The sequence below is a fragment of the Lissotriton vulgaris genome, chromosome 6 (genome assembly GCF_964263255.1).
Source record: "Lissotriton vulgaris chromosome 6, aLisVul1.2, whole genome shotgun sequence".
NCBI classification, from domain to species: Eukaryota; Metazoa; Chordata; class Amphibia; order Caudata; family Salamandridae; genus Lissotriton; species Lissotriton vulgaris.
The window spans coordinates 1,894,178,906-1,894,467,263 of NC_141694.1; the positions used below are offsets into that span (position 1 = coordinate 1,894,178,906).

Consider the following 288,358-nt stretch of genomic DNA (forward strand, 5'->3'; position numbering starts at 1 on the left):
GGTGACAAGCGTTCAAGAACCAGCATGTCAATCCTTGAACCAGGCTGTGGGAGTATTATCTGAGGAGATTACTAGTGCTGGAATAAAACTGGCTGGGAACCATCAAGTTACATCGAAAGAGAACCAAGTGGCAGACATTTGAACCGGGGGACCAGTTGATCCAAATTACTTTATAACCCGTCCACCTCCTGCCCCCCCCCCCCCCCCCCATTGCCCTTGACCCCTCAGCTAGCTCCTCCATAGCACTGGATCAGCTGCCCACACCAAGGGACCCTACCTTGAAATGTTCCGCCAAAACACGCAAACTGGGAACCAGATGCAAAGATTCCACCCCAGGGTAGCCCGCATCTACCAAGTCGGGCAGGAAGATTATTCCTGAGCGTGTGAATGCTCCATCTACTCCTGCTGTGGACTATACGGTAGCCACGGGGATGGATATTCCAGATGATAGTTTTTAGCGTCCTGCAAAGACTTTGAAATGAAGATCACCTCTGCCCTAAATGCGCTTGATACCCGGATTTCCGCACTTGAGCAATAGTCGGATCATTGAAGGGGTCAGTGGACACTATACATTCAAGCATAAGCAGCCAGCTCCCGGATTTTCAGCGGACTTTTCTAAATGCAGGTCTAAGCTCTATCCCCTGTGAACCCACTGCCATCACAAGTGTTAGAGCAACACCCCAGGCTCAAGCCCTGGTCCTACCTGCTCAGAAAAGGGGGTGGTGATGAACAGAGTGTCTGAATTAAGCAGACCACTCTTACCCAGTCCAAAAATCAGGGCTTGATCCATCACCGTTATTTATCTCACTGCACCATCCTAGCTCAGAACCTGGCTATATGCAAATCAGTCTGTCCCTGGCCCAGTGCATCATGGGAACAGGGCAGACTAAACTACCAAGTCAATTCTTCATCAGAAAGGAGACAAGCTACCGGGGACCGGTTTCTGGCATTTCAGCCGTCTTCGGCCCGGCTTGCTTGAATCCTGATGGTGCCGTGAGAAAGGGACTCATGTCTGAGTATACCCTGCCACACCTATAGTGGCCAATAACGATTCAGAAAAGGGGGTGGTGATGAACAGAGTGTCTGAATTAAGCAGACCACTCTTACCCAGTCCAAAGATCAGGGCTTGATCCATCACCGTTATTTATCTCACTGCACCATCCCAGCTCAGAACCTGGCTATATGCAAATCAGTCTGTCCCTGGCCCAGTGCATCATGGGAACAGGGCAGACTAAACTACCAAGCCAATTCTTCACCAGAAAGGAGACAAGCTACCGGGGACCGGTTTCTGGCATTTCAGCCGTCTTCGGCCCGGCTTGCTTGAATCCTGATGGTGCAGTGAGAAAGGGACTCATGTCTGAGTATACCCTGGCACACCTATAGTGGCCAAAAACGATTCAGAAAAGGGGGTGGTGATGAACAGAGTGTCTGAATTAAGCAGACCACTCTTACCCAGTCCAAAGATCAGGGCTTGATCCATCACCGTTATTTATCTCACTGCACCATCCCAGCTCAGAACCTGGCTATATGCAAATCCGTCTGTCCCTGGCCCAGTGCATCATGGGAACAGGGCAGACTAAACTACCAAGCCAATTCTTCACCAGAAAGGAGACAAGCTACCGGGGACCGGTTTCTGGCATTTCAGCCGTCTTTGGCCCGGCTTGCTTGAATCCTGATGGTGCAGTGAGAAAGGGACTCATGTCTGAGTATACCCTGCCACACCTATAGTGGCCAAAAACGATTCAGAAAAGGGTGTGGTGATGAACAGAGTGTCTGAACTACCGGCAGCCCCCTCGCTAACCGCCCTTGCGCACCTATACTCTCAATTTAAAGGACGTGTCTAGGATAATGCCCCGGTTACTTACTGGTAATCTTCATTACTCCGAGTCCATGTCTTCCTCGCCACAGTAATTACCCATGAGCCTCCGGCTCCACACAGAACTCCAAGCAAAAAACAGCACTCTAGTCTCCCTCTCCCTCCTCCAAGATGGCCCCCAGTGGCTCCAGCCAATCCCATAAAGGGACACAGAAGCACCAACACGACCTGAAGAACCAAGCCGCAGACATGAAGTCACCAACAGGGCCGGGAGGGAAGGAAAACTATACTGTGGCGAGGAAGACATGTACTCGGAGTAATGAAGATTACCGGTAAGTAACCGGGGCATTACCTCCTCGTCCTGTCTTCCTCGCCACAGTAATTACCCATGAGCCGATACCAAAGCAATCAGCTTCATCCAAGGAAAACACTCCACATAAAAAATGCAGAGAAACATATCAGAATCACATGAGGTACAAAAAATTCCACAGAAACATACACCTCAAGGAAACCCAGCCGACAGTACAGAAGAGGCAAAGGAAACCAAACCCCCACCCCCAATCCGAAGGCGATAATGGGTCATGAAAGTATGTGGGGACGACCAAGCGGCAGCCCGGCAAACATCCATCATGGACACCCCCTTAAAAGCGGCCCATGATACAGAAACAGATCTGGTGGACCGACCCCGAACACGAAGAGGGGGAAGTTCAGAAACAGAACCATAAGCCAACAGTATGGCCTCCCTAATCCAACGACTGACAGTGGACAGGGAGGGCATCAGGCCCTGATGAGACAAACCAAAATTGACAAACAAATTGGCAACCCCACAAAAGTAAGAACTGCGTGATAAAGAAACCAACAATGCATGATGCACATCCAACAGGTGGAGAAGGCAATCCACAGCCGAGGAAGGCTCAGGACAAAGAACCGGAAGAACCACTGCAGCAAAATGGTGAAATAAGAATCCACCCCAGGAACAAACGTAGGATGAGGGCGCAACATCACACGATCAGACAAATGACCAACAATGGAGCAGACCACAGGAAGGCACCCAGCACACCAATACGCCTGGCAGAGGCAAGAGCCACAAGAAACACCACTGTGAGTGTCAAGAACTCCAGGCCCACCGACACCAAAGGCCTGAAAGGAGCCGACTGCAAGGAACGCAACACCAGAGGAAGGTCCCAAGGAGGAGAACATAAGATAGGACAGGGACGTCGCAAAGAAAGCGATTTAAAAAGTTGAGCCAACAAGCATAAATTCGAACCAAAGGCAGGACAAGAAATGCCCGAATGGCGGCCCAACGAGCCCCGAGAGTGGAAATGGTCAAGCCCAAAAGGAAACCATCATCCAAAAAATCCAGAAGTCGAGTAGGGTCCAAAGAATCCAATGACAGACCCGTGACCCATACACCAAGAGGCAAAGTCATCCCAATGCTTAGCAAAGGACTCAAGAGTAGAAGGCCTCCGAGATTGCCGAACGACGCCAGCAACCGCAAAAGAACAACCTGCACGCATTAGCGAACCCCACTCAAGAGCCAGGCCCGCAGACCCAGGGACCGGAACAAAGGCAGAGGTAGAAGAGGATCCAACAGTGGAGAAGGCATGAACGGTAACGTCCAGCCCGGAGACACAGCCAATTCCAGCAACAGGGGGAATCAAGAACGACGGCACCACCCCGGAGCAACCAGAAGGACAAACGACCCCACCCTCTCGATCCCTTGCAAGACCAACGGAATCAGGGAAAGGGAGGAAAGGCATATAACAGGCCCTTCGGCCAAAGGAACGACAGGGCATCCACCCTCCAGGCATCCCGGCAAGGCATAATCGTGCAAAAGCAGCGGAGCCTGGCATAGTACCGGGAGGCAAACAGGTCCACAATCGGACAGCCAAACATCTCCCGCAAGCACCCGAACATCAACCGCGTGAGGGACAAAGACCCCATGGAAGGAAACACCCGGTGCAGACAATCCGCCACAGTGTTCACCGCACCAGGCAGGTAAACGGTAGACAGGGAATCCAGGTCCACCACCGCCCAACAACAAAACCGACGGTAGAGGCACCCGAGGGAGTGAACCCTGCACCCCCCATGAAGGATCACATAAGACATCACCACCTGATCGTCCGTCCGGACCCGCACAAGGCGACCCCGAAGAAGATCCAAAAAATCCAACAGACCTAACAGGACGGGCTACAGCACCATGTAGGTGGAAAACAACACTGACCGAGGCCAAAACCCTAGAGACGTCGAATCCCCCAGAGTAGCACCTCCCCCCAGTAGACAGGCACCGGCAGAGAGAACCCGGGAGGGAACAACCAGAAACGGGTGGCCCCCGGACAGATGACCCAAACCAACCACCACTCCAGGACCACCCGAACCGCCGGGGTCACGTAGACCAAAACACCCATAACCATGGAACAGGTGACCCAAGCAACAAAACGCGGGACACCAGGGAATACATGTGAAGGCGAGCCCTTGGAACGGGCAACAAGGACGCAGACATCAGGCCCTGAACCCGTAACTACAAGCTCACAGGATGAGAAGGCCCCAACAACATGGACCGCACAGCAGACAACAGAGACAGAATCCGAGCAGGGGTCAGGAACACCATCCCCAACGGAGACATGAACAGAGCCCCAAAAAAATTCAAGTGCCGCGCAGGAACCAGGGAGGACTTCGGAACATTCACCAGGAAGCCGTGATGCATCAGGACAAGGCACACCCTCCGGACATGCAACTCTGCCCCGAAGAGAAGAAGCAGAAATACAAATAACGCCCAGAAAAGGAAAAACACAAATGCCCTCCCCATGTAAACGTCCAATAAGAGGAGCCAGAACCGCAGTAAAAAATTCCGGGCAAAGATCAGAGGCCAAAAGTCAAAACCCGGAACAAATAGTGACGACCCAGGAAGCAGAAATGGAGAAACCTCCGAGAAACCGGGTGAACAGGCAAATGCAGAAAAGCATCATACAAGCCAATGGAGGCCAGAAAAACCCCAGGAGAACTGAGATCCTCGGACGTCGCGTCACCAGGAAGAGGAAGGACCAAACCTCCAACCCCAACCAATCCACGGGCACGGGAATCAAGGCAGACCCCAGAACAAAGGACTCGACACCCTCCAAAAGAGCCACCCGCCTCAGAGCGTCCCTGGGACAAGGAGCGGGTCTGAAACAAGTAGGGGGAGACAGGGCAAATCCAAGACGCACACCTCCCGACACCACCTGTAGCACCCACTGATCTGACAGTCTTGCGCCAAGAGTCCACGAAGCAAGCGAGGCGACCCCCAACCGGACCCACTCCAGGAGCGAACCAGCCAGGATGTAGAAGCGGGAGCAGAGAAGGTAGAAGCACCGGAGAACCGCGACCAGACAAAGGAAGGATCACCCCGGCCACGCCCCCTCCCACAAAAGGGCTGACATGCATGGCCCCCATGAGAATGCAGCCCCATATCGACACCGGCAGCAGGAGCAAAGGAGACCCGAAGGTGCTCACACCGCACCATAGCACAGACCCGGCAGCAGGTAATAAGAGAACGGGAGCCTCCGGCCCCATAGTAAGCTCACTCGGCCCCGGGAAAATGAACCAAACGCGACGGGAGCCTCCAGCCCCCAGACCAAGCGCACCCGCAAGAGTTAAGTCAGGAAAGATATACACATACAAAGGGAGACTCCGGGGCCCAGAGCAAACGCACCCGGCCTCGCTACGTCCGCTCAGCAGGATGCGCGTCCGGAATGAAACACACACAAACAGCAGAGCAGGAACCCATGCGCCCAGCACAACGAGTTGAAAAACGACTCCAGCCGCAAATAGACGCCATGAAAGTCCGCTAAAGCAGGACAAGAGGCGTGTAGGCAGAAGAAGGGGGAAACACAAATTTTAAACAGAAAGAAAGACGCTAATGAAAAACATTAATTAACAACACAAATAGCACGAAAACTACTTCCCCCAACTTGATACCCAAGGACATAAGGGGCTGCACAAGCAGGACCCCAGCCCCACTCACCTGACCAGCAGGGAACACAGCACTTGGAGAAGTGCAGAATAAAAGAACAGGTCGTGTTGGTGCTTCTGTGTCCCTTTATGGGATTGGCTGGAGCCACTGGGGGCCATCTTGGAGGAGGGAGAGGGAGACTAGAGCGCTGTTTTTTGCTTGGAGTTCTGTGTGGAGCCGGAGGCTCATGGGTAATTACTGTGGCGAGGAAGACAGGACGAGGAGGTAATGGAGCCTATCTGTGGACAGCAGGTGCCTAGTACGGCTCATACAATCCAGCAGGGAAGCCTGAGTAACACAGATGTGTCTGTCCCGCCACATCTCAAATATCACAGTCGGCATATTTGCCATTCAATACCCCTATTCAGCTGCCCCGGGCAGCCACACCTTACGTCATCGTCTGGTAGATGTGCCCCCTCTGAGGATGGGGGCAGAGGAAAACTTACAATCAAGACTGTTCACTGGCTGGCAACCAGGACAAATGCTTCTTAACCCCCCACGCAGATGCAGGCAGAGAAAATTTTACCAGTCAATAGGGTGGGTTGGATAGGCCAAACCGGGAAAACGGTGTTGGAAGATTGCATAATAGCGGATTTTAATAATCCGCTGGAGGCGGGTTGAATTTTTCACACCTTAGGTCCGATGAGTGCATCTTCAGACTGTATAACAGCTCTCCCACTGGGTTCTCCTATCCCCCCAATCATCTTGATGGTGGTGACACGAGACATTTACCACTGCCACAGAGAAAGCTTAGATTTGGGCCTGCAGATTTCCAAGCTTCATTTAACTCCACTTCCCAATCTTTGAGCAGCCGTTTACTCCCTTTGAGTGAGCTTGATGATCAAGACTGACAGGACCCTACTCCAATCACAGACTCTGAGACTTATGTCATCCCAACCAAGGATCCCGTGATTATGACTCAAGACTCTATTAAGGTCCTCTGTAGGAATATAGCTGGGGTCCAGTGCAAACTATCTGATGGCGATTGGGTGGGTATGCTTAACAACTTTGGTCTTATCTGTTCACAGGAAACATGGGACACTAAGGGTTGCTTGTATCTTGATGGTTATTCCTCCCATTCAGTTTTAGCTTCCCGCTCCTCTAGTGGGCGTGCTAGTGGTGGCCTCACAACTAATTAAATTAGAGTATAATTGTAAAGTCCAGGTGATAAATTCTAAATGTAAAACAATCTTGGGCACCCGTTTTATATTCCCTAACAAACGTAGACTGCTCCTGGTTCATTTTTATAATGCAGTTCCATTGAAAGATGACAAGGAAGCTATGGTTAGTCTTGAATGTTTTATGGATGGTTTCTTTCTGTCCGAACCCCCTTTTACTCTGATCATGCTGGGGGGAGATTTTAACCTGCACCAGTGTCGCTCCTGTTTTAACAATAAGGAATCGTATTTTGAGGGACCATTTGTAACCCAGGCACATTTTAAACACACACACCAGGAGGAAGAAGCAAACAGCCTTATGTCTGAGTTTAATCTGGTGAACTTATTGGTGAACAACTATGATCCCGTGGAGGTTTGAACTCCCACTTTTAAGGGGGGGGGTGTGCGTGGGACACTGTAGTGTGATTGATGATATTTTTGTCTCTGGTTGCCTGTTTGCCACACTCTTAGACTTCGAGCTTCTAAAACATATTTTGAGTGACCACAACCTGTTGACTGCATCATTTTAATGAGATAATACAGCGCTGAGCTCTACACCCGCTTAGAAGGTGCCCACCACACTGCCTGATCAGGGTCGAAGGATAAAGTGGGCCAGCATTGTTCCATCAGACTTTGCCCAAAATGTGATTGTTTCATGTCATGCTGATTTCCAAACCTGCCTGTCAGATGTTGAGCCACCGCGGGTTTATTAAGTCTGCACTCCTTAAAATCTTTGCTTCGCAGGTCACCTGTGTGGTTAGATGGTTCGACAGGCAATGCTCCAGAGCCCACAAGGACCTCTGAAATCTCCTGCACGCTAAACCCCTTTGTCAAGAAAAAGTTAAGAAGGCCAGGACGACCTTTAAGAAAGCCTGTACGGATCGTAAATCCCAAATCAAAAAAGAGACGTGGGACAAGTTGGTGATGGCTGGTCTGCAGCACAAAAGCGCTACCTTCTGGAGTGTCATAAACTCTTCCCTTTTCCATGACAACCATCTTACCAAGCAGGCATGTACTTCCCCATCTCAGACCTGGGTGGATCATTTTAGGGCCATTTATAGCCTCAAAGCAGAGCCGGAGCCTGAAGAAGGACCCCGGACAGAGTGTAACTTAACTTTTAGCCTGTCCGAGATCACTGCTGCTATTTCCCAGTTGCCTTTAAACAAGGCACCAGGGCCTGATGGGGTACGAGGTGACCTGTACATGGATTGCATAGACTTGTGGGCCCGATACTGACACTGCACTTAAACTTGTATCTAGTCATCTTCCCTTAACTTGGTCCCAGACTATAATAGTCCCTGTTTTTGAAAAGGGCAATAGATCAGACCCGGCCTGTTTTAGAACCATCTCCCTCATAGACTCCGAGGTGAAAGTTATTGGCAGGATCTTAATAAATCACCTCATGGATTGGGACGAGGAGCGAGGCTTTTTGTCAGACCTTCAGTACAGGTTTCGCCATGGTCGGGGAACAACAGGACAGACCATGAATCTCTTTCTTTTAACCTGCAAATACTCGGGCCAAGAAGGGAGCCATCCATCTGGCCTCCATGGACCTCAGCTCGGCCTTCGATAGAGTTAACCGCTCTAAGCTTTGGTTGATGATGGAACAGACGGATGTTCATATAGTTTTAATTAATTTTCTGCGTGATTTGCACAACGGTCTCTCTGCCAGCGTTAGGTTTGGCCCGAATGGGATGCACTGAGCACTTTAAACTCCAGCGAGAGGTAAGGCAGGGTTGCATTTTAGCTCCTTTTTTGTTGATATTTTATATCAACAACATGGAGTAGGTCCTGACTTTCGCATGTGTTGATGTCCCCAGAGTAGGTGGCCGTCCCGTTCCTGCCTTACTATAAGCGGATGACACCGTTTTAATGGCCCGTACTGCTAAAAGCATGATAAGCTTCTTACTCTTTTTATTAATTTTATGAACAGTCTTGACCTATCCACTAATTTTTCTAAATCACGTCATGAACGTTGGCTCATCAAAAACAAAATCTATGAAATATGTAATGGATGGCCAGCATATTAGAAGGGTGGATAAGTTCAAGTACCTGGGGATACAACTGGATTCTGAGCCCAATTGGCATTTGCTCATCAATCAGAATGATTCCTCTTTGAGCAGGGCGATATTTGGTGTTAGGGACTGTTCCCACCGATTGGGGCGCACTCAATCGGTCCTGGAGATTTACAGGGCTAAATGTATCCCCCTACTGTGTTATGGTTGCGGAATCTGGGGATACGGCCAGGTTGCACCACTCCAATTTGCAGAAAATAAGTTTTAAAGGAGTCTTTTGGGAGTTTGCCAAAGCACACCCTATGAAATCGTCCTCGAATAAATAGGCATGGATTATTTAACTGATCGGCTTTGCTTTAAATCCATTAAATCTCTGGAATTCAATCTGGACAACAAAGGAGTTGGGTTTTAGTAGACTGATCTTGCAAGACAGCTTAAAATTAGACAACCCCCTACAGATCCCATGGCTGGCGTATGTGGCACGTAGCTTGCAGGCTTTATGGGGGTCGGATATGTTTGTTAACACTAGAAGCATAACTCGTGAGGATGGGAAATGGCTTGAATCCCCTTCTATGGACCAGCAGAGATCAGAACGCAAGGATGTTGCTCTAACAAAACACTCCATGCGACACGCATTGGTGTAAACAGTTAGTGATATTGAACCTTATCTGATTTGGGACATACCCCGCAGCCAACGCCGATTGTTGACCAATTTTAGATTACATTTATTTCACCGATTGGTCCCTTTTAACCAGGGTTGTTTTAAATACTCAGATTTGCCCCCCTCTGCAACTGCGATAATACATTGATTAACAAAACATTACATGTGGTTAGCTTTTGCCCAAAATATAGTTACCTGTGACAAAAATTCATATGCCCAATTTTATTACTGCTCAATTTTAACCAAGTTAGGTCAGCCTCATTTTTTACAGCTGTTTAATTCACCTTTTACCTGCTTTTTCATGTTTGCTTTCTGGCGGGAGTTTTAAAATATGAATGACTATTGCACTGATATTTTGTAGGTTGTTTTTAAATGACCTGTCGTTTGTGATTTTAGCTATAAAATTGAATAAAGATTATGATGATGATGACATATTTGTATGCTTGCAACCTGAACCCCTCTTCTAGATGCGAGGGGGCATCTTGGGCTTCAGGTTTTAAAAAACAGTGAGCAACTATTCCCATAGAGGAATACATGAAAATGTGCGCAGGCCCGCACCACAGCTCCGGCTAAGAGTAAGCATGTTCTGTTTCAGATAGGCTTCGACTGACATAGGCCACAATGTGCCTCTGTGCATTTGGGTGACCATTATGTTGAGCAAGGATTGCTCCCAGCCACACCGATTGGCATCTTCTGTGATTTCGGTATGGAATTTGGGGTCAAAATTGGCCATTTCGGATGCATTTTTAATTGCATGCTTTATGTCTTTGAAGCTTTGGTCATATTTAGGAGACACTGGAATGGGATATTTCACTTGGTCAAATCTCTCAATGAGGCACTGACTGTAGCAACGTTGCAAAGTATCTTGAGCATTCACTGGCCATGCCTAAGAAGAATCCAAGCATGGTTACATCTTGGAGGGGGGGGCACGTAGATGACAGTGCTTGCACCTTGTCTGGGTCTGGAGTCATCTCCTCATTATATGTAATAAAAGGGGAGTTGAAGGCTTGGCAAGTAGTTTTAAATGCCAAGTTGATGTGGCAGTAAACTGTATACTCAGGCCCTACAATGGCAGGCCTAAGACAGTTTTTATTTATTTATTTATTTGCAACGTTTTATATAGCGCTGGCTAGACCCCGAGGTGTCAGAGTGCTTTACATGAGGATCAGCGAGTTGCAGGTTGCACAATTACATGGCCAAGTATAGACATAGGAGAAAAAAACCATGAGATTACACAATAATGTGATTGATTAGCACGTTCACGCGTCTTAAGGGGAGTGAAAACGTAGAGGGGAAATGGTAAACAGGGGTAAGGAATGCAGGTAGGAAACACAACGGGAAGATGAGGAAAAAATGTCCGATGTCCGGCTGGGTTGGTGCTGGCTGAAGGGTGAACCAGAGTCAAACTCCTCTATAGCTGCGTAGGACAGCTCCACCGGGTATCAGTCAAGGTTGCTCGGGCACCGCGGTAGGTACAGACAGTTATGGTTTCCGCCCATGGGGCATCGTCAAAGTTCCATCAAGAGGATCGCTTACGGTGCTGCTGGGAAACGCCGTCCGCCTCATCCTCCAGCACGCCCACAGGCCAAGAGTGGTGAGAGGAGAGGTGGGAGCCACAGTTCCAAAGTCCGCAGATCTTCCCCATTTCCAGCAGCAGTAGTGACTGTTGGGCATTTGAGCAGGATCCCAGTGGTAGGGGGGCCCTGGGCACTTCAGGGTCAAATAGTGATGCCGCTACCCGGAAAGAGGTGGGCCGTCGTTAAAGCCTCCTTTCCTCCACCAGGAACCAGGGTCTCAGAGCTCCCAGAGGACGAAGGGGGAGATCACTGGGGGTGGCATAGGAAAGGTTCCCTGTAGGTGAATGGTAAGGGGTCATCTCGCTCAGAGGGATGTTTTGCCTGCAGAGGGACGGAGCACAGCTGCTGCAAATGTGTTACGTATCTCCTAGTCATGGACTCAGTCCCCGATGAAGGCCTGGTCTCAGGGTACGTCGCAGGTCGGGCCCCTTCCCCTCCAGCCGCACCTGAACCTCTGGAACGGCGCTGGTAAACAAAAATCACGATGCAGAGTTATCTCCACAGGTGGGCCAGCCGACAAGTCAAAGTTTCGGGATGCGGGCCGTGGGAAGGGGTCAAATGCAACATCTGGGTGGGGACACATCACTGGATGCCTTAGCCCATCACCACGACCAGCAGTGACATCGTAGACCACCTCAATCTAAGTACGTGGGCACAGAGTTAGTAAAATTGATTCAATGTCTTCCTCGCATTGTGTTGATGGCTTAAAAGTTGTATTGTGCTTATATTTGTAACCAAAGCAATCTTTTCCTATGTACAGGTCTCTGATTCATTTATGTCACGTACGTGTCTTATAAAACCCTTAAATAAAAATAAACAAATAATTATAGAAAAGATCAAGATGGAATGAATTTCTGCCACATCCACATCATTGAAGACACCAAAGGGAGGGATGGGTGCTAGACCATTTACTCACATGAGAAGAAACTAAGGGGGTTCATTGACCAGGTACTCGCAATTTGTGAGACTAAGGAGAGCAGAGGGGTACACATTGCTGACATCTCTAGTCCCTCTCCGTGGCCTCTAAACATAAATCCTCTACTTCATTCTCTCATAAACCCCTTCCCATTTTCCCCCCAGTGGTGGCCACAGAGTTTATCCTTTTGGAACAAGGCTTGTGGGGAGATAAAGCCTTTGCTTGGTCTTTCCCTATATAAGCAAACAGATCTATTAATTTGGTATTTTTAGGTCAAGCCTAAGTCAGCGCGCATACGCTGCACTGCGAGACTTGTAGTGGAGTATGAAATAGAAGCTCCACCCACTCTTCACCTATATTTTTATAGGCTTGTGTTATTGCCCTTCGTAGATGCTCGCTTTGATTAGTAAAGAGACTCGTTAGTCCCTCCTTAGTACGGCCTTGACTTCATTTGTAACCTCCCATGGCGACTGGCCCTTTTGCTTCGGTTGTTACATGGTACGCCTTCTTTAGTCTGTGAGCGCTACTTTCATTAATGAGTTTCTCTAACTGCAGGCAACCCATGGGTGCCTGCTTTCAACAACAACATGGCCGCCCGCTTTCACTGTACCCCGGCGCCCGCTTTCACTTTAACCCAGGTGCCCGGCATTATCTCAATCCACCACCCACGGACCCACCCCATTGCTCCTTATACTTGCTCCGTCACCATCGTGTCTGTTCCCCCCCCCACCAGCCAGACCTAAAGCCCCGCCTCCTCCACGAGACCTCTAAGCTGCCTCTATCCTTGCTTGTTCTTTCTGCACGGAGTTCCTCACCCCTCCTCGGAGCCCATCAGCTTGTTTTTTTGCCTCCCCTACCTCCTCGCCTTTTGATGCCACTTTGCTTCTTGAAGAACGCCGGCTCCTGCTTGCGTTACTCTCAGCCCCCTCTGCTCCCTTTGGAAGATGGACTGTTGTTTCTTTCATCGAGTTTTCAGTCCTTGTTGAGGCACTTAGCCATGGCCCCCTCCCTCTGTGCGAACTACAATTCATGGCAGCTGGCACTGGGGGACTACATGCAAGCTTTTACCTCCCCCCCGCCCTCCCCGAACCCTGCTTCTCGTTTTCAACCTTTTGCAACTGAACTGTCTTTAAAACTCACAGATTGACGAGAGTCCTATTCACCCTCTCCGCGTAGGAATTAGTATTTACATTTCACATCTCTGTAGCGCCTAAACCCTCAGGCGCCCAAGCACTGACTCCGCTTCTTCTAGAATTGTGAAGGATGTGGTATAAAGATCAGAGTTGCCAACTTTGGAACTAGGGAGTCTCGACATCTGCTCCAAACCCTGTGATTCTGGGCAAATAGCTTAATATCCTCATGCCTACAAAAATGAATGTATCTTTGTTTAATGTAACAAACTGGTGCTTGTCTAAAGCGCTCCAATAACATAGAGTTCGCGCTACATATAAAAACTGCAAAAACAACAGGAGTTTCATGTCTTTCTGCCGCCTCCAGGCGAGTTATTGCTCGTGAAAGTTAACTTTTTGGGGTTTCTAAGGAACAGTGGGACATTTGCTTTGATCCAGTGAGGAAGGTGAAAGGTCCACATTTTGTGCGAGATTTCGATAATTTTAAACCCCCTTTTGATTGGATGGTATAGTCTGCAGCATGGGTACTCACAAGCTCTCTCTCTCTCTCTCTCTCTCTCTCTCTCTCTTTCTCTCTCTCTCTCTCCCTCTCTCCCTCCCTGTCTCCCTCTGCCTCACTCCCTCTCTCCTTCCCTCTCTCCTTCCCTCTCCCTCTCCTTCCTTCTCTCTCCCTCTCCCTCCCTCTCCCTCTCTCTCCTTCCCGCTCCCTTCCCACGACCTTTCATCTCCTTCCCTCCCTCACCCTCACCCTCACTCACCTTCCCTCATCCTCACTCCCCTTCCCTCACCCTCACTCCCTCCCCGTCCCTCTCTCCCTCCCTCACTCCCTCCCCTTCCCTCTCTCCCTACCTCCCACCCCTTCCCTCTCTCCCTCCCTCACTCCCCTTCCCTCACTCCCTCCCTCTACTTCCCTCACCTTCCCTCACTCCCTAACTCCCATTTGCTCACTCCCCTTCCATCACTCCTCTTCCCTCACTCCCCACCCTCCTTCTCTCCTTCCCTCACTCCCTCACTCCCTCCCGCACTCCCCTTCCATCACTCCCCTTCGCTCGCACCCCTTCCATCACTCCCCTTCCCTCACTCAGCTTCCCTCCCTCTCTCCCTCCCTCACCCCCTCCTCTTCCCTCACCCCCTCCCTCACTCCCTTCCCTCACTCCCTTCCCTTACTCCCTTTCCCTCACTCCCCTTCCCTCACTCCCTTCCCTCACTTCATCTACCTCACTCCGTCTCCCTCCCTCTGTCTCCCTCTGTCGCCCTCCTCCCTCAGTCGCCCTCCTCCCTCTGTCTGTCTGCCTTTCTCTGACTCCTTTTCTCTGTCTCCCTCTGTCTCCCTCTCTTTCCCTCCCTCCCTCTCCCTCTGTCTCTGTCTCTGTCCCTCTACCTCCCCCTGTCACCCTCTGTCATCTCACCCTGCCTGTGTGTCACCCGGGCTGAGGACAGCTTCCCCGGCGCCGCACACAGACTCGCAGCCCCACCCGAGCACTTCACAGGTCTTTAAAAAAGACTATTTGCTTGTGAATGGGGCTTTGCTGTATTTCACCTCCTCTTCGCGCCCCTGCGGCTGCACTCTGGCCTCGCTGGAATGAATCGCCTGGCCCCCACAAAGCAGAAGACAGAGCCTCTCCGAGTGTCTCTGCATCCGGCAGTGTTTGCAGACACTCTTTGAAAATGTTTTTTTAAAACACGGGTTCGATGTCTCATGGTCCGCGGGCTGCCACGGAAGGCTTGCCGGGCCGCTGCCGGCCCGTGGGCCGTGCTATCAGTACCCGTGCTTTAGACCCTCGCTGTCACATGCTTTTCTCACCTACAGCCAGTCAGTTAAACTCGCTGACCTCTCGCAGGAAACTGCTGCAACAGAACCCTTAGAGGCAAACCCCAAAGCTTCTCATCACTGCACAGGTTCCAAGAGCAAGTCTTCATAAAACGCATCTTTTCGAGCCCTGCACGGAATAAGATAGGATGCCCTCACTGCACCCTTCCTCCAGATCTTCAAAACTAAACTGGGCACTCAGTGCACTGAGTCAGATCACAGGTCTCAGTCCTCAGTCTCACCTGGTCCTGTCGCGGGATGCTGGTTTGTTGCCCTTGTCCCATTATTTTTCCCACTGCCCCAGCCTTCTAGTGACTGCTCCTTATGTCACATGCCTGTTATCTTCCAAATGTTTTTCTGTAAATATCACCCTTTCATAGTAATACTTTCTCTTGACTCTAAAATGCACATTTAAAGTGCTGCGACTCCCCTTGGGAATAAATAGTGCTATATTAAAAAACTATAATAAATAAATAAACTGAATAGCTTTGCAGCTATGCACTTATGTTTACCAGAAGGCTTGTTTAACGTGCTCTGTTGAGTTAGAGGCAATTGGAAGTGTATCTGGACAGAGTTTAAAAAAGAAAAACATTGTTGTAGCGGACTATGAGGCATGCCAGTGCTGTGTGTGTTGTACCCTTGCTACTTTTTTAGGTCGAGCCTGGGCAGCGCATGCGCTGCTCTGCGAGGCATGCTGCATTAGAGTATGGACTTGAAGCCCCGCCCACTCTCCGCCCATATTCATAGCCTGTGTCATTGTCCTTTGTAAATGCTGGCTTTTGATTTGTTAACAGGCATGTTAGTCACTCCTTAGTACCGCCTTATCTTCATTCATAACCTCCCATGAGGACTGGCCCTTTTACTTCTGTTACATGGTATGTCTTATTTAGTCTGTAAGCACCGTTTTCTTTAATGAGTTTCTCGTACTGCAGGCGCGACATGCTTTCCTGCAGTATTCAGCCGGCCTTGCCCGCTTTCACTTTCCAAGCAGCCAGGGACAATGGCGGCCGCTTCTTCGAAATAGGTCTCGCATTTACAAGAGTTTGAGCTATTGGTATTGTACATGACAATGCCTTTTATTTATGTGTTAATTATAAAAACAGATAAATAAAAGCAATTTTATGGCATGACACGGAGGCCAACATTATGCAAATTCTCCTTTCTTGCCACAGCTCAGCAGTAACAATGAAGAGAACATAGAACTTGTGAGCCGTCTCGATGAAGTATGAAGTCTATGAGCACACAGGCATCGTCCTTCTTTGTTGCCGCTGCTCATACCGATAAGTACCTCCCTTCACTCGTGCTTACTGATGTGTGTGCCTATTTGTTTTGAAGACTGTTGTGGCGTATTTGGGTCCACTTGACCCTACCATGCGCTCTTCTATCGTTTATTTCTTCTTGTGATACTTACTGTGCATTTTAATCATTTTTTATGTATACTGCTTTGTCTATGTGCTTATTAATACGTTTTATATTCCCAAACTGACTTCTGGTAGACTTGTGGAAGACACTCTACTGGTTGTTCGCTTGTGCCTTTCACTCTAAGCGTATTGTGTGCATTGTGTATAAGATTTATACCCCTTTCTCTGTTCGCGTCTTTTAAACGCGAGCACACACTTCCCGATCACAACCGCGCCCCTGTCTACGGGCAGAGTACGACCCCGGCGCACAACTCGCCTCCCCTCCCCTTGTGACTCCGGGGGACTCCGACATGCTTACCTCACCCTTGTGAGTCATTTACTAGCCCATACTAAATTAAAGGGGAGATTGTTGGACATTGGTCCTACCTAATCATGTCTTCTAACCCTGACCCCACACTCGAAGGGAAGCTAGAACTACTGGTTTCTAAAGCCATGGAAAAAGCCATGACCTCCTTTAATGAGAATATTAATAAAAAATGTAATGACACCATCAACAAAATTTTTTAGATGCTTACAAGAGCATGGCCCTCTACTAGTAGTGCTACCACTCACCCCTTAAGCCATAAGGAAGGGGCAGTTAAGGCCCCAATGAAAAGAGCCGCGGGGGATCAAGCTAACCTGTCCACAAAAAAACACAAGGCGTCATCTAAAACGGCTCTATCTCGCCATCAGGGCGGAGACCAGAACGGCGCCTCGGGCAGCACAGAAGGACAAGAATTGAGTCCAGATTCACCTATATGTATTGATAGCGACGAAAGGAACGACGCAAAGATTGACCTCTCTTGTTCCTCCCCCTTTGATTCGGATATTAAGCATGGGGACACCAATTCATTAGAGAATTCAGAAGGGACGGCCAGAGCTTCAGGGTCCAAAATGGACATCACCGACCCCTTTGGTGACTATATGTTTGACCCATTATTAATTAAACACCCCCTTTCTCCCGAATGACTACCGTCTCAACACGTCGCGGACTACGTGGGTTTTTGGCTAAGGAGAGAAATCCCCAAGGAAGTGAGATCAAGGTTAAGATCCGAATGCCCTCGCCCATCCCTTCTGGATAAGATCACCTTCACTCCCGAACTGGACCCTAAGGTGGTTGCATTTATAGCTAAGGGTGCAAAGGACCCAAGGAAGGGCATAGACAAAGGGCTTAGGTCATGTCAAGACCGTCTCCTTGATATTGTTGGTCCCCTGACAAAAATATTTGATTTGGCAGAGAATGCTTATGTGGGAGGAATTCCCGTTGACCCCAAAGAACTACGCGAATGGGTTCAAACATCCATCTGCCTTCTTGGCAATGATAATACCGCCCTGTCTAATGAACGTAGGAAGGGGATACTACTTAAAATAGACCCTAAACTTATAGAGTTAGCAAATAAAGAGTCAGGACCAAACTCTCAAGGACTCCTCTTTGGAGAGGAGTTCATACGCGGTATGGCAAAGTATGTTGGAGCTTTTAGCTCGATTCAGAAGTCCCAACGTGAAATTAAAAAGGTCTTCCAAGATAGAATTTTTGGACGGGCCGGGAGAATGCGGGGTAGATTCCCCGGCCGTAGACAATCGCCTTCGAGACCCTATTTTGGACGTGGAAACAGATATCAGCAATCATCATTCTACGGAAACCAGACCTTTTACCCTCAGAGACAACGCGGCAGAGGAAGATTCTCACGTGGGGATAAGAGAATCAAGACCTTTTCCACAGGTAAGTGCAGTGGGAGACCATTTAGATACCCCTATAAAGGTGGGTGGCAGACTAGCCCTCTTCTCTGGCAACTGGAATTTGATCACACAAGATCCTTGGGTATTACAAACTGTAAGAGGTTACAAAATAGACTTTTTGGGAATTCCCTTTCAGCTAAAACCTCCCAGAGAGATAATATTCTCTCAAGATCAAAAGAAACTTGTTTCTCGAGAGGTTCAAGACCTCCTCGCCAAAGGGGCTATAAGACAAGGCTCTCAGAGAGGCTTCATAAGCAATATTTTCTTGGTAGAAAAGAAAGACAAGGCTCAAAGACCTGTGATAAACTTAAAAAGCTTAAATGGATGGGTGTCTTACCACCATTTCAAAATGGAGGGAATACACCTACTCAGAGACGTACTAAGGAAAGGCGATTGGCTGACGCGCCTGGACCTAAAGGACGCCTATCTGACCATCCCTATTTGGCCCCCTCACAGGAAGTTCCTACAATTCACTTGGGAGGGAAAACTCTGGGAGTTTTCAAGCCTCCCTTTCGGTCTGTCCTCAGCCCCTTGGTGTTTCACCAAAGTGCTACACCCAGTAGTGGCTTGGTTAAGGGAACGGGGTGTGAGGCTCATAATCTACCTGGACGACATCCTCCTCATGGCTCAGACCAAGTCGACCATTTATCGTCACACTACCATCCGACTCCTAGAATATCTGGGATTTGTCATAAATACAAAGAAATCTTGCATTGTTCCTTCACAGGAGACCCAGTTCCTGGGTTTCATGGTACACACGCTATCAGGAGAGTTAAAATTACCAAAGGAAAAGATAAAGAAACTCAGGAAAGAGTTCAAAAAGATTCTCTCTCTAGATTCATTTCCCTTACGACTTTTAGCGAGAATCCTGGGTCTCCTTTCTTCGACCATTCAAGCGATCTTCCCCTCTTCATTACAGGGCTCTTCAGAGACTCAAAGCGAAGACTTTGAAGGCGTCACAATCCTATACTCAGATGACCAACCTGGACGTAGAGTCGAGGGAAGAACTTTCTTGGTGGCTGATGAATGCGGAAGCATGGAATGGCAAAGCGATCTTCAGCGAATCTCCAGACATGATAATAGAGTCGGATGCGAGTCTAGAAGGTGGGGGGGCAACTTGCGCCAACCTGTCGACAGGGGGCGGTGGACATGCGAGAAGAAGAGCCTACACATCAACTGCCTGGAACTTTTAGCTGGTTCCTTTGCAATTCGAAGCTTTACACAAGAAAGTATGAAATGTTCTATAATGCTTCGCATGGACAATGTCTCTGCGGTGAAGTATGTGAACAAACTAGGAGGACCGCATTCGAAGGGACTGACAGAAATAGCGAAGTTTTTCTGGGACTATTGTATTGTATTGTATTGTATTGTATTGTATATAGATTTGTATAGCGCGATTGCTGCCCAATGGGCGTCCAAGCGCTGAGTATGTAGACGGAGGTGGGCAGTGCAGAAGAGGTTAGAACTCGGTGGACCTTGCAAACAGTAGGGTCTTCAGTTGTTTGCGGAATGAGAGCAGGTTCGAGTTGGACCGGAGTTGTAGAGGAAGTGAGTTCCACAACTTCGAGGTGTTCAGGGAGAACATCCTGCCTCCGGTCCTAGCTCTTCTAACTCTGGGTACCACAGCCAAGAAAGCCTCCGTAGAGCGAAGATTTCTACTTGGGTGGTAGCGAGAGACTAAGTTGTCATTGATTGCTGGGCCTGTCTTCCAGAAGGCCCGATGGGCAATGCATAGTGCCTTAAATGCCACTCTCTGCCTCACTGGCAACCAATGCAGACTTTTTAATCCGGATCTGGCTGACTGAGTGCGTGGGATCTGTAGCAAGGTACGGGCTGCACAGTTCTGTACCACCTGCAACTTTCGTAAGGTCATCTCAGGGGCTCCCACGTATAGGGCGTTATTCGAATCTAGCCGGGACTGGATCAGGCCTTGTACTGCCACTTGTTTGGCTTCCATTGGCAGAAGAGGTAGAACTTTCCCCAGTGTTCTGAGTAGGCCGAAACATGTGGCAGATAGCTTCGTGGCCTGAGTGGTGAAAGAGAGACTTTTGTCCAGCCATACTCCTAGGCTTTTTACACTTTCCTTAGGAGTAGGAGGGGTACCCAGACAGGGGGGCCATCGGGAGATGAGTGGCACTGGTGATACTGGGCCCAGGAGCATGAGCTCAGTTCTATCTCCATTGAGTTTTAGAGAGGAGATTGTCATCCACTCTTTGACATCCTCTAAACATTTCAACAGGTCTGCCGGGGTTTGCCTGTTGCTCTACTGTGCCAAAGAAACCACTAGCTGGGTATCGTCGGCATACAATATGATCTTAATACCGTGTGGTTCGACGACCCCAGCCAGTCGTTTCATATATATGTTAAACAGCGCAGGGCTTAAAGAGGAGCCCTGCGGAACCCCACAACTCAGTGATTTGCTGGCTGACACTATTACCCCGTCAAAGATCTGAAAAGATCTGTTGGTCAGGAAGGAGTCAAGCCACCTCAGTGCATCGCCTGTTACTCCGATGTTGTGTAGACGGTTCAGCAAGGTGGCGTAGCTGACCGTATCAAAGGCTGCGCTTAAGTCAAGGAGGATCACTGCCACTGATCCTCCTTGATCTAGTATCCTGTGTGATTCTTCGGTAACCGCTAACAAGGCGGTTTCAGTACCGTGCTTAGGTCTGAAGCCTGTCTGGGTCGTGTCCAATAACAAGTTGTTCTCAAGAAATTGAACTAACTGGGTGTTTATATACTTCTCCAGGACCTTACTTGCCCAGGGGAGAAGTGAGATAGGGCGGTAACTGGAGTGATCATCTGGATCAAGATTGTTTTTTTTTAACAGTGCCCGGACCATGGCTCTCTTCCATACAGTGGGCACTGTACAGGAGGAAATGGAAGAGTTTAATAGATCCAGGATTACGGGCAGGATGGCTTGGCTTGCCTGGAGGAAGATCTCCGGTGGAGCTGGATCACGGGGAGAGCCAGATTTGACTTGGCGTGCTAATTTATCAAGGGGATCAAGGTCTAATGGGGGAAAATGTTCAAGATTTGACTGGTCTGGGGGAATGGGGTGTCTCGAAGAAGTTTGGTCGGTTGCTCCTGGATTTGTGGCTGCTATCGGGAAGGAAGAGTAGATCTGGGTAACTTTGTTATGGAAGAATTCCGCTAGCTCATTGCATTGTTCTTGAGTTTTTGTCAATGGGAGAGCTGTGTTCACTTTAGTGCATTTTTTTACCAAGTGAAAGATTTCCTTGGGTTTGGATTTGGCTTCCATGATTTTGTCCGCAAAGTAGGTGGCCTGGGCCGCCCTGACCCCTTCTCTGTAGGCCTTGATTGCCTCTCTATATTGGGACTTTTTTTCAGGTAGGAAATCTAGACGCCACGCTCTCTCTCGTTTCCTGCAGAGGCGTTTTTTTTCTCTTAGGGTGTCTGAGAACCAGTGTGCTGATTTATGCAGCCTCTTTGAAATAGATCTCTGAAAAGGGAGAATCGTATCCAGTGAGTTTGTGATCCAACCCTCATAATTCTTGTTTGCCATGTTGGGGTCTGTGCGGGGAGATGGGCGGGTGGAATCTAGGTTGCTTATCCAGGACTCCATGGGAAGTTTAGCCCAATTCCTCTTTGTTATGACTTGGGGCGTGGGCAGGGGGGTTTTGCAGGTGATCCAGGTAAGCAGGACTAAGAAATGATCCGACCAGGGACGGTGAGTGGGTTGGCCCACCACCAGCTCGGTGCAGTTGCTAAAAATCGGATCAAGTAGGTTACCTTTTTCATGGGTAGGGGCTGTGACAAGCTGAGTTAATTGTAAGGCTGCTAGGTCATCTGTTAGTTCCATGGCAGTATGATCCGACGGGGAATTGAAATGAAAATTAAGATCTCCTAGGACCGTGTAGTTAGCAGAGGTCATAATTCGTTTGGCTATGATTTCTGGAAGAGACCTATGGAACAACTTAGCCGGCTCTGGGGGGCGGTATATCAGAGTGCCGGAGAAGGAGCTGTTCGCATTAAAGTCTATGCTGAATGCTAAGCTATCGCACTCAGGAATAGTTTCAGCTGTGGTGCGACAGCGATACTGGTCTTTTAGTATTATAGCCAGGCCTCCTCCTCTCCCCTCTGACCGGTCTAATCTGTAGATTTGAAAACCAGAGGGTAAGGCTGAGACTATGTCTGGCTCAGATTGAGATGTAAGCCATGTCTCTGTCAAAAAGATGGCGTCTGGCTTGCGCTCCTCTAGCAGCAGGGCAATTTGTGTACTGTGCCTCGGTAAGGACCGGCAGTTTAGCACATACATACAATATTCCTGCAACGCGGCTGGCGGTGTGGTGTTGTGAAAGGGGTGTTTGCATCCAAGGCAGCGAGAGGGGAGTTCAGCTGGTGAGTAAATGTGTGTACAGTGTGCATCCGCTGTAATTCCTATGTTGTGGATGGCTGCCGAGCTGTACGACCTGCCCTAGGTTAAGTGAGAAACAGGGGTTGTGGCCCCTGGTCCCGTATGGTCGCGGACGGGCGCAGACGGGCTTGCCTTTGGCGCGCCTTCGGCGCACCACCGGCGTGCCCGCTGCGCCCATCCGCTGGGCTTCCGGGAGCAACACATTCTTATATGTCAGAGAGAGGGGGCGTGGCCTGTGTCAGTGGGCGTTGCCCGGGGGTCACGACGATTCTCCTGCGACCCGCTGCAGCGCCTGACTCGGCTGCGCGGGGAGGGAAATCACAAAGGGGAGCAAGAGGTAAAGGTCATTTTAAAAACACAGATTATCACAATACAAGTTTTAAAAATTAATCTTTTAAAATTGTTCCTTGCTCTCGGCTTCCGCCTCAAGAGCTCTGTCTACAAACAAGCGCTGGCCAGAAAGCGCGCCTTAAATAGCAAAGGGGGCGTGGCCTGTGTCAGTGGGCGTTGCCCGGGGGTCACGACGATTCTCCTGCGACCCGCTGCAGTGCCTGAACAAGGGACTGTCAGTCACGGCAGAACATATCCCTGGTTTGAACAATGGTGTGGCAGACTGGTTCTCCAGAAATTTCAGGGATTCCAACAATTGGAAACTGAACAGAAAGATTTTTTTTGAGCATTCAAGATCAATGGGACCCCTTCGGGACAGACCTCTTTGCAGACAGGCTGAACACCCAGTTAACGAATTATTTCAGCTGGAGGCCGGACCCTCGGGCATCTGGAGTGGATGCCTTCCTCCAGAATTGGCAAAACTTAAAACCATATGCTTTCTCGCCATTTGTAATGCTCCCACGCCTCCTCTTACATGCTCGAAGACTCGCAGATACCTTCAGAGTATGATAGTGGTAGCCCCCCTCTGGAGGTCTCAAGCATGGTTCACGCTCATCTTGGAGATGATCATTGACTTCCCAATATTGATACCGTCTTTCAACCGTCTTCTCCTGGGCCCTCAGGGCGAATCTCACCCCCTCCTAGAAAAAGGAATCTTGGTAATGACGGCCTGGAAGATTTCAGGCGACAATGGCAAATCCCTGGCCTTTCGCACAATGCTTTCCGACTCATATCTGAATCCTGGGCTCCTGGGACAAGGAAGGCATATCGATTGGCATAGAGCAAATGGGTTCGCTGGTGTCTTCAACGACATCATGATCCTGTTTCAGTTAATTTAGTTCAAGTGGTTAATTTTCTTTCAGAGCTTTTCGCTTCTGGCCTCAGTTATAGAACCGTTACTGTTTTAGGTCAGCGATAGCTGTGGGTCACTCCTTAGTCGATGGTGTTTCTGTTGGTCAAAGTCTCTTGACCAAAAAAATTATGAGAAGCATGCGTGTTCTCAACCCTCCAACTCCTAAATACTCAGCCTTATGGGACGTGAGAAACATATTGCATCTTATCTCTTCATGGGGAGAGAACGATGTCCTCTCCCTCAAACGTATTTCTTATAAAATTACTGTTTTGCTTTGTTTAGTCTCCTTCAGGCGAACTTCAGATGTTAAAGCATTAGATGTTTCGAGCAGGGCCTTTCAACCTGAGGGAGTTTGTTTTTATCTTAAGAAAAGGACTACAACTATGTCTTCTTCTATCGTCTATCCTTTCTTTCCTGAGAATGAAAGATTGTGTGTTGTTAAATGTATTAAGGAATATGAAAAAAGGACTGTTAACTTGAGAGGTTCTGAGACACAACTCCTGATCTCCCATAGATCTCCTTATAAACCAGTTTCCTCTCCTACTCTCGCAAGATGGGTGAAAGAAGTGATGAGTGAATGTGGTGTTGACATTTCGATATTTGGTGCACACTCTCTTAGAGGTGCTTCAGCTTCTAAAGCTTTTATGCTTGGTGGAGGGCTCCAAGATATTTTAAGAGCCACAGATTGGTCTAATGAAACTATGTTTAAAAAATGTTATTTTAGACCTATTAATAATGTGATTGATAATGTTCTCAATTCACTTTGAATTTGCATAATGTTGGCCTCCGTGTCGTGCCATAAAATTTAGATTTTTCACAGCCTGCTGGGCAGAAAATCTGGATTTTATTAAGGACACGGAGGCTGATATTATCCCTCCACTATTCTCCCCTCCCAAAGGGTTATTTTTTTAACATTTATATTTTTTTCTTTTTTCAGATTAAGAAATTCCTACATTTGCTTATTCATGGAGATGCTACGTTGGACGTCTCGCTTCAAGTTGAATTTTGGTTGACCGTATCATTTTATTTCGCAGCATTGAACAAAGAAGGATGATGCCTGTGTGTTCGTAAACCTTATACTTCATCGAGACTGCTCACAAGTTCTATGTTCTCTTCATTGTTACTGCTGAGCTGTGGCAATAAAGGAGAATTTGCATAATGTTGGCCTCCGTGTCATGCCACAAAATTGCTTTTATTTATCTGTTTTTATAATTAACACATAAATAAAAGGCATTGTCATGTACAATACCAATAGCTCAAACTCTTGTAAATGCGAGACCTATTTCGAAGAAGCGGCCACCATTGTCCCTGGCTGCTTGGAAAGTGAAAGTTCGCATGGCGCGTTGAATGTTGCAGGAAAGCATGTTGTGCCTGCAGTAGGAGAAACTCATTAAAGAAAATAGTGCTTACAGACTAAATAACAAAACAGGGGTGCCAGAACTGATGTGAATAATTTTAAACAATCAATGTGCATCCAAATCACGAAAGAAAAATTCGAGAATGGGAATTTGCTACTCAATAGCTTTTTATTCAAAAAGATTTTTTTCAAAAAGATTTTAAGGTTTCAGATCATAATACAAAACAGGATATTTAAACAAACACGTGGGACTTAGAAATATTCAACATACAATCAATCATCCATACAAGATCACAGGTATGTCACAAACATCCATATAAGCGTTTCGAATCCCACTGGAGTCGTGGGGATTCTCTTCAGGGCCTACTGCAATATCTGTGACATCTGTGTATCAAAAGAAAAAAAGGAAAAAGAAGAAAGAAACACCAGTCTCTGCAGAGGCTTATCAATTAAGGGAAGTCTTCGACGTGTGCTAAGAAGAATAATAATCACCATCATTGGTTTTTTTTTTTTTTTAATTTTTGAAAACCTTTATTGTGCATCAAATCAAAACAAATACGGGCCTACAACCTGCCGGCCGGCCACGAAAACAGTTAAGCACCTATGCAACTTTACGGCGGCACAGTAATATCTCTCATTGTAAGCAAGCATTAATAAGGTTACACTGTAGTTACCATATTACCATGTCCCAGAATCAGCGAAGGTTAATTTTTAAAAGTTTTCATCGCAACAATTAAGGTCAGGTCTACTGCTCCGTACTTATACAAGTAAGAAAAGGAAATTAGGTCCATGTTGGTGGGACTCGACAATAGACATCCTTACCAGTCAGTACAGTTCGCAACATGCAAGTTCCAGCCAGAGGATGGCCACAAATTATGCTCACTCCCAAAGAAGACGCAACATCCCAGCTAACACCACGCTACCACCCATCCCCCAGTATGCCTAACACGGGCCTAGAAAAGAAGAAGTGAAATGATAACAAGAAGGCACCATAGAAAGAAACACGAACTAAAATTTACCCCCCCACCCTACACACATGCAGAGGCTACGGCCTACCCCCCCCCCCCTAGCAGAGTGTTTGTCTCCCCAGAACCCGAAATATAGTATGAGAAGAGAAAATTGAGAAGGAGAAAAAGAAAAGGGAAAAAAGGAAGAAAGAAGAAAAAATACAATTCACATAAGACCGGAGGAGGGCCAATGAAATATATCCAACACAATTAAAACAGATCCCTGGCCACCCTTACCCCGACCCCAAGACCAGTACAATACCAATATTCAATATCCCCGGCAGTCTGTCAGCAACCCAGCAGTTCAAAAGAGACAGTCCTGATTCAAGAGGGGGCTGCCTCAACCCTGTCCCCTACGATGCGGTGTTACTGTACAATCCAGCTGCGCGGTAGACCTCTTGGAAGATGGGAACAGACAAAGGGACCACAGCTGAATGAGGGGACGATCACCAAAGTCCATCCAAGACATAGTCATGTGGTCCACAATCATAGCAGAGGATCCGTAGCACAACAATGGTTCACCAAAGGCAGCTGGTCCACCCGGTAGTGGCCGTTTCAGGGTGGGAAACGGAGGTCCGCCATTAGTCCCCGAGAAAGCCCCCAGGCGTGGTGTCTTGCAGCGTCTCCCAAGCCAGTTCGTCTCCCCAGAGAGTTTGCGTTCCTTTGGGGGTGCTTCCGCCAGCACCCCAGCAATGACCGGGTCTCGCGACCGCAGTGGTTCAGTGGCGACGTTGGCGAGGGAACCATGGGTAGCAGCTGTAGGGTGTGGCGCAGTGTCTCGCATGCGGACAGACTGGGGGGCAGCAAGCAGAGTAGCATCCATCCGAGCCCCCAATTCACAGGCAACAGTACGCATGGCGGACCTGAGGTCGTCTAGGGCGCTCAGTATGTCACCCAGTTGCAATGGCGCCTCGAAGGGCAGGGACGCAGCTCCCTCCAGAACTCGAGTATGGCAGACGAGAGGCAATCCCACTGGTCGTTCATCCTCACCCTCAGCGAGCCTTCGAGCACCCTGCCGGGTCGAGGCACGATGGAAACAGTCTCGGGGTGCAGGGGCAGCCTTCTCCATCCCGGCACAGTCGTGAAGTGGTGCGGGCCGATGCCCGCGTCCCACCGGCAGCCTGGGCTTGCAGCTGTAGGAGCCGAGAGTAGGCAAAAAGATGGCGCTCACAGCGGCGTCAGAGGAAACAATGTTGCGGAGGAGCCGTCCCGGGGCTGGAGAGCAGATACTTTGTAGCTCCGGTAGCGGCGGTGCCCGGGATCAAAAGCAGCGGAGCCAGGTGGAAGAATCAAGCGCCGCCGACGGGGTACTGCAGCCAGCTCCGTCCGACCTGCAATGGCCGCCGTCTTCGTGACCAGGGCCGGCCGCCTCCGCAAGACAAAGACTCGGGCTGCTCTGATCGGCGTCCGGAAGGGGAAGGCGTCCCGGGGCTACTGCTGCCGGGATCGAAGAGAGAAACACACCGGCGTGACCAGGTTTGCCTCCCGGTTCCGCTGCTGTAGCGCAGTGTTCTATTAGGAGGCAGGATGGTGCGGAAACCGGGAGGATGGCAGCAGGGTCAGCGGAGCCGAGGAATCAGGCGGCCATCGCGGTCGCGAGCTAGGCTCCTCCCCTCAATCACCATCATTGTTATGTTTCCATTAATTCGGGCAAATAAACAGTCTAAATGAAGATTGTTTTCCCCCAGGCATTTGTGGATCCTATAGGGCTGTTGAACCCTTACATCGTTGTATGCGTGTCTCCTTTATATGAATACTCCAGTGGGATTCGAAACGCGTAGGCCTTGCCACTACTGGTCTGCGTGAGCATCTGGGCATCCAAGTAGTCGAACCCGGAGCTCTCCTTTTTTGTACATTACCATACAGTATTAATTTATAATGAGTTTTAACCGGCCTGCATGAGATACAGGAATGTACCTTAAAAATTAGTCCACTTCACTGCTCTTGGAAATCATTCTGTAGACCGTGGCTGTTTTTTGTTTGTCTTCTGTTGCTGGATTATGTTCAAAAATTCCTTTTTCCTTACAGAGTGTTTGAATCTTATATGGATGTTTGTGATATGCCTGTGATCTTGTATGAATGATTGATTGTATGTTGAATATTTCTAAGTCCCACGTGTTTGTTTAAATATCCTGTTTTGTATTATGATCTGAAACCTTAAAATCTTTTTGAAAAAAATCTTTTTGAATAAAAAGCTATTGAGTAGCAAATTCCCATTCTCGAATTTTTCTTTCGTGATTTGGATGCACATTGATTGATTAAAATTATTCACATCAGTACTGGCACCCCTGTTTTGTTATTTAGTCTGTAAGCACTATTTTCTTTAATGAGTTTCTCCTACTGCAGGCACAACATGCTTTCCTGCAACATTCAACGCGCCATGCGAACTTTCACTTTCCAAGCAGCCCGGGACAATGGTGGCCGCTTCTTCGAAATAGGTCTCGCATTTACAAGAGTTTGAGCTATTGGTATTGTACATGACAATGCCTTTTATTTATGTGTTAATTATCAAAAAAGATAAATAAAAGCGATTGTCATTTACAATGCCAACTGCTTAAACAACTGCAAATGCGAGACCTATTGCATTGCAAATGATTGTTTCTATAGCAAGGGAATATCCTGAATGGACATTAGCGTTCTATAAGAGAGTAAATTATTATATACACTGTACAGTATAAGAAAGTTTACGGCGTTCAAACTTCTAGGATTGCAGTCGGTCCTTTCAGCAGATGTTAATTTTATTCCAGATCAGCATGTTAAAAAATACACCGCACAGAAGTAGAAAGGATACAATTGTTGGCTACAAGTGATATAGGAGATTGTAATCACTGATCCAAGTAGAAGCCTCTTATTCGCAGGTTGTCCGGCAAACTGTCCTGCAATGTCTGTACAAATGGTGGAAGCTCCCGTTAAGCATGAAACCATACACCTCATGCACACACACTTCGGGAGCTGAAATCCTAGAAGGCCAGTGGTATCCAACTTCCAACCGACCCCAAAACTTCACTTGTCCTCTCCCGGGCAGTATTGCTAAGGAAAGGAACGAAATGTCAACAATAAACAGCATGAACATAACATCGTAGATAACACACTCTGAACTTTATTATTACAAATGTCTCTAAAACTGTGGATATGAGCCCTAGAAGGCCTTGACGAACAAATCTCACATTACGGAGTAAATAAGCAGAGCCAGGCCTTATCACGCAGAAGCCAAAACAATCCTTATACCACAGTAGGCTGGGAACAGGGAAAGAAATGTAGCTGTTGCGTTCTGTAACATTTGCATTCTGAGAAAGTTTGATGCTCTCTGGAGTTCGCATAGTGCCACCTCTGTGGGAAACGAGTAAGTTGTCCTGGAACCTTTTCTTGACTAATCCTTCGGCACCCACGATGTCTGCCACCATTCTTGTTCCTTTGCTCAATTATTTTTTCAGGTATTTCATCCCCTATATCTGTGAGAAGATGTGGCTTATTTGACGTAGCAACTGATGACAGTTTAAAATTGAAGAATTCTCAATCAGTACATTTTAAATCCCGGGAGGCCTTTTTGATGCATTATCAGTTAGCGCTTGGTAGGAAATGCTCTTTCACGTTTATAATATTCAAATGGCTTCTCCCCAGTGTATAATTTCTGATCAAGTGTTACCTATTCCTTTGTAAGGAATGTCTTGTCACAATGAGGACGTAACATTTTTCCCTGGAATGCATGTTGACACATGAGGTTCATCACGTGAAAAAATGGTTTGCAATAAAAAGTTTTTGCCAATATGCACTATCTGCTCAGCACCTGGTCACATTTATTGCTTCAATTACTTCCCACTGTGGATTTTCAGATGTTGCATAAATAGTCCCTTTGTAATGTATATTCCTGTGGTTTCGCTCCTGTGTGCAGGACAGGTGTACCTCAAGTAACAACTTTCTGATGTTGCATTAGCTTTGTCCTTGTAAAGCAGTTGTTCCCAAAGTGAGCAATACTGTCCTCCCCCCGCCCCCCCCGTGGGCACCGGAATGATCCAGGGGGAGGCAGTAGCCTCTGGTGCAATTGGGTGGGCATTGAAAACAAAAATGAGGCAGTGGTAGCATTAAGAAAGAAGACAAAATAAAAAGGTAATTGTTTTGAGCAAAATAAGTTTAGTAACCTCTGTTGTAAAGGATGTCTTGCTGCTTTGAGTGCAGTTATATGCTTTCTCCACTGTCATGACTTTCTCCTCTGTGTTGAATTATTGTTATTGTAGTAGAGTTGCACTGCCAAAAATTAATTGTCACATTCAGGACATTTATATATTTTTTCTCCAGGGTTGACTTTTTGATGTTGTGTTCAGTCTTTGTTTTTTTTTAACAAATGCCAGTACACATTTATTGTGATATGTGTTCTTCATGTCATGCTGTTACCACTCAATTGAGACACTCTTCCAGAAGACAAAGGAACGCTGTCACTTGTTTGGGTGGTTCTCAGGAGAAGGAGAACAGTCATTGGGAAGACAGTCACAAGTAATGTAGGCAAATGTATTCTGCCTCAACAGAGTGGCGGGCGGTGCGAAACTAAGTAGAAAAACAAACCTTGTGAAGACAGAGCAACATTTCGCATGAAGGATTACGTGGTACTTCCATTTCCCCCCCCCTTTCTTTTGTTAGAGGAAGAGATAAATCCGAACCTGCCCGCATTTTGGGGCAGATTATTCGTCACCTACAGACAGAGTTCCAGAGTCCCGAATGCAATATGTGGCATGTTCCGGTCTGATAAGATGGAAATTCCCTCCTTTTGTTATAGCCCTCGTATGTTTATTTAAGGAACCAATTCCTCGTAGGATCCACCATTGTTTCTTGTTATATGTAGTCTTCAAACTGATATGGTATAACTCCTCCATCAAACACTTTCAACTGTAGGAAACTGTCCTTTGGCTCTCGAGGAAAGTTACTCTGAATATCTTTTGATACAGTTCCAAAATGAAATGCCACTATGCGGATAAGTTGCTTAATTTTCACTTCTCATTATAGAGAAGGAATCGTTCTACTAGCATATCAAAGAGTCATTTAGTCTTTTCTTCTGATGGAGAATAAAATGTTAAGAAAACACTGAATGAACTTCTACCTGGTAATGAAATTAGAACTATGATTAAAAAAAAAGAATGGGCGTCAAAGTATGTTTTCTGATGATTTTTTCTGGGCATTTCTACCAGGGGCTAGTAGAGTTTTGAGTGAGGAATCTCCCCCTCCCTGTGATGTGTGAATGGAAAATGGCCTAGGTAGGTGTTTTCACAGTGCTACGATAACTTATTGGTTACATATTAATTATTACATACAGATTTTCTTTTACTGTGATGAATCTCATTAAGCTTGAGGAATAACCAAGATGAGATGAGAATTGAACATTCAGTATGCAGGAGTTATATTTTGTTACAGGTATTTCAAGGTCTATATCCACATACATATATACATATACATACACTAGACTAAAGTATATTGCAATAAAGTTTGGTTAATTATTAGATCTCACTCATTGTTCTATGTTACAGGTCTCCTTCCCCGCTGTTCCCTTCCTTCCCTTCCCCCACTTGATCGTCTCCAAGCTCTGTACTATAAAAGGCTTCAGTTTGAGAGGTCGACCATATTGAGATATGAACCGATCCTGATAGGGACCTTTTTAATTCAATCCTGCCAATTCTGACACATGCGTACTTCTCTTTGTAGACTTTGATGGTACGTTAGCTATGCCTTTCTAATAAATGTTTTGTTGCAATCATGTCATTTCTCTACCATGTGAACTTTCTGATGTAGTTACTTTTTTTTACAAATGCCTGGGTACAATACGTGCACTGATATGGTATCTCCCATGTGTGAACTTTCTGATGGTACATTAGCTGTGCTGTACCCTCCTAATAAATGCCTTTTTACTTTCTGTACACTCATGTGGTTGCATCGTTAAGAACGCTGTCACATTCTGTACATTCATACAGGCGAAAGGGAAGACAGGGGCAGTGTCTCCTTGTGAACAGTATGTAGTGGTATTAATGGGGGACAATCAACAGCGCTTTTTTAACACTGAACTAAATAACACTTTTTAAAAGTGAATTTGTGAATTTGCATTAGTGTGATGCTAAAACACAGTTTCTTACAAAACTCACTGAATTAATTGTACCTTTCTAAGGATGGTTACTCACGGCTTGCTAATCATGGACAGAGCATCTGAGTTGATTTTGTTTTCCTGCCCCGGTCCATCGCGGTGCTTCAGTGCCGATTGAACAGAGGGCAGGGAAAGAAGACGAGGTACTTCTGGTCTCCTGGGCTGGACTGCAGTCAGCGGTCTACTGTGGAGAGGGGAGGAAACTAATTAAATCGCATGCCTGTAAGGACACGCAGCGGACACGCGCACCAGGCGGAGTGCCAAAGGCAAGCCCGTCTGCGACCGCCCGGGGCCAGAACCCCTGCCCGTTTTTTACCATCTCATAAATACACCGTAGAGCAATTATACTCAATGTGCCCCCCATCCAAGATCTATGTAAACATAGTATACAGATGGGTTCTAGCACACATAAATGCAGCCACTTTTCTAATACAATGGGGGGCAACAAGGGATAAACTAACAAGGATCAGGAATTTAAAATGATACTGGTCAATTGTAGATCCCTCAATAAGCATAAATACGAGCTCTATGACCAACTGACTGATAGCCAACCAGATATCATGTTTCTGACTGAAACTTGGCTGAATGAAGATTCTGCACCAGAAATCCTTGAGGCCCTCCCTCTGAATTATGGGATCGTCAGACTTGATCGCCAAGCGAACAGGGGGGCAGGATAGCCATCATCCACAAGCTATTGGGACAATGCTCATTAGAAGCAGTGACCATTGAAGCCAGTGAGGCAGGCTTCTTTACCATCATAGCGAATACTAATTATGTCATGAAAGGTTTTTTAATTTATAGACCACCAGGCCCTATTGTACAGTTTGCATCTAGCCTCAGAGAACTTGTAATACAACCAGCACTGCGAAACTCCAAGGTACTGGTGCTAGGAGACATGCATTTACACTTTGATGCTTTTAATAATACTGCAGCGCAAGAGCTCTGTCAGGAGTTGGCCGCGTTACAGCTGGTGCTGCAATCATCCCTCCCGACTCACCAACATGGGCACCTATCAGATCCAATTTTTGTCAACTGGGGAGAGCTAACAGTTGAAAATCCTACTGCAGTCCCACGGCGGACCATTATATGATTCCTTTTAGCACAAGGATTTCCAACACTCCTCTCCTGCAAAAGGCAAGGGCAAGGAGACTGCAGAGGAAATGGACTGGATTCTCAGCAACCTATTTTAATCACGTCCTCCAGCAGGAAAGTCCACCGGGTGGAAGTGACGCAGAATCCGCCTGCATCTTGCTTGATGACAGGATAATGAAGGCGCTAGACAGAGTGGCCCCATGGGCCACGAGTGCACCAAGGAGACAGTCAAATCCTGCCCCTTGGTTCAACAAAGAATATAGGACGGTTAAGTCGTCATGTAAGCGCTTGGCAAGAACAAAGAATATAGGACGCTTAAGTCGTCATGTAAGCGCTTGGCAAGAAGCTGGAGAGGAGACTTTTCAGATCAAAGGACGGCCACAAATAAAACCAGCCATAAACACTACCATGCGTTCATTAGGAAAACTTGGGCCGCGTATTATAATACGAAGATAGAGCAAGCCGAAAACTCCTCTAGAGAGTTATTTATGATTTTTAAGGATGTATCATCACTAGCCAGAACCACAGCTCCTAGCAGCGACTCAGTGGAGTCTTGCAACTGGATAGCAGACTTTTTCTCTGAGAAGGTGGAAAAGATTTACAACACCTTTGCGGAGGAGGCACGCAATGGGAGGTCGGAGGGGACGGGAATATGTATCATGGAGGAAGCACTCCGCCTCTCCAGTTTTAACCTCCCCACCTGCGACAATCTCAAAAAGACGGCCCTGAGTATTAAGTCCGGTTCACCTAGGGACTCTATGACTCCAAAAACGTTGAGGGAGGGTATGGAGGTACTAATACCCTATATTAGACACCTCTTAAAACTCTCTTTTGATTCAGGGGTGGTCCCACAAAAGTGGAAAGAAGCAGTGGTTATCTCCATCAAAAAAAGTAATTGCGGGTCAGCTGGAGAACCTACGACCAGTCTTGCTTCTGCCATATTTTGCTAAATTAGCAGAAAAAGTTGTCAATACACAACTAACAATGCACATTGACCAGCACAGCCTACTCCATCCGACACAATTGGGCTTTCAGGCGATGTACTCCATGTAGTCAGTACTGCTTCTGTCTACAGAAACCATACGCAGGCAGGTGGATGAAGGGCAGATAGTGGCATTGGTCCTGTTGGACATCAGTGCCGCATTTGACAGTGTCACCCATCCAATACTCCTACAGCGCCTCAAGGAAGGAGGGCTGGATAATCTGGCCTTGAAGTGGCTGAGATATTTTCTACAGGACAGAAGTTTCCAAGTGTCCCAACGACCACACTACTCTAAGAGCATTAAGTTGGCTCAAGGAATCCCCGAGGGTTTCATACTTAGCCCTACTCCTTTTAATCTTTATGTGGCCCCTCTGGCAGACATCATCAGAAAATACGGTATTAGTGTTGTGTCATATTAGTCTCTCTATCTCAATCCCACATAGAGGCAGCCACCAGCTTCGCCTCCTGTTTACAGGAGCTGGCAGCCTGGATATTGAGTAACTGTCTAAAATTGAACTTCAGTAAGACGGAAATCCTGATTGTAGGGAAGTCTCCCTCAATATGGTCATCGAGGTGGTGTTCGCAGACACTAGGCACTACTCCCACCCCCAGAAACCAGGTTAAGAACCTGGTGATGTGACTGGATTCCAAGCATTTGTTTCATCACCACACTAAGACGGTGGCCGGAAAATGTTTTGGAATAATGAAAGGCCTTCAGAAGATCCTGGTTGTACTCCCTGTAGCAGCAAGGAAAACTCTAGTCCATGTGTTGTTAACTTCCCGCCTGGACTATGGGAACGCTCTATACCTAAGTGCCAGAGGTAAGAGTGTTCAGAGACTACAATGCATCCAGAACACGGCGGCTCGCCTTGTTCTGATGCTCCCCAGGAGAGCCTCTTCCAGGAATGCCCTGGCGGCCTTGCACTGGCTCGCAGTGAGGGAACAAATTCTCCTTAAGGCTCTGTTTGTCAGTCAGCGTATCCTGGAGGGAAAGGGACCTAGCTACCTACATAGTCTAATGTCACATTTCATCCATCTAGGGCCCTGCGGTCCCTGGGGACGGGGCAAGTTAAAATCCCAGTAATCAAAAAAGCAAGAATGGGTGGAAGATCTTTTCGATATCTATCCGCTAAGCACTGGAACACCCTCCCCCAAGCCCTCCGGACAGAACCATCAGAAAACTCCTTCCGGAAAAAACTAAAATCATGGCTCTTTCAGATATAGATCATGCATCACACTGAGATTGGCCGCTACAGAGAGGTCCGAGTAGCCTTGCAGTGCAGGGACACACTAGCTAGTGTAAACAGGCGCTTTACAAGCTCATTTAGTATTATTACTATTATTATTAGATGTTTCCCAGCTGGGAGTTTCTGATGTTGTTTTAACTCTGCCTTTAATAGCCTTGTCACATTCAGTGTAGTCTTCAGTGTGGACTTTTGATGTTTCATTAGCTCTCCATCTCTTATAAATGCCTTGTCACATTCAACACATTTATGTGGTTTATCTCCTGTTTGAACATTCTGATGTCATATTAAATGTGGTTTTGTATTAAGGCCCTTTCTGTCCATTAATATGGTTTCTCCCTAGTGTGGATTTATTGATGCTGCCTTTAGTTATTCTTCCTGTGGAACACTTTATTACATTTTGTACGTACCTAGGATTTCTGTCCATGAGGCGTTTGATGTTGCTTCAGTTTTTCATTTGTTATAAATGCATTGTGACATTCAATATATTGATATGTCAGTCAGTCAGTCAAAGATCTTTTATTCGATAAATCAATATCAAAAAAAGGCACGGTACAAAAAGAAACGTACATTCTTAAAAAAAAGAAACATACATTATACAATATTAAAAACGTACAATTTTAGAATTAAAAACCACATATGATTTAATTAAAAACAAAAATTCAAGATGTTTTAAAAATCATCACTATTAACTTTGTCATAAAAAGGTTAAAAAACATCGTGCCGCCATCCCCGTAATCCTGATATATAACAGAAATGATATTTGACCAGTAAAGTGCAAGGTGCAATACATCATAACAATGTGTCCAATCTCTCTTTCACCATAAGTCCTTTCTTGGTGCGCACCGCACATACCAGATAGTTGGCTACATGAAAGACAGTGCTAGGGTCGTTCAGCAGCTGCAAGTAAAGAAGTGCAGGTCTAACTTGCAGAAACCCTGCCTTTTTTAAGATTGGCACAAGATACTTCCTCCTTTCCACTATAAAATGCCCACAAAACATGGTAAAATGCATAGTATCTTGGATAGAAAAGCTATCACAAGAACAAGGAAGAAATTCATCAGGTTTACACCAGGATGTGTACTGGCCTAATATCAAGTGAATCATGTTCAGGCGAAAACGAGTTAATAAAAACCTATGAAAGGGCCGGTTAACCAGAGTGAGGTAGAATTCAGGACCCGGTGGGTTTGCGACCAAAAGGTGTGCTCTAACCAAAGGTTTTATTAGTTCCTTTTCCTCTCTTATTAGCGTTAGCCTCAATAGCATGTCGCTTTTAGTTTTAGCGATGTCAGCCCGGGATATAGACTCCGGTGAGGAAAAGAGGTTAGGACGTCCCAGAGCGCTAAAACCATTTCTAACATAAATTAACCACTTAATTTTTTGGACGTTATGAAGTAGGAGGCAATCTCTCAAAATGGCCTGATTTAGAGATAGTTCGCTGTTAAGCCAGATTTTAAGCCACATAATTAGGGGGGCCACTCGAATTTTGTCTGTTATAAAATCAGCCCCCAATTCAGAGTGAACAGAATAAGGTGTTGACTGGGGTACAGACAAGACTGATCTAAAAAAATTATTTTCAGAGGCCTGGAGGCAGTCTATCGACCCATATCCCCATAAAGAGCAGCCATAGGTTGCAACAGACACGCACTTGGCGTTATAGATAGTCATGAGGGCTGGGACTGGCCTAGCCCCCAACCTTCTGCTGAAACTCAAAATGGCAGAAGATGTTCTTACTAGGGCACTGTGTCTGTTTCTTATTTGAGGGCCCCAGCTCCCTTTATCTTCAAACGTAACTCCTAGATACTGGAATGTTGATACTCTAAGCATTTCTGCCTTGCTACAATAGAAAGATATATTGATATGGTTTCTCACATGTGTGAACTTTCCGATGTTGAATTAATTTTTGCTTAGAAATAAATCCCTGGTCACATTCATATGGTTTCTCTTCAGTGAGGATTTATTGATGTTGCTTTAGGTTGGTCTTGCTTTGAAACAATGTATTACATCCTGTACATTCATTTGGGCTTCTCGGCAGAATGGACTATCTGATGTTGCCGTAGATTCTTCTTCCCTCTAAACACTTCATTACATTCAGGACAATTAGATGGTTTCTCCCCAGTGTGGATTTTTTGATGTTGCTTTAGCTCTCTATTTGTTATAAATGCTTTGTCACATTCAGTGCATTCATAGGGTCTCTCCCCGGTGTGGACTTTCTGATGTCTCATTAGATTTGACTTTGTAATAAATGCTTTGTCACATTCAGTGCATTCATAGGGTCTCTCCCCAGTGTGGATTTTCTGATGTTGCTTTAGATTCTTCTTCCATCTGAACACTTCATTACATTCTGGACAATTAGATGGTTTCTCCCCAGTGTGGATTTTTTGATGTTGCTTTAGCTCTCTATTTGTTATAAATGCTTTGTCACATTCAGTGCATTCATAGGGTCTCTCCCCGGTGTGGACTTTCTGATGTCTCATTAGATTTGACTTTGTAATAAATGCTTTGTCACATTCAGTGCATTCATAGGGTCTCTCCCCAGTGTGGATTTTCTGATGTTGCTTTAGATTCTTCTTGCATCTGAACACTTCATTACATTCTGGACAATTAGATGGTTTCTCCCCAGTGTGGATTTTTTGATGTTGCTTTAGCTCTCTATTTGTTATAAATGCTTTGTCACATTCAGTGCATTCATAGGATCCCTCCCCGGTGTGGACTTTCTGATGTAGCATTAGTTGCGACTTTCCAATAAATGTCTTATCACATTCAGTGCATTTATAGGGTCTCTCCCCTGTGTGGACTTTCTGATGGTGCATTAGTTGCGACTTTCTAATAAATGCCTTATCGCATTCAGTACATTTATAGGGTCTCTCCCCAGTGTGGATTTTCTGATGTTGCTTTAGCTCTCTATTTGTTATAAATGCTTTGTCACATTCAGTGCATTCATAGGTTCTCTCCCCTGTGTGGACTTTCTGATGACTCATTAGATTTGACTTTTGAATAAATGCCTTGTCACATTCAATGCATTCATAGGGTCTCTCCCCGGTGTGGACTTTCTGATGTCGCTTTAGATGGGACTTTCTAATAAATGCCTTATCACATTCAGTGCATTCATAGGGTTTCTCCCCGGTGTGGATTTTCTGATGTTGTGTTAGATGTAACTTTATCATAAATGCCTTCTCACATTCAGTGCAGTTGAATGGTCTCACTCCAATGTGGACATTTTGATGTTTCTTCAGGTCTCCATTTATTATAAATGCTTTGTCACATTCTGTACATTGATATGGTCTCTCTCCAGTGTGGATTTTCTGATGTTGTTTTAGCATTCCATTTGTTATAAATGCTTTATCACATTCTGTACATTCATATGGTCTCTCCCCAGTGTGGATTTTTTGATGCTGCTTTAGAAGCGCCCTCCTGCTGAACACTTTTTTACATTCTGTACATTGATAGGGTTTCTCCCCAGTGTGGATTTTCTGATGTTGCTTTAGCTGTCTATTTGTTATAAATGCCTTATCACATTCAGTACATTTATAGGGTCTCTCCCCAGTGTGGATTTTCTGATGTTGCTTTAGCTCTCTATTTGTTATAAATGCTTTGTCACATTCAGTGCATTCATAGGGTCTCTCCCCGGTGTGGACTTTCTGATGTTGCATTAGTTGTGACTTTCCAATAAATGCCTGATCACATTCAGTGCATTTATAGGGTCTCTCCCCAGTGTGGACTTTCTGATGTTGCATTAGATGGGACTTTCTAATAAATGCCTTATCACATTCAGTGCATTCATAGGTTTTCTCCCCGGTGTGGATTTTCTGATGTTGTGTTAGATGTAACTTTATCATAAATGCCTTCTCACATTCAGTGCATTTGAATGGTCTCACTCCAATGTGGACATTTTGATGTTTCTTCAGGTTTGCGTTTGTTATATATGCTTTGTCACATTCTGTACATTGATATGGTCTCTCTCCAGTGTGGATTTTCTGATGTTGTTTTAGCATTCCATTTGTCATAAATGCTTTGGCACATTCTGTACATTCATATGGTTTCTCCCCAGTGTGGATTTTCTGATATTGCTTTGGTTCTCCATTTGTTCTAAATGCCTTGGAAAATTCTGTACATTCATACGTGTTCTCCCAAGTGTGTTCTTTCTGATGTCGCTTCAGATTATTCTTCCATCTGAATACTTTATCACATTCAGTACATTTATATGATCTTTCTCCAACGTGGATGTTCTGATGTCGTGTTAGATCTCTATTTGTTCTAAGTGCCTTGTCACATTCTGTGCATCGATATTGTTTCTCCCCAGGGTGGACCGTTCGATTTTGCTTTAGCTCTCCATTTGTTTTAAATGCCTTATCACATTGTGTACATTGATATGGTTTCTCTCCTGTGTGAAATTGCTGATGTCTTTTTAAACTTTCCTTTGCAATATATGCCTTGTTACCTTCAGTACATGTATATGGTCTTTCCCCAGTGTGGGTTTTCTGATATTGTTTTAGATCTCCATTTGTTATAAATGCCTTGTCACAGTCTGTACATTCATACTGTTTCTTACCAGTGTGTACCTTCTGATGTAACATTAGTTGTGCCTTTCTAATAAATCCCTTGTTACATTCTGCACATTTATAAGGTTGCTCACCATTGTGGATTTTGTAATGCCACCTTGGATTTTTTTCCCTATGGAACACTTTATTACATTCTGTACATTTATATGAGTTCTCCTCTGCGTGGTCACTCTGACACTGCATTAGGTCTTTCATTGCAAAGAACACTTTTCCACACTCAGCCCATCAATATGTTTTTTCTCCAGTATGAATTTATGATGTTGCACTTGCTCTTTCTCTGCCTAATAAATGTTTGCCACATTCTAGATATTCATACGGTTTCTCTTCTGCGTGTTCTTTCTGATACCAGGGTAGCTCTTTCCTCGTAATGAGTACATCATCGGACTTGCTTAAGTATGTCAATGTGTTATGTCTTCTATGTATATCAGCTGAACCCTAAGAGCCAAGTACAGACCTCGTTGAGCAGTTTGGGTTTTTTGCTGTAGATAGATTTGGCGAGGCATTAGCCCTCAAGGAAAGAGATTTAGTAGTATACTGTTTTTACATCACTGCCCACTCCAGCCATTGTTAATACCTTTACTGTGTTAATTTATTACTGCATTAGTTTCACCTGTTAGATTAAGAAAAAGAAACACTGAATAACCTTAAATACAGAGTTCATACATACAAGTGCGCTGAAGAAATTCTTAGATTACACTTTCAATGTACAGATACAATAGGCAGTTAAAGGGCATACGATCCTTCCATGATCCCCTTCTATAAAGGAGTGTGGACTGAAGGAGTAACCAAGACACCATAGAAGGTTCCTTATTCAATGAGACAGACCCTCTCCTCATGACACAATACAATGTTAAATTCATAGCGACAAGATGCCCCCATTCATATCCAGGGAATGCTTCAATTATCACACAACCTAACAAATAATACAAGATGGAACATGCAACACAGAGCATTCCAATATTGGCAAGAAACATAAGCAATTGCTGTAAGGGAGTCATTTATACTATCAGACCCTGGGACAGAATCCGGACTGATATTATGAGCTTCTTCCACATAGTGTAGCTCCAGAGATGAGGGTCTCTGACCAGATCTTCACAAGGAAAAGGGGTTTACAAACATTTTAAACACATAATGACAACCTATAATAAGCCTCACCTTTTAGGCATAAAGGCTTTACCAATGCTGCAAAACATCAGAAAAAAGAAAGAAAATCAAAAGTGCAATGAGGTTGCCGTCTGTTGCATCACTCTGTAGGCATGCACATTTTTCCTCCACAAACATGCACACCTACAGAATTACACATGCACCATTTTTCGTTTAGTCTGGTGTTAGCTGAAACATTATAGTTTACAAAAATTACATATATGATTAACTTAAGGGTTTTAGCTCTCCATCCATTGGTCATTTGCTGCGCGATTCACAATTTGATTCCACCCACTACAGAAAACAGCATGGTGCAGTAGGTCAGCCTACTTCTGCTACTGGCTAACCTCAGTGACTTCAGCTTATCAGTTCCTGCCTCCTGCTAATGATGTTGTATATTCCTTCTGGAGCTTCCTTTGTTTACACGATTTCTGCTTTCTCAGAGTATAGCAGATGGTGTCCATTTGAATAGTTTCTTTATAAAGTAATTCACTTTTTAGAATGCATTTGTAAAAGGGAGAAGGAACAGGAATCAGAAGAAGAGCATACTATTCTCTGGCATGTTCTCTGCTTACCTGAACACTCTTCTCTTTCTCTGCAGCCAGATAGTCATCACGAGGGTCAGACAGAAAAGGAAACCGCAACCTCAGGAGAACCTGATGATGCCGGTCACAAGGTCACCTCAGAACCAATCAGAGAGCGGGGAGGGCCATTTAAATCCCGGAATACGGAAGAAGGTGGCTTAACAGAAAACACCAAAGGGAAAAGCAGCACTGGTGCAGATGCCGGAAAGAGCTACACCTGTGAAGATTTTTCGGAGCCAAAACCAACCTGTTTCCTCGCCAAAGGCTGGAAATGAGAAAACCAGTGAGAGTTTAATAACCCCATCATCCCAGCTGCTTGGACCTCCACACTTCCTGGTTAAAGGACCGGATGAGAAGCAGTTCCCGAATTCCCTGCTACCACCTTCCAGAATTCTTTCATTACTGGCAGCGACCTCCCAATGGCAGAGCGTGGCCGAGTCCCGGACCTGACACAACACCGGCCATGTATCAGGAGAAACGTGGCTAAGCCAGGTAAGGGGCAGGATCTTGGGGAGACAGGTCAAACCTTCAGGGTAAAAAGCAGAGCGGCAATCTATCGGGTTGTGTTTTTATGTTTTGTATTTCCCTCTTTCTTTATTTCTTTTTTTCATTGTTACACTCTTAGGGCTTAAAATATTAAATGTCTATAAGCCTTGTATAAATAGTCAGTTGACACAATAAGTGAAATTTGTTTCTTTCAATCTTCCATTCCTTTTCTTAAGTTGCACAAACCAAAGAGAAAGACTTCTCGTCCACCATTTTTGTTGGCTAAATCAGGAGCATGGGTGTAGGGCTCTGTATGTATGTATGTATATATTTTAATGCTTATTAAGCGCAGCTGTCACCCAGCGGGTATCCTGGCGCTGAGATCAGTTCCACCATCTGTTCTACCATTTATTCTCTCATGAGGCCAACCTATCCTCTCTTATACCTAGTATTAGAAAGAAGAGTGACTTACCCTGGCAATCTTTTCTTTTACGAGGGCATCAACAAAATAGGCTTAGGACTCCGCCAGGACCTAAAAAATAAAAATAGGCAACAAGTTACAGATTGTTTTTGCTTTTTTTGACTTTGTATAAACAAACTGAACTTAAGTCGTCCAGACTAAGTAGTCAACTGGCTTATAAAGCGAACTCATAAATAAAACCTCTCACTTAACTTCCTTAGTATCTGTGGTTATTTGCCCGTTAAGTGACAGCATGAAATGAATTGCATTTTTTAATTGCACTCCTGAATGTATTTTAATTGGGGTCTACAGCTATGCTTGTAAACCAACTTAGTCTGTATGTCCTGCTTGTAGGTCTTTTTAATTTATTTTCAGTGCTCTTGTTTTCTGTGCTTATATAGGTATTTAATTATTACTTTAGCAGTTGAATATGTGCTGTGTGGTCTGTCTTTGCAACCCTATCTATCTCTGTGTGTCCATCAACTCGTCTATCTACCTGTCCTTCTATGTATGTATCTACCGGTCTATCAACCTATTTACTGTCATTCTATCCATGAGACTTACCTTTGAAAAATTATCAATCTTTTTGAATTCTATAAATCTTTGTAAATTATCATTCTATCAATGTATCTATCGTTTCAAGTTGATTTAGCTCCATCAGAAAGGGTATCAGAAAGGTTAACTTTATTCATCTGTTTTTCCAAACCTGTCCATCTGTCTGTATAAGACTATTTGTTTTGCAAGCCTCTCTATTTCGCTAACCTTTCAACCATCTGTACCATTTGTAATAAAGACCTACAAAAACATTACAAAAAAGCATTGGCAAAGGTAAAAGGTTGTCAGCCACTACCAGATCAATTGTCTTTTTTAGGTTGTGTATTAGTTTGTGCTTACCAAATTTGTGTAAAACACTTTCAGTCTAATGGTTTTCAGTCAGACGTCATCCATAAGTCTGTTGGGTCATTCACTTTTTAGTATTTTTTCTTATAGTCAACCTTTTGTAGATTGGAAAAGGACTGGCAGCCCCACAACTATAATGTTTTGCAATATTAAGACAGAACAAATCAAGAATTGCAAAAGTCAAAATGCTAGCGCCTAACACCGGATCTGTTGGCTTGAACTGGAGCATTTATATTGACAACAAAAATATGGCCTCCCTGTGTAGCCTGGTTGGGAGTGACAATGGAAAAGAAAATAGAAAAAAAATACACATACACACACATATATATGGAACCCCACACCCGGGAACAGAAACCCTTGGTGTTTGGGGTGGGAAGTTGTTAGACCTGGCATATTTTGGCGTGTTTCCCCAGTCTTTTTGCTTTCTGGCCTACCGGGTTTGACGCTGTTTTTGCTGGATAAGTGTCTGTGCGCATCTTCTCACTATTATTCAGTGGTAAAGTGAAAGTGCTCTGTTAGAAACAGGATCCCTGGCTGGCCAAAGCTTGCGCCAAAGTCAGTCAGAGATCACCATTCCCAAGTCAAGGCAAGGGAGTTACACACCAAGATAACCCCTGCTCACCCTCAAGGTAACGTGACGCGAGCAGCAAGGCTAATCTCGGAGGCGATGTGTACAGCGTTTGCGCGCGCACCCAGCAACAACACCCAAGGCCCACCACAAAGGAAACTCCACACAAGGTTATATAAAAAATAGCCTTTGTATTATAGCAAAACACATTAGATAAAAACACATACTTTACAATGTGCCAACAGGCACGGGCAGAATTTATAGGGGATTATTTACAGGACAGGGCCACATGGATTACTGTCAGGGATATGCACTTTTAGAATTAGAATACTTGTTGTAATTAGCACTTTGTAGGAATAATAATACTTAGCACATAGCACATATAATAACTGTAGCATCAAAATAGTACATGTAGCACACAACCAGTAATTACTGGTAAAGGTAGGTACCTCCTACGCAACCCTAACCACCTTAGGAAAATCATGCAGGGATTCAAGCATGGGCGAATTTTGCGAATCTGGCATTCGCAAATTTGCGTATTTGCGAACTCGCAATCCGCAAAATCCGCGAACTTGCGGATTTTCTTTTTTTTTGTGTTCGCAAGGGTTTCTGCCAGTTCGCGAGGGTTTTGTACCAGTTCGCAATTGCGAACTTACTTGTCGGCTCGCAATGGCCGCGACTATGTTGTTTCTACATCTGGTTCATCATCACAGGTTCACAGCACCCTCTGTTTCACCACTGCCACCCTCTGGTACACCCATGCCACCCTCTGGTACATCACTGCCACCCTCTGGTTGGTTTATCACTGTAGATTATGGGGGTGAAAAAAAGCAAGCACACCTGCCCTGCTTCAACTGACATGAATTAATTTGGGGTTGATTAATGTGTCACTGAATTTAAACTTCCAGTCTGGCTGGCACCTGCTTCCTTATCTGTAATTTGCTTTCTGTTGCAGTGCAATTTTTTTCACAGGACCTTTGTGGCCTATAGTTACAAGTAGGCAACTGAACTCTGAAGGGGCCCCTCAGGAAGCACTACAGGGAATGGTTACTAATGATAAGATTGAACTTTTGCACCTGCTGAGTGCTTTCAGTTTTGTCTGTAATTGCTTTCTGTTGCAGTGTAATTTTTTTAACAGGACCTTTGTTGTATACTTGTAGCTATTCTCTGAGCCTGCTGTGGGGGTCAGAGCAGGGTCATAGAATAGTTGCAAGTAGGCAAATGAACTCTGAAGGGGCCCCTCAGGAAGCACTACAGGGAATGGTTACTAATGATAAGATTGAACTTTTGCACCTGCTGAGTGCTTTTCAGTTTTGCAAAAATCCAAATATCCAGCAGCATCCACAAAAAGTAATCCTTCCAGGTCAAGATCCAAATCAAAGTGACCAGCACATGAAGAAAGCACTGGGAGGAGCCTGCTGGACAGGAACTGGAAGTTAGAGACTGTGGGGCACTTCCTTCCTCCCACCCCCCCCCAAAATGGACTCCTTGCAAAGAAAAAGTGCAGGCAAATGTCAACCTGAGGAGTTTATGCTGCCTGCTGGTGGATTTCTTGTGCGAAATTGCAAATTTCGCAATCTCGCAATTGCGAGATTGTCGCTGCCTGCCGCATCTACGTGTTCGCAAGTGTTTACTCCCGCGAAATTGTATAGTATTCTTGTTGGCAAGTGCGACCAAGCAAAAAATCCGCTTCGCACGGATTTTACGAATTTTTGGTAAGTTCGCGAGAGTTCGCGGATTGCGAATTTGCCAAAAATCCGCAAAATCCGAGAGCGGAACGGATTTTCCGCCCATGCTTAGCAGGAAACCAGGACCTTACTAGCAGGAACTATAGAAGGAAAAACAATCACCTAAGCATATAACACATAGCAAAGGGAAAGAAGCAAAACACCTGATGCATAAAAACATTCAGAGGTGTAAGAAGAACAATTGCACAGGAATCACATTGGCAAGTAAATCACAAATTGCGCAAGGTGCACATAGTCACAACACTAGAACTGTCCCCCAGGCCAACTGGCCTTGCAAGGGCTGAAATGCCCTTAGTCCAAAATGTCAAGGCAGGCTGCGCAGGCAGCCAAAAGTACAAGCCTAAACGTGGCAACTGCCCACTAACTGCTGGGCAGCTGAAGACACTGATGGGGCCAACGTTGGAGCCTCGTGGGCTCAAGAACAACCATGGGGCCAAACACAGCGTGGGAGCCTCGGGCTCTAACCAAGTGACTGGTGTCTTGGGAGCCTCGCTGGGCTCTACTGAACAGAATGGCACTCAAGAGCCTCTCAGGGCTATAAACAATAATGCCCCCGGAGCCTTGCAGGCTCTAAAAACAAATATGGCCCCAGATGCGGGAGTCCCACTCGGGGGACCCCGAGGCCGAAATGCCCTGGGAGCCTCGGGGCTCCTAAACAAATACAATGTCACTCAAGAGCCTCTCGGGGCTCTGTAAACAACTGTGGCGCCGGGAGCCTCTCGTGGGCTTGGAGAGCAAATGGCAACCAAGAGCCTCTCAGGGCTCGTAAACAATGATGTCTCTAAAGAACAACTGCCCCCTGCAACGTAGGAGCCCCGCTCGGGGGCTCGAACACAAAGATATGCCCCCCTGAGCCTCAACAGGCTCTACACACCGGAGGGGGGGCGCAGGCACCGGCAATGTGCCCCAACGGCCCCCCTTTCCACTCTGAGCTGCACTCACCAGTTCTCTGGCTGCCGATCTTCTTTCTGGTGCGGCCCAGTGTGGGGTAGGCTCCCGCCTGGGTCTTGACTCGGGTACCGGTCTCCAGGTGCCACACGGGGCTCTCCCTTCCCTCAGGGGAGCCCTGCTCGAGCCGGCGCTGGCTTCCGGTTTCACTTCTCTCGGTTTCCAAGTCAGGTCCCGGGCCGGCAGCCAATCACAGCGCGGCCCGGGAATGACGTCACGGGGGTGTCCTGCAGTCCCGCCCCCGGCCTGCCTGGCTTCCTGGTCGCGGGCCGGGCGGCGATTTTCAGCTGTCCCGGGCTGCGGCGGTGATGCGGGGGGACACACGAGGGGTAGAATCCCTCAAAAATCAATATTAAAGCGAGGTGGGCACTCGCTAGCACAAATGATGCGCTCCCAAGCGCTAAAGGCAGATAAAGCGCTCCCCAAGCGCTATAAGAAAAATAAAGCGCTCTTAAGCGCTAGAAGCAAAATAAAGCGCTCCCAGGCGCTAGGGGCAAGAATAAAGCTCCAGCAAAGTTCTGGAGGCAGGCAGGGGGGCAAGGTTGGGCCCAGAGCCAGCTCACTGGGCCTCCAGGCAGGTAGGCAGTCCAAGTGGCAGTCCTCCTGGCGCCCAACAGCAACAGCCCTCCTCAGCAAAAGGATCCTGGAAGAGAACACCTTGTAAGGGGACACATCCCCTTCTTATACTGTAAAATCCTTTGTCTTTGCTCAGGGTGAGGAGAAAAACCAGTCGCAGCTGGTTTGTGAGCACTCTTGATGTGCTCAGCCCCTCACTCTATTCACTGGCAGGGCTAGGGTCATTAGACGCACCACAGGGGGCGGAGCCAGCATTGTGTGGGGAAAGCCCAGCCCTATTTAGGACCCAGGTGCACCCCTCCCTCACATCACTCATGGTAATCTCTCCACTCACCACCGGGCAGACCCATCCAGACTCCTGGAGCCAGGCTCACCAGCCAGCTCCAGCCAATCACACGCCAGCACCCTTACTGCACGCGCACACCAATGTCTAGAAGTGGCACTTCCACACTAGACACATACATACCGCATACATCATTGCGCAGCATTCAATCACACGAGTTCGCACATACCAAACTCGAGCCTGCACTCCTCATACATCAGGAATTAACATGGACACACACATTCCCTATGCATCAATCAATCAAGAAATGGCTGGGCAGGCCAGCCTCACTACACGCATGCACTTTACACTGGGACACAGGTAAAAAGTGCGCAAAGACCAAAAATCACTAACACAGATCACATACTAAAAGCAAAAAGATTATAGGTGAACCTGCCAGAAGGGCCAAGTCCAACATGCTCCTATTGTAAATTGGACTAAAGATTGGTGTTTCCATTATTGGCATATTTGTTTTTCTGGTAAGTCCCTAGTGAAGTGCATTGAGTATGCCTGGGCAGGTAAATTAAATGCTGCTAGTGGGCCTGCAGCACTGATTGTGCCACCCACACGAGCAGCCTTTCAAAGGGTTCTCAGACCTGACAACACAGTCTGCACGCAGTTCTTACTACCATGTCGACTTTGCAGGTGCACCCACTTGCCAAGCCCCAACCTTCCCTTTTATTACATATGTCACCCCTAAGGTATGCCCAAGGTACCCCTTTGGGCAGGGTGCAGTGTATTTGAAAGGTAGGACATGTACTGGTGTGTGTGACATGCCCTGATAGAGAACTACAGTGTATTCGTTTTTTACTGTTGAAAGGCATCTGCCCCATAGGATTGAACGGGGAATCCTCTGTAATATTTTACCAGTATATCTTCCCATTGGGACAAGATAGAGAAATGGAGTTTAGAATGCCTGTTCTCAGAATGTAGAAATGCATCTTTTAGTGAAAATGATTTTTATGTTCTATGTTTGAAAATATCACTTTTAGAAAGTAGGTATTTCCTTGCTTTGCCGTCCTATGTGCCTCTGCTGGGTTGTGGATTGACTATCCGGTTTTGGAGTGACAGGGTCTGGGGATCTACATTCTCTTCAGACAGCCACAGGTGGGGGTGGGTCGAGGTGTGTCCTGCCTTTCCTGGATGAATCAGGGTTGGGCTGAATAGGCCTGGGCTGCATTTAGAGTCGCAAGAGGAGATTTCCTTGCACCTGAATGGGTCAGGTCTGCCTTGGACAATGCTGTCTACATCTCCTGCTGGGAAGCTGGGCCAGGGAGGATAGAACTGGTTTGGACTAAGTACAGACACTCTCTTCCCAAAAGAACAAAGAGAAATGCAGTATAAATATTGGGGGCCAGACTCCAGAATTTGCTTGGATAAAGGAACCTGCCAAGAAGACGAGCTGGAAGAACAGCAGAGAGAAGTACTGCCCCATTGCTGTGTAGTTGCTTTGTTGGGTTGGCCTGCAATTGCTGCTTCTGCCTTGGGGAGTGAAAGGACGAGACTGAACTGTCTTTACTTGTTGCCGAGTATCTCCAAGGGCTTGAAATAGAGCTTGCCTCCTGTTAACAATGGCTCAGGTACAGCAAAACCTTCACCTACCTCTGTGCACCGCCTCTGGAACTACAGTTTCAGTTGCCACAGAGGGGCAAAGCAGCAGACACGGTCACCGACAATGTTATGGACTCCATGTCCTGAAGGTACCACAAAGGGCACCGCCGCACTTCACACCGCAACCCTGGTCCCATCCACGACTGCCACTGCCACCGAGCCGCTGCTTGGACCACGACCTGTGGGCACCACTCCGCACTGCCTTGCTTAACTGTGCTGCCCTGGTCTCACCGATGTCGCTGCCTGCGACAGCCATCACCGCACCGTGGTTTGGGGGCACAGCTCGTAAATTACACGATGCACCGCCCGTCCCACACCGCAGTCTGGGCCGACTGACGCCAGCTCACCTCAACCAGCTCTGTCACTTGCACCATGACCTGTTCGCACCGCGACAAGCACGCCTCACTCCGCACTGTAGCCATGATCTCACCAACGGCGCTGGATGACTGTCAATGAGCCATTGCCTGCACCGAGACTTGAGGGCACTGCTACGCTTCACACTGCATCTACCACCGGCTGGATCCAAAGGTACTATTTACAAATCTGCTGACACGAACACAGATTTGCACCGACAGGGTCGGCCAGAACTGTTGGATTCTGTTATTTTCAGTACCGCTGTAGCACCGGATGGAGCTACCGACTTCAAGGAACTGTATTTTTAAGTCATACTTGCAAACTGCCTATTTTTTTATTACTGTATGTTGGTCTTGTATTGTTGTGGTCTTGGTTGCACAGATAAATATTGGTAATTTTTCTAAAACTGGTGTGATGTTTTTGTGTAATGTAATGTTTTCACTGTACGACTTTTGGGTATATGCAAAGCTTAACACACTGCCCACAAGATAAGCCGGACTGCTTGTGCCAGGGTGAGGGGATGAGCAGGAGTTATTTTAGGAGTATATCCCCCTTATCCTGACAAGAAGGAATGGTCCCTATTTGGACAAAGGTGCAAAACATTGCCAACTAGAGACCCTCAATTCAAACAGGAGGCCATTAGTTTTTTCAATAACTACATATGGAGTTTGTGTTTGAACAACAATATTATATGTTTGGTGGATGCACATCAAAACCTACATCTGTCTAAGAAACTTTTTGTATAGTGAAGGAACCGCTGTGATGGTGGTTCTTTTAACATACCGAGCTGCCCGCTGGTCCGCTATCCTCTCCATACAGGATGAACTAAGGTCTGTCCGGGTTACAAGCAATACGTTCTCCACCAGCGTGACGGACAGTAGCCCATCCTCCATGGTCCATAGTAATCTTCAAAAAAAGAATTGTAACATATATTAAGATCTTATAACCAAACGCAAATCATGACCTCCCTTTAAACTTTTTTCTTTTTCAGTGAATTTCTGGGGCTCATTAAAAATGTTTCTGATGTCCGTGGACTCTATTCAAGCATTTGCAAACTGTTGCTGGGTTCTGGTCCCTTGTCCTACCTTCCACGGGGTTCACAAAACTGCAGGAGTTCGAAAAGAGAATTAGGACCTCTGGTGCATGTTTGCATACCTCAGGAGTCGTGCTTAAGCATGCTATTCCTGCAGTGACGTCTGAAATTTCCACAACTAAATATACCTTTAAAAAGTTTGTTCTTTAAATGGGAACATTTTGGGGCCCGACATGGCCTGGGGGTCAGGGTTTACCCACCATTCATTTGTATGCAAATCTTTTTCAGGACATGGGAAGTAAGTGGCTGATTCCTATAATGACAGCTGCAACATGTGTTTCTTGTTGCAGCCAATCAGATTTACAGACGATTTCCAGACCCAATACTGACACCACGAAAATAGCTCCCTCGTCCAATAGGATTGAGTTATTCTTTTAAACACTGGGCCTACAGAAGTCCACTAACACAGATTAGAGAATCTCAGTTCAAGGTGGTACTGATCAATAAATTGATTGCTTCGTCCATGTTGGACTTGGCCCTTCTGGCAGGTTCACGGGTCGTGGACCAGGGTCAGCGGACTCGACAATTCTCGCCTCGGTGCCTACTCTATCCAGGGATCACACTCGGCAACTCTGGGCATTAAGCTTGCCTCATCTCTACAACAGCCCCCCACAGACACCGGGGATGCCTGGTTTCACCTTGGAGATACCCAGAAGGGACCATCTCACAAGGAAAGCCAGGACGGGCTCCCCAGCGGTCTCCAGCGCCGGGACGCTTACGGGCAGCTGTGCGCTTTACAAGTCAAACACATTTACATTTCCATTTACCCCTAAACTTTTTGCTTTGTGAATGTGAATTGGAGGTAGTGATTTTTGGTTTCTGCGCACTTTCACTGTGTCCCAGTGGAAAGTGCGTGCGCACTCTGAGTGCGTGGAGTAAGGTTGGCCTGCCCTCCCATAGGAATGCATGGGGAATGTCTGTGTCCCTGGTAGTTCCTGATGCGTGAGGTGTGCAGGCCCGAGTTTGGTATGTGCGAACTCGTGAGATGGAATGCTGCGCAATGATGTATGTGGCATGTATGTGTCTAGTGTGGAAGTGCTGCTTCTAGACATGGGTGTGTGTGTGCAGTGAGTGTGCTGGCACGTGATTGGCTGGAGCTGGCTGGTGAGCCTGGCTCCAGGAGTCTGGATGGGTCTGCTCGGTGGTGAGTGTGGAGATTAGCATGCTGATGGCTGGGGAAGAGTGCACCTGGGTCCTGAAAAGGGCTGGGTTTTCTGCACACAATGCTGGCTCTGCCCCCTGTGGTGCGTCTAATGACCCTAGCCCTGCCAGTGAATAGAGTGAGGGGCTGAGCACATCAACGGTGCTCCCAGACCAGCTGCGACTGGCTTTTCCCCTCACCCTGAGCAAAGACAAAAGGAAAAGGTGTATAAAAGAGGGGCTGTGACCCCATGAAAATGTTCTCTTCTTGATCCTATGTGAGGAGGGCTGCTGCTGCGGCTGGGTGCCAGGAGGACCGTCACTTGGACTGCCTCCCTGCCTGGAGGCCCAGTGAGCTGGCTCTGGGCCCAGCCTTGCCCCCCCCCCCAATTGTGCTGCAGTCCTAGGAGGACTTTGTTCTGGACTTGTGAACCTTTGTTTGTGCCTAGCACTGGGAGCGCTTTACTTTCACCTCCAAGCGCCTGGAAGCACTGTATTTCGCCCCTAAGCACCTGGGAGCGCTTTATTCTGTCCACTAGCGCTTGGGAAGCACTGTAATTATTCACCTAGCGCAAGGAGCGCTTTATGTATATATAGCGCTTGGGAGCGCTTTATTGTCCTTTCGCGGCTGCCCACGCCGCGTTTTGCCGTGTGCCAACCCCGGATTTAGCCCGCGATTGTCCCCGCCGCTGCCCGGCCCGCAGCAGGAAGTCAGGCAGGCCGGGGGCGGGACCGAGGGACAACAGGAAGTCACCGTACTTCCCCCGGGACTCCCAGGAGGAGGGAGAGCCCCGGAGTGCTGCAGGGAGCGAGGCTCCCGTGTAAGGGGAAGAGCGCTGTGTCCACCAGCGAGGCCCCGTAGGAGAGGAGCCCCGCCCGCGGCACCAGCGCGACCAACGCCAGCACCCACCACGCTCGAGGAAGCAACCCCAGAGAGGAGAGCCGCCCCAGGAGCCGCCGCCGCACAGGGAAGCCGGTGAGTGCGGGCGTCTCGGCAAGGAGCTCCACAGCTCTGGGGGCAATTTGCTTTCGACATAGAGCGGCCCCGGTTGGCAGCGGGCCGCTCCACAAGTAGCTGTGGTATTGCTGACAGCCCGGGCCCGAGAGGCTCCACAGTTGTTTACCCCGCCATTTTCTTTCAAAGCCACGAGGGCTCCGGGGCAATTTTGGGCATTCCTTTGTAATCGAGTCCCCCGAGCAGGGCTCCCACATTGCGGCCGCATTCTTTCTTAGAGCCTGCGAGGCTCAGGGGCATTGTGGTGTTTTGTGTCACCCGTGGCTCTGGAAGGCCGCATTTGAATCTTTAAAGCCCAGAGAGGATCTTTGTTGCCCATTTGTTCTCGAGTCACCCGAGACTTTGGGGGCATATTTCCATTCAGAGCCTAAGAGGCTCAGGGGGACATGGTATTTGGTTAGGGCCACGAGGCTCCAGCATTGGCCCCATCGTCTCCCCAGCTGCCCAGCACTTAGTGGGCAGCTGCTACGTTTAGGCCCCTGACACTGGGACACAGGGCGAGCTAGCCCCAACAAGGCCAGTTGGTCTAGGGACTGCCACAGGTGGTGGCTCATGTGAGTTTTGAGCTATTGTTTTCCTTCCCTACACCTCTGAATGTGTTGTGATGCATCATGTGTAATATTTTCATGCTTATACCCCTACATGTATTGTGATACTTACGTGGTTGTTTCTCCTAGTACAGGTGTTGCTAGTGAGGTCCTGGTTCCCTGCGTGAACTTTTCCTAAGGTGGTGAGGGTTGCGTAGGTGGTACTTACCGGTTACCAGTGGTTACTGGTTGTGGGCTTTATGTTCTATTTTGTGCTACAGTGATTTATATTCTATGTTCTAAGTGCTAATTCTACCCAGTGCTAAGTTCTAAAAGTGCTGATTCCTGACAGAGGTCCATGTGGCCCTGTCTTGTACATATCCCCTGTAAATTCTGCCTGTGCCTGTTGGCACATTGTAAAGTGTGTGTTCTTATCTAATGTGTTTTGGTGTAATACAAAGGCTATTTTTATATATAACCTTGTGTGGAGTTTCCTTTGTGGTGGGCCTTGGGTGTTGTTGCTGGGTGCGTGCGAAACCACTTAACCTACATAGCCTCCAAGTTTAGCCTTGCTGCTCGCGTCACGTTACCTAGAGGGTGAGCAGGGGTTATCTTGGCGTGTAACTCCCTTGTCCTGACTTAGGAGTGGTGGTCTCTGACTCACTTTGGCGCAAGCCCTGGCCAGCCAGGGATCCCATTTCTAACAGTCCACGAGAAAATTGAGCACTAGAACACATCCGGGTGATATTTTTGTTAATGCAGATGTTTGCAGCCACTCAAGAAGAAAATCTATTCAAGCGTATGTAGTGACTGATATTTTTGTAGATAATCGGTCCGCTTATGACCATTGCCCAACACCATCTCACTATATTTTAGCCTAATCAGCGATATTTAGGTCTATTTCTGACTTTGCTTTGTTTCATGACAGCACTGACTATTGCCTTTGACATGCTTTGCAATTCACATTATCATATAACATAGGGATGTGTAGGCCTGAAGTTCTTTCTATTGTTTCTGACTTTATCTGGCTCAGTGGCAGGATTTGCCTGCTGGTCTTGGCATAATTCTATGCCTTCTTGCATCTTTTGCGAGCATAGAGGCATATGCTCGAGCAACTCTGTAAGAACTGGGACCACCAGTTCCCCGGGGGGTAGCTTGGCTCGAGCAGGAAGGCAACCAGGGGCTTACGTGTAAGGCAGCTACTCAACACACGCATCCAATGAGACACGAAGCGGGTGCAATAATGGAGACCACACCAGTAGTTGCGTTTGTAAATCAAGATCTTTTATGTAGACTTTAGATCAAGCAAGTAATGCATTTAGCAAATCATTAGTATCTCATTTAAGCATTTTATTATGCGGTTTCTGTAAGACTTTTCATTAAAGTAATAACCAGCTCATTTAAGCAGTGAAACAACAAATAACACACTCTGCCGCATTATACTCTTCAGCAGGCTAAGATGGTACTTTCATAAACCCTGTATGATCCTGTAGGAAGCAACCATAAGCATTTCCTCTTGTAAATATCAACAGTCTTGCGACCAACATCAGTGCATCAGGATAACATTAGAGTGAATCAATAAGTATCATAGTTCAACCCCACCAGGAACTGTAGGAGCCCGCCCCTGCAAGAAATTCAGTACAGCGAAGTAAATCACCATTCCATTAATAGATATGAATTATGCAGGCCAATAGACACCAACAGCCATTGATGGGGGATATCTGATCACCAAGTATAAGCTCACAGTTCCATTGACAGGCTTCAGGCCTAAACTGGCAGGCAGATCCATTCAGTAGGGAAAGTATCTGTTTTCCCCTAAAACCTCCCAAGTATCGAGGCACATGAAAAGGGGGGGGGGGCAACAGGGCCCAGTTTTAGTTCTCCCCGGGGGAGGGCCGACCTCGGGGCCTTACCCGGCCTACCGTCCTCCTCCCCGGGGGTTACCTTGTGTTGTTTGGCCCTCCGGGGCCCTTGCGTAGTCACCGGTAAAGGGGAGGGGTGTTAGACCCTCCTAGTGCCTCACTCGGCCCGGCGCGGTGCAGGGGTGACTTCGGGGCACCAGCGCCGGGACCGGAACAAGATCAGCGTGTGGGGCACAACCGGAGGGGGCTCTCTGGCTCCGCGGCCCTCCTCCGAGGTGAGACGTGGCTTCCCCAAGCGCCGGGCCTTGTAAGCGGGGCCCGGCGGTAACAGCCAATGGTGATGCAGCATGGGCGGGGGCGCGGCCGATGACGCGGTGGCGCTCCCGCTCACGTGACGGGGCCCAGGCAGGCTTCAGGTCTAACACGGCCCGACGATCTCGATGCGGCGGCCCTCTTCTGGCACCGGGGGCCGCCGAGGGTGGCTCAATGTCGGCGCTAGTCACAGCGTGGGGCAGGAGGCCACAGGACATGCCAGCAGCGCCTCTGAGGCGTTGTATGGGCGGTGCTGATGCCGCGGGGCAACTCTCCTCAAGGGCCTCAAGGCGCCAAGGTACAGCGCGAGCACCGGTCCCGGGAAGTGCGTGGGGCTTCACAGCGCGGGTCACCGGGGGGGAGGCCCGAGGAACAATCTTGGACACAGCGCTGAGCAGTGGGGGTCAGAATAGAGCTTTTCTCTCACAGTCACTCAGCAGATTGGGTCGGCAGGAGGGAAGGCGACCTCCAGCCTTCTGACAGGACAGACAGTCTCACCCACAGCGCTGACCAGGGGCGTTCAGGATAACGCGTTTTTCACACCGTTCCACAGGGACAGCAGAGCAGTTCAGTCAGGGGGAGACCAGTGGGGCAATGAGGGCCCACTGCAGGCAGGGGGGGTGCGCAGGGCAGCACAGACCAGTACCTGGTCGATCCCCTGGTCACAGAAAAGTAGACTTCTTGATGCTTGGATGGTTCTGCGCCTTTAGATGTTTGTTTCTTGAAGTTAGTGAGGGGGGGGGGTGAGTTGGTGGCCGGATGAGTTTTCCTCAGTCACTGCAGATGGACCCTGGGGTTTCCTACCGCTGGGCCAGATCAAGGGGCTAGTCTAGGACATCTCACCCAGCTTAAGAGGCAGCACCTAAACCCTGTCACTCCCAGTAGCATAGGGTCCTAACTAGGCCCTCCCGCCTAAAACTCCTGCGTGGGTTCCCCTGGTCAGTGATGCCCCAACTGACTAGAAGGTTTTCCTCCCTTTCCTTATATAGCGTCAGTTGGCAGTTGGCAGTGGCAGTTGGTGTCACCTCCCCTATTCTGGAAGGTTCCAGGAGCTTCCCTCATTCTAGCTATGGGCAGGCTGGCAGGCTGGTATTGCAACATTGTTTAAGGGTTCCAGCCAGCTCCTGGCTACTAACGTGAGCCTAAACAGACCACGCTGCAGTAGCAGGGGTCAGTGGCAGCCATGTTGGGGGAAGAGAGCACCTGCACCCTGGCATTGGTTAGCAATGGGAGGGTGCCCAGAGTCCTATGGCCAACAAAAAGTAGGTAGGAAAAATGAGGCAAGGGCAAAAATCACAGGGAAAGCCTACCATAGGGCTGACAGGTCTAACAAACTCGATGTTCTAAACTGTCGCCATCTTTCTTGCCCCTCTAGGTGAGAGGCAGTGCTTACATTCCTACTTGTTGTTCGCTCTTCCTTTACCAGAGAGAACCGGTTCCTATCGGAGGAATGTGCTTGCTCTGTGCCGGAGTCACAACAACAGTACGGCAGGCTGGGGGTGTGGCCTTGGCACAGAGTGGTACAGGAATCTGATGGGAGGCTGGGTGCTTGCTAGAAGCTTCTCTGGTAAACCTGCATTCTATATTAGCAAGAGAGTTAGAGAGCAGGGTGCCAGTTGTTTGTATGGAAGGGCCATGAGTAACATGAAGGCTGATAGTCTGGTGGTCTGGTGATACATCGCGTTGCAGCTGTGATTGTGAAACAGAGAATCCTGATCGAACCAGAGAGAACCATGGTGAGGTGTTCTAAGGACTCTTGTACTCTAACTGTTTATGTTTAACTACCTTCTTACTTTTCAGCTCTTATATGTATACATGTATTTGTCAGTTATGGTGTATTACTGTGATGCTTATGTGAGTATTTTCTTTTGTCATTCTATCATTGTGTAATAAAGAGAACTATAAAGCGCATTCTTATTATTTGGATGTTGTCTCCGGGCGGGAGTGTGGGTTCTTCTTAGCCAGGTGCTGTCGCACAGAAGGGTGGTAAGTTTCCCTTCTTGCAGGTAACTGATAACAGGGAGGTATTCTGCTTCTAATTGGGATAACCATCAAGTGATTATGTATTTGTGCTGCAAAATATGTTCTTTCTTTTGTATGGTTTAATAGAGAGACCTCCAAAGTGATTTGTTTATGTTCCTTGTGAGGGAAGGCCGGGCCCCTTTTTTACCAAGTGCTCACAGAGGGATGGGTGAGGTCCCCTCCAATGGGTAGTTGTTGATACGGGAGGGAAACCGGCTCCCAGCAGGGAAGTTTCAATTCTAAGTATCCCCCACCCCAGCCTAATTGAGGAGGTATGTATTTGCTCGTGCAGTAGCGCGTTGTTTCACCGGAAGGGGTTGTTTTTGTCAGAAGGCATTGTTTCTCATGCAGTGGCACGTTGTTTCACCGGAGGGTGTTGTTTTCGTTGGAAGGCGTTGTTTTTCGAGCAGTGGTGCGTTGTTTTTGTCGGAAAGGCGTTGTTTTTCGCATTGTTGCGTTGTCGTGCAGTGGCTCGTTGTTTTCATCGGAAGGCGTTGCTTTTTGTATTGTTGCATTGTTGTGCAGTGGCTCGTTGTTTTACCGGACGGTATTGTTCGTCGGAATGCGTTGTCGAGCAGTGGCGCGTTGTTTCACTGGAAGGTGTTGTTTTCGTCGGAAGGCGTTGTTTGTCGTACAGTGGTGCATTGTATTGCTTTACATATCCTCCAAAATATGGCTGCAGCCCCTTTGTATTCCCAGCTATGTATGCGTTATCTGTGTTACTCCTTTTGTCAGGTAGGTATTCTATGTGGAGTGTTTTTATGAGTCCTGAGAAGGGCCTGGTGAGTGACAGGAGCCCCAAATATATGAAAAACCAAGTCATTACAGCGGAAAGCAGCAGCGCCAACTGAAACACCATTAAGTGCCATTCACACTGATTTTACAGCGTGGAACAAGCTATGTGCCAAATTCTTTTGCTTGTATAACTACATGGAATATCCCTGAGTTTGTATGTAACTCCGCAGAATTATGCAATGTGAAACTCCGTGAGTTACACCCACTCCATGTCCATTATAAACCGACAGACTGGGACAACCTTCTAAGGGATGAGTTTCTAAACCAAATCACTGAGGGATAATTTACCAGTAGGCCAGTTCCTAAGATTAAGCAGGAACTGCACCAAGAAGAATGCTATGAACAGCTTGCAAGATTATTGACCAGCAAATTAGAGGCAAAAAAACTATCCTGTGAGCCTTATAAAGAAGGTCTTAAAAAGAGCAGGTAACGACGTCAGACAATCTCTTCTACAAACTTTTTGAGAAACCAAAAAATTAACGCCTCATTTGTATTTTCATGTACAACACACACTCCAAATAAAAAAAAATAAGCACTGGAGAATCCTCACGTAGGGTACCCATAATTTGCAGAAAACAATGTTTTCCTTTAACATGGTGGATCATTAAGGGATTCACTTATGCAGAAAAGATCAAACACGTAACCAACCAAAAAATAGAAAACACACCATAAGGTCTATGTGGAATCTGCCCCTAGTTTTGGTACATTACCTATGTGGCCTTTGCAACATCTGCCCCCTCACTAAGCAGGCAAAAGGCTTTGATACAAGACTAAAAACACCCTGGAGACTGAAGCAACATACCAATTTTTATTCAACCAATGTAGTCTACATGCTGCTCTGGACTTGTGGATTGAGGTATGTCGACATGACAACACGGAAGATTCGTACCCTATTCAATGAGCAAAAAAGCACCTTCAGGTGTAAAAAAAACCTGTCATGAAACTAATGCATTGCTATGTTGAAATGAGACACTCCGAAAATGACTTCACATGTACTGTGACTGACAAATTATCATCACTTACATTCAGATGTTTAGTACACAATTGAGTGGATGCTGACACATTATGAGGCAGATCTCAAAATTACACAGCAGTATCAATGAGACATTACATTACAAGTGCGACCACCCTAACAATAAATCTCAATTCCCCACAAGCCGCCCCCAAAAAATTGGATTAGCCCCACATGGATGTGGGGACAAATAATGATTATCACTGGGGGCCCTGTTTGAACAGTCCAAAATGAACCAATTTCCAAGCCCAATACTATTCTAGAAATGCACACAGAACATATGACACACGTCTCCAAATATCAACTAATTGCCAGATTGAATAAGTGGACTACAAGAAACATGCCCTGGAAGACTACAACTGCCATGAGCCAAGTGTGTAATGTATGCCATGACTACACGCTTCTGCGTCATCACGTTATGACGAGATTCCACATGCTGTATTGTCCCCATTTAAAAAAACCTGAACGCATGAACACGAACTGTATTGCTGCAGGTACGTCAGGGAACATTCAGGTTTGAAGGAAGGCATGACCACCTTGATGAAGTATGGGAAGATGTGGTGGGGAAGGGCTGGCTCACAAACACCACTTAAAAGCAACGGCCTCTCGATTTACGATGGCCCTTGATTTTGTAACCAGTACATCAATATCAGCCAATTGCGAAGCTATGCAGAGTGCACTCTTCCACTTAATGTCACCATATTTCTTTGCCCTAATACCAATGGCTATAATATAATTCAATGCTCTCTCCCATACATCACTAATAGCTGTATGCACAGGTCACTCAAGGTAGCTGCATTCCTCTATCTTGTGTAAAGTGTGTGACTACAGGGGTATGTCTCCCCGATTGACTCGCATGACTTCTGGATTATCCCTAAGTATGGATAAGCGTATGAATGGATATCTTGCATGAATACTCACATGCATGCATGCCCATACAAGCTGTATAAGTTTGCAGTGTCACAAAAAAGTCTCCAACATTCAAACATTTTATTTTATTTATTGTTAGATGTTGCGACTGAGATAGAAATGCTATTTAAGGGTGGGTGACATTTTTTAACTAAGAGCTAAAAATCTAAAAATAAGAGCTAAAAATCTAAAAAAATATTATTGAATAACAAATATATGTGGTCATATTGTTTTCTCACGATGTCTCCTTCTGTATCTTAACTTCACGATAGGGATCCACCCAAGAAGAGACTTGCATTAAGTGAGTGCCTTTGGATTCATTGTCATGCACAGTATGAATCAGTTACAGGCAGGGATGCATTTAGCCCTGATGAAGGGCTCAGACTCGAAGGAACTTTAGATGAAGGCAGAAACATGTTGGCAATTTGATCAGGAGGGCTGAGCCACTCTTACTCCTATTCCAAAATCTCTTTTTAATATGTTCAAGGGAATGACCACCAGTAGATACCTGCTTGCATGTATGTGTTTAGTATCATGAAACAACTCTCTGCCTGGGAGTGAAAGGATCTCCACAGTGGTGAGGAGACCAAGAAACCTAGAGGCTCAGCTTACCCTCTTGGAGATTTATGAGACAAAGCTGGCCCAGGAGGTGAGAAGATTAGCCCTGGAGGAGAATAGGGTCAAGCTGGGGATCAAACCCCATGGACATGGTGGCAACTGCAGACCCCAGGCAGCCTAAGAGAATTGTGACCAAATATGTAGGGGGGAGTTGGCCTTGATAAGTGGCTGCCATCTATGAGAGGGCTCTTAGGATTAGATGGGTGGGTGCACATGTGGGGAAAAGAGAAAGAAAAAGAGAGAAAGGGGGAGAGAGAGAAAGAAAGAAAATAAGAAAGAGAAAGACAAAGAGAGAGAGACTACTGAGACTTGAGGAAGAGGTGGCAGAGTCTCACACTGTCACGAAGGATGCAATCTTGAGTGAGGCTAGCACCCACTAAAGGATTTCACGCCAACTGTGGTGCAGACTGACCAGTACCGCAGCATCTGCTGGCCTGCAACATAGAGGTCTTCGAGGAACCCAGATCACTGTGACTAAGTTTGCCCCACCCCACCAGTGGACCAAGGAGCACCCACAATGGCATCCCTGTCAACCAAACCATAACCTGAGCATCCTTCGAGGATCCCTCAGCATCAGGACCACTCCACTGAGCTCTATGATGGTTGTCATGTAAAGTTTGGATTGTGATTCAAAAATGCTCCTGGGACCAGGTAACAGAGGTGCAGAGGGTCCATTCTAGCTCCCTACAACTCTGCCCAGCTGGAACTGGTCACCCAACCCAGGCTGTAGTAGCCGAACTAACAGTTTCAAACTGTTCAGAAGTCTTAAAAAAATGTGTTGGCGAAGGCTTGTTTGCAGGTGCGTCTACAAGTGATGATATCATCTTAAACCTGTATCTCCGGAACCCTCTGGGGTATTTCATATTTATTTATTATTTATATGGCGCACAAATCATCCCCAGAAGGATCTCTCGGCCCCCGGGGAGCAGAGGACAACATGCAGAAACATTCATCTAAAATAGCCAGGTTTTTAATTTTTTCTTAAAGATCGTGAACGTGAGACAAGCCCGTAGATCTTCTGGCAGTGCATTCCAGTATTTGGGGGCCAAATAGGAAAAGGCACTCCCACCCATCTTAGCCTTTTTAATTCTCCGGGTTTGGAGGAACTTATAGCCACTGGATCTTAACTGCCTGGTCGGTGTATACCCTATTAGTTTTCTCATTAGATATTCTGGTCCCATTCCGACCAGGGCTTTAAAGACCAGGCTCAAAAGTTTAAAGACTGCTTTTTTCCTCATAGGAAGTGTTTTGCACGACTTGAAGCTTTGAGAATAGGTCTTCCCTCATCCCCACCGCCAGAGCATTTCCGTAGTCAAGTCTACTAACTAGAAGTGCCTGTATCAGAGCCTTTCTGGTGGAGAGATGAATCTAGGGGAAGATCTTCTTTAGCATGCACATCAATCCGAAGCATTTGCCGGATAGAATTTTCACTTGCTCCTCCATGGATAATTTGCAGTCCATTAGCACGCCCAGGTTTATAGCCCATTTTTTGGGGACAGGAACTTCTCAGAGTTCCCCCGGCCAGCATTCCTCGGTCCATAAATACTCAGCTTTCCCGAACAGTAAGATATCAGTTTTATTTGAGTTCCTTTGCAGGAAGTTATTTTTCATCCACACAGCAATTTTTGTCATACATAGCTTGAATCCGTCTCTGGTCACTCCTGGGTCCTTCTCTATGGGGACAATAATCTGCGTATCGTCGACGTAAGAGATGGTATGGAACCCGCAAGAATTAATAAAAGAGGCCAGGGACGACACGTAGGTATTGAACAGAGTGGACTTAATATAGAGCCCTGGGGCACTCCCTTGTCCACAATTGTAGTCCTGGATACAAAGGTGTCCAGTAGTACACATAGGGATCTCTCCGAGAGGAAACTCTGTATCCAATCCAAGGCCCTCCCCGTGACACCAATCTCTTGCAGCTTATCTAATAGAATTCTGTGAGACATGGTGTCAAAGGCCGCTGATAGATCCAGGAGAACCAGCATAGTTGGAGTCCCTCCGTCCAACAGCAACGTGATAGTATCTGTAACCTCTGTTAAGGCAGACTCCATGCTGAATCCAGCCCGGAAGCCTGCCTGCGAGGGATCAAGGAGGTTATGCTGTTCCAGATAATCTGAAAGTTGTCGATTCACCAGAGACTCCATAATTTTTTAGCACCCTGGATGAAGAGAAATGGGCCTGTAATTTTGTAGGTCCGCACAGTCTGCTGAGATTTTCTTCGGCAAAGGTTTAATAATTGCCTTCTTCCATTTCAAAGGGAAAGAGGAGGTTGCTAAAGACAAATTACAGATTTCTTTGTTTGGATTAGCCAATTCCAACCCTAAATCAGACATGATGTGGGGAGGAGCCACATCAGCCGGAGAGCCTAACTTAATGTGTTTTAGCAATGAAAGAACTTGCCCCCTCGTTATGGTTGCAAAGGTCTCCAGTTTCGGCTGGTAAGGCTTGTCTGGGGCCAGGATTTCTGCCCTATAATCCAGATCCTGCTTGAAAGAGTTATAGATGTTATCTATTTTACTTGTAAAATGCAAGGCTAACTCATCGCAAAATTCTTGCGTAGAGGGACAGGCAAGGTTGCTGATTCTTGGATTAGTAAATTCCTTGAGAACCCTGAAGAGTTCTTTGGAGGAACCCGAGTGGGTCTATCATATATAATTTTTGTTTTGATAGGGGCGATAATATCAAAAGCCCTAATCCTCTCTGTCTCCAGTTTAGTTATGGCTTCATTGATGTTCTAACACTCACTAAGAGACGGAAGGGAAAATAATGAGCCAAATGTAGTTGGTGTTATTTTACTCCATTGTCTGCGAGTGACTTCACGTCCTTGAGACTGACCTGGACTTCTATGGGCAGAGAAAGATAAACTTATAGCCATGTGATCAGACCAACTCACTGCCTGAGGCAATTCAGTTATGAAGTTTGACATAGTAGTAAAGATATTGTCCAGTGAGTGGCCCGCTATATGTGTTGGCTCGTATACTTTGGGGGAAATATCTAACATATCCATGGCTGCCAACAGATCTCCTGTATATCTATTAGTAATGGTGTCAAAATGAAAATTAAAATCCCCCACAATAAAAAAGTTTTCAGCATATACGACATGAGGGCCAACAGTTTCCAGAAGTGCAGTAAAAAATATCTTTTTGTTTTCACCCGGAGGGTGATACACTACCGCCCCATACATCAAGGTCTCTAAAAATAAATAAAAATATAATCTATTTTTATAAACTGGTATCTTCTTCCGTATGTTGATCTCTTATTTAATTGTTTGGTGCTGTTGAAATGCTTTACACATATTTCACACTAATATTTATTTTTCAGAAAGACACACATTCACTGGATGGTGTCATCAGTGATGTCATGAGTGATGTCACTGACCATGTCATGAGTGATGTAATATGTGACGTCATCAGCAGTGCATTGCACGCGCAAGTTATAGTGAGTCCAACTAACTATAACGTGGGAATTTCAATGGTTTTATGCGAGTAAAACTTCCAGCTAACTATAACTGGTGTGAAAGCTATGGTTTTTTCAGTGAATTTAATAGGTTTTTTAAATGCTAATTCCTAACTATAACTGGTGTAAAACCTATCTTTTTTTCAGTGAATTTCAAAGGTTTTTTAATAGCAAATCTTTATAGGTATAAAAAGTTAAAAAATGTAAAACAAATTTAATATTGTATAATTATGTAATTTTTTTTTTTACCCCGGGGCGCTCCCGGGGCGCGTACCAGTGAACGCACGGGTAAGCGCAATGTTACGGCGCGCCCCGGGGCGCGTACCGGTGAGCGTCCCGGTAGCGCCATTACCGCGAACGAAAACAACATCGTGACGTATCGCGTAGCCACGTGATGCGTCATATGACCCCCGCCCCAGGGTGGGATACCAACTGGGATTCTCACTTTAGATGGGGACAAGACCTAAGGAACAATGCCTCAGTTCATCGTCATCAACCCCCAATGTTTAACCCTGTTACACAGCCACTCGAACTTTTTAACCGTTTTGCGCCACTTTCATTTATGGACCAAAATGATTGACTTTTGCCAGCCGGAGAAAATAATTCAGAAGGTTTACAGCCAGCTCCTGGCCCTTTAGCTCATTCTTCAGTAAGTGTTGAGGTCCGAAGAATTATGAGCTGGAACATCGCCGGGCTTAGAGCTAAATTTAAAGATAAGAACTGGCTGGACCTAATTAGAAATTATGATATTCTTGCATTCCAGGAAACTTGGGAAACATCAGATTGTCTGGCTATAGATGGCTACTCCCATTTTTATGTACCTGCAGATCCCAGCAAAGCAGGAAGAGCAAGGGGTGGGCTGGCTATATATATTTCACTTGATGTTAAAGGAAAAGCGAGGCACATTAAGTCTAATACTAAAAATTGTTTAATGGTTGAATTGAGCTCATCAAACTCCCATCCTATTTTACTTATACATTTTTATAATTCTCCAGCCAGTCAATTTCCTACCGAGCATTTAGCATCCCTAGAGGACCTCTTATCGACTTACAATGTAAACAGTTCTTATGGGTACGAGGTGATCCTCATGGGAGATTTTAATATTCATCCTTGCCAGGCGGGTTGCCAAAGAGAAACAGAGGAATCTTTTCTATATTCTTCCACGCCGCATTTCGAACACACACCTAGTGGCGAGGCTCTGGAACTGTTTTTGGCTACCTTTAACCTCCATGAATTTTATACTTGTTCAAATGACTTACGGTTGCCGACTTATGAGGGCAAGGACCGAGGCACAATTATTGACTACATCTTCGTATCTCTTAGAGTTTTATCTGATGTATTTGTTTGTAAAGTCTTAACTTCTGTTTTTAGCGATCACAATCCTGTGATTTTAGAGGTTTTAGCTCAGGGAGTTTTGGGTAATAGGACGTCTGATAATTTTTGTGCAACAGACCTTGTGCTGAGAGATCAAAATCGAAGGCTTAAATGGGACAAAGTTACCCCTATAACCTTCTTACAAGACACACTGGCCAAGGTCGAAGGAGAAGTTGCCATTTGTTTAGACAACAAAAATTCTAGCACTACTGTGGTTGAGGCCTTTAGCACTATTTGTCAACAAGTCAATTTAGATCTGACCGTGAAGGTAAAATCTAATAAGACAATGGGCCCCAAATGGTTCGACACAAACTGTTCTAAGGCTCATTCAACTCTACTTAAAGCCTTAAAGAACAAACCTTTAAACAGAGCATTGGTAGCATCCCTAAGAAAAAAATATAATTTGGCTATTAGAAAGAGGAAATCCGAGATAAAAGATGAAGCCTGGAATAATCTGTTACTGCCGGAGATACAGAAAGACAGTGCTAAATTTTGGGCAGTGATAAATCATCCGTATTTTGTAGGGTTAGACCATCAAAGAGCGGATTGTATCATCCCAGATGAGCAATGGGTGACACATTTTAGTAATATTTATCGTCACAATGATACGATCATAGAACGCGTACTTCCTCTTTCTCTAACGCCAAATTCCATCTCTCCTTTCACTCAGGAAGAGGTGAAAAAAGCTATCAACGATACACTCTGTAAAAAGGCACCAGGACCAGATGGGGTCCCGGCAGACTTTTTCAAGAGTGCCCCTGATTTTAGCTCAAAAATTTTAACTAATGTTTTTAATGCTACACGGGAATTTATCTTCCCCTCCAGCTGGGCAAACTCAACCATAGTGCCAATTTTCAAGAAGGGTCAGAGGACAGATCCGGCTTGTTATAGGCCAATTTCTCTTATTGACTCGAGTGTAAAAATTATGGGCAGAGTCCTACTGTCAAGACTGACCCTTATTTTAGAAAGTAAGGGTATTTATCTAATGCACAATATGGTTTTAGATCAAAAAGAGGAACGTTAGATCAGTGCCTAAATTTAGAATTAATTTTAAACAAGTATGTAATCGCCAAGGAGGGGTCTTTATACATGGCCTTCATGGACCTGTCATCAGCTTTTGACCTGGTCAACAGGGCAAAGCTGTGGAGGATCCTTTTGGCCATGGGTCTCGACCCCCCTTTGGTCGAATACCTGGCTGAGCTACACAAGGACCTTATGACCTCAGTCAGAGTTACTCGGGAAGGAAGATGCACTTGTCACTTTAAGTCAGAGAGGGGGGTCAGGCAAGGGTGCATACTTGCCCCCCTCCTCTTCACTTTATACATCAATGACCTAGAGGCAGTAATGAAACAGCCCACAGCGATATTCCGCGTGCAGGGGAGACAAAGATTCCTGTACTCCTGTATGCGGATGATGCTGTCCTTTTGGCACGCTCCGGAGTTGCGCGAAACAAACTCCTTGCATCCTTCGGGGCTTTTATGTCATCTTTGGACATGAAAATTAATACAGACAAATCACATGTAATGATCGCTGGACCCGCAGGAAGGAAAAGAAAGTTACCAACTTTTTCCTGTGCAGGAAAGGAGGTTAAGAGAGTTTCCTCCTTTCCATATTTAGGAGTCACTTTCGACGATAGGGGCACTTGGGGCCCTCAGCTTTTGGTCAAAAGCAGCGCTGTCGCTAGAGCGGCCGCAGGGCTGCTGGGGTTTGCCAAAAAGCTAGGTGCCCGCCCCATGGAAAGCATCATTAAAGTTTATAATTCCAAGTGTCTGTCAGTTGCCCAGTATGGCTCGGTAATCTGGGGATATACCAGCCCAGGTAAAATACAGATTGTAGAAAATAAATTCTTGAGATCTCTGCTCTCTGTCCCCCAATCAACTTCGACCTTCGCATTACATATAGAGTTAGGTGTGGGCTATATCTCAGATATATTAAAACTAGCCCCAGTGATTGGTTGGATAAAAACATGGCTCAATCAGGAGCTTACTTTAAATCACACCATCTTAAAAGATTGTTTAGCCCTGGATAGAGCCCTCTACATTCCTTGGTTAAGATACGTTAAAATGCAGCTTACCTTGGCAGGCCGCCCGGAGCTCTTCTCTTCTCCAGAGGGGATAACTTATGGCGATATAAAATCAGTCAAAAACACCCTGACAAATTTATATGCCATGGAAAGGGAAGAAGTAGAGCTAAAAAAGATTATGGTGAGGAAACATTGTATGCTCTCCTTAGCTCCAGGAATGGAACCTTATCTCCTTTTTACTACAAATTCCTATCATCGCTTTCTCTTAACGAGATTCCGCTTTGATTTAATTCATTTTGTACTGGGTAACTTCAGAACTTGGTCGCGACCAGAGGATGCCGATCCATGCGACTGTGACCACTTCTCGATACAGGATACGATGCACTTTATTATGTTCTGCGGACATTACACTGAGATTAGGAAAAGTTATCTGCTCCCTATTTTACGTCACCAGGGCTTCATTCAGGTTAAACCAGCCCTGTTGTTTTTGCAACTCCTCCCTAATGTAAAAGTAGCTTTCTCAGTGGCTAGTTTTTTGGTTGCAGGTGCACGTCTAAATAAGCACCGCACAAGGCACAGGCACTTTATCTTTGACAAATGAACTTCCTCTCTTTTCTATTTACCTAAATGAATTGTGCTTAATAAATCCTTCTTTTTAGCTTTTTTAGATATTTATGTATGTTGTATTGTAGCTTATCTGTTTTTACAATATTGATTGAATGTTTTAAATTTGTTAAAATGTTTTGTGCTTCAATGAAATTGTATGTAACCATGGTATGTAACAGTGCTTGCTCTTTTATGATTTTCAATAATCGAATAAAGAAAATTGACTGACACTAATATTTATTTTTCAGAAAGACACACATTCACTGGATGGTGTCATCAGTGATGTCATGAGTGATGTCACTGACCATGTCATGAGTGATGTAATATGTGACGTCATCAGCAGTGCATTGCACGCGCAAGTTATAGTGAGTCCAACTAACTATAACGTGGGAATTTCAATGGTTTTATGCGAGTAAAACTTCCAGCTAACTATAACTGGTGTGAAAACTATGTTTTTTTCAGTGAATTTAATAGGTTTTTTAAATGCTAATTCCTAACTATAACTGGTGTAAAACCTATCTTTTTTTCAGTGAATTTCAAAGGTTTTTTAATAGCAAATCCTTATAGGTATAAAAAGTTAAAAAATGTAAAACAAATTTAATATTGTATAATTATGTAATTTTTTTTTTTTACCCCGGGGCGCTCCCGGGGCGCGTACCAGTGAACGCACGGGTAAGCGCAATGTTACCGCGCGCCCCGGGGCGCGTACCGGTGAGCGTCCCGGTAGCGCCATTCCCGCGAACGAAAACAACATCGTGACGTATCGCGTAGCCACGTGATGCGTCATATGACGCATCGCGTATCCACGTGATGCGTCATATGACGCACAGCGTAAGCCCACCCGGAAGCACGCGAGCGCATGCGATCGCGCAACGTCCTGACGCACTTACGCTACGCACCCGTGGGCGCGCCCCGGAGCGTGACTACGGGCGCGCCCCAGGGCACGTAGCGTAAGCGCGTCGGGTCATGTGACCTGAAAATAACACTTTCTATTGGTGCAGAACAGTTTTGGTTTCCAAATGATGAAAGCCCGGGTCATGTGACCTGAAAATAACACTTTTCATTGGTTCAGGACAGTTTTTTTTTCCAAATGATGAAAGACCCCACCTTTTTTCCTTATTCTGACTTTGTCCTTTGACTGAGGAAGACCTGTTTCAACAACAAAGAGAATTATTTTGTACTTTAAAATGGCTACAGTAGCAGCAACAGCTGGAGCATATGCACCACCACCACCACCACCAGGAGGACCACCACAACAGTACATTGGTGGTCAAGAAGAGGAGGAGGAGGAAGAGGAAGAGGAAGAGGAGGAGGGGAGAAGATGGCTGCCTGAAGACAATACCCCATACAAGCCAAGGCCACACATTGTATGGGAGTTTTTTTCTATCCCAGAGGGCAAGAAAAAAGTCAATGCGGCTAAGGTGACTTGCCTAATCTGTGGCATGGAACTTTCAAGGGGCAACCCTAACAAAAAATATTCTTTTGGTAATAATACAATGATTAAACACATGACCCGCAAGCATCCAAACAACTATTCTGCTGCAGAGATCAGGGAACTGGCCAGTAACCTCCCCCAATCTTCAAGGACCACCTCCAAAAGAAAGCAACCCACTCCATCGGGACCAGAAACAACGGAGACGATGCCTTGCATTCAACAACGATTTGAAGATTTTAGAACAACATGTATTCATTGTGGTAAGCTCATCTCCTATGGTGAAAAGAGCGTAAAGCTCATCGTCCTTGCTGGTGACAATCACAATTGCCCCAAAAAACCCTAATTATTTTCCGTTTTTTGTTTTTTGCTCCAGTTGAGCCATTTTCAATTCCTTTTTTTTTGTTTCTTCCCATAAAAAATACAAAAAAAATATAAAACTGTTCAGAAAAGCCAAAAAAAGTACAAAATGTTCAAAAAAACATTAAACAAAATATAAAACAACAAAAAGAAGAAAAAAACTGTTCTTTTTAGAGCTACCTTTAATTTATAAAAATAAACCTATATTTTTAAAGAATCTCTGTCAATTTGTTTTCCTTAGGGTACGCGCACCGGGGCGCGCACTCAAAAAAATGAAAAAAAAAATTAATGAAGGAGTTAGCATGAGGGAAGAACACAAAGAGAGTAATGTTAAGAGAAAGAGAGCTACAGGGAGAAACAAAGAGGGATTGTTTATTACATAGTAAAAAACAGAGAAGGTGTAATAGGGTGAAAATGAGAAAAGTAAAATGACTAAGGGAGCGAAAGAAGGGAAGAGAGAGGAAGAAGACTAAAGTGGAGATAGTGGGAGAATGTGAGTGGGTGTTGAAAGAAAAAGAAAGGACAGTAAAAAATGGAGCATGAAGGGTAGTGACGGAACTGGGATAAATGAAGAACGGTGAGGGAGGGTGAGAAATGAGCAGTTAGTGTAAGTAAAGAGGGGTGAAAGAGGGTGAAAAATTGAATTAGGATAAGACATGGGGAGTGACAAAGAGAAAGGACAGAGAGAGTAAAGGAAACAGTGCCTGAATGGGTCTGACTGAAACAGCAAAGAAAGGTAAGTAATGCAGTGTGTGTGACTTATAGGGAGTCAGTGGGTGTAGGTCGGGGTGTGGGTGTGTAAGGTGTGTCTGTGGGTGTGGGTGTGTGGGGTGTTTCGGTGTGGGTGGAGGTGAGGGTGTGTGAGATATGTGTGAGGGGTGTATGGGTGTGGGGGGTATGTGTGTGGGATGTATGTGTGTGTATGGAAGGAGTGTGTGTGTGTGAGGAGTGTGTGTGTGTGGCTTTTTTGTGTGTATGAGGTGTGTGTGTGGTGTGTGTGTGGGGTGTATGTTAGAGGTGTGTGTATGTGTTGGGAGGGGGATGAGGTGTGTGTGTAGGAGTGAAGTAAATAATTAAGAAAAACAGAATGAGTGAAGAAGCTAAGGAAGGGAACAGAGGGTAAGTGAAGTAAAGAATAGGGACTGAAAGAAGTTGAATATGAGAGGGGAAATAGGGAAAGGGGAGTAAACATAGAGAATAAGAATAAGTGATGGAAGCAGAGTAAAGAAACAGGAGTGAGGTTGGTTGAGAAAATATTAGTGAGCTTAAAGCAAAGGGTGATGACAAACTACATTTTTTTAGTCACACTTACATATAATAAATGTAACTTTAATTAAATTTTTTTACTACACTTTGTATCTGTGAAAGAGAGAAGAAAAAATAAGTTATAATTAGTAAAATATGTATTTTAAATTAAAAGATACAATTGAAGAGGTTAAAAAGCATAACAGTGTATTGAGAAATAAAGTAAGAGTGAAGGACACAGAAAGGGAAATAAAGTAAGGTAGAAGGACAAAAAGAGAGAAAAAGAAATAGAAGGAGAGCAAATTTCTAAGAGTAAGGCATATTGATTCACTGACTGAGAGGAAGAGAAGAACAGAGAAATGAATTGAAGGTAAGAAAGATACTAAAACAATGTGAGTTAGCAAAACTAAGTCAGGAAACATTAGTAAGTAAAAAGATAATGACAGAGACGGAAAAGAGTCTAATTAAGGATGCATTTAGAAGAATGAGGAATAGAAGATAACTGAGAGTAAGTGAAGAACAGTCATAGAGTGAAGGGATGAAGGGAGAGAGGATAATATACAATGATTGAGGGAAATGGAGTGAGGAAGTTAGTAGACAGACACACTAAGAGAAAAACTGAGTGAGGTGGAGTACAATGAGTGAGCAAAGGAAATGAGTAAGGGAGCAAAAAAGGAAAGAGAGGAGAAGACGACTAAAACAGTGGTACTTAGAGAAAATAATTTGGTGATGAAAGTAAAGAGAAGGACATTGAAAGAAAGGAAATGAGGGATAGTAATGGAACCAGAGTAAAAGAAATGGGATGAAGAATGATGACAGAGGAGCAGTGAAGTTGTTGTAAAAGAAATTATAGAAGGTAGATAAACACAAGTGAACATAACACAAGGAGAGTGAGGCACTGAGGACATAGAGGTAGTGAACGAAAAATAGAGAGAAGAGGTCAAAAGAAAGGAGCAAACAAAGATAAGCGAGGGAGAGTGGGTGATTTATAGTGATAGAGTGCGACAATACTGCTGAGTGAGTAAAGAGAAATTACTAAAAGAGCAAAGGAGGAAAATACGGAAAAGGGAAGTAAAGCAGAGAGACTGAAAGCTGAAAAGTTATGCAAGGGAGAGAGGGGATGCAGACAGTTGAAATGAGAATGAGGGGTTGTGAAAGAAGTGGAGTAAAAGAACGGGGATGAAACAGAGTGAAAGAAAGGCATTATAAGTGAGTAAAAAGACCTGAAAGAGGGTGGAAAAAGAAAAGTGAGTGTGAGACAATGGGAATATAATTTAAATTACAGAATACAAACTATAGATTAACTTGTACTACATGTTACATAGTTTATTTTTGCTGTTCTCAGAATATATTGAATTTCACTTAAAAAAGTGAGTTTAAACTACTCATCATATTACAGTGGGGAAAAAAAACCACAATCAAAAAGATTGTGTTTTAAAAAAAAACATCTAAACTTAAAAATAACAAATGTACGCTAATCTTTGATTCGCTTACTTTTCCTTTAGGCCAAATAGTATATCATGAAGGTCCTTTTCGTTGGAAAGTACTCTGCTGTTCTATAAAAATTCCATTTCATCGACTTTCTAGAAGAAAACCTTGAAGAACATCTGAAATATTTTCATTATTTTCATATACTCCTTCTGTTCAGTCATAAATCTTTGCTCATTCCTTCACCATTCCTTAAGGCCAAATAGTGTCAGATGTATCATTATATTTTCAAATTAATAAAACAAACTCAAAAATTACCGTTTTTCCGACGTTCTGAAAGAAAGGCTCAAACAACATTTTCACAATATTTAAATTTACGTAATTCCATCTCTGACTCACTCATGTTCATCATTTCCTATAATACTGATATCACTTACTATGAGATCCACTTACAGTACCTATATGACAAATCAATTTTTTATATTATCTTGATCACTTTTACTCAGAATATAATTTTAAATAGCAAACTAACCTTTATTAACTGCTCCCGTCTTCATAGGCTAATTACCTTTACTTAAACTTTGGTTCTAAAAACACTAGATATGAATTTTTTAAGTCAAAAGGCAAATGTTGTTTTAAAGTCAAATGAGTGTCATTACAAAGGGTCCAACCTTTACAACTTTTTAAATAGCATGTGTAATGCCCTGATGTTGTTGAAGGACCGTCATGATAAATAATAGCTACAGTTGCAAACGTTCTTCCTGAAATTGATAACTGAGAAGCCACAACATTTTTAATAGAAGTTGTCAATTTCGTTCCATCAGGTCTACATTGTTGGAACATTAAAATGACATAGTGACCATAACTTTGTAGAAATAATGTAGACAGCATTGCAGACTTACATTGTGTACACACCATATTGTGATCAGCTGCTTTAACGAGATTATTAAAAGGCACTGATTTGCAGTCTGGTAAACTCAAATATATAATTCTTTCAGTGTCTATTCTAGTACTACTTGATAAAGTACAGTTATCACAGTCATGCTGCCATTGATAAGAAAGGTTAAAAAGATTTTTTATATCTACTCCTTCATCTTCCAATACATCAAACATATACATAAAAATTCCTGACAATCCTGCTGAATATTCTGTGAAAATTGATTTTGACCAGAACATATGTCTAGAAGATTTCTAATTTCTGAAACACTTTCTATTTTTGCTCTATCACTGCTACATTTCTCAAACACAGAATTCAATAAAAAGCAGAATGTTTGATCCCAATTTTCAACAATCTGTTTTTGTAAATTTTGAAGAAAAAAACAACATTAACTACTACATTAGCATAGCAGTTGACACCAGAACTGTTTTCAAACTGAAATCCAACAACATCTTCAACAGAATCCTTTTTCTTTCTGCTTACAATTACAGTTTCATCTACTTTTTGTCTTTTTGCTAGTACCTCACTGCAATTATTATCATTTCTTCTTTTTCGGCCTATCACACGTTTTTCAAACAGAGGATATTGAGGCAAATGTGGAGCATACTCTCTTCCTAACCTATTGTATTCTTTAACACACTCTAGATCAGCACAAATCTTTGTTTCATCACACTCAATCAAGTACAATCCTGATAATGTTCTGACTCGTGATAATGCCACATATGCCATACCCTCTTTAAACACAAAACTTCCAATGTTCACCAAAGCACTATCTACACTTAAACCTTGAGATTTATGAATTGTCACTGCATATGCCAAACAAACAGGAAACTGTTTTCGGTGAACATATAAGTCTTTCACAAGCAAAAATCTAGCTGAACAACGACAAATTTGTTCTATTTCGTCAATGCCATCAAATTTAATTTTTAAAATTTCAATTCCATCTCTATTTTTGTAATTCAGAAAACCAACAACATGACCCATTGCTCCATTTACCAGACCTCTTTCAACATTTAAATTCCTTCTCAAAATGATACGACAATTTAAACACACATTCAGAGTCTTTTCAAAACCAGCAGTTTTAGATATAGTCTTCTCTAATGCATCCAATTTTGATTTCACATTTTCTGACAAAATAATTGTTGCTCCCATATGCTCTATTTTATCTATAGCTTCCAGTTTCACTATCTCTTCATTTTCTAACTTTAACATTTTGTTGTTTAACATGGAACATTCTTTCAGAGTAGGCATCAAACATATGCCAGATTTCTTCTCGTTAATTTTCTTAAAAATATTCTCTGGAAGAATGTTTTCATTTGGGTACAAATTTGAAATTAATCGTCCATGTAAAGCTTCTTTCCCATGCTGACTTATTTTTCCGATTCTTACATCTTGTAGAATATTTTTATAACCTTCATCCTTTGCCTGCCGCATATTTTGGAGTAGTTCTGCATATTTGAAATTTAACCATATATTAACGTTTCCAATGCTTCCTAGGCACTTCCTGGTATCTTCATGCGTGACCATTTTAAACACTGGTTGTCCTTTCACTGGAGTCAACTGCAGTAGATCTCCAAAAACAATGATGTGTTTCCCTCCAAATAACACATCATACTCTGTTCTAAGAATTTCTTGCATTTTCAAATGCACAAAAGCAAGCATTAGATTTGAGACCATGCTTACTTCATCAATGATAAGAAGTTTAATTTTCATCAGGACTCTCAAAACTTCAGAACACGCATCTCCAGATAGCTTGTGGTATTGCAGTTTGTTATCATGCTCCACTGGCAGCATCAGTAAACAATGTAAAGTAATCTCTTTGATATTATGTGCTGCCAGCCCAGTTGGAGCGGTAACAACACAAGACAGCGGTGATTCAGTCCTTTTCTGCAGATAAGTTGCAATTGCTTTAATCAGAAAACTTTTTCCAGTTACCGCTTCTCCGCTCACGTACAGTCGGACAGGCTTAAATGATGTACATGAGCACTCTTTCTTCTCATGACTCAATCCATGTTCAACCTGTTCTGTGACTTCGTCATATATCTGTTTCTGCTCAAGGTTTAATTGTTTCACCAAATCTTCTAAATTAATTACATCCTCTTGAGCTTGCTCCATAGCTCTTTCTACCTCATCCATGGCAGTGGCAGCTTCATTTAGGAAAATTGGTTCTCCTAGTGGATCCGGACTCAATGAAGCAGAACTCTGACTGTCTTGAGAACTGCCTCTCGCAATCTCTGCAGCAATTGTTGCTTCTTGCTCTATTTCTTCATTTAACATTTGCAGATAATTTGGAAAAAAACAGGACATTCTATGGTATCCTTGGTTGCATTAAAAGAGTCTTCATAACAGAGAAAATCTCCAAGTAGTTCCTCTTCTGTACGCCATGGTTTAAAGAGTTGCAACAGAGCCAAATAGTAAAATTCTCTTTTGTCTGGATTTTCACAACTCAATTTTCGATGATTAATCAAATGACCTTTTCTCTGTTTCACTAGACATACTTCACATCCAATGACAGCATATATTCCATTATTGATATCTTCTCTGATGTTCCTCTTATAAATATATCTTTGCAGAACTTCATAGAGACAAGCGTTCTCAAGGTGAGGACTTCTATTTGGATAGAATGTATTCAACATGTTTGTCTTCAAAATATCTGTACTTTCTGGTTCTTTCTCCGCCAAATACTCTATCTCTTGTACAGATTTCAAAACTCGGTTTCATGTTGCAGCAAGACCTAGACTTATCCAAATGATGGTTCTAGATTTGGCATAGAGACTTGCTGATGACAATCGATCAGAACATTCATATGCTCCAATTTCTCGATGCGACAACATCTTCAGACTGTAACTATATAATTTCTTGCTTAGACTCTTTTCATGTGAAATGTCCTCCCACATTTCCTTCAGTTCTGTCTTTTCTTTTTTTGTGATGTAAGACGTCACATATCGAGCCACAGCAATAGAGATGTCAGCAATTAATTGAATATCCATGTTAACATTCCACATGGACAAAATCACTGGGTTGTAGTCGTTGATGTACTTGGACTCTTCGTTTCTTTTTAAATTATATATATTTTTTGGTGATTTCCTCGTCACAGTATGTCGCAGAGAAGACATCAAATTATTTACTCTTCCTTTAGAAATCACTGGTCGTGGAAAGCCGAACGACATTTTGTGTAGAACTTGTCCTTGTTTCTGAATTTTCGACGACAGTACTTTCCACAACGATGGGATTGAAAGCGTAAAACTTGTTGCCTTAAACTGTTTTCTTCGGTAGTTTTCAGAACAGCACATGTTGAATACTCTTCAATGAAGCTCATCACTTTCTCATCTGAATCTGTTCCAAATTTGGGTGCATCTTTAATCCACAACAACATATGTATATGAGGAGCACCTCTCGCTTGATACTCCTTTCTCCAAAAGAAATCCAAAACCTCTCCAAGGGGAGGATTTTTTTTGTTGGTAATAAAAGACATCATAGCTTCAAATCTATGATTAAAATATCTGCATACATTCACTGGATCCAAAGAACACAGTTCTCCAGCAGTTTTGAATTCTATATTTTGTATATTTACATTTGCCTCTCGTAGAAATTGAAGTAAGTCGTCCCATGCATACTCAGCACAGCTAAGAGTGAGGAACCATGTAGGAGTTCCTAAGTTTCTTAGCATACATTTCAATTCCCCATGACGACGGTACCAATACTCATTTGTACCACGCTGACATGCCATGAGATTGATTAAATGAGATTCCAAAATATTATCTTGCAGATTCACTTTCTCCATAAAGTCCCTCGCTGAAACATTTTGCAGATGTGCTCTACTTTTCAGTATATGGTTTACTGCATAAGAAAGCCCAGACAAGTCACTTTCATACAGTAGATGAAACAAATAGGGAAAGCATTGACAAAACCTTGGATCTTCAGCATATAATCTTACAGTTCGATATTCAGATGCAGGAATTTGAAGTGGTCGATCGTCATCTCGTCCACCTCGACCTGTTGGAAAAAAATGTGGAAAACAACGAGCTTCCAAACTTTCTTCCCATACACTAATCGGACTTCCTTTTGCTGCTTTCATTTGAAACATTCCCCATCACTTCTTTGGAATGCAAAGGATGAACAGTATAATGTTCATATATTTCTTCACTTCTTGATACATCAACTTTTTCAATTTGGCCAGCTGAACAAACACTGTCTTTATCTGCAGCTGTTTCCTCTGTTTCAACACATACATGTTTGTAGTACTCATTATTTTTGACCAAATACAACGTTGCCTTTTTGACTTTCCTAACATCCACTAAATCTTGCCAGATTTTCTTACTCTTTGTCGAAACCCCATTAACTAGAATAACCAGAGGTTCCTCTTCCACTTTCTCTACACCAATGGTATCAATATTTTTCTTGAAATCTAGAGGCAAATAAACAACTCTTCCCTTTAATCCTCTCTGTAAATCTGAAGGAGGCAATTTCCCTATCTTAGGCTCCATGCGAACAATAGCCTGAAAAGGATGGACACATTGAATCAAAATAGACTCATATGTATTTAAATCTATCAATTCAGGAGGAATGTCTACCAACTCCAGATTATTATGAACAGCTCTAGCAGGCATTCTGTTTTGATTTCATTTATCATAACAATATTTACAAATACGCTGATCAGAACTCAAATCAAAACAATTCTCCACCCACAAATAAGTAGCAAAATCCTTCCACTCATAATTATTTATCTTTTCACTTTTTACGTATAAATCAACTAATCTAGTTTGATGCTTATAATGAGTTCGTCGACAACACACACAAGTAAAATTCGGCCTTTCACTTGATTTCACCTTAAACCTGGTAATTTCCTGGTCAAACTTTTCTGTACTTGAAATCTGTACATTGTCTTCCACAATACCTTGAATTTCTGTGTCAATTTCTACACTGTCCTCTTTTTCAACAAAATAAGAAATCTCAATTTCTTCACAAATCTTCTTCACATCTAATTCTGTTCCATGCAAAAGAGCACTGTTTAATTGTTTAAGCTTAAGTGCTGGACTTTTTGCATAATACAGCATTCTCACTAATTTCCTCATTTTGGTATGATGCACTGCTAACATCCTAAAATGATGAAAAACACTTTGACAGACTTTTCTAGAAAGACAAGCCAGTGAATGGCCTTGCAAACCTGTCTTTTCTCTCACTATGCAAGTATCTAAATCTTGCAACAACTTCATTTTCTGCTTCAGACTTTTCTTACTATATGTACGTAAGAAATTACAAAACAAATCAATTGATTCCTGTCGCACACTACAAATACGACTACACTTCCAAGTGTACACTGGACCCTTAGTACGTCTCCCTAAAATTTCATCAGTTAACACCTCTTCTGGTTCTCTAGGCACAAGTTTCTCTTTTTCAATCGGACAACCGTCTTTCACCTCATATGCTCGACCACTGGTGTCAACTGCATGCACTAGATCATTCTCTTGAAAGTAACTCTCCTCATTAAAAAATGGCTCACAACTTGAACTGTGCATCCATTCTCCTGAAAAAACTTTACAAAAATGAGTCCAATTAATTACTCTTTTCCATCTATTGTTTGATTTAAAAACATCAAATGTGTTGTTAAGTGTCCTAATTCTATTGATTATTAAAATAAATAATTTTTTCTTAACTTCAAAAGCCTGATCAACAATCTTCTCTACATTTTTCTTTTTCTTATAAAAAGCAGCTCTCTGTTTTCCTTTCCTAATGTTTTTTAACACATTTAAAACCACCCTATTGCGAAACATTCGTTTACGAATGTCTCTAAACTGATTCTGCCTTCTATTCCGATACATATTATTCTCTCCTGCTTCAGTAGTAAGATTTTTTGAGGGCCTCTCCTTCCTTTTCAAACTTACTCTCTCCTTCTCTTTTTCTACATGCTGTCCAACATTGTTTTTTGTTCTACATATGTTCTGTAAGAAAGACTTAGTTATCTTTCCAGGAGCTTCTTTCCTGTTTTTTGAAGTCTTTGTTGTAGAGGACTGCTGTAATTCCGATGCTGTTTTTGTTTGTAACCGTATTTCATTTTTCTTTCTTCTTTGCCTTGAGGGCATCTTTCCTTACTCTTGAAATCTTGATTTCAATCTGTGTTAAAGAAAAAAATAGCACATTATAGACCACTATTATCAAACAACAAAGCAATGACAAAAAGCAAACGGTCTATTCAGGGTTACAGATCAAGTGAGGATTCTCCAGGGGTGCAGAAGAGGTGAGACCTGTATTGAAGAGTGTAGTGGAAGAGAGGTATGTCCACAGGTACAAAGAAAGTGAGACCTGTGTCTAAGAGTGCAGTAGGAGATAAGCTTCATGAAGTCTAGTCCACTTCACTCTTACACACAGGCCTCACCACCTATGCTCTCCAGGAAGGGCCTCTCTCCCACTACAGTCTTGAACACAGGCCTCACCTCGTCTATCCCTCTGGACATGCCTCACCTCATCTACATAATCTACTTCCTAATCTAAGGTAACACAGGTGACATTATTGTGAAAGGATAAAATATATATATTTAATCATGCAGACACTATTTATTCCTTCTCAAAAAACTAAAAGTCATTGTTTTTCACCAAAATCGTTTTTTAAATAAAATTTTAAACACACAGTGCAGGTCCTACGTACAAGCATTCAGGGTCCATGACTACAGTGGAGAGGACTAACCTCCTCTCACCCTTGGGCCAGCCTTACCTCATCTCTGTCCTCTGAACAGGCCTCAATGTATTGAGTATAATTAATAGTAAGGAGGTGCAGATGAGGTAACGCATGTCCAAGGGTGTAAATAAGCTGAGGCCTGTCTAAGCATGCCAATTAGTTGAAGTCTATTCAGGGTTGCAGATGAGGTAAGGATTGTCTAGGGGTGCACAAGAGGTATGGCCTCTATTGAAGAGCGTAGTAGAAGAGAGGTCTGTCCACGGGTGCAAAGAACTTGAGACCTGTGTCTAAGAGTGCAGTGGGGGATAGGCTTCATGAAGCCTAGTCCACTGCACTCTAAGACACAGGTCTCACCACTTACGCTCTCCAAGAAAAGCCATAATTGTGAAAAGGTCAAATTTTTTATGTAATCATGCACACACTATTTATTCTTTCTCAAAAATGTAAAAGACATTAATTTGCCCCAAAAATGTTTCAGTAGTGTAATGAAAAGCTTATACATATGACCTTTTCTATGTTTTTCAAATGTTATTCTAAAAAAAGATTATGATGCCTAAGCAGGAGTGCAGATGTGATGAAGCCTGTCCAGGGGAGCACAAAAGGTGAGGCTTGTGTCCAAGAGTGCAGTGGACAGGACTAAACTGGAGTAGTGTGCAAAAAAAAGATGAGCCTCATTTATAAAGCCCTGCATCAGTTTTCCACTGCTGATGCGTCACTTTTTGTGACGCATCGCGGCATAAAACATGTGCCTTGTTGCGCCATATTTAAAAAGTGACGCATGTAGGTAGATGCGTCACTTTTTAAACCTCTGCGCCACATTATACCTCTGTCAGGTGTAATGTACACAGAGGGATCATTTCTCCACAGAAAGCCTCGTAATAGTGACGCATTGAAATCTATGAGATTTCACTGCGTCACTTTTAGGACACTGTTACGTCAAAATCTTGCCCCTGCTTCACAGAAGACATAAGACTGAGGCAAACGCTTTCACATGGAGCTTTCCCCATGTGAAAGGATGCAATGCTGGAGTACAAGCATTCCATTTCAGTACTGAAAACTCACTATTTTACAAAATACATTTCCTCTCTCTTGCAAACAATCCTACCAAGCATTACCAAAAAAATGACACAAACCAACAGCAAAGAAGCTCAGTGTGCTTCCTAATCTGAGGTAACACAGGTGACATGATTGTGAAAAGTTAAATTTTTTATATGTAATCATGCACACATTATTTATTCTTTCTCAAAAATGTAAAACTCATTAATTTGCCCCAAAAATGTTTTAGTAGTGTAATGAAAAGCTTATACATATGACCTTTTCTCTGTTTTTCAAATGTTATTCTAAAAAAAGATTATGAGGACTAAGCAGGAATGCAGATGTGATGAAGCCTGTCCAGGGGAGCACAAAAGGTGAGGCTTGTGTCCAAGAGTGCAGTGGACAGGACTAAACTGGAGTCGTGTGCAAAAAAAAGATGAGCCTCATTTATAAAGCCCTGCGTCAGTTTTGCGCTACTGATGCGTCACTTTTTGTGACGCATCGGCGGCATAAAACATGTGCCTTGTTGCGCCATATTTAAAAAGTGACGCATGTAGGTAGATGCGTCACTTTTTAAACCTCTGTGCCACATTACACCTCTTTCAGGTGTAATGTACACAGAGGGGTCATTTCTCCGCAAAAAGCCTCGTAATAGTGACGCAGTGAAATCTATGAGATTTCACTGCCTCACTTTTAGGACACTGTTACGTCAAAATCTTGCACCTGCCTCACGGCAGGCGTAAGACTGAGGCAAACGCTTTCACATGGGGCTTTCCCCATGTGAAAGGATGCATTGCTGGAGTTGCATAATTTTTGTGACACACTCCAGCAATTCGTCACTTTTGCGCTTACAGTCCTAAAAACATGATGCGTCATACATTAAATATAATGCATCATTGGTGTCACAAGGAGTGCACAGTGAAAAGTTACGCAACGCTGTTTTCATAAATAAGGCTCTCAGTGTGCTTCCTAATCTGAGGTAACACAGGTGACATGATTGTGAAAGATTCAAATATTTTTATATAATTATGCACACGCTATTTATTCCTTCTTAAAAATGTTAAAGCCATGGATTTGCACTAAAATCGTTTTTCAATTACCATTTTAGGAACAGAACACAGGTCCTATGTACAAGCCTTCATTTTCACTACTGAAAGCCATTAATTTGCCCTAAAATCGTATTTTTTATTTAATATTTTATGAACTGAGCACAGATCCTATTTACAAGCATTCATTTTCACTACTAAAACCCATTGTTTTGCACTAAAATCGTTTTAAAATTAACATTTTAGAAACACAGCACAGATCCTATATACAAGCATTCATTTTCACTACTGAAACCCATTGATTTGTACTAAAATCATTTTTCAATTACCATTTTAGGAACAGAACACAGGTCCTATGTACAAGCATTCATTTTCACTACTGAAACCCATTGATTTACCCTAAAATTGATTTTTAAAATAACATTTTAGATACAGAGTGCAAGTCCTATGTACAACCATTCAACTTCACTACTGAAACATCACTATTTCACAAAATACAAATCCTCTATTTTACAAATATAGAAACCATGCATTTTCAAAAAGCATCACACAAACCAACAGCAAAGAAAATCAATGTGGGGGGCGTGGCTAAGCGCCCGATCCGAATGGCGGCTCGGCGGTGAGCTCCGTCCGCGCCGGGACTGACAGGCGGGCTGTGCTCACCATTCCTCACCATGAGCACAGCGTCAATTGTCGGACAGTGCCGGGCTTCTAGTGTGTGATCTTTTGCAGCAGTCTGAAGCCCCTATTCCCGCAGGCTCGCATTTTCGTCCCGGTCGCGGCTCTGCAGCGGCCGCGACCGCCATCTTGTCTGCCACCCCGGAGCTGCGCACAGACGCGACCGTTCGCGTCTGCTTTACAGCATCACGCAGCCTCCTGGTTTCTCCTCCACTTGCCTGCGGTTATGGGAACAACGTCCGAAATGCTTCAGGTGACTCTTTATTGCTTTTTGGCTCCATAAGTCGAACATGCTTGGATTTTCACATCTCCTCAGAGCGAGGCGCCATTTTGTGATGCGCTTCTCTCACTGCCACTATTATTGCGCTCTATATTAGGAGCTTCCTTGCTTCTTTGGCCATTTCGATATTTTTACTGCTCCTCGATCCACATTGACTCTTTTTTTGGCTTCTTGCTTTTCTTTTTGGATGCTTTTTGCCTCTACTACCCATTTTTTGCTTACTCAGACTCTGTTTGTGCGTCTTCTGTAATCCTCTCAACGCACATTTGCATGGCGACTAATAACGGGAAGACCCCCAAGCGCAACTATATCAAAAATTCCAAACTGTTTTCAGCGTTAGCTCATTTAGAAGCTTCTACATCCATCAACGCCTGTGATTCGATGTCTACGATGGATCCTTCTCCACAGACCTCCTCTAAAACCACTCCAAAGCGATTAAAGAAAAACCCCCCTTCTCCCACGACACCCTCCTCAGCCATCTCCATGGAGCTCTTACTTGAGGAGATTAGAGCATTGCGCCCGTACATGGAAGAGACTAATGCCAAGTTGCAAACGCTCACTGACAACTGGTCTCAGATGGATGCCAGGGTCTCCACTGTGGAAAAGTCTGTCTCCACTCTTCGAGAGTCAGCCATCAAAATTCCCCACATGGATGCGCAGCTGTCCTCTCTCCAGAAGCAGGTGGAGGACCTTGAAAATAGTAATAGACGCAATAATCTCTGTCTTTACGGCCTGAAAGAGGGTTGCGAGGGGAGTGATCCTATCACTTTCTTCCAGTCCTTCTTGCCCAAGCTTCTGCATCTACCCGAAGACACCACGCTCAACATTCAGCGTGCCCATAGGCTTGGCCGACTTCCCTCTTCTACTTCTCCAACTGCGAAGCCCAGAGGAGTCATAATGTATTTTCTGGAATACACAGATCTTTTGAAGGTACTCTTGGCTGCCAAAGCATCTCCACGCTTAACTTGGTCTGACTCCACCCTTTTCTTCGCCCAAGATTACGCCAAAGCCACAGCAAGTTGACGTAAAGCATTCCTGGACATGAGAGCAGAACTTCGATCTATTGGAGCAAGATATGGCCTATTCCATCCCTGTTTATTCAAGGTTACCTACAACAACAGGACCACGACCTATGAAGATCCGGTGCGCCTTCGCAGTTTCCTCAACTCCTGTGGTCCTGGTAACATGGAATTCTCCAGCTCTGGTTCTTCATCATCGTTTCCTCCGTGACTTTTTGCACAGTTGTCTTTGGATTTCCTGATGCTCTGCTACCTTTTTTATCCCTGTTTTTCTCGTTATTCTGCTTGTTGCTCCTTCACCTGGTTCAAGACTGGCCTTTTTTGCCAGGATCCCTGTTTTGATGTTTCTTGCATTTTATGATACGCTTGTCTTCTTTTCATTGTTTTCTTTGTGATATTTCTTCTCATTTAACTATGCTGTTCTCCTTCTTTTTGCAGCTCCCTATTTTAGCGCCCGTCATGTCTCCCCGGTTGGACGTTTCGTTGCCCCGTTTCCCGCCTTCGTTGGTTGGCCTTACCCCCCTCGTCTCGTCTCCGTTTTCATCCCTTCCGTCCTCCTTCCAGATTTTGTACCCTCATTTCTTCACCCTTGTAAGTATCTGGTCATTCTTCTTTTTTAGTTATTAGTCTCCTCATCATTGTTAGTCGGTTTTGTCTCCCTAAACCTGTTCTTTACATGCTCCTTTTCCATGCTTTCTCCCTTTTTTTATTCTTTTCGTCATTTTTGTATCTCTCTTCTAGTCTTTTTTACATTGAACTTTCTATTTACTTCCCTTTGATTCCTTTCTCTAGTGACCTCTTTTCCTTTTGGTTCGCTTTTCTCTCTCTTTCCTTCTCACAACTCCATTATCTTACCTTACCGCTCTTTTTTTTCCTCTTTTTTCTCAAATTTCCCGATATGGCTTTTCTTGTTGTTCTCTTTCTCTGGCTCTTTTCCTTTTCTTTCTTTTCACTCCATCAGTTTTTTCCACTTTTCCCACAGCCTATGTTCTCCTCTGCAATCTTCTCTTGTATTATTTATACTACATTCTCATATGGGCTCTCGTGTCTTCCAACACTTTCTTCTCATTTTCTCTCCGTTTTCCTTCCTTTCTTATTCTCCTTTTTCTCATCTCTCTTCTTTTACGAGGCTCTCTTAAGTTCCTTCTTTTCATTTCCACTTGCTAATTATTCTTGATGTCAGTACGCATTGTTTCCTGGAACGTTAAAGGTTTACATTCGCCCATTAAGAGGCAAAAAATCCTTTCCCATCTAGCTAAATTGAATATTGATATCACCTTCCTGCAAGAAACCCATTTATCTGATATTGAGGCTGCCAAACTTCAAAGGGGTTGGGTTGGAAAGATTTTCTCAGCTCCTGGCGATGGCAAAAGAAATGGGGTTGCTTTGTTACTCCGTAAGTCTTTCTCCCATTCTGTGATGCATTTCGAGTCTGACCCTGATGGTAGATGGTTAATTGTCAAATTGTCCTCAAAAGGTGTACCTATTTCCCTACTTAATGTTTATGCCCCCACAGGTGGGAACCCTATTTTTTGGAATGCATTTGCCTCTCGTATTACTGAATGTATTGATGACAATTTTATTTTAGCAGGTGATTGTAACATGCCATTGGATCCCTTTTTGGATAGGCACTCCAAATCTTTTTTTACTCCTAACAAGTCCCATAAGCTATTCACACACGCCATCTCTCAACATAACCTAGTCGACGCCTGGCGCATTTGTAACCCAACCAGTAAAGAATTCACATTTTATTCCCCGGTTCACCACTCCCAATCACGTATTGACTATATTTTTCTTTCTCACCATGTCTCCCAATCCCTTACCCATGCTGAAATTGGTCCCATTGTTTTTTCTGATCATGCCCCAGTTCTGATTCAGATTGATATTTTACCCAAATCCACCGGTCCTAAAAGATGGCGTTTCAACAACACCCTCCTTCTAGATCCCAAATTTTCTGCCTCCTTTATTGAGTTCACTACCGAATTTTTTGCCATCAATGATGACCCCTCCTTGGCTACCCATACTATTTGGGACGCTTACAAAGCGGCGGCCAGAGATTTTATCATTAGACATGTTGCCGTTAAGCGCAAGCTTGCGCGTCAACGCACCACTGCCCTCCTATCTCAGATCAAAGCTCTAGAACATTCCTTTTATACCTCACACTCCCAGAACAGTTTAACAGCCCTTGTGAATGCAAAAATGAATTATAACAAACAGTCTACTGAAGATGCATTGTTGTACTTATTAAAATCCAGTTCGAAATTTTATGGGGGGAAAAATAAGGCGGGGAAAGTTCTTGCAAATTATCTGAAAGTTAAACAAAACAAATTGAATATTGAGTCTGTTTTCGATGTTAATGCTGTTTTGCAACATAAAGATACTGCTATTTTGGAGGAATTTTCTCGTTTCTATTCTACACTTTATTCTTCTGAAACTCAACCCTCTGCTCAATCTATTTCCACCTTCTTTAAGAACATTCAACCTCCTCCCAACTTTCCTGTTGACTTGTCCTCCCTTGAAACTCCCCTCACCATTCGAGAATTACATACCGCACTTCACTCTCTTAAGAAAGACAAGGCCCCCGGTCCAGATGGTTTCACTGTCGAATTTTACCAACACTTTGCCAAAATTTTATTACCCAAACTACATTACCTTCTTGATTCCTTCAAAAACAATTGTGCCTCCTTGGGTACCTTCTCAGACGCTTATATATGCATTATACCGAAGGAAGGGAAGAACACCCAACACTGCAAGAATTATAGACCGATATCACTTGTCAACATTGATTATAAATGATATGCCAAATCTTTAGCTATCAGATTGGATCCTTTTCTCCCAGATCTCCTAAGTCCTGAACAGTCAGGCTTTGTTAAGGGTCGCTTTATCTCAGATAACACCAGACTCCTCTTTAATGTTCTCTCTAAATCGTCACGATTTAATGATTACTTAGCCGCAATCGCCTTAGACGCCGAGAAGGCATTTGATAGGGTTGAATGGTCTTTTCTTTTCTCCGCATTAAAATGGTTTGGGTTCGGCCCTAACTTTATTTCCCTCATCTCCTTCCTTTATACCAACCCCAGGGCAGCTGTTTGTGCTAATGGCCTGTTCTCCTCCTTTTTTAACCTCGGCAGAGGCGTTAGGCAAGGCTGTCCTCTTTCCCCTTTTCTTTTTAACCTTGCCCTAGAACCTTTTCTGTCCAAGCTACGTCAAAATCCGAATATCCACGGTTTTCCTCTTCCTCATTCACAAGTTAAGTTGGCTGCCTACGCAGACGACATTTTACTATTCATTTCGAACCCATCTGTTTCTATCCCAGCTTTCCTTGCCGAAGACAACGTTTATTCTCATCTCTCCGGTTATAAACTGAACAATGATAAGTGTGAAATTCTTCCCGTCACTAAATTCACCTTTAAGCCAGACTTTGTGACGTCCAACTTTAAATGGAGTCCGACCCACATAAAATATATCGGTTTGTATATCACCCCCTCTATCCCAGATACTATCTCATTATGCCTTACTAAATGTACCCAGAAACTATCTGACCTTACATCCAGATGGCACCCCCTTTACCTCTCTTGGTGGGGCCGCCTTGACACCATCAAGATGATGCTCACCCCAATTGTCCTCTATACCATTTCCAATATCCCTGTTTCCATCCCTGCCAAATTTTTTGCAAAAATCAATACCACTTTATCTTCCTTTTTATGGTCTGGTAAGAAACCGTGCATGTCTTTATCCCGATTACGTCTCCCCAAATCGGAGGGCGGGGTTAATTTCCCACACTTTCCTGCTTATCACAAAGCTTTCCTCCTGAAACAAGCTTCTATTTGGCTCAAAGATCCTGTCGAGCCTCTTCCCCTTTGGGCTGAACTTGAACGCCTCTCTCTTTCCCCCTTTTCTTTTGCTGAGTATCTTTCCTTCTCTCGTAAACCCCAATTCTTATCATCTCCCATTCACAAATACACTGCAAAACTACTTTTAGCTTCTGCTCCAGATCCTCCCTCTTCCACTACTGAACTTCTCACCCCCACTATATGGCATAATAATAGCATTCTCATCAACTTGAAACCTTTTTACTGGAAAACTTGGAGGCAACGCGGTTTGATCTGGGTTTCCCAACTATTCACGGGGTCTGCCTTTACAACTTTTTCTGATCTTCGCCGTAATTTCTCTCTCCCCTCCTCCTTTATTCATAAATACACCCTACTCAAGACTGCAGTCATGTCTGTATTTGACTCCCTCCCTCACTCTTCTCCAACTAATATCTCTAATACCGCAATTTCTTCTCTGCATTCTCAACTGCGCTCTAATTTTTCAGCGTCCTCCATCTACCATTCTTTCCATCATCCTCCCTCACCTCGGCCAAAAACCACAGTGGAAGAGCAATGGGAATCTGACTTAGCCGTATCTTGGCCCACCTCCCTGTGGGATAAAATATGGACCAAGCTTCGCAAATCCTCTAGAGCTGCCTCTCTTACTCAAACACTTTTCTTCCTTTATAATCGTCTCCTTTACACACCATCTCTCCTTCATAAAAGATTCCCTTTGGTCCCGGACATCTGCTGGTCCTGCTCTATCCCCAATGCCACGCTTTTTCACATGCTCTTTCTCTGTCCTCTCACGCACGCATTTTGGATTATGGTATGGAACCAAATTAACTCTATTTTCCACACTTCTGTCCCATTTTCTCTCCCTGACCTTTTCCTTGGCTCACTCTCTTCTTCCTGGTCCGCAGTTGACATGAATGTTCATATTATCGACTTGTTACTAGCTGTTGCGTTTCAACAGATTACTGTGAATTGGAAAGACTCAAAGGGTATTACTTTCAAAGCTTGGTGGTTTAATGTATGTTTCAATCATAGACTGGACACTGCCTTTGTTCACCCCCTCTCCCTAGCCCCGAAAAGACATGCGCTATGGCTTCCTGTCACCCTCTATCTGGATGTTTGTGCGAAGCGTACCTCTCACTTGTCCCCATTTCAGCAAGAAGTTTCGAAACCTCCCTGAGTTGCCTTTCGTTCCTTCTTTTTTCTCCAGTATCTACTTCTCTGCGTATATATGCATTATTTCTCATATTACTATGCCTCTTACAATGCACATTTTACGTCTCCAGCCTCATTCCCTTCTTATTTCCTTTTTCTTCTTTTTCTTCCTTTTCCCCTTTCACATTCTTTACCTTTTGATACTTACTGTGACATCCTAATCCATTATACTTATTGATGATACTGTTTATCTTTCATTTTTGTATTGCCGAATTTGTTTCTCCTAATAAAATTTTACTTGAACTTAAAAAAAAAAGAAAATCAATGTGCTTCTTAATCTGAACTCTCTATCTAAATGAATCATAACTCACCTTTACAAATGCTTTAGGAGATTCAGAACAGTGTCAGATACACACACCAATATTTCTTAGCAGAGCAAAAGGTATGTTCTCCAGGCACTGCAACCATTAATGGCACAGAAAACCTCTAATTCTACACACATATTCCTCATGGTAACCAATCAAAACTCTTCCCTCTATATTTTCAAATCAACACCCTTCCCCCCCTCAGCCCTTTCTACCTGTTACCCTAGCAACTCCCTCCTCACTGAGCTCCCAGGGTTAAAAGTTTATTCTACAATGTTGCAAATCAAATCAGCAAGCATGTTTGACCTCTCAATACACCAGCTTATCCACTGCAATCTTTCTTTAAATAACTTTTTCTTAACCATTAAAATTACTTCTTTCACACAACAGAACCATGCACCCTAACTTTCAGTTTTCAACTATCTGAATCCACCAATCATTGCTTGTGATTCAAGAGCACTGAAACTCCACAGTTTTGTTTTGCAAACTCCTACTGTTCCAACTGCCATTTCATTCCTACACTTCATCTGACTGCACCCGAACCTCCTCTCACCATGTACTCTGTCTGGATTATTGGACATAGCTACATTCACTGGGCTCAAAGGTATGCAGCTACCAGAAATTTTCACAACCTTGATTTACCAAATGTGCACATAAAATGGATTGGCCAAAGAGGATTGAGATGTCATCAATTGATGCCATTGGTGAAAACCTTTTACTATCTGCCACACCCTGACCTCATAAATTTGCACTGTGGTGGAAATGACCTAGGCACTTTGACTGGGGTAGGTCTGGAGATGCTTTTAAAGGACACCTTTGGGCAATTGATGACAATTTTCCACAAACTGCCATGGTTTATTCCAATATATGCCAAAGACAGAAATGGAACTGGCCCAACCAATTTTGTCCACAATTTGAGAAAGCACGGAAACATGTGAATAAATCTGTTTCTGCTTACATGAGAGACTATGGAATGGGTTCAATATACAACAACAACTTGCGTTACAACATGCAAGATATCTACAGAGCAGATGGTGTGCACTTCTCAGATGAGGGGGAATAGAATATTACTCCTGAATTTAAGACAGTGCATTGGTACCTACTTGTAGGTACCTAAATCAGCCACAGAACCCAAAGCTCTTTTCAGGGCTACCCTACCTCTGATCACTCCAAATGATTATCTTTTTCTAACTTTTTTCACTATTTTTCACCAAAGTACGCTCCCCGGTACGCTTCCCGGTGCGCTCCCCTTTTTCGACTATATGGGCCTCATAAGACCCCCTCAGAAAACCTAGAGGGTCAGGGAGTGCCTACCGTGCCCCCTTATACCCATTCCCAACGTTGTTTGTCCTCCATTTTCTGTCTCAAATCTACCGAAACACAAAATGGAGGACTCCCGTAGCGCTGCCGGTATGCGTACCGGGCGCGCACCGGGAAGCGCTCCCAAAAAATTGTAAAAGTTAATTTACATAAAAATTACTGGAGACAATTTCACCAAATATAGAATAGGCCATACTACATACCAGTCCCTACCATTTTCCCAAATTTGGTGGAATTCCATTGAGCCATTTGGCCTGTAGCCCTCTCTAAATATCCTGAGGTGAATTACTTGACAAAAACACATCTGAAGTGTTAGAATTTACAACCAATTAAAATGTTACTTTCATTTTCTACTATTATTTCATGACATTTGATTGGTTATGTACATGAATATATATAAAGAAAGAGAGGGTAACAGCCATTTTGACTACTACTTCCTGAAGTACATTTCAAAAGGATTTTCACTGAGAACTTAAACTTCTTTTTCAAAGGTAAGATGTTATTTTGAAAACTGAAGTATGTTGTGCACTTTAAGTTAATTTGGAAAACATTTTCTGATAGTTATATACTATCCCTCTGTAATAGTTATAGATTGAGATAGGCTTCTCTGTTATAGTTATGGATGGAGTTAGGCTTGTCTTGTATAATTATGAATTTACTTAGGCTTTATGATATACACTTTTTTTATATTTCTACTTCCAGCCTACCATTCACTGCCCAAAGATAACTTCACTGTTAAAAAATCAAAACTACCTGTCTGAACTTGAACCCAACAGTGCCCTATCTTTACTGATATATTTATTTTTTATGCAAATTACAGCAAGAAAATGGAAGGAGAGCAGAATATTTCCTTCAAAATTGTTCTGGAGAACAACGCTGAAAAAGTTATTGAAGACAATGATGACTTAGATTTCATGGATGAATCACGGGACTATGAATTAGTTCAATGTGTAGAAGCAGTAGATTCGCTGATTGAAAATGAGGACATTTCCGACAATGTGTTGTTAGAAGTTCTGTTAAATTTGGAAAAAGAATAAGAAAAATAAATTTATATTTAATAATAAAAAATTGTTCGAGACATTATTCATTTTTATATGTAATTCATAAACTAGTACCAAATTGATTATAATGTAAATTCAGACTTATAGTATACTGTGCAACTTTTTTATGTTACATAGTAATTTCGCTCATAGTTACTTCCTTTCTCCCACTATATTATCTCCAATGTGTATTTGACATCTCTTTTTCATCTCCTGCCTCCATGTTCTTTCTGCTTTCCTGACAGACTATGATATGGATTCCATATACCACAATAACTTCTGTAACAACATGCAAGATATTTAAAGAGGAAACGGTGTACATTAAATTTAAGACTCAGCATTGGTACCTACATGTTGGTACTTAAAACACCCAAACAACACAACAACTCTATGCAGAGTTACCCTACCTTTAATCACTTTAAATTATTATTTTCCTATTTCACTGGGTTTTCCCCGTGGTACGCTACCCGGTACGCTCCCTGGTGCGCGTACCGGGCGCTCCCCCGCGAAAATCGAAAAAAAAAACCTTTTTTTGTCCCGCGAGACCCTTTTATGGCCCTCTATAAGGGGTCTGGGAGGGTGTACCCTGCCCCCTTTTGGTCATTTCCCCCTTTGTTTTTTGGCACCTCTTGAGTCTCGATCCTACCGAGACACAAGATGGCGGCCGCTGCGGACTGTTTCGAATGTTTACAGACACCCGAGAGCCAATCAGCTTTCCGTGCGCAAGTCGCGTAGCACGCCCGGTGCACTCCCCGGAGCGCGTACCAGGGCACGGCTATAGATATATATTTTTTTTTAAACCCAAATTACTCAAAATCCTCTGGAGCACATATCTTGAGACATAGCAAAGGCACATCGGGCTACCAGTCCCTACAATTTTGCCAAGTTTGGTGAAAATCCATTCAGCCGTTCGAGCTAAAAGTGAGTTTGACCGCCCTATGGAACTTAACATGGGGAAAACAAGTTTTGGGACCCCCCTTTTATCTCAGCCCCCGATTGACGAATCCCCCCCAAACTTTACGGGAAGGAGCGGAGAGCCGCGAGGCAAAAGATGAAGAAAATTTCAGGCAGATTCCTCAACCGGTGCCAAAGTTATTCCCAATAGAATGTTGCGATTTCCCTATGGAAAACAATCCTAACTATAACTACCTACTGGCGACCGCCAGTAGGTAATATATACACATATATATATATATATATATATTCACTGAAAAAAACATAGGTTTTACACACGTTATAGTTAGGAAGTAGCATTTGAAAAACCTATGAAATTCACTGAAAAAACCATAGGTTTGACACCAGTTATAGTTAGCTGGAAATTTTACTGACATAAAACCAATGAAATTCCACGTTATAGTTAGTTGGACTCACTATAACTTGCACGTGTAATGCACTGCTGATGACATTACATATTACATCACTCATGACATGGTCAGTGACATCACTTATGACACCATCCAGTGAATGTGTGTCTTTCTAAAAAATAAATATGTTTTATATATGTATATGTAAAGGTCGAGGAAAGAATAAATGTTTAAATTATTGTCTTAATGAATGTTTTTTTCAAAAAGAAATGATTGGATAACTGGCTTATTAAGTGTACCTTAGTGAATACATATATTAGCGAGTAATGTTTAAATATTTAAATATATGTATCAGTGTTTCACTTTGTGAATAACTGGCTGCATGGGTTGATGAGTACCTACATGTGTAGGTATTTGGGTTCTTAGATGTTTTTTTAGTATCAGTATGAGTGTTTCTATGGTTTCATGGGGGTATTACTAATCACATAGATGCATGAATGACTAACTCTCTCTTTGTATGTGTTTAGAAGACACCATATGTGCAGGACTGTATGGGTGGTTGAGTGTGTATAGTTTTATATGCAAATAAATGGATGTTCAATAGTTTATTTGCATGTGTGAGTATGTGTGTGAGTAACTTTTGGATGATTGTCGGTGTGTAACAGATTGTATAGGTGTATCACTACATATGATGAGTGAGTATATGTATGAGTGACTATATAGAACTGTTGGTGAATGAGAGAATGTGTATATAGATGGTGGAATTACTGAATTGGTTGTTGTAACTGGTATGGGTATGTCCATTTTTTTGAAAATGTTAATTTCTATTTTCCAATATGTGTTTTAAGGGTTACATTACACTTAAAGGAGGTCTGTCATCAGTGATGTCATAAGTGATGTCACTGACCATGTCATGAGTGATGTAATATGTAATGTCATCAGCAGTGCATTACACGCGCAAGTTATAGTGAGTCCAACTAACTATAACGTGGAATTTCATTGGTTTTATGTCAGTAAAATTTCCAGCTAACTATAACTGGTGTCAAACCTATGGTTTTTTCAGTGAATTTCATAGGTTTTTCAAATGCTACTTCCTAACTATAACGTGTGTAAAACCTATGGTTTTTTCAGTGAATTTCATAGTTTTTTTGAATGCTAGTTCCTAAGTATGTAATCACGTTCGTAACTACATAGTGTCACCGCCTACACGTCCTGAGAAGCGCTTGTAAAGTCACGTGACTTGAAAACAAAACTTCCAATTGGTTATTAGTAGTTTCTGTTCTGGAATATACACGAAGCACTCCACCCACTTTCCTCACAATCTTTTCTACTCTCAAGAGACAACAACGTTGAGCATCTTCCGGAAGTCTTTGCTGAAATGGCTTCCCTACCAGATTCATCTTCCGAATCTGAAGGAAATGAGCGACCACCGTTAAGAAGAAAAAAGGAATCTTTCATTTGGCAATTTTTCACTTATCCTGAAGATCAAAAGAAAGTGAATGCGCCAAAAGTAACCTGCACGATATGCAATTCCGAGCTCTCAAGGGGAAATCCAAATAAAAAATATTCCTTTTCTGCACACACCATGCAGCGGCATGTTAAACAAAGGCATCCTGAGCATTATGCAAAAGCATCGACAAGAGCCCTGGCCACGCTATTACCATCAGTGGTGGCCAGCACATCTTCTGGTGTACGACCTGTATCTCCATCGAGTGCTGAAATGGACTTGAGACCATATCTTGCGAAGGTGCATATGAAATGCAACGAGTGTGGAGAAATTCTTTTGTATGGAGAGCAGAGCCTCGTTCTTATTAAACTGAAAATTGAAAGTCACAAATGCCCCAAGAAAAGATAAATTTCTTCACTTCATTTTCAAACTATTACATACTGAAAAATGTAGTAGCAACTTTAAGAAATCGAAAGCATTATAACACTTCTTTCCCCCCCAAAAAAAAAAAAAAAAAAGTTCTTTTCAGAACTAACTCTTTCCACCAAAACATGCTCGAAGAGCATATTATAAGATGTTTTTTCGCCGCTTTATTTTAGTGCGAGACCGGGTGCGCGCACCCTTCTATCGCGTACAGGACCTGACACTCCCATGTGAAGTCATGTGACTTCTAAACAACACTTCTAATTGGTTCTTGGTAGTTTCTATTCTGCAATTTACACACAGCACTCCACCCACTACCATCACTTTCTTTTCTACTCTCAAGATACAACAACGTCGAACATCTTCCCGAAGACTTCGGTACAATGGCTACCGTTCCGCATTCATCTTCCGAATCTGATGAAAATGAGCGACCACTTTTCACAAGAAAAACGGAGGCCACGCTATTACCATCAGAAGTAATCAACACATCTTCCGGTGGACGACCTGTATCTCCATCGAGTGCTGAGATGGACTTGAGACCATATCTGGCGAACGTGCACATGAAATGCACGAACTGTGGAGAACTTCTTGTATACGGAGAGCAAAGCTTTACTCTAATTAAACAAATAATTGAGAGTCATAAATGCTCCAAGAAAAGTTAAATTTCTTCACTTTATTTGGATAGTATGACATACTGAAAAATGTCGTCGCACCCACCTATCGCATACAGGCGTCGAGACACGCATGTGCAGTCATGTGACTTTAAAACAACACTTCCAATTGGTTCTTACTAGTTTCTATTCTGCAATTTACACAGAACACTCCACCCACTTCCCTAGAAAACCAGTTTATCGTAAATCTTTTAAAGCCTCCTCTTATGAAATATTCGACATCAATCACATAGCAGAGTACTAAATAGCACTATATACACTCCGTCCCTTAATTATAAGAGACTTATTGCTATGTATAATCAACTTTTGCTCTCCAAGATAATGTAAAATGCTGAGCCTATTACATAATTTTATTACACATATATGTTACTAGTCTCCTTCGAGTACTAACACCGTAGAAAATACCACCAATAGCGGTGATATTTTTTACACCGAGAACGGGCGATTTCTATCGCTTACAGCCCTTACAATTATAAAGTTTTATTTCCTAAGTCTCTGATCGCCAACTGTGCAACGTAAATCCCCTGTGTGTCGCAATAAGGTCCATAAACAAAAACTACAGAACCAGCATTATAAACATACACAAAACAACAAAACGACAAGAGCCACCATGCTAATATATATCCTTAATATAATAAACCTCTGAGAATAAATACATATTTACGTGGCAGCCCATAACACAAATGTGGCGTCCTCTGACTCTGCTCCATTACCAAACACCGTAACTCCCCGCCCCCCTCACTTTTCACTAAACTCCGCACTCCACCCCAGCCAAACCCCCTATTACAAACCCCCAACCTACCCTCCCTGCCCAAACCCACCATGAACCTCAAACCGCCCCTAGAAAACTTATAAGACACAGGATTACTAAAACTCAAAGAATACGCAACAGGCACATAATGTAAATAGTACATAAAGACACATATTTTTTCCAAAATACTATTTAAAAACATGTTCTATTTTTAATAAATCTATCATGCATCTGACCCTCTAGAACTGCTTTCAAAACGTGAACTATAAACCTCTACTTTTCATTTTCAAACCATACACTTTCTTCTGACCCTCTAGAACTGCTTTCAAAACATGAACTATAAACCTCTACTTTTCATTTTCAAACCATACACTTTCAATTACATTATTTTTTTTCCACAATTCATGTAATGTTACAAACCTTTTCTAAAATACACCAGTCCGTATCATTTATAAGGATTTATTTTCAGTCTTCATCAGTGACACTTTCTTCACATACAATAGAAATCACTATAACTTTTTAAACGACAATGCTAACGCGGTAAAAATAACCCTTCATTTACTTTCCTTTAAGAATGCACACTATGTACCCCACGCATGCGTTTCTTAATCTTTGTATTTGGCAGCGAATACCGACCTTGAATCGGAAGACATGAACAAGAGCGCCATTGTCACATTTAAAACTGAACGTTGCATCTGCTCACACACATATCTTTCACTAAGCTAACATTCACAGAAAACAGCATTGATGTAAAAAAAAATTGACCTTGCTTTACAACTCCCTCAAATCACTCCCTTATTTTTTAACGCATCCTCCAGTTCAAAAAAAGCTACTTTTTTAATAACCACTAAGCAATATATAAGTGATTAGACTCCTAGAAAATGTATCAAGACATTCTGCTCCTCTCCACTGCATAGCCGGCGACCTAATTCTGTGGAGTTGCTATACAACCAGCGGTGCTGCGCCGTTTCCTGTACCATCTTGGGAAATTCAAAATGGATGTCCCTCCTGCCTTCGCAAACGAGCCGGGCTTAGAACTATTTCACCAGAGGATGCTTGACTACTACGGCATCTTACCACTCTCGACTTTGAATACTTCATATCGATTATCATTTCGATATTCGCATTTCAACTGTGTGCAGCCTGTATTTCATTGCCTGAGCTGTGATTTCACGTGGGCCCTGGATTTATGTCTCTGCAATTTGGTACCTCCTGAACCGAATTACAATCACCTCATGAATCCGTTACTTGATCATGAACAGCTTTGTTACAACGGAGGGTTTATGGCCTTTGCAGCGATACAAGGAGTTCTGGGTCATTGGAATATATTCGCAGCGGCGCAAGATTTCCTAACAGAGAGCTACATCGAAAACCAACTGAGCTGCCCAATGATGGTAAAAGACACTCCAATAATGACAGATCATGAATGCTCCTTTCATCTTCTCAATTGGATGGCTGACATGTTTTCAGATGATAACAATGATTTCATGTTAGAGGCACTTGCTGCATACTTTGCCTACACAATGGACACTTAACTCTTTCCTAACAGCGAGCTACATCGAAAACCCACCGAGCTCCCTCTGATGGTAAAAGACGCTCCGATTATAACAGATCATCAGTACTGCTTTACTCTTTTCCATTGGATAGCTGACATACTTTCCGGAGGGTTTATGGCCTTTGCAGCGATACAAGGAGTTCTGGGTCATATGAATATATTCGCAGCGGCGCAAGATTTCCTAACAGAGAGCTACATCGAAAACCCACTGAGCTGCCCTATCATGGTAAAAGACGCTCCAATAATGACAGATCATGAATGCTCCTTTCATCTTCTCAATTGGATGGCTGACATGTTTTCAAATAATAAAACTGATTTCCTGTTACAAGCAGAAGCTACCTATTTTCCCTAAACAATGCTTCAATAACTCTCAAACAAGCCATTGACGTCCTCATTTCCTTTTGGTTTTCTATATTCTTCACGTTCTTTTCCATATTTTCTTTTGAAGAACAGACCTATTTGCTTTACTAACAGTGGACATTATAATTTCGTGTTGTTTGACAGCTGATTCATAAACTAATGATGTATAACCACTTGCATTTTCATATATCGTTCCCAAACTGAAAGGCCAGAGACCTTCTTCCATTTATTAAAATATAATATACTTCCTTATAAGAGTGTACAATGTTTTTTTCCAACTATATTCATTTTTCTTCAACTATAGCTTTTGTATTCCATGTACTACTGACAATACCAATTACTGTGTTTTTTGCAATTTCTGTACTCATATTACATAATGATTTGCCTTTAAAACAGTACATTTCAAAATAAACATTTCAAATATTCACAGTTTCTCTTTTAATCCATAATCTCAACTGAAATGATTTCATATTGAAAAACTATTCATGGGTTCCACATAACCTTAACTGTAGTCACTGAGGACCTTATTTATGAAGACCTTCCGCCGCCGGTGCCTCATTTCTTAAAATGGGAAACGCCGGTGGTGCAAGGCCTTCATAAATAAAGTCCTGAATGTTTTCTTTTCTTGACCTCACTTACTGATACTAGAACCTGCAAACCAATTACGGCCCGTGAACTCTTTCTTAGTAGGTCGCGCACCGTAAAGACAGTTATACCACTGTTAACATTTTTTTTTTACTGTTACTAAGCACCGACACAGTTCCGCTTCATTCAGAGTTAATCACTGCTCCCACGCTTCTACAGGCCAGACGCTATGTCGTATTTCTCTCCTTATCACCCTTTCATCTCCACAATAACAAACAGTTGTCCGCCAGCCACCAGAGAACAGACTCAGATGCAGAGGCACCAAAGAGTGAACCCATCACCAACTGCCATCTCCGGCTGTTTCCATGGTTACACCTCATTCTGCACCTTCCTGAAGGCACAGGTCAAAAGTTCATGTCTCAACATTCTACAACAAACTAAGAACACTATTTTCCCTCCAGAAACACCTGCCAATCCACAACTCTGTTACATGTCTTGTTTTTTCACACCCAATAGTACTTTTCGTTTAACATAAACATTGACCTGTTCACTCTCCACTTGTTACAATCAACCAATCATTTTTATTTTTTTAACCACACCCAGCCTCTTTCTTTTTCTTTATTTAAAATTTCAACTTCTAACTACCATTCCACTTCCAGAACCGATCGGAGGGCGACTACAAATCCCTTGAAAATGAAGGTCTGGCTAATAGGACACAGTTATATTCACTGGAGTGAAAAATATGCAGTAAGCAGACGAATTTCCAACCTCAGCTTACCAAATGTACACATAACATGGATTTCCAAAAGAGGATTGAAATGTCACCAATTGATTCCATTGGTGAAAACTTTTATGCATCTCCCAGAACCAGACCTTATAATTGTGCACTGTGGTGGGAACGATCTAGGCACAATCACTGGGGTAGGTCTGGAAATGCTTCTAAAAGACACCTTTCGACAATTGATGACACTTTTTCCTCGATCTGCCTTGGTATATTCCAATATATGCCAAAGACAGAAATGGAATTGGTCCAATCACCATTGTGCACAATTTGAGAAAGCAAGGAGACATGTAAATAAATCTGTTTCTGCGTTCCTCAGAGATTATAGCATGGGTTCTATTTACCACAACAACTTGCGCTACCACATGCAAGACGTCTATAGGAGAGACGGTGTTCATTTCACGAATGAGGGAAACAGAATCTTCCTCTGCAACATCAGGCTCTGCATCGGTACTTACTTATAAATGCAGAAAACACTCAATTAACACAAGGGCTCTTTTCAGAGCCACCTTATATCAAAGCACTCAAACTTCTGATTTACCTCCTTTTCCACACTCTTGTAAATAGGTGTGCGCGACCGAGTGCCCGCACCCCGTATTTTTTTTCCGGGGAAAAATTATATCTTTTTGCGTTTAAGGGCCTTACTGCACACCCCGAGAAAACCTACGCAGGAAGACAATCTCTACCTTCTCCCCTTTCCATGTTTCAACGCTTTGAAATGAACAATATATTTACTCGCAGTGACAAAATGGCGGACAAAACTTCCTGATTTCCTTCGAATCGAACGTTAACAGACGTCACGCAGCAAAATTCCGCTCGCGCGCGCAGCCGCTTGGGTGCGCGCACGTGTGCGCGCCTATAGATATATAATTGACTTTAACTTTAATTTTCTCAACAACTACTGAACGGATTTACACCATTCCAAAAAAAGCGTAATCTGCGAACAAGACTCTACAGTTTTGGCAAATTTCTTATAAATTCATTCACCTGTTCGAACTGTAGCCGAGTCTAAAGGTCCTATGGAAAATAACATTGAGAAAACACGTTTTGGGACCCCTCTTATATCTCAGCCCCCACTTGACCAATCCCCCCCAAACTTTCAGGGAAGGAGTGCAGCGAACCTAGCCATCTTCTTTGAGAAATTCGCAAAGACTCATCCACCAGGGCCAAAGTTATTCCAAATAGAATGTTGAGGATTTCCTATGGAAAACAATCCTAACTATAACTACCTACTGGCGACCGCCAGTAGGTAATATATATATATATATATATATATATATATATATATATATATGTATGTCATGCGCGGTCGCCAGTAGGCAGTTATAGTTAGGACCTAGCTACCATAGGAAATCCGCAACATTCTATTGGGAATAACTTTGGCGCCGGTGGAGGAATTTGCGTGTAATGTTCCAAAATTTAGGCCAGCTCCGCTCCGCTTCTTCCCTGGAAGTTTCGGGGGGAATCGTCAAGCGGGGGCCGAGAAAAAAGGGGGGTCCCAAAACGTGTTTTCCCCATGTTAATTTCCATAGGACGAATAGACAAGGATACAGCCCGAACCGCTAAACGGAATTACACCAAACTTTGCAATATTGTAGGGACTGGTACACAGAAGTGCCTTTTCTATATTTGGTGAAAATTGCTCCAGTGGTTTTTACGAAAATTAGGTTCAAAAACACATATATATCTATATGCGCGCTTACCGGTAGGTGTACCGGGGAGCGCACCGGGTGCGACTCGGAAGTGCGCGAGCGGAAAGCTGATTGGCTCTCGGGTTGCTGTCAATATTCTAAACAGTCCGGAGAGTCCGCCATCTTGTGTCTCGGTAGAATCGAGACAGAAGAGGTAAAAATAAAAAGGGGGAAATGATTATAAGGGGGCAGGGTAGACCCTCCCTGACCCCTTAGGTTTTCTGAGGGGGCGCTAGAAGGACCCTGAAGGGTAAAAAAATATTTTATTTTTTTTTTAATTTTCGCGGGGTAAGCGCTGGGTGCGTTCCCATGTTCGCTTCCCGGTACGCGTACCCAGAGCATACCACAGGGAAAAACAGTGAAAGAAAAAAGTGTAAAATAAGAATTTGGATTGCCTAGAGGTAGGGTAGCTCTAAAAAGAGCTGTTGTGTTATGTGGGTGATTTAAGTACCTACAAGTAGGTACTGATGCAGAGTCTAAAATTCAAGTGAAAGACTCTGTTCCCCTCATCTGCGAAATGTACACCGTCTCCTCTGTAGATATGTTGCATGTTGTAATGAAAGGTATTGTGGTATATAGAACTCATACCATAGTCTCTCAGGAAAGCAGAAATAGATCCTTTTTGGACCCCCTGAGAAGGTCTAGGGGGTGAGGGGCACTCTACCCTGCCCTCTTTTCACGTTCTGAACGATTATATTTCAGTCTCTTCTGTAACTACACAAAATGGTGGCGATAGGGTGCATCAGAGACAGACAGTGAGAGAAAGGAGGCAGGAGATGAAGAAGAGATGTCAAATACACATTGGAGAAAATATTGTGGGAGAAGGGAAGTAAATATGAGTAAACTTACTATGTAACATAAAAATGTTGCACTCTATACTATAAGTCTCACATTATACTACAATCACTTCGCTACTACCTCATAAATTAGAAAAAAATGAATAATATGTCAACTAATTTTTAATTTGTAAATATTAATTTATTGTTTAGAATTTTCATAATTTAAAAGAACTTGTAGCATGTCCTCATCTGGAATTTCATCTTCAATCATATAATCAGGAATCTCATCATGAAAAGTCTGCAATGATGATTGTTGGAATTCTATGGTATCCAAACATTCGATAAATTCTTCGTCAAGAGATTCATCAAAAAAATCATTTATGTCATCTCCTCCTTGTGATAAAATTTCATTAATGGTGCTGTCAATATTCAAGACATTTAGAATTTCAATAAATGTAGTTGAAAATTCAAAAGAAATTTCCTTGGTCTCCTCATTCTGATCCATTTTATTTTCAAATTTCTTGCTGTAAATTGCAGAGAAAAGTAATCACTTTCATTTATCTTTTCAGTAATACATAATATAAAACTAGCTTAATCAAGTATTTAGTTCTTTAAAATTAATTGGGCAGTGTATAGTATCAGGCAGGAACTAGAAATATAAAGCATTGCATGTGATGAAGCCTATCTTAATCCATTATTATAACAGAATGACTGTAAATAACTAACAGAATTTTTTTTCAAATTATCTTAAAGTGTTCAACATAGTTCCCCTTACAAATTAACAACTCACCTTTTTGAAAGTAGGAGAGGAGTTAGTACTGTGTAATTTAAACACCAGATATTGAGCACCATAAATTCCTCACAAATGTACCTCAGCCAGTAGTATCACAAAATGGCTTTTTTTTCCTCTCATTTAAGATATATACATAACCAATCATACTTCATCACACACAAATTCAAATCGAAAGTAACAGTTTGATTGGTTCTAAATTTCAATACTTTCAAATGTGTTTTCCCCATGCAATTTTCCATGGGACATTTAGACACGGCTACAGCCCAAACGGCTGAATGGAATTACACCTAACTTGGCAAAATGGTAGGGACTGGTACATAGTAGGGCCGTTTCCATATTTGTTTAAAATTGCTCTAGTGGTTTTTATGAAAAGCAACTTCAAAAACACATATATATCAATTTGCGCACTTCGAGCGCGTACCGGTACATGTACCGGGGAGCGCACCCGGGGCGCCACGGAAGTGCGCGAGCGAAAAGCTGATTGGCTCTCGGGTGTCTGACAACATTCTAAACAGTCCAGAGAGTCTGCCATCTTGTGTCTCAGTAAAATCGAGACACAAGAGGTGAAAAAAAAAGGGGGAAAGATTAAAAGGGGGCAGGGTAGACAACCTCTGATCCCCTAGGTTTTCTGAGGGGGGCCTAGAAGGACCTTGAAGGGCTAAAAAACTATTTTTTGTTGTTGAAATTTACGCGGGGTAAGCGCTGGGTGCTTTCCCGTGTACGCTTCCCGGTACGCGCACCCTGAGCGCACCAGGGGGAAAAACAGTGTAAAAAATTAGAGTAAAAAAATAATTTAGAGTGCTTAGAGGTAGGGTACCTCTGGAAAGAGCTGTTGTGTTATGTGGGTGTTTTTTGTAACTACAAGTAGGTACCAATGCAGAGTCTCAAATTCAAGAGGAAGACTCTATTCCCTTCATCTGTAAAATGTACACCATCTCTCTTATAGATGCCTTGCATGTTGTAACGCAAGTTGTTGTGGTATATGGAACCCATACCATAGTCTGAGGAAAGCAGAAACAGATTTATTCACATGTTTCCTTGCTTTCTTAATCTGTGAACAGAATTGGTTGGACCAGTTCCATTTTTGCCTTTGGGATATATTAGAAAATACCAAGGCAGTTTTTGGAAAAAGTTACATCAATTGCCCAAAGATGTCCTTCAAAAGCATTTCCAGACCTACCCCAGTCAAAGTGCCCAGGTCATTGCCACCACAGTGCACAATTCTGAGGTCGGGGTGTGGTAGATGCATAAAGGATTTTACCAATGGTATCAATTGGTGACTTCTCAATCCTCTCTGTCCAATCCACACAATGTCCACGTTTGGTAAATCAAGGTTGCAAATACCTCTGTTGCTTGCATATTTTTCACTCCAGTGAACAAAGCTATGTAGATGTGCTTGTATTCAGATGAGTTGTGGAAATGAAATGGCAGTTTGAAAGTAGGAGTTATGAAAAAAAAGTGGTTGAGATTCAGTGCACTTGAAAAACAAGAAATGATAGGTGGTTTCTTAACATTCTCCACTGAAAATTAGAAGTATTCGAGGAGGCAAGATGGCGGCCGCTTGACCCCGAGTTAGCGTCTCCCCTGTGTGATCTGGATGGAATAACAATGTGCTGAAGATAGTACTACAGAGCAAAGAAAGAGAATGTGAATTATTTTTTGAAGTCGGGAAGAAACTGATAGAATCGCTGGGTCGTGGAACTACCTGTGAGGTGTATGCAGTCACTGCAACTAAATCTCAGCGAAATTTCAGCGTCTCGGTACAGGCAGCCCGACTCGTGGCTACCTTTCTCCGGAGCAGAGCACACCTGTGGAGGGTGTGGTCTTCGAAGAATTCGCTTCCGAAGCAGGAAGCAGCAGTATTCAGCAATTCTGCTGCCTGTATGTCGCCCCCCGTAAGAACAGGAAAGCCCCCGTCGGTGCTATTGAGGAGCCACCAGCAGCCGCTAGGAGAGTGAGGTAACAGAAATTTTCAGGTAGCCAATATGTCCCCCACTCGCACCCTATCCATGCACCCATGTTCCATGTATGTCGTGTAACTTCTGTTCTGTATGTGCTAGACAGACACAAATACATTTGCGTCCATCCTTAACATGTAAGCTATCCAAACATACCAAGAAATCTCGTTAAATATGTTCCTAGGTATACGGTGCCACCGTCTTTACATGGTGCACTTCTGAATTTCGCACACGTTTTCTCCATGTTTCCTGGCCCAGTCGAGCTAGGCCCTTAAACGAGGCCTCTCTGCCTCATCTCTCCTGTCTCCGAAAGCTGTACGCATCCCTGACCCCTGCCTTACTTCCTGCCAGCGCAGCGGTGCCCGGCTCGGCCTGGATTGCCTGCCAAATTCATGTTTTGCCTACAGTTATCTGCTCAGCCTCCTCAAAAACACATTCCAGTCTAGTGAAACAGGTAAACATGTTCCCGACTGCAGAGCAAAGGGCCCGGCCTCTTCTGTCCTCCTTGCAAGTGATTTACTGACTCCGTTACCATGGTAGGCCCATGGCTCCAGACGTTGCACACAGACACGTATGCACGCACTAGCTTTTCAGTATTGGATGCCCCCTGCCCGAGAGACCTTTTACTTCAGACACTACATCCTCCAAACATGCGATACCAGATATGCTATAGGTACAGGTTGCCCTGACACTCCAGACACCAGTCTCCTCCACTAGTGCTAAAGTCAAAGCCCCCAGTTTCACGTCATGCTAGTTGCGCGCGCATCCAGGTCAAGGGTTTCTGCCGATTCTGCAACTTTACTCTATGCATCCACCCACATGTGACGATTCTTGTGACGTTTCTCTGACATGTACAGTGCTCGCCCATGTGTACGCCTCTTTTTCACGCCTCCTCTTACGCACATGTGTTTTTATCTCGCTCTTTTCACCTGTTACGCCTACTGTATTGGATTCAATTATGTTACTTTACTATATATAATGTGTAATGTTAATAAAACGTTGACTGTCCCTTCCCGAACCCTAGTGGTGATGGAACATGATATCCAACCTCGAGGTTCATTGTCCATTAAAGCCCGTATGACTCAGATACCACGGACTCTGCCTCTCATTTGAATGAGCTGTCTTATAATGATAATTATACGGAAAAATGATTAGGTAAAATTATTTACCACATAATTTGGTGCCCGAACAGGAACTTCCCCACTCGCCGGTGAAGTCACGCGGCTTTCGACCCCTTCTACAACCCCGACGGAAACCGTGCACGTTTGCGGGGTTTCCCGCTATCTTCCCTCGGGTCCACGAGGGAGACGGAGACTGCGGTCCGGCGTCCAGACGAGGCGGTGAGGAATGCGGAGGATCCCGACCAGAGCCCTAGTCGAGAGAGCAAGGTCTGAGGTGTCCGGAGGCCCACCTGTTCCGAAGCTCCGAGGCGCATGCGTGGTAGCGTGATGCGTGCCAGTCCGATGTCGTAGCAGTCCAGTCCAGTCCAGAGTCCAGTCCAGTTTCCGAGGCCTTCAGTTTCTTGCTTCCCGGTGAGTACCGTTGTTGGGAACGCATCTAGACAGGTTCATTGGTTTGTGCCTGGTAAAGACCAAGTTGGGTACACAATTCTGGTCCTGACGTGTTCACTTAGGTGGATACGGTCCGACGTGTCTCTTTATGAGACCGGTCTGTACTGTTTTAGCAGTACATCTAGTTATCCAGTTTTATCTCGAGAGTTTTACTGTGTTTTCTGTGTTTCAGGTCATTTCAGTCCGACATGTTTTAATGTGTTTCAATGTTGTGGTATGAATGATTGTTTACTGTACATTATTGTGTATTTTGTGTTCACGTCCGAATTACTCTAGTCATGCCGCTGTTTTCTAAATTACGTCAGATAGGTACTAGGAAAGGGATACTTGAAGAAGTAGTTCCTGTCCCGCCTAGGGACACTCCAGGATATTTTATGTACCACAAACATGGCTTAGATGCTGTGTTGTATTTAGACTTATGGGTGGACTACACAAAGAATCTGGAAGAGAAGTTTAGATGGCCTGTCTCAGGGACATGGGATGCAGATTGCATCATGAGAGTAGAAGAAGCGTTATGGAAAAAGAAAGCCAGACAATCTCAGAAAGATGCCATAGAATTGTGGCGCAAAGAATCGCATAGAAGAACAGAAAAAGCAATCAGAAAAGCCGAGAGAAGTAGAGAAGAATCCGAAAAAGCCAAAGAAAAAGAGTTACTAGAAGAAGGAGAACAGGTCGGATCAGAACAATTAGACCGCCAAAGAAATGCACTCATTACAGGCATGTATCCAGTCCTGGCCGAGGGCCTGACCAAAGCGACCCCGGAAGTACCCCATAACTTGCCACCTCCATTGGTTCCGATTACAGTACGTCACAAAAAGACCGCAGCAGACATTTTCCTTTCTTCCTATTTAGATGATGTAGCTCCCGCATATACCAATGTACCCGTACAACCCGCTAATAATGTACCGCAGCATGTTCCGGTTGATCAAGCCACGACCCCTCCACGCCAAGACTTACTTCCCGCACCTGTTGTCACTTCCCCCTCTATTGCTGCTGCTACTGGTCCCCCTACTATTGGTCCTCTTAACCCTTTTGCTACAGATGCGACTCAGAGTCAGTCGTCCCCGTTACAGGTACCCTTCCCACACGCACTGACGTCAGGTCAAGCCCAGGCCTCCGCTTCAGGAGGTGCTTCAGGAGGTCGTTTTCACACCCCGCCACAGTTACATAGAGTGACAATGAGAGAATTAGCCACACAGCGTACTCCGAAAGCAATGACATATGAAACGCTTAAACAGTATCTTACGGATTGTAGATATGATCCGGTACCCGGTAAGAGAGGAGACATGATGTTAGCCTCGTTACGTCTACGACGTGTTGCAGATTATTTGGTGACGTTACCAGAAATGCCAGAACATCTAGACAACATATATCATTTCGTTAGAACAGGGGAGAGACCAGAATGTATTTGTGAAGCCATGGCATATCAGAAAGTGGAGACACAGGGTTTACTATTACGATTCTTAATTAATTGTTTGATAAGGGAACAAGATCAGCCAGGTGTTGCTCAAGAGGAGATGGATGCCTTGATAAAATGGGGTCAGAATATTGCAGATGGCAAACATGATAAACAGAATTGTACAGATGCTATGTCCAGAAAAATCCGTAAAGAAATAGTAGCGATACATACCAGACAGAAAGCCGAAAAGGAAGCCGAGTCGGACAAGAATGACTCCTCGAGGAGGAGGAGGTAGAAACAGAGACTACAGCAGAGATTGAGGATAGAGTAGCGTACGTAGGTAGAGTGAAACTCCCTAAACAGTATTCTCTTGATAGACCTTTCGACAGACCCATTCGTGCAGAAAACAATAAACTTTACCTTTCCCCGATACCAGAGCAATGTTCTCTTTAACATATATTCCAAGTTACTGATAAAATACTGAAAGAGAGAATAGGTTATCATGAGCTTACTACTTTACGTGATCAGGAACTAGCCCGGTCAGCAGTCCAATGGGCCGGGAATGACAGTATATATAAAGATGATTTAGTAGTACAAACATTTTTAAGCCTTACTCCAGAAGAACAGCGACTGGCTGGTATATACATGACCCAACATCTCATTATACAGTACGAAAACCAACAATCTGATCGAGGTCCATTGTATAATCTATTACAAGACTTACTCCTGAGAAGATGGAGAGGTCTAGGTACCGATTTAATTGATATCATTCTAGAACAACGTCACAAATACAGAACTTTCCTGACTCCACGTCTTGTTTCCGTTCCACCCCCAGTAAGACAACCATATCACCTAAATAGACAGAATCCCTTACGAGAAGTACATCCTATCCGAAAGCCAGATAATACACTTGAACGTGTATTCGTATACACTCCTTTGACAAAAATGGAATTATTGGAAATGAAGAAAATTGTACCTTGTCACGATAAAGATCCTGCAGGTTTCCACCGTGAATTAAAAGACATGTTACTTATGGGCGATTACACGTATTCCGACATTCTTAAAATGCTAAAAGTATTATTGCCAGCAGGGATTTACGAAAAACTGAAAGAAAAGGAATGGGAGGTGGGAGATAAAAAGATTGTTTGGACTGAATTAGAAGACGAAGAGAAAGGACGTACCCCAGGTTTAGGTCTTGGGGACAAAACTAAAGCATTGCCAGGATTGTTAGTACAGGTTTTGCCCAGATTATTGACAGTTAAAAAGGAAGATTGGGATGCAATCTCAGCCTGCAAACAGAAACAAGACGAAGACACTAGTGATTTTTATTCAAGATTTGAGAAATGTTTTATTAATAATAGTGGCCTGAAAACAAGTAGCGAGTCATTCCCACATCTTTTTGTGACCAAATTAGTTGAGAATTCCTTACCCCAGTTTAAGAACAGAGTATTGAAAGTCGAAAGTACATGGCAAGCTAATACGTCTTCCCAAATGTTACAAATGTTACAGTATCACCAGAACAGAATTAGAGAGGGACACGATCATGAACAGAGACGTATGAAAGACACTAGAATGAAAGTACTAGTTGCCCAGTCTGTTCCAGCAGATGGTCAGAAGAGGGGTAACACGCAGAACTCACAGACTGGTCATCCTACAGGTCCTGTTAAAGGAAATTGCAATTATTGCAAACAGCCAGGTCACTTCATAAATGAATGTGCCGTCCTCAGACACAATATTGCTACAGGCAAAACGAAAGAAAGACCACGTCTACCTAGACCAGATCACGTTCAACAGAATTTTCAACAGAATCCGCAACCTCCTCCACAGAACGCGCAGCAACAGATAGTAGCTGTACCCCAACCTCAACCCATTGCCGCAACACAACACGTTACACAGCAAATGTATCAGTATGCACAATCTGAGTATCCGGATTATCAGCCGTACACATGAAATAGCCTAGAGAGGGAGGTTGGCTTGCCCCTTATCGAGGTTCCTGTAGATCAAGATGGTCCCTATGTACATAGTCAGGTGATAGGGAAAGACAGAAAATTTTTGATTGACACGGGGGCGAGCAGAACTACCATTAGTCATGACGAGGTCCCAGGGGCACCCCTCTCAGGCTCACAGAATGTTTCCCTTGGTTTTTCAGGAAAGCCTATTGTTAACGAAGTATCACAGCCAGTTCCCCTTGCAGTTGGTCCATTGTCCCGTACTACAGATTTATTGCTTACGAAATCATGTCCTGAAAACTTGCTTGGTATTAAAACACTGAAAGCTCTAGGAGCTGTTATATGTTGTTCCCCGGAAGGAGTGAGATTATTCCTTCGTGATTTCAAGGGCCATTATGTGTTGAGAGATTTTGATGTCAGATTGAAAGATGTTCCACAGCATTTATGGGCGCAAGGTCCAACTGATGTAGGTTGTATGCATATTACTCCCTATCGCGTCACACTCAAGCAAGGTGTTGTACTACCCCGAATCCGACAATACAAATTGCCCCCCGAGGCTGTAGCAGCCTTACTGAAAATTATTGACGAACTCATTGCCCAGGGAGTGGTTGTAGAAACCGACTCCAATGTATGTAATTCTCCTATCATTCCGATTCTTAAACGAACTGACCCAAATGCCCCTCCAGTTTATCGTTTGGTGATCGATCTTCGAGAGCTGAACAAATGCATTGTACCACAGTACCCAGTGGTCCCAGATATCTCATCACTACTGACTGCCATTGATTCCGAAGCAGCGTTCTTTACTGTAATTGATCTCAAGAACGCTTTCTTTAGCGTCCCCATTCATCCTGACAACCAATACTTATTCGGATTCTGTTTAAATGGCCGAAGCTTTAAATTTGCACGTGCACCTCAAGGGTTCACGGAAAGTCCAAGTATTTACAGCCAAGCACTGAAAAGACAACTAGACAGTATTCACATGCCTACTGACACTGCTCTACTACAGTATGTCGATGATCTACTGATCACAGCACGGACTGAACGTGACTGCGAGCACGCGTCACTGACAGTCTTGTATTTCCTTGCCGAACAGGGGCACAAGGTATCCCCTTCAAAGCTCCAATTCTGTGCCCAGCAAGTGGTATACCTTGGGCACTTGCTGTCCAAGAAGGGTAGACAGTTGACACCAGATCGTATCCAGTTAATTGCACATCTGCCACAACCCAAGACACAAAAGGAAGTACGGGCCTTTATTGGCCTCACTTCGTACTGCAGACAATGGATTCCCCAGTATGCATTTCTAGCCAAGCCACTCATACAGTTGACAACACAGGAGGCAGCGACTTCGACTGTCCTCCCTTGGACTCAGGAACATACACAAGCTTTTAATGACTTGAAGAAAGCCTTATGTCAAGCACCAGTTTTAGCGACACCATGTTACAGCAAACCTTTTACACTTTTTGTCACTGAACGCGATGGCACAGCGTTGTCCGTTCTCACACAAGATCAAGCAGGACATCACAAGCCTTGTGCTTATTTTTCTAGTACATTGGATCCAGTAGCCCAGGCTCTGCCTGCGTGCTTGAAGTCAGTTGCAGCAACAGCTCTAGCTATCAGACAAAGCGATTCAATAGTGTTAGGACATCCTTTGACAGTACAGGTTCCACACTCCGTGGAAGTACTTCTGAACCGTACACAGACTCAGCACTTGACCATAGCACGACTGACAGGTTATGAATTGACACTGTTCCAGCCACACATAGAAATCAGACGCTGCAACATACTCAATCCTGCCACATTGTTACCCTCGAGTACTCCAGATCCGACACCACACGACTGCATAGAAGTCATTAATACAGTGACGAAGCCTTGACAAGACTTGACAGACATTGCATTACCCGATCCAGACCTGACACTTTACGTGGATGGTTCATGTATGAGAACAAGTACAGGAGAATTAGTGGCCGTCTATGCCGTGACCACTGAATCTGAAGTCATAGAAACACACCGTATTAAAACATTATCTGCTCAAGCTGCAGAGCTCATTGCTCTGACCCAAGCATGTATACTGGCCAAGAACAAGAAAGTCAACATATACACGGATTCACAGTATGCATTCGGAGTCGTTCACGACTTCGGAGTTCTTTGGGAAGAGAGAGGTTTTTTAACTTCTCACGGTACCAAGATCCAGCATGGTCCCCTCATTCAAGCTCTGCTAGAAGCAATACATTTACCGACAGCCATAGCCATTATGAAGTGCAAAGCACATACCAAAGTCACCGACATTATTTCCCAGGGTAACGACCTGGCAGATCGTACAGCCAAATTTACAGCTCAGACAGTCATTCCGACTGACATGACAAAGACTGATCCGACTGCACTGACACATTGCCTGACAGTTAAGGATCCCATTCTAGATGTACTCGACATACAGACACATGCCACACCAGACGAAATCAAGAAATGGACTGAACAAGGAGGGATCCGAACGGATCAGGGATGGATGACGAAGGGACGAGCCACATGGTTCCTCCCCGACTCTATGGTTCAAATCATTATTAACACAGCACATAGTCCAGCACACTTAGGAGAGAAAGCTATGTTAGACAGTTTACAGAATCTCTGGTACAACAAACATTTACGAGCAGCCGCAAAACAGAAAGTGCGTACTTGCATGATCTGTTGTCAGTTCAATCCAGGAAAAGGTGTCCCCGTGGAACAGGGTGGATTTCATCCTCCTGACCATCCTTTTGAAGTCCTCCAGATGGATTATATCCAGATGGACAGATGCCGAGGATTTAAGTATGCCCTCGTAGTCGTATGTGCTCTTTCCCGATGGACAGAAGCATATCCAGTCCCCGATTACACTGCTACAACCACGGCCAAACAGCTGGTACGTGAGTTTTTCCCGCGGTACGGTTTGCCCCGTGTCGTGTACTCTGATAATGGACAGCCATTCTCGTCCGAGCTCATGAAGCAGGTGTCACTCCTGTTAGGTTACCAGTGGAAGTTCCATTGTGTCCGACATCCTGAAGCCGCAGGTCTCGTAGAGAGACATAATCAGACCCTGAAAACACGCCTAGCCAAAATATGTGCCGAGAAAGGTGTAGATTGGATAGTTGCCTTGCCAGTTGCACTCTTTTATATGCGAATGGTAGCTCATTCTAGGACAGGGCTATCGCCGTATGAGGTGGTCTTTGGTAGGCCTCCTAATATGTGGGGGATGCCTCTGCCCCGCAAAGTCACAGATATTGATAGTTCTATGCTGACAGATTACTTGGCTGCATTGATGTCTGCACTACAATCTTGTCGTTCACAGGTCGCGGCTGCCTTTCCGGACAACACCCAAGTAAAGCCACACAAAGTCCGTCCAGGAGACCTTGTCCTCGTCAGGAATTTTGACCGGAAGAGTCCGCTGGAACCCAGATGGAAGCAGCCGAAATTGGTTTTGTTATCTACAAGGACTGCAGTCAAAGTAGAGGGGAGAAAGGGATGGCTGCATTCGAGCCATGTTAAAAAAATTCACGGACTATTGCCAGACTCTCCCCTTAAGGACTGCCCACTTCCAGAGACTGAGTCTAAACTTCCCCTGCTAGAGAAAACTCCGCAGCAGGAGTATCGTATGAAGTTGAGGTCTAGTAAGTCAGACACTTTAATTGTTTAAGTCCCCTCCTGGGTGAAGCGGTTAGACAGGTTCCTGACATGTATAAGATAGACCCCACTAGTGAGAGAGATAGACAGGAGATCAAGAAAAGAAAATATTGTAAAAATCTCCGAAGTCATTGTGTTCTAACACTACTTATTATGTTTTTTCTGAGTCTTACGATTATCTGCACGAGCTGGATGTTACATATGTTCTTTCCTATTGCACATTCTTTTTCTAATGACACTGCAGAGCACACGTTTAGTGAACTGCCCCCACATGAGCTTTCCTATCATTTAGCCATGCGCAACAATACATTCATCCGTATGTTACACCATTCACACCAGACCAGCAATGCCACTAATTGCTGGGTATGCGGCCGACTCCCTCCCTATCAGAACTATAAGGGAGCTCTGCCCCTCTTTCCTTATCCGTTCACACATAATGGTTTCTGTGGTGCATGGTTTACTTTAATGTCTTCCCTAGATAGTAAGTCCCAGGTTTCCCAAGGCAATTGGATATGGGGGAACCTGAATACAGTCATGAATAAAATATGTTTCCCAGACCAAGAAGGTCTTCCCCAAAGGACAGGGACCGATCTAGAAAATGAAGTGTAGGGATTAGGTAATTTTACACTTAACCTCATGATCCTGAACGTGCAGTCTGAGACTAATTCGGACTTGCCGTCTATTACAGTTTTACCAGTAAAAGGTGAATTATGTGTCAGAAAGAATGGTTCAGTACATCTAGGACACAGTGATTGTGATACTGTTGTCGAGTTCAATGATAAAGGAAAGTCTGCTTTCAAAGCCTCCCGCCATTCTTATTTCATATGTGGTCAGACAGCCTATGTACGTCTGCCATTGGATTGGGATGGGACGTGCTATATTGCATTCCTGTTGCCACCTGTTTTTCTAGCCCCATCTGATTATCACAGGAATTCCCGCCTTATTCACGTTAGACAAAAGAGAGATCTCCCCATAGTCGATCAGACTGAAACTACATGGGAACAATACACAGACTTCAATAAGGGATTCTTCCCTTATTTAGGCACTGTCTCCAATAGTAAACTTATACGCAAATTGACCAGAATCCTTGAAGCAGTAGTGAACGAAACTACTTCTGCCCTAGGTAACTTAACAGAAGAGCAGTCTGCTATGAGACTTGTTGTTCTTCAGAACCGCCTTGTCTTTGACGTCATCCTGGCCGATAGGGGCGGGGCTTGTAGAGTCATCGGATCCAGTTGTTGCGTGTTTATTCCAAATAATGCGCCATCCGTGTATAAGGCCATAACTCGGCTTCATGAAATAGCTCATCTGATACACCAGAATCCAGGCTCCTGGACTTGGTCCGGTTGGTTCTGGAGTGTAGTATCTGCCTGGGGATGGAAGTTATTGTCATTCCTAGGTATAATATTGGCCATAGTATTCAGTTGTTGTCTCTGTCTGCAATGTGGGCCAGCGATTTGCGGCTTGTGCGCCACATCCTGTATTCCCCGTCCAAGTACACGTTCCCGTTCCCGTATCAAGAAAGGTGAACAAATTATGCTTTATGAACAGATAGATGGTCTCATGAATATAGATATATCCTAAAGGGTGTAGTAGGGTCCAAGGAGGGAATGAGGTAATAGAAATTTTCAGGTAGCCAATATGTCCCCCACTCGCACCCTATCCATGCACCCATGTTCCATGTATGTCGTGTAACTTCTGTTATGTATGTGCTAGACAGACGCAAATACATTTGCGTCCATCCTTAACATGTAAGCTATCCAAACATACCAAGAAATCTCGTTAAATATGTTCCTAGGTATACGGTGCCACCGTCTTTACATGGTGCACTTCTGAATTTCGCTCACGTTTTCTCCATGTTTCCTGGCCCAGTCGAGCTAGGCCCTTAAACGAGGCCTCTCTGCCTCATCTCTCCTGTCTCCGAAAGCTGTACGCATCCCTGACCCCTGCCTTACTTCCTGCCAGCGCAGCGGTGCCCGGCTCGGCCTGGATTGCCTGCCAAATTCATGTTTTGCCTACAGTTATCTGCTCAGCCTCCTCGAAAACACATTCCAGTCTAGTGAAACAGGTAAACATGTTCCCGGCTGCAGAGCAAAGGGCCCGGCCTCTTCTGTCCTCCTTGCAAGTGTTTTACTGACTCCGTTACCATGGTAGGCCCATGGCTCCAGACGTTGCACCCAGACACGTATGCACGCACTAGCTTTTCAGTATTGGATGCCCCCTGCCCGAGAGACCTTTTACTTCAGACACTACATCCTCCAAACATGAGATACCAGATATGCTATAGGTACAGGTTGCCCTGACACTCCAGACACCAGTCTCCTCCACTAGTGCTAAAGTCAAAGCCCCCAGTTTCACGTCATGCTAGTTGCGCGCGCATCCAGGTCAAGGGTTTCTGCCGATTCTGCAACTTTTCTCTATGCATCCACCCACATGTGACGATTCTTGTGACGTTTCTCTGACATGTACAGTGCTCACCCATGTGTACGCCTCTTTTTCACACCTCCTCTTACGCACATGTGTTCTTATCTCGCTCTTTTCACCTGTTACGCCTACTGTATTGGATTCAATTATGTTACTTTACTATATATAATGTGTAATGTTAATAAAACGTTGACTGTCCCTTCCCGAACCCTAGTGGTGACGGAACATGATATCCAACCTCGAGGTTCATTGTCCATTAAAGCCCGTATGACTCAGATACCACGGACTCTGCCTCTCATTTGAATGAGCTGTCTTGTAATGATAATTATACGGAAAAATGATTAGGTAAAATTATTTACCACAAGAGGAGCGCCAGCGACGGCTCTTAGCAGTGAAAAGGAAAAGGTGGTTAAATCGGAGAGAACTGGCTCCAAAGCTGCTCCGGTGAGTCTCAAGAAGGGCGCTATAAAGGGGAGAGGCACTGATAAGATTGAAAAGACTGATAAGACACAGCCCCTAGAGAACAGTAATGAGGACCGGAAAAACAGAGGGTCTGGGACTCAGATGTCAAATGCAGCCGGCTCTTTATGAGGGAAGACAGCGACAATCCCTGGGATGTTTGCGGGAAAGGGCTCCGGGAATTCTAACCAACACCCTAACGCTAAAGATATTTCTAAAGGTCTAGGAATGGCAGAGAATCGTGTTCACGCTCAACAGCATCAGTTAGAGGAAGGGAAAGGGGGTCAAGCCTGTTCAGAAGAGCAGAGCGGATTATCACAAGAAACTAGAGATATGATGACACTGGATTCAGGATTGGGGTTTTAGTCAAATAAAGCTGGCTCTGAAGGGAGTGTGGACCCTCAAACAGTAATCTATAATGTGGACACCTCCGAAGGAAATCAGGGAACTAGCAACGTCACTAAGCACTCAATATACGTCCCTGACAACAATCTGAAGGAGATCTCTAGGTCCCCCACTCCTGCTAGAGATAAATTACATATAGGCTCTACTGAAGGCAATTTCTATGAGGGAGATAGTTTCTTCTCGGTCCCTGAAGTCTGACACTACCGAAGAATCCACTGATTTTGCCGAAGGGGACGATATATCAGGAGATGAGAGCGGGTGTCCCTCAAATACTGGTGACACTCTGAAGAGGGTAACCCCACGGCGTATTAAAGCAAGGAAAAAAGGGGCTCTACGAGACAGTGATGGGTCCGAGGCCAGTAACAATATTCTTCAATGGGACCACCTACATGCTACTACTTCCTTGGCCGGAGCAGACAAGATGAACATGCAGGAAGAACTGTCATGCTTGTGCCTCCGTTCATACATACCCAAGGGACTAGCGCCGACTGTTGTGTACGATATCGGTCATTGCTCATCCACTCAGGGTTGGCAATGGTTGGCAAAAGGAGACTGAAATACGAGATACCCATGTGCAAGGTTAGCGCATGCGCATTTGCCTGATAGTATTATTTAACCCCGCCCAAGACGCATAGGAAACGCTTCGCGTTTAGCCAGCTTGTTGTGGTCTTCGTTCCGGGTCACGGTGATGGGCGTCCGAGGAGTTAGCGTTTTCCTGAATATCCGAAGCATCGTGTGAGTTTGGAAGCCTTGGCTTCTATTTTGATTCCGCTTTTTGTTTCTTCTTTGAGACTTCTCAGCTGAGTTCTTATCGACTCTTAATGCCTCTTTGCACTTTCTTGGTAGGCTTATTGAAGTGTCAATTTCCACTCGTGTTTACTTTTGTGAGGTGCCTTGTGCTGTTAACAAGGATTCACTTCAGTTGCTCGTTATTATTGTTCCAGATTCCTTTTAAGAAGGTTACAGGGTTGTTTTGGGTGAGTTCTATACGCCATAGAAACGAATATCCCTTGCTGTGGTTCTAATAGTTAACGGGTGTTTCTTTTCTACAGTATTTGGCAGCCTGGTGTGATACTCCGTTCTTTTTCTTGCATTATTCCTTTCTGGCATTTCCTGCAGCTCCTCAGTGTTCTACAGGTATCTAAGCCCCCTAAGATTCACATATTGAGAACAGCGGCGGGAGGTTTTGTTGTTTATAACTCTTTGTTTCTTTTACTACAGCCAGAGACTAGATAAGACAAAGGAGTGACTCTATCCTTTCTGAAGATTGAGGAGAGCTGTGTTTATCCCCCTCTATCCTTGTTTTGTTCCCCTGTTTCCCTGTTTCCCCCTTTTCACTACCTGGGTGTTAGTGTTCTTTCCTGACTCCCGTGGGTGATAGGGGTGAGGCAGGGAGCTTGGCATCGAATCTCCAGGACACTCCCGAGACAACAGGTGCGTGCATGACAAGAACTGAGAGGGACGGCTGAGACATCTCCCCCGAATTCGGTGATTTATGATATGTTAAAGACCATTCAAAGTGAAGCACGGCAAGAACATAAGAGAGCCCAGCTGGCTACCATGAAGATACAAGGGGCTATCCGCAAGAATACTAAGGCTTGCGCAGAGGTCATTGCTAGAATAATAGCCCTGGAAGAGCGGATCGTTGGGCTTGAAGCTGGGTTACAGGGTGCGGAACAAAAGACCACTGCCAATGATGATAAATTAACAGATATAATGTGGAAGCTGGAAGAGTCTGAGAACCGCTCTCGCAGAAATAATCTCAGACTGCTAGATATTGAAGAAAACGTGGAAGGACAGGATATACGAGGCTTTGTGCTGAAATTATTCAAGTCTGCATTTCCAGAGCTGTCACATTGGTGTTGGGAAACCGAAATCCAAAGAGTACATCGATTCCCTTTTATGTTAAAAAAGCACACAGGTCCCGAATCCAAACCAAGGGCTATCTTAATTTTTTGGGGACATTTTTTGCTTAGACAAGCTATCTTTGAAAAAGCCCGCCCGGACGCCAAAAGAAACTCAGAGGGGCACTCAATTTTTGTTCGTCCTGACTTCTGCCATGCTACGGTGGAACAGAGATGGCGACTCCGCACCCTGATTAGTCCTTTTCAAAAGAAGGGGTGCAAGGTTTATCTTATGAACCCCGCAAGGTTGAAGGTTATTTTCAGAGGCAAAACTCGGGTATTTCTCTCTGAAATACAAGCCGAAGTATACTTGAATGAACTGCCTAACGGCTAAAATTTGGATTTGGATTAAGAATCTGAGAAAATAGGAGCTGCATCTCTGTTTCTTATGTGTTCTTGGTTCTTTTTGCTCTGACATTTTTCTTTCATGTTCTTTCATGTCTTAGGTGTTGTTTCTCAACTTTTGGTTGGATGCACTGCAGACAGGGGTTGACCACGGGCACTTGGGAGGCAAGAGGCATCACACAGGTCCATGGACCCCTATTGCCTTTTTTGTGGGTGGGGGGTGGTGGGGGCTGGGGGCTCCTGAGGGAGGGATGGGAAGGAGAGGGAGGGGGAGGGGACAGAGGGAAGGAATACAGGATCATAGGTTTCAATGTAATCTGATTTGTAATTTTTGCTTAAATTGGTTCAAATGTAGTAGGAAATGTCTAGTGTTATGGCTGTGCGCGTAGCTTCTATTAATATATGTGGCCTGAATGATTCTAATAAGCGAAGGCGTATTAGTGAAGATCTGAAGTTTCTGAGGGCCGACAATATTTGTTTCCAAGAGACCCATATCGAGGCCAGTCGTCATAAATGTATGGAGGTTGAGGGGTTTCAGTTAGTCTCTTGGACCAAATTAGAATCTAAGACCAAAGGTGTCGCTATATTGGCTAGACGTGGAAAAGTAAACATTTTTTGGACAGACGTAGATCTGTATGGTCGATGGGTCATTGTCTATGGCAAATTTTTAAATAAAGAATTTACTCTATGTTCAATATATGGGCCTGTGCTGGATGATCCAGCAATCTACGAAAAGTTAAGTTTAGAATTGTTAGGCTGGCCATCACCATTGATAGTCTGCGGCGATATTAATATTAATATAGAATGTGATCTGATGAATCAAATGGGAACAACCTATGTAGGCCGAAAACCTAGGGTGTATAGGGTGTATAGGGCCTTATCCATGATGGATTTGCATGGATTGATCGATGCTTGGGCTTATTTCAGATCTAAAGAACCCGGTTTCACCTATTACTCCACCCCACGCAAAAGGTGTTCTAGATTAGATTATTTTTTTTATCTCTCCTACACTTACTGATAAATCTAATATTTTCCGTTATCCTAGAGTAATGTCGGATCATAATCCGCTTGTATTAGAGATTGGTGAGCAATGTAGAAGGGATAAGCCAGATGTCTGGACGTTCAATCGGGGGTTTTTAAAGGACTGTAGCTTTGTGGAAGGTATGGCCGTATGGATTACTAGATTTCTTGATGACAATTTGGGCAGCACGGGGATACAAAATGTATGGGACACATTAAAGGCTGGGATCAGGGGAGAGACTACTCGCTTTGGCTGGGAGAATCAAAAAAAGGAAAAAGCTGCACTAGCCAAGTTATATGTAAATTTAGAGAAGGCTGGGGTTAATCTGGCTACGGCACTTGCTGAGGAGATAGACAGTGATCCAGTTCAAATCCAATTTGTCCTAGCCAAAGCAGCAATCGTAGAAATATCACAGAGAAAAGCGGCAAATAAATTTATGGCTTGGAGGACGAAGATGTTCGAAAACAGTGAAAGAGCTGGTCATTTACTTGCCTCTAGAATTCGGGATAGAGAACAGGTAACACGGATAAAAAACATTCTAGACCCTGACATTGGTCTTATATCTGAGGAAGATGCCATCGCTGCCACTTTTCATAAATTTCACCAAAAATGATATAAAGAAGATATCTATGAAAATGAGATTTTACAGGAAGAAATTCTAAACTATCTGAGAGAAATAGAGGTGGAGGCTTTGTCAACAGAGAAGAGAGATATGCTAGACTCTGATATAGGGATGGAGGAATTGTGGTAGGCTATAGACTCTCTCCCGTCTGGCAAGGCTGTAGGCCCCGATTTTTTACCAGGGGAATTTTATAAATGTTTCCGTTCTCAGTTGTCACGTATTATGTTACAAATGTTCCATAGGATCCAGAAAGGAGAGTCCCCGCCTGAATCGTGGAGAAGCGCTCGAATAGTGACATTCCTGAAGAAGGGCAAGGAACCTTCGGACACAGGGTCCTATCGAACTATTACACTTATAAATAGTGACATAAAAATCTATGCCAAAATATTAGCATGTAGGCTTTCTGGTGTTATTAAAAAGCTGGTCGCCCCGCAACAGCATGGGTTTGTTCCCGGACGGGAAACAATAGACCATATTCGGCGTACTAATACTTTGTTTGATTTTACTAAGGTTTCAGGAGACCCTATGGCTTTAATTCTATTGGATGCAGAAAAAGCTTTTGATAGGGTCTCCTGGCCTTTTTTATGGGCTACTTTGAGACATTATGGGCTGGGTGATAAATTTATAGGGGCAATAAAGAGTATGTATAATCGACCCAAAGCCCTGATATCCGTTATGGGAATACAAGCAGGTACAATTAACATTATGAGGGGCACCAGGCAGGGCTGTCCCTGCTCGCCTTTATTATTTGCTATTTACATAGATCCTTTAATTAGAAAACTGCTTTGTAATAATTTGATGTATCCAATCTGTGCAAAAGGGGGAGACACCAAAATTCTTGGCTATGCAGATGATTTAGCTATACTAACTAACTCCCCTCAGGTGGCATTGCAAGAAATTCAGACCCTAACATCACAGTTTGGGGTAATCTCTGGCTATTTATTGAATGAAGCCAAAACGCAAAAAATACATAATGACAAATTGGATTTGCTAGATTCTCGGGTGGTGTATTACGCTAAATACCCGGGAGTAGAGATTTGTGCAAATCCGGATAAAATAATATCGATCAATCTAAATCCTCCACTAGACAAAATTGAGGTAGATGCCCGCCGACTGAATAATCTCCAATTAACATTAATGGGCAGCTGTAATGTAGTTAAAATAATATTTCTACCTAAAGTATTATATCTCTTAAGAGCCATCCCTTTATTCTTTGAGCAAATTTGGTTTTCTAAACTAGATCGAATCATTTCTTGGTTTTTATGGGCTGGGAAACGGCCCATACGGGCCATGAAATATATGACATTGCCTCGGGAGAGAGGGGGATGGTCCGTTCCAAATTTCCAGATATACTATTGGGCAATCATGGTCCGGTACAGTGCGGGCCTTTTAGATTCTCAAGATTCAGAGTCTATAGATACCTCAATTTATCATTTAATTCTTGGAGAGGAGGCGCGGGGGCTTTTACTCACAGACATTGATTTTGCCTTTTCCAAATGGGTTAGGTTTAAGGTACTCTTGGGGGCTTTCAAAGTCTGGTCTAGGATACAGAAGTTATGTAATATGGGACGGTTGCATATCTACTCTCCTCTGGCACGGAATACTCTGCTCCCTGATATTTTTCATGATGCTTACTTCAAAGAATGGCTCTCAAGAGGAGTCTATGTAATGGGAGATTTAGTTTCTCCCGCTGGCCTTCTAACATTTGATAGTATAAAATTAAAGTTTGGAGTCAATAATAGATAGTTTTTTAAGTTCTTACAGATTAGAGATTTTTTTTCCAGGAAAACAACTAGTTGGACCCAAATTCGGCTTATTGAAGCTGTTAAAATGGGGCAACCGACTATTTCTAATATATACAAATTAATAAATGAATCTTGGAAGGATGATCTCGATAAGCATTTTAGGCGTTGGCAGATTGGCTTCAATGCTGAACAGGGGTATGTGAGGAATCTTTAGGTTATATGCAAACAGCATCTATTTCAGCTAACATTCAGGTCCAGTGCTACAAGACTTGGTTCAATCTTTACATTACCCCACATCGTATTTTTCAATGGGGAGGCACAGTCGGAGTTGTTTGCCCCAGGTGCGGAGAACATGATGTGGATAGTATTCATATGTTTGCATCTTGCTCCTGTTTGACTCCCTGGTTAAATAAGATAGAACAATATCTGACGCAAATGCTAGAACGAAGGATTCGATTGGCTCCACAGGCAATAATGTTGAGTGTAACAGATCAGGACTTGTCCGAATCTAAATGTAAATTCTTTTTTATAACTATGGCAATCTTGCGGCTTGCAATCGCCACTGTATGGCTGGATCCCATTCCCCCAAATGTATATGTATGGCTGGCTAAACTGGTTAATGTTACTAAATGGGAAATGTTGGTGTACAGGATAAGGGGTCCGCGGGCCCGCAGGGAGGGAGAACTTATTTGGGAACCATTAAATAAATGGATGTCTGGTGGGAATTGAGGGTGAAGGGTCATATCCCTCTGTGTAATTTGTAATTGAGATAGTTGGGAATATCAGATTTTACTGCTATGCCTCCTTGGGGTTTGTATTTTGTGTTTTTTTTATTCTTTTCCCCTTTTTTTCTTGGATGTCACTATCGATTTATGTAGTTTTGCTTTCTTTCTTTCTCTCTGAAACTTTCCCTCTTTCGGGTCTGGGGTGGGGGTGAAAATTGTGTAAAAAGCGACGCTTGACATGTTAAACTACATGATTTTTTTTTGAATTTTTGGAAATGTATTAAGTTTAATGTCTTGTATCTAATAAATAATTAAAAAGAAAATTAGAAGTATTCATCTGTTTTTTGAAAGAAGTAATTCTAATGGTTGAGAAAAAGTCATTGAAAGAAACATTGCACATGATTAGCTACTACATTCAGAGGTCAAACACCCTTGCTGGATTCTTTTGCAACATAGTATGATGAACTTTTCAACTCTGTGCTGAGTTAGGTGGGAGTTACCATGGTAACAGGGTGAATGAGCACTTGGGGGATGGGTGAATATTATGTGAATTTCAAAGTGTTGAAATGTAGAACCAATTAAAATGTTAGTTTGGTTTTGAAATAGTGTGGGAAGAATTTTAATTGGGTAAGTCCAGGAATATGTCTGATAAATTACAGGGAATCAGGGCCATTTCTGGTTGCAGTGTTTCAGGTGCATTTCAGAGATTCTGCTTAAGAAAATCTGGTGTGTGTGACTGACACTGTTCTAAATCTTCCAAAGCATTTTTAAAGGTGAGTAATGATTCTTTTAATAAAGACAGACTGCTGTATGCACTATGGGGAAGATTAAGAAGCATATTGTGCTTCTTTATTCTTGCATTGTGTGTCATGTTTTTTTGTAATGCTGTTTAAAAATAGAATGGTGCATATTGGAAATGTATTTTGAAAATGAGTTAGGTTTCTGCCTTGTTTTGTAGTGGTCCTTTAAATGGGCTGTGCTCTGTGTCAAAAATGATTTACTATGGAAAATGTTTTCTGGTTAAATGTCTGGGTTTTACATTTTGGTCAAGAATCACACTGAGTGTCTGTGTGAAATAAGGAATTACATTCTCACATTTTTCAATAATGTCTCCTGTGTCTGCTGACAGTTTGCCTCTCTTAGCTTAAAGGGTACTCTGTATTTGTGTCTTACCTTACTCTGTGCCTGTGTGTTATCTCATATATGATTCATTTAATGAAGATAGACTGCTGTATGCACTATGGGGAAGATTAAGAAGCATATTGTGCTTCTTTATTCTTGCATTGTGTGTCATGTTTTTTTGTAATGCTGTTAAAAAAATTAATGGTGCATATTGGAAATGTATTTTGGAAATGAGTTAGGTTTCTGACTTGTTTTGTAGTGGTCATTTAAATGGGCTGTGCTCTGTTTCAAAAACGATTTACTATGGAATATGTTTTCTGGTAAAATTTCTGGCTTTTAAATTTTGGTCAAGGATTACACTGAGTGTCTGTGTGAAATAAGGAACTATATTTTCACATTTTTCAATAATGTCACCTGTGTCTGCTGACAGTTTGCGTCTCTTAGCTTAAAGGGTACTCTGTGCCTGTGTCTCATGTCACTTTGCACATGCACAATCTTTCTTTTTCTGTGTGTCATTTCTCTCTTTGTCTGTGTGTCATGACATGTGTCTCGTGTGCCTAAGATCACACTGTGAGTCAAGCATGATTTTAAATGGATCTGGGTGAATAGTTTGCTTAGTTGATGTGTTTAAAAGTATGGCAATACATGTATTTTTGAAGTCAGTTAGGCTTTAGGATATGTACTAGTAGGGAATCTTAGGCAGCATGTCTGTTAGGCCTCTTACTTCACAAATAGGCTCTAAGCTGTGCAATCAAGATCCAGGGTGTGCCGTGGAAATGAAAAAGGAATGTTATGTCTTGCTTATATATATGTGGTCTGTTTTTTGCCAGTATAGACAGTGAAATAGTATGAGCAAAAACACACATATTGCATGCAGAGACAGACATGGTAGATTACATGTAACATCCTGGTCATGTGCCTAAGATCACACTGTGAGTCAAGCTTGATTTTAAATGGATCTGGGTGAATAATTTGCTTAGTTGATGTGTTTAAAGGTATGGCAATACATGTATTCTTGAAGTCAGTTAGGCTTTAGGATATGTACTAGTAGGGAATCTTAGGCAGCATGTCTGTTAGGCCTCTTACTTCACAAATAGGCTCTAAGCTGTGCAAATTATTCACCCAGATCCATTTAAAATTAAGCTTGACTCACAGTGTGATCTTAAGAACATGACATGAAATAGTCACACAGGCTCAGAGTGAGGTGAGACACAGGCACAGAGTACACTTTATGCTTAGAGATGCAAACTGTGAGGAGACTCAGGTGACATTATTGAAAAATGTGAAAATATAATTCCTTATTTCATACAGACAAGTGATCCTTGTCAAAAATGTTAAAGCTATACTTTTTACCATGAAACATTTACCAGAGTGAGATGAGACACACGCAAACAGACAAATGACACACAGAAAGAGAGAGAGATGGGGCTGGCACAGAGTGAGATGATACAGAGGCACAGAGTGAGGTGAGACACAGGCACAGAGTACCTTTTAAGCTTAGAGATGCAAACTGTGAGGAGACACAGGTGACATTTTTGAAAAATTTGAAAATATAATTCCTTATTTCATATTATTATTATTATGTTTCTTATATAGCGCCTGAATCGACCCCCGAAGGGGTATCTCCGCGCTTGCCTTGGGAACCCGTCCTGGCTTTTCCCTGTGAGATAGCCCCTACAGGGCATCCCCAAGGTGAAAGCCAGGCATCCCGCCGCGGGGGGCCGTTGTGGAGATTAAGCAAGCTTAATGCCCAGAGTTGCAGAGTGTGAACCCATGATTAGGTCAGGCACCGAAGCGAGAATTATCGAGTCCATGGACATTTGAGCTCAAGACCCTGCCGCGTCGGGAATTGAACCCTGGTCCCGGGTCTGACCTCTGCTTCAGGGTCTGCCTGCTCTAACCAGTGAGCCACACTTCTCCATCATACAGACACTCAGTGTGATCCTTGTCAAAAATGTTACAGCTATATTTTTTACCATGAAACATTTACCAGAGTGAAATGAGACACACGTAAACAGACAAATGAGACACAGAAAGAGAGAGAGATGGGGCTGGCACAGAGTGAGATGACACACAGGCACAGAGTGAGGTGAGATACAGGCACAGAGTACCCTTTAAGCTCAGAGATGCAAACTGTTAGCAGACATAGGTGACATTATTGAAAAATATGAAAATATAATTCCTTATTTCATACAGCGACTCAGTGTGATCCTTGTCAAAAATGTTAAAGCCAGACATTTTACCATAAAACATTTATCAGAGTGAGATGAGCCATACGGAAACAGATAAATGACACACACAAAGTGAGAGAGATGTGGCAGGCACAGAGTGAGATGACACACAGGCATAGAATGAGGTCAGACACAGGCACAAAGTACCCTTTAACCTTAGAAATGCAAACTGTGAGCAGACACAGGTGACATTATTGACAAATATGAAAATATAATTCCTTATTTCATACAGACACTCAGTGTGACCCTTGTCAAAAATGTTAAAGCCATGCTTTTTACCATAAAACATTTCCCAGAATGAGATGAGACAGACGCGAACAGGCAAATGACACACACAAAGAGAGAGAGATGGGGCAGGCACAGAGTGAGATGATACACAGGCACAGAGTTAGGTGAGACACAGGCTCAGAGTGAGATGAGACACAGTCACAGAGTGAGATGAGGCACAGGCATAGAGTGAGATGAGACACGCAAAGAGAGAAATGACACACACAAAGAGAGAGATGGGGCAGGCACAGACTGAGATGAGACACAGGCACAGAGTGAGATGAGACACAAGCACAGAGTGAGATGAGACACAGGCACAGAGTGACATAAGACACAGGCACAGAGTGAGATGGTGCAGGCAGAGAGTAAGATTAATAATGAAACTGTACTGCACCGTTGCTGTGACACAGTTGTTGTGGTATAAACTAACTTATGTTGTAAACTAGTGTTTATATCGTTTACTTATTGTAATTGGTATGTAATATGTTTGTAGTGGTCTATAATATGTTATTTTTTCTTTACCACAGATGGTAATCATCTATAGAAAGATAAAAGAATATGCCGACGAAGGAAAGACGACAATAAAAATATAAACAAGATTTATGGTCCAAGAAAACACAAATACAAGACTCATCTAAAACACAAGCTTCTGTGAAAAAAAAGAATGCTCCTGGTAAGCAAACTAAGGACTTTTTAAAGGAAGTTAATGAAATGTCAAAAAAAAGATGTTCTTTCAAAGAAAAATAACCCATCTGTAAATAAAAAAAAAACTGTGCCCCTCAAAAAATGTTAGACCTGTAGAAGGAGATGATATTGTCTATAGCAATTGAAGGAGAAATCAATTTATTAACATTCCTAGAAGAATGTTTTATAACAGAATAGTTTAAAATTTATTTAAAAAATGTAAAGATGTATCAAAAGAAGACTGCTTTTTATAAGAAAAAAAAAAGCATAGAGAAGATTGTGGATCAGCCATTTAAAGTAAAAAAGAAATTGTATGGTTTAGTAATCAATAGAATTCGTACACTAAATAAGGTAATCAATGTGTTCAAATCAAAATGTAAGTGGAAGAGAGTAATTAATCGGACTAATTTTTGTGATGTTTTTTCTGGAGAATGGAAGAATAGTTCAAGTTGTGAGCCATTTTTTAATGAAGAAAGTTACTTTCAGGATAATGATTTGGTGCATGCAGTTGACACCAGTGGTCGAGCATATGAGGTGAAGGACAGTTGTCCTGTTGAAAAAGAAAAAATTGTGCCTAGAAATACAGAAGAGGTGTTAGCTGATGAAGTTTTAGGGAGATGTCCTAAGGCTCCAGTGTATACTTGGAATTGTAGTAGTATTTGTAGTGTGCGACAGGATTCAATTGATTTATTTCTCAGTCTAAAACAAAAAATGAAGATTTTGCAAGAGTTAGATCTTTGTATAGTGAGAGAAAAACAGGTTTGCATGGGCATTCACTGGCTTGTCTTTCAAGAAAAGTAGGTCAGAGTGCCTTTCACCATTTTAGGATGTTAGCAGTGCATCATAATAAAGTGAGGAAATTAGTGAGAAGGTTGAATTATGCAAAAAGTCCAGCACTTAAACTGAAACAGTTAAACAGTGCTCTTTTGCATGGAACTGAATTAGATGTGAAGAACATTTGTGAAGAAATTGAGTTTTGTTACTTTGGTGAAAAAGAGGAAAGTGTAGAAACGGATACAGTAATAGAAGTTAATGTGGAAGAGAATGTAGAGATTTCAAGTACAGAAAAATGTGAACATGAAATTACAAAGTTTAAGGTCAATTCAAGTGAAAGGCCTATTTTTTCTTGTGTGTGTTGTCAAAGAACTCATTATAAGAATCAGACTAGGTTAGTTGATTTATATGTAAAATGTGCAAATGGAAAATAATAATGAGTGGAAGGATTTTGCAACTTATTTGTTGGTAGAAAATTGTTTCGATTTGGGTTCTAATCAGCGTATTTGTAAATATTGTTATCATAAATTAAATTAAAACAGAATGCATGCTTGAGCTGATCATAGTAATCTGGAGTTGGTAGACATTCCTTCTGAATTGATGGATTTGAATACCTATGAGTCTATTCTTATTCAATGTGTGCATCCTTTTCAGGCTATTGTTCGCATGGAGCCTAAGACAGGGAAATTGCCTCCTTCAGATTTACAGAGAGGATTAAAGGGAAGAGTTGTTTATTTGCCTCTAGATTTTAAGAAAAATATTGATACAATTGGTGTAGAAAAAGTAGAAGAGGAACCTCTGGTTATTCTAGTTAATGGTGTTCCGACAAAGAGTAAAAAAATCTGGCAAGAATTAGTGGATGTTAGGAAAGTCAAAAAGGCAACGTTGTATTTGGTAAAAATAATAATTACTACAAAAATATATATGTAGGAGAAGAGGAAACAACTGTAGAAGAGGACAGGGATTTCTCAGCTGGGCAAATTGAAAAAGTTGATGTCTCTAGAAGTGAAGAAATTTATGAACATTATAATGTTCATCCATTGCATTCCAAAGAAGTAATGGGGAATGCTATTGACTTGTTTCAAATGAAAGAAGCAAAAGGAAGTCCCATTAGTGTATGAGAAGAAAGTTTGGAAGCTCGTTGTTTTCCACATTTATTTCCAACAGGTCAAGGTGGACGATATGACGACCGACCTGTTCAAATTCCTGCATCTGAATACCAGACTTTAAATTATATGCAGAAGATCCAAGGTTTCGTCAATGCATTCCATATTTGTTCCATCAACTGTTTGAGAGTGACTTGTCTGGTCTTTCTTATGCAGTGAACCTTATACTGAAAAGTGGAGTACATCTACAAAATGTTTCGGCAAGGGACTTTATGGATAAAGTGAAACTGCAAGACAGTGTTTTGGAATCTCAGCTAATTAATCTCATGGCATGCCAGTGTGGTACTAACGAGTATTGGTACCGTCGTCATGGATTGAAATGCATGCTAAGAAACTTAGGAACTCCTACATGGTTCCTCACTCTTAGCTCTGCTGAGTATGCTTGGGAAGACTTACTTCAATTTCTACGAGAGGCAAATAAAAACATTGAAAATATTGAATACAAGACACCTGGAGAACTGTGCTCTTTGGATCCAGTTAATGTATGCAGGTATTTCAATCATAGGTTTGAAGCTATGATGTCTTTCATTACAAACAAAAAAATCCTCCGCTTGGAGAGGTTTTAGGTTTCTTTTGGAGAAAGGAGTATCAAGCAAGAGGTGCTCCTCACATACATATGCTGCTATGGATTAAAGATGCACCCAAATTTGGAACAGATTCAGATGAGAAAGTGATGAGTTTCATTGAACAGTATTCTACATGTGCTGTTCCGAAAAGTACAGAAGAAAACAATTTAAGACATCAAGTTTTACGCTTTCAAACCCATCGTTGTGAAAAATACAGTCGTCGAAAATACAAATCCAAGGACAAGTTCTACACAAAATGTCGTTTTGCATTTCCACGTCCAGTAGCATCGAAAGGAAGAGTGAACAATTTTATGTCTTCTCTGCGACATACTGTGACAAGAAAATCAATGAAAAATACATACAACCTAAGAAGAAATGAAGAGCCCAAATACATAAATGACTACAACCCAGTCATTTTGTCCATGTGGAATGCTAACATGGATATTCAATATGTTGCTGACAACTCTATTGCTGTGGCTCGATATGTGACGTCTTACATCACAAAATCAGAAAAGACGGAACTAAAGGAAATGTGGGAGGAAATTTCACATGAAAAGAGTCTAAGTAAGAAATTATACAGTTACAGTCTGAAGATGTTGTCACATCGAGAAATTGGAGCTTATGAATGTTCTGATCGGTTATCATCAGCATCTATATGCCAAATCTAGAACAATCATTTGGGTGAGTCTAGGTCTTGCTGCAACACGAAACCGAGTTTTGAAATCTGTACAAGAAATAGAGTATTTGGCGGAGAAAGAACCAAACAGTAGAGATATTTTGAAGACAAACATGTTGGATACATACTATCCAAATAGAAGTAGACATCTTGAGAACGTTTGTCTCTATGAAGTTCTGCAAACAAATTTGTGGTAAATAATCCAAATAATCCAATAATTGTAGGTACTGGTTTAATGGATACAGAACAGTACTCTCTTCATCAAGTCCCAACAGAGATCTCCAGTACAGTTACATTCACAAGTAAATAATTCTAAAAAGAACCTACAGACAGGTGCATGTGCACAGAACTAAGAAACAGTGGATTAAAAGGGAAACAACACAATATGACTAAAAAGGGAAATAACATGTGAGAATAAGAATACAAAATGCAACACATTTCCCCTCTTAAGAAAATCAATGGCATAAAGGAATACATTTAGAAACACGTCTGACATTCCAAACTTTTCCATCTTGTGTGACAACACTGTTGCGATTCACTTTCACAACTTTAATGGGCTTACCAAATTTTGCTTCACCTTTGGAAACAAAACCAGGTCTGCGAATCCTTACCCAATCGCCACACTTAAACTCAGGTATCTTAACTTTCATACGAACATCATAATCATACTTGATCTTGTCTTGCTTAATTCCAACTTTATGACCCACATCAGAAATATCTGGTACAACATTATGAGGAACAGTACTCTTTTTTTAACCACCAAGGACACAGTTTGGAAAAGGGATCTCTACCCCTCAATAACCGGAAAGGAGAAATCTCGGTAGTGGTATGAGGTGTAATCCGATATAACCAAAGTCTCTCCCTCAACCTTTCTCTCCACAAGTTACCAAAAGTCCGGGCCCAAAGAATATCTTGTTTGAGTACCCTGTTGTACCTCTCAACTTGTCCGTTCCCTTGTGGTTCATACAATGCTGTTGTGATATTCTTGATACCACAATCTTTAAAGAATTCCTGAATTTCTGTAGATTTAAATTGCACACCATTATCAGAGATCATCATTTCAGGACAACCTTCTCGAGCAAACAGTTCTTTTAAAAACAAAATCACATTTCCTGAATTAGGATGAGAAATAAGCTTGACCTCTGGCCATTTGGAATGATAGTCAACTACCACAATGGCAAACCTGCATTCAGTGGGTAAAAAATTGAACGGACCAGAAATGTCAATACCCAGCTTTTGCCACGGATACTCAGGCCATTTAACTGGAATCAAAGGAGCTGGACTACATTTGCAAGTCTTGTCACTTTCTATACACTCTGGGCATTCTCTCACAAACTTGTCAACAAACCTATCCACTGCAGGCCACCAAAAATTAGATCTAATCAGCCTCTTCATGGACGACATGCCCATGTGACATTCATGACTAAGTTTTAAAATAAACTCACGAATCTCAAAGGGAGGAATGCACTTCCCAGATCTAAAAACCAAATCTCCTTCAGTAACTAACTCTTCTTTAATATTAAGAAAAGGTATGAGCTCACCAGACACCTTGTCCTTAGCAGGCCAACCCTTATTGATAAAATCTCTCACTTGACAAAGTAAAACGTCTTCATTCATACTTTTTTCCCACATCTCTTTGGATATCAACTTAAAATTGTCAGACACAGACTCTGTAATATTAACCACAACCTCTTCATCACCGGGCTCATCAATACTGTCACATGGCAGTCTGGACAAACAATCTGCAGTGACATTCAATTTGCCCGGAACATACTCAATATCGAAATTATACTCTTGGAGACGTGACATAAGCCTGGCTATGCGAGCAGTAGCTCTAAACCCTCCACCAGGTGACAAAATATTCACCAAAGGTTTATGGTCTGTTCTTAACATGAACCTTGCACCCCAAATGTAATTACGAAAATGTTCCACAGCCCATATAGCCGAGATACCCGCCACCCCCTCTCAACACAATCCCCAAAAGGAGTGAAACCGGAAACAGTTCTTGAAGTTTTTGGAAGTGGGATGGAGTGACCATCCCGGCCGTATTTATTAAAAACAAAATTAAAACATTAAACGTTTCATGTTATGTACAATTTCATTACCATATTGCGATGTTTGGCTAACCTTAACAGATTCTCTAATACAGAGGTTCTCCTAGCCGAACTAGCAACCTACAAAACATTTCTTGACATATTGAAATTGTACAACCTAACGTTTAAGGGCCAACGGCAAGGTCATAACCGGTGTCAAGATCCCTAACCGGACTTACCCCTCCCACTTGGGATGGGCGACAGCACGGAGGCGTACCTCAAGTGCAACTACTACCAATTTCCCTTGACTTGACGGGGGCACCTAAAACTCGACGCCAGTTAAAGGTCGTTCGAATACTCGTGTGAGGTATCTAGAAGGTATCGTGGCCCTTATCCCAACCCCACACAACTTACCGCATCTGCCGTCGCAGATGTCACTGGCCCCGGGAAATTCCCCAGGAGGGGGCTGTAACCCCTCCTACAAAGGAAGGGGCCTTGACCGCCTTTCCTTTACTTCCGGCGACCCATCCTTAGAAGGGACCGCCTCCCCATTGAGGGGCCAATGGCCACCTCTCCCGAGCGCTCCCATCCGTGTTGGGTGACGCCCACTCATAGGGATCTACTAATTAGTGCTCACCGATCATGACCTTACCGCCTACCAAAATAAATACGACAGTGCAAATTAACCTAAGAATACATTGGTCACTATGACCGAAAGAGCATACATCAAATTCGACACTAACTGAATATCTTTAATGGCAAACATACTCAAAACGAACATTCTTTATTAACTCAAAATCAGCATGGCACTACAACCTGGAAACGAAAACAAAACAAAATTAATCAACTTTATTATACACAACTGGCTGTCTTCAGGGGCTGGTGGGTGGGTCAAAATTGGCTCTTCGTTCTGTCCCGAGCTCACGTGCAGCGAGGAGGTGCAGCTTCAGAGCACAAGAACAAGAGGATGTCTTCTGGTCTTGCGTCCCTTTTTATCCGTCTTCAGGGCGGGCGTATACCCGCCCCTGCCTGCCCCTGAGGGCGTGGCTGGCTGCGTCGGTGTCTAGGCCAGCCCACTCTAGGGCGGGAACGAGCGCGCCCCAGCTACGCCGCTTCGGGCATACCAGCTGAGACGCGCCTCCCGCCCAAAAATGGCTTCCCGGGGGGATCGAGGCACTCGGCCATAAGTTCGGGGGGACCGATTCGGTCGCCCCTTTCCATATAGCCGAGATACCCGCCACCCCCTCTCAACACAATCCCCAAAAGGAGTGAAACCGGAAACAGTTCTTGAAGTTTTTGGAAGTGGGATGGAGTGACCATCCCGGCCGTATTTATTAAAAACAAAATTAAAACATTAAACGTTTCATGTTATGTACAATTTCATTACCATATTGCGATGTTTGGCTAACCTTAACAGATTCTCTAATACAGAGGTTCTCCTAGCCGAACTAGCAACCTACAAAACATTTCTTGACATATTGAAATTGTACAACCTAACGTTTAAGGGCCAACGGCAAGGTCATAACCGGTGTCAAGATCCCTAACCGGACTTACCCCTCCCACTTGGGATGGGCGACAGCACGGAGGCGTACCTCAAGTGCAACTACTACCAATTTCCCTTGACTTGACGGGGGCACCTAAAACTCGACGCCAGTTAAAGGTCGTTCGAATACTCGTGTGAGGTATCTAGAAGGTATCGTGGCCCTTATCCCAACCCCACACAACTTACCGCATCTGCCGTCGCAGATGTCACTGGCCCCGGGAAATTCCCCAGGAGGGGGCTGTAACCCCTCCTACAAAGGAAGGGGCCTTGACCGCCTTTCCTTTACTTCCGGCGACCCATCCTTAGAAGGGACCGCCTCCCCATTGAGGGGCCAATGGCCACCTCTCCCGAGCGCTCCCATCCGTGTTGGGTGACGCCCACTCATAGGGATCTACTAATTAGTGCTCACCGATCATGACCTTACCGCCACAGGCCCGGATAGTTGACCGGCTATCCGGGCCCCCCACCAAAACTCCTAGCTAAAGGTCATGTTCCAACGTTTTCAACCATGCTAAGAAGTCTCCTATGAGTAACTCATTTCCCACCCGAGACAAATGCACACCATCCCCCATATACATACTGTCATCATTAATACAACCGTGCGAGATAGAATGCAATGTCCTGGAACGGAACAACCTACTCATTTTGTTATTAAGTTTCCTAACAGAATGGTTCAAAGCAGGGATCGAAATAGCCCCCCGCCACACTTTTCGTGGGATCATATGAGACCACGCAATTATGCACCCCGGAACTTTCCTCGCCAACCAACTTACGGTGGAAAGCATTGCCTCCAGGAGAAGTCGTCTACCGGTGGTGACCAAATCATTGCCCCCTAAATGTACTATGACTATAGACGGCGGTGACCTCATCCGCCCTAACAAACCCTCAAAGTAAGCTTGAAACTGGTCAATACAGAGACCGCCCCTTCCGTAGAAGGACATCCTGTACCCGTATTCCCCAGCTACGTGAATCATGTCACCTGCTTTGAATACGTCTGCGGCACGCCTCACGTATGAGTGGCCCACGACCCACACCTCCTTTCTCACAGCCGGTGATGTCTGACCGCTGGCCCGGTGTTGGGTCGACTGCATAGTCCGCCCCGCCTCGAAGGCTTGCGTAACTGAAAACCAAACAAAAGACAAGAAGCGTGAGTACATTGTTACAGCTTCACAACATGTGCAACCGCACATACCTCTTATAACAATTGGAGGACCAACGCCCCACTCGTTTTACTTGTTCCACATTAAGACCCCTGGCTGCAGCTTCAGTGGCAGCCCCTATCCGAAAGGAGTGGGTCCCAAACTCACCCGGGTCCAAGCCTGCTGCGGTAATTGACATCGCGAGCACCCGCTGAAACTGAAACTTTGTCAGTGGGGTGGCGTCCGCGTGTCTCAACATTGTCCCCCCCCCATGATGCCACCCTTTGTGCTAGGTAATCCTCTAAACACCTCACCGGACACATGGAGGACCCTGGAATCCTGCGAATGACTATGCAGTCTCCCACCCCACTTTGATCGGTTTTCGACTTGACAAAGGATACCGTCATAGTCTCACCCCTGATCTGAACGTGTTCCTGGCACAAACCCCCCGCCACATCCCGCTTGCTCCTTGCCACCAGCTCACTTATCCTCATAGCCCCGTGAAATGCAAGCGTAAAAGCGGCTCGGAACAAACAGGCCTCGAACTGAGACGAGCATATGTCGGGGAGTGTGGCCAGCAACTGGGACAACCTATCCAGACCTATCGGGCGCCTCTCATCTACTCTGCGACCCTCAAGGCGTTGCCACCCACGCAGCGCTTTCTGTACAGCAAAAGACGCTGTCGGGTCCTGGATATTATGAGCCCTGGCAACAAAGGAGATGGCAGCACGATGCCTCTGGGCTGTAGCCACCGACTTCCCAGCCTTACGTAAGGACATCAGAAAATGTACCACCCAATCCTCGTGGCCCCAAAGTCCCCCTCTCTCAGTCCCCAAAAAGGCCAAATAAGCCCGAAACGCCCCTTCGTATGCCTTCCTCGTCCTTGGTGCTAGACTCTCTCCCACGAGGTAACGAAGTTCGGGGCACCGAGAGACCAGAGAGCTTCGGGAAAGGGTGCTGGCTCGGGGTCCGCTGAGGGAAGGAAACCCGAGAAAGCCTGCATTTGAAAACGAGACAGTGCATCAGCAGCCTGATTCATCACCCCCGGGACATGTTTTGCTCTGAATACCACGTTCAGTTGCATACACAGTAAGATAATTTCTTTAAGCAGCCTCAAAATCATTTTACAACGTGCCGCCTGACTATTAATGCATTCTACAACGGTCATATTGTCAGACCAGAATATGACAGAATGATTTTTGAATCCATCGGGCCAGGATCTGAGGGCCACCAAAATAGGAAACAGCTCAAGGAAAGCAATATTACTCGTCAGCCCCTCATCGTGCCACCATGTTGGCCACTTTTGTGCTGACCATTTTGTGCCGAAGATGGCGCCGAAACCCATGCTTCCCGCTGAATCCGTCCATAGACCAAGCTCTTCAGAGGTCAAGGCCGGTTTGTTCCAGACGACTCGACCATTGAAATCCGCCAAAAATGCTAACCAAATACGCATGTCTTGGCGGACCTCGGCCGATAACCTTGTGCGACGGTGACCCTCCTTTAGGCCGACCATCGCCTGTGCAATCGAACGGGAGAAGGGGCGGGCCATCGGGATCACCCTTAAGGCAAAATTCAACTTCCCCACCAATTGCTGCAATTGATGCAGCGTAACTTTAGATGCAGTGATACACATTTGCAGGGCTGTCTTGAATTTCGATACTTTGGAAGCTGGTAAACGAAAACAACCCTCACTAGAGTCCAACTCGATCCCGAGGAACTCGAGGCAAGTCGTGGGACCCACAGTTTTACCTGGTGCCAACGGCACGCCAAATTGATTCATTAAAACACAAAATTCAGTCAAGGCCCGGGCACATTCATCATCCCCAGCGGCCCCAAGGAACAGAAAGTCATCGAGGTAATGCATCACATTCCGAAAACCTGTTTTCTTCGTGTAAACCCATTGCAGAAAACTACTGAATTTCTCGAAATAAGCACAAGATATCGAGCACCCCATTGGCATACACCTGTCCATGTAATACAAACCTTGAAACATGAATCCCAATAAACGTTGGTCATCCGGGTATACCGGGAGCAAACGGAACGCTGACTCGATATCTGATTTCGCCATCAGCGTCCCGGGCCCCAGGCGATTCAACATGGCTACGGCCTCATCGAATGATGCGTACCGCACCGAACACATTTCTGGATTAATTGCATCGTTTACAGAAAGGCCATGAGGGGCTGATAAATTGTGAATCAATCGAAACTCACCCGGGTCCTTCTTGGGGACCACCCCTAAAGGAGAACAAACAAAGTTCGGTACCGGGGGGACAGGAAACGGGCCGGCAACCCGACCTCGGGTAACCTCTTTCCGGATCTTATCCTGTACTACAGTAGTATGCTGCAAGACGGAAAGTTGATTTTTGCACGTCCCGACACCCTGAAAGCTACCCACCGGGATGCGGAAACCATATGAAAAACCGTTTCGTAGCACCCCAGCAGAAGTACGATCTGGGTATTCGCTGAGCCAGGGAATCATCGCCAGGGTATCAATCGGGGTTGGTAAAGGCGCCCCTCGGACTATGTTAGACCTGTTTAGCGCCTCCTCTACCCCCATTTTCACCCGATTTGGCTCTGCACGAGGACTCAGGATGGGGTGCCCCACAACCACTACATTCGTGTTTGAACTTACAAGATCCCGGGGGCCTAGTACATTTGCTTCTGTTGAAATTGAAACAGAACCCCTTCTTCCCTGTATTGCCGGCGGGTCTCGGGTAATCGTCTGTACCCGTACCCGACCGAAAGGGCGTCCCCCCATTTTGGCGGGAAGACTCACTAACAGCACTCCCCACCAATGGCACTTTCAACATTCCCGACTCTTTCATCTTATTCCATGTTAACGAATCGTAACAGTCCCAGGTTAAACTTTTGTTATGCTCCATCGCTTTCCTGAAAAGGTTGTCATAACAGAACCATTGGTTACCTTGGTGCGATGTCGAGTACCCCATAATTCGTGACTGATATACTGGAAATTCAGGGAGCAAATCAGGCCTACGTTCCCCCAAAATTGCCGTGAAAATTCCCCAAGCATTACCCCAGTTACCAATATTTTCATTCACTTTAAAGGCGGCCATTTTTGCGCGCCAAACACTCGGATGCATCAGATCCTTTTGACCCTTAACAGTTTCGACCTCATAGTGATCAACGAGCAGGGAGAAAATGTTAACGTATTCCCCCGCCCAAATCTTCTCCTTTATTGGCAAAGGAACATGTTGCCCCAATCTTTCTCTACGAGAGGGTGTTGACTCATCCCTTGCAATCGGCAATGGCCGCTTACCTGCACCGGACGCTGCTTCCGTCCCTCGTGGCTTGTCTATCGCCGCATCCGGCGCGGGCACCTTGGCTGTATCTCGTTTCTCGCGCAACTGCTTTATGAGAGCTTGCGCTTCGGTAGCCATGGCGCCCCCATTACTGTCCCCCAACCATGCTGCTAACTGCGCCGCCAACTCGGGAGGCATATCTCCGGCAGGCGTCGGGGTGACTATCACGGGAATCGGATTCCCCTCATCCGGTACCGGGGCCGGTACCGGGGCTGGCGCCTCGAGCGGAGAACAGGGAACCGGGACGTCTCCCCCGACCGGCCCCCTTCTCGGCCTCTTTGGCTTCCCACCGGCCGGTGGACGCCCCGATCCCTCCTCGCCGTCTCGCTCCGCCAACCGCTTCTTAATTTCGGACATGTCCTTCATGAGTGCCCGAACCAACTGGTCAGTCGACATTCCCTTTGCTCCTTTCTTGGGCATCCTTTCGACGAAGTATCTAAAAGACAAAGAGAGAGATTAAAACGCTCAAAATTGGCTCTTCGTTCTGTCCCGAGCTCACGTGCAGCGAGGAGGTGCAGCTTCAGAGCACAAGAACAAGAGGATGTCTTCTGGTCTTGCGTCCCTTTTTATCCGTCTTCAGGGCGGGCGTATACCCGCCCCTGCCTGCCCCTGAGGGCGTGGCTGGCTGCGTCGGTGTCTAGGCCAGCCCACTCTAGGGCGGGAACGAGCGCGCCCCAGCTACGCCGCTTCGGGCATACCAGCTGAGACGCGCCTCCCGCCCAAAAATGGCTTCCCGGGGGGATCGAGGCACTCGGCCATAAGTTCGGGGGGACCGATTCGGTCGCCCCTTTCCAAACACAACCTAACAGTTCTTTCTCAATTGGTGAGTGTACGAGACGCAAACGCCACATTCCACTCCTCCTTACCTGAACGTTGCGATAAAACACATCCTAAACCGTAAAGACGTGCATCTACCATTAACAAACACAGCTTATTCAAACAGAAAGGTCTGAGAGTAGGAGCAGGCACCATGTCAGCTTTTATAGAATCAAAAGCACTCTGTTGTCTACTGCCCCATACAAATTCCACGTTCTTCCTAGCAAGTTCTCTAATAGGTTCCATTTTAGAAGCAAAATCTTTGATAAACTTGCTGTAGTACTCACAAAGACCTGAAAATGATAGCAATTTATCTTTACAATCCGGTGCAGGTGCTTTTAAAATAGCGTCAACTAACGACTTTTTAGGAGATACACCATCTTTAGATATCGTGTGTCCTAGGTATTCCACAGTTTTCTGAAACAATTTGCACTTTTTACTCTTGATTGTCAAACCAGAATCACTTAAAACTTTACATACATTTCTTAAATGTTCACCATGGACTTCATTGTCTTTTGAGAAAATGAGAATGTCATCTTGGAAGCATTTAACATAACTTCCCATTTCCCTAAACAGGTGAAACATTGACCTTTGAAAAACGGAAGCCGCAGAGGCTAACCCAAACGGCATTCGCCTAAATTGGTACAATCCTTGAGGAGTAATAAAAGCTGTTAGATGTCTAGACTCTTCTGTCAATTCGATTTGATGATATGCCGATCTAAGATCGAGAGTTGAAAAAACTGTGGCACCCCCAAGCATGCTTACCACCTCATTAATATTGGGCAGGGGATGGCAATCAACTACAATATTAGCATTCAACGCTCTCAAATCAATGCAAAGCCTCAAACTTTTATCAGGCTTACGAGCAAAAACCACTGGAGAAACCCACTCAGGTGATTCAATCTCCTCTATTACTCCACTGTCCAACATTTCCTTAAGAGCATTACCTAATTCTTCTCTGACTTTAAGTGGTACATTCCTAAGTTTTTGTACTAGGAGTATTGCTCCTTGTTTGAGCTTGATGGCATGAGTAAAACCCTTCAATCTTCCTAAATTTTCTGAAAAAACGATAGGAAATTCTTTAGCTAAATTTTCCCACCTGCAGTCATCCCCTACAGTTACTATAGAACCTGTTTCTGAAAACATATCATTGCATAATGTGACTGGATCTTTACATCGTGGATTTAACATTATTCCCAACTTCCATTGATCCCTCCAACCAAGTACATCAATACCTTTTTTTGCCACATATAATTTAATAACCGCAGATCTCCCTTTAAAATAAATTGTAGACTGTAAATAACCAATAAAGTCAATATTAGATCCATTGAAGCATAGAGCATTAATATCTGGGGAAGCCAGCTCTCTTTCTGACACACTTGAACCATACTTCTCAGAAAAGTAATCTCTCGTGATGATGGTCCAAGGAGAACCAGAATCTGCCATTAGTTCAAGATTCACATCCATAAAACTCACAATACACTTAGGTGAATTGAGTAATTCTGCGTCAACCACACCGATGTTCATCAATGAAACAACCATCCCACTTTCTTTCATCATTTCTGCATTTTTTGAATGCTCACATTGAACACAAGAAATTTCAGAAGAAGGATAAGATCTCACACATGAAACTTCATTCTTCTTGAAGTGACTAACATTGCGATCACTACTCCCTTTTTTCAAATCCCTACATGCTTTAGAAAAATGGCCAATTCTCCCACACTTACTACGCTCCTTACCAATAGCAGGACAGAATTTGAAAGATGCAACATGATTACTACTGCCACATCTGTAACAAACAATTTGATTCTTCCCAACATTCTTATTTGATTGAAAATTGTTCTTTACATTGCTTATAGCACAAACTTCATCTCCAGTCTTGTCATTCTTTACACCCTTAGAATTCTCTTCAATAGTTTTCATCCATTTATTGGATTGTTCAAATGCCTTAGCTGTAGATATGCTTTCCTTTAACGTTGGATTCCCCAAAATCCATAATTGCTCTTGTGTTTTCTTACACTTCACATTCACTATAATCTGGTCTCTTATCATTTCGTCTGTGATTTCCCCAAAATTACAAGAGACAACTAAAGCCCTCAAGGCAGTTAAGAAATCATCAAAACTCTCAGAATCCTTTTGTGCCCTGGTATAAAATTTATAACGGTTAAGAGCAATGCTGGTGGTTGGTTTAAATCTAGTCTCAACTCGTAGCATGGCTTCATCAAAATTGCCTAAATCACCAGATACTGGCGGAAGAGTCCTAAAAATAGCTTGCCCTTCTGATCCCAAACAATGAAGGAAAATATTTTTCTTCCTCTCATTCCCCATCCTCTCCCCATCAATAGCTTTAAGATAAGTTAAAAATTCTTCCTTCCACCTATTCCAAGGTATCGGAGGATCACCCTTGCTCTGGAGAAATTTTGATGGAGGATCGAATTGCATGACAGCAAAGAAATGTAAGGTGTAATACTATGCTAACGAATATATTTATGTGACTATAAAATATTGTGCTTAGAATACCATAACTAGGAATGTACAAACAATTCTACTACTGAAATATACCCATTTTGATAATATTAGCGTGTAAAATGAAAGCAGGCATGTTAAAGCATTTAAAAAAATAAGCATATCGTCAAAATGAGCAATAACACATTAAATATTCCTTTGAAAGTCAAGATACTTTAAAATCAGCCACTCTAAAGCTTTAAAATCAGCAACTCTAAAGTGATACTGCAAATGTTTTAACACTTCAAAAACTGTTACTGCCGCGTTGACGTTGCTGTAGTTGAAATCTTTCCTTTTCAGTTGTTATTATCGCGCCGCGTTATTAAATCGAAATCTTTTCCTTTCAGTTGCCATTGCGCGTTGTCATGTTGAAGTCATTCCGGTGAGCGATTCCCGCGTTGCTGTGGCAACCTAAAATGACCGCCAATGACGTATTACGTCTTCGTGTAGAAATGCAACGTCGTTTAGCCCAATCCGGTCACAGTCTCGTTGTGATGCAACGTCGCTGCGCCCAACCTCGTCACAGACCCGTGATGCTGCAAAGTCGCGTTCACTCGTAGTCCAGCAGAACAACAATGGTGAACGCGCGACTGCAGAAAGCTTCACGCGGCTTCAACGTGAACAGGTATGAAAAATGCCGAAATATTTCTAAAATCCGTAATTTGGGAAATCAAGTGTATGGAAAATCCTCGTTTTGACAGCAAAACACTGGCGGCGCTTTCAATTGATGAGCTCACAGTTAAAACAGCGTAGGATGTAGATCTCCTCAAACTGTCCAGTTGAAAGTAGTTGAAAGCTCTTTCCAGCGGTAATAAAAAGTTCAAAATTGCATGAAAATACGCATTCACAAGGCAAATCCCATATGGATATAGTGATCAGTTGTAGCCGTTTAAGAAAAGGAAATCATCTTCAATAATATATAAAGCAATTCTTCAGCTCCCAAAAAAAAATTGGAAATCCTCAAAAATTGTACCACTCCTGTGCTGTAGGTAGAGTAGATAGGTACAGGTCACCCTCGTTGCTGAATTTGTGGTAAATAATCCAAATAATCCAATAATTGTAGGTACTGGTTTAATGGATACAGTACAGTACTCTCTTAATCAAGTCCCAGCAGAGATCTCCAGTACAGTTACATTCACAAGTAAATAATTCTAAAAAGAACCTACAGACAGGTGCATGTGCACAGAACTAAGAAACAGTGGATTAAAAGGGAAACACCACAATATGACTAAAAAGGGAAATAACATGTGAGAATAAGAATACAAAATGCTACACAATACTTATAAGAAGAACTTCACAGAAGATATCAATAAAGGTGTATATGCTGTAATTGGATGTGAAGGCTGTCTGGTGAAACAAAGAAAAGGCCATTTGATTAATCATCGAAAATTGAGTTGTGATTCTCCAGACAAAAGGGAATTTTACTATTTAGCTCTTTTGCAACTCTTTAAGCCTTGGCGTACAGAAGAGGAACTACTTGGAGATTTTCTTAGTTATGAAGATTCTTTCAATGCAACCAAGGATACCATAGAATGTCCTGTTTTTTCAAATTATCTGCAAATGTTGAACGAGGAAATACAGCAAGAAGCTACAATTGCAGCAGAGATTGCTAGAGACAGTTCTCAAGACAGTCAGAGTTCTGCTTCTTTGAGTCAGGATCCACTAGGAAGACCAATTATCCAAAATAAAGCTGCCACTGCCATGGATGAAGTGGAAAGAGCCATGGAACAAGCTCAGAAGGATGAAGTTAACTTAGAAGATTTGGAAAAAGAACTGAACTTTGAGCAGAAACAAATATATGACTAAGTCACAGAACAGATTGAGCATGGTTTATGTCATGAGAAAAAAGAGTGCTCATGTACGTCATTTATGCCTGTCCGACTGTACGTGAGTGGAGAAGCAGGAACTGGAAAAAGTTTTCTGAATAAAGCAATTGCAATTTATCTGCAGAAAAGAACGGAGTCATCACTGTCTTGTGTTGTTACTGCTCCAACTGGGTTGGCAGCACATAACATTAAAGGAATTACTTTACATTGTTTATTGATGCTGCCAGTAGAGCATGAAAACAAATTACAATACTACAAGCTATCTGGAGAAGCTTGTTGTGAAGTTTCCAGAGTTCTGAAGAAAATGAAACTTCTTCAAATGTAATGCTTGCTTTTGTGCATTTAAGAATGCAAGAAATTCTTAAAACAGAGTATGATGTGCTATTTGGAGGTAAACACATCATTGTTTTTGGAGATCTACTGCAGCTAACTCCGGTGAAAGGACAACCAGTGTTTAAAATGCTTATGCATGAAGATACAAGAAAGTGCCTAGGAAGCATAGGAAATGTTAACATATGGTTAAATTTCAAATATGCAGAACTGCTTCAAAATATGCGACAGGCAAAGGATGAAGATTATAAAAATATTCTACAAGATGTAAGAATTTGAAAAGTAACTGAGCATGGCAAAGAAGCTATACATGCACGATTAATTTCAAATTTGTTTCCAAACGAAAACATTCTGCCAGAGAATATTTTTAAGAGAATTCCTGAAAACTAATCTGTCATATGCTTGATGCCAACTCTGCAAGAATGTTCAATCTTCAACAACAAAATGTTAAAGTTAGAAAATCAAGAGATTGTGAAACTGGAAGCTATTGATAAAATAGAGCATGAAGGAGCAACTATTATTTTGTCAGAAAAGTTAAAATCAGTTTCAGTTTCAGTTTTTAACGTCTTTATTTCGAATATTCTTCATAAAAGACAAAATATTTACATACATATGAATAATAACAATATTACATAATCAATGACATTATATGAAAATTAAGCGTAAAGAACAATAGAACAAAAAGAATTAAGAATTGATTAAAACCTCAATTAAATATGTGCATAAAGACGACAAGAGAAGATTATTATTGAACAAATGCATATAAAAAGACACAACATCAATACTGGTCGGAGACACAATCTAGTAAAGTAACGTACTATATGGGTTTTCATGACGGTATGTTACAAACTGTCTTAGACCTTAATAACCAAGCCCATCCAAGGAATTTGGCCAATCCAATGGAAAGACATTCAGAGGTGTTAGTTCTTAGAATGAGCAAGGCTTCACTGCTCGACCGGGTCTTTAATCTATAGCATATAGGCTTTAGCCCCTTGTGGCGTGGTTCACGGTAAGCATTACAAACAAACAAGAAATGACCTATTGTTTCTTTATGGTCAGTACAACATGGACAAAGTGAAGTCGCCGGCTTCTGCCAACCACTGGTGAAGGCCCGTAATGGCAATGTACCTAGACGGAACTGAAAGTAAAGTTTCCTATCTAAGGTTTTGACAATTACATCCCAAAAGCACTCAGTATGAGGGACTATTTTATGTAGCAGAAACAGACCGGTCAGGTTCGGTTTCTCTGAAAGAGCAACGTGTTCATCTTTAACCATAGACCAGAAGAGAGATTTAAAATCTTTCTTAGAGGGAAAGATGTGAGAGCCCGGCTCAAACCACAACTGGGGGAGGCCCATTCCGATAAGAGTGTTTCTAATTGACTTAAACCATGGAATTTCACCTGCCCCCTGTTGTGATCTAACATCCTGAAGCTCTTGGGCAAACATGGCAAGTTCCGGTGTGGACCATATGCGTCTCCATAACGCCACCATCCTGTACTGGGCTTGATGTTTAATTGAATGGAACCCCATATCCATCAATAGTGGTAGAGCGGGTGTTGATGGAGGAAGACTGACTAGGTTTCGGAAAAATTTGTTCTGTATCCTATCAAGGACAGCCAGGTCCACACAACCCCATATATCAGCCCCGTATAATATGGCAGAGCTGATTTTTGCACTATATATTTTAAGAGCGGGCAATACCCTTTTGGTCAGAGAACTCCGCTGCTCCTTCACCAGACAACCGGACAGACGCGTAAATTTCAAGCTAAGCGCCGCTATTTGCTCTTTCCAGCGTAATCTATAGTCCATTGTCACACCAAGATAGGTCATAACTTCAACCTGTTCCAGACTAGACCCGTTCATCGTAACATTGCCCCTCTGTGGTTTTTTCTTTGTGAAGACCATAAATTTGGTTTTGTTGATGTTAATTTCTAAATCGTTCTCATTGCAGAAATCCACAAATTTGTCTATAGCTACCTGCAGACCCTTCTGTGTTTTAGCCAATATGAGCGTGTCATCAGCAAAAATTAAAAGGGGGAATTTAGTCCCACCCAGTGATGGGGCATCGGTAGGGGTTTCTGAGAGAAACTTAACCACTTGATTAATAAAAAGTATGAAAAGGGTAGGGGCCAGGACGCAGCCCTGTCTCACTCCACGAGTCACGGGGAAGGGTTCTGTGACCTGGCCCTGGCGGCCCCACCTAACTCTAGCAAAATTTCCCTCGTGCATCCTGATGGTAAATTCTAGGAGCGCAGAAGGAACTCCCATCTTTCTTAATGCAGCCCACATCTTTCCTCTGGGGACCAAATCAAACGCTGATTTGAGGTCCACAAATGCAGCGTATATCGTGCCACCTCTCAAAAACACAGTTTTCCAGTAGATCATAACAAATCTTAAGATCTGATCTACAGTACTAATGTGAGCCCTAAAGCCAGCTTGTAATGGAGAGAGAATGTCAGCTTCGGTCATCCAGGTGTCGATTTTTCCTAAAAGCATTCTAGCCACTACCTTTTGTAGGGCATCAATAAGACTGATGGGTCGGTAGTTTCCTGCATCAGTTTTGTCCCCTTTTTTATACACGGGCAGGATCTCTGCCCCTTTCCATGAATTTGGGATCCTGATCCCTCTAGCTATCGCATTTGCTAGGGTAGTTATGTACGGAACCCAATGCACCTGGTCATACTTAAAAAGGTCCGCTGGGACACAGTCCATACCGGGGGCCTTACCGTTCTGGACTTGTTTAAGAGCAACTACAGTTTCTGTTTCTGTGAAGACAATGTGGTCAAGTATGGGCACCGCAGTCTGTACACTGGCATCTTCCCAAGTGTGGGAGATCCGTTCCGTGTTACTAAACTGTGTCGCGTAGTGCTTGACCCATTGTTCTGCAGGCACATGGTTAACAGGGACTTTCGAGTCCCCAGTCCCACCCCACCTCACAACCTCCCAGAATTTTTGTTGGTTAGATGAGGTGCTTGCTTGGTATAAATCTAACCAGCGCTGTTCGTCCCAGTTGGTTTTTGCCTCTTTAAGTACTTTCTTGTAATTAACCCTAGCTAGCCTAATATCATTGGCTGACTTGGATTTAATAGCAGCTATTAGGGTGCTATGGGCAAGACAACAAGATTTATCATACCATTTGGTCCTAGTTGGTACTGGACCATTATTCCTTCCTTTTGTGGGTTCATTAAAAAACGTTTTAATCTTATTAAACAGAGACTCAAGGATCGACCCTATTTCTTCCAGGGAAGTGCCTTCATTAACTATGGGTACCATCGAATTGGTGGCTGCTGAGACCTCCACTGCAACCCTTTCTAATATGGTAGGGTTGTCTATAAGCCTAGTCCAGCGTACCCTTCTACAGTCATTCGTGAGAACAGCCTCGGCTGTAACGGTAGTGGATGCAGAATCCAATCTGAGACCCTTATTCAGTAGTAATTTAATTGCCAGGGCATTATGGTCACTTTCAGGTCTTTGGACTACTTCCATATCCTCTAGGATTTTCCAAAACTCTATCTTTATTAAGAAGTAGTCAATACGGCTCGAATGCTGGGAATTGTCAAAAGTGACCTTTCCCATCGAATCTGATTTAGTTCTACCGTTAGCTGCGCGCAGATCCCATTCAAGGCAGAGGCCTAACCACTGCATTGCGGCCTCGGTAACTTTTTTAATTGGAGGGATGGATAATGGTGGAATATTCCAAATTTGATCGATTTCCCCATATCCTTCTTTGTCAAGACTAGGAAAAGGTTCAAAAGAACAATTAAAATCACCTGCCACCATTATACATTTGTCGCTAGTAATATTGTTTAATAGGGAATCTAAATCGCTAGCTGCTCTCGCAGGCACCAGGTTGCCCTCTTGCATATATGTTAATCAGAAAAAAGTCCTCGTTATTTTTACCAGACAATTTCAAGGCAAGAATATCACTACTTAAGGTAGGAATGTCTATAATTTTAAAGGCTAGGGATTGTCTGATCCAAATAACCAGACCACCTGAAGGACGACCTTTAGGTCCTTTACAGGCTGGTTTATAGTAGTTAAGATAGCCAACCCGAAAGATGGCATCAGTTGACCAGCTTTCCTGTAAAATGATAACATCAAAAGAGTCCACATAAGAGCCCCAGTCATCCTCAGACATTTTCCCTTTTAATCCCGCTATATTCCAAGACAAGACTGTGAGGGTATTACTTGTTTCTTTCGGCAAGTTGTTAAATGGATTCACAGTCTCCTCAGGGACCAGGGGTCTATATGTGGGATTTGGAAGTTTTACCCTTTCTACCTCCCCATGGGAATTACCACTCAGCCCTGTTACAATCTCAGCCCTGGGAGATGGAGTAGGGTTAGGGGAACTCAGTACAACTTCACTCGGCCCGGGAATCGGTAGTAGATTGTCAAGTCAATCCACACCTTCCAAGCCGGATAGCGGAGCAAACCGGTTTGTGAGGTGCGGGTGAAACAAAGGGTAGACTGGGGTATCAAAGTGAAATCTCCCTCTTGGCCTGTCTCTTCTAGAATGTTGAAATGGGGTGTGGGGTCTACTTGTATATAAAGCAGGATAGAAATAATTCAACAATAATGTTTGCACATCCCCAACTCTTCCGAATCTAGGTTCCCTGCTGATAAATTCAGCCACCCATGGCTCTCTGAAACTTATCACCACACAGTCCCCCTCAAGATCTTTCTTACCATAACCTATCCAATCCACCCTTCTTACATTAAGAATTTCAGGATTCATGTTGGGTGGGAGCGGGCGATTTTTATTAAGCCAGAATGTTACTTTATTGTAGAGGTCCTTGTGTGTTTCTCTTTTACCATCTACTAAAGGAGCCACGCCAGTTAAGATGATGGTGTAAGGCTGTGACTCTGGGGGGAGATTAACACATTGTTTCCTCGGGATAGGTTTGATATAGGGCCGGATGTTTTGGTCGTGACAACTAAGAGTTTTCTTGGCCTGGGGTTGCTTTGCGGCCTTCTGTCTAGGTGCGCCCTCAGAGCTAACTGTTTTCTTGGGGGCCGATACAGTTGTTGGCTGCGGGGCTTTTAACGTAGTGGGTCCCGCTTTTGAACTTGAGGCCCCTGCTTTGTTATTCACCAGAGTAGACTTCGATGATGACAGGGCAGTGGGGGGCAAGCCTTTGGGGGCTAAACTGGCAAGAGTTCTGTTTGTAGATGCTATATTATCTTTAACCAACCTATCCAAGGAATCCATTTTTGTATTCAATAGTCTTGTCCTTTCGAATAGTGGTAAGAGCAGGGATTTCATTAGTAACTCTATCTTAGCCAGAAGTATGCCTTCTGCAATACTAACTGTGGTGTTATGGTCTTCAAGTTGAACCACCACATTAGTATTAGGCAACTGTATCGGTGAGTCAATAGTACTTCCCGCCCCCTCAATATGTTCATCTAAGTCGGGAGAGTCTAACCTTTTACGTTTCCCAGGGTTCTGTGAGGGTAGAAGTTGTGAAAGGGGAGGGGAATTCACTCGCTCCTTACTGATATTAAGATTAGGTGAGTCCGAGAGACCTGATTTCTCTCCAGGCTGGTCTAAAAAAATAGTAGTCCCTCCATTTAGCATATTATCATGTGCAGTGGTATATGAGCTATCTTGACCCGTCCCCGCTAACTCCACAGTTTGGGTCTCAGGAACAGTTACAAGCACTAAATCTGTATTAACATCATTGCTATCAGTGTCTAAAAGGGAAAGCGGAATGGGGGAGACTGCCTCAATAATTTTCCCAAGAGAGGATCGCTTGCCTGTAATTATATCTAGTGAAAGACGTTTTTCAACTAGAGCGATTTCTTTCTCCAGTATGGCAGTAGAGCGTTTAAAAAACTGGTCAATTGTACCTGTAAAAGTGCCATTAGAGGTGGAGACCTGGACTTGCCTCTCTTTGCCAGATCTTAGGGTCATCTTTAGATATACAAGTAACCAAATTAACACCAACCTCAGACCTCAAATTATGTACAATAATGGGCAAAGTTAGGTCAAAGCGGTTATACTAACAATGAGGACACAAGCCTGGTTATGGTCAGATGCAATGTTTACAAAATAAACATTTAAAACGTCTGTTAGGTGATACCATGAGATGTTATAAATATTGAGTGGTAAATGTTAGGAAGGTGGCCCGGCCCGGCCTCACTCGGCCTCTGACGGCCACAGACGGTCCCGCCCTTGTCCCGGGCTTCTCCCGGCGAGCTCCCGCGCGCTCCCGCTCAGGGGTATTCACACGTTAATATATATGGCTCTTACAGTGATCACCCGGTCGTTGGGGGCGGGGAGGGAGAGCAGCCCAGGTGGAACGGGCGGGGTTACTGGGACTCCTGGGAAATGTAGTCCCAGCCCTCTTGCTCGCAGCCCTCAGCCCCTGTCTTACCCCAGCAGCAGCTAACAGCCCACGAAGGAGAGCGCCCCTCTGCGAAGCGGGACCCGCGCAGCGGGTTCCGCAAGGCGTTGGTGGAGATGCAAGGAATCCACGGGCAATCCAAACAGCAAGGCAGGTTTGTCAAGGTGTCCCACGAAGTGCAGGGCAAGCCGGTATTTGATCACCCGGTCGTTGGGGGCGGGGCGGGGAGGGAGAGCAGCCCAGGTGGAACGGGCGGGGTTACTGGGACTCCTGGGAAATGTAGTCCCAGCCCTCTTGCTCGCAGCCCTCAGCCCCTGTCTTACCCCAGCAGCAGCTAACAGCCCACGAAGGAGAGCGCCCCTCTGCGAAGCGGGACCCGCGCAGCGGGTTCCGCAAGGCGTTGGTGGAGATGCAAGGAATCCACGGGCAATCCAAACAGCAAGGCAGGTTTGTCAAGGTGTCCCACGAAGTGCAGGGCAAGCCGGTATTTGATTAAAATCAATATTGGATTCTTTAGAGAAGACAATATCTATCTAAAACTGCTGGTTTGGAAAAGAGTCTGTATGCATCTTTAAATTGTCATATAATTTTACGACGTAATTTAAATGTGGAAAGAGGTTTAGTAAATGGGGCAATGGGTCATGTTGTTGATTTTGTGAATTACCAAAATAGAGATGGAATTGAATTTATAAAAATTAAATTTGATGGTATTGAAGAAGTACAACAAATAAGTTGTTGTTCTGCTCGATTTTTGCTTGTGAAAGATTTATATGTCCGCCGAAAACAGTTTCCTGTTTCTTTGGCATATGCGGTGACTATTCATAAATCGCAAGGTTTAAGTGTAGATAGTGCTTGGTGAATATTGGAAGTTCTGTGTTCAAGGAGGGTATGGCATATGTTGCTTTATCTCAGTCAGAACTTTATCTGCATTGTACTTGATTGATTTTGATGAGACCAAGATTAATGCAGATCTAAATTGTGTAAAAGAATATAATAGGTTAAGAAGAGAGTATGCTCCAAATTTACCTCAATATCCTCTATTGGAAAAGCGTGTGGTAATCCGAAAAAGAAGAAATTAGAAAAATTGTAGTGAAGTTGTAGCAAAAAGAAAAAAAGTAGATGAACCAGTAATTGTAAGCAGAAAGGAAAAGGATTCAGTTAAAGATGTTGTTGGATTTCAGTTTGAAAACAGTTCTGGTGTCAACTGCTAAGCTAATGTAGTGGTTAATGTTTTTTTTTCCTCCAAACTCTACAAGAACAGATTGGTTAAAATCGGGATCAAAGATTTTGTTGTTTGTTGTATTCTGTGTTTGAGAAATGTAGCATTGATAGAACAAAAATACAAAGTGTTTCTGAAATTCGAAATGTTTTAGACATATGTTCTGGTCTAAATCAATTTTCACAGAATATTCAGCAAGATTGTCAGGAATTTCTAATGTATATGCTTGTTGTATTGCAAGATGAAGGTGTAGATGTAGAAAATCTTTTTGGCCTTTCTTCTAAATGGCAGCATGACTGCGACAATTGTTCCTTTTCAAGTACTACTACAATAAACACTGAAAGATTTATATATTTGACTTTACCAGACTGCAAATCAGTGTCTTTTAATAATCTAGTTAGAGAAGCAAATCAAAACATGGTCTGTACTCAATGTAAATCTGCAATGCTATCAACATTATTTATACAAAGATATGGACAGTATGTAATTTTAATGTTCCAAGGATGTAGACCTGATGGAACTAAATTGACAACTTTAATTAAAAATGTTGTGGCTTCTCAATTATCAATTTCAGGAAGAACCTTTGCAACTACTGCAATTATTTACCATGACGGTCCTTCTACAACATCAGGACATTACACAGCTTATTTAAAATATCAAAAAGGTTGGAAAAATTGTAATGATACTCAATTGACTTTCAAACAACGTTTGCCTTCTGACTTACAAAATTCTTACCTAGTGTTCGTACAACCGAAATTTTAGGAAAGGTAATTGGCCTATGAAGATTGGAGCAGTTAATAAAACTTAGTTTCCTGTTCAAAATTACTTTGCGAGTGAGAGTGATCAAGATAATAAAAAACTTGTAGTTGTCATAGAGGTAGTGTAAGTGAATCACATAGTGAGTGATGTGAGTATTTTAGGAAGTGTTAATCATAAGTAAGAGAGAGGTGGAAATATAACTATTGTTTCATAATGTAAAAGATGTTGGAACTTTTCTTTCAGAAACTCGGGTAAATGGACGATTAAGAATACTATTGAGTAATTTCCAAAGAAAAGGACTTTCCATATACTATTTGGCCTCGTGGAAAAGGACGTGGATCAAAACTGAGTTAAGATATGTTTTTTCTAAATTTTACATTATTTATTGAAATGTTCTATGGGTTTTTTAAACACAATCTTTTTGATTGTGTTTTTTTTGCCCAATGTCATATGATGAGTAGTGTTGAAGTCACTGTTTTAAGTGAAATTCAATATATTCTGAGAACAGCAAAAATAAACCATATAACATGTTGTACAAATTATTTTGTATTTTGTATTATGATATATATATTATTCTCCCCTTGTCTCAAGCTCACTCACCTTTTTCCACTCTCTATCACTCCTCTTAACTCACCCTCTCAGCCCTTCTCTCACCCTCCATAACCCCTGTTCCCTTACTCCACTTCCCTCACTTATCCTCATTCCCCATCCTAAACTGCCCTTCCCCCCACTCTGCTCCCAGTCACCTTCTCACACTCCCTCTGCTTCACTCCCCTTCCCCTTCTTTCCTTCCTTTACTCCCTCAGTCCTTCTCCTTCCCTTACTCAAATTACTCCACTTTACTCACTCCTTCTCTCACTCCCTCTGTCCTGTCACATCCTCACTCCTCTTCCCTCATTCCCTCTCTATTACCTTCACACATATTGTCCCCTCACTGTAATACGCCCCTAAACTCACCCTCACTCACCTTCCGTACCTCATTGTCATGAATCCACCCTCACTCACTCCTCCTTCCCTGTTTACTCCCCTTTCTTCCTTTAGTTTTCCTAATTCACATTCCTTTAGTATCTTACTCACCTTCACTTCATTTGTCTCTCCTTCTCTTCCTCTCTGTCACTGAATGTATCCATCTCATTATCCTCTTAGTAATTTGCTCTCCCTCTATTTCTTTTTCACTCTCTCTAACCTTCACCATTCCTTTGTTTTCCTTTCTGTGTCCTTCACTCCTACTTTATCTCTTACTACCCTTTTATGACTTTTAATCTCCTGCCTGGTCTCTTGTTTTGTGAAATATATATTGTAAATATTATAACTTACTTTTTTTCTCTTCCACAGATATTAAATATATTAAAAATATGTAATTAAGTTTACATTACTTATAAGGTAAGTTTGACATACAAAATTTACTTTTCATCACTCTTTTCCTTAACCTCACTATTCTTCTTTCACCCTCCTTCACCCCGTTCCTTTACTGCGCTTCCCTCACTTATTCTCAATCCGCATGTTTCCTCCCCTTTCCCTCACTCCCCTCCTACACTCACCTTCTTTCAGACCTCCTGCTTTACTTCCCTTCCTCTCTCTTTCCTTCCTTCGCTCCTTCACTCTTTTCCCTTCCCTTACTCTCCTTACTCCACTTCACTAACTCCTTCTCTCACTGCCTCTGTCCTCTTACTTCCTCACTCCCCTTCCCTCACTCCCTTTTCTCCTAGCCTTACTCTCTCCATCCCTTCAGTTTCTCACTTCTCTTCTGTCATGCTCACTCCCTATAACTCACCCACAGTCTTTCACTTAACTTTCATTGCTCCCTCACTCAGTTAATTTCTGTCACTCTTTCCTTCACTACCTCTATCCTCTCACTTCCTCACTCCCCTTGTCTTACCCTCACTCACTTTTATCCACCCTCTTTCATCCCCCTTTACTCATGCTCTCTGCCGTTCTTTCACCCTCCTTCACCCCCGTTCCCTTAGTCTGGTTCCCTCACTACCCCTCATTCCCTATCTTTCTCTCCCTTTCCCTTTACTTTCATCCCCACTCACTGTCTCTAAGTACCTATGCTTCAGTCCTTTTCCCCTCTATTCTCTTCCTTTGCTCACTCACTCATTCCCCTTCCCTCACTCACCTTACTCCACTTTACTCACTCTTTCTCTCACTCCCTCTGTCCTGTCACATCCTCATTCTCCTTCCCTCACTCCCTCTCTCTTAGCTTTACTACCTCCGTCCCCTCACTCTCTCACTCCTCTTCCGTCACACTCACTCCCTATAACTTTGGAACACTCCCTCACTTAGCTTTCTATGGTCCCTCAGTCAGTCTCCTTCTCTTACTCTTTCCTTCAGTCCCTCTGTCTCCTCACTCCCTCACTCCCCTTGTCTCGTGCTCACTTGCCTTTATCCACCCTCTATCACCCCTCTTTACTCACCCTCACTGGCCTTCTCTCATTCTTCTTCTCCCCATTTCCTTACTCCATTTCCCTCACTACCTCTCATTCCCCATTCCCCTCTCTCCCATCCACCACTTACCAGCTCTCAGTCACTCGACTTCGGTCCCCTTCCTCTTCTTTCTATCTTTTGCTCCCTCAGTAATTCCCCTTTCCTCAGTCAACTTACTGAACTTCATTCACTACTTCTCTCACTCCCTCTGTCCTCTCATATCCTCACTCCCCTTCCCTCACTCTCTCACTGTTACTCTCACTCCCTCCATCCCCTCACTTTGTCACTCCCTCTTCCTTCACACTCACTCCCTTTAACTCACGAACACTCCCTTATTTATCTTTCTATGCTCCCTTACTTAGTCTTCTTCTCTCACTCCTTCCTTTACTACCTCTATGTCCTCACTGCCTCACTCCCCTTGTCTTACGCTCACTCGCCTTTATCCACCCTCTATCACTCTTCTTTCTTCAACGTCACTGCTCTTCTCTCACCCTCCCTCACCCTTGTTGCCTTACTGCACTTCCCTCACTTATCGTCATTCCCCATGTTCACTCCTCTTCCCCTTCCTCCCCTCCCCTCCCACACTCACTTTCTTTCAGTCCCCCTTCTTTACTTCCTTTCCCCTCTCTTCCCTTCCTTCGCTCATTTACTCATTCCCCTTCCCTTACTCACATTACTCCACTTCACTCACTCCTTCTCACATTCCCTCTCTCCTCTCACTTCTTCACTGCTCTCCTCTCACTCCGTCTCTCTTACCCTCACTCCCTCTGTCCCCTCATTCTCACTTCCCTTCAATCACCCTCACTCATCTTCAAACTCTCACTGTCATCAACTCACTCTCACTCACTCCACCTTCCTTCTTCCTCACTCCACTAGTCTTACTCACACTCCTATTACGTTATCCTCCCTCACACTCTTTCCCTCAATATCAATCCCCTTTTTTCACCATGACTCATTTCTTTCTGTCACTCCCTGTCACTCTCCTTCGTTCACTCCACTTCAACTCACTCTTGTTTACAACTCACCTTCTCTCACTCCTCTTCTGACACTTGTTCGCTCTGTCACTTTCTCCCCTTCATTCACTCATTTCATTCATTCATTTATTCAGTACACATTCTCAGAAAAAAAGAATTGCAAAATCTGTAAAGTATATAGCTCTTTTTGGAGAATTGGAGTTAGTTCTTAAAATAACTTTTTTTTCTTCTTTTCTTTTTATTTTATTTTTAAACTTTTTCATAACGATTTTATATTTTTTTGTATTTTTTTCAGGGGAAAAACAAAACCAGGGATTCCAAAACTGCTCAACAGGAGCAAAAAAGGTGAGAAATTAGGGATGGGGAGGGCAGCGGTGTTCCTCTCTCCTCCGAGCAATCAGTTCAATATTCTGCTCCCCAAAACAGAGCAGTTCATTGCAGTCCATGCATAGAATTTTAATGCGTGCAAATACCGGCTGCATGTTCAGGATCATTCTTCTACCTTCTCTTCCAGAAGCTGTTGCACCACCAGTCGAGGTGCTGGCCCCATCTCTCGGTGCATTCCGTGCCAGGTCCCTGACACTCTCCCGGGCATAGTTCTGGGGGTGCCTTCTTTGCACATGTCTAATCATGGTGGAGTTCCCAAAACTGTATTTTTTTCTGGGGTCACCTCGTGAAAGAATTGTGTGGCATATCTTGCATTCCACCTTTGGAGCACTTACTTTCTTTTCACCTTCTGGAATGCTGAAAAACTTCCAAATTAAGTGCTCCTTAATTTTTGGCAGAGGAGGGTCCTCATGGAGAAACTCATCAGAGTCACTGCTGCTAGGTGCTCTTACAGCCATTCTTTCCAAATAATGGAAGTGGAGAAAAAGGGAACAGGTCTTGCTCTCTCCAAAGTGAAAGAGGTAGTGAAGGAAATGGGTGGGGTTTTCAATAGTTGTAAAAAAACTGTTAACAACCAATGAAAAGTGTTATTTTAAGGTCACATGACTTGACGCGCTTACGCTACGCGCTCCGGATCGCTTCTGCGGGCGCTTACGCGGCACCTATGTAGGCGCTTCCAGGGGCGCTTACGCGGCACGTACGTAGGCGCTTCCGGGGGCGCTTACGCGGCGCGCCTAAATGATGTTTTGTTAGATTTTAGGAAATGCGTTTAAAGTTAAAATACGGTTATTTAAAATCAAAAATACTACTTTTATAAGTATGCCACTGAATGTCTTGCATTATTATTTACTTTAAATACATACTTATATTTTTTTTCGCACGCGGGAATACCGCTCTCGCTACGTTTACGGGTGCGTTTACGGGTGCGCGTACCCTGAGCTCTCCGAGGTAAAATGATTTTCTTTAAAAACACAGGAAAAATACATTGGAAAATTAATTTTAGAATTTTTTTTTTTTTTATAAAAAACATAATAATAGTTATAAAAACAGCTATTAAAGAAACTTAATTCACTTTAAAAATTGTAGGTTGCAAACTCGTTATAGTAAGGAATTAGCTTTTAAAAAACCTTTGAAATTCACTGAAAAAACCATAGGTTTCACAATCGTTATAGTTAGAAATTAGCATTTAAAAAACCTTTGAAATTCACTGAAAAAACCATAGGTTTCACACCAGTTATAGTTAGCTGAACATTTTACTCATACAAAACCATTGAAATTCCCACGTTATAGTTAGTTGGACTCACTATAACTTGCGAGCCCGCAATCCACTGCTGATGATGTCACATATTACATCATTCATGACATGGTCAGTGACATCACTGATGACATCACTGATGACATCTCAAATGACATCACTGATGACATCTCAAATGACATCACTGATGACATCACTGATGACATCATCCATGTGATAAAATGATGCACCTGCTCACATTCTAATCTAACCTTTGATACACCAAGTGTTAAATACAAACTACCATTCCTGAAATTATTGACACACCAATACCAGTAACTACATACGCACTCACTGATTCCTAGGTCTACACACACATCCACTCATTCACACGTACAATCACTCATACATACAGACACTCATCAATACAACACTATCATATGCACTCATATACCTATATAGACACTCACACACTGCCACTCATCCATGGAGTTACTCACACACCTAATCAGTCATGCAAAGAATCAATCACACTCCCATTTCATCATCTATACAGTTATACAGACAACACCTCAAATATACAAACATATACTAACACATACTTACTCTCTTATACAATCATTGATACAAGTACACATTGATCCATACAGCCACTCACACAATCACTGGCTCTCGTGTATAGTCATTTATATAGGCCAACTCTCACATGCACTGTGTTTTACATATCAACTTACTTGGAAATGTAGCACTGAGATATCCATTCAGTCACCAAAACACCCATGAACACAGTCAACCGCCCATACAGCTGTTTCCACATGCACTCTTGAACCCATACACTAGGTGAATCAACTGCTCACACATCTATGCACAGAGTCACACACCTCCCAGCCACCCACAAACACACTCAGCCTCACATACAAATACTTGGGCAACCAATCAATAACCAATTTAGCCACTCATATAACTACTGATCAACACATGCAGCAGCTTACACAACAACAGACATACTGATGCACACATTCAGACAGTTTAGTCACTAACCAATGCATTCAGTAAGACACATTTAATCACTCACTCATACAGTCAGTCACGCACCTACTAAATCCCTCATCCAGACACTTATACATCCACTCATTCTTCAATATATAAAACATATTTAAACTTTACAGAAACACTCAGTCAATGGATGATGTCATCAGTGATGTCATCAGTGATGTCATTTGAGATGTCATCAGTGATGTCATTTGAGATGTCATCAGTGATGTCATCAGTGATGTCACTGACCAGGTCATGAATGATGTAATATGTGACATCATCAGCAGTGGATTGCGGGCGCGCGAGTTATAGTGAGTCCAACTAACTATAACGTGGGAATTTCAATGGTTTTTAAGGTGAAAGGAAAGGAATGAGGCTTGCTTTTCATATGTGGTACCATCAAAAGGGTTGGTGATCAATGTTAAGAACATAAAAAGTTTACTCTATGAGAAATTTGTTTTTTTGTTAAGAATAATTGCACTAAAATCGTTTTTGATCCTTATAATATCTAGTAATCCTACTGTGAATAATACATAACTCCTAGCATCAACGTTGAAATTTTAGCAGCACTTTACCACAATGTGGGAAATAAACAGTGACATTTTTCTTTACCCAGGCGTACAAAAACTCATTTTATAAGGGTGTACCTTAAACATTTCTGATCCCCCATCCCTCGGATATCCTGGGATATCTAGAGGAGACCCTGGGGGTCCATAATATTAGACATGAAGGTATTTTGAAAGATATTCAGATCAGGTTTCTGATTTAGACCTCTAAGTTTGTTTGTTGTTCATGTTGTTCCTTTAAGGAGATAGAACTTAGACTGGTCTTTAAATGTCCCTTTAGCCCTCCGATACCGTCTTGTTAGTTATATATAGGTCCATAATATGCCACAACATTGTAGGTTATCCATTTTTAAGTGACCCTACCACCAAAGTCGAAGTTGGGCAACATTTACTTTTCAAAAGCAGTTCTGCTACCCAGGGCAGTGCTCAAACTGATCTCAGGCTTCAGTAATGTACACATGCAAGTACAGAACGAACAGCTGACCTCTCTACTGCTAGACAGCACACCACACACTACACACATAATGAAAATAAGTATAAAGAAACTAGCAGAAGTTATTATCCTACCTTTAAATTATTGGCAAACAGGTACAAAACCGGACTACCTTTCAGCTGTGATTCTCCAGAGTTGCTTTGAATTGGAAAGTCTGCATGGTGTAGCCCTTTCAGACAGAGGACAACAGGTTTAAAGGTCAGAGGCCAAGGTCTGTTTTTAGAACTGACCAGCCTTACTGAACGTGCAATTTCCACACAGGGAGCCACTGCGACAGTATGTGATTTCTACATTACACTATGGGAGCTTGTAATGTTAAAGAGTTTTTTAATCAACTGATTTCTTTATATTAATTAAATATCCGGATTCCAACACTGTAGGGTAAAGCACTATAATTAATGTTTTAGGTAACATTAGCTACAGAAAATATTGCATATTCTGTTATGAGCACATGGGGATAACACGGTTTTCTTGAGACATAATACAAGTGTAGTAGATATGCAGGTGGGGTTTATCCTATTGAATAACATTATCAAGGGGTAGCAGTGTTTGTAGGTCATATGCAGAGAATAGCTCTGCCATGTATATAACACTAATGCTTTTCGTTTAAAGATTACTGTGTAAGGGCTACAATAAGGAGGCAATGAAATTCAGTTTGCATTCATGCGCCCTCATGTTACACTAGTACCATTGCTAAAGGAATTGGTAGTTGGTTATTAATGTTTTCTAGCTAGCTCAATGTTCTATTTACCTCCTATAAGTTTGTTTGTGCCCAGCTTTCAAAATAGGGGTAGATAATGTCGACAGAAGGTAAATTTGTTTCAGGTTTCTTACTGTCGAAATGGGGGAAAGGAGGTTAGCTTCTGGGCAAATTAAGGGTAAGCGAATTTATGTTTTCTCTCTCTTTTTCTCACTCTCTTTTGAGCCTGTCTAAGCTGTCTAGGAAATGGCCATGAGGCATTTAATTGGCTATTCAGTAATGCTGTTTCAAAATTGTTAGCTTTAATAAATGGAATAAAAACATATACCAGGTTACTGCCCATCCTGTCTGATGAAAATATGAAAGGATGAGTAGTCTAGATTGCTCTTCACTTATTTGACCTTTAAGGGGAATTATGTTATTCTCATGCTATATACAGTTTTGCAAGGGCATTACTAGTCTTTAATTGGTTAGCCTGTGTAAACGAGCTGACAACCCTTATGAGAGCTGGTGAATATGTTTTTTTCTTTGAAAATGAAGTTGCATAGTCCAGATCATGAAAAGTAGAATGCACAAGGTTCATTATGTCAGGAAAGACGCCCATGTGATCCTCACCAACATTTCTTAAAGGAAAATATTGTTTTATAGGAGTTTGTTTGTTACAACATGTTCTGCTGAAAAAATGTATATATCCACTATGTTGATGTTTATTTTAGTTATTTATGTAATAAGAATCCCTGTTAAATTAGCAGTTTTAGATTTTCCTGCTGCCCCTATAACCTGGGGAGTCAGCACCAGTCCAGCTTGAAGCCAAGGTGAAGGAAACCAGCACAGGTGTTGCTGGCAACTAGAACCTCAGTGAAGGTAGAAGGCCGGAAGCAATGGGACGTGAAGTGTGTACCACTGCCACTGTCTTGTGCAAAAGACTGGGTCACAAATCAGAAAGGAAAAGTCGTGGATCCAGTTTTTGATGCCCAGCTGGGAGAGTCACAGACCGACAAGGACAGGAAGGAGGTTATTGCTTGAGGTGGCCCCATTTGAAACAAGGGTTGCTTCAGGCCTCTGAGTCCTGGTTCCAAAGTGAATGCAAGTCTGCGCCTTTGTATGTTGATCAAGGATGGACTGGGCATAATGGGTACAATCTGTGGCCCCAACAAAAGAGCAGTGCGCCAGCGGAGCAATACAAGAGTTAGGGAAGGACTTGAGCTCAGGGTACAGGTGCTGTGCCTTTGGTGCCTCTTAGAATAAAGTGAAAAAACTGGTGCACTGCCTGAGACACTGGATAGAATCGTTGAGGGTATTTGCCCCGGAAGGGGATTGCCCTATCATGAAAGAAAGACTTTTCTTCTCAAACTGGGCCGTGATTGTTTTCTTGAGTTGCGAGTTGTGCAGCTCCACCTTGGGAACAACAAGAGCTTGCCTGTGAGGCTCAGATGGACACAGGGAGAAGACATCCCTCTGGATGGTTGTACAGCGGCTTCAATTTCCCAAGGACTTCTTTTTGTTAGCAATGTATCCCTTTTGGCGTCCCATTTTTTAGGAGGAACAGCCCTTTGCAACTCCTCGTCCTAATTCCTATGGTCCCGTTTGGTCCTCCTGGTCCCCCTGAGTGAAGATTGTTTTTGTAATATTATGTCTGACTGCTTTATTATTTGCATTAGACATGTTTATTCTGCAAGAGAATGTTTTTTCTAAACAATTGATAAATTCTTCTTTGCCCTCCTCCTAAAGTATATTGATTGATACTCTAGCCCTCATGAAAAGAACACTGGAAAGGTCTATTAAAAATGTTTTTTACAAAGAATTGGACTGGATGGTTTTGGGATTTGCTTTCTGCTTGGGGTTGAAAAATATTGATAGTTCTGTTTGTAATAATAGTCATTACTCTCTCCTGCTATCTGTATGGTAATTATGACCCAATGCTCTGTTCCCTTTTTGCTTCTGTATACACCTTATATATGCCCGCTTAACTATATTTAGAATGAAAAATGCCCACCTAGCAATGGATCAAGATATTAATTTATGAGAATAAATGTGGAAAATATCTCCTATATTCTTTCGAGATCATAGCGGATGTCTTCAGCTAATGCTAAAACGGCCGTCTGTGGAAACTAGCTGCAATGGCTGTTAGCACCAGCTTTAGCCATTTTGTTTTCTGGCAGCCATTTTAGTTAGCCATGTGCTCACCATATGCTTTCTCCCTCTTCACAGTTTACTACCCTTGTATTCTGCTTGTGTCATGTGATATAGTTAATTCCTTCAGCACTGAGCCAGAGCCTTGCACCTGCTCAGAAAGACCTTCAGCTGCCAATACCTCTGTTCCAGTATGTGACTGTCAGGCTATTCTTACTGATGTAAGCAGTTTAGTCTCTCCTCCCACTCTGTTGACTAAGCAATTCTTATGTATCTTTATATGTATTTTTGTGTACAGTTGTACTGCCTCTTTTTGAGTCTTCATGCTAACTCAGCAATAAACTTGCCATAAAAGGCCCTTGTTCTCTATACTCCTCAGACTGTCTCATACAGCGGCCTGAGGATACTGTATGACGCAGTCTCCCTCATGTAAGGTTAATAAATGCATTAATTTGATATTACAGCTTCCGTGTCAATTTCTTCTTTGTTGGTTTAAGGACCAGGTGCATCAGTGAACCCTTTAAAAGGTTTTTCTTTCTTAAATTTAATTAAAAGGTGATGCGGTGAGAGTAAAAAAGTACTGTAGATTAGATAGCCCCAGTTCCTTCTGGTGTTGTTAAAGCTAGGACACAGATGTCCAAGGCTAACAGATACATTTAGGAGAAAAGTAATCACTGAAAGAGGCAGGTCCGGAAGCGATAAATCATATCAAGTAAGACTTGCTGGGGATCGACGAGAGATTTATTTATTTATTTATTTTTAAAGTTTTATATAGCGCGAACAAGATCTTTGCAGATATCAGAGCGCTTTACAGAAACAGTAGGTAGGATAAACAAACTGTTGAAAACAGTATAGGGTAGTAAACGCACAAGAGTATGCACACTAAAACAATCAGGAGCAATAGTATTGAAGCCGTGCAATGACGATTCGAGTAAGATTATAGCACCCCAGAGGGTGAGAATACACATTGTTGAAAACAGAATAGTAGGCACCAGTGCGTGGATTGCAAGTTAGTAAGGCACTCAGGTCCTAGTGTACAGCCCTATTAAACAATCTGGAAACAAGATAATGAAGCATCCGTGCAGTGATTTTGGTCCAGTAGCAGTCATAAAAGAGTCTAATATAGATAGCAATCAGGTAGCCGATAAGCTAGGAGCCATGTGCTATCATTGATCCAGTGGCAATAGGGTTCAGGTGAACTTAGCCATAAGGATGGCTTTTACCTCTTTCTTGAAGAGTACAGAGTAGGAGATAAGCCTAGTTTCTGGTGGGAGTGCATTCCAGATCCTGGGTGCCATTCCTGAGAAGGAGCGTTTGTAAGTTTTTTCCTTCCGGAATCTACGAGGTTTCAGGAGGAGATTCTTTGTGCTTCTGTTGGATCTCGAGCCTCCTGATATAGTCAGTTTGTGGGTGAGGTAGTTGGGTGATTTGTGGTGTACGGCCGAATGTGTCATACAGGCAATTTTCAACTGAACTCTGGCTTCAAAAGGCAGCCAGTTCAGGGCTTTTAAGTCAGGGGATATATGCGAGTGTTTTCTTGAGCCAGTGATGAGCCTCGCGGCCGCGTTCAAGGAGGCTCGTAGGGGTGCCGTTGTTGTTAGGGGGAGCCCGCTGAGAGCCACAATTCCGTAGTCTATGCGAGGAATGACTAGGGCTTGTACAACAGTTCGGAAGTCCTTGGGTGGTAGGAAGGGTTTGAGTTTTCTCAGCGTGTTGATTTGGAAGTTGGCACCCTTGGTTGCTTTGCTAATATGCTGCTGCATGTCGAGATTGGAGTCAAGTGTGATGCCAAGGGATTTCGCCGAGTCTACGATGGTGGGCTGGACATTTAGTGCGGTTAGATGATTGAGCCAGGTTTGGGTGATGGCCTTTTTCGCAGGAGGTGAGATCAGAAGGAACTCAGTTTTCAGAGCGTTTAGTTTAAGGTGATTGTCGGCCAGCCATGCTTGAGTGTTTCTTAGTGTGGCATTCAGAAGTTTGATGTCTTCAGGGGATTGAAGTTTGAGGTACAGCTGAGTGTCATCTGCGTACATATGGAAGTGTACATTTGATGCTTGAAGCAAGGAGGTGAGTGGTTCCATGACGAGGTTGAACAATGTGGGGGAAAGGGAGGAGCCTTGTGGGACGCCTAGTGTTACGGGCACAGGCGAGGACAGTGCGTTGTTGATCTTGAACTTCTGAGACCGGTTGTGCAGAAAGGAAGTGAACCATTTGAGGACAGTCCCGGATATGCCCATTCTGGTGTTTAACAGCTCAAGTAGATTCTCGTGTTTGACCGTATCAAATGCTGAGGAGAGGTCGAGAAGGATGAGGAGGCAAGACTCGTTGTGATCAAGGATTTGGAGGGCGTCATCGATTATGTGTGTCATAGCCGTTTCCGTGCTATGTTTTGCTCTGAATCCTGATTGGTGAGTGTTGAGGAGGTCAAACTGCTCAATGTGTTTTGTCAGTTGGAGTTGTACGCATTTTTCTAGCAGTTTAGCCAGAGTGGGGATATTGGTGATAGGTCGGTAATTGTTCAGGTCGGCTGGGTCAGCTGTGGGTTTCTTGAGTATAGGCGTGACCTGCCCTATTTTGAGGGAGTCTGGGATGGATCCTTGTTGCAGGGAACAGTTGATGATTCTAGTCCAGAGTGGGAGGAGCATGGGGGTGAAGGCTTTAACAGCGTTGGCAGGTAGGGGGTCTGTGAGGTGATTGGCGGGTTTCAAGGTGCCGAGCAGCTTGTGAATTGATTCTTCAGTGTAGGTGTCGAAGGACGTCCATGAAGCGTTGTTTTTAGGTTGAGTGTTAGTTATGCCTATGAAGCAGGAGTATCGACTTACATCTTTGAGGAGATCACTTCTTATATTGTCGGTCTTTTGCTTGAAGAAAGCAGAGAAGTCTTCGCAACTTGGAATATCTTTTGCTGAGCAGTTAGGTTGTGGAGGCTGCGTCTTGGTTTGGGTTTTGACTAGCTCGAACAGTTTTCTTGGTCTGTTTTTTGCTTGATCCAGCTGTTGGCTAAAGAAGACTGATTTCGAGCGTTTGATTTTTCTGAAGTAAGCGTTTCTCTTGCTCTTAAGCGCTCTAAGGTGCAGTGCTGAGGGGTCAGATCTCCACATGCGCTCTGCCATTCGCATAGCACGTCTGTCCTCATTGAGTCTACCATCATACCATGGGTTCGAGTTCTTGGTGACGACTCTCTTCATTTGCAGGGGTGCGGCTTCATTGATTATTGTAGCCATAGTGTCTAGATAGAGGTCGGTCAATGAGTGCACATCAGAGACGCCCGTCGGGGGAAGAAGGAGATTGCCTGTGTGGGCAGGCAAGGAGTTTGGGTTAAGATTCTTCAAGTCCCTCTTCCAGATCTTGGTTTTGGCAAGTTGAGCCGGGTTAAGTTTGACCTTTTCGTTGATGAAGAAGGTGATGATGTGGTGGTCTGACCAATCACACGGCTCGATTGCCTCCAGCTGGGTGAAGTCTTCTTTGGCGATGATAAGGTCAAGGATAGAGCCTTTTTCATGTGTTGGACGGTTGCATATTTGGGTGAGGTCCAGCGCGTTGAGGAAAGTCTTAAGGCTATTCACCACAGCGTCTTTCTGGTCGTTCCAGTGGAGGTTGAAGTCTCCCAAGTATATTTGATTGATCTGTCGACCGGCGTTGGTGGATATCGTGTCCATGATTTGTTGGGAGAAGGTGAGGTTGTCCCTGGGTGGGTGATAGATAACATGAAGGGAGCATACAGGTTTGCCCTCGCTAGTAATATTGAGGCAGATGAGTTCGCAGGAGGAGAGGGGGGGGAGGGGCCTTCAGTGATGACGAGGTTGCTCCTGTAGATGCATGCGATTCCCCCGCCCGTCTTGCCATTTCTGTCGAGTCTAATAATGTGATAATTGGGGGGGACAAGTATGTCCATTATAGGTGTGGAGGCTTCAGTTAGCCACGTTTCAGTCAGAATGGCTAGATCGAGGTCCCTTGATGAGATGAGTTCCGCTATGCCGGAGGAGTGTCTCTGGGCCGATCTGCAGTTGAGCAGGATACACTTTAGTCTGGGGGAGAAGAGAGTGGGTGAGTGTTCTAGGGCGAGGGGGCCTTTTCTGAGATTACAGGTGACGGAGCTTCTATTGCTCTGTGTGGGGGGCCTGAGGGGATTTGTGATAATCGTGGGTATGGGTAGGTGTGTAGTGGGTGGGGGTTTTGTGGGACCTGGGCCATATGAGCGAAGTAGAGTATGTAGGTCTCGGTCAGAGAGGGGGTGTAGGGTGCGACGGGGGCGGCCGGTGGCCTTGCGGTCGGGGATCGAGGGCCAGATCGGGGAGTGCTGAGTGCAGAGGTTAGAGGGGTGAGTGGTGTACTTGTTAGGTGCCAAAGTGGAGGGTCGGGGGTGTCTGGGGTATGTGAAAAGACGTTCTTTGATGGAGTGAAGATCTTCTTTGACTTGTAGGAGGGTGGATATGATCATGTCCAGAGATGGATTGGGGATGGTATTGGGCGCGAGAGCAGTGGGTGCGTCATTGACTGGGGCAAAGGTGTGGGCAGTGGATCGCGTGGGGCGGGATGTGCACGCGAGTGAACCTGGCTCTGTGGCCGTAGTAGGTGGGGTACAGGGCTCTGCGGCCGTAGTAGGTGGGGTGGCATTCGATGGACGAGAGGGTTTGTGAGCAAGGGGCGTGGATGGCGTGGATGAGGACAGGGGGAGGTTGGTAGCATAGGTGATGGCGCTAGAGGAAGGAGGCGCAGGTGAGTTGAGGGATGAGTGTAGGCTGGTGGAGGAAGGAGTGACAGTAGGCTGGTGAGGGCTAAGAGTGGGGGGGGATAGAGGGTAGGGTGTTGAGTTGGGGGAGGTGGAGTGTTCTGTGAGTCTGGCCGGTAGGGTGGGGTAATGAGGAGTGAGAGTAGGGGGGGAGAATGGGAGAGAGTTGGTCGTGTCGCGGGGCGTGAGAGATATGCTCAGTGCGGTGGGGGTGGGTTCTGTGAGCCTCATGTGAGGTGTGGGATGGGGGGTAAGGAGGGTGGGGGTATATGGGATGTGTGAAGAGGGGTTATATTCGCCAGTGCAAGAGGGGTGTGGGGAAGTGAGATCGGATGGGTGATTGATTACACTGGGATCTGAGGCGTTCGCAGGAGTCGTAAGGTGGGGGGTGAGGAGGGTGAGGGTATGGGGAATGAGCGAGGGGGAGTGATCTTCGCCAGTGCATGGGGGATTTTGGGAAGTATGACCGGGTGGGTAACTGGACAGAGGGGAGAGGTGTGAGATGTTCCTCTGCTGTGAGTATTGACGATTGGAGTTAGGGGGTGTTGTGTAACCCGTGGAGTTAGGCGTGGCAGACCGCCTGTTGGAGATATGATTTAGGAAGGTGGGGAACAGATTGTCGAGTAGATCAAGGTTTCTATCAGTGGATTGGATTAGGATAATCCCATTGTTGTAGATGGAGATGGTCGCTCTGCCCGGGAAAAATTGGGATGGTGTAATAGAGAGTGTTAGGCCATGAGCGGTTTTTCTAGAGGTGGAGATGGTGAGGGAGGCGAGGAGCACTTTCCTCCACTGTGCTCTGCGTAGGGTGTAGAAGATGATATCAGTGCTCGTAGCCCCGTTAGTTAGCGAGAATGACCAAAGGTGGAGATGGACAAAAACAGTTGCTTCTAGTTTTCAGAAAATGGGGGTGGGGTAAACAGTCAAGTGAACATTCTACCTCTTAATTTGTCTAGAGGGTCCGGGTCAGACATAATATAACCTGGAATCACTGAGATATGGCAGTGCTGGCCTGATACCGGTAAGTTTGAGAAAGGACTTAAAGATCAGTGTGAATAAGTTGTCTGGTAGGACTAAGAGGAGACCAAATTGCCAATCCAAACTGCCCAGGGCCTTCAACCCAAAGAACTAAGTAAAGTGGTGAGAGAGATAGCCGAGAGTCAAACACAGGCTAGGTTATTGCATAGTAGATCGTAATGGCATGATGTGTTAGTTTTTCATTGACCATTTTATTAATTTAAAAACTAAAGGGGTGGGGGTTATTTTTTTTTCTGGTCTCAATAATAACATTAACCTAATTCAACTTTACAGTTTGTCTGTGCTGATTTCATTGCTCCTTTTCGTCCATCAATGACAAGCCAATTAGTTTGATCCCAAAGAGATACTTCTCCAGTTGCTAGCCCAAGAGAAGTGGCTTCAAGCATGCACACCCCATGTTGACACCATTGCACACACACACATGTATAGTCTCCACACCCATTCCTGCCTAAAGACCTGCCCTTCAGACCAACAATGCCCCTATGGAGCTTGAGGTTGCAGTTTGTTCAAAATAGTGACACTTCACACAGATCCCAACAGAAACAGAGCGCTTTGCAGACACTTCTTCAATAGAACTGCATCTCTCAAATACAACAAGGAAGAGTTCTTCCTTTCTGAGACACTGCCCGTTGGTGCCACATAATTAAGGCGACAAGATGCCTGCAAGTTACGGGTAGAATTACTTTTCCTGACCTGGGTTTTGCTTTTACATTATTAGCCAGTGTGTGAGACCAATTGATTGAAATTAAATTAACCTAGACTACAGCTCCCAGAATGCACTGGTATGGTAATTCAAAACTGGAAAAGTTGTATCCTGGTTAGAGTCATCTGGTCACCTTATACATATGACTGATACTGCCCCGAAAAATGTATATTCGCAGACAGTGCCCAACCACCCCAATGTCACCAAAGCTCTGCAGTTCACCCAAACAAAAAACCCACATAAAGGGTGAGCCTCACACCAATACTTATTTCTTCTAAACATTAATATCGACCCCGCCAAAAAGATAAAACAACAATGCCACGGCAAGGGGTACTTAATACCAGCAGAGTACTCCCAGAGACATAGCCCAGACAAATGGCTTCAGCTGCAACTCCCGAAGGGGCCCTCCTCAGAAATAACCTACAAAGCACACACAGAAAAGAGTGAAACCCCACAAATATGCCACCATAACAGGCTGTCAATTAAGTTATTCTATACTGTCTGCCTCCCCCCACCCACCCCCTCAATGCAAAAAGACAATCCTATTTCTGTTCATGAAATGGGGGCTAGTTCACTTCACACTAACCACAGGTACTAAACCAACTTCTAGGCGGAGTTGCATCACAAACACACAATGCACCTCCTCTCAAGTTTCGCATAACCAACTGAAACCCTTACCCCTAATAAAGCACCGTACATAGCATTCCTCTATGTATCAATATTTCACACAGCCCGAGGTGCACTTTAACAAAAATCGACACCTTCCCCAATTAAATAAACGATTTATCATACCGACACTTTGAGGATACCAAAAAATGAGCGAAACGTGCCGTAATCTGACTGCTAATTTAAACAACATATTGTATCTAAAAGGTGTAAATATACTCCAAAAGCAAGAACGTCAATATAGTTTCAGTGATGGCCCTTGTGCACTTACTATTCTGAAATCAACAATGGTTTTTGCTTGAAAAGCAAAGGACATGACTACAGGGCCCAGAAGGGACCCGTTTCAATGTCCATTGCTTAAATCCTTACAAAATATAAGGAGTATGGTTTTAAAAGAGCACATTCATGAACATAAAGCTGCAGTGCATATTTTATAAACTAATAAAAGGAAAACAGTTGATAAGGATCACATTAAATGTTTTCTACACCACGCATCAACCAGATATCGCATTACCTCCATGTTGGACTTGGCCCTTTTTGCAGGGCCCTTTTTGCAGGGTCATCCCTGAACTTTTTGCATTCCTCCTATATTTATTCTGACCTGTTGTTGGCTATTTTATGACTCTGGGCACTCTACCACTGCTGATCAGTGCTGTAGTGCATATGCTCTCCCTACTGTAAAATGTATGTATTGATTAGTGGTTCCATGATTGGATATTTGGTTTACTTGTCAGAGCCTAGTACAGTGCACTGAGTGTGCCCGGGGCGTGTAAATCCAAATGCTGCTAGTGGGCCTGCAGCACTGGTTGCGCCTCCCACAGAAGCGGCATTTGTAAAATGTGTCTAAGGTCTGCCATTTCAGAGCCTGCGTGCAGTCTAGTGCGGTCATGCTGACTGGGCAGGTGCACCCACTTGCGAGTCCCTAAACCTTCCCTTTTCTTCATATTAATCACCCCTATGTTAGGACCAAGGGCAGGGTGCATTGTAAGTATAAGGTAGGACAAGTCCTGATGTGCGTGGCAGGTCCTAATAGTGAATTACAGCCATTTTCATTTTTCACTATTGCAAGGCTACCTGTTCTCCATAGGCTAGAATGGGCCGTGGGATTGTTACATGTTTATAATCCTAGCAGACTAAGAGAACATGGTAGAAATTCAAGTTAAGTATGCCTGGACTCAGAATGATAAAATACAACTTTTAGTAAAGTTTATTGTAATATTCTGTGTTTGCAAATACCACTTTTAGAAAGTAGGTACTTGCTTGCCTAACCATTTTAGCCCGCCTCTGCTAGGTTGTGTATTCCTTGTCTGGGTTTGTGTGTGACAGGACTGGGGAATTCCAGGAGACAGGCTGGAGCCACCCAGTGGTGAATAGCGAGATCAGCAACTAGATGGGAGGGAGGAGTTGCACCTGGGACCTGAAACGGGCTGGGCCTTCCCTCTACAATGCTGGCTCCACCCCCTGTGGTATGTCTGATGTCTCTGCCATGCACACTGAAAGAAGAGAAGGAAGACTGTCAACAGAGTACTCCTGGACTGTACTTGCCTTCCACAATGCTGGCTCCACCTCCTGTGGGGAATCTGATGTTCCTGCCCGGCATGGTGAAAGGAAAGGAGCAGTCTGGTAAACAGAGTGCTCCGGAACTTGTTTGGACTGGGCACAGGCCCCTCTCCCCTGAGAGAACTAAGGATTTTTGGGTTGAAGTATTGGGACCCGGAGTCCATGAAATTAGATCACTCCTGGAACTGACAAGACGAAAACTCTGCTGAGGAGAAGGAACCAGAAGAAACTGCGGAGAGACTATTCCCAAGCTTAAGTGTTGCTTGGGGGATTGGCCCGCAGTGGTTGCCTGAACTGCTTAGAGAGGAGGAAAGACTTTGTGGACTTTACCTTTATTTTCAGCTTATGCAAAAGATCTCCAAGGGCTTGGAAGAGAGCTTGCCCCCTGACCGAAGTCCCAGGACCAGTGGACTTCACCAGCCTTTGTGAATTGCTGCTGGAAACAGGTGGCTACAGAGGTAGGGAGCTGTGACCGACTCTCCCGACCGGCCGGTGTCCTGTTGGCACCCCACTGAGCAACGTCCACATTGAACAACACAAGCTCTGTGCTCACCGATGACCATCAACGAGCCGTAGCCTGCACCGCGACTGGAAGGACACCGTAACGTGCAACGCCTCCCTACACCGAATCGAACTGGTCTGACCGCCGCATCTCTGTTGCTGACTTCGAGTCCTGTGATCACACCGGAATTGGGCACCGCCCGACTCGCACCGCTGTCCGGACTGATCGACGCCAGCTCCCGAACTCCGGCTTGAACGCTGCACCATAAAGCTAGAAGCACTGCAACGAGCAACGTCCGCCCCGAACAACGCAAGCTCTGAGCTCACCGATGGCCATCAAAGAGGCTTAGTCTGCACCGCGACGGAAGGGACACTGTGACCTCCAATGCTTTCTTTTTGTACACCGTGACGATCCCCGGAACCGGCTCGCACATCCGTGCCGGCCGCCCCAAGGAAATGGTAGTGGGTTTGAATCTGTCGACATTTGAGTGGGCCCGGACCGCCGCGGTCCGCTGGATTTGTTAGACTCTGTTCTTTCAGCACGCTGTAGCCGGAAGAGGCTACCGACTCGCACAGAACTTTGATCTACACCTTTTTAACCAGAAATCTTGAAGCTTACTAGTACTGTGGATTCTTTTTGTCATTTATTGGTCTTGTGGTAACTCTATATAAAATATACGTATTTTTGATATAAAACCTTGTGTGGTGACCATTTGTAGTGTTGTCACTGGGTTACTGTATGTGGTCACAACTGCTTAACTTACATCGCCTCTAAAAAAAGCCTTGACTGCTTGCGCCAAGCAACCTAGAGGGTGAGCAGGGGTTATTTTAAGAGGGTAATTCCCTTGCCCTGACTAGAGGAGAGGGTCCCTGCTTGTCACAAGTACCTACCTGTGCCAACCAGAGATCCCCGATTCTAACATTGGTAGGCAGGGGAAGGGATCCGAATTTGCATTTGTGACTCATATACAGTGATTGGTGAACACTACTTAGTGAGTGCAGACCATAACGCAACCACGTACTTTTGATACTTGCTTTTTCCAGGGATCTTGCCTGGTTCACTTAGAGTGGAGTAGACAGCCTCCGTAGCATCTGATGACTGTGATTGGGAGGAAGAGAAATTATGAAGCTACACCAACAAGCAGCTCAAGAGCTTCTGCAAAAAGTTTAAAATTTCCACATCAGGAATCACCAAAAAGGAGCAACACCACAAGGCGCTGAGGGCCTGGATTGAGGCAAGGAATGCCACTGGTGATTTAGTGGACTTTGAGGAGGCAGAGCAGCGACTTGATGGGCCACTTGTTCTTGAAAGGAGTGGCGCGCCCTCCCCAGTGGGTAGCAGTGTTTCTTCCAGAGGTCTGTCCCCAGAAGAGTCGGCGGACATGAAAGAAAGCAGGATGCATGAAATGGAGATTTCCAAGCTCAAATTGAATGTACAACTGGAGCTAGAAACTAGAAATTAGCCCTGGAAGAAAAGAAAATGCAGTTTTAGCATTACTTGATAATGAGGAAACTTGATATGGAGCTCGAGGGGCTTGAGGCCATGAGTATTTCAGCCCAGCAGCAAGAAATATGTGTAGCTAAGGGATTGAGCTTTGCTGAGTTGGAGGTGGAGTCCAGCTCAGATGGTGGCCGCAACATTCAGTTATCTAGTGCTGAGTAGGAGATGGGTCCAGCTCAGATTGTAGCAGCAATATTCAGGTATCTAGTGCTGGGAGAGTAGTACACACACCCAGAGATGTGGCACCTGACTTGGAGGGGGTTAACATATACCAGGAGGTTCAAGGACATGAGGTAGCTCCAGTAGTGCGCAGTGTCCCCGAAGGGAATAGGGTAACTGGTGTAGGGGTTCATGGTCCTAGTAGTGGGAGGGACACTCTACTGACTCTAGATGAGAGGTGTAGGGAGAGGGGTTCCCCCAAAGTTGAAGTCCTGGAATGTGAGTGTGTAGACCGCCCACAAGAGTGTGGGTTGTGTGACAGAGACAGTCAGATACTGTCTTGCCAATCTCAGGAGAATGGTGTGGAGTATGTGTGTGAGGCACTGGATGGTGAGGTAAAGGATAGTTTGGTTAACCCCTGTAGGGGGCTGTGTGATCCAATTCTGGGAGAACATATCTTAAGTCCCTGTTTTCCAGAGCTAGGCCAACACCTGTTTGAGAGTGAGGTCTCTGACCCCAGGGAGCTCACATTGGAGGCAGACGCTTTGGTGGATTCCAGAGGGTCTGAAGAAGCATTGCGGAGTGATTCCAACAATAGTGGCTCAGGTAACTTCCAGTCCTGTGTGATGGAAGAGGTTCAGTGTAGCCCAGCTAGGTCTCAGTGTAGTGGACGGGGTGTAGGGGCTCACGTCCTGTCTCAGAGGAGGAGGAGGAGTGAGTGTGGGGTCTGTCCCAAGGTACCCGAAACCCAGTCTCAAGGCCTGGATGGTTTCTTAAGGGAACATCAGGTCGGGGGCCTAGGCTGTACTTGCAGGCCATTTGAGGAGGATCTCCCAGTGGCTAGAGAACGTGGAGCCTCTGTAAGCAGAGCTCCAGTAGTTCTGGTATCTGGCAGTACCGCTCCAGTTGGGAGGGTGCAGAAGTCCAGATGGAGAGGTGAGAGGGGGAAAGAGTCCCCAGTGAAAGAACCAGTGGGTCAGGGGTCAGCCAGAAGGGCTGTGTCACCAGTGAATGACCATGGTGACACCACTTCTGTCCTGGGGGATCTTTGTGCACTGTCCGATGGACAGGGGACGGGAGATCTGCGGCAGGCATACTGTCACATGACACATGAGTTAAGTGTCACCTTCGGGGGGGAGCCTGCTTGCTCACCCGGAAGTTCTGGTGCACCAGGCAAGTGTTCAACTGCAGGGTTGGGTCCCTGAGTTGGGAAGCCAGGTCCAGGGATTACCTGACCTGGAGGGAGGGACATCTGTAATCAGTGTCCCTACCAGTCTGTCTTCTTGGTGTACCCCTCCAGTTGGGGGGGTGCAGTGCTCTTGAAGGGGAGGCAGAGGGAGGGAGTCCTCGCCTCTGACCTTGGTGCAGCTTGAGGGTGTAGACCCTCGGTTAGAGGGCCAGGTGCAGGGTGTCCCCGCCTAACCTGGTACCCCAGTTGCAGGATAGCACCCCTGAACTGGTGGGCAAATAGTGCAGGTCACCTGCCACAGGTGCCCTGACAATTCTGGAAGGGGGTACCATTCCAGGTGGGAGGGTACAGAGCCCCAAGGAGGAGGACAGGGTGTGGGAGAGCCCACCCCAGTCTTTGGTCTAGCCGCCGGGTACAGGCCTAGGGCTGGTGGCTCAGTGCCAGGATGTCATACTTGACCTGACAGGAGGGAGAGTGGATAAAGGGTGCCAAGCACCTGGGGCTACTGCCCCCCGCTCTCTAACGCCACAGAGGTTTGAGAGCCCTGAGAGGCATAAGGCCTGGGTCTCATCCCTGACTACTGTCAGTGGCCACTGTGACTTGATGTCTGTCTGTTGGGACACACCTGTGAGCAAGTTAAGGTTAGGTGCTGCACAGGTGGTGTCCACAGGTGAAGAGAAGGGTTCCCCACGGATTAGCTTCGTGGACAGAGAGTATGGACAGAGGATTTGAAATGGGTTCAGATTGGTGTAGAACTGGAATTTGCCCCTGCTGTTGCGGTCCAGGTCCATGTTCTATCGCCCTAAGCAGGGAAACCCATCAAGGTAGTGATTGGTCTAACCCGCTTTTTGGCTGCTAGGGGGTTGTGTTAGACTTGGCCCTTTTTGCAGGGTCATCCCTGAACTTTTTGCATTCCTCCTTTATTTATTCTGACCTGTTGTTGGCTATTTTGTGACTCTGGGAACTCTACCACTGCTGATCAGTGCTAAAGTGCATATGCTCTCCCTACTGTAAAATGTATGTATTGATTAGTGGTTCCATGATTGGATATTTGGTTTACTTGTCAGACCCTAGTACAGTGCACTGAGTGTGCCCGGGGCGTGTAAATCCAAATGCTGCTAGTGGGCCTGCAGCACTGGTTGTGCCACCCAAGTTTCAAATTTCAATACTTTATTCGACAGCATTGTCATAAAAGCATTTTATTCCTATTCTAAACATAAATAAATACTATACTAAGTTAAGATCTATTTAAGATACACGTTAAATACAGAATGCTGGCGAATTCTTTCCTCTAAAAGGAATTTATACCGTTTAAAAATACAGGGTCACTATGTCTAATACATTAAAGATAAATGTAGCTTAAAACGAAAAACTTTTCATCATTCATGATTAATCGCAGTTAAAGTGCGGGTGCGGATGATCCAGGCCCAACCCAAATATTTGGCTAGGGCAATTGCAAGATTGGGGCACAATTTGATCTTAATATTCTCAGTGCTTCTAGATATTTTCCTATCCCCAAATTCTTGCACACTGGATTTAACCATCTACTTCTTGGAGCAGCATACAAGGGGCATACAAACAAAAAATGTGGGATATCCTCAACGTGGACCTTGCAATAGCAACATGTATTAACATTACTTGGTGACCATTTTAAAGTAAAAACATTTAGAGGTAGGCAACCAACTCTGAACTGGAAATACAGCTTTCTGTCCAAGGGTTTTGTGATCAGATCCCAGTACTGTTCACAATTTGGGGCTAATTTAGACTCCAAATACTGGGATGTCAACATAGAGGGTTGATTGGAAATTAAAACTGATTGGTGTACCATGTCCCAATACATTTCTTTCAACAACACCTTAGATGGAAAGGCGGAAGGGTCATTAGTAGTCCATAAGTGGTCTAAATGCAGTTTTTGTAGCAAGTTCCTGATTTCTTTAAGCCAAGTTATTTTATGGAACAGGTCAGAGCTAATAGTGTCCATGAGAGCAGATGCATAATGGCCCAGTTCAGGTGTTGTCTTTATGCGCCTCCAATATAAAAGTGGGCGCAATCGAGCCATATCCTCGATCTTTTTCCTCCCTAGATCATATAGGAGTGGGATCGATGGAGTGCTCTGCGGGACACCAACCAACCGGCGAAGGAATTTGTTCTTTGCAATAGTCAAAACACTCAGATTGGCGAAGCCCCATAACTCTGATCCATAAAGGCAGGCACCCAGCACTTTCATACTATAAATCTCCATAATAGGCTGGATGGGTTTTGTTAACGAAGATTTATATTTTTGTGCTATGGCCCCAGCCAGCTGATGGAACTTTAAGACCACAGAATCAATGTGAGAATTCCAATTCATACTACCCTGCAAGGAAATACCGAGGTAAGTGAAAGCATTCACCTCTTCCAAAACAGACCCATTAAAATTTATTTTGCCCTTGAATTGCTTAGCAGGATTCAGGTTCATAAACTTGGTCTTTGTAGTGTTTAATTCCAGGCCCCGAATCCGACAGAAATCTCCAAATGCATCAATTGTCTTTTGTAATCCGCGAGGGGTCCGTGAGACCAGTAAAGTGTCATCAGCAAACATTAACACTGGAACCCGCTCCCCATCTAGCATAGGGGCATCAGTTGGTGATTTCTTTAGATGGTCTACTATGCCGTTGATATAAAGGGAGAATAAGGCGGGGGCCAGGACGCATCCCTGTCTCACCCCACACTCCACGGGGAAAGAATCAGTGACGTCCCCCTGTGCACCCTATCTAATCCTGGCGTAGTTATTTTCGTGCATACGCACTAACAATGTCCATAATTCGGGGCTGATTCCAAGCTCGCTAAGAACAATCCATAGTTTTTGACGAGGTACCAAGTCAAATGCTGACTTTAAGTCGACAAAAACGGCATATAATGGGCCATTTGTCAAGGTCACGTTTTTCCAGTAAAGGGTTAAAAAATGGAATACCTGGTCGACAGAGCTAGTTAGGGGGCGTAAGCCAGCTTGGTACGGGGAGAGGATATCATTATCATCTATCCAGGCTTGTATTTTATTTTGTATCATTCTACCCATCAGTTTTTGTGCAGAGTCGATAAGGCTGATGGGTCTATAATTACTTGGTAAGGCCTTGTCCCCTTTTTTGAAAACTGGAATGATCTCCGCGCCCTTCCATGAAACTGGTATCGCGGCTCCTTGAGCGATGGAGTTTACAAGCCAAACAAAATATTGACACCAGTTAGCCCGGTCGGATAAAAATACATCTGCCGGTATTCCATCAATTCCTGGAGCCCTACCTCTGGTCACCCCGTCCAATGCTACATTTACATCCCCCAATGTGAATACTTCATAACTATAGAATCCCATTTTGGGGGGCCTTGTAAAATGTGTCTAAGGTCTGCCATTACAGAACCTGCGTGCAGTCTCGTACTGTCATGCTGACTGGGCAAGTGCACCCACTTGGCAGTCCCTAAACATTCCCTTTTCTTCATATTAGTCACCCCTATGGTAGGCCCAAGGGCAGGGTGCATTGCGAGTATAAGGTAGGACAAGCCGTGATGTGCGTGGCATGTCCTAATAGTGAATTACAGCCATTTTCGTTTTTCACTATTGCAAGGCTACCTGTTCTCCATAGGCTAAAATGGGCTACGGGGTTGTTACATGTTCATAATCCTAGCAGACTCAGAGAACATGGTAGAAATTCAAGTTTAGTATGCCTGGACTCAGAATGATAAAATACATCTTTTAGTAAAGTTTATTTTAATATTCGTGTTTGCAAATGCCACTTTTAGAAAATAGGTATTTGCTTGCCTAACCATTTCAGCCCGCCTCTACTAGGTTGTGTATTCCTTGGCTGGGTTCGTGTGTAACAGGACTGGGGAATTCCAGGAGACAGGCTGGGGCCACCCAGTGGTGAATAGCGAGATCAGCAACTAGATGGGAGGGAGGAGTTGCACCTGGGACCTGAATAGGGCAGGGTCTTCCCTCTACAATACCGGCTCCACCCCCTGTGGTATGTCTGATGTCTCTGCCATGCACACTGAAAGAAGAGAAGGAAGACTGTCAACAGAGTACTCCTGGACTGTACTTGCCTTCCACAATGCTGGCTCCACCTCCTGTGGGGCGTCTGATGTTCCTGCCCTGCATTGTGAAAGGAAAGGAGCAGTCTGGTAAACAGAGTGCTCAGGAACTGGTTTGGACTGGGCATAGGCCCCTCTCCCCTGAGAGAACTAAGGATTTTGAGGTATAAGTATTGGGACCCTGAGCCCATGAAATTAGATCACTCCTGGAACTGACAAGACAAAACCTCTGCTGAGGAGAAGGAACCGGAAGAAACTGAGGAGAGACTATTCCCAAGCTGAAGTGCTGCTTGGAGGTTTGACAGATATCAAAAGAGCCACCCAATATTCCCCTTAGGACTGGGTATATTCAATAACAAAAGCACATTGTCCCTAGAGGAAACATTTGAAGAATATTAATCATTTCTGATAATGTCACATACATGAACATTTAATCAGAATAGCCACAGGGAATAAATGTAAATATACCTAGATATATCAAAACAGTATATTTTATTCCACTTGAAGTATCATCAACAAATTAATATCTGGCAACAAACATACGACTAAAAAGGTCATACATAATTTAGCAGCAGTATATAAAACACCTTTTGCATGAATTATGGGTAATCAAAAACACCATATCGATGAGAATTAAACACAGCATATAGTCATAATAACATCCAATATATTCGACAAATATGCGAAACGATGCTGGGCGTCTATGTTTCAGTCCCCCATTGGTTTAACAGATCCCTGGGACCATCTTCAGGAAAAACAAGTTGCACATATACATCTAGTGTAATAAAAACAACAACAATAATACATATCATCCCTGTGACTGCAAAGAGGTATATGCAGTCTGCTCAACACACAAGGAAAACAAAAGTGCACAAATACCACTAGTGTCAACCAAACCATATAAATATCATATTGCCCATCTCAAAACACCATCAACCATAAGTGTGTAATAGTGTGAAACAAAAAAGAAGAAAATGAAAAGGCAAAATGAATCAAATCACCAGAACCAAGAACCATTGAAAAAGCACTCAATCACTTATTGTGTTCAAAAAGTGCATCTAGACAGAAGAATCACTAGGTCCTAAAAATCTATAAAAAACCTTTACCCAATCAGTAGCCAAACCAATAGCCAACGGAACTTACATGTCTAATTAATCAGACATTGCAGAATCTATGGATCAAGACAACCAACAGTAGAGTTAAGCTGGAAAATGCCCTACAGGAGCAGCCCCTACTAAAAAAGTCCATCCATTTATGTATAAATATATATGCAACGCTACTCACATAGTGAACACGTCAGAAAGGTCATCTGAAAAACAACATGTGCCCAATAATTAGCAACTCACTACTGAACGAAAAACGGAACATGCACCCAAGTGTTAAAACAATCCAATATTACTCACGTAGAAAAACTGCGGAATTGTCTGTAAGGTAACAAGTATCGTATATGTTAGCAACAAATTGCCAGGTAAAGAACATACATCCATGATTAAGATTGAAAATAGGCACCTCGGGCGCTAGTTGAACTTACTTTTAGATAAGGAACAGAACCAGCCACGCTTGGTCCATGGACGCCCGACTGTCAAGTACGGGGGTAGCGTCTAGCCAACGTCGTTTCAGTAATAACGAAACGTATACGCGATGATGTAATCGCGTACAAAACTATGGCGGCCATCTTAGAATGGACTGCCAAGTATAGAACACAAAAAAAGTTAATAAATGCCTTTTAAAACCCTCCAAGGGGATGTGGACGTCCGCCAATACACCAATGAATGGTAAGGCAGAAAACCAGCAGTGAAATCAAAGACCAATCCCTATAAACAAGATGACTGAGTAGTGCTTATAAAAGACGGCGGCCATCTTAAAACGGTCTATATTTAGAAGAGCCATATCTCCAATACTCAATGTGAATCAAAAAAGGAACAATAAAGTATAAGCTTAAACAAACCATCTGATAAAAACTATCATCCAACCTAAGCTTACATAAATAGGCAGAATATGCATAATAGAGTTCGACAGCACAGGATCATGAAATTATGCGCACCCACTGTAATGGTGCATCAATACCAAGAGTCTGTATCATATCCAGATTAAACTGATTGAACCACAAAATAAGACACAAATCATCAGTACATGGTGAATGGGTAATTACACCGCCTGAGAAATGAATCTATAGCCACAGCTGGTATGAAGCCCAAACTAATCCACTCAGTAATCATCTCAAGGTGGCCAACGTGTGCCATTCAATTAAAGAGTTCAATCTATTGTCTACTGTGTTGCATGACCAAATCCATTTGTTTTCCTTCTGTGTGAGCTGTGTTCTTTACAATTTCAAGCACAAACCACTTCATTTCGAAACGGCATGTGGGACAATTTTTGATAATGTTCAACAAGAGGAGCAGTGGTAACGTTACAACGGATGCGTTACTTATGTTGTAGAATGCGATTTTTGATTTCTTGGGTAGTTTTGCCAATGTATGTTAAAGCGCATGGGCACTGTATACAATATACTACATTCTTTGTTAAACAGTTCGAATGTTTTTTGAGGGTTATGACTCTGCCATTTAAAAGGCAGCTTTTAACTGTGTCAGTAGTTGCACAAGCAGCCCAACCACCGCACGGGTAGTGTACTACTACTGGTGCTAAGCCCCATAAATTGGTTATAGTGTAAGGCGCTTGTTCATTATAGGCTCTGACAAGATGGCCACGTAAATTCCTAGCCCTCTTAAAAGGCGAAACATGGCATTTCCAATTGTGGTTCCACCTTCTTAATCAGATGCCAATTTTGTCCTATTATTTTCTTGATTTGGTTGGACTCAGTACCCTTGGTCATTACACAATTGATGGGTTGTGTCACGTTCTCAGCCTCTAGTTGGCGTCTGTCTTTGTGTAACATTGCTTCTCGGTCACAATACCATGCCCGTTTCATGGCATGTTTGACCAATCTATATGGATATGATCTCATTACCAGTTTAGATTGCAGAATTTTTGCCTCCCTGAAATAATCCTCCCTTTTGGTGCAGTTACGTCGAATTTGTAAAAACTGCCCAAAAGGGAGATTATCCCGCAAATTCCGATGATGGTGGCTGTTATATTTTAACCGCGTATTTCTAGCCGTGGGCTTGGTATATAAACACATGGATAGAACCCCATCATCATGTGCAAACTGTAAATCAAGGAAACTAATAAAGTTGGTACTGCTTTCTAAAGTAAATTGTAAATTAGGATCCTTTTGATTCAACCATGCATGGAAGTTTGTTAGTTCATCTTGTTGCCCTTCCCACACTATACAAACGTCGTCGATGTATCTTAAGTATTTATGTAGGTGGAAACTGAAGGGATTATCGTTGTAAATTACCCTTCCCTCAAAAGCGGCCACAAAGAGATTTGCGATATTTGGTGCAAAAATCGCACCCATGGCCACGCCTTTTAGCTGACCGTAGAAATCGTTATTAAACAGGAAATAATTTTCTTTGAGGGCAATCATAGCCCAATCAGCAATGAACCATGTGGGGACCTGTGTAGCGATCGCTACCATCAGCAAGGCACAAGGTAGAGGATTTCGAATATCCTGTCCATGGCGGAAAAACTACAAGTCCCAGAAGGCCATCCGGCGCTGGGGGTTGGCTCAGTGGGAGGACGTGATATAAGCGCCATCTCCGGAACGTAATGGGGCTTGTCAATCGGATTCCGTACTCGCTCATTGTGGATGAGCCTTCCTTGCTTCAAGTCAAGATTCCGGAGAAACAACGCCGATCAAAAGCCTGCGTGGTCAGTGATCCTAGTCTGCACGACGCCGAGCAACAGCCAGCGTGGTCAGATTCCGTAGATTGCCCGACGCCGATCAACAGCCAGCGTGGTCAGATTTCTGGTGGAGAACCGTTGGTCCTGTAACCATTCCAGTCGTGCAAGTACCAAGAGGAAGCGGGCTCGCCTCCTCTTTAATTGTTGTGTCTTGTTACTATTACAAAAGGCGTCTTTTCAGCCGCCATTTCTTGTTTACATTCCGGGGAAAACATTGGTGCCTGTTGTGGCTACTGACACAGTTTGGTAAATGTTCTAATCGTAACCACAAAGATACCGTGGGTTTATTACGTGGAGGTTCCACGTTTTTGTTAGTGTGTAAATTCAAAGGCTTATTTGAGATTACTAACTAAGTAACAGCGGAGTGACGTTAACTCCTCTGTACTTCTGGTCGCCTATATTTTGGGTTCTGTATTTTGAGGATTCCTTTAAGGATACATGGGGTGAAGAAACTGGTGAGTAGAGGTCCAGAGGGAAGGGATCCTGGGTTCCTGCATATCGTACTGTGGAAGTAATCCTCTCTTCTCTGTCTCCCCTACCTGCAGAGTCCCGGTACCAGTCACCTCATGGTAACAGACCAGACGATACCTGACGTGCCATTCCCCGATGCCAATCTACCTCCCGGCCCCTATTCGTACAGATCCAAACAGTGGGTTTATTCCATTGTGGGGGTTTGTGCGGAGCGGAGTCGGAAGGACTATCGTTTATCGTCTCTGCGGGCCATCAGTAGAAGGTTAGTGGCGCTTGCGTACTCTTGCGCTACCCTCAATCCTGACAGATTGACAAGCCCAAGAATACAGCCCTGCCTAGACGATGGATACAAATGCCACTCTTACCGCCCTGTTGGAGAGTTTTACAGGCCTTCAACAGGAAGTCCAGAATTCCCGGTTAGAGAACCAGGCGTTATATAAAGAGATATCTGAACTACGTAAAGACGTATCAGATCTAGCCATGAGAGAGCCGGTGGCGAAACCATTGATTCGGCCGGCCACTCTACAGCCTCCCCCTTCCTTCCAAACCGGGGGTTCGCTCGCAGCCCCTTCCACTTCTGCGGAGGCCACACCGACTGTACATATCATCCAAAATCATGGTATACCCCTGGCTCCACCCGAAAGGTTTTATGGGGACCCAAGAAAATTTGAAACCTTTTTGAATCAATGCCGTTTGCATTTTCTATGCAAACCTATGGTCTTCCAGGACGAAGCATCCAAAACGGCTTTTTTAATGTCCTATATGGGAGGGAACGCGTCCAGCTGGACTATTCCCTTGCTAGAAAAAGACGATCCCGTTCTACATGATTTTGCTGCCTTTTGCATCGAACTCAGGAAATTGTTTGATCGGAAGTCTCACATGTTGTCCTTGGATCATGAATTAATGACCTTGAGACAAGGGTCCCAAGATCTGTTGTCTTACATCACGACATTCAACCGTCTCATTGTGGAAACAGACTGGCCGGCCCAGAAACGGATCTCCTTGTTCTACCAAGGACTCCGGGGGGAACTAAAGGATGTCTTGGCTCAGGTGGTGCAATTACCAACTACCTGTGAGGAGTTAATAGACCTGACTGTCCAACTAGATCACCGGCTATTGGAAAGAAAGGGAGATAGAAGAGGGGGAGATTACCGACCCTCTTATCCTTTATTTAAATCCCGCCAGGGGGGAGATGACAAAGCTAAGACACCCGAAGGACCAGAACCCATGCAAATAGGGGGAATACGTGGGCCCCTTTCCCGGGAGGAAAGAGACAGGAGAAGGAGGCTGAAACTCTGTCTCTACTGTGGTAAAGGGGGGCATTTCATCAATGACTGCCGGGCAAGGAATTATGTCCCTGGAAAAAATCCCCTTCCCCGAGGGCAGGCAGTTCTTAGTTCTGATGAACCGGCGGAAAACTGTCGGTCTTAAATCAGGTAGAGACCTCTGGTTTGAGACGACCGCATGATCCGGTCTCTCCTTTTGTCGCTAATACCTTACACCCTGCACTCGCCCATATGAATGTAAACGTCGCTCTATGGGTTGCCAACCAAAAACCTGTACAGGTAGATGCCTTGTTGGATTCAGGTGCGACAGGTAATTACATAGACCAGACCTATGCCTTTCGTATGGGTATTCCATGTGAGAAGAAATCTATACCTGAAACGGTTAAAACTGTGGATGGTACCATACTAACGTCAGGCCCAGTAACTTACCATACGTTGGCCCTCGTAATGAGGTTTGGGGAGGATCACTGTGAATATATACAGTTTGACTTGATCGATGCCCCTCAGTTCCGGCTCATTCTAGGCATGCCCTGGTTGACACTACATGATCCGGTGGTGAGTTGGGCTTCCCGTACTGTGAGCATGACCTCCGAATATTGTAAGGAACATTGTCGAGAAGGAATGCATCACGATTTTCCCCTTGTTCCTTCTATCGCGACCTTCTTGGCTCATGAATGTGTGGTGGATGCTTATTGTTGTGCCAGCACTCTTCCTGAAGAGTACATAGCCTTTCAGGCCTTGTTCGATAAACAGACCGCTACCCAATTACCTCCACATCGTACATACGATTGTCGGATTGATCTCGTTCCAGGCGCTGATATCCCCTGTAGTAGGGTGTATGCTCTAACAGAAAAAGAAACGTTGTACCTCAAAACCTATCTGGAGGACAATATCGCATCTGGGTTCATCAGACACTCTACTTCCCCGGCCGCGTCACCCATGTTCTTCATACCAAAGAAGGATTGCGATGAATTAAGACCATGTATAGACTACCGCGCCATTAACAGGGTGACCATAAAGAATCGCTATCCTCTCCCCCTAATTCCGGTATTGATGGATCAGCTGAAAGGGGCGCGTTACTTTACAAAACTTGATCTCCGTGGGGCTTATCATCTAGTCCGTGTGATGAAAGGCGACGAGTGGAAGACTGCGTTCCGAACAAAGTTCGGTCTCTACGAATACCGCGTGATGCCCTTTGGCCTCTGCAACGCCCCTGCCGCCTTCCAGTTTTTTATGGATGAAGTGTTGAGGGGGTGCTTGGAGACATTTTGTGTGGTCTATATTGATGACATTTTGATCTATTCCGTGTCTCTAGCCGATCACATCTCCCATGTGAAAATCGTACTGGAAAGGCTACAGCAGAACTCCCTGTACGCCAAACTCGAGAAATGCCTTTTCCATGTCCAGCAAGTAGCCTTCTTGGGGTACGTGATTGACGCTCACGGATTTCGTATGGACATGAGTAAGGTGGATGCCATCATTACATGGAAAACGCCACGGAACGTTAAATCGGTGCAAAGCTTTCTCGGATTTGCCAATTACTATCGGCGTTTCATACAAGATTTCTCCAGAATCATCCATCCCATCACAGCCCTCTTGCGAAAGAATGTTCCTTTCAAATGGGGAGTGGAAGCCGATTCCTCCTTCCAACTCCTCAAAGAGAAGTTCACGCAGGCCCCCATCCTTCGACATCCAGACCCCACAATTCCGTTTGTCCTGGAAACTGATGCTTCTCAGTTTGCTCTAGGGGGAGTCCTTTCTCAACGCCATCCTACCTCTGGTCAACTCCACCCGGTGGCTTATTACTCCAAGAAACTCTCTCCGTGTGAAATCAACTACTCAATCACCGACAAAGAGCTTTTGGCCATCAAAAGAGCATGCGAAGAATGGAGGCATTACCTTTTGGGAGCGTTACATACGGTGGAAATCATCACAGACCACCGCAATCTCCTGTTCCTAAAGACGGCGAAGGCCTTGACTCCTCGACAATTGAGGTGGACCCTCTTCTTTTCTGACTTTGATTTTGTGATCAAATATAGACCAGGAACTCGTAACGGGAAAGCAGATGCGCTATCCAGGTTGGGTGAAGAAGAAACTACTACCTGTACGGAACCCCCTTTTATCTTGCCAGGAGCTGATTCCACGGATAGAGCTATCGCCTTGATCACCTCCGAAGATTTCCTGGACGACGTTCGGGTTGCCCTAACGGACCTCGATATTGCTGATTGGGTACAGAAAGAGCCCGAACATCGATGTGAGAAAGATCAATTGGCCTATCATTTCCATGCCTTATATGTCCCCAACCCTGCATTACAACGCAAAGTCCTGGAATGGTCTCACGATTCTGCTTTAGGGGGACACATGGGCATCTTCAAGACTATCGCCAATGTGGAACGTTCTTTCTGGTGGCCTGGGGTCAGAAAGGATACCAAGGAATACGTGCAGAACTGTGCTATCTGTGCACAGGGGAAAGCCAGTCACATCAAACCTCCAGGACTGCTACAACCGTTGCCCATTCCACCCAAACCTTGGCACACATTGTCCATGGACTTTATCGTAGAGATGCCCCCGTGTGAAAAACAAACTGTGATCCTGGTAGTGGTGGATCATCTCACGAAAATGGGACATTTCATTCCCTTGCCAGGCCTACCGTCCTCCAGTGAATTAGCCAAAGTCTTCCTCCAACACATCGTCCGCCCACATGGATTACCGAAAGTGCTGATCACTGATAGGGGGACACAATTCACTTCCCGTTTCTGGAAGGCTCTCTGTGCCATATTACAGATTGATGCGCGACTCTCGACGAGCTTCCATCCGCAAACAGATGGCAAAACGGAACGTCTAAATCAGACGTTGGAGCAATACCTGCGGTGTTTCTCTCTACAGAACGCCTGCGATTGGACCGCACTCTTGTGGTTGGCAGAGTTCGCTTACAATAACGCGGTACATACTACTTTGGGATGTTCCCCATTCTTTTGCCTCTATGGATTCCATCCTAACATGCTCCCTTTTGAATGGCCTGCTGAATCTTTGGTTCCTGCCATACATGAACACCATGCTCATCTTCGAGCTATACTGATTGAGGCCCGAAATAATCTCGAACATGCTCAAGATTCCCAGAAAACATATGCGGATAGGAGACGTACTCCTGAGCCTGAATATAAGGTAGGGGACAAGGTATGGCTTTCTACGCGTAATCTACATATCAAAGGTCTGACGAAACTGAAACCGAAGTATGTGGGTCCCTATGGCATCTGCGAGAGGATAAACGCTGTGGCCATGAAGCTCTCATTGCCTGTATCGTGGACTATACATCCTGTCTTTCATGTGTCACTCCTGCGTCCGTGCCTCCCGAGCGTGAGATTGCCTGATCGTCCCCATCCGGTGGAAGTCGAGGGCCACGAGGAGTATGAGGTGAGTTCTGTTCTGGACTCCCGTTTGGTACGAGGTCGCATACAGTACTTGGTGGATTGGAAAGGGTTTGGTCCCGAGGATCGGACCTGGGAACCCTTGGACCATCTGCATTGTCCCGACTTGGTGGAGCAATTCCATGAAAAGTTTCCGGGGAAGCCGGGACGTCCGCCGGGACGGCGGTCCACGAGAGGGGGTTCTGTAGCGATCGCTACCATCAGCAAGGCACAAGGTAGAGGATTTCGAATATCCTGTCCATGGCGGAAAAACTACAAGTCCCAGAAGGCCATCCGGCGCTGGGGGTTGGCTCAGTGGGAGGACGTGATATAAGCGCCATCTCCGGAACGTAACGGGGCTTGTCAATCGGATTCCGTACTCGCTCATTGTGGATGAGCCTTCCTTGCTTCAAGTCAAGATTCCGGAGAAACAACGCCGATCAAAAGCCTGCGTGGTCAGTGATCCTAGTCTGCACGACGCCGAGCAACAGCCAGCGTGGTCAGATTCCGTAGATTGCCCGACGCCGATCAACAGCCAGCGTGGTCAGATTTCTGGTGGAGAACCGTTGGTCCTGTAACCATTCCAGTCGTGCAAGTACCAAGAGGAAGCGGGCTCGCCTCCTCTTTAATTGTTGTGTCTTGTTACTATTACAAAAGGCGTCTTTTCAGCCGCCATTTCTTGTTTACATTCCGGGGAAAACATTGGTGCCTGTTGTGGCTACTGACACAGTTTGGTAAATGTTCTAATCGTAACCACAAAGATACCGTGGGTTTATTACGTGGAGGTTCCACGTTTTTGTTAGTGTGTAAATTCAAAGGCTTATTTGAGATTACTAACTAAGTAACAGCGGAGTGACGTTAACTCCTCTGTACTTCTGGTCGCCTATATTTTGGGTTCTGTATTTTGAGGATTCCTTTAAGGATACATGGGGTGAAGAAACTGGTGAGTAGAGGTCCAGAGGGAAGGGATCCTGGGTTCCTGCATATCGTACTGTGGAAGTAATCCTCTCTTCTCTGTCTCCCCTACCTGCAGAGTCCCGGTACCAGTCACCTCATGGTAACAGACCAGACGATACCTGACGTGCCATTCCCCGATGCCAATCTACCTCCCGGCCCCTATTCGTACAGATCCAAACAGTGGGTTTATTCCATTGTGGGGGTTTGTGCGGAGCGGAGTCGGAAGGACTATCGTCTATCGTCTCTGCGGGCCATCAGTAGAAGGTTAGTGGCGCTTGCGTACTCTTGCGCTACCCTCAATCCTGACAACCTGATGAGGCCATACACATTTTTCCAAAACATCTACAATGACTTGTAAAGCATCCCCTTGGGGCATGCTAGTATAAAGACTTTCAGTTTATTTTAATATTCTGTGTTTGCAAATACCACTTTTAGAAAGTAGGTATTTGCTTGCCTAACCATTTCAGCCCGTCTCTGCTAGGTTGTGTATTCCTTGTCTGGGTTCGTGTGTACAAGACTGGGGAATTCCAGGAGACAGGCTGGGGCCACCCAGTGATGAATAGCGAGATCAGCAACTAGATGAGAGGGAGGAGTTGCACCTGGGACCTGAACAAGGCTGGGCCTTCCCTCTACAATGCCGGCCCCATCCCCTGTGGTGTGTCTGATGTCTCTGCCCTGCACACTGAAAGAAGAGAAGGAAGACTGTCAACAGAGTACTCCTGGACTATACTTGCCTTCCACAATGCTGGCTCCACCTCCTGTGGGGCGTCTGATGTTCCTGCCCTGCATGGTGAAAGGAAAGGAGCAGTCTGGTAAACAGAGTGCTCAGGAACTGGTTTGGACTGAGCACAGGCCCCTCTCCCCTGAGAGAACAAAGGATTTTGAGGTATAAGTATTGGGCCCTGAGTCCATGAAATTAGATCACTCCTGGAACTGACAAGACAAAACCACTGCTGAGGAGAAGGAACCGGAGGAAACGGAGGAGAGACTATTCCCAAGCTGAAGTGCTCCTTGGGGGATTGGCCTGCAGAGGTTGCCTGGCTGCCTAGAGAGAAGAAAGGACTTTGTGGACTTTACCTTTATTTTAAACTTGTGCAAAAGATCTCCAAGGGCTTGGAAGAGAGCTTGCCCCCTGACCGAAGTCCCAGGACCAGTGGACTTCACCAGCCTGTGTGAATTGCTGCTGGAAACAGGTGGCTACAGAGGTAGGGAGCTGTGACCGACTTTCCCGACCGGCCGGTGTCCTGTTGGCACCACACTGAGCAACGTCCGCCTCGAACAACGCAAGCTCTGCGCTCACCGATGACCATAAACGAGCTGTAGCCATCACCGCGACTGGAAGGACACCACAACGTGCAACGCCTCGCTACACCGAATCGAACTGGTCTGACCGCCGCGTCACTGTTGCTGACTTCGAGTCCTATGACCGCACCGGAGTTGGGCACCGCCCGACTCGCACCGCTGTCCGAACTGTTCGACGCCAGCTCCCGAACTCCGGCTCAAACGCCGCACGGTAAAGCTGGAAGCACCGCAACAAGCAACGTCCGCCGAGAACAACGCAAGCTCTGAGCTCACAGATGACCATCAACGAGCCGTAGCCTGCACCGCAACCGAAGGGACACCGTGACTTGCAACGCTTTCTTTTTGTACACTGCGACGATCCCCGGAACCGGCTCGCACATTCGTGCCAGCTGCCCCAAGGAAAAGGTACTGTGTTTGAGTCTGTCGACATGTGAGTGGGCCCGGACCGCCGCGGTCTTCTGGATTTGTTAGACTCTGTTCTTTCAGCTCGCTGTAGCCGGAAGAGGCTACTGACTCGCACAGAACTTTGATCTACACCTTTTTAACCAGAAATCTTGAAGCTTACTAGTACTGTGGATTCTTTTTGTCGTTTATTAGTCTTGTGGTAACTCTATATAAAGTATACATATTTTTTATAAAAAACCTTGTGTGGTGTCATCGGCTGTCCCCTTACCTTGCGCTGCTTCTCGTAGATTTCGAGAAAGCCTTTGATACGGTGGACTGGGGGTATCTGGGCGACGGCCTGGAGAGAATGGGTTTTGGCCTCCCCTTCTGCCGCCTGATTGGAGCTCTTTATCGTAGCCCCAGAGCCCAGGTACTTGTCAATGGTGAGCTGTCAGAACCGTTCCTGATTCGGAGAGGCACCCGTCAGGGCTGTCCACTCTCACCACTTTTATTCACTCTAGTGATGGAGCCCCTTGCGGCGCTCATCCGACAGAGCCCCCTTATCAAGGGTTGGGCCTGGGACCGGAGCCAGGTGGATAAAATTGCCCTATACGCGGACGATGTCCTGTTTTACCTGGAGGACCCGGCACACTCCGGCCCTAAGGCTCTACCAGCCCTCGCGGCGTTCGAACAGGTCTCAGGGCTTCGTCTTAAGCGACTAAATCCACCCTGATCCCCCTGCATCCCTCCCGGGCGTGTTTTGACTGGCAGGCGGTGATCCCCCTCTGGAGGCAATCATTCAAGTACCTGGGTGTCTGGGTGACCCTCCTCCCAGAGATGGAATGGGCCCTTAATATTGCCCCCTGGTTGCCCGGATGAAAACCGACCTCAGGAGCTGGCAATCCCTCCCCCTCAACCCGCTGGGTAGGAGCGCCCTTTTCAAAATTATGGTTCTCCCCCGCTTTCTCTACATTCTACAGAACCACGGTACATCTCTCTTGGGGTTGGTTTCAGGAACTGGACAGCTCACTCCCCCGATTCCTCTGGGGCGGTAGACGACCGCGCTTATCCCTGTCCCATTGTCGGGTTCCCCTCTTTGATGGGGGTATGGGTGTTACCAACCTTCACCTCAACTATTTGGCCACGAGGCTCATTGTGATCCAGGACTGGTTCGCGGGTGGCTGGTCCGACCCGGCTTACCGGGTGGAACTCAGTACCCTGGATTTTGCAGAGCTCCAGGGCTTCCTCTATGGCTCCCCGGTGCCTAAGGCCTTGCCCCCAGTTACCAGGACAGTGATTACGGCCTGGCGCGCAGCCCTTAGACAAGTGAGATTGGACCGGAGGCTGACTAGACAGACACCATTATGGCATGGTGCCTGGCTTCGGGAGGTCTCGTCCCTGGGAGGTTTCGATCGCTGGGATCTAGTGGGGATCTCGCTACTCTGGGATGTGTGGGTGGGTGACCATATGCGCTCCTTTTCGGACTTGCAACGCACACATGCCCTCTCCGACTCCCAGTTCTACAAATACCTACAACTCCGTCATGCCCTCCACACGAATCTCCCAACACCTGCCGCCCTCCCGGAATTTAGTCCCCTGGAAGCTCAGGTAATGATGGGCAACCTGGGTGGGGGAGATGTGTCCAGTATATATCGAGCCCTGGTGAACAATAGCCCCACTTCCCTGGACCGGCTTAAGGTGCGCTGGGAGGGGTGGGTTGGTCCTCTAGATGATGTGTACTGGCGTGACGCCCTTATGGCACCCAAAACCCTGACAACCTCTTCCGAGTTACGCCTGATCCAACTTTATTACCTCCACGCAACGTACCTTACCCCAGCGCGTCTCTTCAGGGCCGGCCTGAAAGCCTCCCCGGCATGTACGCGCTGCGACTCTGCCCCTGCAGACTTCTACCATGTAGTGTGGCTATGCCTGGCCCTAGAGCCCTTCTGGAAGGGGGTGGAGAGCGAGCTAACGCAGACCCTGGGGTGGGAGCTTCCCCATGACCCAAAGCGTTTCCTGTTAGGGGTGTTTGATGGCCTAGGTGGTTCCAGGGTCGACAAGCGTTTCCTGTGGACCGCTCTGGTGGTGACAAAGCGAGACATAGCGGCAGGTTGGTCCCAAGCTGCGGCTCAGACGCTGAGGAAATGGAGGAGGGGTGTGGAATGGTGTGGGGTCCAGGAAGAATCCCTTTTTGAAGCCCGGGGTTGTCCCGAAATGTTTACCAAGGTGTGGGGCAAATGGTTTGGTCTGCTGCCCTCTTGAAAGACTCTGCCTCAATATGCTATATGTTTCTTGGTCGCTAATGTACCCACTCAGGGGGTCTCACAGTGCCAGTGTTGCCGCCAAAGGGGGGAAAGGTTCTTAACGTTATTATGTAATATGCTACCAATACATTTTTGTGTTTTGAAAATTTCTATAAAATTTGATTATCCCAAAAAAAAAAAAACCTTGTTTGGTGTCCATTTGTAGTGTTGTCACTGGGTTACTGTATGTGGTCACAACTGCTTAACTTATATCGCCTCTGAAATAAGCCTTGACTGCTCGCGCCATGCAACCTAGAGGGTTAGCAGGGGTTATTTTAAAATGGTAATTCCCTTGCCCTGACGAGAGGAGAGGGTCCCTGCTTGTCACAAGAACCTACCTGTGCCAACCAGAGATCCCCGATTCTAACACTCCAGGAATGGTGAACTTCTTCACCTGAGGAAAACAATGCTATTTAAAGGCAAGAAAAAATGAAAGTAGAGCTTCACTGGCAAAGTCTGTAAAGTGGCACTAATGTGTTTGGGTGTAAATAAAACCAAGCTAGCCACTTTGTGACCACTCTGTCTTGCTTTATTTAGTTATTTATTCCTTGTATTTTTAACATTTTTTTTTTCTCTCCAACCCGAGGCTACACTTGTGAATAGAAAAATGTCAGAAAAAGACGTTTCCAGCAAAAGTATTACTTCCTTTTAAGATCCATGTCAAAGGTGAACGAAAGACGCAAAGGAGAGGAAAGAGAGGGAAGACAGTTCTTGGAGTCACGTTTTTCAGCAAGTGAGGAGCTAGACAGAAAACAGAAGAGGTTATGCTTACTTCAAGCTGTGGGAGCAGCCCAGCCTTCTCTCCTGCCAATCAGCAGCAGTTGTCCCGCTCATCAAGCAGGGCCGTCATTACAAGTGTTTTCTCACGTTCTTAATATTGACGGCCCTGCAAACAAACACAACTGTGAGGGTTGTCAATAATGACACAAGTAATTACCATAAGGCGCGTTCCCTCGCGCCTTAAAGTGACTACTTGAAACGGAACAGATTTATCAGGAGCACCAACCAATGAGGATACAGCAAAGGAGAGGGACGTAGGAGTGAACCAATGGCAAGTTGCAGGCGGGATTAAACTCCATATAGAGATTATAGCAGGTCTTCCAAACTAGGCTCGACCTAAAAGTGCATAAGCTCTGGCAGCGGCATAGTGCTTTTTCAAATTAGTTTTTTCCACAATGCTGTAGAGCATGGCTTCTAAACATTACCAAAACCAATAGCTTTCATAGGCGAGACCTATTGGCTTGGACAATTCTTGCTTAGGTCAGAGGACTGAGAAATACCATGTAGGATATGTTATTCATGTTAACAACACTGTAGAAATAACTTGTCAAAGACAGGGTTGTGGTTTCTGCAAAGATTTTTCAAGCCTGCTGTATTGCCAGAGCCACTGAGCTTAATATGAAACTTGTGGTGGCGTGAGCCACGGGCTATGCTGCCCACGGGATATGCTGCATCCATGCCCCGGGCTATGCTGCATCCGTGCCCATGGGCTGTGCTGCATCCGTGCCCATGGGCTATGCTGCATCTGTGCCCACGGGCTATGCTGCATCCGTGCCCATGGGCTATGCTGCATCCGTGCCACGGGCTATGCTGCATTTGTGCCACGGGCTATGCTGCATCCGTGCCCACGGGCTATGCTGCGTCCATGCCCACGGGCTATGCTGCGTCCGTGCCCACGGGCTATGCTGCGTCCGTGCCCACGGGCTATGCTGCATCCGTGCCACGGGCTATGCTGCGTCCGTGCCCACGGGCTATGCTGCGTCCGTGCCCACGGGCTATGCTGCGTCCGTGCCCATGGGCTATGCTGCGTCCGTGCCCACGGGCTATGCTGCGTCCGTGCCACGGGCTATGCTGCATTTGTGCCACGGGCTATGCTGCGTCCGTGCCCACGGGCTATGCTGCATCCGTGCCCACGGGCTATGCTGCATCCGTGGCCACGGGCTATGCTGCATCCGTGCCCACGGGCTATGCTGCATCCGTGCCCACGGGCTATGCTGCATCCGTGCCCACAGGCTATGCTGCATCCGTGCCCACCAGCCCATGCTGCATCCGTGCCCACGGGCTATGCTGCGTCCGTGCCCACGGGCTATGCTGCGTCCGTGCCCACGGGCTATGCTGCGTCCGTGCCCACGGGCTATGCTGCCCGCACAAGCACACGGAAATAAGGTATTTCTCACAAAGAAAAAGTGGAAATTGAATCACGAATCCTAATCAGTTAATCAGCTTCTTTTACACTGTGTTCCCGAAAGAAACAGTAAACAAAATAATACATACAAGTTACATGTTATTTCGATGGGTCTTATGTGAAGATAACAGACTGCTGGCAAAACACTAAAAAATACTTGTACATTGAAGAAAGGGACAAATAACCGATCTGAAACACACGTGCTGACCAGACACAGGGGCTTGAAATTATCTCTGCGAATGTCGGCGGAGAGGCTGGAGGTTGGCATGTGTTTATTGCTGTGAGTGAAACCCTAAATTCTCTTTCACATTTTGCCTCTAAACCCTGCAATACACTTCCAGCTGGGGAAACTCCACGCTTTTCATGGAGATGAGAGAATGACCTATTTACATTGGTTTGACTCAAGATGAAAAGTAGTCGTTTGCACAGATTTTGTTGGCTTTGCAGAATAATTGCACTTTCACAGAAGTGTGAAAGTGCCCCCTGCTCTGCTGTTCATGTTTCACAGCAAATGTGACGAGCGAGCAGTTGCATTCCCAGGGCAACTTTCTGACACTCCCCAAGATGTATTGAGCAGCTGTGTGGTAGGCTGCGACCGAAAAAGACAAGCATTGGAAATGCTATAGGTCGCGGATTTATTTGAGTTAGAGCTAATGGCATTGTAAATGGCAATGTCTTTTAGCCATGTGTTATGGAGTGTATGCATGTGGTGTGTAATGGAAGTATGTGGTATGGATTGGAATTGTTCACCCTGCACACTCGCACACTGTTCACCCTGCACACTCGCACACTGTTCACCCTGCACGCTTGCACACTGTTCACCCTTCACGCTCGCACACTGTTCACCCTGCACGCTCGCACACTGTTCACCCTGCACGCTCGCACACTGTTCACCCTGCACGCTCGCACACTGCTCACCCTGCACACTCGCTACTCTGCACTCACTACTCTGCACTCACTACTCTGCACTCACTACTCTGCACTCACTACTCTGCACTCACTACTCTGCACTCACTACTCACTACTGTGCACTCACTACTGTGCACTCACTACTCTGCACTCACTACTCTGCACTCACTACTGTGTACTCACTACTCACTACTGTGCACTCACTACTCACTACTGTGCACTCACTACTCTGCACTCACTACTCACAACTCTGCACTCACTACTCACTACTCTGCACTCACTACTCACTACTCTGCATTCACTACTGTGCACTCACTACTGTGCACTCACTACTCTGCACTCACTACTGTGCACTCACTACTCACTACTGTGCACTCACTACTGTGCACTCACTACTCACTACTGTGCACTCACTACTGTGCACTCACTATTCACTACTGTGCACTCACTACTGTGCACTCACTACTGTGCACTCACTACTCACTACTCTGCACTCACTATTCAGCACTCACTACTCACTACTCTTCACTCACTACTCACTACTCTTCACTCACTACTCAATACTCTGCACTCACTACTCTGCACTCACTACTCACTACTCTGCACTCACTACTCACTACTGTGCACTCACTTCACACTACTGTGCACTTACTACTCACTACTGTGCACTCACTACTCACTACTGTGCACTAACTACTTACTACTGTGCACTCACTACTCACTACTGTGCACTAACTACTCACTACTGTGCACTCACTACTCTGCACTCACTACTCACTACTCTGCACTCACTACTCACTACTCTGCACTCACTACTCACTACTCTGCACTCACTACTGTGCACTCACTACTCACTACTGTGCACTCACTACTCTGCACTCACTATTCACTACTCTGCACTCACTACTGTGCACTCACTACTCCACACTCACTACTCACTACTCTGCACTCACTACTCACTACTCTGCACTCACTAACTACTCTGCACTCACTACTCTGCACTCAGTACTCTGCACTCAGTACTCTGCACTCTGCACTCACTACTCACTACTCTGCACTCACTACTGTGCACTAACTACTCACTACTGTGCACTCACTACTCTGCACTCACTACTCACTACTCTGCACTCACTACTCACTACTGTGCACTCACTACTCACTACTGTGCACTCACTACTCTGCACTCACTATTCACTACTCTGCACTCACTAATCACTACTCCACACTCACTACTCACTACTCTGCACTCACTACTCACTACTCTGCACTCACTAACTACTCTGCACTCACTACTCTGCACTCACTACTCTGCACTCACTACTCACTACTCTGCACTCACTACTCACTACTCTGCACTCACTACTGTGCACTCACTACTCACTACTCTGCACTTACTACTGTGCACTCACTACTCACTACTCTGCACTCACTACTCACTACTCTGCAGTCACTACTGTGCACTCACTACTCACTACTCTGCACTCACTACTGTGCACTCACTACTCACTACTGTGCACTCATTACTCACTACTCTGCACTCCCTACTCACTACTCTGCACACACTACTCACTACTCTGCACTCAATACTCACTACTGTGCACTCACTACTCTGCACTCACTACTCTGCACTCACTACTCTGCACTCACTATTCTGCACTCACTACTCTGCACTCACTACTCACTACTCTGCACTCACTACTCACTACTATGCACTCACTACTCACTACTCTGCACTCACTACTCACTACTCTGCATTCACTACTCTGCACTCACTACTCACTACTCTGCACTCACTACTGTGCACTCACTACTCACTACTGTGCACTCACTACTCTGCACTCACTACTGTGCACTCACTACTCACTACTGTGCACTCACTACTCACTACTCTGCACTCACTACTGTGCACTCACTACTCACTACTCTGCACTCACTACTCACTACTCTGCACTCACTACTGTGCACTCACTACTCACTACTGTGCACTCACTACTCTGCACTCACTACTCACTACTCTGCACTCACAACTGTGCACTCACTACTCACTACTGTGCACTCACTACTCACTACTGTGCACTCACTACTCACTACTCTGCACTCACTACTCACTACTCTGCACTCACTACTGTGCACTCACTACTCACCCCTCACTACACACTACTCTGCACTCACTACTGTGCACTCACTACTCACTACTCTGCACTCACTACTCACTACTATAAACTCACTACTGTGCACTCACTACTCACTACTGTGCACTCACTACTCACTACTGTGCACTCACTACTCACTACTCTGCAATCACTACTCACTACTCTGCAATCACTACTCAATACTCTGCACTCACTACTCACTACTCTGCACTCACTACTCACTACTCCGCACTCACTACTCTGCACTCACTACTCTGCACTTACTACTCTGCACTCACTACTCTGCACTCACTACTCACTACTCTGCACTCACTACTCACTACTCTGCACTCACTACTCTGCACTCACTACTCACTACTCTGCACTCACTACTCACTATTGTTCACTCACTACTCACTACTGTGCTCTCACTACTCTGCACTCACTACTCTGCACTCACTACTCTGCATTCACTACTCTGCACTCACTACTCTGCACTCACTACTCACTACTGTGCACTCACTACTCACTACTGTGCACTCACTACTCACTACTGTGCACTCACTACTCTGCACTCACTACTCTGCACTCACTACGTACTACTCTGCACTCACTACTCACTACTCTGCACTCACTACTCTGCACTCACTACTCACTACTCTGCACTCACTACTCACTACTCTGCACTCACTACTCACTACTCTGCACTCACTACTCTGCCCTCACTACTCTGCACTCACTACTCTGCACTCACTACTCACTACTGTGCCCTCACTACTCACTACTGTGCACTCACTACTCACTACTGTGCACTCACTACTCACTACTGTGCACTCACTACTCACTGCTCTGCACTCACTACTCACTACTCTGCACTCACTACTCACTACTCTGCACTCACTACTCACTACACTCACTACTCACTACTCTGCACTCACTACTCACTACTCTGCACTCACTACTCTGCACTCACTACTCTGCACTCACTACTCTGCACTCACTACTCACTACTCCGCACTCACTACTCACTACTCTGCACTCACTACTCTGCACTCACTACTCTGCACTCACTACTCTGCACTCTGGAAACTCACTCTGCACTCACTACTCTGCACTCTGTACTCACTACTCAGCACTCTGCACTCAGCTGATGGTGTCTGTGTGTGCATGGCAGTGGTGGTGTGCGTGTGTGCATGGCAGTGGTGGTGTGCGTGTGTGCATGGCAGTGGTGGTGTGCATGTGTGCATGGCAGTGGTGGTGTGCGTGTGTGCATGGCAGTGGTGGTGTCCGTGTGTGCATGGCAGTGGTGGTGTCCGTGTGTGCATGGCAGTGGTGGTGTCCGTGTGTGCATGGCAGTGGTGGTGTCCTGTGGTTGGAGTGTCTGCAAAAAGGCAGACACTCCAACCACAGGAATCCACTGGGAAGGCACTCCCATGGTCATGGAAAGTAGAAATTATCAGTAGTGGGAAGTCTTCCTCACAAATAGCAAGAGGACGTGAATTACTTTTGGAGGTGTCTCTGGAGGAGGAGAACTTTGAGGTCCCTTTTGAAGGCCTGGGAGGAGGCGGTGGTCCGGAGCTGAGGCGGAAAGGAGTTCCAGATTCTCACTGCGTTGCCTGAAAAGGATTGGGCCATTGTTCTTTCCTTCTTGAAAGTGGGAGGTTCAAGCAGTCGATTCTCCGCATTGCGTGAAGGTCTAGAGCCTCCAGAGAGTTTCAGTTTATTCGCCAGGTAGCGGGGAGAGGAGGAGTGCAAGGCTTTGTGGGTGATACAAGCGGTCTTGTAGATAGCTCTAGCCTAGAAGGGAAGCCAGCAGAGGGTGGATAACATCGGTGTGATGTGATCGCTTCTTTTGGCCCCATAAATTAAACGAGCTGCTGAATGGAAGACAGACTTAAGTGGGGACAGGTGAGATTTGGGGAGGTCAGTAAGAAAAGAATTGCAGTAGTCTAGTCTGGAGAGGAGCAGCGATTGCACCAGGGTTATAAGGTCCTGCTCCGGTAAGAAGCGACGGATTCCCCAAAGAAGGCGCAGTTGGTAGCGAGCAGATTTTGCAATAGAATTTATGTGGGGAGTTAGATTGAGTTTTTTGTTTAGAATGACACCAAGGGATTTTGCGCTGTCGACAATGATGGGTTTATTGTCTAGTAGATTCATCTGATCCATCCATGATTGAACCGGGGGAGGAGAGAGTGAGGAGGAGAAGAGGAGGAATTCAGTTTTGGAGGAATTCAGAATCAATTGATGAGTAGACATCCAGTTTTGATTGGAGTCGAGAGTAGAGCTTAGGATGGAGAGATCATGAGTGGAGGCAACCTTGAGGTAGAGTTGAGTGTCGTCTGCATAGAGATGATAGTGAATCCCGGATTTGCTTAGGAGGTTTCCCAGTGGTTCTAAGTAGAGATTGAACAATGTGGGTGCAAGTATAGAGCCTTGGGGAACACCTTGACCCACCGCCACAGGAGAAGAAAGACTGTTCGCTATTTTGATCATTTGAGATCTGTCAGCGAGGAAGGATGCAAACCAATTAAGCACAGTGCCCTCCATGCCCATTCTCTGTTGAAGAATATTGAGGAGGGTGTTGTGATTAACAGTGTCGAAGGCTGCTGAAAGGTCAAGGAGAATTAGCCGGCCAGACCCCCCTGAGTCGAGTATCCTCAGCGCATCATCAACCACTTGCAGTAGGGCTGTTTCAGTGCTGCAGTCTTGGATGAAGCCGGACTGACAATTATCAAGAAGATCATTGTCCTTGATATGACGGGAGAGTTGTTTTGCTACACATCTTTCTGTGTTCTTCGCAAGAAAGGGAAGGTTAGTGATGGGGCGGAAGTTGTTGAGGTCATTCGCATCAGCAGTGGGCTTTTTCAGCAGAGGGGTGACCTGCCCAGTTTTGAAGGAGACAGGAAGGGAGCCTTGCCAGAGGGAGAGGTTGATCAGAGTGGTCCAATAGGAGAGGGAATGGGTATAGAAGTCAATGGCAATGGCACTAGGGATGGGGTCAAGAGAATGGTTGGAGGGCTTTGTTTCGCGTATGCACTTGAGAAGGGCATCTTCAGATAAGGGGTCAAAGCTCTGCCAAAATGGCTAAGGATTTGCGCTCCTCTGGAGGTGTAGGATGAGCGACCTGATCCACAAGTGATTTCACTTTTCCATCGAAGAAAATAGCAAAATCCACTGCTCTCTTTGTAGAATCCTCCACCTTGGAGGTTGGGGGAGAGCAGCTCGGAGTCTTGATGAGATCGAATAGTTTTTTGGGTCTATTTTTGGCAGAATCAAGGAGGGTTTTGAAGTGCGTCGCTTTCTCAAGGAAGATGTGCTTGTGGTACTTGGATCTTGCTGTGCGAAGCATGGCTAAATTGTCAGTGGAAGGCAATTGCCTCCAATGCTTCTCCAGGAATCTTAGCTGCTTCCTTTCCTCATAAAGGGATTTGTTGAACCAAGGTGCTGAGGGAGTGGGCCTTGTCCTTTTGCTTTTGAGTGGAGCGACGTTATTAATTTCAGAGGCGGAGGCAGCCCCCCCAGGCCATCTATGCGGGATGAAGATTCTGAGCGCCCCCACCTCTCTGCCGACCTTGCAAACACCTTCCACTCGCGCCGAGTGAACAGACATTGTCTCTCTGGGTGATTATTATAGGTTTCAGTATAGGTGTGTCAGACCTGGACCTCTGTGTTCCCCCGCCATTTTCTTTTTATGACTCACTTCTTCTTCTACCTTTCTCCTCTGCCTTTTTAGAGATCTCTGACCTCCCCCATCTGTCCTAGTGACCTCTCTATTGTCTCTCCTGATGCCTCTGACACAGTCCTCGCTGTCTTACTTGTTACTATCTGCTTCCCTTTCTGGTTTGTCTCACTTTCAGGCCCTTCTCTGTCCCTCCCTTGGTGCTGTGACTGTATATCCCCTCCCTATGTATATAGAGATAACTCTAATCACTAGTATATGCAGTAGACCGTTGTGCTCTCTTCCATTCCTATGTGACTCTTAGAGTATATCCATTCGTATCCCTTCCCTATCTATATAGAGATAACTCTAATCACTGGTATATGCAGGACACCTTTGTACTCTCTACCATCACTATGTGACTCTTAGAGTATATCCATGTGTATCCCCTCCCTAAGTAGATAGAGATTTCACTAGTATATGCCTAGAGTTTATCGATTTGTATCTCCTCCTTGTGTGACTTTATCTCTTGTACATTTGCAATTTTTCTCTGTTTGTACCTTTTTATAACGCATGTAATCCTAAGTCCGTATGTTTTCAACTGGTTCTTATGTAAGTCAAAAATTTGCAAATTCTTTTTGTACCGTCAGTCCTTATGTTTGAAACTGGGTCCTATGTAAAGCGCTCTGACACCTTCGGGTAAAGTTCGCGCTATATAAAATCGCATAAATAAATAAATAAACTATTGCAGTTACATTACAGGCACATTCACATTTAATTCAGGCGCCGGGAGATTTGCCCCGAATCCCATGTTGTAGAACAGACACCGGGACTCGAACCTGGACTCCCAGAGTCGGTAGCTCAGGCCCTTATGCCACAATTACATCGCAAACAGAGATAGAGGGAACAAACCCCCCTCACTCACCTTCTCCGGCTTCAGCCTCCATCCCACCCACATCGACAACTCACCTGCAGCAGACCACACTGCACAAGCTCACCTAGCACCACAACTCACCTGCCGCAGATCACACGGCGCGCTCACCTAGCACCACAACTCACCTGCCGCAGATCACACGGCGCGCTCACCTAGCACCACAACTCACCTGCCGCAGATCACATGACATGCTCACCTCACACAGCACCACAACTCACCCGCAGCAGATCACACGGCGCGCTCACCTCATACAGCACCACAACTCACCTGCTGCAGATCACACCGCGCGCTCACCTGCAGCAGATCACACGGCGCGCTCACCTCACACAGCACCACAACTCACCTGCCGCAGATCACATGACATGCTCACCTCACACAGCACCACAACTCACCCGCAGCAGATCACACGGCGCGCTCACCTCATACAGCACCACAACTCACCTGCCGCAGATCACACCGCGCGCTCACCTGCAGCAGATCACACGGCGCGCTCACCTCACACAGCACTACAACTCACCTGCCGCAGATCCCACGGCGCGCTCACCTCACACTGCACTTTGTTTGGGTTGAAGATAGCTCGCCTGTCGGAGTCTGACATTCAGGGCTTGTGCGGTCGCCCCCACCCCGTCATTAGCAGTGACGTCAGAAGTGCTTCATCCAGAGGGGGTGGGAAGGGGGCAGCCACTGTACACCCTCCAAGCACCCCCACCCGAAGCGACGGTGAGAGGTTGCAGCACGGATGGTTAAGGGCGGGGCCCTTTCGTCTGTCTGTTTACACAATGAATGTGCCCCCCCTGTGCTCCTCTCAAGACAGGGAGGGGCTGGCAGCATCCTGTAGTCATGAGCTCAGTAACTTCCTCTCCCCCCCCCAGCCCCCACCTCCTGCTTCCTCTTGTCCTCTCCGCCCCCTCCCTCTGCCCCCCCCTCCTCCTTGTGGTCTGTGGTGCGGCCTCCTGTAGGGACCTGTGAAGATCCTTCCTGCCCTGAACACACCCCAAAGTCCCTGTTTGCCCCCCTGTCCGCGCTGCACCCCTCGGACTGCAGCACAGCTCTCCCCTCCCCTACCCCCTGTGGTGACGCTCTGGGTCAGCGCACTAGTGTTCCGCGAGGCGGAACAGGAAACACGTCACGCGAGGACGGAAGGCAGCCGTTTGTAGCCATTGGCGCCGACCGCTCCTCGCAGAGCAGTAGTGTGTACCCGGCGCTCCGTCCAGAATAAAGATTTACTTAAAAGTAAACGAGCGTCAATCTTCATTGATAGATTCCATAATGGCGACGAGGCATGGGATTTGAAGCAGAACCCCGGAGGCAAGCAAAAAGGGCAATTGGGGGTCAGAAGACGCTGATCCCACCGGCGGTCTCGCATTCCACGTGCTGAACAGCAGGACGGAGCGTGGCAGAGGTCTGCACCTGGCTCCACGCGGCGCACACCCCTATCGAAGCAAGCAGGACTGCACAGCTGAGGAGGTAGGCCTGCAGACACACGGGGCACCAGGCGCCACGGAGATTCGAAAGGCGAGCGAGCATAGCGACTGGGCCCGCGCCAACAGAGGCAAACCAAGGAACAGTGGGGAGCACCACCCCAAGGATAGCAAGACCAGCCGAGCAAGCTGGCGGACCAGAGCGAGGGCAGGGGAGAGTCTTCGAACACTCGCCCTGAAGAATCCATAGGAGCGCAGACAGCAGGAGGGGCTGGGACGCAACCACTACTCACCCCTTCCAACGCACAACTAAGGGAAGACAGCGAGAGTGACCCGGAAGAAGGGGACCCCACCAGGCACAACGCTCCGGGCAGCCCCCAAGGGAAGTCTGTATCTGTTCAACCCTCCAGAAACAGAGAAGGCAGAATGGCGGTACACTCTTCATCCCTCACGCAACTGGTGCCATTCCTAACCAATCCAGGGGAACCAGAGCGGCAATGGGAGGACTGGAAGAGGTACTTCCTCAACTACCTCGACGCTTTGGAAGAAGAAGCAGGCGCTCCATACTCAAGTAAACGCAGAAAGAAGATCTTACTACACAACCTGGGCCCGGAGGGGATAAGAATCTATGACACCATTGCGAAGGCAGAAAGAGACGCAGCTGACGACGATGTTTTCAGCCACACCATTGCCGACTTGGACGCACACTTCCGGCCCGTGGTTTGTGTCGCGATTGACCGCTACAATTTCTTCCAAAGGAAACAGAAGAGTAGCGAAACAGTAGATGAATATGTTGTTGCCCTACAGAAGCTCGCCATCTCATGCAAATTCGGCGCTCTACACGACGAGCTCATCCGAGACCAAATTATCATGCATACGTCGAGCTCCCATGTCCAGGACAAACTGTGGGTGAACGGAGATGCCCCACTCAAAGAAATTTGGGCCATGGTCAAGAAGGCCGAACTATCAAAACGCTGTGCCCAAGCAGCCAAAAAAGACTCAAGTGGTACGCAGTCGGTGTGCCAGATATCGACGCAACAGAAAGGAGAACGCCAGAGGCCAAAGGAGCCACAGAAGAAACCGGAGGGCAGGAAGCAGAAGTCCACATATTCCACCGACCAGAGAGGTGCTAAGGGAGGACGCCCGAGCTGCTACAGATGTGGGAGTGTCAACCATCTAGGGAACGATAAAGCGTGCCCGGCGTTCCGAGCTAAGTGCTCGTTTTGCGGCATATTTGGCCATTACGAGAAGGTATGCCGCCGGAAACCGAAAGGGGCCACAGTGAAATTCGTTGACCGAGAACAGCAAGACGATACCAATGACTCAGAGGAAACTGATGACCAGGAGGAAATACTGTATATCGATGTCCAAGTGTTGGAGATGGATGACTCGGGCAACGACAAGCCCCGGTTGGACATGCACATCGGAGGTATACCGTTAGAAATGATAGCGGACAGCGGGGCCCCCATCTCGATCATACAAAGGAAGGTATGGGAAGACAAATTTGCATCCACACACGGTGAGAAACTGCGTCCCATGGACTTGCGTCCAGTCACGTACACTGGGCAGAGGATCCCAATGTTGGGGTTTTGTCCCCTGTCATTCGAGTTCAGAGACCGCCAAGCGATATGCAAACTGTACATAGCTGAGAAAGGCCCCTCAGTCCTGAGCTGGAGAGACCAGGGAGCCTTAGGGATCCAGTTGAATCCAGGTGGTATCGAGAAAATCCTACTCATGGACATGGAGAAAAGAGACGATGTGGAGTCATGGAGAAGAGCGTACCCAAGAGTGTTCAATGGCCAAATAGGGGAGTTGGCGAAATACAAACACTTAATCAGACTAAAGGAAGGAGCAACGCCGGTGGTGCACAAAGTAAGGAACATCCCGTTCAGAAGTAGAGAAGCGGTACAGCAAGAGTTGGACAGGCTCGAGAAGGAAGGGGTGATCAGGGCCATAGAAAGTGCAGAGTGGCTCTCCCCCTTGGTGGTAGCTCAAAAACCCAACGGCAAGGTCAGATTATGCGTGGACCTGAGAGAGTTGAACAAAAGCATACTTGTTGACAAGTTCCCCCTGCCACGCATAAACGAGATGTTGTCCAAGACCAAAAACATCAAGTGGTTTTCGACAGTGGACCTGTCGTCGGCATACCATCAGGTCAAGCTACACCCTTCCTGTACACACCTCACCTCGTTCATCACGCCATTTGGCTGTTACGAATTCCTAAGGATGCCATTCGGTTTAGCGTCAGCAGCCGCAGTCTTTCAAAAGATGATGTACAAATTGTTGAGGGGAGTGGTCGACGTCCAATTCTTTCAGGATGACATCCTGGTAATGGGGAAGTCCATGCACGACCACAATGAGAAGCTCCACAAAGTGTTCAAGATCCTACAGGACAACGGTCTGACTGCGGAATGGTCTAAATGCAGATTGGGAGTGAAATCAGTCACTTATTTAGGCCACGAAATAAGTGAAGAAGGAATCAGACCCAAAGCCGCCAACATGAAAGCCATTCAAGACGCACCCACCCCGAGCAAAAAGGAGGACGTTCGGTCATTCCTAGGAATGGCCGAATACTACAGCAAGTTTGTACCACAATTTGCCTCCAAAACGCACCACCTACGACAGCTGCTCAAAGAGAGGAACGGATTCCAGTGGGGTCAAGCGGAACAAGAAGAATTCGACCATTTAAAGAAAGAAATGAGCGACGCCATCCCGCTCAAAGGATTCGATCCCCAGGCAGAGACAATCCTCACGACAGACGCAAGTGACCGAGGACTGGGAGCAGTCCTAATGCAACGCTCTGAAAAGGGTGACTTGCACACCGTCAGCTTCGCATCCAGGTCTCTAGCCTCCAACGAGGAGAAGTTCAGCGTGGTGGAAAAAGAGATGCTGGCAGTAGTATGGGCTATGGAGAGATTCCGTCAGTACCTGTGGGGAGCGCGATTCTTGGTAAAAACGGATCACAAACCCTTAGTCCGTGTGTTGACATCAAGCGGCCATGCGCATGCCACTCCTAGGATCGCAAAGATGACCCTGCGCCTGTTAGACTTCCTCTACGACGTGGAACACATTCCTGGGCCTCAAAACAAAGTGGTGGACTTCCTCAGCAGGGCAGCTGCCATGGAAGCGAGGAGTGACCATGAAGATCATGAATGGGCAGGCTATGTGGTCGCCACGATCCAGGAAGTAGAGAAGGCAATAAGTATGCAAGAGTGGGAGGAGGCATACGAAGAGGATGATGATCTGGAAGCCATCAAAGGGTATGTAGTCCACGGGTGGCCGGAAAAGAGGCACCTAAGAGAAGAACTCCGAAGATACTGGGAGGTCAGGGAGGAACTATCACTGGCTGAAGACTCCATCTTCCTGTTGAGAGGAGACAAGGTGATACCACCCAAGGGAGTACTGGAACACCTGATGGGATTACTGCATGAAGGACACCAGGGCATCACAAAAACCAAAGCCCTTGCCAGACAGGCCTACTGGTGGCCGGCTATCGATACGCAGGTAGAAAGGCACGTGAGACAGTGCGAATCTTGCGCCAAGGCAGACAAATCTCAACACCTAATCAGACCGCCCCTGGGGAGATTCCCCATACCGGATGGCCCGTGGGAAGTGCTATCAGTGGACATTTTAGGACCGGTCCTAAACAAAACAGGGACCCAGAAATATGTGGTAGCGCTGGTGGACAAATTCTCCAAATGGCCAGAAATCGAAGTTAGAGAAACCATGGACACGGAAGCGGTGATAAACTTCTTACAGTCCACATTCCTAAGAGAGGGCATTCCCAAGATCATCGTTAGCGATAACGGTCCCCAGTTCACCTCGACAAGATGGACAACCTTCACCGAAAGGAATGGGATTGAAGTGAAGCAACCACCCATTTACCACCCCGCAGGGAATGGCCAAGTGGAGCGGTTTAACCGCGTGATCATGGGAACCATCCAAGCTGCCATCAACGATGGGTTGGATTGGGAGAAGGAACTGGAGAAGATGGTATGGGCATACAGGATCACCCCTGGCAGCACCGGGTACAGCCCGTTCAAGATCTTGCGGGGAAGAGAAGCGTTCACCAAGGACAATCAGGCGTGGAGGAAGTTGGTGGTACAGAGCAGATGGTCTCCGGCAATAGTGAAAAGAAACCTAGAAAGAGCTCAGGAGGTCTATACGACTCACTTCAACAAGAACCACAATGTAAAGGAGGCAGAGCTGGACAAAGGGGACTGGGTTAGAGTCAAACTAGCAGTCCATAAGAAGAAGGGTGAGAGCAAATTCTCGCCGCCGTTACAAGTCTTGGAACCGTATGACCGATCAGCCTTGCTAAGCGACGGAAAGGTATGGTCACAGGACAGGATGGCCAAGTGCAGCAAGATAATCAAAGTGGAATGTGATGTGGAAGATGGTCTAGAGAATGTCGGAAGAGACGGAGAAGAAGAAAGTAACAGAGGAAGGAACGTGGATGTGGAAGAAGGACAGCAGGAAGTAGCTGAGGAGGAAGCCGGGGCAGGAGAGCAAGAAGAGTGGAGAAGCGAAAGGAACGGAGAGAAGGACAAGGACATGAAAGACAAGAGTGGTACGCATATTGGTGAGAGCATGGAACAGGAGTGCAAAGAGGGAATGATGAAATTGAGAACCAGAAGGGGAAGAGAAGTGAAGACGCCAGAGAGATTCAAGGACTTTAACATGGACTGGAAGTAAGAACTTTTATTGTTGGGTTACGATGTGTAAAGGGGGGAGATGTGTGGTGACGCTCTGGGTCAGCGCACTAGTGTTCCGCGAGGCGGAACAGGAAACACGTCACGCGAGGACGGAAGGCAGCCGTTTGTAGCCATTGGCGCCGACCGCTCCTCGCAGAGCAGTAGTGTGTACCCGGCGCTCCGTCCAGAATAAAGATTTACTTAAAAGTAAACGAGCGTCAATCTTCATTGATAGATTCCATACCCCCGGCCCCCCTGCCTGCCCCCCGTCCTGGCTGCACCCCTCGGATGTAGCACAGCTCCCTCCTCCCCCCCCCCCAGCTCTTCCCTGGCCCTGGCAGGCCTCTTTCCTGTCCCCTCCCACCCACAGACCCTCCCGGCCCCTCTCACAAATTTCTGCTCTAGGGTCTGTTCACCTATTCTAACAGCCCCCATTGGTGACCCGCCCCCCCATGCTTGAGACAGGGGGTGTTAAAGTTCTGTCGCCCAGGGGCGCCTCTCCTCATATGCAGGGCTTTGCAGCACTCTCCTGTGGGAGGGACCATCTAGAGGGGCTTCTTGAGGGGTGGGGGCAGTAACCCCCTCTGTGGCCCGAAAATCTCTGTCTGTGGGGGGTCCCTTAGAACGGCCCCTGGCTCTGTCGCTGCTGTTTTCGAACACAGACGAAATATGAAACTACAAGTCCCAGAATGCAACAGTGAATGTAAACGGTGCATTACAATCATACGATGATATACGGCAGCAGAAGGCTGATGAGTGTGTGGGTGGGGGGGTCCCATGGACGTCAGAGTCTGGGGGGGAAGAGGGGAGTGTGTGGCCTTCAAACCCAGAGCACACTGCATAATGCACAGCACTTCATGTGACTTCTGCATGTGTGTGCACAGCACCCTGGCGTGCAGTGAGACACTGTGCAGTGAGTGTGCAGCACTGAACCGCACCCGTGCTGCTGCCCTATGTGCTGCACAGGAGGAGAGAAGGAGGGGGGCAGGAGAGGAAAGGACAGGAGACGAGGACACAGGGAGAGGGAACTGGAGACGAGGGCACAGGTGGAGGGCACAGGACGGAGGGCACAGAGAGGGCACAGGAGCCTGGCGTGCAGTGAGACACTGTGCAGTGAGTGTGTGCAGCACTGAACCGCAGCCGTGCTGCTGTCCTATGTGCTGTGCACAAGGACAGAAGGAAGGGGGGGCAGGAGAGGAAAGGACAGGAGACGAGGGCACAGGAAGAGGGAACAGAGAGGGCACAGGATCCTGACGTGCAGTGAGACATTGTGCAGTGAGTGCAGCACTGAACCGCACCCGTGCTGCTGCCCTATGTGCTGCACAGGAGGACAGAAGGAGGGGCAGGAGAGGAAAGGACTGGAGACGAGGACACAGGAAGAGGGAACAGAGAGGGCACAGGAGCCTGGCGTGCAGTGAGACAGTGTGCAGTGAGTGCAGCACTCACTGCACTCTGCTCCCTGCTGCCCTATGTGCTGCACAGGAGGACAGAAGGAGGGGGGGGGGGGCAGGAGAGGAAAGGACAGGAGACGTTATTTGACAAAACTGACCATGCAACTAGGTTTAGGTAGACAGCAATGCTGGTTCATGTGAGACATCAAGAAACCCCCTGATGATCTGAGCAGCCCCATTTTATAAAGTAATGTTATAAGATATTTCCCCCACTTGAGAATGATAGGACATGTTTATTATTTTGCTGTTTTCTCTGCATTGCAGGTAATATTTATTTAGTGATGGTAAAGTAAACATATGTCCTGATTACTGCTAGATCTGTCAGCAGTACATGCCAAACGGACTACAATATCCTGAAAGACCTACTTAAGCAAGCATTTACAATGCAATGGTTTCGCCTTTGGAAAAGTTAGAGCTATTGGCATTGTAAATGACAAAATTTGTATTTATGTGTTGGTTTTGTCATTTACATTGCCATTAGCTTAATCTTTCGCAATGTGAGACCTATTGTACCCTATGGACGAGCTCAGCAGACAGCAATTACTACCACACACACACACACACACACACACGCACACACCCACACACACACACACACCCAGAGCCCCCCCACACACACCCACCCAGAGCCCCACGCACACCCACCCACCCAGAGCCCCCCACACACCCACCCACCCAGAGCCCCACACACACCCACCCACCCAGAGCCCCACACACACACACCCACCCAGAGCCCGCCCCACACACACCCACCCAGAGCCCCACACACACACACCCACCCAGAGCCCCCCACACACACACCCACCCAGAGCCCCCCCCCACACACACCCACCCAGAGCCCACACACACACCCACCCACCCAGAGCCCCACACACACACACCCACCCAGAGCCCCACACACACACACCCACCCAGAGCCCCACACACACACACACCCAGAGCCCCACATACACACACCCACCCAGAGCCCCCCCCACACACACCCACCCAGAGCCCCACACACACACACCCACCCAGAGCCCCACACACACACACACACACCCAGAGCCCCACACACACACACACACCCAGAGCCCCACACACACACCCCCACCCAGAGCCCCCCCCACACACACACCCAGAGCCCCACACACACCCAGAGCCCCCCACACACACACACCAAGAGCCCACACACACACACACACCCAGAGCCCCACACACACACCCACCCAGAGCCCCACACACACACATCCACCCAGAGCCCCACACACACACACCCACCCAGAGCCCCCCCCCCCACACACACACACCCAGAGCCCCCCACACACACACACCCAGAGCCCACACACACACACACACCCAGAGCCCCACACACACACACCCACCCAGAGCCCCCCACACACACACCCACCCAGAGCCCCACACACACACACCCACCCAGAGCCCCACACCCACCCACCCAGAGTCCCACACACACACACACCCACCCAGAGCCCCACACACACATACCCACCCAGAGCCCCACACACACCCACCCAGAGCCCCACACACACACACCCACACAGAGCCCCCCACCCACACACACACACCCAGAGCCACACACACCCACCCAGAGCCACACACCCAGAGCCCCCCATACTCACACATACACCCAGAGCCCCACACACACACACCCACCCAGAGCCCCACAGACACCCACCCAGAGTCCCATACACACACACACACCCACCCAGAGCCCCCCACACACACACCCACCCAGAGCCCCACACACACCCACCCAGAGCCCCACACACACACACCCACCCAGAGCCCCACACCCACACACACACACCCAGTGCCAACAACACACCCACCCAGAGCCACACACCCAGAGCCCCCCACACACACGCCAGGCGAAACCTAAAAAGTATAACAAATGAAAATGCAGAAGGAATAGGCAATATACAAAAGGTACAACCTCTTTTTACAAACTACTGTAGCAGAACCACAACAGTGCTAACCTGGACATTACAAAAAAAGTGCAGTCTATTCTATGGACTGAAAATCACTTTAGATGCTTTCGACTGTCTCATGAAAAGAATATAAGAAGTGTGTACACAAAATCACAAATTGAAGGAAAGCAACGTTGGGCTGTTCTTTAAAAAAGTGTGGGAGGCTCCATGCATGCATCTGTGTTGTCTGCGGCCAATGTGTGTTGTAATAGCATGGGATCATCGCTAAAAATGTACCCATCACGCCATAAATAGGCCTACAAACTTCCAAAAAAACCAAAAAACGTCCCTTATACTGATCTGTCAGACCAGCCAATCGGGCCAGTCCGATCCTGGTGGTCTGTGTACACGGATTGAGACTGGGCCATGTGGTCAGGTGGCACTTGAACCTGGAGCCTCTGTCTGCAGGGTCACTGTTCTACCCGGGTCCCTGGCTTGATGGAGGCATCATGGACGGTGGGGCTTCCGGAAATGGCAATCCATGAAATGGAAAGAAGGGCTGACAGACTGTCAACAAGGGTGTGTGGGCAGTGATGTAGAAAGAGCTTCATGGGCACTAGTTTAAGGAAGAAAATGGGCCCCCTCACATACATTTGTAATAAAACATTGGCACTAATGGAGGTGAAGTTGACCCCTCATGCCCACTGGTCCTGGCGTAAATAAGCCCATGCTGGTGTGCTCGGCTGCTCTGATGTGCACCCTTCCTGAACCGTGCGCTATTGGATACTATTTGCAGGAGCCCCTTCGTATTGGCTGGTGGTCAGCTAATCAGCCATGCCGAACGGAATCTAGGCACTGCTCGGCAAGGGAGGGAGACCAGCCAGGCAGAAAGATGCTATTGCGTCTGAGCGTCTTGTGAGCACCATCACTGTACCAAGCGAGGACCACCGGAAGAGAGGCCCAGTGCCCCTTCGTCAACGGGTCTCACGCTTGCAACTGCAGCTCTGCGGGGCTGATGGTAGCCAGCAGCTGCCACAACAGACACCAAGTCAAACAACTCCCTTTCTTCCCTGCTTCCCACTTCAATGCGAAGTGGACGCATTTGCTACCTTTTCATTGGGGTAGGACGGGCCCACGGACAGCGGAAGGGGGGCGGGTGAACGGGCTCACAGACATGATGCATTTCGTACTAGACATCAAGAGAGGGGTTTATTATTCTAACATCCTAAAAAGTCCTAAAAGTATTGAGGGCAGGAAAATGCAAGAATAACAGCACAGTAACTCAAAAGGGCACTGTTTTCTACCACTTCTCTAAACCTTCCTTTGGGGATACTCTTTTTAAGTCCTAATAGGTTGAGGCAATTGGCCCAGTATGTTTGGAATGCATAATTTGTCATAGATTGATGTATATAGTAGAACCTGCCATTCTACATCGTTCTATGTCTAATGTCCAATTATGTAACACAATTAGAACATTTGCCATTCAATGTGCTACAATCCATTGAAACTCCTAAAAACGGTATTAAACACTGTTATGTTAAAGGTAATTTTTCATACCCAGCGTGCTTTAAAATGTTTTCCTGCCACAAGTAGTCCATAAGAATACCACCCCCCCCCCCCCTCCCCGTATTCTAGGTTGTCACACTAAGGGAGTAAGCCCCACTGCTTGAAGTTTTAGCCCCTCCCCAAAGTTAGTCTAGTTGTGCTCCCGATTTCGCTGCAAAAAATAAAAATAAATAAAAAAGAGGGTGCAGAATGAAGGTTGCAGCTGTGGAGGCCGTGGTTTTGGCTTCGATTTAGCACCGAGACCGCCCTCATCGCCGCCACCGATGACATCCGAGCCCTGATGGACAATGGGGAAACAGCGGCCCTCATCCTCCTAGACCTCTCCGCAGCATTCGACACGGTCTGCCACCGCACTCTAGTACGGCGCCTCAGCAACATCGGAATCCAGGACAAGGCGCTGGAATGGATCACCTCCTTCCTCGACGGAAGAACACAGAGAGTCCGCCTACCACCGTACAAGTCAGAGGCCTCCGAAGTCATCTGCGGCGTCCCCCAAGGATCATCACTGAGCCCCACCCTCTTCAACGTCTACATGAGCCCCCTCGCGGCCATCGTACGCAAACACCACCTCAGCATAATCTCCTACGCCGACGACACCCAGCTGATCCTCTCCCTGACCAACGACCCCGCCGCCGCCAGAGCCAACCTGCACGAAGGGATGAGAGAGGTAGCCGAGTGGATGACGACCAGCCGCCTGAAACTGAACTCGGACAAGACGGAGGTCCTCATCCTGGGCTCCTCACCCTCCGCCTGGGACGACTCCTGGTGGCCTCCCGCCCTGGGCACCGCACCCAAACCGACAGACCATGCACGAAACCTGGGCTTCATCCTGGACTCCTCCCTCGCCATGACCAGGCAAGTCAACAGCGTCTCCTCGGCGTGCTTCAACATCCTACGCATGCTACGGAAGATCTTCTGGTGGATCCCCACAGAGACCAGGAAGACCGTCACCCAGGCCCTCGTCACCAGCCGACTGGACTACGGCAACGCCCTCTACGCCGGGACCACCGTCAAGCTCCAGAAGAGACTCCAGCGGATCCAAAACGCCTCAGCCAGACTTATCCTCGACATCCCACGATCCAGCCACATCTCCGGACACCTGAGAGACCTTCACTGGCTCCCCGTCAACAAGAGAATCACCTTCCGCCTCCTGACCCACGCACACAAAGCCCTACACGACCAAGGCCCGAGCTACCTCAACAGCCGAGTCAACTTCTACGCTCCCAAACGCCACCTCCGATCAGCCAACCACGCCCTCGCCGCCGTCCCCCGCATCCGAAGAGCGACCACAGGAGGAAGGTCCTTCTCCTACCTGGCCGCCAAGACCTGGAACTCCCTCCCGTCCGACCTGCGCCTGACCCAAGACCACCTCTCCTTCAGGAAGAAGCTGAAGACCTGGCTGTTCGAGCAGTAGCGGCACCCCCCCCCCCCCCCCCCCCCCCCAGCGCCTTGAAACCCTACGGGTATGTAGCGCGCTTAATAAGTGCCACTGATTGATTTACACAGCTCACTAATCCCACCCCGGCTCTGTATCCACCTGGGGGTCCACCGGATCACATATCCACCCCTCCCCTTAACACACGCTTCTGGGGTCTGCCAGAGCCTTGTGGTAACAAGACCTGTTTTGGTAATGTTTAATCCAGGAAGGCAGCTGGATGAAACCCTCTCGCCACACTTGAGGCTCCCTCGCCCCTAATCACCGCACACCCAGGGCCATACCTCACCGCTTCATGTGGTAACGGGACACTCCATGCCAAGCAGGTGGGGGGGGGGAGGGGGCGGCGCCGCGGGGGTTTCTGGGGAAACTGGAGAGAGCCCGCTTGGGGTAGGCTGGTGAAGGCTGCCACCTGTTGCATCTCCTTCTGACGTCACCCAACACAAAGCTCTGTGCCAACCAGCACGGTGCGCCCCTTGTATACCGAGGCCTAAACAGCGTGTAAAGCAACACCCTCCCCCATGCAGCCTCCTGTCCTTGCATCGGGTACTCTGAGCTCTCACCTCCTGCATTAGTTAATGACCGAACGGTCACCTCACAATACTAATTTATGGAATAAAAAGGAACAGATATTGGCAGATAGACAAAACATTCAGATGCTGTGAGAAGTTGGCCTGATATGCACTGCTCACTATTCTAGTGATCACTATGTATCAGTCCAAACAACCCTTATTGATGATTGGTTGTAAGTCAACCTTATAAACCAGCTATCCTAGTAGCGTGGATACGAGCAGTCTTCGGGCTAAACTCTAGAGGGCGTGTTAAGCCAGCTGTTATACCATCACATATACCCCTTGAACACCAAGTGAAAGGACACCACACAAGTGTTATGAAAATAAACAGTGTATTTATTTAGATCACAACAGCCCTGTACTCTTTATGAGGACAGGGTACTAAGCACAGAACAAAACTCTTATGAAAATACTTAAGTTCGCACAATTTACACAAATGCCCGAGGGGCACACAAAACCATATACTATGAAAGTGGAATGCGAAATTACTAGCAGGTAAGTACTGGTCTAATAGGCTTTGGAATCGCTAGGACTTGACTACTGAACCTTCAGATTACTAATAGGAGGCCTAGGGGACTCGGGTGCAGAGTGTGCACTCTCACGCGGGATGCGGGACAAAGTCTCACGGACCAGGAGGCGTTGTCGGCGACCAGGATGGAGGTGCCAGCTGTCCCACGATAGTTGATGCTGTCGACGTCGCTGGACCCAGGATTGGGCAACAATAGTCTTGGCAAATTCAAGCACACGCGGTGGACTCAAAATGGCGTCTGGAGTGGGCCAGGAGGGTCCGGGGTGCTCCTCTTTTGGAAGGGAGCAAGGGCCAGTCTGGAGCAACCAGACCAGCAGTGTTGTTGTCGCCGGGCGTCGTCGGGAAGGCCACAAGCCAACGGGCTAGTAGCCAAACAACGCAGTGAGCAGCAAAAAGCAGAAGGGCCCCACGCAGATCGTGGAGATGCTGGGGGGCTGGACTTCGGTGCTGGAGCTTCTCAGGGTCGGGGCTTCTCGGACCCCAAAGCACTCACCAGAGGATCACTCGGCGGTCGTGCTGGATAGAAGTCGTGCAGTTCTGATGATGGCCGGTCCCTCGAGGTCTCGTCGCACCTACGGGTCTCAGCTTAGCTGTAGATGTAGGTAGAGGTCAGAGGTGCCAGGGAAGCCGGGTCTCGTCGAGCTGGTCAGTCGGATTCCGGAGGAAGGACTTGCAGCAAACCGCAGTGTTCTTTAGATGGTGCCTGCGGATGCAGGGTGACTACTCCTTAGCCACAAGGGAGAAATCTTGAGAAGAAGTCTTGAGTTCCTTTCGTAGAAAGTAGTTTCAGGATTCAAAGATGATCTAATTTGGAAGGGGGCCCGCTCCTAACTTTATACTAGGAAAAGGGGCTGACCCGGTGACTAGGTCCTGCCTATGGGTGGGACTAGGAGGAGGGTGGTTACACCCCTTTTCCATGCCGGGCTTTCCCCAGCTCAGGGGCTGGTGTGCCCCTGGAACTGGTTCTAGCCGGCCTATGCACAGGGAGCACCGGGGTGCCACTTACAGTCACCTTCCTGTAAAGCCCTGCCTACCCAGGATACACAAAACCCTGTCTGGGATGGTGCTAGCACCGCCCCTGACAGGAAACTCTTTGTCCAAGCTCCCCTTGCTGGAAGGACTCCCATCTGTAGGGGGTCAGACTTGTGTCTGTGGTGGCAGCATCCATTTTGTGATGCTGAGGCTCGAGTTAACTTTAACCGGGGTTCACAGTTACTACCATGTCGTGTCCCTCTAGAAGGGTGGAATGCTAACCCCGTCGCCAGAATTGGCGAGGGGTTAGTATTCCAATTCGTATGACACCTTACTCGACATGTTTTGATAAAGCGATACCAAAGTTGGCATATAACCGCGAGGATTATAATGCACTTAAGAGTATATGGTACGCGTTATCATGGAACAGCTATTAGGACTTGGTTCCGCAATCTGCAGACAGGCTCAGCTCATGCCAGAGCACCATCTCACATGATTACAAGCACTCTGCCTTCAGGATTGTTAAGGCCTGCCATAGGAGTGACTCACAGGAATCTATGTGTCCATTTTAGCTTTAGATATAGGTATACTATATCTAAAGCAAAGGGTGATTACACCACCTTGCCCCAGCTGTCAAGCAGCCAGTTGTGTCAGCTTTAGATGGCCAGCCAGGGGTGGCATAATACATGCTGCAGCCCCTGGTAGGCCCTGGGTACACCTATGCCCTGAGTTACAGGGTCTGATAAGGTGGCCCAGTATCAATTAGATATGTACCTAAGGTGCATGGAATCCATTTTACAGAGAGAGCAGTAGGCCTGGGGTCCTGATTGGCAGGGTCCCAGGTCAACTATGTCATAAACCAGCTAAAACACAGGGCAACAAGTTGGGGGCAACCATAGTCAGGATCTACCTTCCTACACAACCCCCCCCCCCCCCAACGAAAGGAGATAAGGCTATCCTTGTCCAGGTAAGCCTCTATTGCCTAAGTGGCCATATGAGGAAGGACCAGCTCTGGCTTGGTTTCCCCCTGTGTCATGGTCCACTAAGCAACCCCTCACCTTAAGGGTATCTGAGGGTCTCCACAATAGGGAATCTCTGTCTTTGGTGTGTCTTGGGAAAGTAAAAGGCTGATGCTGGGATGGAGTACTGAAGTGAGGCTCCTCTACCTTTGGGCTCAACTTCCTCCAATCACCATCCATCATGTGTGCCTTTCTTTCTCTAGCTGAGATGCACTGTGCTCTCAGGGTCAGCCTCTGGCTACCTAAAGCTGGAGGCTGAGTCCCTCTGTTTGGCTTACTGGAGGGACAGGTCAGGTTTGGGGTTTTTAGGCCCCAGGTTTGGCTGTGCCCAACAGTGTCCAGCTGTGGGAGGTCCCTAACTACTTTTAAGGGGGATCCCCCAGGAGTCTGTTTTATTTTCAATTGGCTAGGTTTACTAGCTTCAGTGATCCTAATCTGTTGATTGGGGATTTCTGGACAGGGGGCCATTTGGGGTCCACCACTGGCCTTCCTGACCTCTACAGCCCTGGGCTGCCTGAGGCAGGGTAGAGAGGGGCAGGTTACCTGCTCCAGACTGGGTCCCACCTTGGAAGGGTCCACTGACATCAGGGGCTCTGCCAGGCTAGGCCTGACTACCTCTGGGGCAGTTCCTTCACAAAGGGTCAGATCAGTTCCCTGAGGAGGCTGATCCTTTCCTAGAGTCTGGTGGGAGGGAGATTTCTCTTCCTCCTCAATGCTCTCTGTTTGAGTGGAGTGATCCATTGTTTCAGGCTTCACAACCTCACTATATTTTTGAGTAGAGGCTGAGACCATTACAGCCTTGCCAACCTTTTCAGGAGGGCACTCAGTTTGTGTTTGGGCTGTGACTGTCACAGCCCTCCTAACCTGTTCTGGAAAGTCTGTCTGAGCCTGGGCAGTGGCTACCACTGCCCTTCCAACCTTTTCAGGGAGGACTGGTGCTTGGACTTGGGCTGTAGCTATTACTGCCCCACTAACCTTTCTGGGTAGGCCTATCATCCTGGAGTGGGTTTCTTGCTCCACCTCAGCCCATGCTGAGAGTTCCAGGTCATTCCCCAGTAAGCAATCTACAGGTAGGTTATCTGTCACTGCCACTCTCATGGGCCCTGTGACATTACCCCAGCTGAGCTTGACTACTGCCATGGGATGCCTTCTTTTCACTCCATGAATGTCTGTCACCTGATAAGTGAAACCAGGGGTCAGTTGAGCAGAGGGGACCAGATGGTCAATCACCATGGTGATGCTGGCCCCTGTGTCTCTGAATGCCTCAACTTTCTGACCATTGATAAAGGGCTCTTGTCTATACTTTCCCAAAGTGTGGGAACCAGTAGTGAAGTTGGCAAACCCCATGCCAGTCTCACAGACAAGAGTTGTGTCAGGGGACCTGGCTAGGCCATAGTCCACCTGGTTTCCCAAAGTAATGCCCACCACATTCTTGGGGGCACTCCCACCACCTGGGGGATTACCACTAGTGGTAACAGGAGGTCTGGTAGTAGTACCTGGGGGTATGTTTTCCTTATTGCTATTTTTAGGGCAACTGACATCACTTTTGTAATGGCCCACCTGTTTACAGGTATGACAATAAGGTTTCTTTTGTTCTGAAGGAGTGTTCTGGGACCCACCACCCTTGTTGGAGTTTTGGGGCCCTTGGGAAGTCTTCTCTGTGGATTTATCCCCACCCTTCTCTTGAGGCTTGGTTGATTCCTTCTTTTGGTCACCACCCTGGTTCTTAGGCCTAACCCTGGTTCTGACCCATTTGTCTGCCCTCTTACCCAATTCTTGTGGAGAGGTCAGATCAGAGTCTACCAGGTGCTGGTGTAATAACTGGTTCTGACAATTACTTAAAATTTGTTCTCTCATGATCAAATTATACAATCCTGTATAATCAGTAACCTTACTGCCCAGCAACCAGCCCTCCAAAGCCTTAGTGGCACAATCTACAAAATCAGACCAATCCTGAGACTGAGTTTTCTGGGTATCCCTGAACAGCAACCTGTACTGCTCAGTAGTTAGGCCAAACCCACCTATCAGTGTATTCTTCAGGACTTGGTAATTGTTAGCATCCTCAGCTCTAGTAGTGAGGAGCTTATCTCTACCTTTACCTTCAAAGGAGAGCCACAAGATAGCTGCCCACTGACTCTGGGGGACACACTGTACAGTGCAAGCCCTCTCCAAAGCAGTCATCCGTTTGTGGATATCATCCCCTTGCTTAATGGGGGGCACTATCTTACTCAGGTGTCTAGTGTCTAAACTCCTGTCTTTTTCTCTTGGGAGAATGCTGCCACCAGTGGGGTCTGCCCCACTCAACTTTTGCTCTCTAGCAAAGGCAAGTCTCTCTTTGGCCAGGGCAAGTTCTTCCCTTTCAATCCTCAGATTGACCTCCCTCATCTTTGCTTCATGCTCTCTTCTCTGAGGGGATGTCATCCCTCTGTGAGAAGAGGTCTGAGATCCATTGGTTCGAATGGATCTGTTAGAGCCTCTGGATAGAGACCTAACTCGTCCACTCCCAATGTTAAGCTGGCCTGAGAGTGGGCCCAGGGGTCTCCTAGTACCATTCTCATGCCTGCTTAAGTTGGTCCTAGTTAGCTGACTAACTACCTCTTGACCTTTGTCTGCCTCATCCTCAGATGGCTCTAGATCCTCATCCTCCTCTTCACCTTCTGCAGAGAGATGGATAAGGTCAGGGTCACCTGAGGTACCCTCTAGGGCAGGCATTGTCCCATCTGGATTAGAAGGGTCTGGGTTACCAGCCCTCCTGGCATCATAAGTCTCTAAGAGACCAATCAGAAATGGGATTGTAGGGTTAGAACCCTGTTTTAGCTTCCTGGAGGTACACACTTGTCTCATCTCCTGGAAGCTAAGAGCAGCATATCTGGAAGTGACCTGTGGAAGGTCTACTGACACAAGGGGAGACTCAGAGTTTCCTCCTTTGTCTGACATGCTGTTTCTAGTGTGGTGTAAGTGATGCACCTACCTACACTATTTGTTTGCCTACTGATCCCTTGCTAAGAGCTGTAGCCAAGGTGTGCTAAGCCTTGAGGAGCTACAACAGCTGGTTCAGTAGAACTCAGGGTATTCTAAGCTAAGTTATATGTAACTGGAGTACTTATGTGATCTTTCACAAGATATTCTTAGGATACGTGTGGTAAAACAACAGCAAGCTCAAATCCCAACCGCTGCTCACCAATGTGAGAAGTTGGCCTGATATGCAGTGCTCACTATTCTAGTGATCACTATGTATCAGTCCAAACAACCCTTATTGATGATTGGTTGTAAGTCAACCTTATAGACCAGCTATCCTAGTAGCATGGATACGAGCAGTCTCCGGGCTAAAATCTAGAGGGCGTGTTAAGCCAGCTGTTATACCATCACATATACCCCTTGAACACCAAGTGAAAGGACACCACACACGTGTTATGAAAATAAACAGTGTATTTATTTAGATCACAACAGCCCTGTACTCTTTATGAGGACAGGGTACTAAGCACACAACAAAACTCTTATGAAAATACTTAAGTTCGCACAATTTACACAAATGCCCGAGGGGCACACAAAACCATATACTATGAAAGTGGAATGCAAAATTACTAGCAGGTAAGTACTGGACTAATAGGCTTTGGAATCGCTAGGACTTGACTACTGAACCTTCAGATTACTAATAGGAGGCCTAGGGGACTCGGGTGCAGAGTGTGCACTCTCACGCGGGATGCGGGACAAAGTCTATGGAGGCTAGTAAAGACAAAGTTAGTGTTCTCGGGCGAACCCGACTAGGTAGGTCAAAAACGAAAGTGGATCTGGACCCTTGGATAGTGAGGCTATGCTGGGGCACCGAAATGCCGAAGTTACCTAGCCCAGGGGCTGCGGCTGCATAGGTCTGAAAAGACGTCGGGAATCCTCGTTGACGAACCAGGAGCCTGAAAGAAGAAGTTGCTGGCAGGCGACCAGTAAAGCGAGTTCGATGGATCCAAGCCTGGATCGAAGATGGATGACACCTGAAAGCAGAGGGGACCAAGTTCATAATCACTAGCCAGTGATTATGTGGGCACCAGGATGGCACCGGATGGTAGTCACCTCGACTAGGTGAGTGGGCGACGCTGGGCTCTGCAGTCTCACGGACCAGGAGGCGTTGTCGGCGACGAGGATGGAGGTGCGAGCTGTCCCACGATGGTTGATGCTGTCGACGTCTCTGGACCCAGGATTGGGCAACAATAGTCTTGGCAAATTCAAGCACACGCGGTGGACTCAAAATGGCGTCTGGAGTGGACCAGGAGGGTCCGGGGTGCTCCTCTTTTGGAAGGGAGCAAGGGCCAGTCTGGAGCAACCAGACCAGCAGTGTTGTTGTCGTCGGGCGTCGTCGGGAAGGCCACAAGCCAACGGGCTAGTAGCCAAACAACGCGGTGAGCAGCAAACAGCAGAAGGGCCCCACGCAGATCGTCGAGATGCTGGGGGGCTGGACTTTGGTGCTGGAGCTGCTCAGGGTCGGGGCTTCTCGGACCCCAAAGCACTCACCAGAGGATCACTCGGCGGTCGTGCTGGATAGAAGTCGTGCAGCTCTAATGATGGCCGGTCCCTCGAGGTCTCGTCGCACCTACGGGTCTCAGCTTAGCTGTAGATGTAGGTAGAGGTCAGAGGTGCCAGGGAGCCGGGTCTCGTTGAGCTGGTCAGTCGGATTCCGGAGGAAGGACTTGCAGCAAACCGCAGTGTTCTTTAGATGGTGTATGCGGATGCAGGGTGACTACTCCTTAGCCACAAGGGAGAAATCTTTAGAAGAAGTCTTGAGTTCCTTTCGTAGAAAGTAGTTTCAGGATTCAAAGATGATCTAATTTGGAAGGGGGCCCGCTCCTAACTTTATACTAGGAAAAGGGGCTGACCCGGTGACTAGGTCCTGCCTATGGGTGGGACTAGGAGGGGGGTGGTTACACCCCTTTCCCATGCCGGGCTTTCCCCAGCTCAGGGGCTGGTGTGCCCCTGGAACTGGTTCTAGCCGGCCTATGCACAGTGAGCACCGGGGTGCCACTTGCAGTCACCTTCCTGTAAAGCCCTTCCTACCCAGGATACACAAAACCCTGTCTGGGATGGTGCTAGCACCGCCCCTGACAGGAAACCCTTTGTCCAAGCTCCCCTCGCTGGAAGGACTCCCATCTGTAGGGGGTCAGACTTGTGTCTGTGGTGGCAGCATCCATTTTGTGATGATGAGGCTCGAGTTAACTTTAACCGGGGTTCACAGTTACTACCATGTCGTGTCCCTCTAGAAGGGTGGAATGCTAACCCCGTCGCCAGAATTGGCGAGGGGTTAGTATTCCAATTCGTATGACACCTTACTCGACATGTTTTGATAAAGCGATACCAAAGTTGGCATATGACCGCGAGGATTATAATGCACTTAAGAGTATATGGTACGCGTTATCATGGAACAGCTATTAGGACTTGGTTCCGCAATCTGCAGACAGGCTCAGCTCATGCCAGAGCACCATCTCACATGATTACAAGCACTCTGCCTTCAGGGTTGTTAAGGCCTGCCATAGGAGTGACTCACAGGAATCTATGTGTCCATTTTAGGTTTAGATATAGGTATACTATATCTAAAGCAAAGGGTGATTACACCACCTTGCCCCAGCTGTCAAGCAGCCAGTTCTGTCAGCTTTAAATGGCCAGCCAGGGGTGGCATAATACATGCTGCAGCCCCTGGTAGGCCCTGGGTACACCTATGCCCTGAGTTACAGGGTCTGATAAGGTGGCCCGGTATCAATTAGATATGTACCTAAGGTACATGGAATCCATTTTACAGAGAGAGCAGTAGGCCTGGGGTCCTGATTGGCAGGGTCCCAGGTCAACTATGTCATAAACCAGCTAAAACACAGGGCAAAAAGTTGGGGGCAACCATAGTCAGGATCTACCTTCCTACAGATGCAACTTGCACTATTAGCATCCCCAAGCCCAGTTGGCAAAGGTAGGCTGGTTTCATATGAAACGAGGACGTGTCTACCTGTGAAAGGCTTTTAAGGTTGGGGGAGAGTCAGGCTGCTGTTTTGAACAGCTTGGCGGGGCTGGGGCTTAGTCAGTCACTTGTCAGACTGGAGTCCTTGAACTTATTCATAGAGCCGAGGCAGTCTGCGCCCGGGGAGTGCCTCCAGAGAGAGTCCCTTGTCGGATAGTTACCTCTGAGTGGTCTGGTAGGGCTCGTGTGGAGTCAGTCACCTGTACTCAGTCACATGGCAAGGTCCGACACTAGCATGCCTGCTAGGGCAGCCTATAGCAAAGTCGTTACATGTCAGGAGTATCTTAAAGGCCGGGTGGAGTCAGAGCGCATTGACGCCAGGGTGAGTGCCAGAGCAGGAATGGTTTTTGTTTTTTGTTTATAAACTGAGCTGGTTGGTAGCGCTGACGCAGTAAGAAATAAAAGGCTTGACAGAGGAGGGGTGGCGACAGTTGAACGTCACACAGGAGCCTCTCAGAGGCCTCCAACACACGACAGTAATGGCTGGTGGTATTGCTGAAAAGCATGGCAAAGGAGGGCTCAACCATAGGCCATGCATGTATCAAGCTTAATTTAGCAAGTCACACAACCTGTAAACACTACACCATATATATCCTGTGTTTAGTGAAGGGCGGGCAGGCACACGGACAGCGGGAGGGGGGCGGGCAGGCACACGGACAGCGGGAGGGGGGCGGGCAGGCACACGAACAGCGGGAGGGGGGCGGGAGGGGGGCGGGCAGGCACACGAACAGCGGGAGTGGGCGGGCAGGCACACGGACAGCGTGAGGGGGGCTTTCACATCTTAAGAAAACTGTGAATAAGGCATTTTTTGGATCATAAGAGGAATAGATTCTATATTGAAGGAGCACATCCGAGACGGATTGGACTGGAGGTCTCTGTTTTTCAACAGGTCTGCGGGCAGGCACACGGACAGCGGGAGGGGGGCGGGCAGGCACACGGACAGCGGGAGGGGGGAGGGAACGGCAAGAAAGGCAGTCACCTTGACTTCCTCTGGCGGCGGAATGACCAAATGAAACCTCGACGTCGGAAAAAATAAACCCCGCCCACCGCCGCACTGACGTGACAAAAGGGGCCGGATGAGAAAAATTCTCAGAAACGCCCACGAGTCGCCTCGCAGGATGACGGACACCTCTGTTTGCCAATGGCTAGCGTCCATTTATGGAGCTAGCCAATGGGAAACAGGCGGGACGATCATCCATACTGTTGACAAAAGTTTTCGCCTGGGCGGAGCACTGCGTGGTCTCGCCAGGTCGAAACCTTAAAACGGTCACAGGCCTATGTCACAGTCCTACAATGATTTGATTGTTTCTTTTACTTTACACCTCTTACAGAGACATCATGCCTTGCACTCCGGCCTACCTGGTTGACAAGTTCACCAACTCTTGTAGTGTCTGCTCTTCCATCTATTAACAAAAAGGGTGGCCCCCTTATGACCCTGCCAGAACCTGGGTTCACTCGATAATTATGAGATGGGGTCTCTGTGGGGATACATTACCGAGGTGGCTTATTTCATCGCAATACTGTTCTTGTATTGGTCCCACTATTTTGTTTAGCACAAGCTAATGTTTTACCAAAGTACTGCATATACAGCTACACCACAACCCACCATGACATATTAAATAAGTAGCATTTTAAATATATTTGACAATCCATTCACCAAATGTAATGAATTGTTGACATAATTCTTTAAAATGTCCAAAGAACACTTATCCCCCTTGTTACAATTTTTGATCAGGTGCCCACTTGTTTCCTTCTAATGTGGTACAACCCATGGGCAGCATAGGCACACTGCTGAGAGGTATATCTGTCTCTCATGTAATTGTGCTGTATCCTCTAGCTCCCTGTCCTCGGTTACTTTCTAAAAGTTGGCCATGCTCCTGTACTTGGATGTCAATGTAATAATAATAATCTTTATTGCATGATTAATTAAAATCTTTGCAAGTGGGCGATAAAAGCAGAAAAGAGAAGAGTACATGAATAAAGCCTTTACATTTTTTTTATTTTTTTTTAAACATTTAGAAAAGTTAAAAACGTGAAAGAAAAAACATGCGGGTAGGACAGTACTATGCATTAGAGAAAAAGATCTTTCACGATCAATTATGACTTTGATTATCACAGGGAATAGTCTTGAAGAGCAGAGGCCATTCACAATAAGACAAATTCAATTACTAACCGCTGGGTTTAAGGCCGTGTTTACTAATTTCATAAAGCGCACTAGCCTACATGCTAGTTGGATGTCTTCTCCCTTAAAGCTCATCAACAGAGCTTGTCTGCGAGTTCGCACACGTCTCTGATTCCAAAGCTGTGTTAGTAAACTCTTTTGGATACTATCTAGAGCTTTACAACTACACAGCAGGTGCAGAACATCGTCCTTAGCATTTCTGCAAAGCCTACACTTGGGGTTGCAGTCCAGGCGCATCCAGGGGGCAAAATGTGGTTGGGATGGTATTACCCCCATCCTCAGCCACAAAAAGTCTTCCTTCGCCTTCCTTGAAAAGCCGGTGCTAAGTTAAGGCTGTGGTGAGGTGCTGATATAGCCTTGAATCACAAACCTTCCTTGAGACCTCTTGGTTAGTGATGTTTTGTCCTCTTCAAAGGAAATTGTTTTCACAGATTTATTGACAAGACGCTTAAAGCAGTTGTGAGTGCAACTCGAGTCCCAAAGATCTTTTAGCACAAGGGAATTTATGGCCGCTTGGAGGTAGACCATTGCAAGGGAGTCCTTGTTTGATTCCAATTCTTTCCAAAGATGGGCATTCAAAGAGTCTTTTTCCGCATTCTTTACTTTGTGCCAGCATTTTACATATGCACCTTTGCGTGCGATTTGCTGCTTCTGTAGGCCAAACTCGAGCCTTAGCTGTGCTGGGGAAGTGTATGCAGGAAGCGCGAATAAAATTCGCAATGTTTTACTGACCACGTTGTCTAGGATGGTCTCATCCTTCCCTCTCATACATTCACTGCCGTATGTAATTGACGGCAGCAATTTCGCACAAAATATGTCTAGCAAGGGGATTAAATTTGGGCCCGCTTTTTTATTTTTGATGTTTTTTAATGCAATGGCCAATGAGATCCCTCTGTTCCTTATTGACGTTTGTTGTTGCTTAAAGGAGCCATTTGAGTCAAAAATTATGCCCAGATACTTATATTCTTGGACTATTTCAATTTTTTTGTCTTGGAGACACCATTTGAAGGGAGGCCTTTTTGATTTTTGATTTAGTACCATCACCTTTGATTTTTCAATGTTTACGCTTAGCCTATTCTTTTCCGCAAAATTACTCGTGGTGTTAATGAGATGTTGCAGGCCCGACTGGTGTTTGACTAATTAGTAGGAGATCGTCTGCGTATAGTAGGTTGGACAGCGTAAAACCCCCTAACTTTGGGGCATGGTGGTTGCAGTTATCCAGGTCTTTGGAGAGGTCGTACATAAAAAGGTTGAACAGGGTCGGTGCGAGAACGCACCCCTGTTTCAACCTTTTTGTGGTTGGAATTTCTTTTGACAGACAGTTGCCGGCCCCCAATTTTACTTGGATCCAGGTATCTGTATGCAGTACCATCAGAAGTTTCAGCAATTTGGGGTCAACTCCCCACATTGAGAGTTTTGCCCACAGTTTTCCTCTGTCAACGCTGTCAAATGCAGCGGAAAAATCGATGTAACACACAAATAGTTGTTTTTTGTGTTTGATTATAGCATCTGTCATCAAGGAAAGGGCTAAAATATTTGTCGTGGTCCCCCTATTTTTTTGGAAACCGGTTTGATTAATGGGGATTAATTTTTTGCGTGACACCCATGCAGCTAATTCTTCCAAGAGAAGCCCCGAAAAGTATTTAGCGTCTATATCTATAAGGGCTATGAGCCTATAGTTCTTTGCCTCGTTCTTATTGCCCTTTTTGTAAATTGGGGCAATTATTGAACCCCTCCAAGAAGATGGAAGTTGTTCGGCCCTCCAGATTTCTACAAAAAGAGGGAGCAATTGATCGGCCCAATAAGTTGGATCTTGCTTGTAAAGGATGGGTGGAATTCCATTTGGGCCTGGAGCTCCCTCCTTCCGGCCTTTCGCAATTCGACCCTTCAGCTGGATTGTTGAACCTGGGAAATTGGACTCCTCAATTAAGGGTTTTGAAGCCGTCTGTATCGCTTGACAAGATTTAGGGCTTTGTTGGTTTCTGCATGGGCCTTCATCGTTAAAGTGACTAAACAGAAAATTTGCCCAGGTGTCCTCAGTGATGTAAGAGTTCACACCATGGGCATTCGGATTCTCTATTTTATTGATGGTTTTCCAAAATCTTGCGCTGTTGTTGTTTTTTGAGTCATAGAGCAGTTTCGCCCAGATTTGTTCAGTGGACTCTTGACTGATTCGCCACAGGATTTTGTTCTTTTGGCACTTTAATGCTCTCAGTTTGATGATTAGGTCGTTATCACTCCCGGCTTTCCGCAGCTCGCGGACTGTTCTATTTATGGCCGTTTTTATTGCCCCTAAATCGTGAGATAACCGAGTCTGGGGGTGTTTTTTTGGGTCGCTGATGGGCCGTACTGATGTTTTTTGGCCTATCTGTATATCAATTTCTTGAGGCAATTTAGACTTGCAATTCAAGAGAGCAAAAGATTTCAAGAAAGACTCCCAGGCGGTAATGTTACCTACATTCAGATCTGCAGCACTTTCCGAGCGCATCTTCACCTCTTTCGCTAATCGCTCCGGGTCGCTGATGTTACACTTGATTCTTTTACATTTTGTAGTTGCCGATAGCTTTGGGCCGTTGGTGGGAAATGTCAGAGCTGTTCCTTGAGCCCGTAGTGTCAGTTCTTGCGGGAGATGGTCACTGCAGTCAAATGTGCCAATTCTAAAGGCTTGTACTAGTGTGAACATTGAAAAAGATAGGAAGGTGTAGTCGATCCCCGAGCTGGCCATGGTGTTGTGGAAAGTTGCCGCCTGGGGTCTGCCCCCCAGGGACCGGCCATTTATCGAAATCAGGCCCAGGTTTGATAAATCTTCCATTAACCTTATTGATAGGTTCGTCGAATTGCCCCATGGACATACTTCCAGTGGGGGAATCCCCATGACAAGCAGATGATCTTCCGTTAGCGGATTCTTCCCAGATGACTTCGAAAGGAACATGTTAAAGTCTCCTGAGACAATAATGTTCGCATTTTCCGCTTCCGTTATTAGTTTAGTCAATTCTGTCACTAGATGTTTAGCCCCGCTTTTTTTGCCTTTTGGGTGTAAATAAGTGTTCACCAGAATTAATTCCTGCTTGGTGGTTCCCGGTGTTGATAATTCCAGCTGGACTGCAATGATCCCGTTTTCAATCCCCGAAGTATTTTTATTAAGGACTTCATTTGCGTGGTTTATTGTTTGTATCGAGGTGTATATGGTTAAGCCGCCTTTCTCGTGACCAAATTTTGAGGTTCTCTTTGCTGGGAGGTAGAATGTTTTATACCCCTGAAGATGGAATGGTTCTGCTAACCAGGTTTCCTGCAACAAAATTAAGTCATACTGCTGAAAGTATGACAGTAAGTCTTTGTTAAGGGTCTTTGCTCCTAGTCCATTTATGTTCCAGGAACATAGTTTTAGTGGTGGCCTTGTATTTGGGGAGGAGCTGTTTCTTTCGTTAAATTGTCATTGGTCATGCTGTTTGGTGTTGATTGTTTTAGCGATCCAATCCCATTCTTGATGTGGGATCCTGTTTTTTTGCTGGAAGGATGCACCGGCCTTTCTTTCGATTGAGGTTCCTCGTGCTCCTCTTAGTATAGATTTTTTGAGTGTCCCCAGCTGGGGTTTACTCAGGGTCGATATAATCTTTTCTTGGGGCTTACGGAGTAGAGGAGCCGGGTAGCCGGGGATGAGATATGTTTTGATTCGAATCCCCCATTCTTTCAGTTGTTTTTCTTCTTTTAGAATTTTCTTCCCCTGTTCTCCTGTGTTCCAGATTGTTTTTGTTATTTCCTGCTCGGATAGGTGTTTCATAGTAATAAATTCAATATATTCCAAGTTTTTGCTAGTAAGCGTGCTTAAGGATATAATTGAGTTCAACACTTGAAGGATGTTGCTTCGGTTTAAAATATCCTCATGGCCTTTGGATCTATAGTCAGGATTGAAGAATATTGTTTTATACTCATCATCAGTGGTAGTCTCCTGTGATAGTTCATGATTTGTTACCCGTCCCATACTTTGATGTATATCGTAGGCTTGTGAGCCCTGCACTTTCTGGGCTTGTAAACCTTGCTCTCTCTCGGTCAAGGGACCCGAGTTAACTATGGGATCGCAGGGGTCATATTTGTTGTTCACCGGCGATGGACCAGGATTGATCTCGGATGCTGTGTTTTCAGCTGGTCCAGAGACTTGAATTCTCTGGGTCCGAGATTCCATGTCAAGTTTTACTTTGAGGTATTTTTTACTAACTGTTGAGAAGATACAAGTGGCAGGATTCCAGGGGTTAGTGCCTCCAGGCGGTTGGACGACCAGATTTTGTGCTGTAAATGAGTCCGCTATCTGGGGAAATAAGTTTTTTTTTACACTTTTGTTTGTCTCCCCCAACTCATCCCATTTTTGCCCTTCTTCGTCTATCCCCTTCGTGGGCTGTGCTTCTGTGTAATTGATCTTGGAAGAAGTTGTCTCTGGACCCATGGGATCGGGAGCAGGAAAGGAGTTCTCCCCGGACCTGGGGCTTAATTCCTCCAATGTGCTCCCTTGATCCTCTTTTATTTCTGCCAGTGATTTGTTTACTTCTAGGAAATAAGTTTGAATGGAGCCTGTCTTGTTTCTCCCCTTTCTCTTCATTTTCCTTCTTTGTTTAGCCGTCAGTTGTCTAATGCCCGGTTGATCCTGGGTTTCGGAAATTGTGTGGACCTGCTGATGTTCTTCTGGCCGTTGAGTGGATAAGCATCCTGCTTGTTGGGATCTCGGTTCGTTCGAGTCCTTAAGCTGATCAATTAATTTATTTGGGACCATGATAGAGTTGGGAATGGTCACGACCTCAGTTCTGTCCCTTATTTCATTACATGGGTTGTTTCTCTCGTTGCTTGCTGCTACCCACGCCTCTCTTTGCAAATTATTTACAGACTTGAGGTCTGTTAAAATATCTCTCATTGCATTAGGTAGGGTGGATAGCTTGTCGATGATAGAGTAACATGTACAGCTGGCCGGACTAATTGTAGTTTGTGATTGAACTCTTTTAATCAACTCATTCAAATCCAATAACTTAGTGTCAATGTTAATGACATGGGTGGTTAAGCGAGTTAGCAGGTTTAATTGAATGTCCATTTTGACCGAATGGTATTCCATTGCTTTTGTCACGAGGTTCATGGTATTTAGAAGTGACGCCCATAGACCACTCTCTTCTATCCTTTGAGACTTTGTTGAGTCGTCAGGTTTGCATTCTTTGTCTTGAGGTAGCATCACCCCTTTTCCCTGGGAGTATGTGTCCACCATCTTTTCTCATTCTTCCGTTGTTAGGGAGAATGATTTGGCTCCAACTGTCCCCGGGGAACGAGCCTACTGTTTGTTGATGACATTATTCTGTTGAGTAGGAATTTTGGTTTGTTGCCAATTTGCGGCCTGCTCAGTTAGGATTGTGCCAAGGAGGCTAGGTCGGGTGGAGTTATTTTCTCCAGAGCTAGCTCAAGGAGCTCCGACTCTGATTTTTTAACTGGTGTAGAGTAGTGCGATTGATTTTGTAGTGGGAGTTGTTTTAGGTGCTCATAGAAGGATGACTCTTTGCCTTGGTCGTCATGCTCGCCTGCTCCAAGACCTCTTTTTGCGCTCACATCCTTATTAGTCTCTGGTCGTTTGGGTTCCCTTATGCGGTTTGCTCCGTCTTTTTCAGTATTTTGGTGAATAATAGCTGTTGTGAATAAATTGTGCGTAGACATAGATATAGACGAGTTGGACGTAGGGGCCCGACGGGGCTGTGTAGGACTTTCATTGTCCGAGTGAGTTGCCAACGTCGTTACCGGTGGAGAGCTTCTTCCTGGCTCTATGCCTTCTGGTTTTGTCGAGACAGTTTTCTCCGGAAGCAGAGGGGAGGGAAGGTCTCTCTGCGTGTAGTCCATGTAGTTTAGCACTGCTCCAGCATCTTTAACAAAGGCAAATTTGGAATAGATTTTTGGTTGAAAAAGAGGTCTTTTTAGTTTTTGTTTGGTGTGGGTTTGTGGGTTAGATTGATCTAACACTAATCCCTCTACTTCTGCGTCCCTGACCAGAGTAACTAGGGTATCATCCTCAGGATTTAGGCCAGATCTCGATTGACTTGTTGGTTTCTCCTGGCTGCAGAGGACACCTTAAGTATCTTGTTTTTCTTCTTCCGGTTATTCACTAGTGATGAGACACTCCGTCTTTCTTTGCCCGATCTCATGGTGTCTGCTATGCTGAGAGTGGGTAGTGACCCGGTGACCGAGTACACGGATCTTTCACTTGTCTGCTGTGAGCACTGCGTGGTTTTGTACTTCGACCGCAATACCCTCTGCAGGGTCCAGCTTCTCCTTTCTCGCTTCTCCCAGTTCGCAAATCGCGGTTCTTGTATGCTCCTTAATGCTCCTTAATGGTACTTAAGCACCAAAGCGCAGATTCTCCGTGGTTACAGAGTCTTTTTTAGCATCTTTTCAGCATCAAAGCTGTAACAAAAACTGATCGCCCACAGTTCTCTTGCAGGGTTTGTCTTATTATGGGGATAGCCGCGGCCTCTTACTGCCTGCCTCCTCTTGCTGCCGAAGAATTACATTTTTTTTTTCTTCTTGAGCTCAGACGCCACAAGAGAGGTATTCGTGATCACTGCTTGCCTCTCACTGGAACCGCCACAGAACCGGAGGGTTTTCAGAGGTTTCTGCCGCTACCGTAGAGGCGCTTGCGGTCTTCTGCAGCCTCTTACGACTAGCGACACCCCCCCGGCTCACGGCTCACGGCTTGCTCGCCGCTTGATGCTTGCTCACTACTCGCTGCTGCCCTCTCTGGATTTGGCTTCACCTTGGAGCTGTTGTCTAGCTACCTGCTGATGTTCTATGGGTGCACTCTAGCTGTGCTCCGCGGGGCTGGATGCTTGGTCGAGGCTTGGTTGATGCTGCCTGATCCTGCCTTCCGCCTCGTCAGAGCAGCACACTGGTTTGGCCGATTTCTCTACCTCCTTACCACCACATCTACTTGTCTCCTCATTGGCTTGTAGGTCTCCGCAGGCTGGTCTCTTAGTCTTGCTGCTACTGCTAAACTCAACAGGGCTCCAATACTGCAAGTCCCACAATGCACCACACAGCGTAGCAAAAGCACGGAAGAAAACTCAGCTTCGTCTATGAAAGCTTCTGCTACATCCGAGGCTGCCTGGAGCACTGGTGACCCCTGCTGCGTTCGTTCGTTTTGCACAGCCGTTTTTGTATTTTTTACTGTGCCTTTACTGTGTCTTTTACTGTTGGCGGCTCCCGCCGTATCCTGCTGTGTTTATGGTTGCATAGCGACTTCTTCTGTCGCGTTTTCAATTGGGGCCCTCACGGGGCCGCACAGGTGAGCAGCTGATAATGGTGAACACCTCACTCCTCCTCCAGCCTCGTTGATGCCGTCGGCCCCGGCTCGCCAACTTACCGCCTGAATCTGCGGCTGACGGCCCCCCCCGTGGCTTTGTGGCTTCGCGGCTTCGTGGCTTCGCGGCTTTCCCAGGCCGCTTCTCCCGACGTTTTCTCCATTTAGGCGCTGAGCTGCAGGGGTCACGGGGCCTGCGGACTCTGCCAGTGATTTGTTTACTTCTAAGAAATAAGTTTTAATGGAGCCTGTCTTGTTTCTCCCCTTTCTCTTCATTTTCCTTCTTTGTTTAGCCGTCAGTTGTCTAATGCCCGGTTGATCCTGGGTTTCGGAAATTGTGTGGACCTGCTGATGTTCTTCTGGCCGTTGAGCGGATAAGCATCCTGCTTGTTGGGATCTCGGTTCGTTCGAGTCCTTAAGCTGATCAATTAATTTATTTGGGACCATGATAGAGTTGGGAATGGTCACGACCTCAGTTCTGTCCCTTATTTCATTACATGGGTTGTTTCTCTCGTTGCTTGCTGCTACCCACGCCTCTCTTTGCAAATTATTTACAGACTTGAGGTCTGTTAAAATATCTCTCATTGCATTAGGTAGGGTGGATAGCTTGTCGATGATAGAGTAACATGTACAGCTGGCCGGACTAATTGTAGTTTGTGATTGAACTCTTTTAATCAACTCATTCAAATCCAATAACTTAGTGTCAATGTTAATGCATGGGTGGTTAAGCGAGTTAGCAGGTTTAATTGAATGTCCATTTTGACCGAATGGTATTCCATTGCTTTTGTCACGAGGTTCATGGTATTTAGAAGTGACGCCCATAGACCACTCTCTTCTATCCTTTGAGACTTTGTTGAGTCATCAGGTTTGCATTCTTTGTCTTGAGGTAGCATCACCCCTTTTCCCTGGGAGTATGTGTCCACCATCTTTTCTCATTCTTCCGTTGTTAGGGAGAATGATTTGGCTCCAACTGTCCCCGGGGAACGAGCCTACTGTTTGTTGATGACATTATTCTGTTGAGTAGGAATTTTGGTTTGTTGCCAATTTGCGGCCTGCTCAGTTAGGATTGTGCCAAGGAGGCTAGGTCGGGGTGGAGTTATTTTCTCCAGAGCTAGCTCAAGGAGCTCCGACTCTGATTTTTTAACTGGTGTAGAGTAGTGCGATTGATTTTGTAGTGGGAGTTGTTTTAGGTGCTCATAGAAGGATGACTCTTTGCCTTGGTCGTCATGCTCGCCTGCTCCAAGACCTCTTTTTGCGCTCACATCCTTATTAGTCTCTGGTCGTTTGGGTTCCCTTATGCGGTTTGCTCCGTCTTTTTCAGTATTTTGGTGAATAATAGCTGTTGTGAATAAATTGTGCGTAGACATAGATATAGACGAGTTGGACGTAGGGGCCCGACGGGGCTGTGTAGGACTTTCATTGTCCGAGTGAGTTGCCAACGTCGTTACCGGTGGAGAGCTTCTTCCTGGCTCTATGCCTTCTGGTTTTGTCGAGACAGTTTTCTCCGGAAGCAGAGGGGAGGGAAGGTCTCTCTGCGTGTAGTCCATGTAGTTTAGCACTGCTCCAGCATCTTTAACAAAAGCAAATTTGGAATAGATTTTTGGTTGAAAAAGAGGTCTTTTTAGTTTTTGTTTGGTGTGGGTTTGGGGGTTAGATTGATCTAACACTAATCCCTCTACTTCTGCGTCCCTGACCAGAGTAACTAGGGTTTCATCCTCAGGATTTAGGCCAGATCTCGATTGACTTGTTGGTTTCTCCTGGCTGCAGAGGACACCTTAAGTATCTTGTTTTTCTTCTTCCGGTTATTCACTAGTGATGAGACACTCCGTCTTTCTTTGCCCGATCTCATGGTGTCTGCTATGCTGAGAGTGGGTAGTGACCCGGTGACCGAGTACACGGATCTTTCACTTGTCTGCTGTGAGCACTGCGTGGTTTTGTACTTCGACCGCAATACCCTCTGCAGGGTCCAGCTTCTCCTTTCTCGCTTCTCCCAGTTCGCAAATCGCGGTTCTTGTATGCTCCTTAATGCTCCTTAATGGTACTTAAGCACCAAAGCGCAGATTCTCCGTGGTTACAGAGTCTTTTTTAGCATCTTTTCAGCATCAAAGCTGTAACAAAAACTGATCGCCCACAGTTCTCTTGCAGGGTTTGTCTTATTATGGGGATAGTCGCGGCCTCTTACTGCCTGCCTCCTCTTGCTGCCGAAGAATTACATTTTTTTTTTCTTCTTGAGCTCAGACGCCGCAAGAGAGGTATTCGCGATCACTGCTTGCCTCTCACTGGAACCGCCACAGAACCGGAGGGTTTTCAGAGGTTTCTGCCGCTACCGTAGAGGCGCTTGCGGTCTTCTGCAGCCTCTTACGACTAGCGACACCCCCCCGGCTCACGGCTCACGGCTTGCTCGCCGCTTGATGCTTGCTCACTACTCGCTGCTGCCCTCTCTGGATTTGGCTTCACCTTGGAGCTGTTGTCTAGCTACCTGCTGATGTTCTATGGGTGCACTCTAGCTGTGCTCCGCGGGGCTGGATGCTTGGTCGAGGCTTGGTTGATGCTGCCTGATCCTGCCTTCCGCCTCGTCAGAGCAGCACACTGGTTTGGCCGATTTCTCTACCTCCTTACCACCACATCTACTTGTCTCCTCATTGGCTTGTAGGTCTCCGCAGGCTGGTCTCTTAGTCTTGCTGCTACTGCTAAACTCGACAGGGCTCCAATACTGCAAGTCCCACAATGCACCACACAGCGTAGCAAAAGCACGGAAGAAAACTCAGCTTCGTCTATGAAAGCTTCTGCTACATCCGAGGCTGCCTGGAGCACTGGTGACCCCTGCTGCGTTCGTTCGTTTTGCACAGCCGTTTTTGTATTTTTTACTGTGCCTTTACTGTGTCTTTTACTGTTGGCGGCTCCCGCCGTATCCTGCTGTGTTTATGGTTGCATAGCGACTTCTTCTGTCGCGTTTTCAATTGGGGCCCTCACGGGGCCGCACAGGTGAGCAGCTGATAATGGTGAACACCTCACTCCTCCTCCAGCCTCGTTGATGCCGTCGGCCCCGGCTCGCCAACTTACCGCCTGAATCTGCGGCTGAGGGCCCCCCCGTGGCTTCGTGGCTTCGCGGCTTCGCGGCTTCGTGGCTTCGCGGCTTTCCCCGGCCGCTTCTCCCGAGGTTTTCTCCATTTAGGCGCTGAGCTGCAGGGGTCACGGGGCCTGCGGACTCGCCGGCTTCAGGTTTAGCCGGTGGCAGGTTGTGGCGGTGTTGTTCTTACAGCGCTGACTCAGCGCTCACACCTGCACGCAGCCTATCTCCGCCTCCTCTGCTCTCACTCGTCCTAACTGCACAGATTGGGAATTGGGCCCTCTGAACCTGCCAATGTGTTTCAGCCCTTAGATAATGGCTTCTTCAGGATAACAACAAGGTAACTCGTGCATCTATTCAATTTGTTCTCGAGTAGCCCTCTGATTGCCCCACCTCTGTGCGACCACTTGGTTAGGTACAACCTGCCCTTGAATGAGCAATGCATTCAACTCTATTCCTACTAAGAGCCCCTGCAGCTCGACTCTGCCTATTGCTTAAAGATTCAGCCCCCCCCCCCAAAAAATTTGGCTCTAGTTGCGGCTCTGCGCAAGATTGTACTTAGTTTGTTCAGAACTAACTCTGCACGCATGTTGGCCCATGGTGCTACGCAAGATTGTACTTAGTTTGTTCAGAACTAACTCTGCACGCATGTTGGCCCATGGTGCGACGCAAGATTGTACTTAGTTTGTTCAGAACTAACTCTGCACGCATGTTGGCCCATGGTGCGACACAAGATTGTACTTAGTTTGTTCAGAACTAACTCTGAACGCATGTTGGCCCATGGTGCGACACAAGATTGTACTTAGTTTGTTCAGAACTAACTCTGAACGCATGTTGGCCCATGGTGCTACGCAAGATTGTACTTAGTTTGTTCAGAACTAACTCTGCACGCATGTTGGCCCATGGTGCGACACAAGATTGTACTTAGTTTGTTCAGAACTAACTCTGCACGCATGTTGGCCCATGGGGCTACGCAAGATTGTACTTAGTTTGTCAGAACTAACTCTGCACGCATGTTGGCCCATGGTGCTACGCAAGATTGTACTTAGTTTGTTCAGAACTAACTCTGCACGCATGTTGGCCCATGGTGCTACGCAAGATTGTACTTAGTTTGTTCAGAACTAACTCTGCACGCATGTTGGCCCATGGTGCGACACAAGATTGTACTTAGTTTGTTCAGAACTAACTCTGCACGCATGTTGGCCCATGGGGTTACGCAAGATTGTACTTAGTTTGTTCAGAACTAACTCTGCACGCATGTTGGCCCATGGGGCTACGCAAGATTGTACTTAGTTTGTTCAGAACTAACTCTGCACGCATGTTGGCCCATGGGGCTACGCAAGATTGTACTTAGTTTGTTCAGAACTAACTCTGCACGCATGTTGGCCCATGGTGCGACACAAGATTGTACTTAGTTTGTTCAGAACTAACTCTGCACGCATGTTGGCCCATGGTGCGACACAAGATTGTACTTAGTTTGTTCAGAACTAACTCTGCACGCATGTTGGCCCATGGTGCTACGCAAGATTGTACTTAGTTTGTTCAGAACTAACTCTGCACGCATGTTGGCCCATGGTGCGACACAAGATTGTACTTAGTTTGTTCAGAACTAACTCTGCACGCATGTTGGCCCATGGTGCGACACAAGATTGTACTTAGTTTGTTCAGAACTAACTCTGCACGCATGTTGGCCCATGGTGCGACACAAGATTGTACTTAGTTTGTTCAGAACTAACTCTGCACGCATGTTGGCCCATGGGGCTACGCAAGATTGTACTTAGTTTGTTCAGAACTAACTCTGCACGCATGTTGGCCCATGGGGCTACGCAAGATTGTACTTAGTTTGTTCAGAACTAACTCTGCAAACATGTTGGCCCATGGTGCGACACAAGATTGTACTTAGTTTGTTCAGAACTAACTCTGCAAACATGTTGGCCCATTGTGCTACTCAAGATTGTACTTAGTTTGTTCAGAATGAACTCTGCACACATGTTGGCCCATGATGCTACGCAAGATTGTACTTAGTTTGTTCAGAACTAACTCTGCACGCATGTTGGCCCATGGTGCTACGCAAGATTGTACTTAGTTTGTTCAGAACTAACTCTGCACGCATGTTGGCCCATGGTGCTACGCAAGATTGTACTTAGTTTGTTCAGAACTAACTCTGCACGCATGTTGGCCCATGGTGCGACACAAGATTGTACTTAGTTTGTTCAGAACTAACTCTGCACGCATGTTGGCCCATGGTGCTACGCAAGATTGTACTTAGTTTGTTCAGAACTAACTCTGCACGCATGTTGGCCCATGGTGCGACACAAGATTGTACTTAGTTTGTTCAGAACTAACTCTGCACGCATGTTGGCCCATGGTGCTACGCAAGATTGTACTTAGTTTGTTCAGAACTAACTCTGCACGCATGTTGGCCCATGGGGTTACGCAAGATTGTACTTAGTTTGTTCAGAACTAACTCTGCACGCATGTTGGCCCATGGGGCTACGCAAGATTGTACTTAGTTTGTTCAGAACTAACTCTGCACGCATGTTGGCCCATGGGGCTACGCAAGATTGTACTTAGTTTGTTCAGAACTAACTCTGCACGCATGTTGGCCCATGGTGCGACACAAGATTGTACTTAGTTTGTTCAGAACTAACTCTGCACGCATGTTGGCCCATGGTGCGACACAAGATTGTACTTAGTTTGTTCAGAACTAACTCTGCACGCATGTTGGCCCATGGTGCTACGCAAGATTGTACTTAGTTTGTTCAGAACTAACTCTGCACGCATGTTGGCCCATGGTGCGACACAAGATTGTACTTAGTTTGTTCAGAACTAACTCTGCACGCATGTTGGCCCATGGTGCGACACAAGATTGTACTTAGTTTGTTCAGAACTAACTCTGCACGCATGTTGGCCCATGGTGCGACACAAGATTGTACTTAGTTTGTTCAGAACTAACTCTGCACGCATGTTGGCCCATGGGGCTACGCAAGATTGTACTTAGTTTGTTCAGAACTAACTCTGCACGCATGTTGGCCCATGGGGCTACGCAAGATTGTACTTAGTTTGTTCAGAACTAACTCTGCAAACATGTTGGCCCATGGTGCGACACAAGATTGTACTTAGTTTGTTCAGAACTAACTCTGCAAACATGTTGGCCCATTGTGCTACTCAAGATTGTACTTAGTTTGTTCAGAATGAACTCTGCACACATGTTGGCCCATGATGCTACGCAAGATTGTACTTAGTTTGTTCAGAACTAACTCTGCACGCATGTTGGCCCATGGTGCTACGCAAGATTGTACTTAGTTTGTTCAGAACTAACTCTGCACGCATGTTGGCCCATGGTGCTACGCAAGATTGTACTTAGTTTGTTCAGAACTAACTCTGCACGCATGTTGGCCCATGGTGCGACACAAGATTGTACTTAGTTTGTTCAGAACTAACTCTGCACGCATGTTGGCCCATGGTGCTACGCAAGATTGTACTTAGTTTGTTCAGAACTAACTCTGCACGCATGTTGGCCCATGGTGCGACACAAGATTGTACTTAGTTTGTTCAGAACTAACTCTGCACGCATGTTGGCCCATGGTGCTACGCAAGATTGTACTTAGTTTGTTCAGAACTAACTCTGCACGCATGTTGGCCCATGGTGCGACACAAGATTGTACTTAGTTTGTTCAGAACTAACTCTGCACGCATGTTGGCCCATGGTGCTACTCAAGATTGTACTTAGTTTGTTCAGAACTAACTCTGCACGCATGTTGGCCCATGGTGCGACACAAGATTGTACTTAGTTTGTTCAGAACTAACTCTGCACGCATGTTGGCCCATGGTGCGACACAAGATTGTACTTAGTTTGTTCAGAACTAACTCTGCACGCATGTTGGCCCATGGTGCTACGCAAGATTGTACTTAGTTTGTTCAGAACTAACTCTGCACGCATGTTGGCCCATGGGGCTACGCAAGATTGTACTTAGTTTGTTCAGAACTAACTCTGAACGCATGTTGGCCCATGGTGCTACTCAAGATTGTACTTAGTTTGTTCAGAACTAACTCTGCACGCATGTTGGCCCATGGTGCGACACAAGATTGTACTTAGTTTGTTCAGAACTAACTCTGCACGCATGTTGGCCCATGGTGCTACGCAAGATTGTACTTAGTTTGTTCAGAACTAACTCTGCACGCATGTTGGCCCATGGTGCGACACAAGATTGTACTTAGTTTGTTCAGAACTAACTCTGCACGCATGTTGGCCCATGGTGCGACGCAAGATTGTACTTAGTTTGTTCAGAACTAACTCTGCACGCATGTTGGCCCATGGTGCTACGCAAGATTGTACTTAGTTTGTTCAGAACTAACTCTGCACGCATGTTGGCCCATGGTGCGACACAAGATTGTACTTAGTTTGTTCAGAACTAACTCTGCACGCATGTTGGCCCATGGGGCTACGCAAGATTGTACTTAGTTTGTTCAGAACTAACTCTGCACGCATGTTGGCCCATGGTGCGACACAAGATTGTACTTAGTTTGTTCAGAACTAACTCTGCACGCATGTTGGCCCATGGTGCTACGCAAGATTGTACTTAGTTTGTTCAGAACTAACTCTGCACGCATGTTGGCCCATGGTGCGACACAAGATTGTACTTAGTTTGTTCAGAACTAACTCTGCACGCATGTTGGCCCATGGGGCTACGCAAGATTGTACTTAGTTTGTTCAGAACTAACTCTGCACGCATGTTGGCCCATGGGGTTACGCAAGATTGTACTTAGTTTGTTCAGAACTAACTCTGCACGCATGTTGGCCCATGGGGCTACGCAAGATTGTACTTAGTTTGTTCAGAACTAACTCTGCACGCATGTTGGCCCATGGTGCTACGCAAGATTGTACTTAGTTTGTTCAGAACTAACTCTGCACGCATGTTGGCCCATGGTGCGACACAAGATTGTACTTAGTTTGTTCAGAACTAACTCTGCACGCATGTTGGCCCATGGTGCTACTCAAGATTGTACTTAGTTTGTTCAGAACTAACTCTGCACGCATGTTGGCCCATGGTGCGACACAAGATTGTACTTAGTTTGTTCAGAACTAACTCTGCACGCATGTTGGCCCATGGTGCGACACAAGATTGTACTTAGTTTGTTCAGAACTAACTCTGCACGCATGTTGGCCCATGGTGCTACGCAAGATTGTACTTAGTTTGTTCAGAACTAACTCTGCACGCATGTTGGCCCATGGGGCTACGCAAGATTGTACTTAGTTTGTTCAGAACTAACTCTGAACGCATGTTGGCCCATGGTGCTACTCAAGATTGTACTTAGTTTGTTCAGAACTAACTCTGCACGCATGTTGGCCCATGGTGCGACACAAGATTGTACTTAGTTTGTTCAGAACTAACTCTGCACGCATGTTGGCCCATGGTGCTACGCAAGATTGTACTTAGTTTGTTCAGAACTAACTCTGCACGCATGTTGGCCCATGGTGCGACACAAGATTGTACTTAGTTTGTTCAGAACTAACTCTGCACGCATGTTGGCCCATGGTGCGACGCAAGATTGTACTTAGTTTGTTCAGAACTAACTCTGCACGCATGTTGGCCCATGGTGCTACGCAAGATTGTACTTAGTTTGTTCAGAACTAACTCTGCACGCATGTTGGCCCATGGTGCGACACAAGATTGTACTTAGTTTGTTCAGAACTAACTCTGCACGCATGTTGGCCCATGGGGCTACGCAAGATTGTACTTAGTTTGTTCAGAACTAACTCTGCACGCATGTTGGCCCATGGTGCGACACAAGATTGTACTTAGTTTGTTCAGAACTAACTCTGCACGCATGTTGGCCCATGGTGCTACGCAAGATTGTACTTAGTTTGTTCAGAACTAACTCTGCACGCATGTTGGCCCATGGTGCGACGCAAGATTGTACTTAGTTTGTTCAGAACTAACTCTGCACGCATGTTGGCCCATGGGGCTACGCAAGATTGTACTTAGTTTGTTCAGAACTAACTCTGCACGCATGTTGGCCCATGGGGTTACGCAAGATTGTACTTAGTTTGTTCAGAACTAACTCTGCACGCATGTTGGCCCATGGGGCTACGCAAGATTGTACTTAGTTTGTTCAGAACTAACTCTGCACGCATGTTGGCCCATGGGGCTACGCAAGATTGTACTTAGTTTGTTCAGAACTAACTCTGCACGCATGTTGGCCCATGGTGCGACACAAGATTGTACTTAGTTTGTTCAGAACTAACTCTGCACGCATGTTGGCCCATGGTGCGACACAAGATTGTACTTAGTTTGTTCAGAACTAACTCTGCACGCATGTTGGCCCATGGTGCTACGCAAGATTGTACTTAGTTTGTTCAGAACTAACTCTGCACGCATGTTGGCCCATGGTGCGACACAAGATTGTACTTAGTTTGTTCAGAACTAACTCTGCACGCATGTTGGCCCATGGTGCGACACAAGATTGTACTTAGTTTGTTCAGAACTAACTCTGCACGCATGTTGGCCCATGGTGCGACACAAGATTGTACTTAGTTTGTTCAGAACTAACTCTGCACGCATGTTGGCCCATGGGGCTACGCAAGATTGTACTTAGTTTGTTCAGAACTAACTCTGCACGCATGTTGGCCCATGGGGCTACGCAAGATTGTACTTAGTTTGTTCAGAACTAACTCTGCAAACATGTTGGCCCATGGTGCGACACAAGATTGTACTTAGTTTGTTCAGAACTAACTCTGCAAACATGTTGGCCCATTGTGCTACTCAAGATTGTACTTAGTTTGTTCAGAACTAACTCTGCACACAAGTTGGCCCATGGTGTACTTAGTTTGCTCAGAAATCGTACTGCACACATTCACACCTGGTGCGCCAATGCACCTTAGCCCTGAAGACTGGGCCCTTGTTTTACCCCTGTACTTGCTTATTCCCAAACTTTGGGGATTTGCCCTTATAACCGTGTACTGCACCAGCAGTGGAAGTTTACCTGCTCCTTCCAAATTACAATCTTCCAGAATAAGGGGCATGCCAAGTATTCTTAATACATTGTGGCCTTTTTATGTTTGTACCTCTAGTTTACCCGAGTGCCGGAAAGGTTAGTCAATGCTGTGGATTTGAGGACACAAAGTAACATGTGAGCAAATTTACCTGCAGCTTCTAAATCTGACTGCAAATGTGTTCTGGTAATAGTGAGCATCCATGCTCCATCCCATACTTTCCAACACTCTTGCAGTAAAAGCAACTGTTTTGGCGTGACAAACTAACTCAACCCACCAGGCTGACTGGCGGATCCAGCATATGTAGTCAATGAGCCAGCGTTTGCTAGAGGTATACCAGAGTGTTAAACAAGGCCAGTGCTTTTGGGACCCTGGAGTAAATGACACGCACAAAATACCTGCCCTTTATTTTTTAATTGCCTGCAAGTCCCTCACTGTCTGAAAGTGACCTATAGATGCTGAGTCACCCTGCTGCTGTCCCCATGTTGATGTGAGTAGCCCCGTGGTCCCTCACTGTCTAAAAGCGACCTAATGATGCAGAGTCACCCTGCTGCTGTCTCCTCTCTGGCATGAATAGCCCGTGGTCCATCACCATCTGAAAGTGATCTATAGATGCTGAGTCACCCTGCTGCTGTCCCCACCCTGGCATCAGTAGCCCCGTGGTCCATCAGCGTCTGAAAGCGACCTATAGATGCTGAGTCACCCTGCTGCTGTCCCCTCTCTGGCGTGAGTAGCCCACTAGTCCCTCACCCTCTGAAAGCGACCTATAGATGCTGAGTCACCCTGCTGCTGTTCCCTCTCTGGCGTGAGTAGCCCACTAGTCCCTCACCCTCTGAAAGCGATCTATAGATGCTGAGTCACCCTGCTGCTGTCCCCATGCTGGCGTGAGTAGCCCCGTGGTCCATCACCCTCTGAAAGCGATCTATAGATGCTGAGTCACCCTGCTGCTGTCCCCACCCTGGCGTGAATAGCCCATGGTCCATCACCGTCTGAAAGTGACCTATAGATGCAGAGGATGATCAGGAGAGCAGGTGGGGCCCAGCAGAGGTGAAGCTGTGTGTGACCACAGGGTGCAGAGGAGCAGAGGGTGATTTAGGGAGCAGGAGGGACGGTGAGGAGGTAAAGCTGTCTGTGACCTCAGGTTGGAGAGGGGCAGAGGGTAATCTGGGGAGCAGGAGGGGCGGTGCAGAGGTAAAGCTGGGTTTGACCTCAGGGTGGAGAAGGGCAGAGAGTGATCTGGGGAGCAGGAGGGGTGGTGAGGAGGTAAAGCTGTGTGTGACCTCTGGGTGGAGGGGGGCAGTGGGTATTATGGGGAGCAGGAGGGAGCGGTGCAGAGGTAAAGCTGGGTGTGAGCTCAACCAGCAGAGTGACAGAGGGTGAACTGGGGAGCAGAAGGGATGATGCAGAGGTAAAGCTGTGTGTGACCTCAGGGTGGAGAGGGACAGAGGGTGATCTGGGGAGCAGGACAGGTACAGAGGTAAAGCTGTGTGGGACCTCAGGGTGCAGAGGGGCAGAGGGTGATCAGGGGACAGGTGGGGTGGTGCAGAGGTAAAGCTCTGTGTGACCTCGAGGGGCAGAGGGTGATCTGGGGAGCCGGAAGGAGCGGTGCAGAGGTAAAGCTGTGTGTGACCTCAGGGTGGAGAGGGGCAGAGGGTGATCTGGGGAGCCGGAAGGAGCGGTGCAGAGGTAAAGCTGTGTGTGACCTCAGGGTGGAGAGGGGCAGAGGGTGATCTGGGGAGCAGCAGGGGGTGGTGCAGAGGTAAAGCTGTGTGTGACCTCAGGGTGGAGTGGGGCAGAGGGTGATCTGGGGAGCCGGAAGGAGCGGTGCAGAGGTAAAGCTGTGTGTGACCTCAGGGTGGAGAGGGGCAGAGGGTGATCTGGGGAGCAGCAGGAGGTGGTGCAGAGGTAAAGCTGTGTGTGACCTCAGGGTGGAGAGGGGCAGAGGGTGATCTGTGGAGCAGATGGGGCGGTGCAGAGGTAAAGCTGTCTGTGACCTCAGGGTGCAGAGGGACAGAGGGTGATCTGGGGAGAAGAAGGGGGCTGTGCAGAGGTAAACTTGTGTGTGCCCTTGAGGGGCAGAGGATGATCTGGGGAGCAGGAGAGGTGATGCAGAGGTAAAGCTGTTTGTGACCTCATGATGTAGAGGGGCAGAGGGTGATCTGGGGTGCAGGTGGAGCGGTGTAGAGGTAAAGCTGTGTGTGACATCAGGGTTTGAGAGGGGCAGAGGGTGATCTCGGGAGCAGGTGGGTGGTGCAGAGGTAAAGCTGTGTGGGACCTCAGGGTGGAGAGGGGCAGAGGGTGATCACGGGAGCAGGTGGGGGCGGTGCAGAGTTAAAGCTGTGTGTGACCTCAGGGTGGAGAGAGGCATGGGGTGATCAGGGGAGCAGGAGGGGTGGTGCAGAGGTAAAGCTGTGTGTGACCTCAGGATGGAGATGGGCAGAGGGTGACCTGGGGAGCAGGAGGGGTGGCGCTGAGGTAAATCTGTGTGTGACCTCAGGGAGGAGAGGGGCGGAGGGTGATCTGGAGAGCAGGAGGTGCGGTGCAGAGGTAAAGCTGGGTGTGACCTCAGGGTGCAGAGTGGCAGAGGGTGATCTGGGGAGCAGAAGGGATTATGCAGAGGTAAAGCTGTGTGTGACCTCTGGGTGCAGAGGGTTAAGAGGGTGATCTGGGGAGCAGGAGGGGTGGTGCAGAGGTAACTCTGTGTTTGATCTCAGGGTGGAGAGTGGCAGAGGGTGATCAGGGGAGCAGGAGGGGGTGGTGCAGAGGTAAAGCTGTGTGTGACCTCAGGATAGAGATAGTGTTGGACTTGGCCCTTCTGGCAGGTTCACCCCTGAACTTTTTGCCTTTTAGTGTTACCTAATTATAATAATTTCTGGTCTTTGCGCACTTTAGCACTGTGGCGCAGTGTAAAGTACGTGCGCTCTCTGAGTGCGTGTGTGAGTGTGTGTGTGAGATTGGCCTGCCCTCCCATAGGAATGCAAGGGGAATGTATGCGTCCATGTTAGTTCCTGATGCGTGGGGAGGGCAGGTGCGAGTTTGGTATGTGCAGACTCGTTTGACTAAATGCTGCGCAATGATGTGGGCGGCGTGAATGTGTCTAGTGTGGAAGTGCCACTTCTTGAAGTTTGCATGTTTGTGTAATTTGTGTCTGGTGTGTGATTGGCTGGAGCTGGCTGGTGAGCCTGGCTCCAGGAGTCAGGATGGGTCTGCCCCAGTGGAGAGTGTTGAGATTAGCATGCTGATGTGAGGCAGGGGCTGCACCTGGGACCTGAATAGGGCTTGGCTTTTCCCCCCACAATGTTGGCTCCTCCCCCTGTGGTGTGTTTAATGACCCTAGCAGGGCCAGTGAATAGTAAGAGGGGCTGAGCCCATCAGAGTGCTCCCAAACCAGCTGCGTCTTGTTTTGCCCCCACCCTGCACCTTTAGACAAAGGGATTTTCGGTATAAAATGAGGCTGTGACCTCATGTTCAATGTTCTTGTTCCCAACTCGAATCTACCACGGGCATGCTGCTGCTGGGGCCCAGGGGAAGACTTGCCTCCCTGGGCCCTGCCCAGCCCCTGGATATCCTGGATGCCTGGAGGACTTTTCTTTGCTGAGGAGCTGGTTGCTCCATTTCCTTGCCCCAGGACCTTGCTGCATTTTCTTAGCACCCTGAAGGTGCTTTCCTCTTTATCCCAGTGAGGAAAAAGACATTTTACATGGCCAATATGTCCCCTGCGTGTACCCCAACGTTTAGTGTACGTGCATGTCACCCATGCATTTTCCCTCTATGGCCTGCAATAATGATGCCTCTGCATTTACGTCCCACATTAGAATGTCAGTCACCAAGTCTTTTATGAAAGAAACGTTAATTCTGCACTGAGACCCATGTTGCCCATGTGTTTGCATTGTGCACTTTTAAAATCGAAATGAACCCATTTTGTGGCTCAGCCTGAGCCAGTCTCTGAATTAAGGTTTCAGGCCTCCAGACACTCTGAGGGCTGCAGCTACGTATCCCTGACCTCGCATACTTTTGGCTAAGCCGAGAGGGGCCCAGCACGGGGTGCCAAGACAGTATTTTGCACAACAGTTATCTGCTTGCTCTACAGAATCACATTCCTGCCTGGTGAAGGAGGTAAACAGAACCCGTCTGCAGAGATAGGGCCTAGCCTTTCTGTCTCCGTTTAAATGATTTGCAGAGCTCGCATCCATAGAAAGCCCAAAGCCCCCACGCAATGAACGAAGAAATATATGCCCACACCGGCTCTTGGTGATGAGCGACCTTTGCTTCAGATAATACATCCCGGACCTAAGATATCAGATAATACCAGACGTGCAGGTCGTCCTGACACTGAAGGCTTCCCTACTAGACCGAAAGTCAGCTTCCCCCCAGTTACACGTCAATTGCACGTCATGATCAAGTTGCGCACACAAGTAGGGCAAAGGTTCCAGCTGGCCATGCGACCCCCTCCATGCATCCACTCACCTATGACTCCTCAAGTGAACGCCCACATGTACGCCCTCATGCACGCCGACATGCTCTTATCTCTTTCTTTCTCTTGCTCTGCCTGGAGCGCTCCTCCTTCTTAATGCAATTGAATGTATACATATTGTACTCTGTGAATAAAGTTTAGAAGTCCCTTGCTGAACCTTAGTGGTGATGGAACCGATTCTCCCTTAACTCGAGTTATTGAAATAAAGCCCTTTTGAATCGGACACCACGGACTCTGCCTCTCACTTTATGCATGACCCTTTGTTTATTTATAGAAATTATGACAGGGTAATACTTTATTTACCACATAAATCTGGCGCCCGAATAGGGACAAATCCCCTTCCCCACGCGCCGGAGATGTAGGTCCAGCCCTTGCCCCCTTCTACAGCCGTGACGGACTTCAAAGTGCACGCCAGCGGGACTTCCCGCTTACTCCCTCAGGCCCACGAGGAGGACGGACTGCGACCAGGCATCCACACGAGGCGGTGAGGATTGCGGATCATCCCAACCAGAGCCCAACCCGTGAGAGAGCAAGGTCCGAGGTTTCTGAAGGTCCACCTGTTCCGCGGCGCATGCGCAGTATCAAGTTTCCGAGGCCTTCAAGTTCTGCTTCCCGGTGAGTACCACTATTGGGAACGCATAAAGTTCAAGACGGGTTCAAATTATTTGAGCTCGGTAAAGACGTGTCTGTTTATACAGGCACGGTAAAGACGTGTCCATTTCGGTGGGCACGGTAAAGACGTGTCTCTTTACGAGACCGGTATGGTTGTACTGTATTCCAGTGCATAAAGTGAACTGTTTTCAATTACATGTATCAGGTTAAACTGTATCTGTTTTAGTGTGTAATGTTTTAGTGTTAATGATTGTTTCAGTCAGTCTATTTTTGTGTGTAATGTGTTTTCCTGCTTTCCCCCGCTTTTTGTGTTTTCATTGTGTTGGTTTCAACATGCCACTGTTTTCAAAGTTACTTCAGATAGGGACCAGGAAAGGAATATTAGAAGAGTCAGTTAACATCCCGCCTAGAGACACACCTGGTCATTATATGTATAATAAGCACGGGCTAGATGCCATATTGTTTTTGGACTTATGGGTAGATTACACAAAGGATTTAGAAGAGAAGTACAGATGGCCTGCCTCGGGAACATGGGATTCTGAATGCATTATGAGAGTAGAGGAAGCGCTATGGAAAAAGAAATCAAGACCCTCTCAGAAAGATGCCATTGAGTTATGGCACAAAGAAGCACATAGGAGAACAGAGAAAGAATTCCACCAAGCAGAGAGAACTAAACAAGCAGCGGAAAAAGCCAGAGAAAAAGAACTGCGGGAGGTGGGGGAACGGGTCAAGGCAGAACATGCTGATAGAGAAAGAAATGCCGTCGTTACTGGTATTTATCCCGTCCTCTCAGAAGAACTAGCTAGAGTGACCCCCTCTGAAACACCCCGTAGGTCGCGAACGCCACCACCTGTACCCTATAGAGTACGTAGAATAAAGCCAACAGCATCAGAGGCTTTTATTTCCTCCTATCTAGAAGAGTCCGCACCGGACTACGTAAACGCAGGTTTCCCTCCGCCCCCACCAGCGGATCAGCTCCAGCAGCTCGTGAAAGAAGACGTAGGACAAGGGGCCGTAGGGGGAGGGGGGCCAACGCCTACTGTAGATGTAGCAATCCCTCACTGTAAATACGATCCAGAACCAGGAAAGGGCTCAATGCTCGTGATTTCACTAAGACTAAGACAAGCCGTCACATATTTGGACAAACTACCAGATATGAAAGAGCACCTAGATAATATATATCGTTTCATTAGGACGGGGGAGGACCCGAGAGTATAGAACAAGCCATGGAACACAGAAAGGTGGGGGTCAAGAATCACATTCTCCGTTTTATTATTAACTGCCTGATCAGGGAACAAGACGAAGGAGACGGGGATGTAAAGCCTGGGTTGATAGAATGGAGTGATAACATAGATGCCGGTCGGCATGATAAACAGGGACAGACAGATAGCATGTACAAGAAAGTACGAAAGGAAATATTAGCAACACACAAGGTAGAGTCTGACGAGAAGGGTGAGTCATCAACGGAAGAGGTAGACGAGGGGAAGGACAAGATAAATTATGTAGGCAATGCACGACAGTTTGACAGGCCCAAGTGCCTCGACTACCGTAAACAGGGGTCGGCTATAAAAGAAAGATATTCCCTTGAAAATCTATTCCAAGCTACTGAAAAAGCACTGAACCGATGGATAAAGAGCGCGCGATTTCACACCCCACACGAAATGGAATTGGCCCAGTCAGCCACCCAGTGGGTGTCCAATTCTAACATATATAGCAATGACATAGTGGCCCAGATTTTCTTGAGCCTCCCGCCGAACGAACAGTGTTTGGCCGGTATTTACATGGTCCAACATTTAATACCGTTGTATGAGCATCAATATTCTGATCCTGGTCCATTGTATAAATTACTGGACGACATACTTCTAGAAAGATGGACAGGCCTGGGTACTGACTTAATTAACGTCATCTTGGATCAACGACATAAGTACATAAATTCTCTGACCACATGCATGCTTCCCGCCTCACACCACGACAGAAGGCGCCTATACATAGACAGACAGAACCCCCTACAAGAGGTACATCCCGTTAAAAATGTAAACGGTGAGCTTCAACGAGTGTATGTTTACACCCCTTTGACGAAATTAGAAATACTGGAAATGAAAAAGATGCTGCCCTGCCATGATAAAGACCCGGGGGGGTTTCACCGAGAATTAAAAGACATTCTCCGCATCGGAGATTACACGTACGCTGACATTCTGAAACTATTGAAAGTACTGTTGCCTGCAGGTATTTATGAAAAGCTTAAGGGAAAAGACTCGGAGGTGGGCGAGAAAAATTTAAGCTGGGAAGCATTGGAAACAGAGGATAAAGCCAGGCTCCCAGGGGGTTGGTCTTGGGGACAAAGCTAAAGAACTACCTGAACTCCTAATACAGGTTTTGCCGAGATTATTGATTACTAAAAAGGAAGATTGGGATGCTATTTCAGCCTGTAAACAAAAACAAAACGAGGACACAAGTGATTTCTATTCTAGATTCGAGAAATGTTTTGCTATTAATAGTGGCCTTAAGCCAGGTAGCGAATCATACCCTCATCTTTTCGTGAGCAAATTAGTAGAGAATTCCCTACCCCAGATCAAGAATAGAGTACTGAAGGTTGAGAGTACTTGGCAAGCAAACAGCCCTTCACAAATGTTGCAAATGCTACAATATCACCAGAATAGGATTAGAGAAGAACAGGATCAGGAAAAGAGACGCATGAAAGAGACAAAAATGAAGGTGCTGGTTGCTCAAACGGTACCGGCAAACACGAACAAAAATGGCACGATACCTGTCAAAGGGAACTGTAATTATTGCAAACAACAAGGTCATTTTGTAAAGGATTGTGCTGTCCTGAAACACAATATAGCTACAGGCAAGACAAAAGAACGACCACACATTCCTAGGCAGAATGGTACGCAAAATAGCACCCAACAGAGCACACAACAGACAGTAGCGACTTTTCCACCCCCACCACCGCCTGTTCATGCCACACAGCAAATGTATCAATACACACAGTCAGACTATCCAGAATACCAATCGTTCTCATGAAACAGCCTAGAGAGAAAAGTTGGCTTGCCCCTTATTGAGGTTCCTGTAGATCAAGAGGGTCCTTATGTACATAGTCGTGTACTGGGACAAGACAGAAAGTTTCTGATTGACACAGGGGCGAGCAGAACTACCATCAGCCATGACGAGGTTCCAGGGGCACCCCTCTCGGGCTCACAGAATGTTTCCCTGGGATTTTCAGGAAAGCCTATTGTTAATGAAGTATCGAAACCAGTCTCCCTTGGGGTTGGTCCACCGTCACGTACCACAGACTTGCTACTTACTAAATCATGTCCAGAAAACGTACTTGTTATAAAGACATTAAAAGAATTAGGAGCAGTTATATGTTGTTCTCCGGAGGGAGTACGACTGCTCTTACGTGATTTTAAGGGACATTATGTGATTAGAGATTTTGACCACAGACTCCAGAATGTATCACAGCACCTATGGGCACAAGGTCCGACTGACGTAGGTTACATGAACATAACACCACACCGTGTTACTCTCAAAGCAGGAGTAGTACTACCACGTATACGCCAATACAAGTTACCACCTGAGGCCGAAGAGGCCTTATTGAAAATTATTGACAAACTCATTGCACAAGGGATGGTGGTGGAGACTGACTCGAATGTATGTAACTCACCTGTCATTCCTATCGTTAAACGATCAGACCCTAATGCACCATCAGTTTACAGACTAGTTGTCGACCTTCGAGAATTGAATAAATGTGTAGTCCCTCAATACCCAGTGGTCCCAGACATTTCTTCGTTACTGACTGCTATTGATTCTGAGGCAACGTTCTTTACAGTCATTGACTTGAAGAATGCTTTCTTCAGCATTCCCATTCATCCTGATAGCCAGTATCTCTTCGGATTCAGTTTAAATGGACGCAGTTTTAAATTTGCGAGAGCTCCCCAAGGTTTTACAGAGAGTCCTAGCATTTACAGTCAAGCATTAAAAAGACAACTGGACAGTATTAATATGCCTACCAACACTGCACTGCTCCGTACGTAGACGACATCCTAATTACAGCACGTTCAGAAACCGAATGTGAAGATGCATCACTGACGGTTTTACACTTTCTGGCAGACAAGGGGCACAAAGTGTCCCCTTCAAAGTTACAATTCTGTGCACAGCAAGTGGTGTACCTTGGACACTTGCTGTCCAAGAGGGGTAGACAGCTGACACAAGAACGTATTCAGTTAATTTCTAACCTTTCACAGCCCAAGACACAAAAGGAAGTGCGGGCCTTCATTGGCCTCACTTCATACTGCAGACAGTGGATTCCCCAGTATGCCTATCTAGCCAAACCGCTCATACAGTTGACAACACAGGAGGTAGCGCCTTCGACTGTCCTCCCTTGGACACAAGAACATACCTTGGCATTTGAAGAATTAAAAAGAGCCTTATGTCAAGCGCCAGTTTTAGCGACTCCAAGTTACAGCAAACCCTTTATGCTTTTCGTAACTGAACGGGATGGAACAGCATTATCTGTCCTCACACAAGATCAAGCAGGAAAACACAAGCCTTGTGCTTATTTTTCTAGTACACTGGACCCAGTGGCCCAGGCTCTCCCTGCGTGCCTGAAATCGGTTGCGGGAACAGCCCTAGCCATAAGACAAAGTGACTCGATAGTGCTGGGACACCCCCTGACAGTACAGGTACCGCATGCAGTGGAAGTTCTCTTGAACAGGACACAGACACAACACTTGACCGTAGCGAGACTGACAGGATATGAACTGACCTTATTTCAGCCACACATAGAGATCAGACGATGTAACATTCTTAACCCTGCTACACTTTTGCCCTCAAGTGCAGTAGACACCGCACCACATGACTCTGTGGAAATAATGAATATAGTGACGAAGCCAAGACAAGACCTGACAGATGTTGCACTCCCAGATCCTGACCTAACACTCTATGTAGATGGATCATGCATGAGAACGAGTGCGGGAGAATTAGTGACAGCATATGCCGTGACCACTGCTACTGAAGTCATAGAGACACAAAGAATAGACACACTGTCAGCACAAGCAGCAGAGATCATCGCTCTGACACAAGCCTGCATAAGAGCTAAGAATTTGAAAGTGAACATTTATACAGACTCGCAATATGCTTTTGGCGTAGTTCATGATTTTGGAGTACTATGGAGGGAGAGAGGTTTCTTTACCTCTCATGGGGCCAAAATTCAGCACGGACCGCTTATTCAGGCCCTGTTGGAAGCAATACATTTACCTGCAGCCATAGCTATCCTGAAATGCAAAGCACACACCAAAGCTACAGACACCATTTCCCAGGGTAATGACCTGGCAGACCGAACTGCTAAACTTACAGCCCAGACACCAACAGACACGACAAGGACAGAGGTACCATTACTGACAAAAAGCATGACAGTCAGGGATCCTTCTCAAGATGTACTCTGTGAGAAGGTGGCCTGATATGCAGTGGTCACTATTCTAGTGAACACTATGTATCAGTCCAGCAACCCTTATTGATGATTGGTTGTAAGTCAACCTTATAGACCAGCTATCCTAGTAGCGTGGATACGAGCAGTCTAAGGCTAAAGACTCGAGAGGGCGTGTTAAGCCAGCTGTTATACCACATATACCCCTTGAACACCAAGTGAAAGGACACCACACAAGTGTTATGAAAATAAACAGTTATTTATTAAAGATCACAACAGCCCTGTACTCTTTATGAGGACAGGGTACTAAGCACAAACCAAAACTCTTATAAAAATACTTAAGTTAGCACAGTATATACAAATGCCCGAGGGGCACGGAAAACCATATACTTGAAAAGTGGAATGCGAAATTACTAGCAGGTAAGTACAGTACTAATAGGCTTTGGAATCGCTAGGGCTTGACTATAGAATCGTTAGATTACTTCTAGGAGACCCAGGGGACTCGGGTGCAGTGTGTGCACTCTCACGCGAGATGCGGGACAAAGTCTATGGTAGCTAGAAATTGCAAAGTTAGTGTTCTCGGGCGAACCCGACCTGGTAGGGAGAAAACGAAAGTAGATTCTGACCCTTGGATAGTGAGGCTATGCTGGGGCACCAAAATGCCGAAGTTACCTAGCCCAGGGGCTGCAGCTGCATAGGACTCAAAAGACGTCGGGAATCCTCGTTGACGGACCAGGAGCCTGGAAGAAAGAAGTTGCTGGCAGGCGACCAGTGAAGAAAGTTCGGTGGATCCAAGCCTGGATCGATGGAAGCTGACACCTGAAAGCAGAGGGGACCAAGTTCAAGACTACTAGCCAGTAGTCAGTGGGCACCAGGAGGGCACCGGATGGTAGCCACCTCGACAAGGCGTGTGGGTGACGCTGGGCTTGGAGATCTCACGGACCAGGAGGCGTTGTCGGCGACCAGGAAGGAGGATCGAGCTGTCCCACGAAGATAGAAGCTGTCGGCGTCGCTGGACCCAGGATTGGGCAACAAAGCCTTGGCAAATTCAAGCCCACGCGGTGGACCTAAAACGGCGTCTGGAGTGGACCAGGAGGGTCCGGGGTGCCTCTCTTCAAGAAGGAAGCAAGGGCCAGTCTGGAGCAACCAGACCAGCAGCAGTGATGTCGTCGGGCGTCGTTCAGAAGGCCACAAGCCAGCCGGCTAGTAGCCAAAGAACGCGGTGCACAGCAAACAGCAGAAGGGCCCCACGCAGATCGTGGAGATGCAGGGAGGCTGATCTTGGGTGCTGGAGCTGCGCAGGGTCGGGGCTTCTCGGACCCCAAAGCACTCACCCGTGGAGGACACGGTGGGCTTGCAGTAAAGATGTTGTGCAGTCTTGGCGATCGTCGGTCCCTCGAGGTCTCGTCGCAATCACGGTTCTCAGCTTTGCTGTAGAGGTGAGTAGAGGTCAGAGGTGCCAGGGAAGCCGGGTCTCGTCGAGCTGGGTCGTCGGATTCGTGATGAAGGACTTGCAGCAGACCGCAGTGTTCTTTAGGATGGTGCCTGCGGATGCAGGGTGACTACTCCTTAGCCACAAGGGAGAATCTTGATGAAGAAATCGTGAAGTCCTTTCGCAGAAAGTCGTGTCTTGATTCCAAAGATGATCTAATTTGAACAGGGGGCCCGCTCCCATCTTTATACTAAAAAAGGGGGCTGACCCGGTGACTAGGTCCTGCCTATGGGTGGGACTAGGAGGGGGGTGGTTACACCCCTCTGCCATGCCGGACTTTCCCCAGGCCAGGGGCTGGTGTGCCCCTGGAACTGGTTCTGACCGGCCTATGCGTAGTGAGCACCGGGGTGCCACTCAGCAGTCACCTTCCTGAAAAGCCCTGCCTACCCAGGATACACAAAACCATGTCTGGGACGGTGCTAGCACCGCCCCTGACAGGAAACCCTTTGTCCAGGCTCCCCTCGCTGGAAGGACTCCCAGCTGCAGGGGGTCAGACTCGTGTCTGTGGTGGCAGCATCCATTTTGTGGAGCTGAGGCTTCAGTTAACTTTAACCGGGGTTCACAGTTACATACATGTCGTGTCCCTCTAGAAGGGTGGAATGCTAACCCCGTCGCCAGAATTGGCGAGGGGTTAGTATTCCAATTCGTATGACACCTTACTCGACATGTTTTGATAAAGCAATACCAAAGTTAGCATTTAACCGCGAGGATTATAATGCACTTAAGAGTATATGGTATGCGATATCATGGAACAGCTATTAGGACTTGGTTCCGCAAGCTGCAGACAGGCTCAGCTCATGCCAGAGCACCATCTCACACGATTCCAAGCACTCTGCCTTCAGGATTGTCAAGGCCGGCCATAGGAGTGACTGACAGGAATCTGTGTGTCCATTTTAGGGTTAGGTATAGGTATACTACACCTACAGCAAAGGGTGATTACACGACTTTGCCCCAGCTGTCATGCAGCCAGTTGTGTCAAATTTAGGAGGCCAGCCAGGGGTGGCATAATACATGCTGCAGCCCCTGGCAGCCCTGGGTACACCTATGCCCTGAGTTACAGGGTCTGATAAGGTGGCCCAGTACCAATTGGTAAATGCACCTAGGGTACATGTCGTCGTTTAGAAAGAGAACAGCCAGGCTGTGGGTCTGATTGGCAGGCCCACAGCCAGAGAAAGTCGTAAACCAGTGAAACAAAAGCAAAAAATCTGGGTGATCATAGGATTGCAGACCCTACTCTCCTACATACTCGACATACAGACACATGCCACTTCAGATGAAATAAAGAAATGGACTGAACAAGGAGGGGTCCAGACTGACCAAGGTTGGATGACTAAGGGCAAAGCCACATGGTTTCTTCCAGATTCCATGGTACAAGTGATCATAAACACAACACATAGTCCAGCACACTTCGAAGAGAAGGCAATGATAGACAGCTTACAGAATATCTGGTTTAACAAGAACCTGCGTGCAGCAGCGAAACAAAAAGTAAGAACATGTATGATCTGTTGCCAGTTCAATCCAGGTAAAGGCATCCCAGTGGAACAAGGCGGATTTGATCCTCCTGACCACCCTTTTGCGGTCCTCCAGATGGATTATATCCAAATGGACAGATGTAGAGGTTACAAGTATGTCCTGGTAGTTGTGTGTGCACTAACTAGATGGACAGAAGCGTATCCAGTCCCAGATTATACTGCTGTAACAACTGCCAGGCAATTGGTGCGCAAATTCTTCCCTAGATACGGATTGCCCCGTGTCGTGTACTCAGACAATGGTCAGCCTTTTTCTTCTGAATTAATGAAACAAGTGTCCCTTCTGTTAGGATATAGCTGGAAGTTTCATTGTGTACAACACCCTGAAGCAGCAGGCCTTGTAGAAAGGCATAATCAGACGATAAAGACGAAATTAGCAAAGATCTGTGCAGAAAAAGGCGTGGATTGGATGGTAGCCTTGCCGGTTGCCCTTTTTTACATGCGTATGGTAGCCCATTCCAGAACAGGCCTATCACCATATGAAGTGGTTTTCGGTAGACCGCCGAACATGTGGGGTACGCCTATGCCTAAGAAAATAACTGATGTTGACAGTAGCATGCTGACAGATTACCTGGCTTCCTTGATGTCTGCACTACTCTCTTGTCATTCACAGGTTGCCGCCGCCTTCCCTGACAACACCCAGGTCAAGGAGCACGCCATAGTCCCTGGTGATTTCGTCCTTGTCCGGAATTTTGATCGATCAAGCCCCCTTGAGCCGCGTTGGAAGACGCCGAAATTAGTGTTACTGACCACGAGGACAGCGATCAAGGTCGAAGGGAGAAAAGGATGGCTCCATGCCCATCATTGCAAAAAGTACTTTGGAGACTCTGGAACTTTGATAAAGAACAATGACATTACAGACTTTGATCCCCCTTTGCTAGAAAAGACTCCACAGCAAGAGTACAGGTCCAAATTACCATCTAGAAAGTCAGACAGCGTTTAATTGTTTAAGTCCACTAGGTGGTGAATCGGTTAGACAGGATTTCTGACATGTATAGGATCGCGGACCAGAATAGTAAAAAGAGCAAAATTAAAGAAAAATACTGCAAGATATTACGTAGTAGATGTATAGTAACTCTGATTTTTCTGTCTCTTCTGTGCATCACTATAATCAGTATCAGCTTAATACTACATGTTTTCTTTCCTCCTATTGCCTCACGTATACACTCTTCCATTAATGACACCATAGAGCATACATTTAGTGATATGCCCCCCCATGAACTGTCATATCGACTGGCCCTGCGCAACAATACTTTCATTCGAATGTTGCACCGTTCTCATCAGACCAGCAATGCAACAGATTGCTGGGTATGTGGCCGACTGCCACCTTATCAGAAGACGAAGTGAGTTCTGCCCCTCGTCCCTTTTCCGTTCTCCCACAATGGTTCGTGCGGAGCATGGTTTGCCTTAATGTCATCACTAGACAGAAAGTCCATAGTTTACCAGGGTGACTGGATATACGGAAACTTGAATAAAGTAATGAATGAGGCATGTTTTCCAGATGAAGACGGACTTCTCCAAAGGAAGGGGATCGATCTAGAAAATGAAGAGTACGAGCAAGGAAATGCTTCCCTCAGCTTTATGATTCTGAATGTTCAGCCCATGCAAAATGCAGGTCTACTGACTATTTCAGTCCTACCAGTGAAAGGTGATTTGTGCGTTAGAAAGAAAGGATCAGTACATATGGGACACAGCGAGTGTATTGCTGTAGTCGAGTTTAATGATAAAGGAAAGTCTTCTTTCAAAACATCTCGTCATACCTATTTCATTTGCGGTCAGACAGCCTATGTACATCTGCCCTTAAACTGGGGAGGGACATGCTATATAGCGTTCCTGCTGCCACCCGTCTTTCTGGCCCCATCCAATTATCATCGAGATTCACAACTAGAGCATGTTAGACACAGGAGAGAGACCGATTCCCCAGTGATTGATCAGACTGAGACAGCCTGGGAGCAATATACAGATTTCAATAGAGGATTCTTTTTCTTCATAGGTCCCGTCCAAAACAGTAAACTCATACGCAGGTTAACAAGAACTCTGGAAGCAGTAGTAAATGAGACTGCATCTGCCCTGGCTAACTTGACCCAGGAGCAGTCTGCCATGAGACTTGTTGTTCTTCAGAACCGCCTTGTTCTTGACGTCATCCTGGCGGATAGGGGCGGGGCCTGTAGGGTGATTGGCTCTAGTTGCTGCGTTTTCATTCCGAATAACGCGACATCTGTGTACGCAGCAATAACAAGGCTCCAAAAGATTGCTCATGATATACATCAAGACCCAGGCACATGGACTTGGTCCAGTTGGCTCTGGGGTGTAATATCGACATGGGGATGGAAAGTGTTGTTGTTCCTAGGAATGATACTGCTTATGATATTCGGCTGCTGTCTCTGTCTGCAGTGTGGCCCGGCCATTTGCGGCCTGTGTGCCACTGCCTGTTTTCCACATCCACGTATACAAAGGATCAAAGATGAACAAATGATGCTGTATGAACAAATATACGGTCTCATGAAAATAGATGTGTCCTGAAGGGTACAGTAGGGGACAAGGAGGGAATGAGGAAAAATAAATTTTACATGGCCAATATGTCCCCTGCGTGTACCCCAACGTTTAGTGTACGTGCATGTCACCCATGCATTTTCCCTCTATGGCCTGCAATAATGATGCCTCTGCATTTATGTCCCACATTAGAATGTCAGTCACCAAGTCTTTTATGAAAGAAACGTCAATTCTGCACTGAGGCCCATGTTGCCCATGTGTTTGCATTGTGCACTTTTAAAATCGAAATGAACCCATTTTGTGGCTCAGCCTGAGCCAGTCTCTGAATTAAGGTTTCAGGCCTCCAGACACTCTGAGGGCTGCAGCTACGTATCCCTGACCTCGCATACTTTTGGCTAAGCCGAGAGGGTCCCAGCACGGGGTGCCAAGACAGTATTTTGCACAACAGTTATCTGCTTGCTCTACAGAATCACATTCCTGCCTGGTGAAGGAGGTAAACAGAACCCGTCTGCAGAGATAGGGCCTAGCCTTTCTGTCTCCGTTTAAATGATTTGCAGAGCTCGCATCCATAGAAAGCCCAAAGCCCCCACGCAATGAACGAAGAAATATATGCCCACACCGGCTCTTGGTGATGAGCGACCTTTGCTTCAGATAATACATCCCTGGACCTAAGATATCAGATAATACCAGACGTGCAGGTCGTCCTGACACTGAAGGCTTCCCTACTAGACCGAAAGTCAGCTTCCCCCCAGTTACACGTCAATTGCACGTCATGACCAAGTTGCGCACACAAGTAGGGCAAAGGTTCCAGCGGGCCATGCGACCCCCTCCATGCATCCACTCACCTATGACTCCTTAAGTGAACGCCCACATGTACGCCCTCATGCACGCCCACATGCTCTTATCTCTTTCTTTCTCTTGCTCTGCCTGGAGCGCTCCTCCTTCTCTATGCAATTGAATGTATAAATATTGTACTCTGTGAATAAAGTTTAGAAGACCCTTCCTGAACCTTAGTGGTGATGGAACCGATTCTCCCTTAACTCGAGTTATTGAAATAAAGCCCTTTTGAATCGGACACCACAGACTCTGCCTCTCACTTTATGCATGACCCTTTGTTTATTTATAGAAATTATGACAGGGTAATACTTTATTTACCACACCAGGACCTCTGGTTACCTTTAGCGCCCTGGGGGCGCTGTGTGCATCATGCCCGCTTATTTTTCCCCTAAGCAGGTGCCCAACCTGCATTCTGCCAAACTATTTGCTTTATTATAATTTACCCCTTCGCCAGTGCCCACCTCGCTTCTACGTGTATTTTGCCTACCGAGGGTGCCCACCCCTCATTTGCCGATCTAGAAATCACCGCCGCAGCCCTCTCGCGCCACAAACCCAAAGTCAGGCACTGTAGTGCCTGACGATGGGCGGGACTTCCGGTTTGCCGGAGGAAGTCCGGCCCGCCGCCGTGCTGGTATTGGCTCCGAGTCCCACGCCGGCCGGAAGAAGAGGAGCCCGGAGCCTTGAGTGCTCCACCTCCCAAGTCCCGGTCCCGAGATGGGGGACTGGGTGAAGATGCGCCCTCTCCTGTTGCCGGATGTCAAGTGGCGGGGCTCCCAGGAGTGAGGGGAGTCCCAAAGGCAGAGTCCTGCGCTGTCCCCGGAGAGGGGACAACACCGCGGCGCAACAGTGGACAGACGCCCAGAGCCCGGTAAGGATGGGGGGCTCGGGGCTGTCCCTGGTTGTTCTTTGAGCGGCCCCACGTGATAGCGGGCCTCTCCAACGATTGGGCAATTCTTTTTCACAGAGGGCCCCCGTGGGGGCCTGGGATCACCCACCATATTTCTAGAGCCCCATGGGGCTCCGACGTAGGGGACAAGCGCTCTCCCGCCATTGGGCCTACTTAGGTAAGGCCCTAGTGCGCTCCACCGACGGGGGCATGGATTATCTTTGGAGCCTGGGAGGTGCTCCCACATTGGGGGCCATGTTATTAGTAGAGTCCCAGAGCGGGGCCCGCACCTCCCTGCCATTTTGGTTATTTTTAAGCTCCATAGTGCTTGGGGGCAAGCCTCTCCTGTCTTGGAGGCTGCTGGAGCACGGCGATCTCAGAGCCAGAGGGTTCAAACGCTCAACATGTTGGTCCTGCAGAGCCTAGAGGGCTCCAAACCTTTGGCACAGTTTTGGTTCGAGTGGCCAGTGAGGGCCCATGTTGCAGTTTGATTTCACAGCTGCCCAGCAAGTAGTGGGCAGCTGCACTGTTTAGGTTCTTTCTTTTCTAGGGACATGTGTTCTCTGGACTCAGGAGTGAGTCGCACTCCTTCATCCCTACCTTGGCCTTCCCCAGCTGCGCAGCACTTAGTGCCAGCTGCAGCGTTTAGGCCCTGTTCTGTCCCTGTCCCCAGCTGCCCAGCAAGTAGTGGGCAGCTGGTACGTTTAGGTTTTTGGCGCAGTGGTGCAACCTGGACTTTGTTGTGAGTTATGTGCTTCTTAGGGTGCTAGGAAATATATTGCGTGTTGTATGTTTTGTGCACCCTGTGTTCTGGTACCGCTGAATGTGTTTTATGCATCATGTACAAAGTTGTCTTCCTTACACCGCTGAATGTGTTTTATTCATCATGTGTTTTACCTACACCGCTGAATGAGTTTTATGCGTCATGTTTAATGCTCCTGACCTATACCCCTAAATGTATTTTTATGCTTAGGTGGTTGTGTTTCCTAGTAGAGTTATGCTAGTGAGTTCATGGTTCCCTGCGTAATATTTTCCTAAGGTGGTTAGGGTTGCGTAGGTGGTACTTACCTTTTACTAGTGGTTACTGGTTGAGTGCTACATTTGCTATTTGTTGCTTAAAACTATCTCCAAGGGCTTGATACTGAGCTTGCCCCCTGACCCGAGTCCCAGGAACAGTGGACTCTATTGTGCCTTCCCTGACAAATTGCTGGGACTTGTCTGATCTCCTTGGGCCGCTGGGGACTCACCTGAAGTGTGCCTCGCTCACTCCCCTCTGCAGCTCGTGCCTGGCAGCCCCCGCCTTGAGCCGCACTGCTCCTTGTGAAGCCGTGTTCTGCTCCGCCTGGGCCGCCCGCATCCTGCACCTCAGCAGCTCGTGCCTGGCCACCCTCATGCCTTGAGCCGCGCCGCTCTCCTCTGAGCCGCGTCCGCTTTGCTGGGCCGCTCACTCCCTGCCCCCTCCTCTTCTGAGCCTCACACCTCGGTCGCCCCAGCCAAACGCTTGTAGCACGCCGGCCGCCCGCTCAGGCCTACTGAGGAGATCACTTGCATTAACCCACGCAACCAGAATGGAAGGTACGGTCCGTATCCGCCGCCAGTTATTATATGTTCTATGACCTAAAAGTGTTACTTCTACAAAGTGCTAATTCTACCAAAAGCCAGTTCTAAAAGTGCTTATTCCTGACAGTGGTCCAGGTGGCCCTGTCCCATGTACATAATCCCCTGTAAATTCTGCCCGTGCCTCTGGCACATTGTAAAGTGTGTGTTTACTTTCTAATGTGTTTTGTAATACAAAGGCTATTTTTACATATACCTTGTGTGGAGTTCCCTTTGTGGGGGGCCTGGGATGGTGTTGCTGGTGGGTGCGTGCGCAAATACTTAACTTACATTGCCCCGGGGATCACCCTTACTGCTCGTGTCACGTTGCCTAGAGGGTGAGCAGGGGTTATCTTTGGCATGTAACTCCCTTGCCCTGACTAGAGTGGTGGTTTCTGCCTGGCTTTGGCGCAAGCCTCAGCCAACTGGAAACCCCATTTCTAACAGATAGTCAGAGGGTGATCTGGGGAGCAGGAGGGGTGGTGCAGAGATAAAGCTGTGTGTGACCTCAGGAGAGATATACTGGAAACCCCATTTCTAACAGATAGGCAGAGGGTGATCTGGGGAGCAGGAGGGGTGGTGCAGAGATAAAGCTGTGTGTGACCTCATGAGAGATATAGGCAGAGGGTGATCTGGGGAGCAGGAGGGGTGGTGCAGAGTTAAAGCTGTGTGTGACCTCAGGGTGCAGAGGGGTAGAGGGTGATCTGGAGAGCAAGACTGGTGCAGAGGTAAATCTGTGTGTGACCTCAGGGTGGAGAGGGCAGAGGGTGATCTGGGGAGGAGGAGGGAGTGGTGCAGAGGTAAAGCTGTGTGTGACTTCAGGATGCCGAGGGGCAGAGGGTGATCTGCTGAGCAGGAGGGGGCGGTGCAGAGGTAAATTTGTGTGTGACCTTGAGGGGCAGAGGGTATCTGGGGAGCAGGAGAGGTGATGCCGAGGTAAAGCTGTGTGTGACCTCAGGGTGGAGATGGGCAGAGGGTGATCAGGGGAGCAGGAGGGGCGGTCCAGAGGTAAAGCTGTGTGTGACCTCGAGGTGGAGAGGGGCAGAGGGTGATCTCGGGAGCAGGTGGGTGGTGCAGAGGTAAAGCTGTGTGTGACCTCAGAGTGGAGAGGGGCAGAGGGTGATCACATGAGCAGGTGGGGGCAGTGCAGAGGTAAAGCTGCGTGTGACCTCAGGGTGGAGAGGGGCAGAGAGTGATCTGGGGAGTAGGAGGGGTGGTGAGGAGGTAAAGCTGTGTGTGACCTCAGGGTGGAGAGGGGCTGAGGGAGATCAGGGGAGCAGGAGGGGCAGTGCAGAGGTAAAGCTGTGTGTGTCCTCAGGGTGGAGAGGAGCAGAGAGTGAACTGGGGAGCAGGAGGGGTGATGCAGAGGTAAAGCTGTGTGTCACCTTAGGTTGGAGAGGGGCAGAGGGTAATCTGGGGAGCAGGAGGGGTGGTGTACTGGTAAAGCTTGGTATGACCTCAGGGTGGAGAGGGGCAGTGGGTGATCAGGGGAGCAGGAGGGGCAGTGCAGAGGTAAAGCTGTGTGTCACCTCAGGTTGGAGAGGGGCAGAGGGTAATCTGGGGAGCAGGAGGGGTGATGCAGAGGTAAAGCTTTGTGTGACCGCAGGGTGGGGAGGGCAGAGGGTTATCTGGGGAGCAGAAGGGATGATGCAGAGGTAAAGCTGTGTGCGTAAAAAACGAAAGAGGGACCCTGAGCCTAAAAAGGATAAGGGAGAAAGGAACCACCCACCAGGGTAGAGCATATATATAACGACATGAAAAGGCAGTTCCCAATGATATACAGGACCAAGAGGTTCCAATAGAGCAATTGCCCACAGAGCTGTTGTTTATATTCAAATTATTTTATTATTATACATGTAAAAAATTCATAGAGACAAGTTCCTACTTCAATGAGTAGGACAACAATTATAACTCTTATAATGTCAGCCCAGAAGCAAAGAGGACCATAAAACAGATACATACAGCCACCACTCATTCTATCAGTCTCGAACTCATTCACACACCGATGCAACCATAAAAATTCAAACACATTCGAAACTTTCAACAACCAGACAGAAAAAAGCGCCGACGCGCGTTTCGGAACAGTGCCGCAATGTGGAGTTCCTTCATCAGGGTGCCAGTAAGTCATGTAACTAGGGGCCACATAATCTTCCAGATGTCCGTGTAGATAGTTTATTAGAACATATTCATGAGTTCTGGGCAACCAACAGCAAGTCAGAAAAGGGCTTCTTCACGAAGCCTCAGTCAGGATAAAGGTTGATGACCAGCCTCACAAAATGACTTGGAGTAGTTTCAAACACGAGGATATCATAAGCAACTGTATGTTCAAAATGCAGGAATACTAGAGATGTAAGAATTCGCAGCCATCAGTATGCATATAGCGTGAGGTAAAAACTCTAGAAGATATGCTCTTTTTTATATAGAGTGGCGGAGAAACTTCAAATTTCGAGATGAACAACTCAAGCCGGTGCTGTCACCAGGGATAGGGAGACATATTGCCTCAGTATAGTTCTGCAAGTCTCTTGTGGAGAAAGTTAGAGCGTCAGGATACACGTCAATCGGGCCTGCCTTCGGCAGTAGACAGAAAGGTTCATGTTGTTATATATATGTAAAGCTGTGTGTGACCACCTGGCGCAGAGGGGCAGAGGGTGATATGGGAAGCAGGAAGGGTGGTGCAGAGGTAACTCTGTGTTTGACGTCAGAGTGGAGAGTGGCAGTGGGCGATCAGGGGAGCAGGAGGGGGTGGTTCAGAGGTAAAGCTGTGTCTGACCTCAGGGTGCAGAGGGTGATCTGGGGAGCAGGTGGGGGCGGTGCAGAGGTAAAGCTGTGTGTGGCCTCAGGGTGCAGAGTGGCTTAGGGTGATCTGGGGGGCAGGAGGGGTGATGCAGAGGTAAAGTTGTGTGTGACGTCAGGGTGGAGAGGGGCAGAGGGTGATCTGCGTAGCTAGAGGGGCTGTGCAGAGGTAAACCTGTGTGTGACCTCAGGGTGGAGAGTGTCAGAAGGTGATCCGGGGAGCAGGCGGGGCGGTGCAGAGATAAATCTGTGTGTGACCTCTTGGTGGACAGGGGCACAGGGTGATCAGGGAACAGGTGGGGTGGTGAAGAGTTAAAGCTGTGTGTGACCTCAGGGTGCAGAGGGGTAGAGTTTGATCTGGAGAGCAGGACTGGTGCAGAGGTAAAGCTGTGTGTGACCTCAGGGTGGAGAGGGGCAGAGGGTGATCTGGGGAGGAGGTGGGAGTTGTGCAGAGGTAAAGCTGTGTTGTACTTGGCCCTTCTGGCAGGTTCACCCCTAAACTTTTTGCTTTGGTATGTGACCTGGTGTTAGTTATTTTTGGCTTCTGCGCACTTTCACTGTGTCCCAGTGTAAAGTGCGTGCGCTCCCTGAGTGCATGTTGGGAGATTGGCCTGCCCTCCCTTAGGAATGCATGGGGAATGTATGTGTCCATGTTAGTTCCTGATGTGTGGGGAGTGCAGGTTCGAGTTTGGTATGTGCGGACTCGTGAGAGTAAATGCTGCGCGATGATGTGTGCGGCATAAATGTGTCTAGAGTGGAAGTGCAACCAAGAACAACAAGAGAGAAAGGGTTTAGATGTACACTCTCATACCCCTTTTCTTACTATTTTTAAACAACAAAAGAGTGACAAAACAATAAAGGACAACTTCGTGGAAAAACAAAGTGTCAAGAAAGAAGAGTGGAAAACTCCAAAGGGAGGGACAATACAAAAGAAATTTTTAAGAACCCTCACTCACCAACCTAGTGGTGACATGCTTCATCACTGGGTTCCCACTGGAAAGACCTAATGTCTTTATTAATTTATTTTGCATATTTATAGAGCGCCGAGAGTCTATCCTCTAGCGCCGGAGGTGTCCTGGCGCTAGAGGATAGACTGGTGTGAAGGAGCGAGCTTACTGAGTGAAGAGCCATGTTTTTAGACCTCTTCTAAAGGCCATCAGATTCTGGGTTTGTCTGAGCGCAAGAGGAAGTTTATTCCACGCCTCAGCCGCCCCAAGAGAAAAGCTCCTGCCTCCCCAGCGAGCTTTTTTAATTCTGGGGACCGTGCCCAGGGCTAGTTGTCCTGACCTCAGTGTTCTTGCTGGTTTATGCCAGCAGAAAAGAGACTTCAAGTGCCTAGGACCTGAGTCGTGGAGGGCCTTGAAGACCATGCATACTGCCTTGAAAGTGATTCTTTTACGGATGGGTAGCCAATGTAGCTTAACCAGTCCTGAGATACCGAGGCAAATTTGGGTGTGTCAGTGATTAGGCGAGCGGCTGCATTTTGCAGAAGTTGGAGTTTATTAAGTACGCTCTGCTGGGCGTTTAACATCAGGCTGTTGCAATAATCTAGGCGTGAGAGCACTAGACCAGTGACTATTGTTTTCCTGTGTTTCTTCTCCAGATAAGGTAGAATTTTTCTGATGGTCTTGAGTATGAAATGAAGGGAGGAGGAGAGGGCGCTCACCTGGGATTTAAAGTTCAGGGTGGTGTCCACCAGTATACCAAGATTTTTCACTTTGTCCACCGGTTCTGGGAGAGGTCCCATTTCGTCTGGCCACCATCTCGGGGACCAGAAGTTGTCTCTGTTACCAAAGAGCAGAACCTCGGTCTTCGAGGAGTTCAGCTTAAGGCAGCTTTGTGCCATCCAGCGGCCAACTTCAAGCATGCAGTTTTTGAATCTATCGGCCGTGTTTTCTGTGTCGCCGGGAAGGAGGGACACCACAATCTGTGTGTCGTCGGCGTAAGCCGTGAGTTGAAAGCCGAACGAACGGATTACCGGGGCGAGGGTGGACACGTACACATTAAAAAGAGTTGGGATTAACGAAGACCCCTGAGGGACTCCACAAGGAAGTACAAAGGAGCGAGATTCGTAACTGCCCAACGCCACTGTTTGGGATCTATCAGATAGGAAGGCTTGTAAGATTTTTAGAGCCTTTCCCTGAATTCCACAGGCCCTCAACCGGTCCACCAATAGCTTATGGTGGACCGTATCGAAGGCCGCAGAGAGATCCAATAGGATCAGGGCTGCTCTGCCCCCTGCATCCATCACCTGCCTGATGTCTTCCATGGATTTAATCAAGGCGGATTCCGTGCTGTGTCCCTCTCGAAAGCCGTGTTGGGAGGAGTCCAGTACTTCCGCTGATTTTAGGAAGGCGCTAAGTTGTGTGTTCAGGTAGCCTTCTATTATTTTGGCAGGGAGGGGTAGTCTGGCAATCGGGCGATAATTGTTCATCTCCGTGATTTCAAGATTGGGTTTTTTGAGCAGGGGTAAGATGGAGGCTTGTTTCCACCTTGAGGGATAATCCCCTTTCTCCAACATCTGATTGAAGAGGGGGGTGAGACCCCTGGCAATTGCATCTGGTGCAAGTTTAGATATTGATGTAGGGCAGGGGTCATGAGGGGAGCCTGATTTAATTTTTAGTAGGCGACTTCTCACTTCTTTTTCTGTGATGTGGGGGAAATGTTGAAGCGTGGTTTCAGGTCTGGCGAGGTCGGGAGCCTCCCTCGATGAGGAAGTCGTCACTGTACTGTCTAGGGGGAGAAAGATTTTCTCTACCTTTTCACGAAAGAAGGTTGCCAAACTTTCGCAAAGTGAAAGGCTTGCTGGAATTTCAATGGGTTTGGGGTTTGCTAGGGAGGCAACCGTGAGGAAGAGTTCTTTGGGGGTATTAGTAGCGTCTTCTATCTGTCTCGTGAGAAAGGCTTTTTTCGCTTGTAGGATGATTTCCTTGTAGCGTCTTTGTTCCGAGTTAAGCGCTTTTTTATCCGATTCCCTATAGTGCGTACGCCAGATTTTTTCAAGTTTTTTTGCACCTTATTTTGTGTTCCCTTATTTGATCTGTGAACCACGGGGCAGCGGGCTTAGCCCGACTGGAGTGGATGGTTTTGGGGGGGGCTAAGCGTAGGCAAGCCTGGTCCAGCCAGGTAGTGTAAGACTTAGCTGCTTCCTCCACATTGTTCGGAAGAGGAGGCAATGTGATGTTAAGTGTGTTATCTAGAGCGTCCCCAGTGATGTTTTTCCATTTTCTCACTATTTTCGGGGTGTTTCTCTTGTTATCTGATTTTTCATGGGTGGTGAGAGGAATAGAAAAGTGGATTGCTGAATGGTCGGACCAGAAGACTGGTAGAACCGAGGAGACTTTCAAATTGGACTGATTGGAGAAAATCCCGTCTAGGGTGTGTCCTGCTCTGTGAGTAGGATCGGTTACAAGTTGCAGCATGTCGATCCCAGCCAATAGGTCGATCAGTTCTTGGGTGTCGGGAGATGTCTTGCATTCCAGATGGAAATTAAAATCACCCAGAATAGTGAATCTTTGGGAGCAAGCTACTGCTTCTAGTAGTTTGCTCAAGGCAGCTAGAAATCTAGTTTTCTCGCCCGGGGGCCTGTAAACAAGGCATCCTGTAAAGGACTGATGATTCGAGAGGGTAAAATTGAACAGCAGAGATTCGTCTAGGTCAGAGGGACCGGGTTGAAAGGAACCTCTGATGTCTTTGTGATGTATGATGGCTAGTCCACCCCCTCTCCTCTTGTCCCTATTTTGGGTATAACAGATAAAGTCCTGAGGGGTGGCTTTAACTATATCTGGACCTGATGCTGCATCAGTCCAGGCTTCCGTGATGAATGCAATTTTTATGCCTTCATCCTGAATATACTCAGCAATTTCTGAGCTGTGCTTAACTAGAGACCTCGTATTGAGGAGGAGGCATTTAGCCAGGGGGTATGTGGTTGTTGAACAGGTGGTTTGGTCTCTTAGTTGAACAATAGGTAGCCAAAGGGGTTTGAACAATCGTGACGAGCACTTGGGGCAGTGGGAAGATGTGGGAAGGTATTTGGTCCCGGGTTCCCAAATTTTGCAATCCTTACTGGGATTTGCGAGGTTTAAGGCTAGGAGCGTGTCTCTGTTGTAGACAAGCCTGGGTAAATGGTAGGGTGTAGGTGAGACAGGGGGACTGGCCCTGGGCGTGGGTCCGGCGAGGACGGGCGCAGACGGGCGCCGCCGGCGCGCCCGCTGCGCTCGTCCGCTTCCCTCCTTCCCTACTGTGCGAAGGTAGTAGAAAAATTGGTCAACAGACAGCTGGTGAGCTTTGTGGAGGAAAACATGCTCCTTCACACGTCTCAATCGGGATTCAGAGCCAAACACTCGACAGAGACTGCCCTACTCCTATCGACAGAACTGCTGCGAAGTAAGGCGGACGAGGGTCATACGGCTGCACTGGTCCTATTGGACTTAAGTGCGGCGTTTGATACCGTATCACACCCCGTATTACTGGACCGCCTAAATGAAAAGGGAATAACCGGTCCTGCACATGAGTGGCTGGTCTCCTTCCTCAACAACAGGAGATTTCAAGTGCACTGCCCACCATATAAATCCAGTGTAAGATGTCTCAGGCAAGGGGTTCCTCAGGGCTCGATCCTGAGCCCCACTCTATTTAATCTGTACATGGAACCCCTTGCCAAGTTGGTGGAGTCATATGGTGTTGCAATAGTCTCTTATGCAGACGACACACAACTGGTGATCAATCTATCCCGTGATCCAGTTGTGGACGCTGAGAATTTCTCGGCCTGCTTGGTAGCACTTGACGGCTGGATGAAACAGAACTGTCTCCGCCTCAATGGCAACAAGACGGAAGTTCTTATCGTAGGCCCCTGCCCTTCCATTTGGACCTCTGCCTGGTGGCCCACGGAACTAGGCTTGGTCCCGGCCCCAGTAGACACAGTCAAAAACCTTGGCTTCCTTCTCGACTCTAAGCTAGCATACACCAACCATGTTGGGAAGGTTGCCGGAAAATGCTATGGACTCCTGAAGGTCCTGAGGAAAGTCCTGGACCCTTTGCCCCCCAGCTCCAGAAAAACTATGGTACATGCCTTGGTCACCTCCCACTTAGACTATGGGAATTCCCTTCTATGCGGACTTAGCAAAAAAGGCCTAGCACAGTTACAACGCGTCCAGAACGCAGCTGCTAGGCTGGTCCTTAACCTCCCTAGGAGAGCCTCGGGGAAACATGCATTACGCTCCCTCCACTGGCTCCCAATAAAGAAACGAATCAAATTTAAAACTATGTGTATAACCCACCGTATAGCTCACAAAAAAGCACCTCCATATCTCCAGGACCTGCTTCCTGTCTATCGTCCCTCACGTCCCCTGAGGTCGATGGGCAGCATGCTTTTAGTGGCGCCTCGGATACATAGAGCTAGGATGGGAGGTCGTTCCTTTAGACACCATGCCAGCAATGACTGGAATAACCTACCCATCGATTTGAGGATGGAACTGTCTGAATCCAGGTTCAGACAGAAGCTGAAAACCCACCTTTTCCCCAAGCTAACTTCAGCATAGGAGGCTAGGCTCTCCTTCTGTGATCCAGCTGATGAGATGTAGATAGGGCTGTCAGCGCGGGGACGCACTGTTCTCTGTGCAACCATGCGCTTAACAAATGTCATTAACCTAACCTAACCTAACCGCTGCGCTTCCTCGTGAGGGGGGCCATATAAAGGAGAAAGGGCGGGAGGGGCGGAGCACTGCACTGCTCAGCCGGCTCCCAACCCAAAATGGCGGTACCCTCCGGAGCGGATCGCCTCCAGACAAGGGTTCGAGTCCCCAAAGCAGCAAATTACCCCGTTTAAAAGGCACACGCAAACACCAGTGTGCTTTGCAGAGTAGCGTTGGTAATAATAAACCAATTTTAAAACAGTGCATGGATCGCAGTAAAATTACATTTTAAAATGTCCCGGCTTCCGCCTCAGGACGCTTACTTCCCACAACGAGACTATCAAGTCAGTCTCACCTGGAAGCGCCACAATTTTAAAGGAGAAAGGGCGGGAGGGGCGGAGCACTGCACTGCTCGGCCGGCTCCCAACCCAAAATGGCGGTACCCTCCGGAGCGGATCGCCTCCAGACAAGGGTTCGAGTCCCCAAAGCAGCAAATTACCCCGTTTAAAAGGCACACGCAAACACCAGTGTGCTTTGCAGAGTAGCGTTGGTAATAATAAACCAATTTTAAAACAGTGCATAGATCGCAGTAAAATTACATTTTAAAATGTCCCGGCTTCCGCCTCAGGACGCTTACTTCCCACAACGAGACTATCAAGTCAGTGTGCTTCAACGCCTGTTTACAGCGGAGCTGGTTTTGTGTGTGTTGAGGGTGTTTTGGTGAAGCCAAATCAAGCTAAGTGAGTGCAAAGAAATGGAAAAAATTAATTAAAAAGTGCAAGCACGTGACTTTCAAATATTTTATTACTTGTCCGGTTTGCACTGGTTAAAAACAGTTATTGACCCCCTTGACCTGCGGCCGGGCTTTGCTCCGCCATACCTCTGTCTGCATCGACCGGCCGGGCTTGGCTCCGCCGGTCTGCCTACATCCCCCAGGATCCCACGGGGGGAAGTGACGACACCGTGAAGCAGCACGCCAGGCGGCGCATAAAGCATCGTTAGGTCCTTGTCCCGCGAGGACGCGCGCGGGACTAAGCCCGGACAAAGGGTGGGCAGTCTAAGACTGGCCACGACTGGACTGGACCAGGACTTTTACAAATTCGTGCCGCGAGGTAATTGGCCTTTTGAGTCTTTGTTATTGACCATCTAAGGGACTAAGGGTTAATACATTGACACTTGCAAATTGTATTAGCTTGTTATACTTTATCTGGGTTTTTCTAGCTTTCAACATGTCGAAACAAAAAAACCCCATTGCTCCCGCCAACACCATGGACAACTATTTAGTGCAGGTGGTGGCAAAAATAAATAATGAACGGAGGTCCTCCTTGGGACTTAGTACCTCTCCAATATGTTCCCAAAGAGAGAAATTGGGTTTGACTGAAATGGATTCTGATATTACAAATGTCATAGAACTATCTACACATCACAATAATGATAGCCCATTGTTAAATGTCTCGACAGAATCGATGGTTTCAAATCTAGACACAAATGTTGACATAATAGTGGGGGATGATCTAAATATTTCCCAACATGACCAAGAGATAGTTGAGGAATGCATCTCCTCACCAATGCCTGTCCCTGCGCCAAGAGCAGCTAGAGGTGCCACTAAGATTCCCCCTAAAAGAGAAGGACTGCGGTCTAGTAGGAAAAGACCAGCAACCCCCCCAAAAAAAAGTGTCTCAGAAGGAAAAGGGGAGGAAGAAAATGGCAGTATAGGATGGGACGATGCCATTTTGAATAAGCTCATGGGTATGCTAGACACTAAGTTGACTCGGATAATTAAACCTCTTCTATCTAAAATTGATCACCTCACGGATAAAGCCAACAAACTGGAGACCCTCCTAAAAACTACCAATGATAGTGTGGGGGAAATACCGAATCTGGTAATGGGTAAATTAGACGAAAAACAATCGGTGGGAAATATACCAGGGGGAACAGAAGATATACTAGCCCCTACTCAGTCAACTAGATTAAATATTAGTATGCAACCAAACAACCCTATAGTTGTGGGCCCCCCAATAATCCCAGGGAATACCATAGTTTCTGACTTTAATTTAGAAACAAGCCCTGTGGAGCTAATTGTAGAAGCCTCACCCCTGATCCTTGTTCTTGCTAACGTGCCAACACTGAATATGGGTCAGGTCGAGTCACCAGATTCCCTATTAAACAAAGCACTGCAATGGCTAAGCAATAATATGCACATATCTCCCTGGGGCAAACAAAAGCTGTCAGATGACTTGTTAACAGCAAGACGGGTGAAATGGATAGGAAATAAACCCAAGAAATTTGCAGGGGACTGTGTTGTACTAAACTTTAAGGGCCCTGAAGTACTACCGGATATCCTCCTTAACATATTCCCCCCCCCAAAGCAGAACGGCAGAAATAATACCACTCACGTTGGACTTCTTCTACAGTAGAAGAGGACTCGTGGCGAAGCCAAGTATACTTAGGACTAAGTGGTCAGTTGTGGGAAATAGAAGGGCTAGGGATGGCCCTATCTGTGATTGGGGGCTGAATCTGGAAAATCGTTTTTCGGCTTTATCTAATTTAAACGAATGCGATTGACTCGCAAGGTGTAAATCTTTGTCTCCTAAAACACTGAGAATACAAACTAATAGATTGGCAGATAACATGGCTTGCACACAATCTAACAACCAGAAAATAGGATACAGGGAATTTCGAACCTCAATTTCTGGAGAGCTAGACAAAGAACCAGAGGGTATAAATAGAAATAGGGAAGCGGCAGGGATTGAGGCAGCATTGACGGGCGGAGAAATAATATTTGCTGACCCTGATGTAAATATAAATAATGTGGAGAAGGGCCAGACAATGTCATATCAAGAAACATCATCTCTGTCCCTCGTCTCATGGAACATAGCAGGCGTAGCAAATAAGATAGCTACACCAGAATGGGTTGACTTCATTGACCAACAGGACATTATCATGTTACAAGAAACTTGGTCACTGAACCCAGTTTTTCACCAGGGGTATCTAAATTTCCACATACCAGCAACTAGAAATCGTTTGGGACGCCCCTCTGGAGGCCTATTAATTTGGATCCGCCAGTCGCTGAATTGCTCAATAACGCAAAGATCTGTACCATCTAATGATATTTTAGTACTTAACGTTAGATGGGAAAATGGCCAAGAACTTGTCCTGTTTAATGTTTATGCCAGGGGGCTGGGTGGCGGTAAATCCTCAGAGGTAGTATCCATCTTAGAACAGAATATTGAAATGTTAACACTCCAATCCCACATTATTGTGGGTGGGGATTTTAATGCCACCTTTGAACCCTTGGGTGAAGAGTATAGGATTCTATCCGAGGAGGAGGACACCAAGTGGGGAATACCCCAGTTTGAGGTGCCTGCTATTAAAAAATGGAGTGCGGTGGCAATTCAGCTAAAGAGTCTCTGCTTAGCAAGAGGACTGAGAGCGGTAAATGGGCGTTCACCCTCTGATCTAAAAGGGAGCAATACGTTTGATAACGGCCGAGCAGCTAGTAGAATTGACTACTTGTTATTAGATGTAAGGGCCTGGAACAAATTGATAGATATGGTTGTGGAAGAAAGATTGGAAAGCGATCACAACCCCCTATGCATGACCCTTTACTCCTATTATGAGACATTAGAGCATACCAATAAAAATGAACGGGTGACGCAAGATGTTGTATGTTCAAACAATCAACGCCACCTGAAATGGAGAATGCTGATAGAAGATGTAGCAAAACTAGAGGTCCTTAAAAAAACAGTGATAGATGAAGTAAACAACATCAAGTCCCATTATGGGAAGCTTAACTTCCAGGACTATATGATGGAGGTTCATAAAAACCTCTTCTGCAAACTTCAAAGCTTCTTCATTAAAACAGTAGATTTAAATAAAGTCAAAAGAGAACAACCAAGACAAGGATGGTATGACAAGAGCTGTAGGTTGGCACGTCTTAACTTAAGCACTGAATTGAGAACGGGCAATGCCATAGCAGTTAGAAAGGCGAGAGATAGCTATAGACAGACCCAAAAACAAGCTAGGAAACGTTGGGACGAGGAATGCTGGCACGAACTGAAACAGGCTTGCGCAGCTAAGGATTCTAAGTTATTTTGGGCCACAGTAAAATGGGACAGGGGAGGGACAGCCGCGCAACCACAAAATTATGTTGCTAAAAATAAATGGACTGAGTTTTTCCAACCGCAGTATGCCCGAAATCTAGCCCATACTTCCGCCCCCCCCCCCCCCCCCCCCTCCACCTGTCTTTTTCAAGCATCAAATATTTAATGAAAAATATGTCAGCATGGCCTTGGATTGTGTAGCAGGGGGAAAAGCTCCGGGTATGGACGGAATTCCGGCAGATGTATTCTTATCTGACCGGAACTCATGGTGTACTTATTTTAAATGGTTGGCTAATGCAGTGGCTATGGGAGGGGAGGTGCCCGCTTCATGGCAGGGAGCGGAAATCATCCCTATATTTAAAAAAGGTGACAAAACCCTGGCTAAAAACTATAGACCTATCAGTCTTATTGATACAGCACAAAAACTTGTGGGGCGCTTAGTCCAGAACAAACTGCAACAATGGATTGATGAAAAAAACATACTGTCACCCTATCAAGTAGGGTTTCGTCCCCTGACTAGTAGTGTTGACCAAGTTTTTTACTTCATAGCCATCTATTGGAGAAATGTCACACTAAAAAAGGGGACATTGTATGCTGTTTTTGTGGACTTAAAAGCTGCTTTCGACCTGGTCCCAAGAGAAAAATTGTGGCAGACCTTGGCTGATGTAGGCTTAAGCCAGGAACTACTCACCCTGCTTGTGCGCCTCCATGAAAACAATTTTGCTAAAATTAGGTGGGCAAGCAGGGAGAAGTAACTGAGCCCTTCCCGGTGGAGCGAGGGGTAAGGCAAGGGTGTGTCCTCACCCCAACACTATTTTCAATCTATATAAATGGTATTGTTGATCATCTAAAGAAATCTCCAAGTGACGCCTCAATTATAGCAGGTTCTCACGTCCCAGTCTTAATGTTTGTGGACAACACGCTTTTACTTTCACATACACCGAGCGGTCTCCAAAAAGTGGTTGATGCCTTTGGTGAATTTTGTGATAGTAGGGGCCTTGAATTGAACACCACTAAGACTAAATTCATGTGCCTAAACCATCAGTCCACTTTTAAAGGTGTAATAAAATATAAAGGCACTCCGCTAGCGAAAGTAGATGCTTTTTCCTATCTAGGCATTATTTTGCAGGGCGATATGAAATGGAAATCGCACATTAACACGGCAGTACAGAAGTTTAGCCAGCTTGCAGGTGCAGTTGCCCTAAAACATAGAACCTCGCTGACAAAAGCAATAAATTGTGCCCTTGAAATTTATAATATGAAAGTATTGAGTGCCTGTTTATATGGTTCCGAACTTTGGGGGTTTTCAAATCTAGGAGAGTTGGGGCGGGCAGAAAATAGATTCTTGCGAGGGCTTGTAATGGCCCCTCAAAGCACACCCATAATCCCACTAAAACTGGACCTTGGCAGAAAAAATATTGAGGACATAGCTAGGCTACGGCCACTTCTATATTGGAGACGTTTGATGGTGACCCCAGAGTTAAGCCACTATGCTACAGCCTTGTCAGATGTTGTCAAGTGTGATCATTTTCACTGTATTGTATGGCTAAAAGAACTACGGGGCCTACTTGCAAAGTTAAAACTGGAACACCTATGGGGTAACAAAGATGTGGCTAGTTTTCCCTCGAAAACAAAATTGAAAGAATTGTATTGGGAGATGGCGTATTTAACAATGTATAGCAAAGGATCTGCATCAAATTTGTCATCCCGCTTTTTGGACATTAAAATGTTTCCGTCTTGTGAACCATACTGGGATATAATTGAACGCCCACATGACAGGAAACTATACTTCCAATTTCGCGTTGGAACACTACCAGTGAATGCTTTTAAAAAGCATTGGTCCTTATCATGGGATGAACATTGTTATCATTGTAAGGATCAAATAGAGCACATCTCCCATCTGCTGTTTTGCTGCCCATTATATACTAGCCCTAGGCGCAAATGGCTAAAGCCAGTTTGCTTAAACATTGGTACCCGTAGCCAATCGACAGCACTTAGAATATTAGAATCTGACTGTTCTACACCATTTGTAGTAGCTGTAGCAAAATTTCTTGCTTGGGCCTGGGTAATCCGCACTCGCATTTTATTGTTAAATGTAACAAAATGAAATATGGTTGCCATGTCCTGATTGCTTTGCTATATGAAATGCTTTTCATAATAATTCTTATGAATAATACCGATATTTTTAATAATACCGATATTTATAAAGCGCGAACAGCTACCTCACAAGGAGGTGTCCCGGCGCTGAGTGATCATTTTTCCAGGTAAGAATGGGCGGAGAAAGGGGAGAGAGTGTTTAGTTATTCTGGGAAAAGAGCCAGGTCTTTAGCTGCCTCTTAAAACTGGCTTCCGTTGGAGCCAGTTGGATGTTGACCGGTAGGGCGTTCCAGAGTGTCGCCGTGCAGGCAGAGAAAGATCTGCCTCCGAGTCTGGCTCTCTTGGCGCGGGGGATGGAGAGCAGGTTTCGTGAATTAGAGCGCAAGCATCTCTCCTGATAGTATCTGGGGAGTCTAAGCTTTAAATAGGAGGGGCAGGTCCCCTTTTGGGCTCTAAACGCCAGAGTAAGAGCTTTAAACTTGATTCTGCAGGCTACAGGGAGCCAATGCAGATCGCGCAAGTACGGAGAGACATGCTGTTTAAAAGGGATGTTTTTTAGCAGTCTCGCAGCCGCGTTCTGCACGATCTGCAGTCGTTGCACCAGATATTTGGGTAGGCCGAGGTAGAGGCCGTTTGCGTAGTCCAGTCTGGAAGTGACTGTAGCATGGACCACCGACTTGCGACAGTCTTCAGGCAGGAGGGACAGAAATTTGCGAAGGTTTCTTAGTTTATGGAGACAGCACGCAGAGACCTGCTGTATATGTGAAGAAAAGGAGAGACTCTCATCCCATCTTACTCCCAGATTTTTCGCATTGGTGCTGGGTAGAGGAGGGATACCCATTTCGGAGGGCCACCACAGGCTTGGGGGGGGCCGAGTATGTTTGCCAAAAAAGATGACTTCCGTCTTGCTTGCATTCAATTTGAGTTTGTTTGCATTCATCCATTTGGCAACATCTCGCAAGCATCCCTTCATATTGCTGAAGGCTGCCTCTGAGACGTCCGAGAAGGGGAAAATTAATTGTGTGTCGTCGGCGTATGAAATCGCCTTGACACCCCAATTAGCAATGAGGGAGAAGAGAGGAGCCAGATAAATATTAAAAAGTAGTGGACTGAGGGCCGAGCCCTGAGGGACACCACACCAGAGGGGTTTAGGTTTTGAGGAAAGGGGGCCCAAGGCTACTTTCTGGGTACGATCCGTGAGATAGGACTGTAGCCAGCCCAGAGCCTTATCTTCCAGGCCTGTGTTTTTTAGCCTTGACAGTAGCCTCACATGGTCCACAGTATCAAAAGCGGCAGATAGAATTAAGGTCAAATTCTTATTATGTATAGTATTCGACTGTCATTGTTTAATATGTGTTTTAAAAAAGTATTTTTAGCTATAGTATTTATTGTAAAAGGGTTAGGATGGATGCTTTTATGACATATGTCGAATAAAGCTTTGAAAAACAAAAACGACTAGGAAGAACAACCGCCTAAGTATCACAATACATTTAGGGGTATAGGCATGAAAACGTTACACATGATGCATCACAACACATTCAGAGGTGTAGGTAAAAAAACATGATGCATAAAAACACGTTCAGCGGTGTAGGAAAGACACATGATGCCTAAAAACGCATTCAGCGGTGTAGGTAAAACACATGATGCATAAGAACACATGTTCTGCGAATGCGACCAACTAACACTTATTAAAAAAATGATCTGTGAATTCTGGGAGGAAGTGTTTGGCCATAAAATACTCGACTCCCCTACTCTATATCTGCTAGGTACTGATAATACACTAAACCTGAGCAGGGAAGAAGAGGACATGCTTTTTATAAGCTCGGCAGTCCTCATGGTAATACTAGCAGCACGGTGGATAGACTCAGATCCACCGAGTTTTCAAATGTGGTTAGCACGCCTTCTCGGGGTCTTCAATCAGGAAAGTGCTATCTATGCCACTAGAGGGCCAAGATCCGCTATGCGTGGTATGGCGATCTGGCAACCCATCACTAATTGGAAAAGGAGGCTTAGCACAGTATGATTGTATGATAATGACTTACCCTAATATCTTGTTTTATATGCCTTTTTTTATTATTTTTTTTTTATTGTTTTCTTAATTTTTATTTCACTTTCACTCTCAATATGAGAATGAAAACAAATCGAACATGAAAGCCATTGTTTATTGTATAATATTATTGTATTTTGAATACTTTTTCTTTTGTATGTACCTGTTTTATCTGGTTCTGAAAAATAAAATGTTAAAAAAAAAGGAATCTTAAAAAAAAAAAAAAAAACCACACTCAGCGGTGTAGGAAAAGCAGAATTGCGCAGGAATCACTTAGGCCAAAACATATAGCTGTCCCCAGGCCTACTGGCCTCTCTGGGGCTGAAACGCCCTGGGTCCCAAAGTCAGGGCATGCTGCGCAGGCAGCCAAAGGAAGAAATGCGCAAGACCTAAAGACGCAGCTGCCCACTAAGTGCTGGGCAGCTAGAGAACTGAGCCTGGCACCAGCGTGCCCCCTGGCTCTCTTCTGAGGCTCTCAAAAGTAATGCGGCCAACGTTGGAGCCTGGTGTCTCTAAATAAAAAAAATGTCCCCTGAGCCTCGTGGGCTCTAAAATGGAGATGCTGCCAAAATCACGTTGGAGCCCTTTAGGCTCGAAACAACAATACCCCCTGATTGTGGGAGTCCCGCTCGGGGGATTCGAAATATGCAAGTGCCCCTGAAGTCTCTCTGGGCTCTCAACAATACTGGGCCTTTGTTGGAGTCCCCCTTCTGGGGACTCGAAATAGAGAAATGCCCGCTGAGCCTCTCGTGGGCTCTGAACAACGGAAGTGCCCCAGGGGAACTGAGGTTACCGGGGCCCTCATGGTGAGGGGCCCAACGCGATGGGAGGGGCGGGCACCGGCAGTGTGCCCCGATGCCCTCCTTTTCCCAAGTGAACACTGGGGCCCCACTCACCGTGACCTATGGTGGGGGCTCCTCTTCCGGCGGCTGTTCTCCTGGGCTGCGGGGCTCTCTCCACCACACGGGAGCCCCGCCAGCAACCGCAGCACTTCTCTGACCCTGGGCTGCATGGCGAGGCTCTCCAACTGGTCTCTGTTTGCTTCCGGGCCGGGCGCGGGGCTTTCTTCAGACAAACGGAAGTCCCGCCCCACCTCAGGCGCTCCTCAGCCTGACTTCCGGTTTCGGTTTCCTCGGTGGCCCGGGTCGGCGGCGGTGATTTCTTCTCCTCAATACGGGGTGGGCTCCCGTCAAATAAATAAATAAGAGCAAATATGCGGCGTGGGCAGCCGCTATGAACAATACGGGGGCAAGGTCCCTGGCGGGATGAGCACCCGCTAGGGCAATCACATAGGCACAATACAGGTGCGAGGTGGACACTCGTGAAGCACTCCTGTAGGGGCACGGCAATGAGCGGGGTGGGCACCCGCTCCAATGAGGAAGAACGGAGGGGAATCCCCATGCCGGGGGAATCCCTAAGGGCGGGAATCACAAAATAGCAGTGCCCTTTAGAACGAAGGATACCTTGCTCCTAGGGTGCTTAGAAGCCCCAAAGTCCAGGGTAAAGTTCAGGACAGGAAGGTACGCATGGGGGGCATGGCTGGGCCCAGGGGCCAGCTCACTGGTCTCTCCAGGCAGGGAGGCATTTCTAGTGGTGGTCCTCCTGGCACCCAGTAGCAGCAGGCCCCCCTCTTCAGATCAGGAACAAGAGAATATTTTGCAAGGGGACACAGCCCCCTTTTATACAGATAAATCCGTTGTCCTTAGGTGCAGGGTGGGGGGAAAACCAGGCGCAGCTGGTTTTGGAGCTCTGTGATGTGCTCAGCCACCCTTCCTATTCACCGGCCAGGCTAGGGACATTAGATGCACCACAGGGGGCAGAGCCAGCATTGTATGGGGAAAGCCCAGCCCTATTCAGGTCCCAGGTGCACTCCTCCCCAGCCATCACACATGCAGATCTCCCATTCACCACTGGGAGAGACCCATCCTGACTCCTGGAGCCTGGCTCACCAGCCAGCTCCAGCCAATCACACGCCAGACACAAATTACACAAACATGCCAACTTCTAGAAGTGGCACTTCCACACTAGACACAATCACACCGCATACATCATTGCGCAGCATTTAACCACACAAGTCCGCACATACCAAACTCGCACCTGCACTCTCCACGCATCAGGAACTGACATGGTCACACACATTCCCTATGCATTCCTATGGGAGGGCAGGCCAGCCTCACTACACGCACACACTTTTCCCTGGGACACAGGGAAAAAGTGTGCAGAAACCAAAAATCACTACCACCAATTCACATTCATAAGCAAAAAGTTTAGGGGTGAACCTGCCAGAAAGGCCAAGTCCAACAGGAAGCTCCCTGCTCATAGTGCCTGAGGAAGGCACCGTTGTATTGAGCTCACAAGAGGCTCCTGGGCATTTGTTGTTTTTCGAGTCCCCGAAGCGGGACTCCAACGGAAGTGGCGGCATTATTGCTCGAGCCCAAGAGGCTCCACCAGGTTGGGGGCATTTTCTGAGGATAGAGCGGCCCCAGTTGGCAGCGGGACGCTCCCCCAGGTGGCATCATCATCGTTGAGCCCACGAGTCTCTAAAGGGGGCCATATCTGTTTCTGGCCCCATTGTTTATTCAGTGCCCAGAAGAGAGCCAGGAGGCACGCTGGTGCCAGGCTCCCTGCTACAGCTGCCCAGCACTTAGTGGGCAGCTGCTTCGTTTTGGCCTGAACCTTTGCCCACCCTTCTGTTTGCTGCCTGCACAGCCTGCCCTGACTTTGCTGGACACAGGGCATGTCAGCCCCTGAGAGGCCAGGTTGGCCTGGGGTCAGTTCTGGGTATTTTTTGGCGCAATTATGATTACCTGCCTAATGTGATTGTTATATCATATGCAATGCTTTTATGCCTATGCCCCTAAATGTATTTTAATGCTTAGTAGGTTGTTTTCCCTAGTATAGGTGATGCTAGTGAGTTCATGGTTCCCTGCGTGATATTTGCCAAAGGTGTTTAGGATTGTGTAGGTGGTACTTACCTTTTGCCAGTGGTTACTGGTTGCGTGCTACATTTGTTATTTGATGCTACAGTTATTATATGTGCTATGTGCTAAGCGTTATTCCTACAAAGTGCTAATTCTACCAAGTGCTACTTCTAAAAGTGCTTATTCCTGACAGTGGCCCACGTGGCCCTGTCCCATGTACATAATCCCCTGTAAATTCTGCCTGTGCCAGTGGCACAGTGTAAATTGTGTGTTTATTATCTAATGGGTTTGGTATAATACAAAGGCTATTTTTATATATATAACCTTGTGTGGAGTTTCCTTTGTGGTGGACCTTGGGTGTTATTGCTGGGTGTGCGCGCAAACGCTTTACACCTTGCCTCCGGGATAAGCCTGACTGCTCGTGCCAAGCTTCCAAGGGGGTGAGCAGGGGTTATCTTGGCGGGTGACTTCCTTGCCCTGACTAGAGTGGTGATTTCTTTCTTTGGCGCAAGCCTTAGCCAACCGGGAATCGCCATTTCTAACAAGCTGTGTGTGACTTCAGGGAGCAGAGGGTCAGAGGGTGATCTGGGGAGCAGGAGAGGGTGATGCAGAGGTAAAGCTGTGTGTGACCTTGTTGGAAGGGGCGACCTCAGGGGCCAGGATTGCTCTCCTAACCACCCGAGATCCTCCTCTCCCACAATTCCTGCCGAGTCTTATCGAGGGGGGGTGGAGTCCCCACCGGGGAGGAGTGATCGTACACGCTGTCGGCCCACCACACTTACGAACGGACACCACACCGTGGATCTGTTTAGCAAGTATGAACTTTATCAAAGGTAAAACAAAAGGTAGCAATACACAGCGATCGAGGGATCGTGAAAGTCTCGCAACACAAGGGAACGGGGAAGCGGGACAGTCTCAAGGGCCTGGCCAGTGCGTAGCGTACCCTGCGCACAGTTCGCAATCCTCGAACTGGGGGGTACGGAGGCCGGAGTTGGTACTTGCTGTCCCACTCGCTTTGGTTCGAGGTAGTCGTGATGGTAGCGTCGAGGGTCCAGCCGGACCCGAGGGCTCCTCAAGCCGCGACGAGGTCAGCAGGGCTCGATCCGGAGGGCCCTGCAGGGCGCGTAGTTCAGGAGGAGCCGCGACAGCATCAGCAGGGCTCAGGATGGTAGCAAAAAGTCTCTTATTCTTACGAGTGGGCCGCGATGAGGTCAGCAGGGCTCCGATGGTTCAGTTCCGTAGTTTCGAGGACGAGCCGCGACAGCGTCAGCAGGGCTCGGTGGGTCAGAGTCTGTTCTCCTCCAGGTCAGCCGCGATCAGGTCAGCAGGGCTGTCTTGTCCAGGATACAACTGCCTGCTGGATGTGAGGCAGGCTGTCTTATAGTTCAGAGGCCCCTTGATGTCCGGGCCCTCATAAGCAGGGGGCCGGTGGTCCGAGGGCCAGGCGTCCGATTGTCTGGGCGGCTGGTTCTTTGATGCTTTGGACCGGGCAGCCAGGGATTCCCAGACGCCCATCAAGGTTTGGAGCCAGTTCACTAGGAGGCCCAAGGTGTGAGCGAAACCAGCCCCCCAGGGATAGTTCAGAGGTGTGAGTGGAACCAGTTTCTCGGGGGGAGGCCGGAGGCGTGATTGAAGTCTTGGTTTCGGGTACTTGGTGGGTCTTTCACCCCCCGGGCGGGTCCGGGCGCGCCGGATGCGCACGCCTGTCTGCAGCCAGGGCCGGCCAAGAGCTGCCGAAAGGGAAGAAGGCGGCCGGCCGGCCGGTGTGGCCAACATGGAGTCTGGTGGTCCCGTGCCCGGGTGCAGGGGCGCGGTCTGGAGATCGGCTCAGGTCCGGTGTAGAGGGGTCGTGTACAGTTCTGGACGGGCTGGGGTCCGGTCCACCAGTAGTTCTTGAGTTGCGGAGATCAAAGGGGACCACGCCACGAGGCCGGGTCCAACAGACCTCGAGGGGCAGAGGGTATCTGGGGAGCAGGAGGGGTGATGCATAGGTAAAGCTGTGTGTGCCCTCAGGGTGGAGAGGGGCAGAGGTGATCTTCGGAGCAGGTGGGGCGGTGCAGAGGTAAAGCTGTGTGTGACCTCAGGGTGGAGAGGGGCAGAGGGTGATCTGGGGAGCAGGAGGGGTGGTGCCGAGATAAAGCTCTGTAGGACTTCAGGGTGGAGAGGGGCAGAGGCTGATCTCGGGAGCAGGTGGGGGCGGTGCAGAGGTAATGCTGTGTGTGACCTCAAGGTGGAGAGGGGCCGAGGGTGATCAGAGGAGCAGGAGGGGCAGTGCAGAGGTAAAGCTATGTGTCACCTTAGGTTGGTGGGGGTCAGAGGGTGATCTGGGGAGCAGGAGGGGTGATGCAGAGGTAAAGCTGTGTTTGACCTCAGGGTGGAGAGGGGCGGAGGGTGATTGGGGAGCAGGAGGTGTGGTTCAGAGGTAAAGCTGTGTGTGACCTCATGGTGCAATATGCAGAGGGTGATCTGCGGAGCAGGTGTGGGCGGTACAGAGGTAAAGCTGTGTGTGACCTCAGGGTGGAGAGGGGCATAGGGTGATATGGGGAAAAGGAGGCGTGGTACAGAGGTAAAGCTGTGTGTGACTCAGGGTGCAGCGGGGTAGAGGGTGATCTGGGTAGCAGGAGGGGCGGTGCAGAGTTAAAGCTGTTTGTGACCTTACGGTGCAGATGGTGATCTGGGGAGCAGGAGGGGGCGGTGCAGAGGTAAAGCTGTGTGTGACCTCAGGGTGGAGAGGGGCAGAGGGTGATCTGGGGAGCAGCAAGGGTGGTGCAGAGGTAAATTTGTGTGTGACCCCAGGGTTTGCTGCAGACAGAGCAGGATCCCTGGTCCAGGAGTAAGTGCAGACGTTATCACTGTTTGTGTTTATGAGATTTCATGTGCACTAGTGAGTGCTGAACTAGACCCAGGCTGTGGTGAATCACGTGTCACCTTAAAAATATTGAAGAAGAAGGAGCTGGCAGGGTGATACAGAGGTAAAGGTTTCTACGGGGCCCTCTGGGGTGGGGGGGGGGGCAGGAGGTGATCAGGGAGCAGACGAGAATTAACGCAATTCGACCCCGTAATGGAGAGAGGCAACTTATTCCATTTAGAGATTAGTGCCTTAATCTTACTGGTAAGGGGAGTATAATTTAGTTCAAATAAGTTATTAATATTTTGTGTGAAATACACCCCCAGATATCGCTTGAGTCTGGAATTAATTAATAGATAACATTTGTGCATTAAAGTTTCTTGTGTGCAATTACATAATAAAAGCTCAGTTTTTGATTTATAACCTCTCAGGTCTTGATACATTTGAAAGATTGAATAAACTATTTTCTGATTTTCAATATCTGGTTTTAAAAACAAGAAATCATCCGTGTATAATTTAATGGGAGTCATACCATCTACAGGTGGATTTATATTGAATTACGAACAGCGACAGCTAAAGGTTCAATGAAGAGGGCAAAAAGAATGCATGATAAAGGGCAGCCCTGTCTTTTCCCCCTATTTATCATGCATGTTCCACTATTTCTAGCATTCATAACTATTTGGCCCTTGCTCTCTTGTACATTCTAAATATTAACTGAATCAATCTAATAGGAAATCCAACTTTTTAAATAATTAATATTAAAAGGCTCTTCCAGCTTACAAAATCCTCACCTGTGCAGGAATGTTTTTCCGTGCAAAATAATCTAAAGCTTCAATTAGAAAGATTGTATTAAAAGATAACTGTATTACAGACACTAAACTGCACTGTTCGGAGTGGATAAAAGTTCCCATGAGCGTATTGATTTGGTTAGCTAAAAGCTTCATAATTTATAATACGCATTTAATAGGCGAATGGCCTATATGAATTGATGTATTCATTATCTTGTAGTTTTTTTTAAAAACTGACTACCGTTGGTAAATAAAATGAATCCGGAATCTCCCCACCCTCCAGAACATGATTAGCTCATTTTAGTAGTTCTGGGTTTAAAACTGACGCAAAACTTTTATACGACTCTGCCAGAATGCCATCTTCCCCGCAGGCTTTACCATTTGCTGATGGCTTTACGACTGTCTCAATCTCACTAAGGGTAAATTTTGCCACCAATGCTTGTATTTGGTTTTCTTTCAGTCGTGGGATTTCAAGCTGAACTAAAAAATCAGTAAGTGATCTTATATTCCCTTGATGTTGGGGGGGTACCAGATATTGCTTTATAGTGCTTAAAAGATTACTTCTGAATTTCTTCAGGGTCTTTGATACTTCTCTGTGTCTCTGGATCTATTATTGATCTTATCTTATTTTACTCTGGGAGATCTCTTGTCTGCCAAGCCAGTACCATACTCGCTCTTTTCAAATACCTTTTGTAAAGATATGTTTTTAGCTGTGTATTCTTGTTCATCATAATACTCCTGCATGCATATTCTGGCTTTCCTAAGTAAGTCTTTGTTAGCTTTTGTCGCTGAGCATTGTACTTTTAAGCATACCTGATTTAATTCTGTTTCAAGCTCGGCCTTTAATATCAACTGTTACCTCTTCTTTACAATCTCTTTCGATGTAATATATCCACATATCATGGCCTTGTAAGCCTCCCATACAATTTCAATACTAGTTGAGTTAATATTTATTTTAAAATAATTAACTGTTTATATCTCCAAATATTTTTGCACCATTCCTGATCTTCGAGATTCACTTTGTTAAATGTCCAACTTACATCCGGTCTTTTTACCTTAATTCCTACTTCCTCCATTTTTACTAAGGCATGATCTGAAAAAGCATTTCACATGTGATGGTATGTTTTTAGCCGCAGACTTTGTGTAGAGCCTTGCCACTGACATATGCCTGCCTGAGTAACATGAGTATTCCCATTTATATGGGAACTTTTCCCTCCATAAACCTAGCCCTTGCTTACATTCTGAAATGGCTACTGCCAGTCAGGGTTTATTTTGTCTATGCTTCCCTGTGAATGAATCCACCTCCGGCTATCGCAGAAAATGAACCCTCCCCCTCCCCCCCCCAACAAAAAAAAGAACCTGGGATATGAGGTAGGACCTCATCTATATCTATAATTGGGGATGGATTATCAGTTATTCGGGTGTATATTGTAGCTATCATAATCCTGTTGTTATTAAGAAATACACTAAAATATAAGCACATCTGCCTTCCGTATCTGTTTGGGAAAAAGTATCTTTTAGGGGGAAATGCTTTCTCACATACAGTGACACCCCCTGTTCTGTTGCACTTACACATGATAAACACATGATATCCGTCCCACTGCGTGAACATTTTGAAATGTGGTTCCTTTTTCTCAATGTAGTGTGTTTCCTGAATCAATACTGCATCCGGGGATTGTCCTCTTAGCCATATATCTATTGCTCTATCCTTAA

At 45.9% G+C, this 288,358-nt stretch overlaps 1 protein-coding gene across 1 annotated transcript; it reads right to left on the reverse strand.

Moving 5' to 3' along the window:
* Nucleotides 1–37,193: 37,193 nt before the first annotated feature.
* On the reverse strand, nt 37,194–203,692 carry LOC147709811 (uncharacterized). The gene is made up of 3 exons (XM_086928269.1): nt 203,458–203,692; nt 42,885–42,944; nt 37,194–40,809 (listed from the first exon to the last, which is right to left on the reverse strand). Exon 3 carries the CDS (start codon nt 40,392–40,394, stop codon nt 37,653–37,655), a length of 2,742 nt encoding a protein of 913 aa, XP_086784395.1. The 5' UTR covers nt 40,395–40,809; nt 42,885–42,944; nt 203,458–203,692; the 3' UTR covers nt 37,194–37,652.
* Between the last annotated feature and the right edge of the window lie 84,666 nt (nt 203,693–288,358).

Excerpts from the sequence above, each read along its gene's own strand:
- LOC147709811 (XM_086928269.1), bottom strand. The coding sequence starts at position 40,394 with ATGAAAGACCTAATGCAGTGTCAGAGTGACCACGCAGAGGAGAACTCA.